Here is a 288,358-nt window from a genome sequence, read left to right on the forward strand (position 1 = left end):
AATACATGGCAATTTAAAAAATACAAGGTGATTGAATGTTGGAAGACTTTTCATATAGTACACCCAAACAAAAAAAAATCTCAATAGATGACAAAATTTAACTTGAAACAATGACATCAAATGTACTTTAAGAAAACATGAGTGATATTTTAATAAACTCTTGCAGTAAGAAAGCACATAAAGGAGCTGGGGATGTAGCTCAGTGGTAAAGTGCTTGCCTAGCCCATGTGAGACATTTGGTTCAATCCTCAGCACCACATAAAAATAAAAGTATTGTGTCCATCCACAATTAAAATATTTTAAAAAGAAAGAAAGCACATAAAAACAAGAAAATACATGGAACTTTGAAATAATAAAAAATAAGATTGATGATTTGGCCATTTAAAATTTAGAATTTAGTGGGTGGGGTTGTGGCTCATAGGTAGAGCACTTACCTAGCATGTGTGAGGCTCTGGGTTCGATCTTCAGCACCACATAAAAAGATAAATAAAATAAGGGCATTGTGTTCACCTACAATTAAAGAAGATTTTTTTTTTTAATTTAGAACTAAGATATAATCAAAATATAAATGGAATGAAAAGACAACAAGATAAATTGGGGGAATCTTTTTTCTTTTTAACAAAAATTAAATTGCAATCAGCCAGTAAACAATTAAAAAAAATTCTTCACCAGACTCATGCTTTAAAAAGCATTAAAAAAAAGAACAAAAAGAGGAAGCCTTTTTCAAAATATGAATCAATTCAGTAAGTAATAATACATTTAATATAAGACTATGTATGGTAAGTAAAAAAAATGAATGTATGCTAGTCCATTTTTATTAGGAATTACAAATGAAAACAAGTCAGATACTTTGTTGACTTCATTTAAAAGAAAGGAGCAAATCAGACTCAACTAACCAACTGAAGTATATTAAAGTAGAAAACTAATTCTATATTTTATTATACCATACATGTTTAAATTATTGGTCAAGTCAGAAACAAAAAAACACAATTTTTTTCTAATTTTCAAAATCAAGCTAAAATTTTGGGCAGATTACATTATAACTCAGTCCAAGAACAGTGTGTGGGATGATTGTGCTTTTCATAGTCAATGAAATAAGAAAATCTAAAAATTACTAAGGAGGAAACGAAAACACTTTGGACTGTCATATGTAGCACAAATGCCTGAGTCAATTTATATTACCACGCAGATTTATTTGCAGCACATCCGCGTCATGCAGCTTTTAGTGCCATCACAGATTTACCACTCTTATCTGCTGCTTTTTAATTTTTTAATTTCCTTAGAAGCAGGAAAAAATCATAAGATTAGTTCATTCTCCCATAATTTTTTCCTTAAAAATTACTGGTCATTTATCATCTATTTGTATGTGATGTTGACTTGATATCTTGTTAGAAATGAAAATTTGATCATAGATTCTAAAGTTAGTAATATTCTAAATGAGGGAATTCTTAGGGAAAAAATTATTGCATTTCCCCAAGTGATTGGAAAGATATAAGTGGTTACCTGAGTCATCCAGGGGAGTGATGCATCATTTGTCCATGAAAATAATCTCATTTTCATATTTCAGTTCCCTTTTAGCCACCAACAACATATCTTTATTAATTTGGCTGTTTGCCCTAAGGGAAGGTTGAAGTATGTATAGATTCTTTCTTTGATTTATATACTGAAGTCCTTTTAATAAGAAAAAAGAAGGAAAGCAAATTAGGAATATATTTGTAAGAAATATGACAAAGATTTACTTTATAATATACAAATAACCTATATATTAATTAGAATGGTTAACAGCCATATAAAAACTAGGCAAAGAATAAAATTATCAAAAGAAAAAATAGAAATGGTCAAAATACAGTAAATAATAAGATAGTTATATGCTAGTTATTAAAGAAGTACAAAGTCAAATATGCTTAATAATTTAACTAATAAAAATTAAACTATAAAACCCAATGTTGGCTAGAGTATAGTAACATTGCCATTGAATTCATATATTTCCCCTATAAGTGTAAATGGGTGCAAACTTTCTGGAACGCTCTTTAGCAATAGGAATAAGGATCTTAAAATTGTTATAATCATTAACTTGGTAATGTCACTTTTAGTAATTTAATGAGTAATCAGCAATAGTTGAAATATATACTTGAATATATGTAATATTGTTTAAAGTGCTGAAATATGGAAATTATTTGATTTTGTTTGCATTTCAGAGGATAGAACCCACAGCCTCAGGCATGTTAAGCAAGTGCTCTGTCAAGGAACTATATCCTCAACCCCTGTTATTTTGATATTAAACCACTTCAGTAAATTTCATGTTTGATAAGAATATTTGATGATTTGGGGGAATGTTCACAAAAAAATGAAGAAGTTATGTATTAATGTATATATATGTAATGTAACATATTTATAATAAAAACTGCTGTGATAGTCTTTTGTGTCAATTTGACTGAACTATAACATCCAGTGATTTAATAAAAAAAAAAAAAAAACTAGGCGTTGCTATGGAGAATTTTTTTTTTAGATGTGTCCAATCTCTAGACTCCTTTGACTTTTAGAAAAGAAATTGCCTTCCATAATGTGGATGGGCCTCATTCAATCAGTAAAAGGCTTTAAGAACAAAGACTAGTTGAGTCAGGTTTGATTACACACACTAAAGGAGGCTGAGGCAGGAAGATTCTAAGTTTCAGGATTATGTCAGCAATTTTGCAAGACCCTTTCTCAAAAAGGGATGGGGATGTAGTTCAATGGTAAATTGCCCTGGGTTTTATCCCCAGGAGAGAGAGAGAGAGAGAGAGAGAGAGAGAGAGAGAGAGAGAGAGAGAAGCTGTAGTTTCCTGGAGAAGCTGAAAAACTACCTTAAGAATGGAGTGTCAGTTCCTCTGCCAGCATCCATGGGAGCCTGTAGTTGACAGAATCGAGTCTGAAAATTCTCTGCTCCAATCCCTTCCAGACCACCAGGACCTCAGCTTTCTATTATTTGAAAACACTAAGAATAATGTCCCTGCATCAATTTTTACTAGAGTCAATCACCTGCCATGCCTGGAACAGGGGTTGTACCCAAATTAACCTTAGCTAATAATCATCAAGTGCATATCTATAAGAAAATGGGGAGGGCTGGGGATGTGGCTCAAGCGGTAGCGCACTCGCCTGGTATGCATGCGGCCCAGGTTCGATTCTCAGCACCACACACAAAGAAAGATGTTGTGTCCGCCAAAAACTGAAAAACAAATATTAAAAAAAATTCTCTCTCTCTCCCTCCCTCCCTCCCTTTTTTTTTTAAAAAAAAAAAAGAAGAAGATGGGGAGCCAGTGAACAAAAGAAGATGAACCCTAGGAGCACAAGGGAGACATTAAAGGTGCTGACAGGGCTCCCAAGAGCAATCACTTCATCTGTCATTTTAGGGGCAGACTGCAATGCCTACTTCTGGAGTCTGAAAGCCATCCTGGTGATCCTAAGGATTAATCACACAACCCTTTTTGTGAAGTGGTCCCCTTTAGAGAACAAATTTGCTGTGGGAAGTGTAGCACGACTCATTTCTGTTATTTCAAGTCCAAAAATGGTGGGTAAGCAAACACATTACAAAGTCAATTCACTCCACAGTCCTCAGCTTGGATTGGATCCCAACACTGTTTTTCAGGGTACATGATCGTGTGACTTTAAATGCAGAGAGTTTTCTGCCTACATTGATGAAATAGATGAAAAGCCAGCCAGTATGCTCTGGGGCAGCAAAATGCCTTTTGGTGAGCTGATGTCAGATTTTGGTGGCAAAGAATGGTAGCTGGGTCCACAAGGTCAGCTTCTCAACTGGTGGGAGCCCCCTGGCCTAGGTCAGGCAGGACAGCACTGAGTCTGTTGCCAATGCCTCAAAAAAGTGTGCAGGTCTCAACTCTGAAAAATGAGTTGCTGCCACTACAGAGTTTATTCTTTCTTTCTAAGAATATGTTGTAGCTGCTAGCCATGACTGTTGTCCAGTGCTCTTTAACTACAATGACCTTGATGCTTGACCTTTTTCTTCAAGCTAGACATTGCAAAACAGAGAATGAAGCCCAACATGCACAAGAAGGCCATGACTGAGAACTGCAATACAGCCTTGGATATGCTGCGCCAGAAGAGGATCACTCAGTCTATTTGTGATGCAGACATGCATGCAAGATTGTGGCAAATTTTATACTACTGATATCCATGGAGCCACAAAAATTTGGCATTTCAAGACCTTAGTCTTCAATCCAGGGCCTTCAGATAATGCAAAGCTGAGCAAGCCTTTGCCATCCAGTGTGAGAAGCATGGCTGACTCTGCCATTTGCATGATGGTGAGGCTTAAAATTTGTCCTCCAATTCTACCCATTTTCCTGAAAATGACAGGATTTCATTATTCATTATGGCTGAATAATGCTTTATTGTATATATACAACCCTGTTTTCTTTCATCTGTTGATGGATACCAAGGCTGACTCCATATCTCGGCTATTGTGAAGAGTGCTATAATAAACATGGATATGCAGATATCTTTTTTGTATGCTGACTTAATTTCCTTCAGATATATACACAAAATCGGGACAGCTGAATTGTATGGAAGTTCTAATTTTAGTTATTTGAGGAGGCCCCATGAGGTTTCCCATAGAGGTGTGCACATTTGCATTCCACCAATGGTTTTTCTAAAGGTTCTCCACATCTGTGCCAGCATTTGTTTTTTTGTTTGTTTGTTTTTTGGATTTCTTGATAATAGACATACTAATTGAGATAAGATGGAATGTTGTTATAGTTTGGATATGAAGTGTCCCCCCAAATCTCCTGTTAATGCAGGAATATTCAAAGGTGAAATATTAGGTTATGAAAGTTGTCATTTAATTAGTTCATCCTAGTTTGAATGGACAGATTTGGTGGAAACTGTAGGTAGGTAGGGCATAGCTGGAGGAGGTGGGTCACTGGGGAAATGCCCTGGAAAGGTGCCTTTTCCCCTTTGGCCCCTCCCCCCTCCCTCTCTTTCTCTGCTTCCTGACCCACCATGAGGTGAGCAGTTTTCCTCTGCTGAGCGTTTCCCTGGTGATATGCTGCCTCACGTTGGGCCCAGAGAATGGAGTCAGCCATCTACGCACTGAGGCTTCTGAAACTTCCTCTCAGTTATTTTCTGGGTATTTTGGTCACAGTGATGAAAAGCTGACTAAAACAAATCTCATTGTAATTTTGATTTGCATTTCCTTGATGGCTAAAAACATTGAGCATTTTCTCACATACTATTGACTATTTCACCACCTTCTTTTGAAAAGTGTCTATTCAGAGCATCTGTCCATTATAATTTGGTTACTTTTTTTTTTTGGTTTTTAAGTTTTTTTGAGTTATTTATATATTGTGGATATGAATCCTCTGTCAAACGAATAACTGGCAAAGATTTTCTCCCATTTTGTATATTGTCTCTTCAGTCTGTCAGTTGCTTTCTTTGCTGTCCACGCCAATACCATACTATTTTTGCTACTGTGTATCTGTTGTATGTCTTTTTTTTCTAAGTTTCTATGGACCTTTATTATTTATTTATTTATTTATATGTGGTGATGAGAATTTAATCCAGTGCTTCACACATGCCAGTTAAACACTTTACCACTGAGTCACAACCCAAACTCCTGGAGTATGTCTTAAAACCAGATATTATGATGCCTCTGTCTTTGCCCTTTTTGCTCAAAATTGCTTTGGTTTTGGGGGGGTCTTTAGTGCTTTCATATGACTTTTAGGATCTTTTTGTTTAAGTTCTGTAAAGAATGATGTTGGAATTTTGATAGGAATTACACGGAAACTATAAATCACTTTGGATAGTATGGACATTTTAGCAACATCAATTCTCCCAATTCATGAATATAGGAGGTCTTTCTACCTTTTGGTGTCTTCTACAATATCTTTCATCAGTGTTCTATAATTTTCATTGTAGATTACTTTGTAGTTTATTACATTGTAGTTTATTTCTAAGAGTTCTGCGTGTGTGTGTGTGTGTGTGTGTCTGTCTGTCTGTCTGTCTTTCTATGAGATTCCTTTCCTGATTTCTTTCCCAAGCAAATTCATTATTTATCTATAGAAAAGCTATTGATATTTGTATGTTGATGTTGTGTCCTGCTACTTTACTAAAAATGTTTATTAGTTCTACCAGTCTTATTGGTGGAGTTTTAGGTAGAAAGTATGAAACAATTGTCTAGGATATGAGAAAATAAATGGATTTACAGATAAAGTAACATTAAAAGCCCATTTTTCAAAATTGCTGATGCTGGTCACAAACTTGTGATCTTCTTGCCTCAGCCTCCCGAGTAGCTGGGACTCTAGGCGTGTGCCACTATACCCGGCTTGTATGTATGTCCTCTTATATGAGTAATTTTGACTTTTGTATTAGCCAGGTTCCCCAGAAAACAAAGCTTAAGGCAAAGCTTGCAGAACTAATTTTTTTTGGAGAGTTCAATCTCAAGAAAGCAACAATGAGGGGAAAAAGTAAAACAGGGATGAGGGAAGTAAATGCAGGGTGGCAAGTGACTGAGTTGCCCCCAGCTTCACTATAAAAAACTGACTTCTTCCAATCCCAAAAAACCAAATGCTGAATGTTTTCTTTGATATAAGGAGACTGATTCATAATGGGATAGGGAGAGGGAGCATGGAAGGAATAGACGAACTCTAGATAGGGCAGAGGGGTTGGAGGGGAAGGGAGGGGGCAGGGGGTTATTAATGATGGTGGAATGTGATGATCATTATTATCCAAAGTACAGTATAAAGATACTAATTGGTGTGGATATATTTTGTATACAATCATAGATATGAGAATTGTGCTCTATATGTGTAATAAGAATTGTAATGCATTCCACTGCATATATAAATTTAAAAAACTGGCTTCTTATTCACATAGGACATCTCTGGAAAGGTTAAGGGAAACTTTAAATCTTGGAAGTCTATCAAGGAGGAAGCGTGAACAATTCATCTGTTCACTCCTCCCTTTCACTCATTGCATGAAGTTTGCCCCATGGGATTTAATTCTGCTATATTTCCTGATTGTGCTATGGAACCCTCCCGGCAGCTACTGGAAGATCCAGAGCCCCTCTGCATCCCACTGAACCACTCAGCGCACACCACAGCATATATGCTGGAGTCAATGCCCACACTAGCCTTTAAATTCACATGGAAAGCCTGATTCAGCTGATGGGGTGAGGAGACAAAATAGAAGTTGAAGCATTAAGTAGTATTTATTGCAGGAATGCCATGAACTTTTGGTAAGGTGACTTGGGCTTGGAAGCAAAGCAAGTGCTTAGTTATGAGGGGTCAGAAGGATCTGAAGAGGTGAATAGATGAGTGCAGTATATCTCTATTTAGAATTGTGGTCATATTTATAATTCTTTAGATTTATATCTCCATTTGTTTCAATGCTCACTGCCAGTTCTTACTCTCTCTCAGTTGGCAGAAAAATAGCTTCAAATAATTACTTGCTGCAATTTAGTATGGCAGCAAAGAAGTCTAAGGTTAATGAGATATTTTTGTTCTTTCTAAGTAACATCATTTATTTCCTTCATGGGTGTTTGAAGGTCACCTTCTGTAACTTAAAAAATTTGTCAGGGCACATCTAGATGAAGGTCTTTGTCATTTATTTTGCTAAAAAACATAGCTATTTCTTTCTGTCTGCTGTTATGGGATTTTCTCCCCCCCCCCTTGTTTTTGTCACTAATTCATGAGCACTAATTATCATCTATTTCTAACCTTTTTCTCTTTATTCTGGGGTGTCCCAGTAATCTTCATTACTGACTCAATATTCTTCCAGAATCAGGTCTTTCTTTGTTGCCAATGTGGACTGTAAATATGCAGGTTACATTTTGTATCTTTCCTGGGTTCCTGTCCTTTTTTAAAATATTTTTTTAGTTATAGATGAATACAATACTTTAATTTTGTTTATTTATATTTATGTGGTATGAGAAACGAACCCAATGCCTCACACCTGAAAGGCAAGTGCTCTACCACTGAGATATAACCCCAGCCCCTCCTGTCCTTTATTTCAGTCGCAATATTTTATACTGACTTTCCATTGTAGCCTACGCTTCTTCTTATACTTCCCAGATGCATGTTTGTACAACATGTACGGCTATTTAAAATCTATCAATGTTTTAAATAGTTTCTTGGGCTTTCTTTTGGATACAACAGATGATTTTTGTCTTTCCTTTGAGTCTTTATGCTGCCATTTCCTTTTCCTTGTTCTGAAATATTTTTTCACAGGCTCTGTGTTGGCTGTTTTAGTCTTTTATTCACCTTCCTATAAGTAGGAGGCCACAGATCTAGAATTTATCAACAGATGGAATGTTTAAGTTTTTCTGGGTCCTGCTGCCTATTCATTTGCATACAAACCAGTTCTTATTTTAATTTCTGTGTATACAGGGCACTCAGTATTACTGCAGTTTTGCTTAGCTGGATTTTCCTACATCATTGTCTGATCATCCGTTACTCTGAATTGATAAATCACATGAAAAACTATAATTTCCAGCTCTCATTGCTCTTGGACTTAATTTTTGTCTTATTCCCTGCCTACATTTCTCAACATGCAGTCTGCTCCCTGGTTCTGTTCCACCTATTTTCTTGGAGCTCTTATTCCTATGTATATAGAACAATAGGAGAAGGATAACGCAGGTAAAGGAAAGAAAAGAGGAAGAGGTAACTAATACAACTTGGCTGCCTCAAAAAACTGGACCTACCAGATAAAATGATGACTATAAATTTTCTAGCTGGTACAGATCCTTGATTTGAAGTCAGGGATAAAGAAGTAGTATGACTTACTACTTTTAGGACAGCATCTGATTCATATGGTAAAACTTGACTAGCTTTGAACTAAAACCTAGGTGGATTCTTTATCTAGTTCAGTATGCCTTAAATTTAGGAATTTTAGTTCTCAGACTTAGTTGCTTATTGGTATGTTGAATTTTTATCTCAGTTTTTGTTTTTTAGTTGTAGGTGGATCAATACTTTTATTTTTTATTTATTCATATGTGGTGTTGAGGATCGAACCCAGTGCCTCACACCCCAGTTCCTATCATAGTTGTTTTTAACAGATTAAGAGATTTCAGTTTCTTGGCTCCTGTTTCTTTGGGCCTGTGGTGGCACAGAATATCACAGTGGAAACATATAGTGTAGTAGGCCTGTTTGCTTCCTGAATGACAGAAATAGGAAGTGGCCAGGATCCCAATGCCACCTTCAAGGACATGCCTCCAATGACCTAACTTCATTCTCCTAGGCCCCGCCTCATTATCAAGAGGTTGTGAAACTTTTATGAGGCGGGGCCTAGGAGAAGGAAGTTAGGTCATTGGAGGCATGCCCTTGAAGGTGTGGTATTGGGATCCTTGCCACTTCCTATTTCTGTCATTCAGGAAGCAAACAGGCCTACTACACTATATGTTTCCACTGTGATATTCTAACCACAGGCCCAAAGAAACAGGAGCCAAGAAACTGAAACTTCTCAATCTGTTAAGACAAAATAAACCACTCCTCTTTTTAAATTGATTATTTCAGGTATTTTGTTATAGCATCAGAAAGTTGACTAACACAAATATATAGTTGGGCTGAGAATATAGTGTTGTGTCAGTTTCCTGTATCAAAGAAAACTGGTGAGAGGCTAGATCTGAAAATAGGCCCTTTCTTTCAACGGCTTTTTTCTACAGTCCCCTTCAGTCTATCTGTGTGCGTGTGTTTTACTTTGGACAGGGTTACAATGTCAGGTCAATAACATCAGGAATGAAGGAAAAACAAAGAGAACATGTAGTAGCGCCTCACAGGAAAATGCTTATTCAACATTTGCAATTGACTAAAAAGGAAAATATTGAGTATGTGCATTATCATAGGTCTATCAAAACATTCAAACCACTAGGTAGGGTAGAGAGTTTGTTGCTGCTTATGAATTGGGCATTCCAGGAAAAAACAGCTATTCTTTGTAGGGTTCATAACAGCTCATCAACCTGCAACTAATATGGAAATATAGCATTACAAAGTTTATGAAATATATATTTTTTATTGATTCTAGGCTTTCAAGTTGAGGTATACGTTTTTAATCCAAGAAATCAATAATTTATGGAATTAATTTTTTATTATAACTTTCTCACAGCTGCTGAATTAAGAATGTTCTGACTTTAAGTAGAAATGTAAATTGAATATATTTCTAAGAATTCTAGGGAGCAGTGAATCATGGAGTTCAGCCATTATAGAGTTGCCAAATATATTTGTGTATTCAATTTCAATATATTTGGAGCTGAATCATATAGTCACCTTTAAAAGCACAACTCAAACAGCCTTGTTTGTTCTAGTAACAAATGACTCGCAGCAATATATAAATGTCCTGAATGAAAATTGTTAGGAGAGTTAGCTGTTAAACATTTCTAGCAAACACCTTTCAGGCAGACTAATTAGCCTGGACCCAGAAGAGCAAAGCTTGAATAAATAGTTCAAGCCTGAAAATAATAAGGCTAAGAATTTCAATAAAAATAGAAGCCTCCATTAGTACTATGCATCGTAAAGCTACTAACATTTTAAGCAGTCTGATATGTTATCACTGAAACATTCAATATTTGTCTCTATATATTATTGCTTAATAGATATCAGACACATTCTGGGTGCTAGAGAGTTATCCTTAAACTAAACAAACAAAAATCCTTGTTTTCATGGACTTTACCTTCCTGGGAGAAGTAAAAGTTCATACGCAATAAACAATGAGCTAATAAATATGTAAATTGTATAATATATTAGGTGACAAGTGCTATGAAAAAATAAGACTGTTAAGAGGGATAAAGAGTGCTTCACATTTTCCAACTGGGCATTTTCCAACAGGGTGGGCTTTCTTGGAGGTGGTATTTGAGCTAGGATTTAAAGGAGAGATAGTGAGCTAAGGGGGTGGGGTATACTTCAGACAGAAAGACTAAAGCCAAGGCCTTGAGGAGGAGCATGCCTGGAGGTATAGAAAACAGGGAGGGGGCCAGTGTGGCCAGAACAGAAACAGCAAGTAGAAGAGACAGTAATAGAAGAGTCCTACAAGGGAACTAGATTATCCAGGGTTTTGTAGGCCATTGAAAGAACTTTAGCGTTATCTATGAGAGAGTTGAGAGCCATTAGAGCATTTTAAGCAAAGAAGAAACATTATCTGACTTTTGTTTTAATCAGAATATCCTGGTTTTTATGTTGAAAAAGGGACCTTAAAGGACAAGGCATAAAGTGGGAGATCTATTAGGAGGCTCTTGCAATAATCCAGGTGAAGTTGATGATAGGTTAGACCAAAGAGGTGTTCGGACTGTAGGTATATTTTGAAAGTATAGGCAATACTATTTCCTGATACACTAGAAGGGGTATATAGAATAATCAAGGAATTTAACCTTAATAACAAGAAAAATGTGAGTTATAACTTATATAGAGAAGACTGTGGGTTGATACAGGTTTGGAGGGTGGAATTAGAAGTTCAGTTTTGGACATGTGAAATTTGAGCTGTCCATTAGTGGAATATGACATAGGCAGTTGGTTATATATATATGGGGTTCAGGGAAAAATCTCAGGGCTAGAGATGGAAATTTGGGGTTTCAGGAATGATATGTAGAGCTATGAGTTGATGACATCACCAAAAGAGTGAATATAGCTTGTAAAGAAAAGAGCTCCAAGGAATGAATTTAGAACACTTCAAGGTTAAGAGATTGGGGGCTAGGGTTGTGGCTCAGTGGCACAGCGCTTGCCTTGCACATGTGAGGCACTAGATTCAATCCTCAGCACCACATGAAAATAAATAAATAAAATAAAAGTATCGTGTCCATCTACAACTAAAAAAGAATATTAAAAAAAAAAGATTAAGAGGTTGGGTTCTGAGCAAGAACCAATAAAAGATGCTGAAAAGTGGCCAGTGAGGTTAGAAGAAAACTATGAGGGTGTGGAACGTGTTTCTAGAAGAGGAAATGGTCAATGGTAACAAATGGTGCTGATTGGTCAAGAAAAATTAGTAATGACAGTTGTCTCCTGGATTTAGCAATGACCTTGACCACAGCAATTTCTGTGGTATTGAAGCCAGATTTAAAGTTAGGTAGTCAGTGTAGGTAAATCGGGTCTAATATCGAGTAAGATCCAAAATGAAGGCCAGGAAAAGCAGAACAACTCTTGGAATGTTAATGAAGTCCAGGAAAAGCCCAAGGCCCAGAGCCCATCCCAAAGAAATGTTAATGAAGACTACTTCTTTGCCCCACCTGTGCCACACCCTTCGGGCCTTCCCACCTACATTCCATCACTGAAAAAACTATAAAAAGGGGAAACAACTGCACTTCCACCGATTCCATCTCTTGGGTCCCCTTCTTCCTCAGGGAGAAGTCTTTTCTGCTGACCTTTAATAAATCCTCTACTTTCTATTCTCTGGTGTTATTCTTCAACATTGGGGAAGCAAGGACTCGTCATATGGTCAACAGCGATAACAGTATGGTAGAAATGAAATAGCCTTAGTGGAGTAAGTTTAAGGGGTGCCAGGCGCAGTGGCGCACACCTGTAATTCCAGCTGCTCAGAAGGTTGAGGCAGGAAGATTGAGAGTTCAAAACCAGCCTCAGCAACATCGAGGCACTAAGCAACTCAGACCCCATCTCTAAATAAAATACAAATAGGGCTGGGGTCTCAGTGGTCAAGTGCACCTGAGTTCAATCCCTGGTACCTCCTCCACAAAAAAAAAAAAAAAAAAAGAATGGGAGAAGAGGCATTAAAGCAAATTATAAACACTTTTGAATTTTGCTGTACAGGAGAGCAGATAAATGAGATGATTATCTGGAGTAGGAAATAGGATCAGAAAATTTTAAGATGGTAATAGGCTATTTATTTACTATGGAGAATAATTCAGCAGAGAGGACAAAATTGATGATGTAAGAGAGGGAGAATTGTTGGAATGATTTCCTTCGGTAAGAAAGAAGTTCACTTGGATGGGTGGCCTTACATACGATCATGCACAGTTCATCCACTACTATTGGAAGAAAATCAGAATCTGAGAGTACAGATGATGGTAGGTGGATGGATGTGCTGATGGGCATCTGTGGAAGTTCCCTTGTAGATTTTTTTATACATCTCATTTAAGCAGTATTTAATATTTAAATACTACTAAAACTAAATCATGAAAAACTAATAGTTAATATTTCACTTGCTGAAAGTGAAGATGAGGAAGGAGTTTTGGAGATTTCAAGAGACATGTCTTAGTCCATAGGGCTGCTATAACAAAATGTCTTGCACTGTATAATTTATAAATAGAAATTGATTGCTCAGTTTTGAAATTAGTGAAGTCCAAGATCAAGATACCAGTAGATTCAGTGTCTTGTGAGGCCCCTTCCTCATAGATGACAACTTTTAACTATGTCCTCAAAGGGCAAAAAGGGCAAACAAGGTCCCATGGGCCTCTTTCATAAGAGCACTGATCCCATTCAGATCTTATAAGTGGATACATATGTGGAAGAGGAGCTATAGGAGTGGAGACGTGGCCTAGACATCTGATAAACTTAGGTTTGAATCCTAGCTCTTTTCTCACAAGCTAATAGCTTAATATTGCAAAGCCCCAGTATTCTCACGTTTGTAGAAAAACATATACCTCACAGCTTTTCTGGCAAAGATTAATGAAATCATGAGTTCTTAAACCTGGTAGGTGTGGCTAAAGCAGGTTCTTCAGTGTGTCCTGTCCTGCCTTGATACTGTTCAACAGGACCGGCAAAAGAGTATACCTAATTTTAATATTAGTTACATTAAATGCTAAACTCACAAAATAGTTAACTCATAGAAAAAATAAGCATTCTTCAAAAGATTTTTCCTGGAGCACCTCCCCTCCCTCCAGGAATTCTTTCTTTCTTATTTTTGGTATGTGGAATTGAAGCAAAGGGATCTTAACCACTGAGCCACAGTCTCAGGTTTTTTTTTTTTTTTTTTGGTCTCACTAGGTTGTTTATAGTTGTGCTAAATTGCTGAGGGAGGCTTCAAACCTGTGATTCGCCTGTCTCAGTCTCCTGAGCGGCTGGGATTACTGGCTTGCACCACCATGCCCGGCTAGGAATTCTTGTTTTACAAAGTAAGACACATAAATAATTTTGCATTCTAACCATTAGGCCGTAAACAAGTAATGGTTTTTCATTCTTTTAAAATTTTATCATTCTGAACACCAGTGCTTAATACCTTGCTAAGTAAGCTTCAGTTGGGGATGGAAACAATGAAGTGGTAAAAACTCAAACACAGAGAACCCTATATGTTAGTTTATAGCCATTAAGGAAAATCTGAGTCTTTCATGATTTGAATGAACGGGAAAGTCACTTTGATTTTATATAATAATCACAGTGCAAGAACCAAGCCTAATTTTAGAAAATTGTGAAAAATCAATTCCAGACAACCGTGCCCAAGACCAAAATCAAAAACAAAAAGAAAACCCTTGCTTCTCCCTAACAACTTCACTGTTGGCGCAAACCTGGGCCCTGGAAAACCGGGGACGTGGGGGCGTGGCTAGGAGGGTCTGCAGCTGCGCACAAGCCCAGCAGGCGCTTCCGGGCTGCTGCGCCTGAGGGGAGTGTTAGGCGTCCTGGGCCGCACACCTCGCACACCTCTGGAACGTTCTGGAAGTTTGAGAGTAGCTGGCTGAGCGGGGCTTTGAGGACCCAGTGCTCAGGTGTGTGTTCTCAGCCAAAGGAGAGAGGTCACTAGTGATGTGCCTTTTCATGTTTTTCTTTCTTTCTTCCTCCTTCTGCCAGCGTCTTTTTCTTGGACTTGGACATGGCGAGATAAAGTCTATCCCGGGGGGTTTTTGATGGGGTGACGGAGGACCCTCCCCACTCTTCGCCTGAGTCTGGAAAGGGTTTACCTCAGAGTTTTCATGCAAGATTGTTGAACTGCTGCTTTTAAGAAGGCCTGTCATCCAGCCTGTGATTTTATAATTTGTTTGCTTTAGGCTTTGATGGTCAACTAAAAGTCAATCGTTAAAAGACGCCATGAAGATCCAGGCCGGCTCAGGAGGCTCATGTGATGAGTGAAGGGACTGAGCAGGGAAAGTGATTTATTGGAGATTATTTTGCAGTGTTATACTTTATTTAAATTTGAAAACACTCTAGAGTTTGAGAAAAAGCCAGAACAACAAAGCCCAGAATTGGAGGGCCTTACAACTGGCAAATGCTTAAAGAGAGTCCATTGGGTCCAAGCTTTCTGTTCAGATGAGGAAGCCGGCCAACTGGAGGCCAAGTAATTTGCCCACAGTTGCATAGCTCTGGAGTGGATGAGTCCTCATCTTGGCAGTGGGTCTAGAAATTTGAGGAAGCCTTGCTGCCCAGCCATAGTTTTCTGATTCCTTCCTGATCCTTAACAGCACATTCTTGGGGATCTGTTGACCCCAATTTCCTTTCTTACAAGTGCACAAAACTAATTCTCTTGGCTTCAGTTAAATTAAATTGTTTACAATATCTGTGTTTTAAGGTGTGGAGATTTAAATGAACTTTTATTGTACGACTTTACTGATATACATACAAAGCAGTAAGTGCTCAAAAAAGGAACTGTAACCTTTGCATATATGCAATTAAGTGGGTATATTATCATACACTCCAACACTGTCATTAGCTAGACAATTAAATTATATGTGGAGGAAGGGTGACAGGAATAAATAAGAGCTGCAGTCCTTCCCCCAGCCAACTCATTTGATCACTCAAAAATAGTTTTTTGAGTGTCTGCTGTGTGCCAAGTGCTGGATTAGGTAAACTGGAAGGTGTCTCTGCACTCATGGAGCTAGTTAACTTGTCATTCTTTCATTCATGCAATAAATGAGGCAATTATAGAGCAGCTGGTTTCAACCCAGCAGGAAGGACTTTCTCATTATTAGAGTTGTTCAGAAGTAGGATGAAATGGCCTTGGGAGATATTAACTCACTATCACTGAAAGTGACTTTCATTTGGATTAGTTTCTAAATTTTGCTTTGAACTACTTTTGTATTAACATGGAGAATATAAATTTAGTTAACATGAAGTTTATGATTTAGTAGATGAAATGAGGTACATTTATAAACAATCATGTTGGGCAAAAATTGTTAAGTACTTAACATAAATATAAGGCATATTCTGACTAGGGAGGTCTCATTTAGTTTGAAGCAATCAGGGATAGTTTCTTGAAGGAGATAAGATTTTGAATGGGTTTTGAAAGAAAAGTAAGATTTTTTTAAAAAAAATAGACTGTTAGAACAGTTTTAGATTACGTAAAAATTGAGAACATAGTGCAGAGTATTTCCACATACTCCACATCCAGTTTATTATGAACATCTTGGACGTAGTTTCCCCTATTATTAACATTTTAGCATGGTACATCTGTTAGAATTAGTGAACCAATATTGTTATAATACACTGATTGTGTATTCATATATGAACACAGAAAATTTATGCCCAATTCATTCTACTGTCTTTCTTTTCCGCATCTCATCACTCTTCCCATCATTCCTCTTTGTCTAATCTAGTGAACTTACATCCAGGATCACAACCAAGATAGCACATTACATTTATTTGTAATATCTTCTTAGGTTTTTTGTTTGTGGGAGTTTGTTTTAAACTTTCTTTATTTTGATAACCTGGACTGCTTTGAGGAGGCTGTTTAAATAATTTCAAAGTTGCCCTTCTATTGGAACTCTTTTGATGTTTTTCTCAAAATAGGACAGGAATTGTGGTTTATCTGGAGAAAACCTATTGTATCAAATGTACGTACTATGAATGTGGTTTATGACCTAGCTGAGATTGGGTTTGTCGTGTTTTTCCAATGTTAGATTACCTGTCCCCAACACACTTCCATACTGTACTCTTTGGTAGAAAATTACAATGTGCAGCCTCACCTAAGAGACAACAAAGATGGTGCTAATTGAAGAAAGGTGAGTAAAAAGGAATAGAGGTGATAACAAAGATGGTGCTAATTGAAGAAAGGTGAGTAAAAAGGAATAGATCTGCCATTCACTTTTATATATGACCTTTATTACATCCTTTTAGTCTGAATTTCTCTAAAGGTAAATTAGATGATATTACTTTCTACATTTGTTGTTCAAAACTTAGCCCACACTGAATTTTGGTGCTCAGGTTTCTTGTGTTCTCTTTTAGGCATTACTCACATTATAAGAATATACATACAGGTTGAGCATCCCTAACCTGAAAATATGAAAATCAAAATGCTTCAAAACCTGAAACTTTGGGGATCAACATGATACCATAAGTAGAAAATTCCACACATCTTCATGTGATGAGCACAGTCAAAATACAGGTGCACTAAAAATATATTGTTATAAAATTATCTTAAGGCTATAAGATGTATGTGAAGCATAAATGAATTTTCTGTTTAGGTTTGGGTTTCATCCCCAAGTTATCTCATGAAATATATACAAATATTTGAAAATCAGAAAAAAAAATCCAAAATCTAAATCACTTCTGGTCCTAAGCATTTTGAATAGGGATATTCTATGTATGCATACGTATGTATGTGTGTGTAAATACATATATACATATTTGTGTGTGTGTGTGTGTGTGTGTGTGTGTATATATATATATATATATATATATATATATATATATATATAAATGAGTGTGTGTGTTTTCATTCCTTTACTGATATTTTTGATAGTTATGATTCCTCTGAACAGTCTTTAACTTTATAACCAAGTTTGAGTAATTTGAGTGTTCTTTCTCTCCTCTTGTCTCCCTGTCACCAGATAGGAGCTGAGGAGGTCCTCAGAAGAGAGAAAGGGACCTCAACTTGGCCTTGGCAGATTCTTGACTTATGCCACAGACAAGAATTTCAGATCAAGTTAAATGAGGCACAAGCAGAGATTTTTTTCAGAAAAGTAAATAATAGAGAAGGATATACACTCAAAGAGAGAAGAAATGTGGGCACTGGAGAGTGAGACATGCTTGTTTTGGTCTCAGGCTTCTTTTTTAATTAGATTTTTTTATTTGTTATTTTTACATATACATGACAGTAAATTTTTTAAAAAATATTTATTTTTTAGTTGTAGATGTACACAATACCTTTATTTTATTTTTATGTGGTGCTGAGAATCGAACCCAGTGCCTCATGTGCGCTAAGCAAGCACTCTACCACTGAGCCACAACCCCAGACCCATATACATAAAATATTTTTAGTTATAGATGGACACAATGCCTTTATTTTATGTGGTTCTGAGGATTGAACCCAGTGCCTCACATGTGCTAGGCACTCTACTACTGAGCTATGACCCTGCCGTAGTCTGGCTAGGCACAAAATCACGAGCCACTCAAACAGGAACAAACTTTATTTTTTGAAACTGCCGCCAATGTTCTGTACGCCCCCGGGAAGATAGCCGATCCAGAGGAGGTTCCTCCCCCGGAACTCCCTCCTACTGTACTTCCCCAACCAATGGGAACTCTCCAGGAGTCCCATAGCAGGCCAAGGTGAACAGCAGGAGTCCAATATCCATATGAATGCAAATCTTAACATAATCATATCATCTCAATGGCTAGCTGGCATCACCTTTCAACCAAAAATGCCATGCATCATATACTTGGCTGACTCTTAGCATCTCCCCCCTTCTGTTTAATTAAGCAACAAGCAATGTGGCTAGGGACCATGCCTGTTAGGTTTGTCCAATTCAACATATGGTTCTTACCCGTCATCGGAAAACTGACCTCTAGGCGTCAGCCTCCTGTCTTAGGTTGATACCACTGCAATTGGATCATACCCGTCACTGACTACTGGTCCAGCATATAGCCATACTTGTGGATAGGCCTATGCACCAGTAGGGGGGTGAGGTTCTTTGCCTCACCTCTGTTGGCCCCCAAATTTGGCCTTGGTGCCGGTGGGGGGGGTGAGGTTCTTTGCCTCACCTCTGTTGGCCCCCAAAATTAGACCATCACTAGTAGAAGGGAGGAGGATACAGAAATGCCACGACACCAAGTCAATTGACGGCTCCTAGGAAAAATTGCATCACTGGTGACACATCAGCAAAGATACGCTAGCACTACCATAATTCGCTGCATCAACAGATAGATAACAATGCATACAAGTGATACATAGTCCAGGCAAGTTCTGTAAGCAGTTCAAAGCGGAGGAATCTATCAATATGTCCATATCCTCCCAAAATAAATCGACTCATTGATTGAGCATTACTTGTTGAGTTATTACTCACTGATGTATCAGTTTATACAGTTTGTTGTGATACCTCTTGAAGAGGTTGTAGTTTGGTTTCATCTTTGTCTTCACCGGCACTGGGATGAAAATAGGAATTCTGACAATGATGCTAAAAAAAAATATGTAACATTTCAACAGGTACTAAGAAAACAATTTTTAGAACAATTTATATTATCCTGAACAGAATTATTAAATATAATGAAAAGGAAAGGTGAAAGTAAACAAACAGATCTGTTAACCTCCTATTTGTTCATATATTAAAACAATCCTCAACAGCTGTTTAACCAAATTAAACTATTAAAATCACGTGAATAATAAAAAAAATTTGGATCCATATTCATGAGTGCTCCTCATATATGATATATGGACATACGCACATATAGACATACAACACAAAACAGAAGTGTGCACACGTAACATACAACACATAAGACAATAGTAAAGGCCTTGTAGCTTTACCTAGGTGAAATCTCCATTGCAATGTTTAAAAACTCCACAGTCAAAAAATAAAACTGATCAGAAAAACATTAACCTAGGTCTGTATGAGCTCAAAAATAAACTAGAACTTTATGATGTGGGAAAAAGCAATAATAAAATAGATATTGAAAAAAGCATCCTGGTTAATCACTGTCGCAGATGTAAAAATAGCCAAGCTGGAGTTCTGGATATCAGCTGTTATGTATTTGAGTCAAATCATCTTCCTTTTGGTCTGTAGAAATTGTTTTGGTTAATCTCTCTGAAATCCAAATCGGCTGTTGTTCTCCCTGTGGAAAAACACAAACAGAGCTCCGACTCCAGACAATCACTGGGTCAGGACCTTTCCATTGTCCTGTTAGAATATCCTTCCAAAGTACCTTAGGCTTATGTACATTTTTTGGATACAAATGTGTTTCCGCAGCACTAAGCCCTGATGAATCCAAATTTAAAAAGTTTAGAGTAAAAAGGGTTATTTTAAGTTTATCTTTGGGGGATATATACCCCTTTCCAATTCCCTCCTTTTGTTTTAATAAGTACATTTTAACAGTTTGATGAGCTCTTTCAACTATGCCTTGTCCTTGTGGATTGTATGGAATTACTGTTATGTGAGTAATGCCAAATGATGAGCAAAATTGTTTAAAAGAGGTAGAAGCATAACCAGGACCATTATCTGTTTTTAACTGTTTTGGAACGCCCACAGTGGCAAAATTTTGTAAGCAATGAGCTATAACATCTTTAGTTTTTTCTCCAGCATGAAGGGAGCCCATCAAAAATCCGGAAGAAGTATCAACTGTAACATGCAAATATTTTAATTTTCCAAATTCTGGCAAGTGTGTGACATCCATCTGCCAAATATGGTTAGGTATCAGTCCTCTAGGATTGACTCCAAGATTAACTTGTGGTAAAAATGTCACACAATTTTGACATTGTTTTATTATATGTCGGGCTTGTTCTTTAGTTATTTTAAAACGCTTTTGTAAAGTATTAGCATTGACATGGAACCTTTTATGAAAATTTATAGCTTCTTCTATTGTGGAGAAAATATGTATGTCATGTGTAGATTTATCTGCTAATTCATTGCCCAAACTAAGGGCTCCAGGCAATCCTGTATGTGCCCTGATATGTCCTATAAAGAATGGATCTTTTCTGTCCCAGATTAGACTTTGTATAGTGGAAAACAAAGAGAAAACAGTAGAAGAAGGGGAAATCCTACCAGCATCTTCAAGGGATACTATAGCATTAACTACATACTGACTATCAGAAAATAAATTAAATACAGAATCTTTAAACATCATAAAAGCTTGTAATACTGCATTAAGCTCTACCTTTTGAGCTGATTGTTTGGGTACTAAAAATGTAAAAGTTTGATCAGGGGTAACTACTGCTGCTGTACCATTATTTGACCCATCAGTGAATATATTTGGAGCATTCATGATAGGGGTTTTTCTTATCATCTTTGGAAAAACTACAGGATGCTTAGACCAAAAAGACAACAAAGGATTAGATGCTAAGTGATTATCAAATGAAATATTAGATTTACACATGATTATTGCCCAAGTATGTAACTCATTAGCTAACTCATCAATTTGATCCATAGTATATGGAGTAATAATTTTATTGGGAGAAATCCCAAACACTCCCTTTGCTGCTTTTATTCCTTTGAGTATTAATTGTCCTACAGCCTCAGGATATCTAGTAAGAATAGTGTTAGGAGAATAAGATAAATGTATCCACAATAATGGACCTTCTTGCCAAAATACTCCTGTAGGAATATTTTTTGTTGGCAGTACAATAAATAATAAAGGCAAACTTATATCAATTCTATCCAAATGCATATTTTCCATATATGTTTCAATGATTTTTAATGCCTTTCTTGCTTCAGGCGTCAACATGCGGGGTGAATTTGGATCTGATGGACCTTTTAGAATATCAAATAAAGGTCCCAACTCTCCTGTTGGTATGCCTAGATAAGGCCTTATCCAATTTATGTCTCCCAATAACTTTTGAAAGTCGTTAAGTGGTTTGAGTTGATCTACTCGTATTTGAATTTTTGGTGGACGGACCGTGGTTGAGGATAATAGAACTCCTAAATAATTAATTGGAAGATTTAATTGTACTTTATCTATTGCTATCTCTAGATTATAATTTTTTAATAAGTTTGTAAGTGTGGCATAACATTCTAGCAATGTGTTTTTATCTTTATGTGCCAATAACATATCATCCATATAGTGAAATATTTGTAGTTCAGGATTTTGATTTCTAAGTTGCTGGATTGCTTTGTTAACATAAACTTGACACATAGTTGAACTATTAGCATCCCTTGAGGGAGTACTTTCCATTCATATCTCTGATCAGGACCTTCATGATTTAGTGCAGGGATAGTAAATGCAAAATGTGGACTATCCTCGGGATGAATTGGAATTGAAAAAAAAAAAACAATCTTTAATATCTATAGCTAAAACATACCAGGTTTTTGGTAAAGCAGACAATTGGGGAATCCCTGATTGAGCAGGTCCCATAATAACCATCTCATTATTAATGGCTCTTAAATCTTGCAATAATCTCCATTTACCAGATTTCTTTTTAATGAAAAAAATGGGAGTATTATGGGGAGATACGGAAGGTTGTATATGTCCCTCCGCTAATTGTTGTTTGACCAGGTCATGGGCTACTTGTATCTTTTCTTTAGTCAGGGGCCACTGAGGAACCCACACTGGTCTTTCTGATTTCCAAGTAATTTTGATTGTCTCAGTGGCCCTTTCTGAAAACCCAATCCATGTCTATTTATTTCTTGATCTATTTGAATTGGTGCTGTCATACCTTGTTCTTGTTCTCTTAATCTTTTTTCTTTCCTAAAGCCTTGTCTAGCCCTAGTAGTGGGTGCGTTAGGATTGATGTTATTTGTTAATGTCAAACCTAATTGATCTAGGACATCTCGTCCCCATAAATTTATAGGAAGATGATCCAATACATAGGGCTGTATAGTTCCTTCACATCCTTCAGGATCCTTCCAATCTAATACCATTGCACTTCTATGGGGATTAGTTGCCACTCCTAGGCCTCGAAGTGTTTGAGTGGCTTGTTGTAATGGCCAATGTTTTGGCCATTCTTGACGAGATATGATGCTAATGTCAGCACCTGTGTCCAGTAGCCCATTAAAGTCATGTCCTTGAATATTTAGTTTTAGCATGGGGTGAGAATCTAAATTGAAAGACAGCATAGCCCAATCTACACCTGTGGAGCCTAATCCCTTGGAACCTCTTTCTACAGTACAACTGGAAAATTTATCATGCAGGCTGGGTATTATTAATAACTGTGCTATTCTATCTCCTGGTGAAATTACTGATATACCTCTTGGAGAACTAGCTATAATTTTTATTTCACCCTCATAATTGGGATCAATTACCCCAGGACTTATCATAAGTCCTTTTAGTGTTGAAGAACTACGTCCCAATAATAAGCCTACTGTTCCTTGGGGAAGAGGTCCTTTTACTCCTGTGGGAATGATTTGAACTCCCATCTCTGGAGTTAATACTGCTCTGGCAGAGGCGCAGATGTCCAACCCTGTGCTCCCTCTAGTTTGTCTGATGAGGGATTTAATGGATAATGCATCCTGGGCACTACCTTGATGGTGCTGCTGGGTTCCTCCATTGCCCCGTATATTTGTGGTTTTGGGCCCCGGAGCATTCGGCCCTCCAGTCTGTTTTTTGGCAATGGAGCCTGATGCCTTTCTCCACGATATCGTGGGTAAACACTTGGTCCTTGTCTGTTTTTTGATAACGGAATACCCTCTATGGTGGTTTGAGAACGGCATTCATTAGCCCAATGTTTCCCTCTACGGCATCGTGGGCAAATACCCAGTATCTATTCCTTTGATACCTAGCTTTGTTAAACCCTCCTCCTATGGGGCAACTCCTTTTAAAATGTCCTGTTTGATCACAATTATAGCATGTTTTTGGCCTGGCATCTAAAGCCTGTTGTACTGCTGCTAAGACTTGCCCTTGTTCATTAATGTCTCTACATAATTTTATATATGTGTTTAAATCTTCATGTCTCCATGGTCTAATGACCTCTCTGCAGCAACGATTTGCTTGGTCATAAGCCAGTTGTTTTATAAATGGCATTGCCTGTTCTGTATCTCCAAATATTCTAGAAGCTGTTTGAATAAGCCTATCTACAAATTCAGCGTAAGGTTCATTAGTTCCTTGTATTACCTTAGATAATTGTCCTTGTAAATCTCCATGCCCCTGTAAAGTTTTCCATGCCCTAACCGCATCTACAGCAATTTGTGCGTATACACCAGGATCATATTCAATTTGTTGCTGTTGACCCTCATAAGGTCCTTTTCCTAATAACATATCTAGATTTCTTTGAGTGTAACCGGCTGCTGCATTTCGCCTAGCTGTCTCCATGCAAAATTCCTCATTGGCAACCTTCCATAACAAATATTGTCCTCCATTTAGCACAGATCGCCACATGTTAGCCCAATCTGCTGGCGTCATGTCTAAGTTGGTAATGGATTCGACCATGCTCACAGTGAAGGGTGCTTGCGGCCCATAGGTTGTTACAGCCTCCTTTAATTGCTTCACTGTTTTGAAATCTAAACGGTGAATTCATTGCCCTCCTGCCTGCTCAAGTACAGGGCATGCTAATCTTTGGGGTCCTGCCTCAGGATTCCGTCCATCAACTACGGGAGTTGAGGGCTGCTCGGCTGTAGATGGAGCTGTTGGTTGAATTACGCCCTCTGGTGATAGAACGTAGTAGCAGCCTCCTGTTGTAATTCCCCACCTGATTGTTGTTTTTCCTCTAAGCTTTCTTTCTTCAAATTTTCCTCTGTCTGACTAGCTCGAGAGACCTTCTCTTTTGCTTGACCTAACATGTTTTCTACCATAGTCTGGACCTCTAACAATTTACTTAACAGTTTTTCGGTTTGTTTTTTACTAGTTTCTAATCTACTATAAAGGTAACGCAACCCAATAAGATAGCATAAAACAAAACCGAAACAGAATGAAACAAAAACAGAACAAAGAATAGTTGTATCAATTTTCTCTTTCTCAGGGCCGAACAACTTCAAACCTTGAGCCAACCATTTTTCCCAGTTTGCCTGAGAAAATTCTAGGGATAGGCAGCTTGAAACAAAAACAAAATAAATCAAAACAAGAACACATTGTTTTTTGAAATGGTCACCCATTTTGTCGCCTTCCCTCAGGGGCGAGCAATTTTACTCACCTCCAAGCTTCAGGCGTTCCCCGTACGGGCCACCAAATGCCGTAGTCTGGCTAGGCACAAAATCACGAGCCACTCAAACAGGAACAAACTTTATTTTTTGAAACTGCCGCCAATGTTCTATACGCCCCCGGGAAGATCGCCAGTCCACACACGCGGCGTTCTCCCGGAACCCCCAGAGGAAGTTCCTCCCCTGGAACTCCCTCCTACTGTACTTCCCCAACCAATGGGAACTCTCCAGGAGTCCCGTAGCAGGCCGAGGTGAACAGCAGGAGTCCAATATCCATATGAATGCAAATCTTAACATAATCATATCATCTCAATGGCTAGCTGGCATCACCTTTCAACCAAAAATGCCATGTATCATATACTTGGCTGACTCTTAGCATGACCCCAGCCCAGTAGAATGTATTTTGACATATTATGCATACATGGAGTGCCGCAGTACGGTTGGCTGGGCAAAATAACCGGCGGGGGGGGGGGGCGTGACGAATAACTTGTGTACGTTGATACAGCAGGAGTGGGAGCCGTTTATTGTAGGACAGGAGCAGTATTTATACATTCCACACAGCTTATCTAATTAGCATAAACTAGATACAGCAGTCAACCAATAAGGAATCTCCACACTTAATGGCTCGCTTTTGTTACTTCTCAAACCACTCCCTCTGGCATTTTGCCAGGCACCATCCAGACTTGTTCCCCTGGCAAAATGCCAGGTGTTATTTTGACTTGTTTACAGACTCTAACAATGGAGTATAACTTCCCATTTTTTGTGGTTGTGCATGTTACACTGATTGTGTATTCATATATGAACACAGAAAAGTTATGTCCAGTTCATTCTACAGTCTTTTCTTTTCCCCATCCCCCTACCCTTCCCTTCATTCCCCTTTGTCTAGTCCTGTGAACTTCTATTCTTCCCTCCCTACCCGCGTTATTGTGTTTTAACATGTGCATATCAGAGACAACATTTGGACTTTGGTTTTTTCACTTAGCATGATAGTCTCCAGTTCTATCCATTTACTGGCAAATGCCATAATTTCATTCTTCTTTATGGCCTAGTTATATTCCATTGGGTATATGTACCACATTTTCTTGATCCATTCATCTGTTGAAGGTTGATTCCATAGCTTAGGTATTGTAAATTGACTTGCTATAAACATTGATGTGGTTGTGTCACTATAGTATGCTGATTTTAAGTCATTTGGGTATATGCCAAGGAGTGGGATAACTGAGTCAAATGCTAGTTCTATTCCACTGCTTTCCAGAGTGGTTGCACCAATTTGAAGTACCAATAGTAATGTATGAGTGTACCTTTTCCCCACATCCTTACCCACATTTATTGTTACTTGTATTCTTGATAATTGTCAGGCTTCTTTGAAAGAAAAATTTGTAAATGGTGAGCATGAAAGGTATGTAAGATGGTGTGGACTTAATGAGTCAGATTTTTTTTTTTTTTAACATAGAGCACAGAGCAGCTCATAGCCTGGTTTTTCTTAATGCTTATTGAATATTGAGGTTTTGTATGGAATGAGACCCAAAATTGAAATATCCTCAGGGAAGGCTCCATGGAAATGTTAAGACATAATCTAGATTACAAATCTAAACTACAAAATAATCATGAGATTTGAACATTCTAAGAAGAGAGTAGTAACAGACATGTAATTCTGTTATGAAACAAAGGCCACGTTTCCATTTAGTACTTTGAACACCCAAGGGGAAAAAAGCATTCTCTTAAGCAGAAAAAAATATTATAGGAATAATTTTTTATAGTATATGTGAAACCCTGAGTTTGATCCCTACCACCAAAAGAACAAACACCTTGTGAACATTGTGTGTATTTAAAAAAAATATATTTTTTAGTTGTAGTTAGACACAATACTTTTATTTCATTTATTTTATGTGGTACTGAGCATCAAACCCAACACCTTGCATGTGCTAGGCAAGTGCTCTACTGCTAAGCTACAATCCCATCCCCATTGTGTGTATTTCTTAATAGTAGTATTTACAAAGCATATATTTTGCTTTTGAGATGGCATCTCAAAACAACCCAGGCTATTTTTTAATTTCTGGGTTCAAGTGATCCTCCTGCCCCTACTTCCTGAGTAGTTGGGACCACGAGCAAGCCTTACTATGTCCAGCTTGCAAAAGTACATTTTAATAATGACTGCTACTTCATTTACTATGTGCCCCACTGTTTCAAGTGCTTTTTGTATATAGATACATGAATCTTGTCTTTTCTTCTCTCTCTTTTTAGCTATACTGACATTGAACACAGGGCCTTACGGATGCTAAGCAAGTGCTCTAGTGCTGAGCTACATCCCCAGCCCTTGTTTTTATTCTCCATATTTTTTTTAATATTTATTTTTTAGTTGTTGGATACAATACCTTTATTTTATTTATTTATTTTTATGTGGTGCTGAGGATCGAATCCAGGGTCTTGCATGTGCTAGGTGAGTGCTGTACCACTGAGCCACAACCCCAGCCCCTCCTCCATATTTTTTCTTTAAAATATACTTTTGAGTTGTCAATGGACCTTTATTTATTTAGATGTGGTGCTGAGAATTGAACCCAGTGCCTTACACATACTAGGCAAGTGCTCTACCACTGAGCCACCACCCCAGCCCCTTCCTCCATATTTTTTATTGGTGCATTATAGTTGTACACAATGGTGAGATTTGTTGTTGTATATTAATATATGCCCATAATATAACAATATAATTTTGCCCATATTCCTCCCCAGCACTCCCCGCCGCATCCCCTGGTCCTCTATTCTAGTGACCTCCCTTTGATTTTCATGTGATCACTCTCACCACCTTTCTTTTCCTTTTTTCTCCCTAGCTTCCACATATGAGAGAAAACATATGACCCTTGACATTCTCAGTTTGGCTTATTTACTTAATAGCCTCAAGTGCCATCCATTTTCCTGCAAGTGACATAATTTCACTTTTTTATGGCTGAATAAAACTCCATTGTGTACATAAACCACATTTTCTTAATCCATTTGTCTGTTGATGGACACCTAGGCTGGTTCCACAGTTTGGCTACTGTGAGTTGTGCTCTTATATACATGGGTCTGCATGTATCACTAGTATGTTGACTTTAATTCTTTAGGATAAATACGAAGGAGAGGTATAGTTGGGTCACATGAGTGTTCCATGTCTGGCCTTTTGAAGAACTTTCATACTGATTTCCATAGTGGTTGTAGTAATTTACAATCTGATTAGCAGTGTAAAAGTATCCCCAATCCTTTTTAAAATTTTATTTTGAAACAGGGTCTCATTAAGTTGCTCATGCTAACCTCAATATTGCAATCGTCCTGCCTCAGCCTCCTGAGTAGCTGGGATTACAGGCATGTGCTACCACACACAGCATGAACCTTCTTAATACCTCTATGAGGTAGGAGTACTATTATCCCTTTTACTGATGAAGAAACTGAGGGATAATGAAACTATGTGATTTGCCCAAGGTCAGATCATTTACAGCTAGTAGGTAATAGAGCCAAGGATTCAAATCAGGCAGTTTGTCTCTAGAGCTCATGCTCTTAGCTTTTTTTTTTTTTTTTTTTTGGATGTTGTGAGGGATAAAACCCAGAACTTTCAGAACTTTGGTAATGCTGGGTAAGCACTCCACTACTGAGCTATACCCTTAATGAATATTATTTTTATTATCTGATTTAATCCTCACAGAGTGCTATAAAAGAGGCACTGTTGTCTGCAATTAACAAGTGGGATACCTACATTTTAGAGAGCATGATGTGGTGATTGCCAAATGTACATAACTAGTGAGTGACAACTGAAATTTTAATCTAGGCAGTACCACCCCAAATTTATGCTCTTAACCATTATATAAACTTCTCTGATGCTGACTAGAGAGTTTTATAACATAACTTTAAATACTGTATATTTTAGTCTTTTAAAAATCTGAATAACTCTTGATCACATTTACTTTAGGTTTTAATCTAATATTTGAGAATTCCCAATATCTGTAGTTGCCAAAGTCATACTGGGTAGATCTTTAAATCTTGTCCTCTCCTAAATTTTCCTCAATTCCCAGTCCAAAAAGTCTTACTTAAAAGGAACTTCTCTTCCTCCTTTAAAACTCAGGTCATGTTGCAAGTGTTGTAGCATACCAGTAGTCTAAGCTACTCTGTAAGCTGAGGTAGGAGGATCTCATTAGCCTAAATTTGAAGATAGCCTGGGCTGTCTATAGTGAGACACTGTCTCAAGAAAAAGAAACAAGAAAACAGCTTAGGCAGTGCTGTCCTCTTCTGCTCTCCAGAAGTTTATTAATATAACCATCTAGGTGATTTCTGTGCTTTGAGATAATAAAAAATAGCAATTTCTTACAAAAATATAGGAAATCTCTGTTTTACTAGTCAGAAGTCCTCTGTTTCACACTGTTTTAAAAGGTCTTACCACTGAAAGAAAATGCTGTAAGAGCAAAATGGTATTTTTTTGTCTTATTAGCAGAGTAGGTTATTATATGTAAAAACTGAAGGTGTTTTTCTTTTTGGAAAATAATTGGGACACAGGAATTTCTAACTTTAACTTTTTTTTTCCCAGTGAATATCAAAGTGATTCAAAAAGGTTCTTTTTACTTTGCATAACAGAGAATTAGTTTTGCTTTCTTTGCTTGACTTCAACTACCTGGCATAAATTTTGGTTTCCATAGCAGCAAGAGTAAGTAACTGGTAATGGAGTAGCCCAAATTGCTGTAGATTTCTGAACTTACTTTCTAATGCAGTAGAATTTGCTAATATGAAAAAGGCACACTTGGGCTGGGGCTCAGTGGTAGAGTACATGCTTGGGATGTGTGAGATCTTGGACATTCTTAGCACCCCATAAGAAAAAAAAAAAGAAAATTATATACTCATTATTACTAAACCGTTTTATAGCTGTTTTGAAAACTGAGAGAGATTAACACATGTGCGTGTGTGTGTGTGTGTGTGTGTGTTTGTGTGTGTGTGTATAGTGAGGTATAATTGTATTATTGATATATGATAAATTGTAGTGCATAAGGTGATGTTTTGACACATTTATACACCTGTAAAACCAATATCACAATCAATGATTAACATACCCAACTCTGGGGCTGGGGTTGTGGTTCAGAGATAGAGTGCTCACCTAGCATGCATGAGGAACTGGGTTCAATCCTCAGCACCACATAAATATAAAATAAAGATGTTGTGTCCACCTATAACTAAAAAATAAATATTAAGAAAATACCCAACATCCTCAAAAGTCTCCTCCTGTCTTTGTATATCCCATAATTCTATATATAATATAGAATATATATATAAAGAATACATAATTCTATATATATTCTATTACCCCCCTTTTTTGTTTAGTTTTGTTTTTATTTTTTGTCACTGTGGATTAGTTTTCATTTTTAGAGTTTTATATAAAAGGAATTGTACCCTATGTATTTTTGAAGGAAAAGAGGAGATCTGGCTTCTTTCATTCAGCATAATAACTTTTGAGATTGGTCCAGGTTGTTATGTGTATCTGTAATTCACTCCCTAGGCTGGGGATGTAACTCAGAGGCAGAGCTTATAGTTAGCATGTATAAGGTCACAAATTTGATCCTCAGCATTGCAAAACAAAAAATAAAATTAAAAAGTTAATTCTTTTTTATTGCTGGTTTGTGTGCCATTGTATGAATTGTATGCAGTTTTGTCCATTGAATGGATAGATATATCCAAACACCTGTGGAGAATCATGTGCAATATTTCTAATTTTTGGCTATTACAAATAAATCACTTATGTATAAGACTTTGTATAGATGTATGCTTCCCCCTCCTTTGGTAAAATACTTAGGAGTTAAATGGCTGGATCATATGGATATATTATTAACTTTTTAAGAAGTTGAAAAACTTCTTTCCAAAGTGTTTGTACCACATACTTTCAACCAGTAGTATATAAGAGTTCTAATTCCCTGCATCCTCACCAACACTTAATGTGATTAATCTTTTAAATTTGAGCCATTGTAATAAGTTACTAGAAGTGTCTCATGTAGTTTTAATTTGTATTTCCCTAAAGATTAATTGAGTATCTTTCGTATTTTTATTTGCCATTTATTTGTCTTTGGTGAAGTATCCAGTTTTTTTGACTATTTTAAAAATAGGTTTGTTGTTTTATTATTGAGTCTTTAAAAATATATTCTAGATACAGTGATTTACCAGATATATGTTTTATAAATATTTTCTTCCACTCTGCATCTTATAGTTTTATTCTTCTAACAGTATCTGTTAAAGGGGAGAAGATTTTAACTTTGAAGAAATATGCTTTTGATTTGATATCTAAAGATTTTTTTCCTCACGGTCACAATGATACTTATAGTTTTATGTTTACATGTAGGTCCATGATTTACTCTGAGTTAAATTTTGTATATGGTGTAGGGTGTGACCTCTAAGTTCATTTGAAAATACATAGATAACTAATTGTTCCAACACCTTTTGTTGAAAAGACTATTCTTTCTCCATTCAGTTGCTTTGACATCTTAGTTAATCACAAATATAAGAGCTTATTTCTGTTCTCTATTCTGTTCCACTGCTGTATTTATCCTTGTGCTGATACTATGTGGCTTTGTTTACTGTGACTTTATAGCAATTTTTTTTAGTTGTAAATGGACACAATACCTTGTTTTGTTTAATTTATCTTTATGTGGTGCTGAGTATCAGACCTAGGGCCTCACTGGTGCTAGGCAAGCAAACTACCACTGAGCTACAACCCCAAACCTATAGCAAGTTTTTAAACTGGGTAATCTTAAGTCTTTTAACTTGGTTTTGCTTTTCCAGAATTGTTTGGACTACTCTAGATCCTTTGAATTTCCATATAAATTTTAGGATGAGCTTGCTAAATTCTCAGGAAAACAAAACGAAATCTGCTAGGATTTTGATAGAGATTTTGTATTGATTTTGGAGTCAGTCATGGTGGTACATGCCTATAACCCTAGCAATGCACGAGGATCATAAATTTAAAGCTAACCTCAACAATTTAACAAACTTGTAAGCAACTTAGCAAGACCCTGTCTCAAAATAAAAAATAATAACAGAGTGGGGAGAGAAGAGGAGAGGAAGGGAGGAGAGAGGGAAAAGGAGGGGGAACACTGTATGTTTATACACTTCTTTTGATAAATTTATTTTGAATTGTTTTCTTATTTTTGATACAATTGTCAATGCAGTTGTTACCTTAATTTTAGTTTTATATTGCTCATTGCTAGTATTACACGGTTGTTTTGCATATTGATATTGATCTTATTATCTTGTAACCTTGTTAAGCTTGCTTTTTCATTCTAGTAGTTTGTGTGTGTCTGTGTTAGTATGATCTTGTTGCAGAAATCCTATCTATAAAGATAGTTTCTTTGCTTTCAAACTTTGTTCTAGATATAAATGAAATGGCCTGAGCAGACATCTTTGCCTTATTTATTTGGGGGGGTGGGGGTAGCAGGGTAACAAGGATTGAACTCAGGGGCATTCAACCACTGAGCCACATCCCCAGCCCTATTTTGTATTTTATTTAGAGACAGGGTCTCACTGAGTTGCTTAGCACATTGCTGTTGGCTGGCTTTGAACTTGCAATCCTCCTGCCTCAGCCCCTGGAGCCGCTGGGTTTGCAGGTGTGTGCCACTGTGCCTGGCTTGCCTTATTTATATCCTAGTGAGAAAGAGTTCAAGTTCTTACCATCAACTGTGATGTTGGCTGTAGGTTTTTCATAGGTGCCTTTTAATATGTTGAGGAATTTTTCCTCATTTTTATAAGGGGACAGTCATACGATATTTGTGATTTCAATGAATAATTCCATACTATTTCAAAATCATTAATAATTGGAAAATTTGGAGACTAGATCAAATGTCCAGTGTAAATTACTATACTAATGATAGTGGTTAAATAATGTGTATACCCACACAACAGAAAGTTAAGTAACCATTATATATTTAATGTGTATACCCACACAACAGAAAGTTAAGTAACCATTATATATTTTTGAAAAATATATAAGGAGTATTCTTATGACACACTTGTTAAAGGAAAACATTACCTGTAAGGGTCGTGTCCAGCACAGCCAAATCAGCAGGTTCCCGCGAGGGCCATGGGAGATTGGAAGAAATAAGGCTCACATGTAGATTGTGAAATAAACAGCTGGGATTGGGTGGAGCGCTGCTCTCTGATGGAGAAGCAGGTCTGAAGAATGACACCAGCAATCTTTATTAGATATGTCTCATTAATCAGATTAAAGTCTATGTAAGCATTATTCTTTTTTTTAGTATTTTTATTTTGTTTATTTATTTATTTTTATGTGGTGTTGAGGTTCGAACCCAGGGTCTCACACGTGCAAGGCGAGCGCTCTACTACTGAGCCACAACCCCAGCCCAGCATTATTCTTTATATTCATGAAAGTTACAGAGTTAGTAACATTATGCAGCTTATTCCTCAGTTACATTCTACAGTTGCAATGTTAGGCACATTGTATAGCTCTCAAGAAAGTCCCTTGTTTAAAGTTACTATTATGGGGGCAGGTTCAGGACCCGCACAGAGCTGGTGAAACATTGTAGTTGTCTTAGCAAGACAATTCCTACATTCCTAAGAGCTATGCCTGAGAGCAAGGTTGAGGCTGGTAAGACTCAGAACAGAGCCTCCCCATGGAAGGTATTACCATAGCAACTGGGCATCCTGCACCTTTGCACAGAAACTTTCCCAGGTACTAAGTCTGCCGCAGTCATGAAGTCATCAGGGACCCCAATCTCAGACACTGGTTTCCAATCACTGTCACCGCTCTCCACATGTAAGTCCTACATATATGAAGAGAGCTACCATATTCATAGATGGAAAATCTTAATTACATGGAGTTTACTTTTTTTCAAATTGTCTTATAGATTAAATGCAATTTTAATTTTAAGAAGTTCTCTGGTGGCTTTTTCCAAAAACAACAACTAACATGATGTTTTTAGAATTTCTGGTAAAGAAAAAGGATCTAGAAATGGCTACAGCACTGTTGAAATTGAAAAATAAAGTAAGGGACTTCCCATGTAAATAGACTTTTCATAAAACTATGTAAGTTGAGAACCCTAAGATAGACTTATGCATACATGGAAACAATATGAGGCTCAGGTGGCATTGCAAATAACATGGGGATGGAGGGACTGCTGAATACATAATTTTGAGACAAGTAGATAGCCATATTTTATTTTCCTACTTTTTTTGGGTGGGGGGGAGTGCTAGGATTGAGGCCTTCCATAGGCTAGTAGGCAAGGGCTCTACCACTGAACCATACCCCCAGCTTAGGCAGCCATATTTTTAAAAAGTAAAATTATATCTGTCCTTCAGACTATGTTAAAACTAAAAAAGATGATAGATTGAAGACACATATGGGAGGGCAAGCTAAAAATCCAGAAAACATTAAAAATAATATTTACAATTATAAGACAGAAAGGATTTTTGCTTTTGTTTTTTTGGTACCAGGGGTGCTTAACCACTGAGCCACATCTCCAGCCATTTTTTATATTTTAATTTAGATACAGGGTCTTGCTAAGTTGCTTAGGGCCTCACAAAGTTGCTGAGGCTGGCTTTGAATCTATGATCCTGAGCCACTGGGATCACAGGTGTGTGCCACCATGCCTGGCTTAGGAAGGATTTCTTTTTTTTTTTAGTTGTAGATGGGCACAATGCCTTTATTTTTATTTTTTAAATACTCTTTTAGTTGTTGATAGACCTTTACTTCATTTATTTATATGCCATGCTGAGTATTGAACCCAATGCCTCACACATGCCAGGCAAGTGTGCTACTGCTGAGCCAAAGCCACAGCCCCATATAATACCTTTATTTATTTTTATGTGGGGTTGAGGATCGAACCCAATGGCTCACATGTGCTAGGCTACCACTGAGCTACAACCCCAGCCCCAAGGATTTCTTGAATAAGAAACAAAAACTACTAACTAAATGAAAAGTTTGATAAATATGACTATATTGAAATAATAATTTGCATGTATCAAATATTACCTGAAGAAGGGGAAAAGCCAATTCACAAGGTGGGAAAAAACATATCTTGCTGATAAAGAATTGATCTAGAAAAGAAATTCATGTTCACCTAGCAGAGAAGACATCATGATTATGAAGATGGTCCTCACAGGGTAAGACTTTTTCACTGCACTACCAGATGTGCTGAGCCCTGGGATTTCCCCAAATGTGGGAAACTTGGCTGCATAATTTGTGATAGTGAAGGACTGCACTTGCACTTTCCCCTGGTTACAAAAAGAAAAAGGAAAGGAAAGGAAAAGAAGAAAGAAAGAAATCCTACCAACAAGCGAGAAAAAGAAAAGGAATCTCTAATTGAAAAATGAGGAAAGACACAAGCATTTCACAGAGGTAGAAACATGGCTTAAATGTGTTAAGCCTTAATGTAATCAGAAAAGACAAATTTAGAGTACATTGAAATTCAATTTTATGCTACTAGATTTGCAATAATTTTTTTTTCTTCCCAATCATCTCAAAAACATATATCATAAATTTTAGCACACTGAATTTACTGAAATTCTCCTTAAGGCTGGTTTCCGTTGTATAGTGTTTTTATATTGTATTTGTTTTCCAGAATGGTCTTCCTTCCCTTAGTGCAGTGATATTCTTAGACCAGCATCATCAGCATCACCTGTGCCCTTGTTGGAATTGCATATATTCAGGTCCTATTCCTGGACTATCTTTTCAAGGATATTTGTATGACAAGTAGCTTTGTAAGATATAGTATTTCCCTCCAGAGTAGAAAGCAGAATTGCTTATAAAAGACTGGTTTCCTATACTCTAGTTCCTTTCCAATAGGATAATTCATTACCCTATGGGACCTGGCACAAGAAAACAATGATACTCTAGATGTAACTGCTATTGTTGTGAGTAAAAAAAAATTGCCTTTGGGGGCTGGGCCTGGGGCTCAGGGGTAGAGCGCTCACCTAGCATGTGCAAGGTGCTGGGTTCAATCTTCAGCACCACATATAAATAAATAAAATAAAGGTATAAAAAAATCACATCAATCTTAAAAAAATTGCCTTTGTCTCTGAGTTTTGGATCTAGTTATCCATGAAACAGTGGAAGGTTAGCTTTCTTAAAAATATGTTTTTAAATATTTTTTATTCTTTTTAGTTATACCTGACAGTAGAATATATTTTGACATATCATACATACATGGAGTATAACTTCCCATTTTTGTGGCTGTACATCATGTGGAGTGCAGCTCTCCACCCGCGAGGGCAGCTGAACTTAAGGTTGCTCGTGTGAATTTCTAGGGACACCAAATAAAACACACACACACACTTTACCTTTAAACAAGCTTCAGGATGGTTCCTCCGCTCTCAGCCTCAAGCTCCCCAAATGGAAGAGCGAGGGATAGTCACAAGAGGCTGGCGAGAGAGAGCAAGCATGTTTAGAAATGGGCTTTTATTGGGAGGACCCTCATTCTTAGAAAGTTCCATCTAAAAAGTTAAGGGGCGGAGTTACAAGGGGCATTTGAGTATAGTTTGACCCAAGGGCTATAGGGCGACATCTGAAATCATGTCCTCAAACTTTCTGGACCCGGGCAATGTCCAAGTCATTATGAGATATAGTGACGGTCAAAGCCTCTCCGCTCCAAGATGGAAGATGTGAATCATTCAGAGTGGCTCCCCACAGTGGAATTACACTGGTTGTGTATTTATATATGGACATAAGATACTTATGTATGATTCATTCTACTGTCTTTCGCATTCCCTTCCCCTCACTCCCCCCCACCCTGTCCCCTTCCAATCTGGTGAACTTCCACTCCCCACCCTCATTGTGTTTTAGCATCCACATATCAGAGAGAATATTTGGCCTTTGTTTTTTTTGGGATTGGCTTATTTTACTTGGCATGATAGTTTCCATTTCCATCCATTTACCAGCAAATCTGGCAGGTTAACTTTTTAGCTTGCAAGTAGAATAAAACCTTAAGACTTTTCACAGTTCTTGGTATAAGTCCTCTTTCTTTAAGGTAATGCTCTGAATTGAGAGCCATTGCTTCTAATTGTTAAAGCATAGTGTTGAACAAACTAAAGGTATATAAAAGACAGATACATTTATGCTTTAAAATGTTCACATTACTCTTTTTGAGAGAGAGAGAGAGAGAGAGAGAGAGAGAGAGAGAGAGAATTTTTTAATATTCATTTTTCAGTTTTCAGTGGACACACATCTTTATTTTTATGTGGTGCTGAGGATCGAACCCAGTGCTCCGCGCATGCCAGGCGAGTGCACTACCGCTTAAGCCACATCCCCAGCCCCCCAAAATGTTCACATTACTCTTAAGTTTGTTTCTTTCTTTCATTGGTTTGCTCATAAAACATACATTTATATATGGCTTTTTGTTGTTGTTGTTCTTAATTTTCTTAGATTGTGGTACCATTGGAAGCTGGGCTTATCTAAAGACGTACGATGGCTGAAAGTGGTGGGAAAGAAGAAATAAAATGGACGACTACAGTTATTATTAGCTCGTCTCTTAAGGTAAAGGGGCTCACTGAGCCATTAATCTTAAATTACACAATTGAAACTAATTTTCACATAAAACAATATTTTAAAAGATCCTTCATTTAAGTGTCCACAATTAGTTGTGGAGAGTACAAAGTACATAATAAACTATATGTATTTTAAATCTAAAGTATAAACTTCTTGCATTCATGTTCAACATCCTAAGTCTTTTAAGGCTGGAAATTTTCTCATGTTTTTTTTCTCTCTAAGCTTGCTCTAATAGACATGTTAATATATCTAGAAACAGTAAGGCATGTACATATGTGTGTATATATATATATATACACCTAGATACTTACATCGATATATGTGTGTATATATACATATACATGTCTGTGTGTGTATATGTGTATGTTTATATTTGTGTGTGTGTGTGTGTGTATATATATATACATATATATATATATATAATACATACATATATATATATATATATATATATATATATGTGTGTGTGTGTGTGTGTGTGTGTGTGTGTGTGTATATATATATGGATTTTTGAGAGAGAAATAACCAGAAATTGATCTTTATAGTCTTAGCAGCATTGGAAGGATGCTGTCTCTGTAGTTTTTTAGAGGAAGGGAATGGGAAGTTGAATACCTGAGGGGAGTCAGTCAGTTCACAGTCTTTTATACTCCCATCAATAATGTATGAGAATTCCAGTTGCTCCAAACTGAAAAATATTTTTCACTGGTTTTATAGCTGTTTTCTTTCAGCATATTGAAGATCTCATTTTATTGATTCTAGCTTCTGTTGTTAATAAGAGAACAGTCAGTTTAATGGTCACTCCTTTGAAAATTCCTGTCTTTCCTCTCTGGCTGCTTTTTACATTTTAGAATTCTATAGATTTAATGTGAAGATTAAAAAATCTTTTGAGGCTTCATGAATCTGTGAAATTATGTCACTTATTAGGTTCTCATTCATCATCTTTAATAATGCCTCTGTCCTATGCTTTCCCTCCTTCCACTCTGAACTTCTATTAGATCTGTGTTAGATCTTCTCATAATATCCTCCATGTATTTTGACCTCTCATATTTTCTGTTTGGGGGATATTATCATCAGTTCTATCTTCCATCGCAATAATTCTCTTTTTACTCCTCTTAAACTCAAACCTCCATTCAGGGATTTTGTTGTTGTTTATTTTGTTTTTCTTTTTTCGAATTGTAAAATATACATAGAGAAAATTCATAGAATATATAGAATCATTAAACACATTTATTATAAATAGAATACCCATGTAAGCTAATCAGGCCATGAAATAGAACATTACCAATTTCCCTTTCCTGTTAGGACTTTAATTAATTATATCAATGATCAAATACTAATTATATTAAATATTTATAACTTTTAATTACATAAAATGTTTATGACATAATTTTTCTATAACCATAATTTCCATATTTATTTAAATTTTAGTCACACAGTTAAATGGATTCAATACTAATATCTAGTCTTCATGCAAGAGACAGATCTAACACCTAACTTTATTAATGATGATTCATTATACAAGCATCATGCCCAGAAAAAACATTCTTTCCTGGAGGAGTCAAAAGTTATCAAGCACAACTTTTAAAAGTGTCCTCAAAAGCAGTGGAAGTCTGTGTTTTTGTTTGTTTGTTTGTTTTTTAAATATTTATTTTTTAGTTGTAGTTGGACACAATACCTTTATTTTATTTATTTATTTTTATGTGGTGCTGAGGATCGAACCCAGGGCCTCGCATGTGCTAGGTGAGTGCTCTACAGCTGAGTCACAACCCCAGCCCTGTCCTTTTTTTAATGCTTTTGTTAGTGTATTATAGTAATATATAATAGTGGGGTTCATTTTGACATAATCATACATACATGGAATTTAATTTACTTCATTTCAGTCTTTTGTGCTTCCTCTTTCCCTTCTATTCTCCTTTCTACTGTTCCCCTTCCACTACTCTAGTGGTCTTCCTTCTATTTATTTATCATTTTTTTTAACTGGTCCTTCTTTATAGATCTATATAAGGGTGGAATTCACTGTGGCATATCCATATCTGTACTCAGCATAATTTTGTCAAATTCATCCCACATTTCTTCCCTTGTTCAGTTGCTCATCCCTCCGCCTCAATTTCCTTCTACTCCACTGATATTCCCTTTATCTTTGTGAGATCTACTGTCCCCTTTTTCTCCCTTACTTTGTTCTAGCTTCTGCATATGAGAGAAGATATTCAACCCTTGACTTTCTGCGTGTGGCTTATTTCACTTAGCATGATGTTCTCCAGTTTCATTCATTTACTGGCAAATGCCATAATTTCATTCATGTTTATGGCTGGGTAAAACTCCAATTTGCATATATATCACATTTTCTTTAACCATTCATCTGCTGACAGGCACCTGGGCTGGTCCCATAGCACGGCTACTGTGAATTGTGCTGCTATGAATATTTATGTGGCTGCATCACTAGAGTATTCTGATTTTAGTTCTTTTGGGTAAATACTGAGGAATAGGATAACTGGGTCATATGGTGGTTCTATTCTAAGTCTTTTGAGGAATATGGATACTGCTTTCCAAAGTGGTTGTAATAATTTGCAGTCCCACCAACAATGTATGAGTGTACCTTTCCCCTCACACCTAGCCAACATTTATTATTATTTGTGTTCTTGATGATTGCCCTTCTAACTGGAGAGAGATGGATCTCAATGTAGTTTTGATTTACATTTCCCTTATTGTCAGGGATGTTGAGCATTTTTTCATATATTTATTGACCATTTTTATTTCTTCTTTTGAAGTATCTATTTAGTTATTTTGCCTATTTATTTATTGGGTTACTTGTTTTGGTGTCAAGTTTTTTTTGTGTGTGTGTGTGTGAGTGTGTGTGTGTTCTTATACATTCTGTATATTAATCCCCTGCCAGAGGACTAACTTGCAAAGATTTTCTCCCATTCTGTAGGCTTTCTTCATGCTCTTAATTTTTTTTTAAATTTTTTATTGTTGGCTGTTCAAAACATTATATAGTTCTTGATATATCATATTTCACACTTTGATTCAAGTGGGTTATGAGCTCCCATTTTTACCCCATATACAGATTGCAGAATCACATCAGTTACACATCCATTGATTTACATATTGCCATACTAGTGTCTGTTGTGTTCTGCTGCCTTTCCTATCCTCTACTATCCCCCCTCCCCTCCCCTCCCCTCCCCTCTTCTCTTCTCTCTCTGCCCCCTCTACTGACATTCATTTGTCCCCCTTGTATTATTTTTCCCTTTCCCCTCACTTCCTCTTGTATGTACTTTTGTATAACTCTGAAGGTCTCCTTCCATTTCCATGCAATTTCCCTTCTCTTTCCCTTTCCCTCCCACCTCTCATCCCTGTTTAATGTTAATCTTCTTCTCATGCTCTTCGACCCTACTCTGTTCTTAGTTACTCTCCTTATATCAAAGAAGACATTTGGCATTTGTTTTTTAGGGATTGGCTAGCTTCACTTAGCATAATCTGCTCTAATGCCATCCATTTCCCTGTAAATTCTATGATTTTGTCATTTTTTTTTAATGCAGAGTAATACTCCATTGTGTATAAATGCCACTTTTTTTTATCCATTCATCTATTGAAGGGCATCTAGGTTGGTTCCACAGTCTTGCTATTGTGAATTGTGCTGCTATGAACATCGATGTAGCAGTGTCCCTGTAGCATGCTCTTTTTAGGTCTTTAGGGAATAGACCGAGAAGGGGAATAGCTGGGTCAAATGGTGGCTCCATTCCCAGCTTTCCAAGAAATCTCCATACTGCTTTCCAAATTGGCTGCACCAATTTTTTTTTTTAATTTTTTATTGTTGGTTGTTCAAAACATTACAAATTTCTTGACATATCATATTCCACACTTTGATTCAAGTGGGTTATGAAAAGCCCAGGACTGGATGGGTATACAGCAGAATTTTACAAAACCTTTAAAGAAGAACTAATACCAATACTTTTCAAGCTACTTCAGGAAATAGAAAAAGAGGGAGAACTTCCAAATTCATTCTATGAGGCCAACATCACCCTGATACCTAAACCAGACAAAGACACTTCAAAGAAAGAAAACTACAGACCAATATCTCTAATGAACCTAGATGCAAAAATCCTCAATAAAATTCTGGCGAATCGGATACAAAAACATATCAAAAAAATTGTGCACCATGATCAAGTAGGATTCATCCCTGGGATGCAAGGCTGGTTCAATATATGGAAATCAATAAATGTTATTCACCACATCAATAGACTTAAAAATAAGAACCATATGATCATCTCGATAGATGCGGAAAAAGCATTCGACAAAGTACAGCATCCCTTTATGTTCAAAACTCTAGAAAAACTAGGGATAACAGGAACATACTTCAATATTGTAAAAGCAATCTATGCTAAGCCTCAGGCTAGCATCATTCTGAATGGAGAAAAACTGAAGGCATTCCCTCTAAAATCTGGAACAAGACAGGGATGCCCTCTCTCTCCACTTCTGTTCAACATAGTTCTCGAAACACTGGCCAGAGCAATTAGACAGACGAAAGAAATTAAAGGCATAAAAATAGGAAAAGAAGAACTTAAATTATCACTATTTGCAGATGATATGATTCTATACCTAGCAGACCCAAAAGGCTCTACAAAGAAACTATTAGAGCTAATAAATGAATTCAGCAAAGTGGCAGGATATAAAATCAACACGCATAAATCTGGGCTTTTCTTAGTTGGTAGTCTTTTGATGGTTTCTTCTATTTCCTCAATTGATATTGGTCTGTTTAGGTTGTCTATATCCTCCTGACTCAATCTGGGCAGATCATATGACTTAAGAAATTTATCTATGCCTTCACTATCTTCTAATTTATTGGAGTATAAGGATTCAAAATAGTTTTTGATTATCTTCTGTATTTCTGAAGTGTCTGTTGTGATATTGCCTTTTTCATCCCGTATGCTAGTAATTTGAGTTCTCTCTCTTCTTCTCTTCGCTAGCATCGCTAAGGGTCTGTCGATTTTGTTTATTTTTTCAAAGAACCAACTTTTAGTTTTGTCAATTTTTTCAATTGTTTCTTTTGTTTCGATTTCATTAATTTCAGCTCTGATTTTAATTATTTCTTGCCTTCTACTTCTTTTGCTGTTGTTTTGCTCTTCTTTTCCTAGGATTTTGAGATGAAGTATGAGATCATTTATTTGTTGGTTTTTTCTTTTTTTAAGGAATGAACTCCAAGCAATGAATTTTCCTCTTAGAACTTCTTTCAATGTGTCCCATAGATTCCGATATGTTGTGTCTGTGTTTTCATTAATCTCTAAGAATTTTTTAATTTCCTCCTTGATGTCTTCTATAACCCATTGATCATTCAGTAACCTATTGTTCATTCTCCAAGTGATGTATTCTTTTTCCTTCCTTCTTTTATCGTTGATTTTCAGTTCCATTCCATTATGATCAGATAGGATGCTTGGTATTATCTCTGCTCCTTTATATTGTCTAAGAGTTGCCCTGTGACATAATATATGATCTATTTTTGAGAAGGATCCATGTGCTGCTGAGAAAAAAGTGTAACTGCTTGATGTTGGGTGGTATATTCTATATATGTCAATTAAGTCTAGGTTATTAATTGTGTTATTGAGTTCTATAGTTTCCTTATTCAACTTTTGTTTGGAAGATCTGTCCAGTGGCGAGAGAGGTGTGTTGAAGTCTCCCATGATTATTGTATGGTGGTCTATTAGACTCTTGAACTTGAGAAGAGTTTGTTTGATGAACATAGCTGCACCATTGTTTGGGGCATATATATTTATGATTGTTATGTCTTGTTGGTGTATGGTTCCCTTAAGCAGTATGTAGTGTCCCTCTTTATCCCTTTTGATTAACTTTGGCTTGAAATCTATTTTATTTGATGTGAGTATGGACACTCCTGCTTGTTTCCGAAGTCCATATGAGTGATATGATTTTTCCCAACCTTTCACCTTCAGCCTATGTATGTCTTTTCCTATCAAATGCGTCTCCTGTTGGCAGCATATTGTTGGGTCTTGTTTTGTGATCCATTCTACTAGCCTGTGTCTCTTAATTGGTGAGTTTAAGCCATTAACATTTAGGGTTATTATTGAGATATGGGTTGTTGTTCCAGCCATATTTGTTTATTTATGTTACTAAACATGGTTTGTTTTCCTCTTTGATTATTCCCCCCCCCCTTTACTGTCCTACCTCCCACTGTTTGTTTTCATTGTTATTTTCCATTTCCTCTTCCTGTAATGTTTTGCCGAGGATGTTTTGAAGAGATGGTTTTCTAGCTGCATATTCTTTTAACTTTTGTTTGTCGTGGAAGGTTTTAATTTCATCTTCCATCCTGAAGCTTAATTTCGCTGGATACACAATTCTTGGTTGGAACCCATTTTCTTTCAGTGTTTGAAATATGTTATTCCAGGATCTTCTAGCTTTCAGAGTCTGTGTTGAAAGATCAGCTGTTATCCTGATTGGCTTACCCCTAAATGTGATCTGCTTCCTTTCTCTTGTAGCTTTTAAAATTCTCTCCTTATTCTGTATGTTGGGCATCTTCATTATAATGTGTCTAGGTGTGGGTCTCTTATGATTTTGCACATTCGGCGTCTTGTAGGCTTCTAGGATTTGGCATTCTGTCTCATTCTTCAAGTCTGGGAAGTTTTCTCGTATTATTTCATTGAATAGATTGCTCATTCCTTTGGTTTGAAACTCTGTCCCTTCCTGTATCCCAATGACTCTTAAATTTGGTCTCTTGATGTTATCCCATATTTCTTGGATGTTCTACTCATGGTTTCTTAACAGTCTTGCTGAGCTGTCTATGTTCTTTTCAAGTTGAAATACTTTATCTTCATTGTCTGATGTTCTATCTTCTAAGTGTTCTACTCTGCTGGTAGTATTCTCAATTGAGTTTTTAAGTTGGTTTATTGCTTCCTGCATTTCTAGGATTTCTGTTTGTTTTTTATAACCTCTATCTCCCTGTATAGTTGATCTTTTGCTTCTTGGATTTGTTTATGTAATTCATTGTCGAAGTGATCTTTCATTGTCTGATTTTGCTGTCTGATGTCTTCCTTGAGACTCCAGATCATCTGAAGCATGTATATCCTGAATTCTTTATCTGACATTCCATCTGCTGCAGCTATTACCTCTTCTAACGTTGAGTTGACCTGCATTGCTTGTGGTCCTTTCTTTCCTTGTCTCTTCATACTGTTCGCGTTCCTTTCTACTTGGTGAAACTGTTGTGCTATTGAATTTTCCCCCTATATATTTATATTGGTCTTGTATAGTTGCAAAGTCTCCCTCGCAGGCGCGGGCGGCGGCTCTGCCCCTCCTCCAATTGGGGCAATGTGCCTACCACGCCGGCAGGCCGCTGGGCCTGCTCTGCCGGTCGGTAGCAGGTCCGCCTACCTTGCAGGCGCGGGCGGCGGCTCTGTCCCTCTTCGGGCCTCTAGGCTTGTTCTGTCGGTGGTCGCAGTTCTGCCTACTTTGCAGGCGCAGGCAGCGGCACTGCCCCTCTGCAGGCCTCTGGGGCTGTTCTGTAAGTGGGTCGCAGGTCCGCCTACCTTGCAGGCGCGGGGGGGGGGGGTGGCTCTACCCTTCCTCAGGCCACTGGGCCTGTTCTATCTGTCGGTTGCAGGTCTGGCCTGTTCTGTTGGTGGTCACAGTTCCGTCTACCTTGCAGGCGCGAGGGGAGGGGGCGGCTCTGCCTCTCAGCAGGCCGCTGCTCCTCTTTTGCCGGTGGGTCGCAGGCCCACCTACCTTGCAGGAGTGATTGGAAGCTCTGCCCCTCCGCGGGCCACTGGGCCTTTTCTGTCGGTGGTCACAGTTCCGCCTACCTGGCAGGCGCGGGGGGTGGGGGGCGGCTCTGCCTCTCAGCAGGCCGTTGCTCCTCTTCTGCCGGTGGGTCGCAGGCCCGCCTACCTTGCAGGAGTGATTGGAAGCTCTGTCCCTCCACGGGCCACTGGGCCTTTTCTGTCGGTGGTCACAGTTCCCTTAATTTTTTTTTAACTGTGATGAAACTTTTAAATTTGATGACATCCCATTTATTGATTCTTAATTTTTATTTCTTAATCTTATGTGTTGGAGAAACCTGTGTTTTCTTCTAGCAGTTAAAAAATTTCTAGTCTAATTCCTAGGTCTTTGATCCACTTTAATTTGACTTTTGTACAGAGTGAGGGATAGGGATTTAGTTTCATTCTTCTACATATGGATATCCATTTTTCCCAAAACCATTTGTTAAAAAGGCTATCTTTTCTCCAACATATATTTTTGGCACCTTTGTCAAGTATCAGATGACTGTAACTCTTTGGGTTTGTGTCTGTGTCTTCTATTATGTCTTGTATTCTATTCTGTTGGTCTTCATATCTATTTTGATACCAGTACCATGTTATTTATTGTACTATATAGCTCTTTATTATAATTTGAGGTTAGGTATTGTGGTCTTCATGCTCAATATTGCATTGGCTATCCTGGGTCTTTTATTTTTCTAAATGAATTTCAGGACTTTTTTCCTAGTTCTGTGAAGATTGTCATTAGTATTTTGATGGGGATTGCATTGAATTTAGATAACACTAATGGTAATGTGGCCATTTTGACAATGTTAATTCTGCCTATTCAGGAACATGGGAGGTCTTTCCATCCTCTAAGGTCTTCAGTTTCTTTTTTTCAGTGTTCTGTAGTTTTCATTGTATAGGACTTCCACCTTCTTGGTTAGATTTACTCCCAAGGTTTTTTTTTTTTTAAGGTTATTATGAATGTGATAGTTTTCCTGAATTCTTTCTCAGAAGATTTATTATTGGAATATGAGAAAGTGATCAATTTATGTATGTTGATCTTGTGCCTCCTACTTCACTAAATTTGTTTATAACCTTTAGAAGTCTCCTGGTGGAGTCTTTGTGTCTTCTAGATGTAGAATCATGTCATTAGCAAATGGAGATAATTTGGCTTTTTCTTTTCCCATTTGTATCCCTTTAATTTCCTTCTCTTGCCTGATTGCTCTGGCTAGAGTTTTGAGAACTACATTCAATAGGAGTGGTGAGAATGGACATCCTTGTCTTGTTTCTGATTTTAGAAGAAACGTTTTCAGTTTTTCTCCATTCAGTATGATTTGGCCTTGGATTTGTCACAATGTTGAGATAAGTTCCTTCTATCCCTGTTTCTCTAGTGTTTTAAATACGAATGGGTTCTGGACTTTGTCAAATGCTTTTTATGCATCTATTGAGATAATTATGTGATTCTTATCCTTAACTCTACTTACGTGGTATGTTACATTTATTGATTTGTGTATGTTGAACAAACTTTGCATTCCTGGAATGAACTCATTTGATGTACTGTCTTCTTCATGTGTTTTTGAATGTGGCTTGCCAATTTTTTTTAAGGATTTTGTATCTGTGTCATTAGGGATAAAGTTTTCTTTTCTTGATGTGTCTTTATCTAGTTTTTGTATCAGGGTAATGCTGGCCTTATGAATTAATTTGGCAGTGTTCCCTCCTTTTCTAGTTTATGGAATAATTTGAAGGGGATGGCATTAATTTTGCTTTAAAGGTTTGGTGGAACTTGACTGAAAACCCTTTTGGTACTGGATTTTTCATTGTTGGAAAGATTTGTTTTTTGTACCAGGGATTGAACCCAAGGGGTGCTTACCAGTGAGCTTTATCCCCAGCCTTTTATTTTTTTATTTTGAGACAGTGTCACTATTTTAGTTAGCTTTTTTTTTTTTTTTTTTTTTTTGCTATTGTGACTAAAAGACCCAACCAGAATACTTGTAGAGAAGGAAAAGTTTATTTTGGGCTCATGGTTTCAGAGGTCTCAGTCCACAGATAGCCAGCTCCATTCCTTGGGCTTGAGGTGAGGCCAGACATCATATTGGAAGCATGTGGCCTAGGAATCAACTCACATGGTGATTAGGAAGCAGAGAGAGAGAGAGACTCCACTTGCCAGATACAAGATATACTCCGCAAAGTCATGCCCCCAATGCCCACCTCTTCTGGCCACATCTTGACTGCCTTTAGTTACCACTCAGTTAATCCCATTGGGGATAAATTAACTGATTAAGTTAAGGTTCTCATAACCCAATCATCTTTTCTCTGAACCTTCTTGCATTGTCTCACAAGTGAGCTTCTGAGGAAGACCTCACATCCAAACAATAAGTCTTGCTAAGTTGCTTAGGGCCTCATTAAATTGGTGAGACTCCTGACTTAGACTCCTAAATCGCTGGAATTACTGGTATGTGCCACCACACCTGGCTTCTATTTTTAATGTAGGAACTCAATACTATAAACTTTCCTCTTAGAACTGCCTTAATACTTTCCAGTGATTTTGATATATTGTATCTCTTTTCTCATTTGTTTCTAAGATTTTTTTATTTCTCCCTAATTTCTTCTGCTGTCCATTAATCATTCAAAAGAGTATTATTTAATCTCCAAATGTTAGAGTGCTTTCTGTTTTTTATCTCATCATTGATTTCTAATTTCATTCCATTATGATCTGATAGGATGCAAAGAATTATTTTTATTTTGTTTTTGTATTTTCTAAGATCTGCTTTGTGACCTAAAATATTATCTATTTTTTAGAGAAAGGTCCATGTGTCCCTGAGAAGAAAGTGAATTCAGTTGTCTTATTCAGTTGGCTTATTTGATTAATAGTATTTTTTTTTTTGTTTGTTTTAAGGAGTCTTTACTTAGTTTATGTATGGATGACCTATGTAATGGTGAGAGAAGTGTGTTGAAATTATCTACTATTATTATATTGTGGTCTGTATGATTCTTTACATTGAGTAGGGTTTGTTTTATGTACATAGGTGCACTGTTGGTTAGGACATAAATATTTATAATAATTTTATCTTGGTGTTGGATGATTCCCTTGTCTGCTATGAAGTAACCATCTTTTCTCTTCTGATTAATTTTGACTTGAAGTCTACTTTATCAGTAGGAGAATAACTACTCTTGCTTGCTTTCATTTTTCATTTTTATTTGCATCATATTTTTTTCCATTCATTTATGTTTAGTCTATGGATGTCTTTGCCTGTAAGGCAAGTCTCTTTGTTTTTTAATCCAATTTGCCAGTGTGTGTCTTTTGTTTGGATTGTTTAGCTCATTTACATTCATTGTTATTATAGAGAGATAATTTTCATTTCCTATGATTTTGATTTGTTTCTAATGCTTAATTTAAACTTGATTATCCTTTAATTAAATATTCTAGTGTGATTCATCTCTATGCTGGTTTTTATTTTTATTTTTTATTTCTTTTGCATGAAATGTTTCATTGAGTGTTTTGTAGTATAGGCTTAGTAGTTTTGAATTATTTTAGTTTATACTTATCCTGGAAGGTTTTTATTTTATCTTCTGTTCAGAAGGATAGTTCTGCTGCTTATAACAATCTTGGTTGGCACCGTTTTCTTTCTGGCCTTGATGTGTGTGTGTGTGTGTGTGTGTGTGTGTGTGTGTGTGTATATATATATATATATATATATATATATATATATATATATATATATATACATATATATAATTTCAAATCCTCCTGCCTTTTAGGTTCTGAGTTGAAAAATCAGTTGAAATCTGAATTGGCTACCTCCAAATGTGACCTGCTATTTTTTTCTTGCAGCTTTAAAAATTCTATCTTTAGTCTATATATTAGGCATTTTCTTTATAATGTGTCTTGGAGAGGATCTTTTTTGATCTTGACTATTTGGGGTTCTGTAGGTTCTTATAATTGGATTTCCATCTTGTTTCTGAGATTTGGAAGATTTTTCTTATATTATTTCATTGTGTATTCATTGGAGCCTTCTTCTATGCAAATGATTCTTAGATTTGGTGCCTTACTGTTATCCTAGATTTCTTAAATATTCTGATCATGGTCTCTTAACATCTTTTCTTTATTGTCAACTTTATTTTCAAAATTATGCACTTTGTCTTTAAGACTGAGAATCTATTTTCAAAATGATCTAATCTATTGGTGATATGTTTCATTGAATTTTGAATTTGATTTATTGAGTCTTTCATTTCTAAGGATTTCTGTTTGGCACTTTTTCAGAATCTCTTTATTGAAATGATCTTTCACCTCCTGTGTTTTCTAAGTTAATTATTTACATTTTCTTCTAGCTTATGGAAAATTTTCACTATGAACTTTCTAAATTTTCAATATTTCTTCCTCTATGGTGTCAATGGGATCATTTGTTTGAAGTGTTTTGGGCCCTTTGGGTGGTTTGTTCCCCTGAATTTTCATACTGCTTTTGTTTCTATCCATCTGCTGTGATCTTTATTACTTCTACTTTTATGCAAGGAACTATTTGGTGACCTTCTTTCTCTTAAGAGTCCCAGGCAGGCTGGGGTTGTGACTCAGTGGTAGAGCGCTCGCCTCGCATGTGTGAGACCTGGGTTAGATCCTCAGAACCACATAAAAATAAATAAACAAAATAAAGATAAAAAAATTCTCCCTTTAAAAAAAAAAAAAGAGTCCTAGGCTAGGTGAATATCCAGGTATTGATACTTTCACTCAATGTGTGTCCTCTACTGTTCTGAGTAACAGTACTTTTTTTTTTTGGTACCAGGGATTGAACTCAGGAATTCGACCACTGGGCCACATTTCTAGTCCTTTTATTTTATTTTATTTAGAGACAGGGATTCACTGAGTTGCTTAGTGCCTCACCATTGCTGAGGCTGGCTTTGAACTCATGATCCTCCTGCCTCAGCCTCCGAGTTGCTGGGATTACAGGCATGCGCCACCACATCTGGCTTGTGCCACCACACCTGGCTTGTGCCACCACACCTGGCTAACGGTACCACTTTAATAGAAGACTTTAAACCCTATTTTAAAAATTTTTTATTTGTACACAATGCATTTATTTTGTTTATTTTTTTTTTATGTGGTGCTGAGGATCAAACCCAGGGCTTTGCACGTGCTAGGCAAGCGCTCTACCATTCGCTGAGCCACAATCCCAGCCCCGCTGAGCCACAATCCCAGCCCCTAAACCCTATTTACTACAATAATTTTAGAGCAAAACCTCATATTAATCAGCATTAGAAATAACAAAAACTTTTTTATAATACTCTCCACATTTCCTCTAATCCAGGTATAAAATTGCAGTAATGGTCTTATTTTTATGAGTGCTCTAACATGCTCCCCTGTAGAAATGCAGAAGTTTCTTTCTTTTTTTAATGCTAAAGTGATTATTTGTCTTTGCACAAAAGAAATATCAGATGTTCTTTGGATTTGATTCAGATGATGAAATGTCTTCTGTGTTCTCAGTAGATGTATCCAACTCAGAAGTAGCCGCGGAGGACATTCAAGAACTCCCAGGGGCCATCAATTATTGATATATTTATATTAAATCTACTTTATTTAATATTGCTCTCAATTTGTTGATTTTGTTCTTTATTTCTGTTTTGTTCTTGCATTCTTTTTGCCTTTTGTAGTTTTAGCCTGAGAATATCATCCCATTTTTCTTTCCTTTCTTAGCATAATAGTACTACTTCTTCTACTGGTTACTATAAAATTTGCATTACACACTTATAACTAACATGAATCTACTTTCAAATAACACTATACTGTTTCATAGACAGTGTGAGTAGTTCAGGTAGGTATGATATAGATATATTTTATTATTTTACAATAATAAAATAATCCTCCTGTTCCTTGTATCATTGTTGTGATTCACTTTACTTATAAACATACATATATACACACTCATACATAAGATATATACCACTAAGTTAAGCTCTATCAGTGGACTGGTATACTTATTAAGTTAAAGTGTTCCTAATCCAATCATTTCACCTCTAAACTTTCTTATATTGTCTCACAAATGAGCTTTTGGGGGACACATCATATCTAAACCATGACCTATGAGTCTTAAATTTGGTCTTAATGTTGTCCCAGAGAAGTTGTTCATTCTATTCATAGTTTCTTATTTTTCCTACTCATCTTACCTTGTCTTCAAGCCCTGATATTCTTTCTACTGGATCTAGTCTATTGGTGAGATTTTCAACTGAGCTTTTTATTTGATGTATTAAGCTTATCATTCCAAAGATTTCTGTTTGGTTCTTTTTCAGGATCTTTATAAAAATGCTCTTTCATATTCTGCATTGTCTTCCTTAATTCATTTGGTTGTTTATTTGTATCTTTTTTGAGTTCATTGATTGCTTCAACAATCATTTAAAAAAAATTCTTTGGTATTTCATCCATTTTGTTACCTGTGGATTCATTTATTGGGGAGTTTTGAACTTTTGGAGGCATCATGTTGCCTTGTTTTTCTCTTATTTCTCATCTGTGTTGAGATTGTGCATCTGTTGAGATGCAGCCTTCTCTTTATAGTGTACCTTGGAACATCGATTTGTTGTGTAGTGTTGAGATTAATTTCATTTGGATTTTGTATTGTGGTTTCCCTGTAGCTTCTTAGGCTATTCTTATTATGTTTCGATGACTCTGTGTGTACTCTGTTGGAACCTGGTGGTGGGGGGGGACACCTACTTTCTCTGTTGGACTTGTGTAAGTGGGGACCCTCTGCTAGTTCAGGTAGGTATGATGTAGATAGTTGAATATGTGAGGTATACACCCCATATTACTCCTCCTGACTTGTTTGCACTTTATAATCTGAGAAGGTTTGGGAGTGACCTGTACTAGGCTCCTCATGGGTGAGGTGTTTCTGGGGGTGGAGGTAAGGTGAATATTCAGTAGTCAATCTTTAGGCTCTCCTCACATTTGGGGCTGGGTCATCATCAGGGTGATTTTGCCTCCACTATTTAAGTTTATGGGTGCATCAAGGGTTGAGTAGGATTAGGTCTTAGATGGGGTAAGGTGCAATTTCTCTCAACTGGGTTGGAGGTATATCTTAGCATCAAAGCACCCACCCAACATTTTCAAAGTGCTGGGTTCAAGCCCTAGCACTACTTTGAGAGGAGAAAATAACCACCAGTGATAGCAAGAACTTAAAAAGAAAACCAGATATCATCATAAAGTTGAAAATAACTTCTACAACTCCACTAGCCAAAGAGAAGATAGGCATTAATGAACGTAAAATTAATATAAAGGTACATTATAATGGGTAGAAAGAGTAAGAAATGATGAGAGAAAGAAAAAAAGATAATGGAATAGAAATGAGAAAGGAGAGAAAAATCTAGAGTTTAAAAAAATACATAAAATTAGATAATAGTATAAAATAGGGAAAACTAACTAGAATGACAGAATAAAGAATGATTCTTCCTTGCCAAGAATTTAAAATGGAGACAGTTTTGTTTTTGTTTTTTTTTTGCTTTTTTTGTATAAAGGATTGAACTCAGGGGCACTCGACCCACTGAGCCATATCACCAGCCCTATTTTGTATTTTATTTAGAGACAGGCCCCCCTGTGTGGCTTAGCACCTCACTCTCGCTGAGGCTGACTTTGGCCTCAGGATTCTCTTGTCTCAACCTCCTGAGACACTGGGATTACAGGCGTGCGCCACTGTGCTTGGTAAGACAGTTCTTTTAGAAGTCTCTAACTTTGGAATCTACCAGGTATCTAGGGGTTGTAGATTATAGGTGCAGTCCAGTGTGTTGGTTCTTAGTCCCAGCCTAAACAGGTCAGACCAATTAGGACATCTGTAGGCTGAACCCTGCCCCTCTTTTTCCACCACCGCAGACTAAGGCAAAGTTGTCCTAAGCAGGGCCTGAGGCCTCTGTCTTTTGCATCCAGGGCCAGTGGCTCAGTATCAATCTGAGTTGCTGGCCAAACCCTCTCACCCACCAAGCCTGTGAACCAATCCAGATTGCGCATCTCTGTTCCCAAGATCCTCAGTCATGTGCTTGGGGTTGTGGCAAATGACCAAATTGTGGTGGCTATTCTCTGAATACCTCTGTGCATGAGGGAAGCTACCAAGCCAGTGGGTTTTGAACTAAGGTAGAGAGCCCTAAGCAGTCTGCCACACCCACCTGTACCTCTCCCAGACCCAGCCCCCTTGCAAATCCACACACAGCTGTCTTGCTACTTGTCACAGAGGTCAATCTGCCAATTTTTTTTTTTTTAAAGAGAGAGAGAGAGAGAGAGAGAGAGAGAGAGAGAGAGAATTTTTTAAAATTTATTTTTTAGTTTTCAGCGGACACAACATCTTTATTTGTATGTGGTGCTGAGGATCGAACCACATATCCCATTGCTAAATCCCATCAGTGGATTTATGTCTCTTTGACTTTCTTGGAATGGACACCCACTAAGCCAGTGAAGAGAAGAGGCTGTTGAGTCTTGGGAGATTTAAGAAATGCAGTGGTTTGGGATCTCCCATGCAGTAAGCTCAGATCATGGAACTCTTCTTAAGGTGGCTCCCTATTATAGCACTATCCAAATCTGCTGGGAAGTGCAGGGAACCTCTTTTCCCACACTAGTTCATGATTGTGATCTGCTCAGACTGTGTAATTTGCTTGTTGGAAAACTCTGCCCCCTAAAGTTTGCTAAGAGTCTGTTTCAGCCTGTCAAGGGGGTGCTTCTTCTCCCTACTGAGCTATATGGCACTCAGTGTTTATGCGTTCCATTTCTCTTATTATTTTTCTTATTATTCTGAAAACCAGTATTTTCTGGGTTTTACCTGGTTACTGTCTCCCTAGAGTTGTACTTCAGTGCTTTTCTGTGGCCCCACTATATTAACATGTGACAGCACACCTTGTGTTTTGATTCAGTCTCTTGGAACACTAGGTAAAATTCTGAGTTCCTCTAATCTTCTTTCTCTCCTTCAGTTTTTTCCCCATGTTTTTTGTTGTGCATTATAATGATATATAATGGGATTCATTGTTTACATCTCTATACAAGCACATGATATAGCAATACAATTTGGACAGTATTGTTCTTCAGTATTTCCCCTTTCTCTCTACTCCTACATCAGTCTTCATGCTCAATATTGCATTGGCTATCTTGGGTCTATTTTTCTTCCAAATGTGATTGTTTTCCTGAAGGGTAGTAACATTAGTTTTGGAGCCTCGAACCACTGTTTGGGGACATGCGGGCCTGGCTGCTTGGAGAAAGATCAGATCCGTTTACACACTATGGGTGACTGCTTTTTGTTCTCCCATCCCAGGGAAAATACACACATTCTGAGGTGGCTGTGTCCTCTGGCTCCCTTTCCTTTACAGGTCTCTCTTCACTTTTCATGAGATTCTCCCACCTGTGCCAATGCCTTTCTTTTCCTTTTTCCCCTTTAGCTTCCACATATGAGAGAAAACGCTTGACGTTCTGAATTTGGCTTATTTCGCTTAACATAATGTTCTCAAGTTCAATCCATTTTCCTGTAAATGTCATAATTTTATTCTTCTTTATGACTGAACAAAACTTCATTGTGTATGTATACCACATTTTCTTCATCCGTTCATTCATTGACAGATACCTACACTGACTCAATAGTTCGGCTGTTGTGAATTGTGCTTGCTATAAACATGAGTATACTCTTGTTCACTTTTGAAGGGTAATTTCTTAAATACAGAATTTAGATCAGTGTTTTTTTCACCAGTTTAAACATCTCACACCAATCTCTTGCAGCTCTAGCTTGTGAGGGATAATCATGTAATTTTTATCTTTGCTCCTCTTACAGTCAGCTGGTTTCTTTCCAGAATTTTTTCAACAGTTGTGCCTAAGTATACCTTTTTGGAATTTTTCTTGCTTAATGTTCCTTGAGCTTCCTGGATATATGATTATATGATTTGGTGTCTGACATTAATTTGAGGAAATTATCAGTTATTGCTTCATTTTTTTTTTTAGTGCCTTTCACTTTATTTTTCTCTTTCTGATAGTCCCATATGCATGTTACACTTTTTATAGTTAGTCCCTGGATATGCCCCCTACCCTCAGCTGCTTTTTGATCTCTTTGCTTTTCAGTTTTGGGGGTTCCTATTGATTTTTTTCCTATTCACGTTCACTCTACTAATAAGCCCATCAAAGAAAGTCTTAATTTCTGTTTTTAGATTGTTCCTGTTTCTTATTAAGTACCTAGAATATTGAAGTTTTGTTAATATTATAAAGTCCAATATACTCTCTTCCACCAATGTTTTCAATCTACATATATGGGGAAAATTTAATTTGTGGTAATCTGTTTTATATTTAATCTCTGCACTGACTTTTCATAATATGTTATTAGCTGATTCTGTTGGGTTTTCAAGGTAGTTAGTGAAAATTTGTAATTAATGAGAATTTCTGATAGCTATCTCTTATTTTTATTTTTGCTGTGACCAGAGCAACCAAAACATTTTCTCATTTTAATGGGAATATCTCCAGTGTTTTATTATATATGATGTTACCAATTGTCAAAAAATATTCATCTCAGCTTAATGTATGCTGTCTTTCCTCTTAATCAGAAATAAGTGCATTATTTTTAAAATACATGCTTAGTGTTATCTGTTGATAAGAACCTAAATAACTATCTTTGCATTTCTTAATTAAAGTACCTGGTAATTGTGGATTTTTCTTCTATTCTTTTGAAATTTGGTTTGCTATTTTTTTTATCATTATTTACCAAAGATTGATGATCTATAGTTTTCTTTTTAATGTTATTTTCATAGGAATTAGGATAGTTTTCCTCCTCACTGCTACTCCAAATTCCTTGTGTGCCTAACAGTTTATGTAGTTTGGAAATTATTTGTACTTGAAGTTATTAAAGGATTTTCCTGGGCTATGGATATAATTCAGTGATAGACGACTGACCTATCACAAACAAGGTCCTGTGTTGGATTCTCAATGTTAAAAAAGGGGGGGAGGAGGAATTGGGTTCTTACTCAATTTCTGTGTTCATAATCTTTTAAAAAATGTGGGTTTTTCCTCTACTAGGTTTTTATACTTTATTCTGAGTATATAAGTTATAAATTTTACAAATACCCATTTAATAAGAGCTGTTAAATTTATTAAGCTGAACTTAATAATGAAATTTGCCATTTCTGTGAAATTTTCATATTGGCCTTCTTTTAATTCTATTGTGAACTACTAGTTATTAAGTGCCCTTTTTCATATCTGTTTAAATTTATATTTACTTTCATATGAGTAGATTTTCTAGATGTAATACTAGTTTTTTAAAATATATTTTTTAAATAATTTTATTTACTTTTTTTTTTAATGTGGTGCTGAGTATGGAACCCAGTGCCTCACCTGTGCTAGGCAAGCACTCTCTCAGCTATAGCCCCAGCTCCTAATACTAGTTTTAAAGGACATTAATGCCGCAGTCTGGCTGGGCACAATTCAGGAGCCACTTGTCAAAAGAAACGAACTTTATTTTTAGAACACACGCACCACACAGCTCTTCAGGAATTCCCTCAGAGCCCAACTGCCACCACCGACTTCCCACAAGCCTCTCAACCTCCCCCATTCCTCCTGCTTTTGAGGCCTATTGGCTGGGTTGTGTGGGCGGAGCCAAAAAAGTCCCCCAATGAGCAGCTCTGTGGTCTGAAAGGGCAGGGAAACAGCCCAATGAGCATCACCCCAGAGGAGCCAATCAGTTGGTAGCTAGAAGTTTGCTGGGGCTGCTGTGAGCCAATCGTCAGCTGGCAGCTGGAAGTTTGCTGGGGCCCCTTCGGCTGTGGCTCTCAACACATTAATAGATATTATATATTCAGGAAGGATTATTGTACGGGTTTTATTTGGAATACTGGTATAAACAAAGTTGAACAAGGTTTTTTTTGTTTTTTTTTTCTGTACTCCTCTTCAGAGGCTTTAATATGTTTAAACGTATTGTGAAACCCCCCCAAAGGAGACAAAATAATATTTCGTGTTAATTTTATGACTAAGGAATATTTTTGGGGACTATTTCATGGGATTAATAATCTGTGAAACATATTTTAGAAAATCTAATCTTAACTTCCCATTTATTTTGAAGAATCTACTGTATTTTTTTTTCCAGTAATGGGATTGAAACTGGAGTCTAGCACATGCTAGGCAAATGTTCTACCACTGAGTTACACGCCCAGCCCAATATATCAGCTCTTAAACTTATTTCTCTCAATTCATTACTTCTTAATTTTACCTTTCTTATTTCCTTTTTATTATCACTTTTAGTTGGCCCCCCAGTAAGATATGATTCAAATTCTTCAGCATGGCATATATGGGGTCCTCATAATCTGCCTGAAGTTATTCTTAACACTGTTGCCAATAACTGATTCATGTGTACCTTTCATACTCATCAGTTAAGAATCATACTTTCAAGTCTTCATTCCTTTTCCTGTTATTCTATCTATGCTCTTCTCACCTTTAAAAATTTTTTTAAAAAATCTTTTATCTGTAAATGGACACAATATCTTTATTTTATTTTATTCATTTTATGTGGTGCTGAGGATCAAACCCAGTGAGGCAAGTGCTTTACCACTGAGCTACAGCCCCAGACCTGTCTGATTATTTTTTATTGTGTTGGAATTTTTATTTGAAAGATTGTAGAAGCAATTGGAGGCCTAAAGTAATATTGGATTTCTCTAGAGAAGTCTTAATTCTGTGAGAGAATGAACCACTAATTCCCTATTTGCCAGGTTAAACAGAATTTGAATTTCAGATGAGTAATGCATTTAATGTAGGTTTGTCCGAAATATTGCATGAGTTATATCTACACTAAAAATTACATAATTATTTATAATTCAAATTTAACTGGATATTTTGCATTTTTTAAGAGAGAAAGAGAATTTTTTTAATATTTATTTTTTAGTTCTCGGTGGACACAACATCTTTGTTTGTATGTGGCGCTGAGGATCAAACCTGGATTGCACACATGCCAGGCGAGCGCGCTACCACTTGAGCCACATCCCCAGCCCAATATTTTGCATTTTTATTTGCTAAATCTGGCAACCCTAGCCATCAGTTGCTTATTGTATATGATGAATTAACTTTATCTCCTATGCATGTAGAATGGCATTAGTTATGGGAGAATTAAAAAAATAGTCACTCAAATAGTTTTCTTTGTTCTATAAAGAAGAAAGAGAAAACTGATAGAGAAGACTGATTGAGAAATGTTGCTCTAGGGAATGCTTCTGGAAGGTACTTGGGAGTACTAGTAATTCAGTATCATCTTAATATTTCTGGGATTGAAATGGTTTGAAGTTAGGCTTCATTCCCAGTGAGAGCTGCTCTACTTTTGTCAAAAACTTCATTTAGCTTTTCTTCTGCCTCTTTCTGAATTGTCAGATGCCCTCAGGGAAGATGTGGCCTAAATGCTAGGGTTATATCTTTGAATTTTTGTATAGAACTTCACCTTATAGGTTTTAACTATCCTGCTAGCTCTCTGATGCATTCAAGCAGATTTTTTTAATTGTCTAGTTTTTCAAGTTGCCTTCAGCAGGAGAGTTGACCTAAATTACTTAATCTGCCATTGCTGAAAGCAATGTACAGTTTTAAAACCTCAGAAGAAAGGGCCATAGTTGAACTGTAGGTCAGGATATAAGTAGCACAAAAAATACTCTCTTAGGAAGGAAGAGAAGCATATATTTTATACTTAATTTTAGACTGTGTGCTTAAAATATACATGTTCTGAAGGAAAATGTAAAATTAATCTAAGATATTTTTATCCATTTGGAGACTCACAAGCTTGAGTTTTAACCAGTTAGGAAACACTATTAACCACTAGGATTTTAAAATAAATAAATGAATATATATATTTATATAAATATATATATATATATATATATTTTGTAGATGGACACCGTACCTTTATTTTATTTATTTTTATGTGGTGCTGAGGATTGAACCCCATGCCTCACACGTGCTGGGCAAGCGATCTACCACTGAGCTACAACCCCAGCCCTAACTGCTAGGATTTTAGTTATTTTGGTTAACATGATCTAATTTCTTGGTAGAATGGGAATGAGGTAACTTTTTTTTTTTTTAATGATAAAGTTTTTTTTTGTGTGTGTGTGTGTGTGGTTGTAGATGGATAGCATGCCTTTATTTTATTTATTTTTAATGTGACACTGAGGATCAAACCCAGTGCCACACGTGTGCAAGGCAAGTGCTCTGCCACTGAACTACAGCCCCAGTCCTGAATTGAGGTAATTTTGAAATAGTATTTAAGCCAGAAGATAGTAATGCTGTCTTCATATGTTTTCTGACTCGCCTTCTTAAGAGTACATTAAAATAACTAACACAAACTGATGAATTGGAGAATTGGTTGTCTCCTGTGCGGTCATCTATGTTTCTGGTATTTTGTGGTTTTGTCAACCATTTAAGAAATACATTATTATCCATTTTCCAGAGTTATACATTAATACATGTCATAATTCATTTCCAAGTAGCCTTTTTTTAAGTTTTCATTTCTGTGATTGTCATGGGTTAGTTCTTCAATATTGTTGTTAATTTCTGCTCCCAAATAACAAACATATCTATAGTACATTAACTCATTTCCAAACATACAATCATTGTTTAAGTAGGATTAAATATTTTTGTTCTTAAAAGTGTTTTTCTCCATAGAGAACAGATTTTCTCTTTTGATGAACAAATCTTTACAAGTGACATTATAAAATAAAGTATTAAACTTTAATTTTTTTTTCATTAACTATAATAAAAGTATTGTAAGCATATCTTTAAGTTTGTATTTCTAAAAATTCTTTTAAAGACTTATGAAATTGCAACTGCCCTAGAAAATCAAAGCCACAAGATTCGGTATTCAGATACAGTGGAAAATGGATCAATCATATTTTCTCTTTCTGGTATAGTATATTTGCTAACTGCCTTGATATAAATTCTAATAATTTTTGCAAGTCAGTAGTCATGTGATAGTTAACATATTACCTTTAGGGAGAGGTGAATGTGTTAAACTGTTGTTGCTGCAAAGAAGCACAGATGGTCAATTACAGAATACATTCCTTTTCAGGTTACAGTTGTTAAAACTGAAGCAAGGGGGCTGGGGTTGTGGCTCAGTGGTAGGGTGCTCACCTAGTGTGGGTGAGGCATTGGGTTTGATCCTCAGCACCACATAAAAATTAAAATAAAGGCCTTGTGTCTACCTATAACTAAAGAAATATTTTTTTAAAAAAAGAACCAAGAGGGCTGGGGATGTATGTGGCTCAAGCGGTAACACGCTCGCCTGGCATGCGCGGGGCACTGGGTTTGATTCTCAGCACCACATAAAAATAAAATAAAGATGTTGTGTTCACCGAAAACTGAAAAATAAAAAATAAATATTAAAAAAATTCTCTCTTTCTCCTCTCTCTTTAAAAAAAAAAAAAGAACGAAGAGAGTCTGATGGAGGATGGGAAAAAATACTCACCTTGGAACTAAGATGAAAATAGAAATGCTACTCTCCCAATAATCAATCGATAATATTAAAGTATGAACTGTATTGACAAGAGGCCAACATGCATAAATGGTCAAAATCTGAATGCAAAACCAAAATGAGATATTTTGTCATGATTTTGTATGAGAATTTACTCAATAGGTTATAAGTAAATATTAAAGAATTGTATGGGGACAAATAAATATTCCTGAAATCTTAAAACTGTACAACCATGAGTCATGGGCAAAGTACAGGAATTAGGATAAAAGGTTGGAGAGATGGGAAGGGGCAGCTTCACCTGTGCTTGAGAAATAACAGAAGTGATTAAAGAGATGGAGATAAAGGATTTTATCAAGAAGGCTGTAAACAGACCTTTACTATAGCAGAGGTTTTGGAAAACTGGTGCTTTCAAAAGCTCTTAAAAATAAGACCTCCAGGCTGAAAGTGTTCGAGTCTCAAATTCATTTCTCCTGATTGAATAGTCTCCTCCAGGTAGAAGTAAAGTGTTTTTGGTGACATACTATATGTTCTTGCCCTTTGTATACATTATTTAATCCTTTTGACAGGACTAACAAAGGGTTATTATTCTGATGTTACAGAGGAGGAAATATATATTCAGAGGTTATATAAGTTTGCTCAAGCTCATCCAGTTTTTATATAATCATGAAGTCATTTCCACAGATTGTCGTTACCACATCTTTTAAAGAACAATAATTCAATCAAGTTTTCCCCCTAGGATTATTCTTATGTGCCTCATACTATTTCAGAGATCCAAGATATCTGTTGAGTATATTAATTTATATAAGTACTTAAGCTCTGGTAGAAAGGTTTCTCCAACAAGAAATGATTGAATATTTGCTTAAGACTACCCTTTCTTTAGTTGATTTCTAGCTTTTAAAAGTCATAGGGAGGGCTGGGGTTGTGGCTCAGAGGTGGCATACTTGCCTGGCATGTGTGAGGTACTAGGTTCGATTCTCAGCACTGCATAGAAATAAATAAAGTAGAAGTCTATCAACAACTTAAAAAAAAAAATCTTAAAAATAAATAAATAATTAAATAAAAGTCAGAAGAGATTCTGAATTGCCGAACACATGAAGGTGCCTGGAAAGTGGTGGGCCCAGAGAGGACAGTGAAATTCCATGAGACCTCATCTGAGACACTTTGTTGTGTGTCTTTTCCATCTGGCTGCTTACCTGTATCTTTTGGAATGTACTTTCTAATAAGCCATTAAAAAAAATTTTTTTTTAAGTAACATAAAGGATTAACTTTTAAAATACAGTCAAGCTTTTAACTAAAATTAGGCATTACCCTCATATGGATAGTGCCTTATCTGGAAAACACTACTATGCAAATTATTATTTTACTAGAGTACTTCAAAGAACTACCTAAATCATTTTTGTTAAGAATTGTTATTAAAAAAAAAAAAGAATTGTTATAATTTCTACTCCTTATGAGTTTAGGGTCTGGATATTTTGTTATAGCTATTTTTGATTTTGTTGAGTTTACAAATTTTGCTCTATATGACAAATTGACTTTTACCTTTCCTAGGAGTTGCATTTTTATTAATGGACGCTAAAGAATGCATTATGTCAGCTGAAGAAATATTTATAAACAAAATTGAGAAGTTTATTAATATTCACAAAAATAGTTTTTTGGTTTTGTTTGCTGCCCTCCATGGGCCTGAAGAATGGAAACTGATGTTCAGGATTCAGCAGAGGTATGAAAAACAGCACTACAGGGTTTTTTTTTTTGCTTTTTTTCCTTTTTCTTTTTTACACTGTATTGTTTACTTCAGTTAGCAATTCTTAAAGGGAGGCCTGAGTTTTGTTTTGCTACCAGATAAACTTTATGGGCTCTTTTTGGGAAAGACTTATGGGCTTTGGGAAGGACTTCTGGGCTTCTTCTGCAAGACTAAACCAAAAGTGAGCCCTTTTTAAATTAAGTTAAATTCTGGGTATATTGCCACTTCAAATCCCGTGGCATTAGTTGGAAATAAACACATAATGAATAAACACTTTACAATTGAGATTCATGTCCTCTTTACACCTGTTTAAGAGAGCAAATGCCAGTAAGTTATGATCTCTGTAAAATACCAATTTTTTTTTTTTTTCAGATTCCTGGGAAGTAACTTACGGATACTTCCAGTACACAACACAGCAAATGCTATTAGTCTTATGTGCACTATTGCCAAGGTAAGTCACATGGGAAAGAAGACATGTTTACATACAAATACTAGTATACTTTTAGGTTTTTAACTTCAAATTACATGCCCTTTTAAGCAGGATTGACAACTACTCAGCTTCTGTTTACTCAGAGAATTTGCTATTTCATGCTTAAAGCTCTTTCCCAAGCCTGAACTCAGCTTCTCCTCATCTTTTGTGGTAGCTACTATCCATTTGTGAATGTTTGGACCAAAAGAACATTTAGCTGTATATGTATCATCTTCCTTCAAACTTTGAAATATATATACTGCCTAGATTGCAGTCATGAATTGAATACAAACATTGTTTTATGGAATGTTCTCCATAGTTGCCCACTTTCTTTTCGTATGTGTACCCAGATACACAGAACTCCCTTAGGCAAAGTTAGGTCTTCCTTTTTTTTTCTTTTAAATATATTTTTTTAGTTGTTGATAGGTCTTTATTTTATTTATATGTAGTGCTGAGAATCAAACCCAGTGCCTTCACATGCCAGGCAAGTGCACTACCACTGAGCTCCAGCCCCAGCCCAGGTCTTCCTTAGTCTTAAATTTAGAATGTATCCCCTATCCTATTCTGCTTTTCAGCTATATTTGAAATTTGCTGAAGATGGAAGTCAGGTGTTTTTCGTATTACTCTAATAACACATGTATTTTTTAAATTATAGGTGATTCAGAGATACTTGCTGAATGAATTACATTTAGGTATTTTTTTATATGACTGAAAAAGATAGCTGGGTTTCTGTAAGTAATGCTGCATGTTTATATCTTCTTCCAGACTACCTCCAAACCATACATAGATAGCATCTGCTATAGAATGATAACAACTAAAGCTTACATCATAGAACAAAGTCCTGTTTGGAAAATGCTTCAAAAGATAAAACTGGGTGGAGATGCAATTAACCCGAATTAAAGTACCAATTGTAAGCATCATTTTGGAAGACTATCACAAAAATTTTACCTGTTAAATTCTAATGTTGAAATATATTCTTTAAAGATGTTTATATTGATTTAAAATAATAACATGTATACAATTAAAAGTAATTTTACTTTAGGAGTTTTGTTGAATGATTCCTTTCATTAATGTATAGAAAGTCATTGGTACAAACTTATAAAACTTATGGGGCTGGGTCAGTGGTAGAGCACTTTCCTACCATGTACAAGGCCTTGGGTTGAACTACAAAACAAAAACAAAACCCATGCAATTTCTTAATAATACAAATTAAGTTGTATGTGCAAACATGTAGGAAAAAATATGTTTTTCTAATTAGCTCCTTGGACTAAAGGAAGATTTGTGTATATTTTTTAGGTTTTCCACAAGGGCAACTGTTATTCTAAAATTAATCTTTGCAGGTACTTTCACACTGTAACTGCTAGAGAGTTGGTGACGGAACTCTTCCTTAAGACTACTTTTGAGCCCGGAAAGAGGGAAACTAAGAGAAACAATCAAATGTTCTGAACTCATAATTTCTTACTACACTTTTACAGTGGTATGGTATCCAACTTGACACTAGGAGTTCTAAATGTTACAGACACCTACTAAGCAGAAAGTGAATCTGTTTTTACAAACTCCCTACATAAATGAATAAAGCATTTTAACATTTTATGAAATGTACAAAATTATTAGTTTGTATTGGATTTTCAAAAGCAATATTTTAATTTTTTAAAACCAAAGAATACTAATCTATAATGTGTCATTATAGAAACAGACAACTGAGAAAAGCTAGTATTTTTTCTAGTAAAACTGTTTTTATAAAAGGTATTAAATAAAGCATATGTACTTTATTAGTTTTTATTTAGAAAGTAACACTTTTACTTTATCCCAACATTTTCTTCAGAGGTAGACTTTGTTTTTATTTCAATGAGTTCTTCTACTCGAGCCAGAACACTTTCAATCAAATCAAACGTGAAAAGAGCTGAATGTAGGACCTGTAATGCCAAGAAAATTAGTGTTGCTTATGCTGCCTTTACAACAAAACAAAAGATTTCATCTTGATATAGCTTTAAAAATTTTCAAATCACCTTAAGTTGCATTTCAGGGGGCATATTAGGGATCTCTTCTCCACCGACAGTTACAGAACAAAGATCCTTAGACTTCTGGACTGCTGTTAAGAGAAAGGAAAAAAAAAAATCATGTCATACTTAGCCATTAAAATAACTTTCAAGAGCTAGGTGCAATGGTGCATGCCTGTATTCTCAGCAACTCAAGAGGCTAAGGCAGGAGGATTGCAAATTTCAGGCCAGCCTCAGCAACTTTGTAAGGCCCTGTCTCAAAATTAAAATAAAAAGGGCAGGGGATGTAGCTCAGTGGTAAAGCATCCCTGAGCCTGGGTTCAATCCTCAGTACCCCCCACAAAATAAATAAGTAAAACAACTCTCAGATTTTAATAATACATTTATAAGCTACCTTCATCATTAAAAAATGTGCAAGTTATTTGTGTAAATTATTGAATCTTAACATCAGCTCTAAGAATATTTATATTGAATTATAAGCAAATAAAAGTATCAATTCTGTAACATGTGAATTAATGCTTTAGATAAACATTATTTTGTCATGTATAGGATGAACTTTTCTTTAGAGTATAATCTGAATTATAGTCATTATAAATCTGAAAAAGAGAAAATTTTGATAAAAATATCACCATAGATATATGGAAGAGATCACAAGATTATTATAGCAGAATTTCTGACAAAGTAATTTTGGATCTAAGATTCTTTCTCATAATTTGTTCAGATTTACTCAGGAGTGAGATGGGGGAACTGACCTAGCAATACAGAATAAAGTATGATAGCATTCAAAGGGTAATACTTGCAGTACAACCACACTAAATCTGAACTTGAGCTTTAAAACAAAATATGCTTCAACTTGGTTTAAATTTTCACTAACCCAATTTCAATAGTAATTGGCTTATAGATCAACTAAGAATAATTTTAATTAAAAATAGAATCACAGCTGTTGTGGTCCCTTGTTTGGCATAAGTTAATGTACAAAAAAGTGTTCTTTTTGAGTTTGGTAGTTCCAGAATTTGAGAAACTTAATGAAAATAAAATTGCATATTACTAACCTTGGCTGTTTTCTTGGCTATTTTTAATTTCTGCTTCATAATGTGCTTTTGACATATTAAGTCCTGTATGAAGTGGCTTTAAGAAATTATTCTCAATCTTTCCAAGTTCTGTCCATAATCCAGTCTGTTAGGAAGAATTAATAGAAGAATTAGTAATTTGATTCAATACTTACCAGTGTCCTATTACTAAACATGTACTCAAGAGTGGGAGAAACAAAAATTAATGAAACATGATCCTTGCTTTTCAAGATAATTTAATGTTTAACACTTTTATACCACAGCTGATTATGTTATATGATTAACAGTTGAAACAAAAATATACATAGGGCTCTATGCTCATTATCATTGCGGCTGCCTTTGGCTAGCTCCTACTTTTGAGAGCTCTAATTTTTATCCAATGAGAAAATTATCTGATGCTAATTTTACATGGTTTGAAACATTTCTCTTCCCATACAAACCATTCCATGATGACTCTATCCTAAATATTCAACCCTGGGCTCTTCAATTTATATCCTTGCTACAGATCAAGATGATTTGTTTTCTCTCCTATTGATGGACACTTTAAAAAAAAAAAAAAAACAAATATAATTTGGCAGCTTAGGGTTATGTTGTCTCATATCTGAGAAGTTTGCATTTCAAGATCATTTCCAGATACAGTACTAAAGGAGGATATTAACAAAGTCTTTATTTTTAAAAGAAGGGGATGAAGAAGAAAAAGAATGAAAATCCACTGGCATTATTAAGTTTGTAAGTACTCTTTATACTGGAAAATATCTTAGGTAAAAGAGCAACCCAGTTACCCTAACTATAAAAATGAAATGGACCACTTGAAAAAATATTTTTAAATGAACTTATTTTGAGCCAAGCATATATAAAATTTTACTTATAATCCTCCAGATAAAATCTATCACACTTACTTACATTACACAATTGGTAACATTAGTAACTGTCACATTTCCTTTTCATCTAAATCTGTTCTTTTCATTTGCCCGTGTGTACACTGCTAAGAAAAGTAGAGTTCTAGGGAAGAACTAAAAAAATTCAAAACCTCAGAAATATGCCTATTATTTCATTTAACATCTACAAATTTATCTTGGGGAAATAATTAAAGATGTATGTTCTAATGATTTTACTGCAGAGATGGCTTTTTTAAAAAAATAATGTTTAAATAGTGAAAAATGAAATTCATGAAAACATTTCACAGCAGAATGGTAAGTTCTGGTACATTTACGTAATGGATAACTACACAGCCAATAAAGCACTGTTCTTCAGTACATATTGGTAAATGAGGAAAAGGTTATACAGCAGTATAATTCCTAGAGTATGACTTCATTTTTATTTTTCAAAATGTTATAGATTTGTCAGCAGAGAGTCTAGAAGGGCATATAGCTATAATATCAACAATGTTTGATGGAATTTTGATTACTGCTTTTTACTTAATTATCCTATTTGTTTTCCCCCCAGTACTGGGGATCAAACCTGGGGCCTCACTGATTCTAGGCAAGTAGTCTACCACTTATTAAGCCATATTCCCACCTTAATTATTCTGTCTTTTTAAAAGCCACAAACCTGTTTTTAGTGGTGTAATTTAAAAATTATTTTAAATACACTTCTAAATTTCCATCAACACAAAGTTTCCTTAACCTTTTTATAGAAAACATGACTTATACAGTATTATAGCTGGATTTTCTTCAACCATTGCAGTCCCACAGAATAAGCATATTAATGTATCACATGTACCCACTGCTCTTGTCTCCTATTTTGACCTCTCTTCATCTAACCACCCCCAGCCCCTGCTTTTTCCTTTAAAGAACTTCTCTGTCTACCTCCTTCCCTTTAACCTTCTCTTTTGCCTTCACCTCTAAGCTTACAGGTGGAACATACTACCACTGATGGATTTCACTTCTAGGTAGGTTACTGATGACATTCAAATACAAAGTATGTAGATAACACACCCTTTAAATCCACATTTATCTTTATCAAAATAAAACATTTTCTCATATTTAAATAAAAACACTAGATATGGTTGAATTCCCTTTTATTCAAGAGGTAGTTATTATCCAGACTTGCATGGTTAGCTTCCTAATGTCTGTATCACTTAAAAATACATGACCGGTTTTCATATACAATTTTTATACAATACTGTGAATAATCTTGCTTCAGTTTCCTTTTTTTGTTTATGTTGTACTTTTGAATTATGCTGTATCTCTAATTTTTAAATTTTAATTGGCATATAGGAATCCTGGTATATAATTTATCCTGCTACTATTTTTTTTTTTTTTTTGTATTGGGGATTAAGTACCCAGGGGTACTTAAACACTGAGCAACATCCCCAGCATTTTTTGTATTTTGAGACAAGGTCTTGCTAAGCTGCTTAGGGCCTCACGAAATTGTAGATGCTGGCTTTGAACTCGAGATCTGCCTGCCTTGGCCACCTAAGCTGCTGGGATTTCAGGTATGCACCACCGCACCTAGCCTGCTACTAATTTTTCAATATTTCAAACAATGCAGCACTGAAACTGCTGTTTTCTTTTTCATACAGGATAAAAGTTTTTCTACAGTAGTACTTTTCAAAATACTTCTACTATGACCCACAGTTGTGATGTTTCACATCACAATTCAAAACACTTTTATTTATATAGTTGAAATAAAAATCTACCAAAAAACTTTCCTATATGTAACACTGATATAATTTTATTAATATATAAATATAATGCAGAAAAAACTATCATTCAAAAATAAACATTACAGCAGATTTTTATTTAATGGGTGCACTTGCTTATTCATGGGGAGTTCTAGCCTAGTGCAATATCGAGCCTAATCTTGTTCTATTGTTTTTTAAAGCCAGATTTATTTAGGTATCACTTATTTACATTAAAATATACTCTTTTAGCTATGTAGTTCAAAATAAATGTATACGTCATATAACCACCACCATGAATTTCCATGACCCCAGAAGTTTGTGTCCTTTTGTTATTTTTCCCTACCCCCAGCAGCCACTGATTTTTGTTTTTGTAATTTTTGCCTTTTCCAGAATATCACATAAATGGAATCTTAAATTAGCCCTTTGTGGGTAGAGATGATTGACAATGATGATTCTAAAATTTATATGACAAAATAAAGGACCTATAATAGCCAAAACAATTTTGAAAAAGAAAAAACTTGGCAGACTTGCATTACTTGAGTTCAAGACTTAGTACGGACGAGGGTATGTATAATTCAATGGTAGATTTTGTGCTTAATGTATGAGGTCCTGGACTCAATGTGTCCAGTACCAAAACAAACAAATACTATTAAACCACAGTAGTCAAGACTATGTGGTACTGATAAAAACAACAACAAAAAAATAGACATATGAGGACTGAACAGAACAGAGTCCAAAATACAACTCAATTCATTTTTGACAAAGGTATCAACATAATCCAACTAGTTTGGGAAACAGTCTTCTTAACAAATAGTGCTGAAGTCAAAAGAAAATTCTTTTAATTCATACTTTATACCATATAAATAATTTATTTGAAATGGATCGCAGACCTAATATAAAACTTAAAATTAAATCATTTCTATAAGACATTCTTGGGCTAAGCAAATATTTCTTAGAAAGGACCCCTCCAAATAGGTAACATATGTAGTACAGATATGCTGGACAAGGATAATTTTGGGCTACTCAGAACATTGTATAATTTAAAACTTACAAACTATTTATTTTTGGAATTTTGTATTTAGTATTTTTGGACTGTGCTTGATTATGGGTAAACTGCAGCTGAAGGAAGCAAGATGGTGGGTAACGGAGGACTACTATATTATTTGTTTTGGTATTAAGGCCCTATCTTCCCAAATAGACTTACAGTAGCAGTATGACAATTCTTTTTCTACTCTTTGAAACATATAAGATTTGAGTTATCTGTTTCTTGAAAGTGTGATAAAATTATCTGATCTTAGGTTTTTGTTTTTTTTTTTTTAGTAGATGGTGCTATCAAAAAAATTCCATTTCACTAAAGCTTTCAAATGTACTTATACGTTGTCCTATAATTTTTTATTTTTCTGTTTGTACTTATAGTCCCTTTTTAATCAACAGATTATATCTTCATGCAACTTTAAACAATCATACCAGAAAATTCATTTAATAATCCTTTTCTAATATAAGCATTTTAAGCTGGAATTTTTCTCTACCAGTGCAGCTGCATTCCACAGTTTTTATTTAGTTTTAGTTAATATTACCATCTATTATTTGCAAATGATACCTCATAAAAATATTTTCATGCATAATATGTGGAAGTTCTCAAATTTCACTATGTTAGTTAAAAATATAGATGTCTTGCTTTACTCAGAGGTTTTCACTGAATAGATACGGAGCTGAATCCAGAAATTTACCAAAAACCCCATTGATTAGGATCATATGCTGAGAAATAGTTATCTAAAATGGCAGTATCCAATGCCACTTAAAATTTCAATAACCACAATGGCTATTGTCTACTGTAATGAACAATGCAAATCTAAAAGGTTTTTAATATTAAAACCTTGTTTTCGATGGTGATAATTTGTCTTAATACACAGCCCATAACCATAAAACTTCAGGTAATAGAAACACATACCAGAATTAGGTTAAAGGAAATTTGTTACATATTCTGTTCAGTATAATTCTACAAATCTTCCCTATGATGAACTGTAATATTTTTAGAAGCACGTAGGAGTGAAGAAGCTATGAAAATAAGAATATTTTCTGTCTTACATTAGGTTACTGGATCTCTTAAAAAAAAAACACTATAAATGGATGGAACTTGAGACCATTATGTTAAGTGAAATAAGTCAGTCTCAGAAAGTCAAGGGTAATGTTTCTCTCATGTGGAAGCTGGAGAGGAAAAAGTAAAGATGTGGAGGCAGGGATCTCATGAAAATCAGAGGGAGATCAGAAGTGGAAAGGGACCCCAGGGGGAGAAGAGAGGAGGGAGGGAGGAAGTCCTAGGAAGTGATGTTGGCCAAATTATAATGTTATATTGAGTGCATGTACGAATGAATATGTAACAAATTCCATCATTATGTACAACTATAATGCATCAATAAAAAATGTGGAAAGAGGGGCTGGGGTTGTAGCTCAGTGGTAGAACACTTGCCTTGCATGTGGTGAGACCCTGGGTTCGATCCTCAGCACCACATAAAAAAAATAAGCAAAAATAAAGATGCTGTGTCCATCTACAACTAAAAAAATATATTTAAAAAAAACGTGGAAAGAGAAAAAAAAAACAAAGGAAAATAGAATATTAAGAAAACACTATTAAAAAAAGATAAATGGATTGAGTTAGAGAAGACAATGCTAAGTGAAGTTAGCCAATATCAAATAACCAAATGCTGAATATTTTATTTGATATAAGGAGGCTCATTCATAGTGGGATAGGGAGAGGGAACATGGGAAGAATAGATGAACCCAAGATAGGGCAGAGGGGTTGGAGGGGAAGGGAGGGAACATGGGGTCAGAAATGATGGTGGAATGTGGTGATCATCATTATCCAAAGTACATGTATGAAGACAAGAACTGATGTGAATATATTTTGTATACAACCAGAGTTATGAAAATCTGTGCCCTAGATGAATAAGAATTGTAATGCATTCTGCTGTCATACATAAATAAAAAAATAAAAAATTTAAAAAATTCTTTTTCCTTTAAGAAAATGTTTTATTTATCCTTCATTCTTGAAGATCAGTTTAAAGGGCTACAAAACCACAGATTCATATTGGGTTTTTTGTTTGTCTTATCTCAGAATGGTAATTTTGTCTTTAAGCTTCTTTCACTTCAAATAAGACATCATTCTTATTGTTGTTCTTCTGTAATGTGTCATTTTTTCCTCTAGATTCTTTACATGTTTTTCTCTTCATCTGTAATTTTTAGTTTGATAACAATGGTTCTCAGTGTGGTGTTTCTGCTGGAGATTTACTGGATTTGTAAGTTAATGTCTGTCCTTGATTTTGAAAAATACCTGGCCATTATGTTTTGGAATATTTCTCTTTTCCTTCTGAGACACTGATTACTCTTGCCATAAGTCACTTGTACTCATAGAGCTCAGATGTTATGTTCCATTTTAAAAATCTCTTTTCCTTCTGTATTTGAATTTTATAATTTCTTTTTTAATTTTTAAAATTCCATTATTTATTTGTTCTAATTTGTTATACACAATGGTAGAATGCAATTCATTTTGTATTATACACAAAGTATTTTCACACCATTCATGTCTTCATACATGTACTTAGGGTAATGATGTCTAACTCATTCTACCTCTTTCCTTCCACCTTGCTCCCTCCCTACCTTTTCCTCCCCTTTACCCTATCTAAAGTTCCTCCATTCTTCCCATGCTCCCCCCTCCATTGCCATTATAAGTCAGTATTTTCAAAGAAAACATTCGGCTTTTGGTTTTTGGGGATTGGCTTACTTTCCTTAGCATTATATTCTCCAACTCCATCCATTTACCTGCAAATACCATGATTTTATTCTCTTGTAATACTGAGTAATGTTCCATTGTGTATATATACCAAAGTTTCCCTATCCATTCATCTACTTAAGGGCATCTGGGTTGGTTCCACAATTTAGCTATTGTGAATTGTGCAGCTATAAACATTGATATGGCTGTGTTCCTGCAGTATGCTGTTTTTTTTTTTTTTTTTTCAAAAAGAGAGAGAGCGAGCGATAGAGAGAGAGAGAGAGAGAATTTTTAATATTTATTTTTTAGTTTTGGGCGGACACAACATCTTTATTTCTATGTGGTGCTGAGGATCGAACCCCGGCTGCAAGCATGCCAGGCAAGCACGCCACCGCTTGAGCCACATCCCCAGCCCCCTGTAGTATGCTGTTTTTAAGTCCTTTGGGTATAAACCAAAGAGTGGGATAGCTGGGTCAAATGGTGGTTCCATCCAAGTTTTCCAAGGAAATCTCCATACTGCTTTCCATATTGGCTGCACTAATTTGCAGTCCCACCAGCAATGTATGAGTGCGCCTTTTCCCCCACATCCTCACCAACACTTATTGTTGTTTGTATTCTTGATAGTTGCCATTCTGACTGGAGTGAGAAAATCTTAAGAGTAGTTTTGATTCGCATTTCTCTAATTGCTAGAGATGTTGAACAACATTTCTTTTATGCATATCCTCTTCTGAGAAGTATCTGTTCAGTTCGTTGGCCCATTTATTGACTGGGTTATTTGTTTGTTTTTTGGTGTTAAGGTTTTTGAGTGTTTTATACATCCTAGAGATTAGTGCTCTATCTGATGTGCTTGTGGTAAAGATTTGCTCCCATTCTGTATCTATCCACCTCACTGGTTATTTCTTTTGCTGAGAAGCAGCTTTTTAGTTTGAATCTACCCCATTTATTGATTCTTGGTTTTAATTCTTGCACTATAGGAGTCTTATTAAGGAAGTTGGGCCTAATTTGGCATGATGGAGATTTGGGCCTACTTTTTCTTCCAGTAGGCTCAAGGTCTCTGGTTTAATTCCTAGGTCCTTGATCCACTTTGAGTTGAGTTTTGTGCATGGTGAGAAAGAGAGTTTTAATTTCATTTTGTTACATGTGGATTTTCCCAGCACCATTTTGTTGAAGAGGCCATCTTTTCTCCAATGTATGTTTTTGGTGCCTTTGTCTAAATATAGGATAACTATAGAATTTCTACACTCCATTTTCAAGCTCACTTACTTTTTCCTCTGCATCCCAGTTTAATGCTATACTTATCATCCCATAAGAATTCTTCATTTCAGTTTCCTTCGTTTTTATTTATTTTTACCTCTAGCATTTAATGTGGGTCTTTGTGTCACCATTTTTCATTTTTCTGTTGAAATTATTTTTTTACAATTTTTATCTATTTTAATTAGTTATATATGACAGTAGAATTGCACTTATATACTTTGATATATCACACATAGATGGGATATAATTTCTCATTTTTCTGAGTATACATATTGTAGAATCACATTGGTCATACAGTCACATACATGCATAAAGTAATAGTCTGTTTCATTCTACTATCTTTCTTATTTATCCCCACATCCCCTGCCTTCCCCTCCTTTCACTTCCCTCTACCTATTCTAAGGTAATGCTTTTTTTTTTTTCTGCATTACAATTCTTAATACACATATATATCCCAATTTTTGTATCTCTGTATATAAAGTATGTTGACACCCAATTCAGATCTTTGTACATGTACTTTATATAATAACATCCATCACATTCCACCATTCTTGCTAATCCCCTGCCCCGTTCCTTTCCCTCCCCACCCCTTTTCCCTATTTAGAATTCATCTATTCCTCCCATGCTCTCCCTCCCAATCCCACTATGGGTCAACCTCCTTATAACAGAGAAAACATTCAGTATTTGTTTTTTGGGGATTGGCTGACTTCACTTAGCATTATCTTCTCCAACGCCATCCATTTACCTGCAAATGCCATGGTTTTGTTCTTTTTTAATGCTAAGTAAAATTCCATTGTGTATATATCTTAAATGTCTAGGAAAAAAAGTAACTTGCAATTGATGTAATAGTTCTGAAATCTTTTCAGTTCTAAGCCTTAACTATACATTCCAAAATCTACTGCAGACTCTCTTACAAAAGGAAGAGAAGGTATTTCTATACCACGATTAAATTTATTTCCAGAACAGACAGGGAACTTGGAAAGAATACAGTCAACCATAATAATGAAGAGAAAAAAAAAAAGGACATGATCAAGAACCAGCTTTCCCCCTTCTCCTACTTGTATATGTCTTCTTATTTATAAAGTAATACTGCAGAACTTCTGCTACTTGTAATATTATTGAACTTTTATCACCTGAAGTCATTTGGCACTGCAGATACCTCACATGGGATATATTTGTATTTATTTATTCATTTACTTATTTACTTATTTTTACAGTATGGGGAATTGAACCCAGAGCCTCCCACATGATAGGCAAGTGCTCTAATGTTGAGCTACATGCTCAGCACCAGGATATGTTTTAATCTTGAGGAAAGAATAGATTATATAGAATTATATATGTATTATTATGTGAGATATCTGTACTTTTTTCCTAAGTAAAAAGAATATATGTATACGTACATTACACAATTGAATTTTTAAAAATTCCTGCTACTTATGATTTTTGAAATCTCATTTCTTTTGACCCTGCTTTTACTGTACACATTACAATCAGAAACTATGTAGGAAACAATGGGCAAGCAAGTGGATGGGTAAAAATATGAGTAGACAAAAGGTAAGGTATAGCATAATTATGGATGTGCATTGGAATTATTATAATTCAAAACAAGTAATAACTATTTAAAGATACTCCCCAATAAGGAATATTTGGTATAAAAATTAAGTTGGTTTTTATATTAGATATGGAGCATGACTTATGCTGTAAGATTCAAGAAAAGATGTATGAAACTGAGGTATGGGATAAAGTTCTTGACACAATATAGGGAGACAGTCATGAAATAGTAGGGTGAGGAGGGGAATGTCAAAGAGTAAATTAGTGGACAATAACTTGAAATGACAGGAAAAGAAATGGATTATTATTCAATTATGAATCACTTTGCTGTCTTTGAATGATTCTGTTCTTATTTAAATTTCCTGTATATCTTTCTGACTTTTAAATTTTTCATCTGATTAGTTAGCCTCTTGACAAATATCCTATCAAAAATAGAAACTGGGAGGAGTCCTTCTGAATAAAATGCCCCATTATTTAGTATGACAAGAATATAATTTTGTTTTTCCTTTATCCAAAACTTCTTAAAAATTAAGAAACTGCTTTTTTTTTTTTTTTTGGTTGTTGGGGATTGAATCCAGAGCTTTGCAAATGCTAAACATGTACTCTACCACTGAGCTAACCCACAGCTACAGAAGCTGTCATTTTTTTGATTAACCACAGGAGACAGATTTGCTTCTCATTTTATATATATGATGTATTATAATTGTACATGGGAGAAACATTGCCATAATGCACAAGCTCTTAAGCTGCCTCAAAGACATCAGATTGCCATCTTGGATTAGTTTTTTTTTTGCTAATTTCCCTGGTATGATAATTATGTAACTTATGTGGCCAAAATTTAGAATATTTCATCCCTAAGGGAAAAAATTTTAAACCATTAAATAAGAAGTCAGTTTTATAAACTGGTTGTATCTTTTTTTTCACCATGAAATGTTCAAGCCAAATCAAAGTGAGTATTATCTGTGGATATCAAAGCAGACATTGTTCAGTGCTAAGCTACTCTTCTTCTCTAGGTAAGAACCTATTGCTGCCTCTGTATTATATTGTACATCACACCTAATAATCTGTGTGTCATAATCACCAAGATTCATTTTCACTGGGTACAGTGGCCCATGCCTATAATGCCAGCAGCTTGGGAAGCTGAGACAGGAAAAGGATGGTAAGTTCAAAGCCAGCCTCTGCAATTTAGCACAGCTGTGGATGTGGCTCAGTGGTAAAACACCCCAAGTTAAATCCCCCAGTACCAAAAAAAAAAAAAAAAGATTCATTTTTTTTTTTACTGTTAAGCAACTTAAATCATCTCTTACATAGGTTAACAATCTTTCCTGATAACTAAAAAGGTAAAAACTCATACCTTACCCTAATTATGGACACCTTCCTGAAACCTTAGGGTCTCTTCACTGCTGCTGAATCTTATGCTGTAACTTTTCTGTTTTTACCACAAGTTCCTTTAGGAGCCAGGATTTTTGTGATTTCAAAACTTCTGGCCACTGGAGTCTTAGCCATTTCTACATTTTCTAGATGTGTATCCTTGTGCAAGTTAATGATTCTTCCTGTACCTATATTATCACTGAAGAGGGAAAAGTAAAGAATAAGTGTTGCATCGCACCTGGCCAGAATAGTGGCTGCCTGTGGCAGGGATAGGACGGAGGTGGAGCAATGAGGTCAGAATTACCTGGGAAGGAGCATAAGGGAACTTCTTGTGATGATTAAATGTTCTCTATTTGATATGGATTTGGATAAATCAATCTATGTATTTGTTAAACTCTCAGGCATCTTTACATAAAATCAATTTTTTCATTCTCCTTATACTTTTTTTTTAAAAAATAGATTAACAACACATAATTAAGATGGTTATAGTTAACAGAAGTGACACATATAAGGAAAGCAATTATTAGAATAGGGTAAGTAGAAGGGAAGGAAAAGGTAAAAGCAAATATAACTTTTCTATGACACATCTTCCTCAAATAGTCTTCTACTTATTGAATACTTCAAATGAAATGGTATTTTTTAAAAAAATCCAACTTCCTACACATTATCCAAAAAGTGCTATTAACAAATTTAGTTTTAGTGCTGAAAATACTTCAATTTATCATGTATCTTTTTAAAATACCATAATTTTACATGGTTCAGGCTTAAATCATGAACTATAAGGTAGAGGAAACTGAACAAGTCACCCAAATATAAGTTGAGTTCCACAAGGTTACAGTTAACTTAGGATCTGCAACTTATCTACCCAACAGACCTAAGTGTATCTAGGAAAAGAGCAGAGGCACAACAGAAAAAGCAAAGGGAAAGTTAACTTGGATGTGCAGTGGTAAATGCTCCTGGGAATTAACTGCAGGTGGCAGAATAAATTGTTGGCACTTTATCCCAAACTCTGTAGCTGGCTAAGATATTAAACATTGGCTTAAGTAGATACTAATTAAGAAAATCTGAAACATTCCTTATGAATTTTTAATACATTCTTTCTTTTTCAAATAATTCACTTACCTGACTGTTATTTTCATTATCTTTGATAACTAAATATCTCAATAAATTTAATGAAGCCATAATCCTGTTAATTAAAAATAATTTGTTACTTACAGTATAATTTTATATAATCAACAGCAATTTCAATGCACAAAACAAGTTAAAAATCTTGATAATGTTTTTATAACTATGGTTGTCATTAAAAACTATTACCATCATATCTTTTGGAGAAGGACTAACTTATTACTCGATTTGCATTTAAGCTCACACCAATGCAACTGTGAAAATTACTATTCTCTGTGGGGTTTTTTTGGGGGGGGCAGGTGTGTACCAGGGATCAAACACAGGACCTCATGCATGCTAGACAAATGCTTTACTTCGAGAACATTGTTATCTTTAATATTTGAAAGCACTGTCTTGATTTCTAGATTTTAAGATTCCTTTTGTTTGGGCTGGGGTTGTAGCTCAGTGGTGGAGCACTTGCCTAGCATGTGTGAGGCACTAGTTTTGATCCTCAGCACCACATTCAAACAAACAAACAAATAAATAAATAAAAGATATTGTGTCCATCCACAACTGAAAATACTAAAAAAGAAAAAAATTCCTCTTGTTTGTAAATGCTTAAAAATATTTCTCAACAGCTAGTATATCAAAAGTGAAACTACATGATTTATATAAAAAAACATCAAAATCAAAATACATAAACTTTTTATAAATTATATACACGAGGTTCTTAATTTTTAGTCACAAACATTAGTTGCAAATCTCTATGGAATGCTGGATACATTAAAGGTATAAAAGTAGAGTATTGGTCATTCTTAAAAGAGATTATATTGTTTTTACACATCAAATAACTTAAATACAAAAATCTTTACTTAACCCAGATCATAAAATCACAGGAAAATATATTTTATTAGTTTAGGTAGTTTACTATTTGAACCTTAGTAATGGTCATCTCACCTATCTGAGTTTTGCAGTAAATCTGTTTCAGCACCCTCTGGGAGAAACAGTACCAAATCTAAAAGAGAAATCAGCTGTGGTCCTGTAAACCATTTGTTTTTTGTTTTCTGAAAAGCAAAAGAAAAATTGGGAAAGGTTTAAATAATAGCATGATAAATTGTGTTTTTCTAATACCCTGATGCTGTAAGAATAAACTATTAACACATTTAAAATGTATATCTATATTTTTTTTAACTTTAACTTTTGATACTTCTATTCACTTTCCAAACACCTGAAACAAACACTGCTCATTTGAGAATATTGGTGTTTTCTGTTTGCTATATGGAAAATACTGTATATTCACTAATACATGAGACAAGTTTCCATTTACTTTTCAGAAGCATATGACAAAATGTCATAATTTTAGCTCAAAAAATTAATACAATTTAAATTTAGAGTTAACAAAACTTCAAAATTGTTATTTTTTTTTAAGAATAGAAATAGGGAAAGAATATAGCTTAATACTAAAGAAAGAAAAAGACTAGGGCAAAACCCCACATTGATATATTCCCAATATTAATAAATTAATTGGAAACTGACACCTTATCTATGTTCTTACCTTAAATGACAAGTCAATCTGATTTTTGATATTTTGAATAATAAAGGCCTCCACACCTGAGTGATTGCTTGTATTCAATAAGCACCTTGAAAGCAAAAATTACAATGTATGAAATCATTCTGAACTACATTACAACTAAATGATGATGAAAGTTTTGCAAATTTAAATGGGCCATGTTTTATTTCTAGGGATATAAAATCCATAGTGAAGGCAATAAGCAAGGGAGATCAAGCAATTACAAAGCCACTTGTAATAGTTACTGTTCTTACTAACTAGTAAATTCTATTTATAACTGGATATTTCCAAAATTATAAAGTTCTAGTGTTTTAAAATTATACATCTAGAGCTATTCTCAACTGTGAATAGTGGAGATTATTAAAATTGTAAAGTTCTAGCAGGAGTGTTTCAACCTCAGTTTAATCTTTTTAAAACCTATTTTAAGTTTGGAGTACTCCAATTAATTGAACTGAACTATATATTATATATATGGATATATATGTATCCAAAATATTTGATAAACCTCTACTTGTCACAGATTAGACAATTATAATATGGCTTTTAACTAGAGTTGAATTATGTGTAAAACATACTGAAATACTATATCCTATAATAATAACATAATATTAACTTGATTTTTAATCAACCATAATACTTAACAATTAGCCATGCCTGATACATACCTAAATAAAGTATATTTGCCTTGTGAATCCAACTTGTTAATATACAGTTGAAGCATAGCTAAACTCTTTTTCCTCTAAAATGGAACAAATAAAATTGTTACATAAAATGAATAAAAATAAAATTATTTATCAAAATTTCTTATTATAACTCATTAGTCCCCTAAATGTACATACCAATGTCTCAATGGGACAAAGTGTCATCACTTTGACTAAGCCCTGGAAATTAAAAAAAGAAAAATTTAATTCTGATGTAAATAGGTTATAGTGACTACAAACAAATACATTACCAATAGTGAATACTAAAAATTCAAAGAAGTGAGGGTAGATTTATAAGTAAATTATTTTTTTCCTTTCATTCCACTACTATTTCTATAAGGAAACTTAACTATAATCGATTTTGTAATTAACAGAGTGAGATGTTACAAAGTGTGTTTTTAAAAGTGAATGATAAACCAGGCATGGTGTTGCAAGCCTATAATCTCAGCGGCTCAGGAGGCTGAGGCAGGAGGATTTCGAGCCTCAGCACAAGTGAGGTGCTAAGCAACTCAGTGAGACCCTGTTTCTAAATAAAATACAAAATAGGGATAGGGATGTGGCTCAGTGGTGAGTGCCCCTGAGTTTAATCCCTGATAAAAAAAGTAAATGGTAATTTTCAAATATATCTATAGAGTGGCAAGAAAATGAAATCAAGCATGTAGAAGAAATGGAGTACATTGCAAGGCCCTGACTGATCTTAAGAAATAATTTAACTTGTTATTATTTAATTTGTTATAACTGATATATTCCATCTTAATATATTAACAAAAGTCATGATTTTCTATTTAAATATTAAGAAATGTCTACAGCTAAGGACTTATTTGGATATTATAACCAACAAAGAGTACTAGGCAAAATAAATGCAAGGAGGGAAAAACAAAATGTTTTTCTAGTAGTGAGTTAGTAAATGCTTCAGATGCTTCAGAAAAGCTAAAGGAATTTCATTTTCAAGAACCTTATAGAGGCTGGGGATGTGGCTCAAGTGGTGGCGCGCTCGCCTGGCATGCGTGCGGCCCGGGTTCGATCCTCAACACCACATACAAACAAAGATGTTGTGTCCGCCGAAAACTAAAAAATAAATATTAAAAAATTTCTCTCTCTCTCTCTCCTCTATCTCTCTTAAAAAAAAAAAAAGAACCCTATAGAAACAAAAAGTATTCAACAAGAAAGTTAATACATTTTCTCTAGATGTTATGGTATCAACTATGGTAGCCACTAATAGATATTTAATTTCAAATTAATTTAAATTAAATTTAAAATTCCTGAGTCCCATTAGCCACATTTCAAGCATTCAATAAGGCTCCTGGCTTTTCTACTGTATGATACAGGTAATTACATTTCCATCATTATAGAAGGTTCTATTGAATGGCAATACACTTGAGTTTTCAGAGGTAAAGAAAGTGGCAGAGGAGGAATTGGAGGGATCTTTACCTTACTAAAGTTTAGGAATGTAAGGGTTATTTTCAAGTTACAGTGTATGTTTTATTTACCTGAGGTACAGTAAGAAAACTCTTGATTTCTAAGTACTGGTAAAGTATACTGTCGTCTTCTATTCTCAATAAACCATTCTCCAGCAGTTCCTACAGATTAAAATATATGCAAGGTGAAATCAATAGCTGTGTTGACAAGATTTGTATTTAAATTATAATGGAGAGGTTAAGGATGTGGCTCAGTGATAGAGTGCTAGGCCCTGAGTTCAATACCCAGCACCACCAAAACACAAACAAAAAAGTATGCATTCACACACACAAGTATCTGTGTGTGTGTGTGTGTGTGTGTGTGTATATAAAACAAACAAATCTTACCAATCCTTTTGAGAAAACAGACTCTTCTGTTCTGGAAGAGAATATTAAAATTTGTCAATATGGTTTTATAAATTGTTTTCAAATGATTCTTTAGGAAAAACAAATGTATATTATTAAGGATAAATTTTGTTGAAGAATTAGTGAAAATTCTTCATCTCCTTTAATATCTCTTTTGATTTGGGTCCAAATCTGACCAAAACTACCTGCTCAGAGCCTATTTATTGATAGCAAATCAACAGATTTTCAATAGCAAGTGCTAAGAAATAAATTATAACTGATATATTCCAGTTGGCTGTTCTATAAATTTTTTCAATTATTTTTATACAAAAAAGAATTAAATATTCCACTTGTGATAATACTTTTTAAATAATTAATCATTATTAACTAAATATTTAAGATCTTTGGAAAACCAATTTCAGGTTCCAGGTTCTTATTCTAGCCATGCAACTAGTTAGAAGTGTTATGTTTTCGGTTAATGACTAAATTGTTTGGAAATATAAATACAGAACTTAAGCCAGACACAGTGGCACATGCCTATAATCCCAGTGACTCGGGCAGCTGGGGTAGGAGGATCATAAGTTCAAAGCCAGCCTCAGCAACTTAGTGATACCCTAAGCAACTTAGAGCCTGTCTCAAAATAAAAAAATAATAAGGGCTAGGGATGAAGTTCAGTGGTTAACACCCCTGGGTTCAATCCCTGGTACCAAAAAAAACAAAGATTCAAAACAATACATATTTTCATTGTATGAATAACAGAAACTAATGAAATATAAAATCATTAGGGCTTATATAATACAGAAAATGTATAGAGTCTATAACTACTTGTGCCAGGAGACCCTTGAAATTCATGCCTTAGAGGCTAAGGCTTTGGACATTTGCCATGTTACAAATCTTGCTTCACCTGGGAAGAGATGGAATTGATAAACTGTCACTAGTGTTAATAGAGGAGAGCACTGCAAGGCCCTGACTGATCTTAAGAAATAATTTAACTTGTTATAGGGAGAGAAACCATTTAGAGTTGTGCAAAATGCTTAAATTTTCTGTCTGTAGAAATTATGCATACCTGTTACCCTGTAATTTCTTCCTTTTTTTCCTTTTTTATAAAAAAAGAAAGTCTTCTTTCTTAGCACCCCAAATGAGAAAAGGTATAATTGATCTTAGCACCTCAAATGAGAAAAACTATAACTGAATATCACTGCCAATGATCAAAGTTAAAAACTGTGAGGTTAAGAAGTCTACTTCCTTTTGATATAGTTTACATTGCATCCATGAAGCAAAAAGATGAACTTCTTGTATTGACTGACTCTCCTTAGATGGAGAAGCCTGCAGTGGGGTAAAAAATTACCATTTTTTTGAAGTAAGGTTAAAAACCTTAGATAACTGGAAAATCCCTTATTAAGAAAAAGACTTAATAAATATTCACTTCACTGTTTTATAAAATAATCAATTAATTAGGGCCTTGTGAAGAGAAGGCCATCTCCCTGATCTTGACAAGGTTTATCTCAACACTACTATTTAATCCTGAGATACCATATAAATGATCTTACCTTTGCAAAAAGACTTCAATATGCCCCATATTAAACTGCAAAAGGTATGATGGGCTAAAATAGAAAAAAAATGATGTATACACACATATTTATAAATTTTAATATACAGTTATAGGTTGAATTGTATTCTCCCTTAAAAAGATATGTTGGAGTCATAACCTGTAGTACTCAGAATATGACCTTATTTGGGGTAAAGCAAGGTCTTTGGGTAGGCCTGAATCCACTAATGACTGGTTTCTATAAAAAGGGAAATTTGGACAGACATGTACACAGGGAGACTACCATATGAACATGAAGGCAGAGAACAGGGTAACAGATCTATAAGCCAAAGAACACCAAAGACTGGGAACAAACCACTAGAAGCTAGAGGCAGAGGCATGAACGAGGCTCTCCTTCACAGCCCTTGGAAAGAAACAACCTTCTGAGACACGTTAATCTCAGACTTCTAAGGTTCTAGAACTATAAGATAATACATTTCTGTTATTTTAATAAACATCTAGTTTGTGGTACTTTAGCAGCCTTAACAAATATGCATATTTCATAAGTTATTGTAATATGACAGAATATGATACTTAAAAGTAACCATGAGTAGTACCTAGCCACCTGCCCTGCTTATAGTTCTGGGAGGCACCAAAAGCTTCAAAACCAAGACCAGTTTAACACTTTTGACTCTTGTGCCCACCATTCCCTTATACAGATTTTAATATTCACCTCTTTTTATTTTAACATTTCATCTGGGCTAGGATTGTAGCTCAGTGTTAGAGCACTTTCCTAGTACCTGGCTTTAACATTATAACCAGTATCATTTAGAACTAATAAAAACAGCCTTTGTTTATACTTTATTTTAAATGTACTAGTGTGTTAATATGCATATACTGGACATTAGATAAATGAGAGTTTGATACTTTTAGAATACATGAATAAACCAAATACTACTAACTCTTACCTTAAGACCATTGGAAGCTGATCAATACTGATGCCCTGAACAAATACTAGATATGCCAGAGAAGCCATAGAGTCTGCTAATTGTTTGTCTTCTTCTTCCTCAACTTCAAGGTAATCCCAAGTCCTCTTTTTCCTTCCATGATTAAAAATAATTTTGGGGAAAGGGTGTCCAATAGCTGATAAAAACCCCTGTGAAATAGGTTAAAAAAGGAAGCTATAGCAGGCAAGACTCGAAGGTGCCCTTTTATCCCATTTACACACACTGTATAATCTCCTCCTCCTGAGGATGGGTAGGACCTGTAAGACTTGTTTTAACCAAGATAATATGGATGTCACTCCCATGATTAGGTCATATGTCAAAAATGAAAGGATTTTTGTAGACATGATTAAGGTTCCCTAATCAGTTGAGGTCTAGGCCTAACCTCCCAGAGTCAGAAATTCTCCCTGCTGGCTTTAAAAAACTGAGCTACATATTACAGGAGTACCTATGGAGAGGGTTTTGTGGCAAGAGGACTACAGGTAACCTCTAGAGGCTGGAAAGCAGTCCCTGGCCAATGGCCAGCAAGAAATGGGGATCTCAATCCTACAGCTTTAATGAGATGAATTCTACCAAAAACCTGAGGAAACTTGGAAATTTATCTTTTCCCACTGAAGCTCCTGATAACAATGCAAGCCCAGCCAACAACTGGCCTACAACCTGAGAGGCTGAGCAGAAAATCCAAGCTGTAGATTCTTGATGCAAAAAAAAAAAAAAAAAACAAACAAACTGATAATGTCTGTTGTTTTAAACTGCTAAGTTTGTGGGAATTTGTTACACAACAGTAGGAAATACAGAAGCCAACAACAAAATCATTTTACATAAGCATTTATATGGTTTCTAAATTAATTCATAATCATAATTAAAGGCACACACACAAATGAGTTGTCAATGATATGATTGCTAGATGAAGGGCTCTTTTTTTAAAAAAAATATTTATTTTTTAGTTGTAGTTGGACACAATACTTTTATTTCACTTGTTTATTTTTGTATATGGTGCTGAGGATCGAACCCAGGGTCTCGCACGTGCGAGGCGAGCGCTCCACTGCTGAGCCACAACCCCAGCCCTGAAGGGCTCTTTTAAAATTTTTTTTCAGTTGCTGATAGACGTTTATTTTATTTATTTATACGTGATGCTGAAAATCGAACCCAGTGCCTCACACATGCCAGGCAAGTGCGCTACCACTGAGCCTCAGCCCTAGCGGCTCTTTTTTTAAAATAGTGTTTTTAGTTGTAGATGGACCTTTATTTTATTTATTGTTTTTTTATGTGGTGCTAAGGATCAAACCCAGTGCCTGACAGATTGCTAGGTAAGCACTCTACCACTGAGCTATAACCCCAGCCCAGATGAAAGGCTCTTAAGTGAACAAAATAAAATCATTTCACATTCTAATAATAATTGTTTTATACACAAAGACAGAAAGCAGAACAGTGGTTGCCATGCAATCAGGGAAAGAGAGAAGGAAAAGTCAGTGTGTATTTGGTAACGGTTTTGGGTGGGAAGATATAATCCTATCTACCTAAATACAAAGTGGTCCAGAAGAACACACATCAGTGCCAGCAAGGCTTGAGAAATCCATGCTAACATCTCAGGTCATATAAATTCTCAAGTCATAAAAGACACATCTTTGCATGAGAGTATAGGATCACAGCTTTAAAGCTTTATGCTCAAGAAACACAAAATCAGCTCTATGCTCTTAAAACTATTTCTAAGTCTAGTATCTGAAAAGCACCTGACCTTCAAAATCCATTAGAATTGATTGACTAGTTTCTTTCTTTCTTTTTTTTTTAAGATGGAGTCTTACTATACTGCCTATGCCGGCATAGAATTTGGGGATTCTTCTGCCTCAATTTCCAGATTAGCTGGTGTTTTACAGGTGCATGCCACCATGCCTGGTTCACTGGAATTAATTTTGACTATACTATTTACTGGCTATGTAACACTGGGTGAGTTACTTAACCTCTCTAAACCTCCACTTGCTTATGTAAGAAATAACATAATACCTATGTTAAATATTTACTGAGCATCTCCAAAAAAAAGTTTAAGAAACTTAAGGTCACACAAAACTAACATACAGAAGTTAAAAGGGAATGAATGACAACAACAGTTAAAGCAGAATGAATACTGACCTTCTATATATGTCCTCTTTTATTCCAAAATTCTATATATTTACTCTATTCACTCTTTTATTCAGTGCCAGGCACTGAGCCTAACATTGTAAAGAATTACAAAGCTAAATAAGACTTTGCCGGCCTTTGGGGAAATTAAAATCTGTCAATTCCAGATGGTTCCATTAGTCATTTCAGAACATAAAAAAGAACCATGAAAAATTATCTTCAGTCATAAGAGACTGTTATTTAGCTAACAGATGCTAAATATAGATTGCTGTACTGATTTTTCAAAGCCACACATTCTTGTTATAGCTACAAGATAAAAAGCTTATTACATTCAGATTCTCATTGTCTTTTTTGGGGGAGGGTACTGGGGATTGAATTCAGAGGCACTCAACCACTGAGCCATATCCCCAGGCCTATTTTGTATTTTATTTAGAGACAGGGTCTCACCGAATTGCTAAGGACCTCACCATTGCTGAGGCTGGCTTTGAACTAGCAATCCTCCTGTCTCAGCTTCCCAAGCCCAGTTTGTGCCACAAAGCCCGGTCTCACTTTTTTTTTTAGTTATAGATGGACTTGATACCTTTATTTTATTTATTTATTTTAATATAATGCTGTGGATTGGACTCAGTGCCTCACATATTCTAGGTAAGCACTCTACCACTGAGCTACAACTGCAGCCCCCAGTCTATCCTATGAGGAATATTCCTATATGGCAGCCTTTGGGACATTCATGTACTTCTATACCAACAAAAAAAACTGTGCCCAAGTAAGGATTGCTGAGGTCAGTCAATGTAGTCACACCACACTTACCAGTACTTCTCCAGCAAACAACAAATGAAACATTTCATTTCCTACCTCATCTCACCTCTACTTCTTGACTGCTTTGTGTTTCTTCACTCCTGGCCCTTTCTATTTGAACTGCTCCTCCCTCTGAGATCTGAGGATTACTTTTCTATACCCTAAACCTCTTCATGGAACACTTGCTCTGCCTTATTGCATTAATTAAATTGATGTCATTTCTGGTGGGAAGAACTGCTCATTCTCTCATACCTTTTATACAACAGGGCCAGGAAGGCAGGGAGACACAAATAGGTACGTTAGTATTATCTTGGCTCTTTCTGGACTCTTCAGCAAAATGTTTTCCTCTGATGCAGAAGCTGTACTGTCCTTTTCTCTGTCATGTGTTGACTTCCTGATCATTTACTCACATTCACTGAAGATTATGGCATTTGCTTACAATTTTTTCTCTATCCAATTCCTGTTATGATGCTGGGAAAGTTGAATGTTCATGTAGGTAACTCTTTATAAGAGGCCAACCTCATTTCTAAATACTAATCATCTTCAAGTTCTAATCCATTTCAGCACCTAATCCTATTCTGAATCTCTACTAACATTTGGAGTTGTTTCACACCAAATACCTTAAACTTCATGATCTAATTTTCTGACCAAAACCTCTTATTCTGTCTCTACCAGTCTGCTTTTCAGCCTAACTTCTCTAACCCAGTGATCCCTTCATTTTAACCTACCTATCCATCCACTTTTATCCTATCTCCTACTTCTTTCCCTAATCATCCTTGATCACTTGAACTATCTGCATCCTTTAACTCCTTCATCTGCACCTATGCAGTAAAAGGTCAACTTAAAAATAACTACAATCCACCTTTTCTACTTTAACACCCAGGTAAGTGAGTACTACTATAGAAATCACACAAAAATACAGACTGTTACCCCTATAGTTGTGGTCTCCAACAACACTTGCATGGTTTTCTACCATCTCTTCCTCTCCCCTCAAGTACTCCAAACCTTTGACTGGTTTCCTGTAGCTTTTTATTCAACCCTCATTTCTATGCCCTCATTTTTTTAAATTTATTTATTCTTGTTTGTTATATATGAGAACTCATTTCAATTCATATTACACATATAAAGCACAATTTTTCATGTCTCTTGTTGTACACAAAGTAGAATCACACCATTCACATCTTCATACATGTTCTTAGGGAAATGATGTCCACCTCATTCTACTGTCTTTACTACCCCCATGCCTCTTACCTTCCCCTTTGCCCTATCTAAAGTTCATTCATTCCTCCCATGCTCCCCCATCCATCCCCATTATGGATCAGCATCCTCATATCAGAGAAAACATTCAGCATTTGGTTTTTCAGGATTGGCTAACTTCACTTAGCATAATATTCTCCAATACTATCCAATTACCAGCAAACACCATGATTTTATTCCCTTTTAATGCTGAGTAATATTCCAAATTGTGTATACAAACCACATTTTTTTTTTTATCTGTTTATCTACTGAAGGGCATCTAGGTTGGTTTCACAATTTAGCTATTGTGAATTGTACTGCTATAAACATTGATGTGGCTGCCTCACTGCAGTATGTTGTTTTTAAGTCCTTTGGGTATAAACCAAGGAGTGGAATAGCTGGGTCAAATGGTAGTTCCATTCCCAGTTTTCCAAGATATCTCCATACTGCTTTCCATATTGGCTGCACCTATTTGCAGTCCCACCAGCAATGTATGAGTGTACCCTTTTCCCTCACCAACACTTATTGTTGTTTGGATTCTTTTTTTTTTTTTTTTTTTTTTTAAATATTTTAGTTGGACACAACACCTTTATTTATTTTTATGTGGTCTGACTGGAGTGAGATGAAATGAATAGTTTTGATTTGCATTTCTCTAATTGCTAGAGATGTTGAACATTTTAAAATATATTTGTTGATTGTATATCCTCTTCTGAGAAGTGTCTGTTCAGGTCCTTGGTCCACTTATTGATTGGGTTATTTATTTATTTTTTTGGTGTTTAGCTTTTTGAGTTCTTCATATATCTTAAAAGATTAGTGCTCTATCTGATGTGTGCGTGGTAAAAATTTGCTCCCATTCTGTAGGCTATCTATTCACCTCACTGATTGTTTCTTTTGCTAAGAAGAAGCTTTTTAGTTTGAATCCATCCCATTTATTAATTCTTGATTTTAATTCTTGTGCTATAGTAGTCATATTAAGAAAGTCAAGGTCTAATCCAACATGATGGAGATTTGGGCCTACATTTTCCTCTATTAGGCACAGGGTCTCTGGTTTAATTCCTAGATTCTTGATTATGCCCTCATTCTTGAAGAGATCATCTCTTTCCCCTAGAAATTCAAGGCTATAGAGTTTGATTTCCCTAAATTATAATATCCCATTTCTGCTACAAATTTCTTGACATACATATTCATTTTTATCTCCTCCTCTTCAAGCGTCCTCTTATTCCTTGATCCCATGCCCAGATGTCTGCTCTTGGGCCATGTCTTTTCAGTTATCCCAATAAACACCTCTCTTTTCTCCTCTGATGGTTTGTACCTTATTTGTCTATAAACATGCTCAAACCTTCCCACCTCCTGTCACTTTGCTTCCATTGGCCCAAGTTTTCTAGCTAATGCCTCTTCCCTTCCTTATTCATTCAGACTCTTTTAAATAGTACATCTCCTTTTTCTTATTTTTTTTTATTCTGTTACTCATTCCACTCTGATTTTTGTCTCCAGCACTATACTCGAAAAACTGTTCTTGCTAAGATTATCAATGCAATCTTACTTTCTAATCCAATGGATGCTTTCCAACTCCTACAGGATTTCTCTGCTACATTTAATAGTATTGATTACTTTGTTCTTCCTGAAACCCCACTACCCCAGTTTCTGTGATATTTCTATCAATTTTCCTTTTGATCTCTTTGATGGGTTCCTCCGAAGTGGTAATAGTCTTTAGGGTGTAGTTTCAAGCCCTTTTCTTAGGCTGAACTATATATATATGTGTGTGTATATATATATATATATATGTATATATGTATATATATATATATACACACACACACACACATATATATATATATATATTTTTTTTGTTGTTGTTGTTGTTGGGGGGAGGTGATCTCACCCACCTTTATTAAAACACTTCTCCTTAAAAACCTTTTTTTGGGTATTAGACACATTGACGGTCCCCAACTTGAAAATTTTTAACTTATGGTGTTGTGAAAGTGGCACACACTGAGTAGAAATCAAACATTGAATTTTGACCTTCCTAGGCTAGTGATATGCTGTATCATATTCTCCTGCAATGTTGGGCAGTGGCAGGGAGCCACAGCTCCTGGTCAGTCATATAATTATGAAAGTAAACAAATGATACTCTGTAGTATACTGTGTTGCTAAGCTATAATGTTCAGTAGGTCAGGTGTACTAAATACATTTTCAACTTAATATATTTTCAACTTTTGATGGGTTTATTGCTGTAAAACCCCATAGTAAGTCAAGAAGCATTTATATATTAAGAAATCAATGTTACCTGGATGCAGTGGTAAACACTTGTAATTCCAGCAACTTGAGAGGGTGAAGCAAGAGGATCACAAGTTTGAGGCCAGCCTCCGCAATTTAGCAAGACTCAGTTTCAAAGTAAAAACTAAACGGGACTGGGGATGTAGCTCAGTGGTAAAGTGCCCCAGATTCAATCCCTACTACCAATATGTGTGTGTGTGTGTGTGTATACACATACATATGTATAAATCTTGTCAGGTATCATATGTCTAGGACTTGCTATAAAATACTACAGCACAAAAACAGGGAGGATAGATGAAATAAAATTGGCAAACTGTCAAATTGCTAAAGCTCAGCGATCGGTACATGAGGATATAATGTTCTAATTCTAGTTTTCTAAACATTTTGAATTTCTATAGTTTTAAATCACAAGACACATGTTCTTGCTCTGTATTCTCTATCTCAGTTATTAGCACCCTCATATGTTCTGTAACCCTACAAAAAACTTCATTCATGACACCCCTTTTACTGTTCCACACACGATCAATGATCAAATTCTGCAAATATGATCTCAAAGTTCTCAAATCTGCCTGCTCCTCTTCTTCTTTACCATTATACACACTTAGGCTCTTATCATGTCTCTCAATTCCCAATGAATACCTGACTAGGCTTTCTACTTCCATCTTATCCCAGTTAAATTTATATTCTATTAAAATGATGAATCCCAAAGAATTTCTTTGTATTATTCCCAGGTTTAATACCCTTTAACAGTTTCTAACTTTCACAGCCATCTTCTCAAAATAGAATATACCTACCACATATGGTGGTACTTACACTATATCCAGAACATTATACTGTAGTGCAGCATGGCAACAATGAAAAGGCCCAAGATTGCATATGCTCCTAGAAAAATCCTTCATCACTCACAGCTTCTTCACTACTATCTTGAGCATCATCATTAACCATATTAAACTATGTACCCCTAGTTACATGAATCACAAAGTTATTTCTCATCCTCAGAATGTAGTTTCCACAATTTTCTGGGATCCCCTCCTCCTCTGATTCCTTTTCTCAATTCTGCTCAAATTTCAGAAACCCTTAAATCATGGCTTCTGGATCTTACAATTATTGGCAAAATCAATTATTCTCTAAATGGTCTTCCTACCTATTTTCCAAATCTGGTTCTCTGCTGAAACTGTTTTCTCTACAACTCTCTTAAATGGTTGCTTTTTTAAAAATCCATACCCACTGTACAACTAGGCATGAAAGTATACCTGCTCTCCTTGTTGCCTCTAGACCATTCTTTTCCATCCTCTCTAAAATCCCTCAGCTTTAAAACTCCTTTCTTGTGACTTTACCTCTCCGGCTCCTTGTTGTAGTCATTAGACCTCAAGGTCACTTCTTTGACTGGCTTTTCAATACCACTTTTTTGGGGTGTTCTTTTTAGTTATACATGACAGTAGAATCCATTTTGATACAATTATAAAAGCATGGAATATATGTTGTTCTAATTCAGATCCCAGTACCTCTCCTTCCTTTTCTCTTTCCCTACCTCCTTGTTCCTTCCTTCTATTGATATTTTTGCCATTTACCCATAGTTCCCATAGCTGTATTTTTAAAATTAATTTCTTATGGATGTATACGATGATAAGATTCACTGTGGTTTATTCATATATGTACATAGGAAAGTTATGTCTTTCCTTTTTTTAATATTTATTTTTTAGTTGTAGTTGAACATAATATCTTTATTTCACTTATTTTATTTTTTTAATATTTATTTTTTAGGTATAGATGAACACAACACAATGCCTTAATTTTATGTGGTGCTGAGAATCGAACCCGGGTCCCGCCCATGCTAGGCGAGCGCTCTACCCCTGAGCCACAATCCCAGCCCCCTTATTTTATTTTTTATGTGGTGCTGAGGATCAAACCCAGGGTCTCCCATGTGCAAGGCGAGCACTCTCCTGCTGAGCCACAACCCCAGCCCTCCACTCTTTCTTTTTCTCATCTCCCTCCTTTCTCTTCATTCCCTTTTCTACTCCACTGAATTTCTATTCTCTTATAATCAAAGATGTTCTAAGGTGAATCTTAGATATTTTATTTTTGTCTAGTCCAGTAATCTTGGCCTCTACCGTCTCCTTCTTTTATTTTCCATATTTTTATTGGTATATAATAGTTGTACATGATAATGGGATTTGTTGTTATATATTCACACATGCACACAATGTAACAATATAAATTAGCCAATATCATTCCTTTTTTATTTTTGGTACTAGAAATTGAACCCAGAGGTACTTTACTATTAAGATACATCCCGGCCTTTTTTATTTTAAAACAGGGTCTCACTAAGTTGCTGAGGTTGGCCCTGAACTTGTGATCCTCCTACCTTAGCCTCCTTAGTCGTTGGAACTATATGTGTGCACCACCACAAATGGCTCTAACCTCTCCTTTAGAAAACCCACTTTTATAGCCATACCCCAAACATTGTTATTAGTAACTACAACTTTTCCTTAATAATACTAATTTTAGGGCTGGGCTTATGGCTCAGTGGTGAACAACCACTTGCATGGCCTGTGTGAGGCACTGGGTTCGATCCTCAACACCATATAAAAATAAATAAAATAAAAGTATTGTGTCTGTCTACAACTAAAAAATATTTTCTTAAAAATATTTTTTAGTTTTAGGTGGATACAATATCTTTATTTTATATTTATGTGGTGCTGAGGATCGAACCCAGTGCCTCACACGTGTTAGGCGAGCACTCTACCACTTCAGCCACAACCCCAGCCCCTAAAAAATATTAAAAAAAAAAATAATACTAATTCAAGTATCCTGTTCTTTAACTTTTTCCTTTTTTTTACTTTAACTTTTACTTTTCAATTTACTCCAATTAGTAACTCCAACAATTTGTCAACCACACCACTATCTTCAACTAATTAATACTGCATTCACTGTGCTCAATTTATGTCCTAACTTCCCTCTTACCCAGGAGTTAAATTCCATTGTAATTAAAGTGATCACTTTGCTCAATCCCTTGCCCTTCTCTTGCTTTGTAGAACTCAATAGTTCTCAAAATCCCAATCTAATTAAATCTAACTTTCCTCCAATGCTACACCTGCACAAACAAACACGACTGAAAAAAGCCACAGAGCCAATGATGGCTCTCTTGAAATTCATGACTATTAGATTTAAGTACACATTTTTCTATATTTCAGATCATTTCTCTGATACAGAATCTTTGCACAGCTTAAAATACTATTGGATACAAGAAGCCAAATTGTTTTACAATAAAACTTATTTCTGGAGCTACTCTGATAACATTTTTCATGACCTTTAAAAATGAGGAATTTGAGGAACACAGAAAATCATTTCTAAGAATTTCAAGTATGCAAAGATTTAGTTATAAGAATACTTATCACAGACTTAACTGTTAAAAAAAAAAGTTGGAACTGTTCATAATAATGAAAAACTGAAAATAATTTAAATGCTGACTTCATGATTCAGATTAATATATTATATTAAATCCACATCATATAATACTAAAGCCAATGGAAAAGTAATATTAAGAGAAAAAAATAGATCACAAAAATGTGTGTGTGTGTGTGTGTGTGTGTGTATAAATATGCTTAGGCTTTGTGTGTATGTGTACATAGTACTGGGAATTAAACCCATTGAGCCACCATAGCCCTTTTTATTTTGAGACAGTCTCACTAAGTTGCTGAGGCTGGCCTTGAACTTGCAATCCTCTTGCTTTGGCTTTTCTTTCTTTCTTTTTGTGTGTGTGTGTGTGTGGTGCTGGGGATTGAACCCAGGGCCTATCCCCAGCCCTCTTTTTTTAAAAAAAATTAATTAATTTAATTATCTGTTCTAATTTGTTATCATGACAGCAGAATGCATTTCAATTCATAATACACAAATGGAACACAATTTTTCATTTCTCTGATTGTACACAAACTAGAGTCAACCATACATGTCTTCATACGTGTACTAGGGAAATGATGTCACACAGGCCACTTGCACAGGCCTCTTGCCTTGGCTAAGAAAGAATTACAGGCGTATGCTACCAAGCCTGGCAAATATGATAGTCTTTAAGAAATGTATATATTGAGGGAGATGTACAAGGACACAGGCAGCCAGGACAAGATATTGAGTGAGGATGTCCACAGCAGGGAGCATGGAGACGGTCTTCTGATGAGGTCAACTTCCTGCTTGACAAAGTGGTTTTGGACACAAGCAGGGGACCCAATCAGACTGATACTTTCACATTTGTGCTCCTAAGAGGGGGACCCAAGAGATAAACACATGGACAGAGGAGGCACCGATCACTAATAGTGAGAAGACTGTGGGAGGGGGAGGAGACAAGGAAAGGAGGAAATTCCAGAGACCTTAAAAAGAACAGGCCAAAACTCCCCCACAGAGTCCCAGCTCTGGGGCCCTGTCTCTTCAGAGAAGTCTATCTCTCTACTTCTGTTGCTTTTGCAATAAAACTACTTCTTGCTTGCTATCTCTGTGTCCTGTTCTTCAATTCTTCGCTGAATGGAGACAACGAATCCATCACCTCTAGACAGTAACAATATGCATGTACATTTTCTTATATAAGAATACATAGGCAGAAAAATTCTGGAAGGTGTTAATAGTATTTGTCTTTCTGTAGTGAAATTATAACTGTTCTATTTTTCATCTTTTTTACTTACCTATATTCTACAAAACCACGTATTTCTTTATTAATAAATTATCAAGGGCTAGGGTTGTGGTTCGGTCACCTGGGATGTGTGAGGCACTGGATTTGATCCTCAGCACCACATAAAAATAAACAAACAAACAAACATAAAATTAAGGTATTTATTGTGTCCGTCTACAACTAAAAAATATATTTTAAAAAATAATCAATTTACATACACACATATAGTATATGAGAACATAAAAGGATAACATTTAAGTTTATAGCACATTTTGTAGATTAAATTAGCTGTACTTACTATTATCTCAGATGCAAAACATCTAAACGGATCACTTCCAGCTTCTTCAGATTGTTCAAGGAATTGTGCTGTCAGCAAAGGGCATTTCAAGCTTTTGAAACAACTAAGGCATGAGAAATAGGTTAATTAAGGAATCAACACTTGCCTAGTATAAAATGCCAATTCTTCATATTTAAGTTAGTTTTACATGAAAAGTAAAATAAGCACTGCTATGGTCTGAATGCTTATCCCCTCCAAATCTCATGTTGAAATGTAATTGCCATTCCAACATTATTAAGAGATAGGATCTTTGATAGGTGATTAGTCCAGGGCTCCACACTTACGGGAGGAATTACTGTTGTTATAAAAGGGTGAATTCAGCCCCCCTGTGTCTCTCCACCCTTCTGAGATGACACCTCAAGGCCTTCACCAGATGTTGGTGCCTTGATCTTCAATTTCCCAGCCTGCAGAGCTCAGAGTCAATGTATTTCTATTAACTATAAATTACCCAGTCTCAGATATTCTATTACAACAGCACAAATGGACTAAGCACCAATAATTCAATGCCTATAAAATGGCTGATGAATTATCTTGTTAGTAATTGAGAGAACATGAAAAATACCTTGCTAGACCCAACATAGTGAAATTCATTTCTATGTATAGACTGTTCCAGTGGATTCTGAATGTTTGAGAACTAACCAGTGCTAGTCCAAGATGTTTTATTCATTAGTTCATGTTTTCATAAACTTTTATTTCTTTTACTTAGAAAATCAAATTTTATTCTGTGATTAAGCCTTTCCTATTTCCCTAAAATCTTTTCTTTTATAAAGTAATGGGTTTCATAAGTGGTTAAAAAAAATTTTTTTAATGTCCTAATCTGACAACAATAGAAAGCTAACACTAGCTAAATTCTCCAAGATTTAAAAAAAAAAAAAAAGGTTATTAGTCTATGTAATTAAATAATCTAGTTTAGTGCTGTCCTGTAAATATAATGCAAGCTCCATTTTTAAGATTTCTTAGTAGTCACATGAAAAATAATAGGAGAAATTAATTTTAATAATTTAACCCAATATGTCTAAAATATTTCAACACATATCAATATAAAAAAATCACTGAAGTATTATACTATGTTTTTAAAGAATATCAAATCTGGGGCTGGAGTTGTGGCTCAGTGGTAGAGCACATGCCTAGCATGTGTGAGGCACTATGTTCGATCCCAAGCACCATATATAAATAAAATAAAGACCCACTGACAACTAAAACATAAAAAAAAAAAAAGGAGAATATCAAATCTTTGAAGTCCACATGATATGTTAGAGCACATCTTAATTTGGACCAACTATATGTCCAGTATTTTGATAGCCACATTGAACACTGCATGTTTAGTCCATAGTAACCCCGAGTAAATACTATTGTGTGAATACTTTGTTTTCATGGAGAGCTGAATGTTTAACTGTCTGCTGGTCCTTCTGCTGTTTTCACAGGGACAATAAAAACACAATTTCCTCACAGTGTAGATTCTTTTGAGTTATATGTATCTACTTCTCCACTTTCATTGTTCACTATACTAAGATGAATAAAAGCAGCACATAAAAGAATATGAAATAAATTAAATGAATAGACTTGGTTTTATTTATTTATTTTATTTTTTGGTACTGGCAAATTGAATCCAGGGATACTTAACCACTGAGCTACGTCCACAGTACTTTTTATTTTTTGAGATAGGGTCTCACTAAATTGTATAGGGCCTTGGTAAATTGTTCAGGTTATCTTTGAACTTGCAATCCTCCTGCCCCCTCCTCTTGAACCACTGGGATTACAGACATGCACCACAATGCCTATATTTTTTAAAAAATATGAATGACTCATTAAATGTCATGTTATATCAGCTTAAGATATAACAGTTTAGTCTTTTAAAATTCAAATCTAAAACTAGATTTATAGTTGCATGACAAATATAAAATAACTTAACAAAGTAAATTCATTGTGAGCTGTTTTTTAAATATATACTTACAATTTCAGTAATTCATCCTTTAATTTTTCATTTTCCTTGTTTTCTTTGTCATTAATAACTTCTTCCACAAAAGGTTTAGTGAACTCTATTAAGGCCTTGCAACATTGACAAAGGCCATAGTCATCTGTTTGTATTTGTTCTTTTGAGTATGGAACAGGAAGAAGAGATAATTGACTCCAAAGGGTAGACAATGCTAACCCAACTGAATATGCCTTATTGTTGCGAAGTTTCTGAATCACTACAATAGAGACCAGGTTGTTACTTGAGATAGCCTCATCAAGTATGCTAAACAAAGGACAAGAAATTCAATATGTACAATTATAAATACCTTCTTTCCTCACATTTTAACAACTCTGACATCAAGATGAAATATCCTAAGCTTAATTGGGAGTGCTTTTTTTTTCGCGGTGATACAGAAATTAATGAAGCATCTTAAAACTGATGCCATGAAATATTGTTTAGGTGTGTTTGTAACAGGTTACATACTTAAAACAGAAACACATTCTTTCCATGAGTGGTAAGCTATACAGTAGTGTACAAATGGGAGCTAGTATTTTTTTCCCAAGAAGATTGAGTGTTTTAAGTAGTATAAAACTCAGGAACATTCATTTTTAAATTGAATTTACTCTAATTTCTGATGCTGGGTCACTCTATCAGACTCTGAGATATACATATTTCCTAAAATGAAAAATAACCTCTTCTTATGGATAAATACTGTCTTGGTTGCTGAGATCCATTACTTATCAATTCTACTATTCCACTTAGCCATGGAGTCTTATCATTCCATATGACTCCTAGTTTCACTCTTCAGTCATACCTTTGCTATTCTTAATCCCAACCTTCCAAAATAGAGGCTGAACAGTCTGCTTGATACTATTCTTAACCAAGATACAAAACTACCACAATACTGTCAGACTGAGTACTGCAGACATCAGAGTAACCCTTTAAATTTGCTTCAAAGGAAAATTCTAGATATAAACCACTGGTAAGAAGATTAACCAGAAAGTTACAGGTTGTAATATAGCACATGAACAAATAGTATGACGTTCAACAAAGTGTTTACTGGGTAACAACACAACAGCAAGATTCAAATTGGCATTTGCTTTTATTAGTGTAAGCAGAATACTCAATAATTTGTCATAAATTTTACTTTGGTGTAGCATTGACATTGGGGGCAAACATCAAGGTACTTACACAAATAAACAAGAACTACTTTGATAACAAAATGATAATTACCTGTTTGTAAAGGTTGAAGTAAAAGAAGAATAATTTGGGATATCTGTTTTCCAGAGGGCTCTTCAATCAGTTCAAGCAAACCCAACAATAATTCCTTTGGATTACATAACTATAAAAATATTCACAATTGAACCTGTTTAATACAAGTTGCATTTAAAGCCACATGATTACTATTTTAAAGAAAGCATATACTGAGAAAACACAATTATTTTTGCTTAACAGTAAAATGCTTCATACAATTAGAAAAGTAGCGAATCACCAGAGCTCAGGTTTCCTTTGAGCTTCCGTATGCTGCTTTAGATTGCTTGAGCTTCCCACATAGGAAGCTTGAGCTTCCTATTCCATGTTGCTGGGTATTTAGACTACCTTAGAGTTTCCTTTTCACTTCCCAGACAGATAAAATTTTGCATTGCTTTCTGAATGGCCATATTTTATCACCTTGCTTGCCTCGTTGTTTTTTTGTTTTGTTTTGTTTTAGTGGGGGGTGTTGTTTATGTTTTTGCAGTGTTATGAATCAAACCCAAGGCCTCACACATGCTAGGCAAGCACTCCTACCACTGAGCTATAACCCCAGCCTATTTGTCTTGTATTTTTAAAAAACTCTCATAGTCTTCTTTTTCCAAATACATATTTGTATATACCTGTACTGATCTCCAAGTAGCTTCTTATAATGTCTTTTTTAACTCAGAATTTATTCTTTCTTAAAAGTTGTACACTGAGGGCTGGGATTTTGGCTCAGTGGTAGAGTGCTCGCCTAGCGCGGGTAGGACCTGGGTTCAATCCTCAGCACCACATAAAAATAAAGGCATTGTGTTGTGTCCATCTACACCTAGGAAATAAATATTTTTTAAAAAAGTTGTACATTGACTTATAACTCAACTAGCCTTTTACCAATGGTCTCTAAAAATTGAGAGTCACAACTGAACTGTGTTCTACTTCCCATTCATACTTCTATTGTGATCACGTACAGTCTAGGTTTTTCATATTTTTAAGAGGATATGAGGGCTGGAATGGTGGCTCAGTGGTAGAGCACTTGCCTAGCATATGTGAGGCACTGGGTTTGATTTTCATCATCACATATAAATAAATGAATAAAATAAAGGTCCATCAACAACAACAACAACAAAAAAGAGGATATGAAAGGAATTTCCACAGAGAAAAGAGCACTGATATTTGATTTTGTTTCAATATTGCAAAAAAAAAAAAAAAAAAAATCAATGTTGTCTTGCATTATTTCTGTAAAATACATCTATACAATAAGGGTACTTGTTAAAATACAACTTCCTAGGAAATGGAACTGCCCATCCAATTAAGTTTGGGCTTCTCCTCCTCCATGCATGTATAATATGTGAATTACACCCTATTGTCATGTAATCTAAAAAGAGCAAACAACAACAAAAAGACTGGGCTTCTCTCCAGAATTTTCTTCTTATATATCTTGATGAACTAAAAATTTTCTTATCAAATAAGAATTAGACATTAAAAATAATAATAATACTGCTGTGTGTTTTGACAAAGAGAACTTGGTTATTAACATACCTTTACCAATAAATCAAGCATCAGAAAATAATCTTTTCTTTTATCATCTTTATCATTCCATAAAAGGCACCGAACAACAGGACCAATAAGATTCCAGCCCATAGTCTTAATGATGACCTAAAAAAAAAAAAAAAAAAAAAAATTCAGAGTAAAGCAAACACTGCCATCTACAGGATTCTCATAGCATGCTTTTCTAACTTGGCTTAGCTTAGAATTTACTTTGAAATAGGAAAAATGAGACAATTGAGGCCCACAGCCGACTACTTCCTAGGGTTGGATGTCAACAGATATCAACATTTAAAAATAATTGTTAAGCTTTTCACTGAGATAAGGCAAAAGGGTCTTTACTTACTATCAGGGAACTTGGTTTTTCTCAGGATTTAAATAGTTCCTCTAATTAATTAATGCTTGAGAAGAGCAAGTACTTAACTTCCACAGAGAATTTTTGCTCTCCTGAGTCAAAGAAATACAGTCAATGCTTGTCAACCTTTAAAAGTTCCTGGAGAATCCCTGAATATAATCATTGTAATTTATATAAAATGAAAGGCTGTGACTTCATTAATTTTCTCTGCTTCTTTTTGCAAAGACATTTCAGAATGCTTTACCATTAGTGACTGGCATTCATTATTAGTCATTGATTTTCAAAATTACAAACAATATCCTTAAATTCTCTAGCCTGCTTTGTACTGCAACTCATCAACATTTACCAAGTATATAATACATAATATTCTGGGTGCCAAAAACAAAGCGAGAAATAGATCAAATAAGATCTGTATCACCACAGTTCACATTCTAGGGTGATTCTTTAAAAACAACAAGGGATGGGGTTGTGGCTCAGTGGTAGAGTGCCTTGCCTAGCATGTGTGAGGCACTGAATTCTATCCTTGACACCACATTAAAAAAAAATCAATTAAAACAAAAACAAAACAATATATATGTGATGAAGGCCACAACCAGGTTAAGATGGCGCCTGGCAGTATGCTAGGAGGAGTGGTTTCTGAGCCAATGCCAGCGAGCCATTAAGATGATAAGGATTCCTTAATGACTGACTGCTGTATCTAGTTTATGTTAATTAAGTTAAGCTGTGTGTAATAGGTTGGGTATATGTACCTCTGCAGTCCGGCAGAGAGGTGGTGCCTGCTACCTAGGGTACCTGCTACTTTGAGTTCCCGCTCAGTTCCCGCTGAGTTCACTCGCAATAAAGTAGTTCCCACTTCAACCTTCAAGTTGCTTGTCATCTCCCAGTTATTTCACCCAGCCGGACAACAGCATATGGTGGCCCATACTGGGAACGCCTAAGGATAAGTGATAAGGTAAACTGCTCGCCCCTGAGGACAGTGCGAGAGGATGGGTAACCATTTAAAGACTCTTCTTTTGCTTTTGTTTTAAGTTGCCTGTCCCTGGAGATGGGTGGGACAGAAGAAAAACCGCTCACATCTGAGGAAAAACTATTTGCGTCTAAGGAACAGATAACGAGATGGACATTGCAGGAGGATAGAAAGGCTGATATAATGAATTTTTTTTCTATTTTTGTTTCATTTTTGTCTCGGTTTTATTTTGCATTATCTTAGTGAGGGGTAACTTTGTAACGAAAAAATGGAATTAAAAATTATTAAGAACCAAACCAAAAGGGCGTTAAGTAAATTACTAAAGGAAGGAGGCATCTCAGTAAAATCAAGAACAGTCAGGGCATACATTAAGACGATACAAAGGTATAGCCCCTGGTTCATTAAAGAGGGGTTGTTAAATATATCACAATGGAACCATCTTGGTGATTTAAAAAGGATAGAAAAGGAAAGCCCAGGAACTCTGTCAGTTGGCACATTACCATTATGGACGATGGTACAATCCTGTTTGCTTAGTCTAGAAGAAGACATCTTAGTCAGTCAGACAAGGGAAAAAAGTTTAGAGGAGAAAGGGCTATTAGGGGAGAAGTTACAACAGGAGGTTGCTACTAACCCCTTTCTATCACCAGAGGGCGTAAGTATTCAACCAACAGCTCCACCTATGGAAACGACATATGCTGGGTGGCCCCCAACCCCCATAATTGATAGATGGGATCCTGAGACAGGACCTCAAAGATTAGCATGCCCTGTATTTCAGGAGGAAGGAGGGCAGCAAATTCACCATTCTTTAGATTTCAAAACAGTGAAGCAGCTGAAAGAGGCTGTAACAACCTATGGTCCTCAAGCACCTTTCACTGTAAGTATGGTCGAAATTATTACCAACTTGAACTTGACACCAGCAGATTGAGCCAGTATGTGTAGAGCTGTGCTAAATGGAGGACAGTTTTTACTGTGGAAGATTGCCAATCAAGAATTTTGTATGGAAACGGCTAGGCGAAATGAAGCAGCCGGTTATCCTCAGAGAAATATAGAGATGCTGTTAGGAGAGGGACCTTATAAGGGCCAGCAACAACAAATTCAATACAATCCTGCCATTTATTCACAAATCGCTTCAGCTGCGGTTAAGGCATAGAAAACTTCACAAGGGCATGGAGATTTGCAAGGTCAACTATCCAAAGTAATACAGGGGACAAATGAGCCTTATGCAGAATTTGTAGACAGACTTTTGCAAACAGCTACCAGAGTTTTTGGGGATGCAGAACAAGCAATGCCATTAGTGAAACAGCTAGCCTATGAACAAGCAAATAAATGGTGCAGGGAGGCCATTAGACCATGGAGAAATACAGATTTAAACACATACATTAAACTATGTAGAGACATTAATGAATAGGGGCAAATTGTGGCAGCTACAGTACAACAGGCATTGGGAGCCAGGCCAAAAACATGCTACAATTGTGGACAAACAGGACATTTTAGAAGGAGTTGCCCCATAGGAGGAGGTTTTAACAAAACTAGGTATCAAAGAGGTAGAATACCGGATATTTGCCCACAATGCCAACGAGGGAGACACTGGGCTTCTGAGTGCCATTCTCAGACTACTGCTCCATTGTCAAGAAACGAACAAGGACCAGGTGTTTACCCACGATATCGTGGAAGAAAACATTGGACTCCAATGCCAAAAAACGGACAGCGGGGCCCAATGCTCCAGGGCCCACGACCACAAATATACAGGGCATTGGAGGAACCCAACAATACCATCAGGGTAGTTCCCAGGACACATTATCCATTAGATCCCTTATTAGACAAACCAGAGGGAGCGCAGGGTTGGACATCTGCGCCTCTGCCAGAGCAGTACTAACTCCAGAGATGGGAGTTCAAATCATTCCCACAGGGGTAAAAGGACCTCTTCCCCAAGGAACAGTAGTCTTGTTGTTGGGATGTAGTTCCTCTACTCTAAAAGGACTTATGATAAGTCCTGAGGTAATTGACCCTAATTACGAAGGTGAAATAAAAAGTATAGCCAGTTCTCCTAGGGGTATATCAGTAATTTCACGAGGAGTCAGAATCGCACAATTGTTGATAATACTCAGCCTGCTTGAAAAATTTCCCAGTCGTTCAGTAGAAAGAGGTTCCAGGGGATTAGGCTCTACAGGTATAGATTGGGCTATGCTTTCTTTAAATTTAGATTCTCGGCCCATGCTAAAACTAAATATTCAAGGACATGAATTTAATGGGCTACTGGATACAGGTGCAGACCGTAGCATTATCTCCCGCCAAGAATGGCCAAAACACTGGCCATTACAACAAGCCACTCAAACGCTTCGTGGCCTAGGAGTGGCGACTAATCCCCATAGAAGTTCTATGATATTAGATTGGAAGGATCCTGAAGGATGTGAAGGAACTATACAGCCATATGTATTGGATCATCTTCCTATAAATTTATGGGGACGAGATGTCCTAGATCAATTAGGACTAACATTAACAAATAACATCAATCCAAATGCGCCCACTATTATGGCTAGACAAGGTTTTAGGAAAGAAAAAAAGATTAGGAGAACAAAAACAAGGTATAGCAGCAACAATTCAAATAGATCAAGGAATAAATAGACATGGATTGGGTTTTCAGAAGGGGTCACTGAGGCAATAAAAATTACTTGGAAATCAGAAAGACCAGTATGGGTTCCTCAGTGGCCCCTGACTAAAGAAAAGATACAAGCAGCCCATGACCTAGTCAAACAACAATTAGCGGAAGGACATACACAACCTTCTGTATCTCCCCATAATACTCCCATTTTTGTCATCAAAAAAGAAATCTGGCAAATGGAGATTATTGCAAGATTTAAGAGCTATTAATAATGAGATGGTTATCATGGGACCTGCTCAATCGGGGATTCCCCAATTGTCTGCTTTGCCAAAAACCTGGTATGTTTTAGTTATAGATATTAAAGATTAATCAAAATCCTGAACTACAAATATTTCACTATATGGACGATGTATTATTAGCACACAAAGATAAAAACATATTGTTAGAATGTTATGCCATATTTACAAATTTATTAAAAAATTATAATCTAGAGATAGCAATAGATAAAGTACAATTAAATTATCCAATAAATTATTTAGGAGTTCTACTATCCTAAACCATGGTCCGCCAACCAAAAATTCAAATACGAGTAGATCAACTTAAAAAACTTAATGACTTTCAAAAGTTGTTGGGAGACATAAATTGGATAAGGCCTTATCTAGGCATACCAACAGGAGAGTTGGGACCTTTATTTGATATTCTAAAAGGTCCATCAGATCCAAATTCACACCGCATGTTAATGACTGAAGTAAGAAAGACATTAAAACTCATTGAAACATATATGGAAAATATGCATTTGGATAGAACTGATAAAAGTTTGCCTTTATTATTTATTGTACTACCAACAAAAAATATTCCTACAGGAGTATTTTGGCAAGAAGGTCCATTATTATGGATACATTTATCTTATTCTCCTAACACTATTCTTACTAGGTATCCTGAGGCTGTAGGACAATTAATACTCAAAGGAATAAGAGCAGCAAAGGGAGTGTTTGGAATTTCTCCCAATAAAATTATTACTCCATATACTATGAATCAAATTGATGAGTTAGCTAATGAGTTAAATACTTGGGCAATAATCATGTGCAAATCTAATTGTTTATTTGATAATCACTTACCATCTAATCCTTTGTTATCTTTTTGGTCCTCGCATCCTGTAGTTTTTCCAAAAATGACAAGAAAAACACCTATCATGAATGCTCCAAATATATTTACTGATGGGTCAAGTAATGGTACAGCAGCAGTAGTTACCCCTGATCAAGATTTTACATGTTTAGTACCCAAACAATCAGCTCAAAAGGTAGAGCTTAATGCAGTATTACAAGCTTTTGTGATGTATAAAGATTCTATATTTAATTTATTTTCCAATAGTCAATATATAGTTAATGCTATTATATCCCTTGAAGATGCTGGTAGGATTTCCCCTTCCTCTACTATTTTCTCTTTGTTTTCCACTATACAAAGTTTAATTTGGGATAGAAAAGATCCATTCTTTATAGGACATATCAAGGCACATACAGGATTGCCTGGAGCCCTTAGTTTAGGCAATGATTTAGCAGATAAAACTACACATGACATACATATTTTTTTGACATTAGAAGAAGCTACAAATTTTCATAAATCCTTCCATGTCAATGCTAAAACTTTACAAAAACGTTTTAAAATAACCAAGGAAAAGGCAAGACAAATAATAAAACAATGTCAAAATTGTGTGACCTTTTTACCACAAGTTAATCTTGGAATCAATCCTAGAGGACTCATACCTAATCATATTTGGCAGATGGATGTCACACATTTGCCACAATTTGGAAAATTAAAATATTTATATGTTATAGTTGATACTTCTTCCGGATTTTTGATGGGCTCCCTTCATACTGGAGAAAAAACTAAAGATATTATAGCTCATTGTTTACAAAATTTTGCCACTGTGGCATTCCAAAAGAGTTAAAAACAGATAATGGCCCTGGCTATACCTCTACTTCTTTTAAGCAATTTTGCTCATCATTTGGCATTACTCACATAACAGGAATCCCGTATAATCCACAGGGACAAGGCATAGTTGAAAGAGCTCACCAAACTATTAAAATGTATTTATTAAAACAAAAAGATGGAATTGGGAAGGGGTATATATCCCCCAAAGATAAACTTAACATAACCCTTTTCACATTAAACCTTTTAAATTTGGATTCATCAGGGCTTAGTGCTGCGGAAAGGCACATGTGTCCAAAAAATGTACATAAGCCTAAGGTATTTTGGAAGGATATTCTAACAGGACAATGGAAAGGTCCTGACCCAGTGATTGTCTGGAGTCGGATATCTGTTTGTGTGTTTCCACAGGGAAAACAGCAGCCGATTTGGATTCGAGAGAGACTAACTAAAGCGATTTCTACAGACCAAAAAGAAGATGATTTGGCTCAAAGTCCATAACAGCTGATATCCAGAACTCCAGTTTAGCTATCCTTACATCTGTGACAATGGTTCTTCCACACCTGGAGGCTAATGAGTGATGAGCATCATAAGGGCCTTGAGACTTACTTGTGGAAATACCATCAAACTCATATGCAAATTACAAGAAGAAGGATGAGATTGCAGGATCAACTAATAATAAAAAAAGAAGGATGAGCTATCAAAAGAAGAGTCAAACCTAGGTGGTAACTAGGATGCTTTTTTCAATATTTATTTTATTATGTCCTCTCCCATGTCATGTAGTTCTATTTTATTTTTTGAGCTCAGACAGACCTAGGTTAATGTTTATCTGCAGTTCTATTTTTTGATTAACTGTGGAGTTTTTAAACATTGCAATGGAGATTTTACCTGTGAAAAACTGTAAGGCCTTTACTGTTATGTTGTGTGTGCATACTTGTGTTATGTGTTGTATGTCTGTATATGCGTATGTCCATATATATTATATGAGGAACGCTCATAAAAAAATGGATCCAAGTATCTTTTTCTAATTCACGTGATTTAAACAGTTTAATTTAAATTAGGTAACAAAAATAGGAGATTAACAGATCTATTTGTTTACTTTCACCTTTCTTTTTCATTATATCTAATTCTGTTCAGAATAATTCTTAGTGCCTGCTGGAATGTTATACAATTTTTTTTTTAGTCATCATTGCCAGAATTCCTATCTTCATCCCAGTGCCGGTGAAGACAAAGGTAGAAGAATTTACAGTATTACTGAAAAACCAAATGGGACTTCAGAATTACAGCTACCATCATCACAACTGTTGCTGTTTCTGCTGCTGCTACTACAGCTTCTGCAATGGCTGTCACACAAACTGTACAAACTGATGCACTAATATTTACTTCAAGAAGAAATAGACATATTAATGGATTCCTCTGCTTTAAGCTGCTTGTGGAACTTACCTGGACTATGTATCATTTATATGCATTACGAACTGATACAACAAATTGTAATTAGTACCAGGGTATCTTTGCTCATAGTGTCATCCGTGGTACAATTTTTCCAAAAGGAGCCGTCAATTGGCTTGGTATCGTGGCGTTTTGTATCTTCCCCCTTCTGCTTGTAGCAGGTTATCCACAAGTATGGCTAATAATGCTGGGCCGGTAGTCAATGACGGGTAAGATCCAATTGCAATGGTACCAACCTAAGACAGGAGGCTGACGCCTTGAGGTCAGCTCACCCGATGACAGGTAAGGACCATATGTAGTATTGGACAACCTAAGACAGGCACATTCCCTAAGCTACATACTTGTTGTTTATGTTAAACAAAAGGGGGAGATGATGAGGGCCACAACCAAGTTAAGATGGCACCTGGCAGTATGCTAGGAGGAGTGGTTTCTGAGCCAACACCAGCAAGCCATTAAGATGATAAGGATTCCTTAATGACTGACTGCTGTATCTAGTTTATGTTAATTAAGTTAAGCTGTGTGTAATTAGCTGTGCTTGTCATCTCCCAGTTATTTCACCCAGCCGGACAACGGCATATATGAAGAAGAGGAAATAGCACATACAATACCTCCTTCTGACCCCATCCATTTTACAATATAATACAGGTAGAGTATGAGGAATAGAAAGAGAATATTCATCTCAAAGTAGGAAAGACAGGATAGGCCTTCCAAAAGGAAAATAGGAAAAATAGGTCTGTCAGGCACAGATAGGTGGAAAAAACATTCAAGGCTCTGAAATAGCAATGTGTAAAGGTATAAGGCTTAACAAGTCTTGGAGAACTATCAACAGAGTATGTTAGGGTATGTGAACACAAATTTTGCAAAAGAGGAAATACTATCTATTCACATCTTTGCTCATTTATCAACTATACATTTTAGAGTTTGTTATATCAACGTCCATGTGTTCTCTATATGTTAATATTAAGATAGTTATATTTATGGCAAAAAATTGTTAGGTTTTACTTTTGAGACATGGACTTGCTATGCTACCCTTGCTATGGTCTTGAACTCCTAGCCTCAAGCAATCCTCCAGCCTCAGCCTCTCAAACAAGTAGGACTTCAGGCACATGCAACCATAGCAGACAACATTGTCTTTATTTTTATGTAGCCAAGTATAATAATTTTGTTTGTTTTTGTCCCTTTTTTACTGCTTTTAGCCTAAAATGGATTCACCCCTAGAGATTAATAAGCATTCATTTAAAATTTTTTAAAATGTATATTTCACCTTTCTTTATATTTAATGAAATGTTAGGAATTTTAACAAAGAATAAAACAATCATACTTTTTTTTTCTCACTTAATGAGATAGTTCAGTTGATCTCTTTCAATATGTCTGTTACTTACAAGTGTAAAAGAATCCTTCCTCCAAAGGTTTGTTTTATTTTTTTTTAATTTTTTAGTTGTAGATGGACACAATACCTTTGTTTTATTTATTTTTTATGTGGTGCTGAGGATAGAACCCAGTGCCTCACATGTGCTAGACAAGCACTCTACCACTGAACTACAACCCCAGCCTCTCCTCCAAAGATTTGATATTTTGTTTTCTCTCATTTTTTTGTGTGGCTTCACTTTTAATATTTAGCATTTTACTAATCAGGAATTTGTTGTAAATCAATAACTAAATTTTTTCAAAATTACTCAATATTTATCCATTACTTATTAAATAAACCCATACTTATTTTTAAAAACCTAATTAGTTCCTGTAAGATTCTACTTTTCCAAAGCACTTCTTTCCCTTTACAAAGGTGTACTTACTTTCTATAAGAGATCCTCTGAATAATCATCAACTAACAAGAGAAATGACAGCTTTGAATAATATTTTGTATATCAGGGTTGAAAAATTTTCTTAAAATATTTTATAAATATTCTATTAGCTACAGGATAACCCAGTCACTAAATAATGTCTCATGGCTTTAGTTAGGGTTAAGGAAAGATGGTAAATAATTATAAGGAATTGGACTAAATCCTGACTGTGGTTAACGTATACTACCCTTTGTTTAATTTAGTACTAACAATCATATGGAATAAGACTGTGACTCCTAATTTAGATGAGAATGCCACAGTTTAGACATTAATGACAGACCCAATATCAGACAACTCTACAGGTCCCAAGCTTATGCATTTCCTCCTATACTGCTAGTTCTCCACTGTGGGCAATTTTGCACTATACCTCCCAGGGGACATTTGACAAGATCTGCAGACACTTTTTGATTGTCATTACTGAAGGAGGCAGGTAGGGAAGCTACTAGTATCTCACAGGCAACCTAGGGTTGTTCCAAACATTTTGCAATACACAAGAGAATCCCTCAAAATAGAGAACAATCCTGTTCAAAATGTCAATAATGGTAAAATTCTAAACTATACTGTCTTAGGACCACTTCCCTATTTAATATTTTAATATTTAACACAGATTAATAGTAAATCTTTTTCTTTTTTGTACTGGGCATTGAGCCCAGGGGACACTTTACCACTGAGCTACACATCTCTAGTTCTTTTTATTTTACAACAGAGTCTTGCCAAGTTGCTTAGGATGGCCTCAAACTTGGGATCCTCCTGCTTCAGCCTTCTAAGTCTCTAAGATTACAGCTAATAATAAATCTTGATGAATCCCTTATAGTGTCACCTTGCAAAAATATTAAGTTGTAGTCAGTTTTAAACATTACCTTGTCAAAATCTGAATCTCTGTGATTCTCAAACTATTAAGACTAAGCTTCGGGCTTGGGATGTGGCTCAAGTGGTAGCGTGCTCGCCTGGCATGCGTGTGGCCCGGGTTCGATCCTCAGCACCACATACAAACAAAGATGTTGTGTCCGCAGAAAACTAAACAATAAATATTAAAACTCTCTCTCTCTCTCTTAAAAAAAAAAAAAAACTCAGATCTTTGGAGCTTTTCTTTTTTTTCTTTTTATTTATTTATTTTTTTGTGGTGCTAAGGATTGAACCCGATACCTCACACATGCTAGGCAAATACTCTACCACTGAGCCACAACTCCAGCCCCTCCCCATCTACGATACCATGGGAAACCACTGTAGTCACTCTGTGCTATGTGCAGCACCAATTGCATAGTCATAGTTATAGCCCTGCTCTTACCTAGCCTTGGGGAGTTGGGATTACTACCAACCCTTCTGGCTCATCTTGATAACATGGTTAAATCCAACTTTTTGCCTGCTGTTCCTTCACCCACCCATCCAGTCCTAAATGGGTAGCTAATTGTCTCTGCAACAAAACACAATGCACATGTCTCACTTGAATTCCTGATCATCACCTTCAAGAAGGCCATTAATGCTGCCTGCAAACCCCACTCTAGTTTCCTAATCCACTCACTCTACCACTGTTCCAGACGCTGTTGGTTTTTTCACTTGTATCATTAAATTTTTCACGGTTCTCTTGGTGAGCGCCCACAAACCATCTGCTGGTAGAAACTCGCTAGGAACTGATATGAAGCATCATATTTTCTGAGGTCCATTTCCCTGGGCGCTGCCTATTGTCCAGACTATATTCCTCCAATTCCCCACAATCTCTCAAAGGAGCTTTTCTTAAAAAAAAAAAAAAAAAGACTAAGCTTCACTATGTTTGAATCTATCCCATTAACCATTCAGAAGTACATTAAAAATAAACCACTGAGGGGTGGGAATCTCATGAAAATAAAAGGGAGATTAATAGAGAAAAGGAACCAGAGGGAGTGAGGAAGCAGGGAAAGGAGAAAAAATACAAAAAAAACACCCAATCACTCAGGCATGTATTGACAGTTACAAATTCCCTTCTCCCTCTGCCTCACTGATGGAATGTTGATCCTCACCTCTTTAGCAGGCCTCTTCCTCAGTTCCTTAAGTTCCTCAAGATGGGCTCCTTGGGCCTCTTTTCTTCTGCCACTTTTCTGTGGTCTAAGGCAAATACTTCCCCTCCCCTCAATTACCTAATCTTTAAACAAAACAATAACTAAATCTCTTGTTTCTTTACTGAGCTTAAAACCTTACTTTCTAATTGCCTGCTACATCTTAAAATTTCCAAAAGTCAACTCACTTCCTTCAGGAAACTTTCTCCTTTACTTAAGTTGCCTTTTTCTGTTCAGGATATCATACCCTGTATTGTCCTTTCAGAGGCTAGAAATGTGTCATCCTTGCTGCCTCAATCTCCCTCACTCCCATAATCACTCAATCCCTTCTATTCTACCTAAAATTTTCTCATAAGTACTATATAATGTTAACCAGAGGTAAAGCAGAGTGGTTAAGAGCTCCAAAACCAGAATAGATATGAATCCTAATGTCACAAAAAAGCTGAGTTACTTTGAGGCATGTCATTTGATCTTTCAGTTAATTGTTTCTTTTTTTTTTTTTTTAATATTTATTTATTTTTTAGTTTTTGGCAGACACAACATCTTTGTTTGTATGTGGTGCTGAGGAAAGAACCCAGGCCACAAGCATGCCAGGAGAGTGTGCTACCGCTTGAGCCACATCCTCGGCCCCCAGTTAATTGTTTCTTATTTATAAAATGAGTATTTTTTAAAGATGAGGGTCTCACTATGTTGCCCAGGTTGCCCTTAAATTTGGCACTCAAGTGATCCTCCTACCTTAGCCTCCCAAGTCTACACATATAAAAAATGAATTTAATAGTAGTACCTATCTTTGGGGATTTATGAAGAAGCTTAATAAATTAATAGATGTCAAGTATATAGATAGCATCTGGAAAATAGCAAGCTTAAATATTAGTTGTTACTGATTTTATTGTTAGCGGCTAAGTGAAGTACTCTCAAAGGTTATCTTCTGAGAATGCAATTGGGGAAAAAAAAATCACAAAGATTTAAAACACATGAAGCCCTCTACCACTGAGCCACAACCCCAGCCCTAACTGTTAATAGTTTGAGAAATCATTCTCTACAATGGGAAAGGACCTTGTTTGTGGATCAGGAATATTTTACTTACAATTTGATTTTCTATGCATATCTGACACAAAGGGGAATAGGATGATCACAAAATATGAGTATCTAGTTTGCTTGATATTTATATTTCTCAATGTAAATTAATGATTCAAATGTTACTTTTTGAACACCTAAACCTGTTCCTTTTAAAGTTCTTTATATTTCAGCACTTGCTTCATTTATTCTGCCTCCCGATTGCTAGTTGTTGTTTTTTTTGTTTATCTCTTCCAACACGCTGTAAGTACTTTAAAGTATATTAGTATTCCTAGTTCCCTTTTTCCATTTTCTACAGTGAAAATTTAAGTTTGTTATTAAGTTTATTCTTAAATGTTTGATGGACAAAGGGATGAATAATAACATGTGATTATTCTCTTCTCAAGTAGAATCTGAAAAGTGAACACAAAGATTGTACTTACTTTATTCTTTTCATTTTGAATAATTGCTATTAGTTGGTCCGTGTGCCCTTCTTCTATACATCTCTGGCCTGCTAACTGAAACAGGCCAAAATCTTCTTCTTTAAAGTCATGCTCTTCTAGAATTTGCTGAAAAAACAAAATAAACAAAAGAATAAGCATATGCAAATAAAAATTCAGTATGACAACTTCTTAATTTATTTTCTTTCTTTGTAAAAAGGGAAATGTTTAAATCCTAGATAAATTGTTTGAAATTTAGGATTATAATAATTACTAAGTGATTTTGAAATCTACTACATATCAAAGAATCCTATGAAAAGGATCAGCATCAAAATTAAAAAGGTTATTTAGATAAGGATATCATCTGTACAAATAATCCAATCTGCTGTCCTGTCCTCATGCAATTTATTTACCAGCCAAAAAAAGCAAGGATTAAAGAAGATAAGTAACCTGAGTAACCACAAGAGTAATTAAAAATGATGTCCTTCCCATATTTTAAAAGAAATTTTACACAAAAGAAAAAAATTACTTACACATCTTTTAATTATGGACTGAAGTTCCTCCACAGCCATTCCTAATTATTATTTCTAGTTTTGATGCTGAAATGAATTAATATAAAAAGTTAACTGATATTGTTTCATTTTGTTCAATTATTAGAAAACATTATAAGGAAAACGTAAAGTTTTACTATTAGTGAATGTTAGTATGTTCACTTAAGAAAGTAATTTTGCTTTGGAAAAAAAAAACAACTCTATTGCATCTTTTTAAGAGCATAGTTTTGAAAGAAAGAACCCTCTGGAGCATTCCTTAGAGGACATGCAAATATGCTTTTAAAAGGCAAAGTATTTCTTTCCTGAAAAAAAAAAAAAAAAAAAAATTTCCACAACTTGGGCCTAAAATGAAAATCGTAATCATTGGGGAAATTTTTATTTTTTAGTGTCCCACGACAAAAACTGGAATTCAATACAAGTCACCCAAAGGGGGCTGAAAGTTCAAACGCCCTCCACCCCATTTCACTGTAGGAGCTGCACTCCCCCAAAGTAAATCACTCCAGTCAGTGAAACCGCCATATCACACCGAGACAAGGCAATTGGCAGTCCTCAGGAGAACACCATCCGGATACCGCCGAACACCGGTTTCTCGAGGCGAGAAGGCTCGGCCCCCAGTATGCGGCAGTAAGTGCGGCTCTGCGGGTCCTCTAAGGAGGAGAACACCCTAGCGCGCTTGTAGGCGGCATCCAGAGGAAGCCATTTCTCCCGACTCCTGCTGTACTAGGCGTTCTGGTCCCACCACCTCGCGGGGCCTAGTCACTCACCGCGCCGCTTCCCCCATCGCTCGCCGCGCACAGCTAGCCAGGACCCCCTTAGACCTCCCGGAGTGGTCACTTACCCGCCGGACCTCGCGGTGCGCTTAAGCAGCAGCCACCACTTTGGACCCCGCAGGCCGCGCTCCGGCCCCGCCCCCGGGCCCGCCCCGGCCCGTGCGACGCGTTTGGAGGCGGAGCTTGGCGGGGGACGCCGGAGGCGGCCCCTGACCTGACGAAGCTTCCCCATGGCTGAGTGGGGTCGGCCGCGCTCAGCTGGCCAGAAGGCCCGGGGTCCCCGCGCCTCCCGGAAAGCTGCAGGTAGGAAGAAGGGTCCCTTCCCATGTTTGGTTCCTGAGAGCTGGACCCTGGCCTAGCTCCAGGCAGAGGCGTGCGGAACGCTCTCGAAAGGCCGCTCCAGGGAAGGTGGGGTGGACCCTGGAGTTGAGCAAGCCGAGAGCTTCCCACCGCGGTCTTTTCGACTTCCCGCCGGGATCCCCTTGCCTCTTGGCAGATGTTTCAGGATTTCTCCCAGCATGCGCTGTGGCTACTTCCCGCTGAGGGGAAGTGCGGGGAGGTGTTGGGGAACCCCAGGGAGCAAGTAAATGACCTGGGCAGCCTCAGCATTGTCAGGCAGTGCGTCTGGCCTTGATCTCTCAACTGGACCTTTCAGACAGCTTTCATGCCCAGTTCCAGGGAGTAAGGGACTCCCCTGCTACACCAGTAGTAAACATTTGGGAAGTGAAGATGTTTCCCTCTTAAAGTACTCAGTTCTCGAATTTGGGGGAAGCACTTAATTAACGAAGCAACTGTGATACATAAGAAAATTCAATCTCTAGAGATACATTTTAACAAAGAAAAATTGGAAAGTAATGCACAAAAACAAATTGTACTCCCTATTTCATTTTGATTTACACACAGCATTGGAAATGAAATATGTGGACAAGAAGAAAAGATGACTATAGTTTGTTATTTGGACAGGAATCTCTACCTACCGTTTGTGTAGACTTGACCTGTGTGATGCGCTGTAATCCCAGCGACTCAAGAGTCTGAGGCAGGGGGATCACAAGTTTGAGGCCAGCCTGGGCAATTTAGTGAGACCCTATTTCAAAATTTAAAAGAATAAATAAAAATGACTGGAGATATAGGTTAATGGTAAAGCATTCTTGGGTTCAATCCCCAACACACACACAAAAAAGGTGACCTATTTTTTTTTAAATTGTAGGTACTAAAGAGACAAGTGTCTTGAAACAAGAAGATGCGTTTAAAAAGTGAGTACTGTTTAGACAAGAGCATTCACTGTTATATTAATTGAACCAATTTTAAAAACAATAATAGCTACTTATTTTGGAGAAAAGTGTCATGAGAGGGAAGAGGAAGATCTCTGGTAAGCACTATAAACTCTTATAGGCTGTTACATCCCTCTACTCTAGGTTTTAAGAAAACCAAACTGGATACTGCCGGCATTCTGAGACAGGTGTATTTGTACAAAGATGTTGTGGGAACAGTGTTCTTGAATTTACAGATACTCCTTTCCCACCTCTTCTGGTCTCTTTTTTATGTTTATTTTTTAGTTGTGGTTGGACACAACACCTTTATTTTATTGATTTATTTATTTTTATGTAATGCTAAGGATTAGACCCAGGGCCTCGAAGTGCAAGCGCCTCTACTGCTGACCCACACCCCTAGCCCTTCAGGTCTGTTTTTACTGGTATATAAGCCAGAAACTCACTGTCCAAGTTTCTCTCATTATCACTCCAAGAAACTTTTTTTTTAAATTATATCAAGTCCATATTTTCATCAAAAAGCTGTCCTGTACTGTCTTTTGGCTCCTAAAAAGACAGGACAGTGCTGGGACTGGGGCTCCCACCTGTAATCACAGCAGCTGGGGAATCATAAGGCAGGAGGATTTTTGAGTTCAAAGCCAGCCTCAGCAAAAGCAAGGCAATAAGCAACTCAGTGAGACATTGTCTCCATATAAAATACAAAATAGGTCTGGGGATGTGGCTCAGTGGTCAAGTGGCTCAGTGGTCAAGTGCCCCTGAGTTCAGTCCCCAGTGTCTTCCCCCCACCACCCTGTCGGGGGAAAAAAAAGGCGAGATAGTGTCTCAGGCTCATGTCACAAAAATATTTCTAGAATAGGAGTAGTCTATGATGGAGATAAGATATATATCTATGACTTCCACTTTATAAAAACTCACTAATCTGTATTGACTTTTATCTTAATTTACTCATTTTTTTCCCTAAAGTTATTTGCTGATTGTAAGATATTCCAGTCTTGCATTAGGTCCTGAGGATATGGTGTTGAACAAAATAGACACAGTTCTTGTAACCACTTGAACAGAGAAACATCAGTTAAGCTAACACAAATAAATATATAATTACAAATTTTGATATGTGCTATGAAGAGAAAGATTAATGTTATGAGGAGAAACTAATTACAGAAGTTCAATTTAGATGGGGATTGGCTGTGGGTTTTCAAGGAAAAGCTCTCTGAGGAAGTCATAATTAAACTGAGACCTGAAGGCTAAGCTTGCATTAACCATACAGAGTAGCCACTTCAAAAAAAGATGCCTGGGGCACAGGGCTCAGTGGTGCATGCCTGTAGTCCTAGTGGCTCGCTTGCTCGGAAGGCTGAGGCAGGAGGACTTCAAGTTGAAAGCCAGACTCAGCAAAAGCAAGGCGCTAAGCAACTGGGTAAGGCCCTGTCTCTGAATAAAATATAAAATGTGTCTGGGGATGTGGCTCAGTGGTTGAGTGCCTCTGAGTTCAGTCCTCAGTACCAAAAAAAAAAAAAAAGATGCCTGGGATGATCTGGGATGATGTGTGCATTTGGGCAAGGGAAAAAAGGAGCATAGGAAAAGGTTAGAAGCAAAATTCTTCACATAGTACCTGGTAGGTCATGGTGAGAAATTAGGTTGTCTAGTTGCAGATGGGAAAACTTAATGAAGTAAATGTTGAAGACAACAGGCTGAGAATCATCTAAGAATGGAGAAACTAGATGGATTCAAAATCTGTTTTGGAAAATAGTTCCCTGCAGAGTAGCACCATATTAACTGGGCTTTAGGAAACATTACAAGAGTAAAATTTAATTAATATTGATTATGGTGGTGAATTGCAACTCTTCTCAATGTTGATCTGACCACAGACCTTACAATTTGAAGAATATAGGTAAGCCAAAATGTTTTTTGGGTTGTTTTGTTGTGATGCAGTACTGGGGATCAAACTCAGGGCCTCTTGCATGACAGACAAATATTCTACTGATGAGCTACATCCCCAGCCCCAGCTGAAATGTATTTTGAGTAGGTCACTGAGGGTTATGAAACAAGCATTCATGGGAATAACCAAATCATTGAGAGGAGTGCCCCTCAATAAATTTATTCCAACTTAAAAATTCTTCTACATTCAACCAGCTAAATACCATTAAGACAGACATTGAAGAGGTTTGCAAAAATATAACAGTTCTACTCATCTCACAAAATTTTTCATTTAAAAATGTTAACATGTAATAGGTTGATAACATTTTTAACATGTAATAGGTTGATAAAGGAATTAATAAATAAATACTTCTAAGTTTTCTCAGTTTGAATCCTAATGTGGTAAATGTTGACACATAAAATGCATGTATACAAAAGTTCTAATTTTAATAGTGTAAAGGAGTTCTTAGACCAAAAAGTTTGAGATTTGCTTCTACACACCACACTGCTTATCATTTGTGACAGAAGGTCACAATAAGACAGGAAACAGCTCTAGATATCTGTCAATTAAGAGGAGTATGGCTCAGGTGGAGGTGGTTATGACTTGAGTCAGAAATTCCTTAATGCAGGTTGTATGTATACTGATCTTAGTACGGGATGTGGCTTTTGTTGGTAGGCAGCAAAATGAGAAAAATTTTTTAAAATAAGTTTTTCATGAAGCTAAATGTGTTCAATAAAAGATACCTGTCATTTAATTTTTTTGTACTTATTTAATATAAAAAAAGATGTTGCAAGGCATAGTGGTACATGCCTGTAATCTCAGAGATTTGGGAAACTGAGGCAGGAGGATTACAAGTTCAAAGCCAGTCTCAGCAACCTAGCAGGGCCCTATACAACTTAGTGAGACCCTGTCTCAAAATAAAATGATCTGGAATGTGGCTCAGTGGCTAAGCACGCTTGGGTTTAATCTTTGGTAACAAAAAAAGAAAAAATTATCTTTATGAAATGATGTGTGAATCAGTGTTGTCACAAAATTCTTGTTTTAATGTCCATATTTGACAAAGTAAGTTGTTGACAAAACTGTCAGATTGTTTCTGGAAAACATTGCTGGGAATGAAAGTCTAAAAGTCTTGGAAGTCAATGAAAAGTAGAATGGATGAAGACATTCTGGGTCCAGTTGTAAGAATTAAGGACCAGGAGGCCAGCAAAGGTAGTTCTGATAGGTAAGTAGAAACCAGTGCAAGAAAGGAACAAATGAGTCACTAGGAAGGTTGATCTCCTTGGTTCTATGGCAGTGACTCAACCCTGTTGAAAAGTAATAATCAGGCCCCATTCTCAGGGATTCTGATTTAATTACCTTACAGTGGGAACTGAGCAGCATTTTAGTATCTCGTTTTAAAAAATCTCCACAGACAATCCTAATGTGTAGCTGGGACTGAGAATCACTGTTGATAGGTCTATCTTTTGATTAGATAGTCTGTGTTTTTGAGTTCTGTAATATATGGGGGCAAGCAAAGGCTGACAGAGCCCTGCTGATAGCAAGAACAAGCCCTCCCAGGAAGACTTTTCTTTACCTAAGCCATACATTCCTATCAATACAATTATTTAACAAGACCTCACAACAAGAATAAGTAGTTTTTTGCAGATGTGACTTTTCTTTCAAGTTGGGCAGACCATCAGTTAATTTTTGAGACTTAACAAAAACACAAATTTCTACTTAGAAATTATCTACTTTCTAGTGTCTTCTGATATTTGGCTCTTTATCAGAGAAAAATCCTTTTTTTTTTTTAAAGGTACCTGTGGGATAGAGTGTACCTTAAAATTGGTAGAGTATAAACTAGCAGGCAGAAAAAATTCACATTATTTTCTTTCCTTTAGGAGTCTCTAAAATGCTTCTTTTTTGCTCTTTATCAGGGAAATAGTCCTTATGGCTGACTTCTGTGTACATGGTGCAACAAATAGTTTGTTTCTTTTTTGAAAAGTAACCGCATTAAAGAATGTAAACTGGCAAAATAGGTTAGTGTTGGATTTTAAAACATGAAATATTATAAGCATGAAAAAACTTTTTATGAGATTAACCTCATTAATTTTTTAGGAAAACAGAACTAGAAGCAGCTGTGAAAAAGAAGATTGAGTTTGAGAGAAGAGCTCTACATATTGTTGAACAACTTTTAGAAGAGAATATTACAGACGAATTCCTAATGGAATGTGTATGTGTTAAGTGAACAAATTATTAGTTTTATAGTATAATATCTTCAAATCTATACAAAATGAAACTTCTTTGCATTGTTGAAATCTTTAAATCTGATGTCAGTCATTACATACATGTAATGTGCTTTTATAATTCATGCATTTTTAAATAACCAGCTATCCTAATATTATTATATAATGATTTTAAAATGCATTAATGAAAAATAGCAAGTATATAGCAAGATTACTATAGTTAAACTAATGTATATTTTAAAGTTGCTGAAAGAGTGAATTTGAAATTTTCTCATTACAAAGACTTATGTGAGATGATGGATGTGTTATAACCTGATTTGTTCATTCCACAATGTGTATGTGCTCTAAAACATTTGTATCCTATGAGTATGTATAATTACTATGTCAATTAAAAATAAAACATTTAGGAAAAAAAAAGTACATTTTGATCCTTAGTTATAGTTCTTTTAACCAGTCTGCTGATATAACTTGATTTTTTCTTCCCTTTGACTAATGATCACAATGTCAATTTTCTGATATTCTGTGTATAGTACTATTTTAAGTAACAGATTATTTTTTGTGAATGTAATTCATTTTGATATCTTTAAGACCTGAAATATAGATCATTTATGACTTAAAACAAAATAATTTGCATTAAATTTTTAAATAGCTTTATTAAAACTTTTAATGGAAATTTCTTTAAATCCTCATAATCTATTATAGAAAAAAAATTAAGTTTCTATTACAAAAGTAATTTTTAGTGTAGTTCAGGGATTTTTCCAAAACAAGAATATGAACATGACAATATTTAAATTAATATAGGTAACTACATGAAAATCTGCATATATGATGATGCTGAACAAAATAAAGACAAACCAGAAATGTTTCATTTGAGACAAAAAAACATGTCACTCTCAGTAAAGACTATTTCAATCCCTATAAAAACCATTTGAGACCCAGTCTCAAAATAAAAAAAGCAGGGGACGGGGGATGTAGCTCAGTGGTAGAGAGCACTCCTGACTTCAATCCCTACTTCTGAAAAAATTTTTTTCAAAGTTAAAAACAAGAATTAAAGTTATTTATGCATGAATATATTTGGTGTTAGCTTATTAACCATTCTATATTGTTTTTTCGAAAGCAGGAACATTTGCACAAAAATTTGTGCAGGAGTTACATATTTTACCTATCTTAAAAATAGATAAAATTACATAGTTCTAGTACTTCATGTGGTTTATTTTTTTTAAAAAAGTACTTGCTTAAAAGATACTATCATTTAGTGTTGGTATAGCACCACTTCTTCCTGCTGCCTCAAAATAATTTTGTCAACTGTATAATCTACAAAGATGCCTATACTTTGTAGTGGTGGAAGTTTTTGTTTTTTAATAATAACTAACATTTTTTTGATTGTATACTATAAATTAACACTTCTGAGTGCTTTTTATTTTCTCCTCTAATTCTAATTTTAGACTTATTAGGTAAGTACTATTGTTGCTCCTGTATTTTTAGATTAGATTGATGAGTAAAGATCAATTTCTTTTCCATTAATCTGGAAGAAAATGCCTCTCTGGTTTCATTACAGGGGAAGTTCATCACACCTGCTCACTACAGTGATGTCGTGGATGAGCGTTCTATTATCAAACTCTGTGGTTATCCTTTGTGTCAAAAGAAGCTGGGAATTGTAAGTAACTGTTTTAAAATTATAGCCTTTGTCTGATTTTTAGCAAAATGCTCTATGGAAAGAAAAGAAAGTGAAACCTGAGGTAATGAACTGATGTCATGGCTTAGTCAAAAATATGATAGGTAGATGACTTAAATTTGTAATCGAAGTTCATGTTAATTTTTTTTTTGTAAGCTATGCTTTCTTTTCTTTAGGTACCAAAACAGAAGTATAAAATTTCTACCAAAACCAATAAAGTCTATGATATTACTGAAAGAAAGGTAAGTTCAATAGCTATTTTCAATGTGGTAGTTAATTCTTATTATGATATAAACTAGAATTTAAAAATAACTTTATAATCTTGCCTGTTAGAAAATAACCATGTTAAAAGTTTATTTGTAAATATTTCAACCAAGGCACTAAAAACAATTCCTTGCTTAAGCTTTAATTAAGACTTCAATATATATTGGCACAAATTATATATAGATTGTGTACAATAAAACTACGTAGTAGCACAATTCAAGGTAAGTAAATCATAGAATAGAGAACCAGTACACTCAACACAAATGTGGATACTTGATATGTGGCAGTGGGAATATTATAGTTCAGTGAAGGAATGACGGCTTTTTCCATAAATAGCACTAACAGTTATCTAGATAAAAAAATGAAAAATATATACAAACCAGGTGAAATAAAGACTTAAATATGAAAGGCAGACATACATTTTTTCCATCAGGGATTTCCAAAAAGTGAAAAGATAAGCAACAAATAAGAAGTTATGTTTCCTACATATAATCTGACCACAGATTCACACTGAGAATATATAAGCTATAAGAAAAAGAGAGCAAAATTAATAGAAGACTGTTGTACAATTAACTTGAATGACTATTGAACATATAAAAAGATCTTGCTCAGTCATTTTAGTTATCAGGGAAATAGCAAATAGCAACACATCAAATTACATTTTTCAATCCCAAAAGTAGCAAAATTTTAAAAATCTGATAATATTTGAAACTCTTTATGTTGCTTGTAGTAATAAAAATTTGGTATTTATCTGGTAAAGTTGACTTCACTATAGCATCCCCAGGGCCTCATGCATGCTAGACAAGCACTCACCCCTAAGCTATATCCCTACCAGCTTTGCACTTTGTTTATGACCAAGTCTTTCTATTCCTTTGTACATACCTTAAAGAAGTTTTTGTCCATATGCACTATTAATAATATATATGTATAAGAATGTTCACAATGGGAAAAACAAAATGTGGCATATGCATATTATGGAATATTATTCAGCTTTAAAAAGGAAGTAAAGTTTGATGCATACTATAATATGGATAAACCTTGAGGATGTTATGCTAAGTGAAATAAGCCTGCACAAAAGGAAATATTATGATTCCACTTAGGTATCTAGAGTAATGAAATTCAAGAGACAGGAAGCAGAATGGTGATCGATAAATGAGGAATTAGTTCAGCAAAATAGCAGGATATAAAATTAACACCCATAAATCAAAGGCATTTCTGTATATCAGTGACAAATCCTCTGAAAGGGAAATGAGGAAAACTACCCCATTTACAATAGCCTAAAAAAAAATAAAATGCTTCTGAATCAACTTAATGAAAAAGGTGAAAATCTGTACAATGAAAACTATAGAACCCTACAGAAAGAAATCAAAGAAGACCTTAGAAGATGGAAAGATTTACCTTGCTCTTGGATAGGCAGAATTAATATTATTAAAATGACCATACTCCCAAAAGCACTGTACAGATTTAATGCAATTCCAATCAAAATCCCAATGGCATTTCTTATAGAAATATAAAAAGCAATCATGAAATTCATCTGGAAAAATAAGACACTCAGAATAACTAAAGAAATCCTTAGCAGGAAGAGTGAAGCAGGTGGCATCACTATACCAGACCTTGAACTATACTACAGAGCAATAGTAATAAAACCAGCATGGTATTGGCACCAAAACAGACTGGTAGACCAATGGTATAGAATAGAGGACACAGAGACTAACCCACAAAATTACAATTATCTTATGCACTAAAAAACATGCATTGGAGAAAGGGTAGCCTCTTCAACAAATGGTACTGTGAAAACTGGAAATCCATATGCAACAAAATGATATTAAACCCCTATCTCTCACCATGCACAAAACTGAACTCAAAGTGGATCAAGGACCTAGGAATTAAACCAGAGATTCTGTGTCTAATAGAAGAAAAAGTAGGCCCTAATTTTCATCATGTGGGATTAAGCCCCAACTTCCTTAATAAGACTCCTATAGCATAAGAATTAAAACCAAGAATCAATAAATGGGATGGATTCAAACTAAAAAGTTTCTTCTCAGCAAAAGAAATAATCTGTGAGGTGAATAGAGAGCCTACATCTTGAGAGCAAATTATTACCACTCATACATCAGATAGAACACTAATTCCTAAGGTATATAAAGAACTCAAAAAGCTAAGCACCAAAAAAACAAATAACCCAACCAATAAAAGGGTCAAAGACCTGAGCAGACACTTCTCAGAAAAGGATATACTATCAATCAACAAATGTTGAAAAATTTTCATCATCTCTCGCAATTAGAGAAATGCAAATCAAAACTACTCTAAGATATCATCTCACTCCAGTCAGGATGGTGGCTATTATGAAGACAGACAATAAGTGTTGGTGAGGATGTAGGGAAAAAGGTACACTCGTACATTGCTGGTGGGACTGCAAATTGGTGCAACCAGTATGGAAAGCACTATGGAGATTCCTTGGAAAACTAGGAATGGAACCACCATTTGACCCAGCTATTTCTCTTCTTGGTCTATCCCCAAAGGATTTACTACAGGGACACAGCTACATCAATGTTTATAGCAGCACAATTCACAATAGCTAAATTGTGGAACCAACCTAGATGCCCTTTAGTAGATGAATTAATTAAAAAATGTGGTATATATACATAGTGGAATATTACTCAGCAGTAAAAGAGAATAAAATCATGGCAATTGCAGGTAAGTGGATGGAGTTGGAGAAGATAATGCTAAGTGAAGTTAGCCAATCCCCAAAAAAACAAATGCCGGTAGGGAGGGGAGGCATGGGTGTAATAGACGAACTCTGGATAGAGCAGAGGGGGTGGGAGGGGAATGTATTCCACTGTCATTTATTTTTAAAAAATCAATAAAAAATAAATGGGGAATTAGTATTTGATGCATATAGAGTTCAGTTTTGTAAGATGAAAAAACTTAATGCTGGTGATGGTTGTATGACAATATGAACTACACAAAATGGATAAGATGGCAGATTTTACATTGTATTTATTACAATGAAAAATTTTTATTATAAAAATGCTGATATTAACATTGAAATGATTGTAAAAAATTAGAAACAATTGTCTATAAACAATAAAATTTAATATATTAACACAATGGAATCTCAAATGTAGCAAAGATGGGATGTTATAATTACATGAATAAGTCTTAGAAACATGATTTTGAACTGAAGACAAGAATATGTAACAGCATTATTCCACTTAAAGTTTAAGAAGAGGCAAAACTGAATATGCTTTATGGGGATATGGGTGTAGGTGGTAAAAACTAGAGAAAGGGGCTGGAATTGTGGCTCAGCAGTAGTGCTCTTGCTTAGCACGGACGGGGCCTGGGTTCGATCCTCAGCACCACATAAAAATAAAGGCATTGTGTTGTGTCCATCTATACCTAAAAAATAAATATTTAAAAAAATTAGAGAAAAACAGGGAATGATTAACATCAAATTAGGATAGTTTTTACTTTTAGGGAATATAGGTGGCCATGGGGTGGAGCCCATAGAAGCCTTCAAAGGCACTTTACCTTATTTCTTACCTTAGGTTGGTGTTCAAAGATTAGTGGGGTTTTGTTTTAGTCTTTAAACTGCACATTTATGTCTTATACTCTATTGTATATAGGTTACATTTCATAATAAGAAAAATAACTAGTTTTAAAATGTCTTTTTCAGTCTTTTTGCAGCAATTTTTGTTATAAAGCATCCAAGTTTTTTGAAGCACAAATTCCCAAAACTCCAGTATGGGTTCGAGAAGAAGAGAGGTAATTTAAATCATTATATATGCACATTTGTTCATATATGTACTAATTTCTGCTCTTTGAGATAAGCTGAAAGTAGATCTGGCTTTCTCTAGAGTGTTAAGATTTTACATGCTTTAATTGTGATGAAATAGTTATATTTTGAGCATAGTTATTAAGGATTTTACATTTAAAATCAGAAAACTTACACATGCAGATGTTATTTACTTGTTTTGTTTGCTATTTTAGCTTTATTCACAAAACTAGAACTTCAACTGGCTTCCTGCCGTGCCAGAAATGTCTATGAATCTTGTTACTATAATAATCCTGAATTAAGAATATTAAATTTTTTCAGAAGATACTAGGTTTTGTTGTTAGGAAACTATGTACTAAGGTTCATATTTTTTTGAAAACTCATTTAATCTTTGTCAAAATTAGTATATTGTATCATAAATTTAAAGAAAGTTTATTAAAGTCATTTTTGCAAGGAAGTTTATGGTCAATGCAAGAGTCTTACCACTTGATAAATACTTAGACACTTGCAATATTTTACTAGGTAATGAATATTGAGAGTGAAATGCCATGATAATGTAACAGAGATAACAAAATTATCATAGTAATTAAACTATGTTATCTAGAAAGTCCAAACAAAGGCTCAAAGAGATAAATAATATTCCAAATAATTTATATTTGGAAAAGAATGTTGCAACAGTCAAAGAGAGTATAATTTGTGATAAGACAGTAAAGATCTATGCTAATAAATACATTAAATATAATGAGATGCAGTTAATTAAAGAGTTTTGTCCCTCCTCCCAAAGAGAAAATCCTTAATGTCTCATCCTTAAAGTCTCATCTGATGAAGCTGACATGACACCACTCTAAATTCAACCAGCATCATTTATAGTTACAACAGTATCTTTAGTGACAGACACCTTTGCCTTCTAATCCAATACTCTGTGACTTAGAATATGTAAAACATAACACTTTTTGACCTTAATTGAATTGTATATAATGAAGACTAAATTATTCATCATTTCACCACCAACCTTCAGCTTTATTTAGGGGATAAAACATTGTGGTATTGTCCAGGGTAACTAGAAAAGCACTTTGTTTTTCACTTTCTTTTTCCCATTTTAATTATGTCTTTCACTAAAGACGCTCATTACTACCTCAGCCCTACAATAGCATATATTCCATTCCCCACTAAGATCTATGTTTCTTAAATTATCCTTTGTTTACAAACAGTCCTTTTCTTCTTATTAAATTTAACCCTCTGTGTTATCCTTATGTTTGCTTCAAAGCCATTTACCAAACCACCATGTCTATTTTTTTTAAACATAGTTATTGGTACTTGTATAAGCTAATTTAAAAGGTTTTCCTCTAACCTTTTCTTAAAATCTTACCATTCTATGTTCAAAGGTCTATTTTTTCCCAAAACTTGAAACTCGGTCACTTTATATTTGTGACTCTAGAAATCCTAACTTGTTCTCCTTTCCCCACATCACTAAAAAAGAAAGATGAAAATGGTCTTTTATTTTCCCTAACATAAAGTAATCAAATTACATTAAAAATGTGCAGTATGAGCTTTGTACCTGGCAGGCCACGCATACAAGGATAAACCCAACTTGAGAATTTTAACAGTAATTGAGAGGACAGAACAAACACACGATTGAAACACGTTTTTACTAACTTTAATGGGAACATGTAATCTAAATTAGCAAGGTTAGGACATTGCTTAATGAGAAACTGTAAATTGGGAAAAACCTCATCAGAGTGGCTTGGAGTATTGAACATTGGCTCACTTGAACTAAGGAATATACATGTCATTGTTTTTCCTGTTTTAATTTCTTTCAGTTTAATTTTTATCCATGGTTTCACTTTCTGTTGTTTCAGTTACCTATGGTCTATTGAAGTCTGAAAATATTACATGGAAAATTCCAGAAATAAACAATTCATAAGTTTTAAAATACACACTATTCTGATTAGCATGATAAAAATCTCACACCAGTTTGTTCCCTTCTGCCTAGAACATGAAGCATCCCTTTTCCAGACTGTTCATACATACACACTTCTTACTGGTCTCTTAGTCACTTCGTAGCTATACAGGGAAAAACACAGTATATATAAGATTTGATACTATTCATGGTTTCATGCATCTGGGAGTGGGGCACTTGAATAAATTCTCCACAGTTAGTGGGGACTACTTATGTATTGGGAGAAATCATAATATTAGGCAAGTAGTAAGAAGCAATATATCCTCAGTCAAGTACAGTCAAGCTCTCAGGAGCCATCTAATGTTTTTGAGCAAAACTTAAACTAGGTTAGCATACAAGATAAGAACCATATTTAAAGATCCTAAAGGATCCTTAGATTTAATCCAACCTTCCATTAAACAAGCTCAGAAAGATTAAGTATACTTAAGAGTGACAGATTCTGAATGAGGCCAACACTATTTATTATATTCCACTTGATTAGAAGAATTGAAATCTTATACGTTTTTCCCATTGTTTATAGTGTAACTATAGCCCTTAATTACATATAGCACTTACCAGTTTTATAACCATACCAGTATTTTTCTATCTGGATGAATTAACATTACCTTAATTTCTGGATAATTCTGGGAAAGAATTCTGCCAGTGTTATTTAATGAATCCACTTGAATCCACTAGAGGTCACTGTTTTTTCAGAGACTGTTTTCTTTTTTTTAAATGTGTAACAAGTATCAGAGTTCTAGAATTTGTTATTTTTAAAAGCTTGTATAGCTATTGCACACATAAGTTTTACAGAAAAGAGATATTTTAAAGTCTTTTCACATATGGTATGGGGTACAGTGTTCAGAATCAATTTTTTAAAGAGAAAAAATGATCTCTTAAATGGTAGCACTTAGTATTTAATGCAAATATTTTATTGACTTACAGTGAGTCATAATAATTATAAGAACTGCATTATAGTAGTAATTTTAATAATCAATTTTAAAATTTTAAATCCATTCAAAGAATTAGATATCTTATTGTAATGAATTGCAAACTTTTAGATCACTATAATAAATTCATTTTTATCATGGCCTAATATATACATATAGGTGAAAAAAAGATTTATGCAATACCTCTGTTATTTTCTACTTTTTTACTTTTGTAAAATGCTGATAGCAGCTTATTTAATTGATTGGTCCTGATATATAGCTTTAAGAACCCTGCTGTATTATATCTAGCTTATATTTTTAGTTGTTTAATATAGGAAAGGAACTTATCATCACTAGACCTCAGTTTCCTCATTTGTAAAAGTAGAAAGTTGCATTTAGCTTCTTGGTTCCTTTTAATTCTAATGCTTTACAGTTTTAAGTCAGTTATGTCTTTTTTTTTTTTTTTCAGTGTGTCTATAGTTACTGCTGCTATAATTAGTGGTTTCTAGGTAAGGAAATGTCTTATTTGTAAAAGTGAAGAAAATTAAAATTATCAGGATAAGATGAGAGAAACTTTATTACTATCTTGTAACAAAGTCTGTCTGACTTAAAAATTTAATGTAAAAGTTACCGGCTTTAGTAATATGTACTCTTTAGTTTATAAAAACAGAGTGATAAGTGATTGGATCAAAGTTTTTAAATTATAGAGGGGAAAGGATATTTTTGAGTATGTCCTGAACAATTTGAAGTTGTCCTCTTTAGGGACTCCTCAGTTTTACATTTGGAAATCAAATCAATTTGATTTTTCTTACATTATAGTGAATGTTAATTTAAGTTAATATATCTTACAATATTTAAAAGCTAGTAGTATCCCTTAAAATTTATAAGGTATTACTTTATACCACAGTAAATTCACTATCTGAAGGATAGAGATGTATAAATGATTTAAGAACGGTTTAGACAAATTCATAAACTTTAGCACCACACTTTTCATCAAGACTTTGAAGTCAAAAGGAGCCTTGGAGTCTTTTTAATTCTTAGTTTTAAGGTATGAAAACATACCTGGAGTATACCTCTTAAGTCACAGAGAACAACAATGCGTCTCACAGAATGTCTCCTGATTCCCCGTAAGAGAAAAAACATTGACCTAGAATGGTTTGGGTCATAATGCAGTATAATGAGACCCACATTGTGAGTTCGAAATTTTTTTTACCCACTTGGTGACCAGAAACAGACCACATATAGTTTTGATGCTCTGAGAGAGTATGCTCATTTAGACAGGCATATGCTTGCATTTATAAATCCTCTTAGGTTAAACATAGACTCTAACAAGTCTTTGAAGGAGGGAATTATGATGTAAAATCTACAATCTAAGAAGAAATGACAAATTTTGAAAAGCAAATTATAATTTTAAAGATCTAATTGGGGTGAATAGTTAATGCTGACAGAGCTAAAGGCGCCATCATGTGGCCCAGAGTAGGGGATTTTCACACACCATTTCTTGGCAATAAACAGTATAATCTCAGAGGTGCGGAAGCCAAAAACCTCTGCAGAACAACTTTTATAACCTCTTCCTGAACAGCCACCTCTTTTGCTCAGTTTGCAGAATAAAAGCTTTGTGAACAGATTTTAATGTGTCTAAAATACAACTGAAAAGTTCCCACCACAGGGGAGAATTATAGCCTGTTTCTTCTCTTGGTTTGTATGATGATATATATATATATATATATTTGAATTGTATATACACATACACACAAGTACATACATACACAAAGCATAAATCATTTTAGGTTTACTTTGCTAAAGTTTAATCATCTAAATTATGACTTAATGAAAATATTTATGAAGATCATTTTGAATGTATTCTTTAACTAAGATGGTTACTTATTTTGTTTTTCAAATTAGCTTTCAGAACTGACTCTAGGATAGAATAAACTGTAAAGAAGGGAATAGAAGATACTTAGCATAAAGAGAAATAGCAATTTTAGTAAACAAAAATAATTTGAATGTTACCCAAGAAAGAATAAAAAATGAAGCAGTGTAACTTCTTATTTCGTTCTTTTTAAAATAGCACGTTTTTCAGCAAAAACAAACTGAAGTTTTATATTGAACCTTTCATCTTATGCCTGAATAAATTCACATTTACTTTATTATAATGCCAGGTATCATTCTTCATTTTATAATTAGGAATGAGAGAATATGTCACACATAAAGCAGTTAACATCTAGAGACAAGGTTGATTGTAGTTCTCTTTACCTGAGGTCAGAAAATTTAAAGGTCAGTATAATGAGTTCCTGTGAGAGGGATAAAAAACAAAGGTTGTATCCTGAAATGTTTGGGTGGTCTTTTTTCTGACATTAGCAGCATCTCACATGCAGTGAAAAGAACTTGGATTGATATCAGGCCTAAGTTTGAATTTAGACATATTAATTAGCTCTGTGATTTTTTTTAAGTATTTGTTTTTTAGTTGTAAGTGGACATACAATATCTTTATTTCATTTTTATGTGGTGCTGAGGATTGAACCCAGTGCTTCATGCAATCTAGGCGAGCGCTCTGCCACTGAGCCACAACCCCAGCCCAAGCTCTGTGATCTTAAGGAAGTCAGTTAACCTCTCAAATCTTCTTTTTCCTCATCTGTAAAAGTTGTAAGTAGTGTAACAATTATATAAAATAACGTTTGAGCCACCTAGGAGACAGTTTGGAAACATGAAAAAGTGCTGGAGATAGATGGTGGTAATAGTTGTAAACCATGTAAATACACTGAATTGTACACCTAAAATATACTAAACTGCTGGACATATACCTGTAATCCTAGTGGTCGGGAGGCTGAGGGAGGATCACGGGTTCAAAGCCAACCTTAGCAACTCAGAAAGACCCTGTCTATAAATAAAATACAAAATAGGGCAGGGTATGTGGTTGAGTGCCCCCGAGTTCAATCCCCAGTTCTCCCCCACTAAAAAATATATATATACAGACACACACACATATACATATGTACACACACATATATATACACACACACACACAAATACTATATACAATCACACACACACAAATACATACTAAATGGTAAATTTAACATATGTATATTTTTACTAAAGTTGTGTGTGCATGCACGCTGCAGATTGAACCCAGGGTCTGGTACATGCTCTACCACCGGGTTATACTCTTGGCCTGTTTACCACAATTAAAAAGGACAAACAAACAAAAAACACACCTAGCGTATAATAGGCATTAACTATATAACTCTGTGTTAAATTTTTTCTTGCCTTTTGAGACTGAATTTTAGTTCTGAAAAAATATCAAGTGGAAGATTGAGAGAGAGAATTGCTTGAGTCTAGGATTTCAATGCCATCCTGATCAACATAGTAAGATCCTGTTTCCCCCCTCCCCCCCCCAAAAAAAAAAAGTTATGTCGCTGGGAATTTCTTATAAAATTATTTTAAATTGTATTCCTGATTTACAGCAATGTTTACATGCTGATTACTTCTTGATTCAGCCACACTTGGACTTCATTCTTATTTGAAACTGTTCTGCCTTCATGATCTTGAAGTAAGAGCTTCCCGTCTCTGACCACAGCCTTTATCTCCTCTATAGCTATCAGTCTGCTTTGTAACCTCAATTTGACCTCCTGTCTCCCCTGGCTCTATTCTTCTAGGTTAGCAAGCCCTTTTTATTTTTATTTTCTTAAGCTTTACAATTAACAAGTATAGCGTTGTTCTCTCAAACAATCCCAGGTTCTCCTTTCTCCTGCTATGTCCACTTCCCAAGCTGCAGCCGTTCTTTTTTTCAGTACTTAGGTTGCTAAATGTTATTGGGGAAAGTTATCAACTAAGACCTGTAACACTTCAGATAAGTTACTTCATTTAACGATATCCTCACAGCATCACTAGGGAAATATAATTAAATTACACATTTTGTGGATGGCAGAACTGAGACTCATAGAAGTATAGTGATTCACTCAAGTACTCATGGCTGATACGATGTAGATTTGGGATTTAAACCTTGATCTTCCCAGCACCAAAGCCTGCTTTCCTTTGACCCTATTCACAACTGTGTGCTCAAATTTTTTTCCCCTTCGTTTCTTATTGATTATCTGGTGCATTCAAATCTTTCCTGCTCTCCATAAACCTAATTTGACGCACTACTTTACCAAAACAATTGAGGGCATCCAACAGAATCTCTTTCAACTTTATTGTCTTCATATGCACTCTCATTTCTCTATATCCTCATTGCTAATGGTACCCTCCTCTTTGTTACTGATTCATTTCTTTCTCCAAGACTTCACTTTATGATTTATTCCCATTTTTCCTACTTTAAGATCTCCTTTCATACTGATTTCCACCCCACCCCTCACTTTAAAAAAAGAAACTGAAAAATATCCAACCCTATTATCAGTTGGTAATCTTAGCAAGAACCATTTCAAGGGAGTAATGAGAACAGACTTAAGGAGGCAGAGGGTTGATTACTAGACACGAGAAATGGAATTGAAAATGATGAGTGTAAACTTCTCTAAAGAAAGCTTATAATGAATAAGCTACTGGCATGAAATAATCTAATAGTATCACGTTATATACATACATAAATGTACCAAAGTAAATAGCTCCTTTATGGAAAAAAGAAAAGGGCTAGTGGATTGTATGACTAAAAAACAGGGTTGAGTTTTGTTTGTCTTTTAGGAGCTAGGGTAGATATAAGCATAATTACATGTTTTTAAAAAGAAAAAAAATGGTATATGGATAATACCCTTGAGCGAGAGCTGTAGGATTATCTGTATCTTTTTTTTTTTTTAAGTTGTCAATGGACCTTTATTTTATTTACTTATTTATATGCCATGCTGAGAATCAAACCCAGGGCATCACATGTGTTAGGCAAGCACCCTACTGCTGAGCTACAAGTCCAGCCCCTGTATCTATTTTTATAAGCCCAGTTTATATGATTCCTCTACAAAACTTTCTGGATTGGCTCAACAGGAAGTGTTTCCTTCATCTCTAATTTCCTATAGTAATTTATATATCTCTCATACTCTTGAATTATATAATCAAAGTGTTATTTTTCTTGATTGTTACAAAGGTTTATTTTAACAAAAAGTTTAAAATGAAAATACACATGATCCAGTTTTTAACACAGAAAAACAGGCCCTTTAGGGAAGGGACATAGATTGCTCTGAACAGCCATTATTTATACTCCATCCAAAACTTCTTGTAAGTTGATACTATTTCCTTGAATTACCACCATTCCAATATTGTTATCTTACCTACAAGTTGCCATATTCACACATTTATCTATCACAAAACTTAAGGAATCAAATATCCACAGTATTCCTTGGACATGTCTGCCACTGTTTTATTTAAATGATAAATTCTTTTCTATTAATTTTTCAGCTTGAAAGGCTAAACTTTACTTATTGTCCACAGTGTAATTATTATGAGTCTTACTGTCTGAGTTTGATTCCTGGCATCATCATTTAATAGTTGTGTAATTTGGGACAAATGACTTACTCTTTCTTATACTTAGTTTCTTTGTCTCTTACATGAGGACGATAGTACTAGCTGCCTCTTTATTATGAAGATTAATATTTGTAAAGCTCTTAGAACATGCAATTTTCTCCTACTAAATCATAAGATCCTTAGGAATAGGAACCTATTTCTATTAGCATACCCAACATAGTCCATACTTATAGTTCAGAATTTGATTTTGAAAGGAATTTTTTGAATGGTGAATACTCTGTGCTGGGCATGGTAACTTGTGTCTGTAATCTCAGCAATTTGGGAGACTGAGGCAGGAGGGTCAGAAGTTTGAAGCCAGCCTGGGTAATGTAATGAGTTCCCCATCTCAAAAAATTCTCTATTTGTAAGTTAGCTATGAAGTTTGAGAAACCAGTTGAATATTACTGTATGTTTTCTTTTTTCTTTCCTTTTCCATACCAGGAATTGAACCCAGGGGCACTTAACCACTGAGTCACATCCACAGCCCTTTTTTAATTTTTTTATTTTGAGGCAGGGTCTTGATAAGGACAGCTTTGAACTTGAAATCTTTCTGCCTCAGCCTCTCAAGCCCCTGGGATTATATGCATGCACCACTGTACCTGGCTTTTACACATATTTTCTTACCTACAGTGGTACTCAGACTCCAGTATAGGACTAAGTGCTTGCTAGATAGCTTGGTGATGCTGAACCTTAATAATTTCAGTGAGAATGGCTATAATAATGTGGGATAAAAAGAGTAAGAGAACGGGGGATAGAAATGGGAAGAAGTAGTCAACAGGCAATAAAGCACTCTGTTGTGAATATTAGCACAATATTTAGGCTCCAAAAACCCTTAGTGAAAGTTATAAATAGTCCCGGTAGTAGTCAAGGCTAGCCACCATCCAAGCAGTGTCATTTTTTTTTTTTTTCTTTGAGTTGCCTCAAAGTCTAAGGCACTTCTGTGAGTAGAAAGCAGTTAACAGGGTAAATGGGATATTTGGGGAAAGATCTGCCAATTTTATTGGCTAAGGAGCAAAGGAAAAAGAAAAACTCGATCACTTTCAGGCAACTCAGTACCCATTGGTTTTAATTTTAATTGTAGTCTGAGGAATTCCTGAACTGCAAAAAAAAAAAAAAAAAAAATCTCCAGAGCAGGAATGGCTTCATCCTGTATGCCTCCTGATATATGTAGTGGGAAGAATCCCTTAATTTGCAGTACTTCTCACAACTAATGAGAAGATTGACAAAGAGAGCCCATTCTCTGCAATGCCTATTTTTGGGAATGAACAAAAGATGAGTGAATTATCTTTGTGATAGTTAACATTGTTGGTACTGTGAAGAAAAATATTGCAACTCTGATATTTCTGACTGGCCACCTCGAAATGTCCTAATTCAAATGAGTTCTGTGCCTGTAATCCCAGCATCTTGGGAGGCTGAGGCAGGAGGATGGCAAAATCAAAGCCAGCCTCAGCAAAAGTGAGATACTGGGGCTGGGATTGTGGTTCAGTGGTAGAGCACTTGCCTAGCATGCATGAGGCACTGGGTTCGATCCTCAGCACCACATAAATGTAAAATAAAAGATATTGTGTCCACTTAAACCTAAAAAATAAATATTGGGCTGGGGATGTGGCTCAAGCGGTAGTGCGCTTGCCTGGCATGGGTGCGGCCCGGGTTGGATCCTCAGCACCACATACAAACAAAGATGTTGTGTCTGCCGAAAACTAAAAAATAAATATTAAAAAAACTCTCTCTCTCTCTCTCTTGCGCTCTCTCTCTCTCTCTTTTAAAAAAATTTAAAATAAAAAATAAATATTAAAAAGAAAAAAGTGAAATGCTAAGCACTCAGTGAGACCCTGTCTCTAAATAAAATACAAAATAGGGATGGGGATGTGGTTCAGTGGTTGAGTTCAATCCCTGGTTACACCTCTGCCTTCCCCCCAAAAGAAGTTCTGATTCCATCTATTTATTTAACTTGATTTTCTAATTGAAAATTTTGTAATATCACTATCTTTAATGCACCTCTGTTTTAAGCCTTTCAGTGAGATTTATGCTAAGGTTCTTAGCTTCTCTGTAGTGTGTCCCTAAACCCCTGATGTTTCTTTTTTTAACCTGTTTTGCAGTCTTTAGACAGTACTTTGAGGAGATGGAGATGCTGATCAGTGGTAGAAAGCTTGTTTAACATGCATAAGGCGCTGGCTTTATATCCTACAAGAAAGCATAGAGTGAACACTCTAACATATAGGCATAGGCAATGACTTTCTTAATAGGACCCCTAAAGCCTAGGAAATAATGCCAAGAATTAATAAATGGAACAGCATCAAAAGCTTCTTCAAAAGCATAAAAAGCTTCTTCACAGCAAAAGAAGCAATTAAGTATGTGAAGAGAGAACCTACAGAATGGGAGAAAATCTTTGCTAGCTACTCTTCTGAGAGAGGATTAATATCTAGAATATATAAAGAACTCAAAAAAACCTAACACCAAAAACAAAACAAAAAAACAACCAAATAACCCAGTTAATAAATAGGCAAATGAACTAAACAGACACTTCTCAGAACAAATGCAAATGGCCAACAAATATATGAAAAAATGTTCAACATCATTAGCAGTTATGAAAATGCAAATCAAAACTATATTGAGATTTTATGTTAGAATGGCAGTCATCAAGAATACAAATGAGGGGCCTTTGGTTGTAGTCCAGTGGTAGAGTGTTTGCCTAGCATGTGTGAGGCACTGGGTTTGATCCTCTGGACCACATAAAAATAAAATTTAAAAAAATTAAAGGTATTTTTAAAAGTGTTTTTAAAAAATAATACAAATAAGAATAAATGCTGGAGAGGATGTGGGAAAGAACACTTTTACACTATTGATGGGATTGTAAATAAATATGGAAATCAGTATGGAGGCTCTTCAAAAGACTAGGAATGGAACAACATATGACCCATATGACCATTTCTTGGTATTTTATCCTAAAGACTTAAAGCCAGCATATTATAGTGATACATGCATACCCATGTTTATAGCAGAACAATTCACAATAGCCAAAATGTCCATTAGAGAATGAATAAAGAAAACATGGCATATGTATACAATGGAGTTTTATTCAGCCATAAAGAAATAAAATTATGTCATTTGCAGGAAATGGATAGAACTCAAAACCATTATGTTAAGCAAAATAAGCCAAACTCAAAAGGTCAAGAGTTGTATGTTTTCTCTCATTTGTAGAAACTAGAGAAGAAAAGGGAAAAGGTGCAGGGTCAGGTCTCCTGAAAATCGAAGGGAGATCAGTGGAAGAGAGGAAAGGGACCAGAATGAGTGAAGATGAAAGAGAAAGAGGAAATTCTGGGGAACAATATTAGCCAAATCGTTTTGTGAGCATGTGCGAGTACGTAACAACAAATCCTAGCGTTATGTATAACTATGAAGCACCAATAAAAAAATATGGAGGGGGCTGGGGTTGTGGCTCAGTGGTAGAGCTCTCACTTAGCATGTGTGAGGCACTGGGTTCAATCCTCAGCACCACATAAAAATTTAAAAACTTGGGGCTGGGGATGTGGCTCAAGCGGTAACGCGCTCGCCTGGCAGGTGTGGGGCGCTGGGTTCGATCCTCAGCACCACATAAAATAAAAATGTTGTGTCCACCGAAAACTAAAAATAATAAATATTAAGAATCTCTCTCTCTCTCTCTCTCTCTCTCTCTCTAAAAAAAAATTTTAAAACTGAAAAATATATATTTATATATTTTAAAAAATATATGGGAAAAGAGGCAGTGTTTTCTGAGTCACTTAATAAGTATTTTATGGATGTTTCCTTTCCTCATGCATGAATTTGTTTGCTGTGTTGGTTCCTTTATATTTGGCCTATTAAGAGCTTTCTTTCTCCCTTTTTAATAACTGTGATAGCCAAATATGATTTCTCGTGTTGCATAGTCCTTTTTTTCTTTTCCTGAAAGTTAAATCACTATATGATTTATATACTATATACTACGGATATGTATATAGTTCATATCCGTAGTACAGTGTAACTGCTTTCTCAGAAATTGAGGCACTGGTTTTAATGACTATAGAAGGGATATATAGGAGAATTATAAACATAGTCTCTGCCCTCAAGGAACTTGTAGCCTAGTTAAGAAATCAGAATTAAACATGAAAAGTAAAACATAGGTAATAGTTCTGGTAGTAGGCCATAAAGGAGTATATGATGTGTTAATTGTACAGACAATGATAACTCTGGAATTAAGAGATTTGCTTTTGTCCAGGTTAGTCAAGGAAATTTGAACTTAGTACTGAAAATAAACAAATTTTGGATAAGAGACTAACTCAGATTTCTTGTTGAAGAGTTTCATAGTACTTTGTCCTTTTTTTTCTTAGAATCTTTAAATGAACTCTTCTTATTGTATTTTTTACCTAGTGCACTTATAATAAACTCTTGAAAATGTTTTTTACCTAGTGCACTTATAATAAACTCTTGAAAATAAACTCTATAATAATGCCTTCAATTTTCTGTTTTTGTCATAGGCATACCGATTTTCAGCTGCTGAAGGAAGGACAAAGGTATGGTTGAATCAGTATCACTTACATTCTCTATAGTGTTCATGTTAATAGAAACATTAGGAGTGAACCAGGTGATATGAGTGCTTGGACTTCCTGTGCTGATACATTTTAAGTGTCCTATTTTAGCTCACACAAAGAAATATTTGACATGTTCAGCTTTTTTATATAGTGATGGTAAGATGATGTGTATGATGTGTTTGATCTCTGATTTATTGTACAGCTGTTCCTACTGAGGAGGTCTAATTGAACCTGTTGAAATATGACACAAACACACCCTCCATCTCAGATACTGGGTTTCTTTGTCAGCTAGATTGTACCAATTACATTTGTTGAAAGAATTTTATGATCTTATAGGATCAAGACATTAATTATCAGTTATTTAGTTATTTGAAAGCACTAATATAACTTCTAGGCTGTGATTTTTTTTCTCCCCTTAAACCCTCCTCATAGGATTGCTTGACCAACCATGGACATCTCTGAAAACATATCCTATAACTCTCAGCATAAATATTCCTAGTTAATAACCACAACCTTTAGCTACACAGTGTTGAGCACAAGATACTTATTGATGAATGTCTTTATAACTTCAAATTAGTATAGAAAAAAAATTTAATTGCCTTAAAATTCTACAAAAAAGTATGAAATAATATGAAAGTTGATTTTTAACTTGTTCTGTTTTTTGAAACTTATACTTTTTTCTTATCTAAGAGATGGTCCCCTTGTTATATAGATTAAATTTTAACTAAACATTACATCTATTTGTTTTAAGAGAGAGAGAGAGAATTTTTTAATATTTATTTTTCAGTTTTTGGTAGACACAACATCTTTATTTTATTTTATGTGGTGCTGAGGATCGAACCCAGCGCCCCGCACATGCCAGGCGAGCACGTTACCGCTTGAGCCACATCCCCAGCCCTAAACATTACATCTAATATTGAAAAAAATTGCCATTTTTTTCCCCTATCCATAATCTTGCTTTTTGCTTTTTTTTTCTTTTACACATCTCCGAGGTGTGTTTCAAGTTTGTTTTTTTTTTAATAATTATCGACGGACCTTTATTTAATTTATTTATATGCAGTGCTAAGAATTGAACACAGTGCCTCACACATGCTAAGCAAGCACTCTACCACTGAGTTACAACCCCAGGCCCCCAGGTGTGTTTCTTAACCCAAAAACTTCCTCATCTGAATGTGTTAAAAGTTCTAATAGGTATGTGCTTGAGAACAACTGTTTACCTATCCTTGTTTGTCTCAAGTTGAATTAGCAAAACTACTCTTTGCCTTTACATTTCCCATATTTCTTTATCTTATTCAACTCTAATCTGAAAATTGGAAAGCAGTAATAAGGAAAACCATTATCTTTTATTGTGAGCATTCCATTGTAACTCTTGATTTTCAAATTTTATCTTATATTGAAATTGTTGATTTTTCAGATTTATGGTCCGCTATGATTTTCTTTTGTTTATTTATGGAATTTTCTGTATGATAACCACATTGGAAAACATTTACTCATCTTTTTTTTATCAGAGTTAACCGAGTTCCTGTAATTATATTTTTTGAGAACCCAATAATGAAATTTTCAGGAGAAAAACTTATTTTTTAAAAGTTACAAAATCATCAAGTAAAAATCAAAATAATTCAGTAGAATGGATTTACTAAAAATTTTTTTTTCATTTTCCTGGACTCCTCTAACAACTCAAAATTAAGAGGAACAGCCAAAAGGAAGAAAGGTAGAAGGAGAGCTGTTATCAAATACTTACTGATACAAAGAAATGTGGCTTTCTCTAAAATAAATATATTAGTGTCTGTAAGGTTATGCCTGAGGAATAAAAGTTGCTACCTTGAAAGTTACAAAGTAAAAGTATCATGGGACTTTCCTGTTATAATTATTTTGTTTATCTTTCCTTTTACAGTGGCCATTCAGGAGAGGAAGTACAGTTATGCAGTAAAGCCATTAAAACATCAGATATTGATAATCCTGGTCATTTTGAAGAGCAATATGAATCTAGTTCTTCTAGCACTTGTAGTGATTATACCAGTGATAATGAGCAAGACTTTGTTTCCTCCATTCTACCAGGAAACAAACCAAATGCAATGGGTACAAGGCCACAGTTACACCAAAAAAGCAAAATGAAAAAGCAAGTTGGTGAAAAAGCTAACTCCAAACACAGAGACAAAGAACAGACAGTAGTAGATGTCACTGAGCAGTTAGGCAGTTGCATATTGGATTGTCAGGAGAAAGCTGCTGATTGTGAACTTCCTTTACAGAAAGTAAATACTCAGATTTCTTCATGTAGTCCTTTGCATGAAAGATTAAAAGCTTCAGGAAATTTTGAAAATAAATACATGTCAGAAATAACTTTTGTTGGCATAAGTAAGAAAAGTGCTGAGCATTTTAAGACCAAATTTGCCAAATCAAACCAAATTTCTAAGTCAGCCTCTAGTTCCATGCAGATGTGTCCTGAAGTTGCAAAGACAAACTTACTTAAAATTCTAAAACAGACTTTGATTGAATGGAAGACAGAAGAAACTTTGAAGTTTTTGTATGGCCAGAATTATGCTTCTGTGTGTCTGAAACCCTCTCCAGCCTCTCTGGTTAATGAAGAACTTGATGAAGATGACATAAACTCTCACCCAGATAGCCATTCCCCTGTTTTGGTGGAATCTCAGAATAGCCTGGATGAATCTTTACCTTTCAGGGGCTCAAATGCAGCCATTAAACCACTGCCAAGTTATGAGAACTTGAAAAAAGAAACTGAAACATTAAATCTAAGGATCAGGGAATTTTATAGAGGACGATATGTTTTGAATGAAGAAACCACCAAATCACAAGACTTGGAAGAGGTATGTCTTAATGATAAGGGTCAAAATAATGAGTTTTTCCAGGCTGCTAACATTTGGAAAAGTCATCATAATGAATCTTAGCAGGAAGAAGAATATTAAAGAGTTCTTGTTAAATTTTCAATAAATATTATTTTGAGGTGTTTTTTTAACCCAGGGCCTTACATATGTTAAACAAATGTTTTAACCATTGAACTATATCCCCAGCCCACTAAAAGTTTCTTTAGTGCATCTGTCTTCTGTTTTAAAATGCATTCTCTACTATTGGCATTACAATTTTACAAATAAGTTGGTTTCCTCCTAATAAATTTTCATAAATTGTGTAATATTTCTCTATAATGTAAAATGAGCCTAGAAAGATGAAACAAAGTTTTCTTTTAAACCTGGTTCTTCAAACTGGGGATTTAGTTCAGTGGAAGGACATGCCTAGCATGCATGAGGCCCAAAGTTCACAATGATAACAACAAAAAAGCCCATTTCTTTTTTTAAGTAGACCCTCTGAAGAAGCTTTTTTCTTTGTTAGTGTGTGGTGTTAGAGATCTCTCCATGTGGTATGTGTGTTTTATTTACATTGAGACTGTATGCAGTAGCATAAACTTAGTTGTTGAATAATAAAATATTTGGCAAGCACACCATTTAAAATATTATAGATGAAAATAATATAATAAAGGGACTTCTTGGAAAATAATGGATATGGAAAATGGGAAGAGTACATTCAGAAAGACCTAGATTTGAATATCTGTTATGTCATTTACTAGTTTTATAAAAACTTAGTTTTTTGAGTCTGTTTGCTCATCTGTAAATAGGACTAATAATAACTTCCCTTGCTCAGTTGTTTTAAAGGGAATGTATGTAAAACATTTATCTCAGTGTGTGACATATAGTTGGTACATAGTAAATAGACATAGAGAGATTGAATATATCTGTCGAGTTTTAGGAAGAACCTTTTAGTATTTCTGTTACCCATTTTTGGTTCATAGGTCTTGTTTAAGAAATGAAGTCATTTGGCATGAAGAGGAGTGGGTAATGTTTTTACCACAAACTTTGTTACTAAAGATTTCTGAGCAAATATAGCTCTAAGTTTAAAAATACTTTTGGAGGGGCTGCGGTTGTGGCTCAGCGGTAGAGCGCTCGCCTCACATGTGCGAGACCCTGGGTTTGATCCTCAGCACCACATACAAAAATAAACAAATGAAATAAAGGTGTTGTGTCCAGCTACAACTAAAAAATAAATATTTTTTGAAAATACTTTTGGATATTTGGAAGAGAGCAGAAATGGGAATATAGTAAAAATTTAGAAATTTCTTTCTGTAAATGCTTCTCCTAGTCTAGCACCATACTTGAAAGCGCATCAACTGTATTATTGGACAGCATCAAAAACTTTTATTAAACTGAGAGAAGTATTAGTCTTTCTTAAGTTGTATATCACTTGTTTTATCATTTTTGTGCTTGTAAGCCTTAAAAAGAAAAACCTGATACCTGAAAGGTATAACATTTTTAAACTTTCATTGACCTATAATGCAAACAGTAAATGTACAGCTTATAGAATATTTATTCACATGTGAACACATGCATGAAGTCACTACACAGACCAAATTCATTATAAGTAAACTAGATACCCCATTTATGTCTGCTCCAAATCTTACCTCTTTATAAAATTAGTAGTTGCTATTATAGCATAGATTAGTTTTGCCAGTTTTTGAACAGTATGTGTATTCCTTGGTATCCCATTTACTTTATAAAATATTATGATTGTGATTCAACTTATGTTGTTGCACATAGCTGTAGATCATTCTTTCATTGCTGTGTAGTACTCTGTTATATAAATCCAGTGTTCAGTCCCGCCCCCATCCTTCAGTGGTTGCCAGAAACCAAATATTATATTCACTATGTTTTTTCCTAAACATACATACTTATGAGAATGTCTAATTGGGGGAATGTGGCTCCGTGGTAGAGGTCTTGCCTAGCATGTACAAGGCATTGGATTCAATCCCTACCACCACAAAAACAAACAAAAAAGTCTAATTGTCACATGAAGAGATTAACAACAATAACTAACAATAAAATAAAAGAATTATAATAATATAAAAGTTATAATAAAAAGTTACAAACAACATAAACACTATTTTATATTATAAAAGTTATAAAGTTGTAATAAAAGTCATTTGAATGTAGTCTCTCTCAAAGTATCTTGTACTGTACTCACCTTTCTTGTAATGATGAGAGATGATAACAGTGCCCATGTGATGAGATGAAGTGAGCTAGTGCTAGACACATTTGACCTTCTGACAATATGTCAAAAGAATCATCTGTTTTGGGTAATCATGGATCATCAAGTCATAATTATGTCAAAGTGTGACTGCAGAGGTTGCAGTCCTTTAGAAAGGTGACTTTAATGCTGTGATCCATCCAAGGATCATAATCCCTAATTTTGTCCTTTAATGTTTGTGCAATTTGAAACACTTGAGCAAATTTCACTAATGGCCATATTGCTGATTCTGCTTCCATTTCATCATCGTCCTCTTCCTCTTGTAGATGATTCAACAAGTTCTTCCTCATTTGTTAATACTTCTTCGTAGTCTTCACTGTTTCCACTTTTTCACCAAACACATTGACAAATCCTTCTCCACCAACTTGTCTTTACCACATGAATGCTTTTCCTAACTTCTTCATCAATCCCTGAAAAGCCTTTAAAATCATTTACAATTTCACTCTATCATTTCTTCCAGCAAACGTGTAGTTTCTGGCTTTTACTCATTACAGCTTTGATGAATGTTGTAATATCAGCAATAACAAATGATTCCCAGGACTGTAGTATGTCTAAAGTAAAGTCTGCATCAATTGCTGATCAAATACCAGATGGGGGTTTGTGGCCTTGGGAAACCAAATAATGCCTTAGTGAAGGCCCTGAAACAATGAGGTAAAAACACAACTGTGACATTTCCATTTTCATGGCAAACAAATTCAGAATAATCAGGTGCATTGTCTTTTATTTATAGGATTTTAAAATTCCAACCTGTTCTTTTCCAAGCTTTTTTTTTTTTTAACTTCTAAGATGAAGTGTCAATGAAACCATCCCATAAACAAGATGTCTGCTACCCATGCTTTCTGATTATGCTGCAAGAACAAGGACGGATAACTTTTGCTTTCTTTTTGAGAGTAGGTAGGTTCTTGGCTGTATACGTTGAACCTGGCTTTATTATATGCCCTGCAGCATTGACACATAGTGCCAGAGTTATCTGTCCTTCCATGTTTTATGCACTGGTGCCACTTGTGCACTTTTATGAATGTAGATTCTGTTGGGCATCTTTTTTCAAAAGAGGCCTGTTTCATAACAATTTAAAACTTGCTTTTAATAGGATCACAAAGGTGATACTATTTCAGCTCTGCTGGAAATGTGGCAGCAGGTTTCTTCATTGACAGATGCACCCTCTCCAGTAATTTTTATATTTGTTAATCCAAACTATTCTTGAATCTGTCTTGCCTTTATTTATAGTAAATGGCTTGGTCTCATTTGTTTTAGGAGATCCCTTGCTGAAATCCTCGAATAGGCTGCATACTCTATAGCACAATAAATTGCTCTCAGTAAGAACACATTTTCTGTTTATTTCTTCTAATCACAAGCCTTTTCCATCTTAACTAAGCAGTTACATGCGCTGTGGCTGTACCTTTTGCAGTTTGTGGTATGACAGCAAAACTAGTGTGAATTCCATTTTTTCTTTGTAATTTTGCAAATAAGATTTGTTCTTATTATAGATCTTAGCAATTTCAGCACAGAGTATTTTTTTTAAGTTGAGAATTTTCACTTAAAAGTACTTTGCAGTTTCTCTTTGTCTTAAACTGAATTGCTAGTGTTACTACTCTTACACTTTAGGATCATTATTAAGTAAAATAAGGGTTACTTGATAACAACACTGCAGTACCACCACAGTTGATCTCATAACCAAGAGGCTACCAAGTGACTACGAGGCTAGGGTAGCATATATAATCTGGATATGCCAGAAAGGGGGATAATTCACATCCTATGCTGAATAGAGCAGAATCATACTACTTAGAACAGTGCACAATTTAAAACTTACCATTTCTTTATTTCTGAAAATTTCCATTTAATATTTTTAGACCATGACTGATCACAGATAACTGACATCATGGATAAGGGGGACTACCACAATTTTTTTTATATCAATGGAAATTTTGGCTGTTTCTAGTTTGGGGCTATTATGAAATGTGCTGTAATGAAATTTCTTATATATGTCTTCTAATGTGCATGCAGTTCTGAAGGATATGTGTCGCTAGGTCATAGAATATGTACATATGCAATTACATTAAATAATGATAGTTTTTCAAACTGATTTACTGCTGTTTGAGGGTTCCTTTACTTTTTCTTTGCTGTTGTTATTTTTAGCCATTCTTGTACTATCGCTTGATGGTTATAGTACATTTATTTGATTAACGAATCAAATACTTTCATGTTCATTGCTTGACCATTTGGAGAGTCTCTTGTGAAGTACCTGTTGAAGTCTTTTTTCCATTTACCTATTAAAGTGTCTCAGTTTTTAAAAATTGATTCGTAGGACTTCTTTATCAGTTATATGTATTACAAATATTTTTCACTTTGAAACTTGCCCTTTCAATTTCTTGACTCCAGTTTTTTAATTGTTCCCTGTAGTAACATCTTTTTTAAATTTTTTTTTCTTAATTGCTAGGTGAATGCTCTACTGTTGAGCCACAACCCTAGCCCCCTCTGTAGTAACATCTTTATGAAATCTTAGTCCAGATTGTTTATCTTCTAGATGCTTTATTGTTTTTCATTTCATATTTAGATCTGCAATTCATCTGGAAATGAGTTTGTTTCTTTGTTTTTGTACTAAGAAGTATGGATCAGATGTCATTTTTTTTCCCATTTGGATATCCAGTTTACTCAGTAGCATGTATTAAAATGAGTCTCCTGGGGGCTGGGGATGTGGCTCAAGCGGTAGCGCGCTTGCCTGGCGTGCGTGCAGCCCAGGTTCGATCCTCAGCACCACATACAAACAAAGATGTTGTGTCCGCCAAAAACTAAAAAATAAATATTAAAATTCTCTCTCTAAAAAAAAAAAAATGAGTCTCCTGGGCTGAGGTTGTAGTTCAGTGGTAGAGTGTTTGCCTCTCACATATCAGGCACTGGGTTCAATTCTCAGCACCACATAGAAATAAAATAGAGCCATTGTGTCCACCTACAACCAAAAAAAAATGTTTTTAAAGAAATGAGTTCCCACTTCTCTACAGCTATAGTTTGAACCTTGTCAAAAATAAAATGTTTATAAATGTGTGGGTAAATTGGTCTATTTCTCTTCTTGAGCTAATACCATGCTAATTAGGTAGCTGTATAATAAGTTTTCATATCTGTATGATAAATCCCTCCATCTAATTCTTTATTAAGTTTGCTCTGACCATTCTTCTCTTTTTCTTTCCTTATAAATTTTAAAATTAGTTTATCATAGTACCGATTGGGAAGGGGACTGTTAGGACTTTTATCGGGGTTACATCTAATTTGTATGTAAATCAGTTTGGAAAGAATTGACATCTTTACATTATAGACTTCAATTTGTGAATGTAGTATGACTTTCCTTTTTCAAAAATCTGCTTTAATGGGGTTGGGTTTGTGGCTCAGCAGTAGAGCACTCGCCTAGCACATGTGAGGTACTGGGTTTGATCCTCAGCACCACATAAAAATAAATAAGTAAAATAAAGGTATTGTGTCCAACTACAACTAAAGAAATTTTTTTTAATCTGCTTTAATATTGTTCAGTAATCATAGATTTTTGCACAGGGGTCTTAAACAGGTTGCATTTCATTTATTCCTAAGTATCTGGTTCTTATAAGCTATTGTAAATGGTATCATTAAAAAAAATTTTTTCCCAAGGGCTGAGTTGTAGCTCAGAGGTAGAGTGCTTGCCTAGCATGTGTGAGGGCCTGGATTTGAGTCTCAGTGCCACATAAAAATAAATAAAATGAAGGCATTGTGTCCATCTACAAGCAAAAAATATATTTTTTTAAAGTTTTTTTTTCCTTTTATGTAGAAAATCAATTTTCATGTATTGACCCTATAGCCAGTAACTTTGCTAGACTACTTAAATTATGAGTTCTAATAACTTATAATAATTAGTAGTTCTAATAACTTATCTGTAGTGCTGGAATGTAGTTCAGTAATACAGTGCTTTCATACCATACATGAAGCCCTAGGTTCAATCCCCAGTACTTTTTTCCCTCCTGCATTCTAGCCCTTATTCCCAGTATTTCTTTCTTTTTTTTTTTTTCTCTTTAGCACATTTTAAAATTTTAAAAAATTTTTTCCCAACTAGTTGTACATGACAATAGAATGCATTTTGACACATTGTACACAAAACCTGGTATTTCTGTATCTTATTCTGCTGGCTTAGACATCCAGAACATTGGGTTTCCTTGTCTCATTCTCTGTCTCAGAAGCAACACTTTAAATTTTTACCACTAAGTATGTTTGTTGTAAACTTTCTTATAGATTCCTCTTTATCTGCTCATAGATGTTTCCTTCTATTTCTAATTCACTAATTATTATCACAAATGGATATTGAATTTTAATAGGTTAATTTCATGTGCCTTTTAAGATGATCATTTGAGAGATTTTTATTATAATTAATTGCATTTATTTTTACTATTAAATCAACCTTACAGTCTTATAATAAAACCAACTTGATTGAGCTCTGATAACTTTTTTTTAATATTTGTTTTAGTTGTAGGTGGACACAATAACCTTTATTTTATTTTTATGTGGTTTGAATTCTATTGTCTGCCATTTTTAGAAGCAAAACTTTCCATAATATATTTTATAATATTTGCTAATTTTAGTCTTTTAACCTCACATTTGTATAGCACTTAGTAGTTTACAGAATCCTTTTGTATACATTTTCTTATTAAATATAGGAGGTATTAATGTCCCTATTATACTGATCAGAAAACTTTCAAAGAAACTAGATGATTCAAGTAAGCAATGACTCAAGCTAAGCTGATACTCAGATTTAAATCTTTTAAATCTCAAGTCTGGTTTATTTCCTTTTATATCACAGGTGTGATCTTTTGTGCTTAGTGTTTATTGTTCTACTTATAAAAGAATGTGAATTCATTATTCTGTTTTGTTTTGTTGAAAAATGTGATCCAGCATGATCCCACCTTTCCACTGATAGATTCAAGTTCCCAGAACCAGATTAGAAAACGCATCGTTCTTGAAAAATTGAGCAAAGTGTAAGTATGTAATTGTCATCCCAGTTTTTAATATTTTAAAATTAACAATATTATGATTTCATAATTTGCAAATGTTACCCTTCAATTTTAAACATTAAAATTTTTTTTCTTTTAATATTTTTTTAGTTGTCAATAGACCTATTTATTTATATATGGTGCTGAGAATTGAACCCAGAGCCTCACATGTGCTAGGCAAGCGCTCTATCACTGAGCCACAACCCCAGTCCCAATTTTAAACATTTCGAAAAATAGTAAGAAAAGTTTACATGAATGTCTGCACTTTAAATTTTTATATTGTTAAGCTACTGTATCCCAAAGATACTAAATTTTGTGTTGAAGACAGACCACCACCATAAAGAGGAAGGTTGAGATTCTAAACTATCTCACTCCCTCTTAATAATCCAGTGAAGTCAGGGGAAAACTATCAAAGCTAGATCATTTAAATACTGATTTGTGGTAAATGTGTCATGTTAGTTTTACATGTGAATAAGAGGTTGTTAAAGTTTTAAAGGTCTGTTAACTCACTCTACCTACATATTCATAGAATCATTTCACACTCAGCAACGTTTTTTATTTAGCTCAACTCTGCACTTTAAGCTTCCTGTAGCAGAAATGATTGTTCTTATAATTAGCCCAATCATAAATGACGCAAAAATTGCTATTTTGGTTTCTCGGTGAAAGGGGGCTTGAAAATCTTTTTTTCCAGAGATGTGAGGGCTGTCTTGAACTTTTCAGCCTGCACGTTTTTGTTTTTGTTTTTTTAGCAGAAAACATGGGAAAGTGTGTCAATCATTGTTTCAGGACTTGTAAATAAAGAGAAGTCTTAATTTTGTAGTAGTTTGAAAATAAGAAAAATGTCATAGTGTTTTGAGCAATTGAGATATAAAATGTTTACTTGTGATATAATTAATGGAAAGTAAGATAATTTTGCTTTGAAGTATGTACTTCTCAAACCACCCTTGAAATCCTTTTTTATTTGCTTTGTATCTTGACTTGGTAATGTACAAAAAACAGAATCAAGAGGAACTACTATAATTTTTACATTTTAAATAAACGTTTAGGGGCTGGGAGTGTAGCTCAGTGGTAGAGTGCTTGCCTAGCACATGTGAGGTACTGGGTTCAATTGTCAGCACCACATATAAATAAATAAAATAAAGGTCCATCAACATCTAAAAAATATTTTTTTAAATAAATAAATGTTTAATATTTATGCAGTATCTGCTATGGGTGGGCCCTTCATATACAATAAATCCATTAATAGTTTTGCCTTTTACATGATCTTCATACTTGTTTATTTGCTTCTATTAAATATTAATATAGAAAGCAGTATAAAAGACTACCTTATTCACAATACAGAAGATATTACTTTAGTTACAAAGATTTTGAAAGTTGGGTTAGATTATCCGTACTGTTGTGTATTTAGTAGATAAGAATTTATGTAGAAATAGTTTTCTAGACTTTAGAATATACAGTTTTAAATTTGAGACCATACAGACATGTCATCGAAGCAGTCTATGCATCCTGGGTTTTGGCTAAAACAGAGGATGCCAGAAAGAACTTTGCTAGAAATCCATATTACTGATACTGGCACAAGAATTGAACTGAGAAGGGATGGAATCACTTAAGAGAAAGCACAAAGAGCATTGAAAACAAAACTAATTATGGTGGCATGGGTTTTTGAGGTCATTTACAAGTTTATGAAAGCAGTTTGTCATTTTCTCATTATAAAAGTAACACCTTTTTTGATCTCTGATTTGAACAAACCAATTATAAAAAGACATTTTTAATAACCAGAGGGAAATAAATTTGTATTGGATATTAGATGTTACAAAGCAATTATTTGGTTGAGTATGATAATTTTAAATACAAAGAAGTTATGTTTGTGTTTAGAGAAACAAATACAAATAGAAATCCAATGACATGATGTCACGAATTTGGTTTACTTTAAAATATTACTATAAAAAAAGGAAGGAAAATGAAACCAATATAGGAAAATATTGAAATGTTGAATCTGGAAATAGATAATGAGGTTATTATTACTGTTCTATTCTGGAACATTTTTGAAACTTTCATAATTTTTTTTTAAAAAGATAGTGCTTGTTGGAGAATATTTAGCAATACAGAAATAGTATAAAGGAGGAAATGAAAGTCAAATCACCTGTAATCCCACCACTTGGTGATAACCTTTATTAATATTTTGATGTTTATATATATTATATGTATGGTGTATGTATGTATGTTCATTCCCTTTGGTTCCCTCTGTTGTAGAAACATAGAAAGAATGAAATGTTTGATATGTAATAGGTATTATATATAGAAGCATTACATGTTTTTATAAAAATGGGATAATACTATGAATGCATTTTTAATTTAACATTTGTCATATCTTTCCACATTTTCAAAAACAGAGCATAGTGGTATAAAACACCACTACAGCCAGGTACGGTGGTGCACACCTATTATTCTAACTACTCAGGAGGCTGAATCAGTAGGATGGCAAGTCTGAGGTCAGCCTAGGCAGCTTAGACCCTATCTCAAAATAAATAAATAAATATATTTTTTAAAAAAAAACAATAGATTGACATTATTTTCAGGGTTTTGTTACAATTTATTAAATGTGTATATCATAATTTATTTAATCAATCACCTTGTTTCTGGTTTTTCACTACTAAAATTATTTCTATAGCAAGCATTTTTTTTATTTGATTATTTCCTTAGGATAAATTTTTGTCATAATAAAACTATTGACTCAAAGAATATTCACAATTAAAATGTTAAGATATATTGCCAAATTGCTCTTCAGGTAAGAAAAACTAAGGACAAAATACAGATGGCCAAAATGATTTTGCATTTTAGTGCTTTACACTATAGCGTAGACTACAAAGTAGAGCATAGAGTTACTATGAAATGTTTCCTTTTGACTTCTTACCAGTCATAATCTAGTTTAACTGTTTAAAATCATGACCACTTCCACCTAAGTGCCATTACCTTCGGCAGATCCAGAGTTAGGCATGACCCAATGTATGTTTCTATATAATTAAATTAAATTATAAAAGAAATGTAACTTTTTTTTTTACATTTCAGATTGCCTGGACTTTTGGGTCCTCTTCAGATTACATTAGGAGATATTTATACTCAACTCAAAAATCTTATCCGAACTTTCAGGTTAGTGTTATTATTTTAATTTTTCCTTCTGAGTTATTTTTACTTTATTGATTACTACAGAATCCATTAGACTAAGACATGTTTTCTTCTCATCTAAACATTACTTCTTGTTGTCTATTTAATGCAACTCCTTACTTGTATAAATCTTGGTATATTCACTTTAGATAAGAATAACGTAAAATTAAGAAGGAAAGTTTTTTTAAATATATTTTATATATATTTATTTTATTTTATTTATTTGTATGTGGTGCTGAGGATCGAACCTAGGGCCTCACATGTGCTAGGCAAGCGCCCCACCACTGAGCCACAAACCCTTCCCAGAAGGAAAGTTTTGTCTATGACACAAAACCAGTAACATTGTTGATTTTAGAGGAATAGTAAATATGTATCAGATTACCATCCCTGTGCTAGGCACTGTGGGCAAAAGAAGCATAATGCCCCCCCTCAGGGAAGAACTTGCCTATGAGAAGGAAAGATGAGTACAGTGAACAATAAAAGATAGAGGGTAACAGTATTGTATTGAGTAGAACTGACTTGAAGTACTTAGAACTATAAAGAAAGGGAGACTAGAGAATTTATATCAATTGTGAAGTTTTGGTTGATAAAACATGCACATACGGTCATTTTATTTAATTTTTTCTAGGATGTTTATATTTGAAAGTGAGTGTTTGGGTAATAATAAGTCTGACATGATTTATCTAGTAGTTACTGATTTTGTTACTCATGAATTGTGGAAACGATCCAATTTCAAAATTATTAACACACAAATTCAGGGATGCCAGTAGTGATCCTCTTATTGGCCTATACTTAAGATTGACTGATTAAATGCCAAAAAGAGGGTTTAAGTCAAATAATATGGTCAAAGTGGAACTTTTCTGCATCCTTCTTAGTGATGAAGAAAGTCAGTAGATTTTTTACGTATTCTGTCTTATACCTATCACAGAACCATGCATCCTAATGAAAGGAATAACTGTACTAAAAGTAAAAGTTTGATAAAGTTTGACTAGATATATACAGTGTGGAAACACTGAAGTTTATGATTCCTTCAGGATTTATCAGGGAGTGAATATTACACTAACATGAAGTTTAACTGAGGAAAAATGAAAATCAGAAGTTATTCTTTGTTTTCTTCCTTTTTTAAATATTTATTTTCTGTAGTTGGACACAATACCTTTATTTTATTTATTTATTTTTATGTGGTATTGAGGATCAAACCCAGGGCCTTGCACATGCAAGGTGAGCGCTCTACCACTGAACCACAACCCCAGCCCCTGTTTCCTTCCTTTTTTAAAGGACTTGTCATTCAACTTCCTGCAGACAATGTAATAATTACTATGGGCTGGACAAATTGGTGAAGTGACTGAAGACTCATCAGAAGAGATATTAGAGTCCTCTTATCTTGAATTACACTTTGCTTTTTTGTTTTGCCCTGCTTATTTAGGAAAGAATAAATAGCATACATTTTCTAGTGATTTATTTTTTCTTCAGATCTAATTGGATAGCATCTTTTGAAAAAAAGTATTCCAAAGTTCTCAGAACTTACCAGAAACACATAGGGAAAAAATGTTAAACTACCTTAAACACTTCTAATCAGTGAGATTTGCTCATATTTGAGGGCTGGTTATATTTGCCTGGGGAGCCTTAAATAATTGATACCCATGTCCTATTTTTTCATTGTCAATGCCAAGCATTCTTGATGCCTTCAGTATTTTCAAATTTTATTGGAGTACAAGTTTTCAAAATAATTTATAATTATCTTCTGTATTTCTGTAGTGTCTGTTGTGATTTTTTTTTTCTTCATGGACATTAGTAATTTGAGTTTTCTCCCTCCTTTTCTTCATTAGCATGGCTAAGGGTCTGCTAATTTTGTTTTGTTTGTTCAAAGAACCAACTTTTTGTTTTGTCAATTTTTTCAATTGTTTCAATTTCATTGATTTCAGCTCTAATTTTAATTATTTCCTGTCTTCTACTGCTTTTGGTGCAGATTTATTCTTCTGTTTCTAGGGCTTTGAAATGTAATGTTAAATCATTTATTTGTTGACTTTTTCTTCTTTGAAGGAATGAACTCCATGCAGTGAACTTTCCTCTTAGAACTACCTTCATAGTGTCCCAGAGATTTTGATATGTTGTGTCTGCTCATTCACCTCTAAAAATTTTTTAATCTCCTTCTTGATGTTTTCTGAACCCATTGTTCATTCAGTAGCATATTGTTTAGTCTCCAGGTGTTGGAGTAGCTTTTATTTCTTATTTTATCATTGATTTCTAATTTCATTCCATTATGATCTGATAGAATGCAGGATAGTACCTTTACTTTTTTTTATATTTGCTGAGTTGCTTTGTGGCATAATATAGTCTATTTTAGAGAAGTATCTATGTGCTGCTGAGAAGAAAGTGTATTCGCTTGTTGAAGGATGAAATATTCTACATATGTCAGTTAAGTCTAAGTTATTGATTCTGTTATTGAATCTTTGTTATGCTTTTGTTTGGAAGATCTATCCAGTGGTGAAAGAGGTGTGTTAAAGTCACCCAAAATTATTGTGTTGTGGTATGTTTGACTATTGAAGTTGAGAAGAGTTTGTTTGATGAGCATAGATGCTTCATTGTTTGGGGCATATGTATTTATAATTGTTAAGTCCTGTTGATATATGATTCCTTTGAGCAGTATGTAGTGTCCTTCTCTAACCCTTTTGATTAACTTTAGCTTGAAGTCTACTTTATTTGTGAGTGGTATGATTTTTCCCAATCTTTTACCTTAAGTCTGTGTTTGTCTTTTCCTATGAGATGAGTCTCTTGGAAGCAGCAAATTATTGGATTTTTTTTTTTTTAATCCAGTCTACTAGTCTATGTCTTTTGATTGGTGAGTTTAGGCCATTAACATTCAGAGTTATTATTTGATTTGTATTCCTAGCCATTTTTGTTTATTTTTGGTATTTAACTTAACTTGGTTTCTCCTCTGATTAGTTTTTCCTTTAGTGTAATACCTCCCTCTGCTGATTTTCATCATTGTTTTTCATTTCCTCTTCATGGAATATTTTGCCGAGGATGTTCTATAGTGTAGCCTTTCTAGTTGTAAATTCTTTTGTTTATCATGGAAGGTTTTTATTTCATCATCAAATCTAAAGCTTAATTTTGCTGGATATAAGGTTCTTGATTGGCATCTATTTTCTTTCAGAGCTTGGTATATATTGTTCCATGATCTCCTGGCTTTAAGGGTCTGGGTTGAAAAATCTGCTGAGATACGAATTGGTCTTCCTCTATACGTGATCTGATTGCTCTCTCTTGCAACTTTTAAGATTCTATCCTTTTTCTGTATGCTAGGAATTTTTATTATAATGTGTCTTGGTGTAGATCTGTTGTAATTTCGTACATTTGGTGTCCTGTAAGCCTCCAGTATTTGGTTTTCCAATTCATTCTGCATGCTTGGGAAATTTTCTGATATTATCTCATTGAAGAGATTGTACATTCCTTTGGTTTGAAACTCTGTGCCTTTCTCTATCCCAGTAACTCTTAGATTTGGTCTTTTGATGCTATCCCATAATTTTTGGATATTCTATTCATGGTTTCTTACTATCTTCACTGTGTGGTCACCTTTTTTTTTCCAGATTGTATACTTTGTCTACATTATCTAACATTCTTTCTTCCAATGATCCAGTCTGTTGGTTATGCTTTCTATTTAGTTTTTTATTTGGTTTATTGTTTCCTTCATTTCACAGATTTCTGACTTTTTTTTTTTTTTCAGAGTCTCTGTCTCTTTCTTGAAGTAATTTTTGCTACCTGTGTTTGCTCTCTTATCTCTTTGTTGGAGTGATCAATTTTTGCCTGTATTTGCTCATTTAGGTCATTCTTCAATTCACAGATCATTTTAATTATGAACCTTCTGAACTCCTTCTCTGACATTTCATCAACTTTGCTGCCCATGGTTTCTGTTATTGTAGTATCCTGGTTTTTTGAGAGCACTTTCCTCCCTTGTTTTTTCATGTTGTCTGTGTGTCTTCCTTTCTTGCAGTGTGGATCTGAGATATTATAGTTTCTACCCTATATTTTTGTAGTACCCATGCAGATTGTCTGTACCTCACCTTGATGTTAGGCTTCCACACCTTGCTAGTGTCCCTCAGTGTATGCTACTACTACTAAAGATGGTTGCAGTAATAACCCAGGTAACTCGAGATAATAGTGGAGGTACCCTAAGATGGATACAAAGTCTTACAAAGATGGGGTTGAAAGGGTGGGCCTTACACTGTCTTTGGGTTGCCTGTTCTGAGATGCAGTTGATTCTAGGCCCTGTCTGTTGTCAAAAAGGTCGGGACTACTGCGTGGGGAAGGCTATGGAGATGTCTGCAGTGTCCCAAGATAGAAGTGGGTTAGGTTTGGGCTCCAAGGTGGGAGTGGATGGCAAACTCAACCTACCCTGGGCCTGGGTTCCATGTATGTTGGTGGGCAGATCTGGGCCAGGCCTGGGCTCCCACAGTGGTTTGCTGGTCTAAAGAGGCTGTTCTGTGCCAAAGCCTGAGATCAGGCAGGTGTCTGCTAGTGGCAGGATGGACCCAGGCCTACTGTGAGCCTGGGTCCCGAGTAGGTTGATGTGGGCAGATCTGGGCTGGGCCTGGACTCCCGCAGTGGTCTCTGGCCTAAAGAGGCAATCCTGTGCTAAAGCTTCCCAAGGATTTTCATTTAGTTGGTTTGGCATATGGCTACCAAAGTGGCAGTACTTTTTTTTTATTTGTTCTTTTTAGTTATATACAAATAGAATGTACTTTGACCTGTCATACATACATGGAGATTCTCTTGGAATCCACTGCTCCAGAGCATAATGCAGAAAAATAGGAACTAAACCTTACAAATCATTCCAGTCCGTTGATTCTCCTACTCTGACCCTTCTGCAGCCAGTCATTTTAGAACTTCACCAAAGGACATGATAATAGTAAGATTTATATTGCAGTGATTCCTTCCAGTTATTTTTCCTTCCTACTTCCAAAGACCTCTTTGTTTTCCACCATAAACCACAAAATTATCTATTAAGTAGTGACTAATTAATTTTCCTTTGTAAGAAAAAAATTATTAATGAAAAATACATTTAACTGCCAATGAGGACTTATATTCAGCACTTTCTTAACTAATGTTATCACATCCAGTTGTTATCATTTCAGTAAAAACAATGAAACTTGATGCTTTTGATAGATTGTCCCATTATGGATACATTTTCTTTTTCCTTTAGGTATGTCATCAGAATAATTTGTTTTTTAAATAACTGCAGAATTGCCCCATTTTTACTTGGATATGCCCTAGAAATTTGGGTGTTTCATGTTGGAAACCACTACTTGGCGTGTTTCTGGGTTTTTTTTGTGCAGCCATGATAATAATGTCTGATTCATGTCAGTACATGTAATCGGTACAGGCTTCACTGTGTGCCAACCTGTAACTGGCATTTATGTATTTTATTTAGTTTGAAAAAAATAATGGTATTTTCATTTTACAGAGAGCAGATGAAAGGTTAAGTAACCTTTCTTAAATCATACAACTAGTAGTTGGGTTTTGGCCCCAAGTCTAACTATAGAGCCCTTGCTTTTTACCACATAATGTTACCTCTTCTCATGGTAGGTGAAAAGTTAATCATAGCAGATAGTATAGAATCAGATTTTTATAGCAGTCTATTCATATTTCAGTGAGAGTCCCTTGCTTTGATACAGAAAGTGTCCTCTGTCCTTGATTTATTATCTGGTCACTTTCTTACTATAATAGACAATTAAAACTACTTTTAGAGGCATGGGTGTATCTCAGTGGTACAGAATATAAGGCCCTAGGTTTAATCCTCAGCACCAAAAAAAGAAAATAAAACTTCTTCTAAACTGGAAATCTAAACTAGCTTTTTTTTGATGGTGCTAGTAGTGCTAAAGTGGGTGATAACTCAGGGCTCACACATGGTAAGCATGCACTCTACCCCTGAGATACATCCCCATTCCCTAGAGTAGCTTTGAAGAAAATCTCACGGTTTTATCTTCTGTATTGTTACATTGAGGTTTGTCTCTCTATTCTACTGTCTGTAAAAATGTTCAGATATAGTATAGCTCTTTAAAAAAAAATGTTTTGTCAATAAAACATGAATTTGGCCTCTAGTAAATTTTATAAAAGTTGAGGAACAAGGCAATTTAATTAAATCAAATTGAGCTTTGGGGTAAGAATGGAAGAGACATGATACTAAACTTCAGTTTTTCATTAGATGAAGCTAGACTGTGATAATACAAAGAGTTATAGAAGTTCACAGCAGGAAATTTCCTCTTGTCAGGTGAAAGTATTGTACTGTCAGGGATACCCTCCCTGAAAAAAAAGATATTAAAATTAAGACATGAAGAATAAATATTTATGTCATTTACCTAGGGATGTGGCTCAGTGGTAGAGTGTGTGCTTGATGTCATAACAGAGGTTTGCTTCAGAATTATCCAGGTTAGTAGGGGTAGTGCTGAAGATGGAGTTGTGAAGATGAAAAATGATTGGGCAGAATTTAATCATTGTCAAAATTATGAGCACATATGAACTTATTCTGCTCTAATTTACATATGCTTGAAATTTAATAAGAAGTTTGGGGAAAATAATGCCTAAAATTATGTATTATGATGGTAGGGAATATTATGAAACAATTTAATATTATATTTTAAAATCTTTACTCTTTAGGACCTGCGGATCAAAGTCTATAGCTTTAATAAAAATTACTTAAGTTAGCTTCATTGCCTTTTAGAAAAATGTCATTTGTTTAGAATACAGAATGATATTTGAAGTCTCCAGATTTTAACAGAACAGTGTAATTGTAAGCTAGAGTTTCCAAGTAAACTTTGAAAAAATGCCATATTGATGATAGGAGTAATGTTGAAATCTTTCAGTCAATACTGCAGTGGGAAAGAGTTCACATAAATAACTGTATCCTTTTCTCTGAAGTGATAATCAATAATAGGAGCTCATAGAACACTGATTCTCAACCCATTTGTGCATCAGCATTACCTGGGGAGTTTTTAACAACTAAGATTCTTGGCTCCACCCCTGGAGATTGATTGTCTTTTGACTGGGGTTGAGCTCAGGCATTAGTATTTCTAAAAGCCCCCTAGATGATTCTCAGCCAGAGTTGAAAGCCTATTTTAAGATGTAAACATAAAGCACCTTTTTTAGCACTCCTTAAAGAATCTTTCCCTAGTGGATAGAGCTGTCCTTTCCACTGAATTGCATAATAGTTTGTTATCTAGAATGTTACATCGCTTTCCTGACAGTGTAAAACAAGTTCCATTACAAGCTGCTTGGTAATCAATGTTAAATCAATGTGTGTTTTATTCAGATTTGAATTAAAATTATATTTTGACACAAAAGTCCTCTTTAAATTTCATTGGAACGGGCTGGGGATGTGGCTCAAGCTGTAGCGCGCTCGCCTGGCATGCGTGCGGCCCGGGTTCGATCCTCAGCACCACATACAAACAAAGATGTTGTGTCCGCCGAAAACTAAAAAATAAATATTAAAATTCTCTCTTCTCTCTCTCTCTCTATTAAAAAAAAATCTTTAAATAAATAAATAAATTTCATTGGAACTGGGCTGAGATTGTAGCTCAGTGGTAGAGCGCTTGCCTCGCACTTGTGAGGCCCTGAGTTCAATCCTCAGCACAGCATAAAAATAAGTAAATAAAAATAAAGATATTGTGTTCATCTACATATATATATAAAATTGGTACTGAATCAAGATATTTTTTGGTAAATCTGTTTGGATTTCAAATTAGTATATTTTGAAAATATTCTTTTAACTGTTTTCTAATATTATTTTTATTTTTAAATTATCATCCAAATAATGGTAAGTATATTCATTTAGCATTCATGCTGGAAATTATTTTGACTGTAGCAAAAGGAAAACCATGAGAAGAAAATAAATTTTGCTATTCTGCTAATGGAAGTACTTTGAAGTAAAACCAACCCCTTTTATTTGTGTTTACCCCAGTACCTAGAACAGTGAGATACAGAAGGCACTCAGTAAATTTTATGCTGAATGAGTAAATGAATTCTTAAATTATTTCATGAATTCTTAAATCATGAAATGATATCTTAACTCTGTATTAACTCCAGAAGATTTGTATACAGTAGAAAAGGAAATTCAATCATTTTTGTCACTTTTCTTCCATGCTTAACTTTCTTTGAGCTCTTTCTAGAGGTAGATTCTGTTTTAGTTCTTACAGATACAACAATAAAGAAGTAGAAGCATCCTTCTTTCATGGAACTTACATTCTAGTAGAGTATATAAAATTTTAAATATAATAAATATATTATTATTTTGATTATTATGCTGTGGCATTATCTATTTCCCTTTCCCAGTTCATTCTCCTATTTTCCTAGATATAGGGAAACAGGATGGTACTGATGAGGGAGAAAGTTGCAGTTTTAAATAGTCTGGTTATGGAAGGCCTTAGGAAAAGATGACATTTGTGTAAAGAACTACTAGGAGCTAAATGAGCCAGCTGTTGCCAACTGTGAAAATGTATCAGACAGGAATAGCAAGTAGAAACTGTGCCTCCCCCCGCCCCCCAAAAAAGGAGTAACAAAATATTTAGGATGCTGGTAAGGCTAGAGAATTGAACAGAGGCAAGAACAGAAAAAGAGGGAAATGTGGGACAAAAATTAAGTGTGATACAAATTGTATAGACCATGTAGCCATAGTAATTCTTTGGCTTTTGCTGTGAGAGGGATACAGAGCAGTTGGTGGGTTTTGAAAAGAGAATGTCATCCCATGCTCTAATATACATTTTTAACAGCATCACTCTTGCTGCTGAGTTGAAAATTACAACAAATAGAGACAGAGAGACCAATTAGGAGGCTATTTTTCACAGTCAAGAAATGGTGTGAAAAGAAAGGAAGGAAGGAAGAAGTGAAGGTATTAAGAACTAATAAGAAAGAAAGAAGAAAGAAAGCAGTGAAGGAAGGTATTAAGAACTAGAAAGAGGGCTGGGGATGTGTCTCAAGCAGTAGCACGCTCACCTGGCATGCGCATGGCACTGGGTTCAATCCTCAGCACCACATACAAACAAATTTGTTGTGTCTGCCGAAAACTAAAAAATAAATATTAAAAAATTCTCTCATTCTCTCTCTCTCTCTCTCTCTCTCTCTCTCTCTTTAAAAAAAAAAGAACTAGGAAGGAAGGAAGGAAGGCAGGATGGAAGGAGTGAAGGTATTAAGAACTAATAAGATTCTATTTTGAAGGCAGAACCATCAGGATTTGATGACTGTTTTTTCTTAAGATGTGAAGAGTCAAATTTAACCACATGATTTTTTGTCCTCAACAACTAGATTCTGGAAGGGTAGGGTAGCGTTTAACTAACTGAAATGGGAATGTTTGGAGGAGAATATTGAGGAACTCAGTTTTTCCTGTACTGTTTTGAGTGCCTATTAGACCTCCACATAGAGATGTCAAGTAGACCATTAGATACAGAAATCTAGAATTCTAGGAGAAGTTCAAGTTAGAGACAAATAAATTTGACAGTTGTCAGCATGAAACACTATAAGATTGTTCAATATCACCAAAGGGAAGAGTGTTATAAAGGAGAGAAAAGACCTAAGGGCAGAGTTCATGGGGCATTCCAATATTAAAAGGTGTGAGAATAAGTGTCAATAAGAGGGGACAAAATCAAAACAGTAGAAACTAGGTGAAATCTTTCCATAAAAAAGGGAGTCATCAGCTGTGTCAAAATGCTGCAGGTAGATTAAGATGAAGACTGAGAAATGTCAGTTGAATTTGACAGCATGTATGTCTTTTGTACATTTAATCCTCACAAGAATAATTCTGAAACACTTTAAGCTGTGGAGAAAATTCAGATTAATGTAACAAAACGTCTTCCACACAGAGTTAATAGATTTTAATAGTTTCTAAAATTTGATTTGGATTTGTACTTTTAAATAAAAACATTATAAGTTAATTTGCTCATTCAAAAAATATTAACTGAATGCCTACTGGTTGCCAGGCTCTTATTCTGGGGACTTGGAATTATTGCCATCAAGCAAGAGAAAATAAACTGTAAATAATGTGTTATAAAGTGGTAACTGGTATGGGAAAAGAAAAATATATACATATAGCAGGGTAGGGGGATCTGGAGTACTGGGCTAGGAGGTAGAGGGCAAGTTGTAATAGGATGGTCCAGGTACACCTTACTGCAAAGATGATATAAGGAAATTTATCTGAGGGAAGGTAGTTTCAGATAGATGGAAAAGAGGGCACAAAGGAGAACAAAGTCTACTTTGTTCCCCTTCCCAATCCGTTCTCCTTTCCTCCCTAGAAGCAACCTATACAACATTCTAGTCTTTGTTTTTATACTTTTTGCTACATTTATATGTGTCCACTAGCATTGTTAATTATTGATTGATATGAACAATCATGCCATGTTTGCTTTCTTTTACTCAAACTTATGAATGAAACATGTAAATCTATGTCATTTGTTATAATAAGTCAATATTCTATAAATATGCAATGCCTCAATTTGTTTTTTTTCCCCCTCTCACAGCAGTATTGTATTAGCATTCTTGATACACGTTTCTTTGTGCATAAGTGAGAGATTTCAGGCTTTATATCTGGGCTATTCATATGCATTTTCAACTTCATTAGATATTACTAAGTTATTATTCAATTTCTCATATCAATAGTGTATTAAAAGTACTATTTCTTGTGCTGGGGTTGTGGCTCAGTGGTAGAGCGCTCACCTAGCACGTGCGAGGCCCTGGGTTCGATCCTCAACACCACATAAAAATAAATAAACAAAGGTATTGTGTCCAACTACAACTAAAAAATAAATATTTACCAAAAAAAGTACGATTTCTTCTTGTCCTCACCAAACTTCAGTATTTTCAGTTATCATTTTTTAATTTTTAATGATATATATCTAAATGTTTCCTGAGAAACTAAGATGACTCCAGAATATTTTATTACTAACAAAGACTAATATTTTATTATCATCAAGGATAGAATTTACTCAATATTTTTTAAAACTTAAGTTTTCTTTAAGACCTATTCTTGCAGTTTATTAAGCCAACTCTCATTTCTGTAAATTCTGAATTATAGCATTAATTGCCAGCTCTAAACTAGCACAAGATGGAAAGGTTGTCAAAACCTTAAAATTTAAATGAGGAATTACTTGTTAGCTTTAATAAAATGTTCAATAGGGGGAAAGCATAGAAGATATTGTTACAGGGTGTGTGTATCTTAATAAACCATGCAATTTAGTTCCCATGATTGTTCTTGTATTCCCATATTGTCTAACAGTATTGTTGTTATTAATATGTAAAAGTGAGCTAGAACACTTCCTTTTGAGATGGTTATTATCAGATGCTGAAAAAGTACTTCTTTGACACATAAGAAGTTTGATTTTATCCAGAAATAAAAGGTTTACTAATTTAAATATAAAAATATTTGAGTAAATTTTATCTTACTGTCTTTTAGATTAACAAATAGAAATATAATACACAAACCTGTGGAATGGACTTTAATTGCTGTGGTGTTGCTGTCATCGTAAGTACTCTTTCAGATTTTAACTATAAATTTTGATTAGTGAAAAACAAAGGAATATACTAATTTGATAAACTGCCTTGGAAAAATGTTAGATCTCTATTTTGTGCCTTATTTTTCTTATAGGATAAAATAGTTTTCATGTAAAGTGATATACCATATTTTGATAAGCTATAATCATTCTCTTTATACTTTTTATCTTTCCTTCTGAGGACTCTGTTCTTCACAAATACTATTATCTTTTGAAAGAAGAACATGTCCATGTGGAATAAATACAGAATAGTTCTTTAGTTTCATTTTCAATAATCCATTTTATTAATACTGAATGAGCATCATGATTTTACATCTGTATTTTTATCTCATGCTATTTCAACATACTTTAATAGCATCAGAAAAGATTTTTTTTCCCAAATTGATGTGTATTTTAAAATCTAACAAATTTAAAGGAACTAAATGCTTACTATACAGCATATATAAAACATTTAATACTCATTCACCTTTTAGGAAGCCACTTGTGGTTTCTAAGACTGTTTTTCAATTGAGTTAAAACCGTCTAATAAGTGTAGTGTTTTTCAGCTTGAATTGTAAAAATCTTTTGAGGACCATTCATTACTGCATTACTGTTGCTGCCTGGTGCTTGTTAGGTCATCAAAGCCCATAGGACATCAAAAACTTACTGGACATTCACAGGTCAAGAAGTGTTATGAGTCAACCTCATAGCATTTCCAGCCCTGCTTTCTCTTTCTTTGATATTACTTCAGTCTGACATGTTATTCTGGCTTCACTGTCCCAAGAAAGGCTATGCTGAGAAGCATTAGAGTAGGCTTCAGTGAACCAGAATCTGTGTCACCCAACCAGATACAACTCACATGATTCATTAAATCAGAACACAGAAAATAACTTTACTTGAATGCCCTGATATAAATTTTTTATCAACCATAAGAACAAATCTTTTGTCATTTCTACTATTCAGTGTTCCAGTTGAATTGGTAATTTGTGAAACAGATCTTATTAATTTTTTAGAAAGTTCTTTCTACTTTATGAAATGTGTAAATATTTTGGTCACTGGCAGAGAAAACCCCAGTATCTCTGCTTACCAGCCGTATCATATGCCTACTCATAAACCCTCATAGACAACTGTTTAACTGTACTTCTGCAATTCATTATACTAAAGAGGAAGTAACTTTTGGTTGACAAGTTAGAGGCTTAGGCCCAGCAGTAATCTCAGAATCTTGCTTCCTAATCTAGTGACTAGAAATATTATCTTCATGAACAGCTGCTTACTAAGGACATGATAGGTCCTACTTTTTTTGTACTAAATTATTGTCACATCTCCAAAATGTATAACAAGGAACAAAAACGTAAAGAAAATGAAATAATAAAAGCTACATTAAATTCATGTAATTATTCTGTATAAAAATAAACCTCCAATGTTTGATTTTAATAGAGGTACCATGTGGCACAAAATATTAAAAGCTTTGCTAGTCCTTTTATGCACTATTTGACTTCCCTAACTTTTAATGTAATAGGGAACCTCTTATTTCAAGGGTCAGTGACCCATAAAAAATAACAGCTTAGTTGAATTCAAGAAACAAACTGTATACATCTTAGGTTTATTGCTTGTTTTATGTGTGCAGTACATACTGAAGTTGTATTAGTAAACACTGTTTTGTCATTCATCTTCTCTTTCGTTAATATATCCTAACCCCTACAGCTAGATCTAACTTCTTTTTTCCTAGTCATTGAGCCTTTTAATTCCTGGGCTACTAAAATTCTTTCCAGTTTAGGCCTTTATGACTCCTTTTTAAATCTTTGGTCACTATAGGTACCAAAGCAGATGGTACTTCCTAGGTTTTTGCTTTTGAAATCTTCTTTTCTCATAATTCTCTCACACCTCAGGCCCGCCTTAAAATTCCTTTTCATTCTATGTTTGCACATTTTGTATCCTCAGATTCTAACTGAATCTCCTTATTATTTGATCATCAGCTTCTAAGACTTCTATCTCCTCCCCGTATTGTTTTATTTCTTATTTTTTCTTTTTTCAGAAAGTCCCTTTTAGCTCTTCATATTTCTGTCCTCCAGAGAACCTATGGCTCAGCTGATAGCTCTTGTTATCCTCAACTTTGTCCTTTTATCACTCTTTTGTGGTATCTATTAGTATACTAGTTAGAGATAAAATTAAAACATATTAATTTATATTTCCACCCTTCTTTTCTTCCAACAGTTAACACTTTTTTTTTTTTTTTTTTTTTTTTTTTTGCCATGCTGGGAATTAAACTCAGGACCTCACACATGCTATTCTACCACTGATCTACACCATATGCTATTCTACCACTAATCTACACCCCCAGCAACAGTTTACTTTTTAGAGAAGGTAACGTCATTGGGAAAAGAAAAAGCAGGCATAAGGGCCAGCATTGGATAAAAGCCTGATGGTGAAAAATATGGAGACTTTAAACACCTAAAGAGACATACAAACACATTTGTGCAGGATTAACCCTTTTTATCCTTACTTATTGCCACTAAGACTGAATATAGCATACAAAAGAATATCTCTCTAAAAAAAAAAAAGTATGATTCAGAAAACCTTCATATCTACTTGCAAATTTCCAATGGAATCCTTTTGATCATAACTTGTAGGCATTTTTAAAATTCATATTTAAAAAACAAGTGTCTGGGGGCGGGGGTGCACACCTGTAATCCCAGCAGCTTGGGAGGCTGAGGCAGGAGGATCACAAGTACAAAGCTAGACTCAGCAAAAGCGAGGTACTAAGCAACTCAGTGAGACCTTGTCTCTAAATACATACAACATAGGGCTGGGGGTGTGGCTCAGTGCTCCTGAGTTCAATCCCCAGTACTCCCCACCAAAAAAAAAAAAAAAATTCTTGTAAGTCTTTGTACCTAAGAAAAAAATTGAATGGTAGTTGTGAATCACTGAAGAGGAATACATAATTACTTTACATAAAAAGTACTACTATAATAATGGTATTATTCTTTATATATGCATATTGCAGATTTTGATTACTAACATGTTTAATGCATGAAAGCTGTTTTCAAAATTTATATAATCCACTTAGAAAAGGATACATATACACACACTATGTAATTGGTATGTTGCTTTGGTAGTTCCAATCTAACTCTTGTTAGTGGAAGGCCAAGGGATCAACATTCTGACTAAAATATGAGCGTCCAAAGCAACAGAAAAAGCTGGGGCCTGAATTTTCTTCAGAGTAAATAACCTATTTCTGTAGCACATCATCTTTTCCTGGTGACTTCCACTATGCTTTCACAGATGTATTAACATTAAACCCATTATGCCCCAATGTCCCATATATAGTATACCTATAAACACTTTAATTGAGCAACAACAACTTTGTTATTCCTCTATATGGGACACTGGGGATAACAACAACTTTGTTATTCCTCTATATGGGACACTGGGATATAACGAACTTTTAAAAAATTTGGGCCACATCAAATAATTTATCAGAATAAATTACAATTATGGGACTAAAATTGTGGGAATTTTATACCATTATAATCTCAGAAATTTGATCAAATAGAGTATGTACAATTGATCATTAAATGCTCAGTGAAGGGCTGGGGATGTGGCTCAAGCGGTAGCGTGCTCGCCTGGCATGCGCGGGGCGCTGGGTTCGATCCTCAGCACCACATAAAAAATAAAATAAAGATGTTGTGTCCACCAAAAACTAAAAAATAAATTTAAAAAATGCTCAGTGAAATGCATTTACGTATGAAAATACATAATTATTCATTCCCACTTCATTTAGATTTCTTAATAATTATATGGGATATGAATGGCTATTGTGATTGCAACATTTATTGATATTTATACTATATATTCCCTAGCTTTATACTATATATTCCCTAACTAGTAGCCAGGAATACATAGACCATTTAAACAGAGTTTAAGCAGTATACATTTATTTTACAATGAAGGGATTACTTTCCTTTTGGTTCCCTCATTCTTATTCAGTAAATGTTACAATTAAGGATTTTCAAGAATTCATTATACATAATAGAATATCTGTAATAGTGAAAATTGATTGACCCTGTTTTTATTAAGAACCAATTAATTTTGTTGAATTAAACTTTATCATACTTTACTCTTATATCAGGTTTTATTCCTGGAAAAGGCCAATATGTTGAAATAATACAAACTTGAATCAGTTTTTCCAAATAAATATGCCTTAATAAGATACTAGGCTCTTTTCACAGTCTTGGATGTATGCCTTTTAATTAAAATGTGTATATATGTGTGTGTCTGTATCATTTTCTATAAATACTTAAGTAACTGTATACTATGTACAACCTGTTAATGTATATTTTGAAGTGTTTGTGTACCAAATTAGAAAATGCAATAACAAATTACACTAAAATGCATTTTATGATGTGGTGTTATACTGTGTCATATATTCTTTTTCATATTTCTCATAATTACCATTTTACCCACAATATCGGAAAGAAGCACTTTTCGTTGTGGTCACAGTATTCAGAATAGTTTCTTTGAGATTTTGACAGGCTATTTTGAGAAGACTTTATAGCTACAGGATACCTCCCCTCAGTTCTGCCCCCATCTCTCCTTTCCTTCTTCCCTTTGCTTTTATTCTTCCTCAATGTTCTTTGACCTCTGTCATTATTCTTGAGCCTTTAACAGAAGAGGAGATTGCCAGTGCTGAAAAATCTAGGGAAAGGTCCAGACCAAAACCAAAGAGAAGCCATCAAGAAGCAGATTGACTTGCCTGAGTTCCTCTATGTGTAGCTCGAGTGCCAGAAATGGGAATCAAGTTTCTTCAAGAGGACTTGTAATTAAAATGTAACTTTTTTCACCTAAATTTAATATGGAACCTTTATAAATAGACTACTACTTTTGATTCTGGCATGGGTGGCCGTGGAGAGAGAGATGTGTTGCATTCTATGGGAATTACTTAAATTATCTGATGAAAGACATGAATACTTATTTTGTATTACTCAGAAAAGATGGAGGGAAAGTGACTTGTAGTAGTCTAATATTGATACATCTATTCCTACTTTTATGCCCTTGATTCTCTCTAATGGAAAGCTTTCAAGACTATCTCCAAAAATGTCCGCTTTCATTTTATTTATCTGAACTGGCTGTTTCCAGTGAACTGTGGCCTGCTTCCTAGGCAGAGACCGTGCAATAGTTTATTCCCTCTAAAAGCTTTGTGTATTCCTGTCGTTCAGGGAGTAGCATGTAAGTCCTGGGAAATGGTATTTAAACAAACTCAACTTGACCATGATCACTAAACAAAAGCCATCACTGGACACGGACAGCCACTTTCGGTAACCATCATACAGATAGATACTCTGGAGAGTCCCTTCCCTAGGGCTACCAGGCATGAATGGAAAGATGTGACTAAGGCTTTTTACTTCAGCATGCTATTTTTTTAAAGGCTGCCCATCACTAATTTCCTCATAAAAATTTGTGAACATACCATGAAAAAACAAAGAGGTGGTTCCTTAGAAATTTATTGGTTCTTAGGAGTCTTCGTAAGTCTTTCTTTTAATATTCTAAATTTAATTTGGGGTATTTGAGACCATACTAAAAGATAATTAAAATTATGTTTTATAGTTTCTTATATTTATGGAATCTCATAATTGAATTTTATTAAAACAAAATTTACCATTTTATTGTATATGGTTCAACTGGTTTTTAGTAAATTCATTGTATTGTGCATTCAGTGCTATCTAATAACAAAACATTTTCTATCATTCCAAAAGGAATCTTTGTATCAGATGAGTTCCAGTTTCCCTTTCTCCCATTCTCTGACAACTTACCACTCACTCTCTATCTCTGTGGACTTTCCTATTCTGAACATTTTATATAAATGGAATTCTATAATCCATGCTCTTTTGTGCCTGGCTTCTTTCACTTAACACATTTCCAAGGTTTTTGTTCATAGTATAGCAAATAATAGTACTTCATCTCTTTTTATGACTAGATAATATTCCATTGTATGGATATACCACATTGGTTTACCCACTCATCAATGATGGTCATTCCGGTTATTTCCACTTTGGGGCAGTTATGGATAATGGTGCTAAAATATTCGTGTTCAGATTTTTTTCTGTGAACATATTTTCAGATCATATAGGGTATTTATCTTGGTGTGGAATTGTTGGATCATATGATAACTCTGTATTTAGTCACACACACACACACACACACACACACACAAACCAACCTCCAAACCCCAGTGGCGCTTTACCAATGAACTATATCCCTTGCCATTTTTTTTTTTTTTTTAAGACACCATCTCACTAAGTTACCCAGGCTGGCCTTGAATTTGAGATCCTTCTGCTTCAGTCTCCCTAGTCACTGGGGTTACAGACATGTGCCACGTGCCCAATTTATATTTAACATTTGGAGGAACTACCAAACTGTTTTCTTCAGCATTCTACATTTCCACAAGTAGTGTATTAGGACTCCAGAGATTGAACTGTAAAAGTCATCTCATCTTACACTCACTAGTGATTTTAGGGTTTTATATATACACTTTTCCCCAAACTTAAATATTTCTCTTCTAATTGATTTTAGACCTTCATCAATTTCTTATGTTCTAAAAGTTTCTGTAACATATGTAAAATGAGTACCTTTAAGCCAAAAAAAGAAAAAAGTCATAGTGTTAAAGTTATTTATCTATTTTAGTACTGAGAATTGAACCCAGGAGTGCTTAACCACAGAGCCACATCCCCAACCCTTTTTATTTTTTATTTTGAGACAGGGTCTTACTAAGTTGCTTAGAGCCTTGCTAAGTTGCTGAGGCAGCCTGCCTAGTTGCTGAGATTACAGGTATGTGCCACCATGCCCCAGCTCATAGTTTTGAATTTAAGACTACATAAATAATATCTCAGCAGTACCTAGTGGTATTTCCTTTGGATTCCTCAGTATCCAAAAAATGCCTTTTTTGTTTGTTTGCTTATATATTTCTATATCGTTCCTGAACTAATTACTGAGTTTATATAAGAAAAAACTTTTTTTTTTTAACTGAAATATCTTTACCGTCAACCAGCAGCACTTTGTAGGTAGGACTCAGATGCTTTCTAAAGAAATAATAGTTTTAATTTTTTATCAAAGCCTACCTTCTACAGTGATTTTTTTCCCCCTGTTATCCCTGGAAAATGTATAATGTTCATTTTATTTTAATTCATAAATAGTTGAGAGTCCCCTCAAGCCTTAATCCATATTAAAAGTCACCAGTGTTCAAGAGCTGGGGTTCCATCCTCTGCACTAGCGAAAAGATGTGCTCTCCATTTTGTCCATCCCAAGCAGCTGCAGCAGTGGTAATAAGAGCAGCCAACAGCAGTTAGCCCTCACCAATGATTACCTCAATTTCAGGGGCCAGTCCGTATATCTACCAGTGCCATCTTTACATATGACTGAGCTCACCAGGAGCTAGGAAGCATGAGATTTACAGTTACTGTTGACGGCACTGTAAGAATGTTACAGTCATTGTGTGTGGACCTCCCCAGTTCACTCTGCTGAAATTTTACAGCATTTGGGATTGGGAGGGACTAGATCCACTATTCTAAGAGAACTGCCACATAGCAACAATTATGAAAAGTTTTTTCCAATACTCTACGAAGCTGCTCTATAAACTTGTTACAAACAGGATTTAGATATAAAGTTTTAAAGTCACTACCACCCAGCCCCTTAAATAAACATACATGTAATATATCACTACAAAGTGATTTACAAAGAACTTGTTCCTTTGAATTAGAAATATCAATGGAAAGCATCCCTGCTTCCTTATTAATAGGTAATCCTAAAGCATTAAATGCAAACATAATCAGGGCATAAGCCATATGTTATAAGAAAAACATTTTATTTTATTTGGCTGTCATAATCAAAGTTTTTATCTTTGTTTTCTAGATAATAGTTCTGAACTAGAAAACCTATAATGACATCCCTCTTTAGTGTATATTCTTGTCTTCTTTCTTTGTTTCTCGTGGAAGTCCTTAGCAGCCTTACATGCCTGTTGGTTTTTGAAATTTTGGGTCTTTAGCTTTGTGCCTATGATAAAAATAATGGCAATTTTCATTTGTATAATTAATTTTTATTAAACAGAGGGTTTTTAAAAAATGTAATTTCCTTACCCCAAAGACAATCTTTAACTTGTATATGGATCTCATAAAACCCTAAAACTCACACTCATTCTGGATAATATCCTGTTTTTATCTGTAACAAGCAGTGTAGCCTTGCACAAATTATGTAACCTCATATTTTACATTGGCATTGTGACGGATTGCACTAAATCCAGATTAAGTCAACTTGGCAGTGCAAATTCAACTATAAGATGTTCCAAGTAAGAAACTATTCTCTCTCTCCTTTTTTTTTTTTTAATGAGACAAAGTCTCAGTGTGTAGCCCAGGCTAGCCTCAAACTCTTGGATTCAAGTGATCCTCCTGCTTCAGCCTCCCAGGTGCTCATAATTGCACCCAGTTAAGAGAGAGTTCTGATGCACTATATCAAGAGAGATAATGAAAATCGGTATTTTTAGCATAGGAAACAGTTTAATTTTGTCATAGAAATTCATGGTGACATTGCCCAAGTGTTTACTTTGTTAGGTTTCTTAATAAGCTTGACCAAAAAAAAAAATAGATTTAAATGATGTCTACTCACTCTGTAGAAGGAGTACATAGTGCACTTTTAATTAAATGAGAGGAACATCCCCAAGATTCCTTTAGTCTGTACTGAAGACTTTAGTTGACATGACATTTTTGTCAGTATCAAAGATGAGAATGTTCTCTGAATGCAAAAGGAAATAGTAGAGTGGTATGTTACTTCAACATAATACTAAAGGTGGCAAGTTGATTTTTTAAAAGGTTAAAATGTGTTTTAAAACTCCATTTTGCTTACAGAATCCCCACTATATCTGTGAGCCTTTTACCTCTTCCAATTTATTCTTTTTTTTTTTTTTTTCATTTTTACTCCTTACTTTCCCCCTACCCCACTGATGCTAAGTGTTCACTGATACAACTTCTTTGACCCAGGTACTCTAAAGTAACCTGAGTTTCTTCTCTGATATAGTACTATAAAAAGGAGAGATAGATACATTACTTGAAGCCCTGATTTTTCTTCTGAAGAGTTTATTTGTACATTTTTTGTCTTTAATGTCATGCATGAAAACCAGTGTGAGTAGAACCCATGTATACCTTGAAATTAGGAAACTCATACTTTGCTATAGCATCATAACTGGAAATCAGTGTAGAAGCAGCCACCTATACAATGATAAAAATTTTTTAAATGTTTAGAAACCGGACTGAAAAAATAGCCAACAAATATCTTTTGAGTACCACTATGGGTTAGACTATCTTAGACCCTATAAGGGATGCAGAGGTTACACAAATCCTCTGTTCTCATAGACTTTATAGCTACCTGGAGGTTGTGTAAAGGAGGAGATTGACTTGTACACAAGCATTACAATAAAAAATTGAATGTGTTAAATGCCAAAAAAGCACAAATTCTTATGGGGCTTCAAATCTCAGTTCAGATTATAAAAAGATTTTATAGAAGTGGGCTATTGTGGATTCAAAAAACAAGATTTCAAGAAGTAGAATGAACAGATAAGTGCATCCTAGGAAGCACTTATAGCTCAAAAAAAGCAAAAAGAGATATAGTCAAGAGTACAAGGTAACTAGAAAGAAAGGTTGGGTTTATTATGAGAAAGATTTTTTTAATGGCAGGTAAACTTAATTCAGGAGGAATGAAAATCATTTAAATTTGAGCAAGTAACATCATAAAACTTGTACTTTAGGAAGATTAGTCTTGCAGAGATCTGGAATCAAAACTGATCTTCTCTTCCACATTCCACCAGCCTTCAGAGACTTTTAATTACTCTTAAAGTAAAACCTCTTATGTGGTCTACATGGCCCTGCTTGGCCTAGGCCCTATTTATTTCTCCAGACTCCCTACCTCGTTCTCCTCATTTCTGCCTCTCTGATCTTCTTTCATAATTTTCTCATCATACTCTCCCAGAATAGGACATGAATTCAGTTCTTTTTTCGCTCTCTTCCCTTCATTAATTAATTCCCTTTCATCATTCAGAACTTAAGGAACTTTCTCCTCAAGAAACTTCTTTACTTCCCTGACTGGATCAACTGTCTCTATAAAGAGGCTCTCATAACACCATATACTTCTTCCTAGCAGTTTTTCTGATTTCTGTTCAATCATGTGATTACTTGATTAATGTTTGCCTACTTCACTTGACTTAAAGATTTTTAGGTGCTGGTTCTATGTCAGATTTTACACACCATTATAAACCTAATACTTAGCATTTTGCCTAGAACATCGCCGAGTTACAAAAATATCTGAAAGAGAATGAGTGACTAAATGGATGAGAATAGTTTAGAAGCTATCAGTTCTTGCTCTTTGTTGACTCCTTCTTTCCTACCTGCCTAAATGTGTTCATTCATCTTTAAAAATCAAAACAGATAGGTTGAGGTTGTAGCTCTGTGGTAGAGCACTTGCCTCGAATGTGTGAGGCACTTGGTTCCATCCTCAACACCAAATAAAAATAAATAAAGATATTGTGTCCATGTGCAACTAAAAAACATTTTTAAAAAAGCAAAACAGATAAACACACCTATCCTTTGTCCGTCACCTCAGACTATCATCTACTTACCTTTCAAATATCTAGAATCGCTCATCTGCTCTAAGTGGTTCCAGTGCCTTTTATTAATCCCTTGCATTCTGCATTTTCTCCCCACAATTTATGGAATTGATTTTCCCAAAGCCACTGCTAGTAATTATCTAGTTAAACAAAAACAATGAGGTGATGAACTAAAGGAATTACAGCGAAAAAGAAAAGGGAAAGAAATGAGGAGAGAGACATTATAGCTCTAAAATCTACAAGGTTTAGCAATGGAGAAGAAATCAAAGACAACTTCAAGATATTAAAGGTAGATGGCTGGGAGGTATTAGTGCCTTTAGGGAAGTAGGTTAGATGAACTAATTGGAAATATTACAGTTGGTCTTACACCTGTTCTGGAAGTATTGAGACTCTTCCCGTTCAGTTTAATATTCAGGCATATTAAACAGTTAAATGGTACCTCCTTTAGTAGTTTAAAAATGTGGAAAAAGAGCTGACGAATGGAAGGAAAACCAGAGATCTAGATCTTGGATTAAGTATTGGGTTGGGTGAGATGGCTAGGTAGAGAATGTTCAGAGTCAAGATAAAACAGAATCTTGTAGAACAATCACACACAGGCCAGGGATGCCTAGAGAATACAGAGAAAGTGGGAAAGGAGGAAGATTAGAAACAGACATTTTTTTTGACACTGTGTGGTGGATTATTACATTTATATCTCACAGTTCATTCCACTTACCAAAGGAAGAGAGACTCTGAAAAGACAAGCACCTTTTACAAGCTTGTCAAAACTAGAATACAGGCTCAATTCTAACTTCAAAACATGAGTACATCACTTCACAGAGTGAATTAGAAAGGAATGTATATAATCAGAACACTGTCAAGGAATCTAAAGTGCATTTGAGGTTCAAGGTAGTAACTATCTTTCTGAGGAAGAGGTAGTTGTCCTCTGAATAAAGATAAAGGCTGACAAAAGACAGTGGTTCTGGGCTGGGGATGTGGCTCAAACGGTAACGTGCTTGCCTGGCATGCGCGGGGCGCTGGATTCAATCCTCAGCACCACATAAAAATAAAGATGTTGTGTCCACTGAAAACTGAAAAATAAATATTAAAAAATTCTCTCTCTCTCTCTCTCTCTCTCTCTCTCCTCTATCTTAAAAAAAAAAAAGACAGTGGTTCTGGCAAGTAAGTAATTGTAGTGGGTTGACCTACAGTTTCCATAATGACAGACATGGAAATCAGATTGCAAAGGCTGCTGTAGTAGACAAGTGTTGAGATACTAGACATGTGTTAGTTGGCTTTTCATTGCTGTGACCAAAATACCTAATGAGAACAACTTGGAAGAGGAAAAGTTTACTTGAGCTCATGGTTTCAGAGATTCAGTCCATTGTCCGCTAGCTCCCTTTGCTCTCGGCCTAAGGTAAGACAGAACATCATGGCAGAATGGCATGGTAGAGGAAAGCTGTTCAGCTTGTGGCAACCAGGAAACAGAGATCTAGGTGCCAGGGACAAAATATAAACCCCAAAGGCACACCCTCAATGACGCCTTCCTCTAGCCACAGCCTACCTGCCTGCAGTTACCACTCAGTGCAGTAGTCCTTTCAAATTATTAATTCATCAAATAGATTGATCCACTGGTTAGGTTACAACTCTCATAATCTAATCATTTTCACCTCTGAACATTCTACATTGTCTAACATGAGCTTTGGGGGAATACCTCATATCCTAATCATAACAGTATGGCAGATGTTAACTGCTCTTTTCATATGGTTAGCAAAAGATGAAAGAAAGAGAAGGATTATAATCTGAAAGGATACGATACGTCTTCAGAAAACTTCACAAGATAGAGGAGGCTTGAGTTTGTTGTTATCAGACTGGAAGGAGACACTGGACTGGCAGGATAAGAAGAGTGAAGGGTGTCTGTGGAATGTGGCCTGTGAAGAGACTGGGAATGTCGTCAGATGCCTTTTATATTTTTTTCCTTAATGCCTTTTGTCCATGTCTTTTTCCCATTGCTTCCTCCATGTTTTTCTCTGCTTGCCTTGAATGTCAGTGTTGTTTGGTGACATTTTTGCCTCCTCGTCTTAATTTCAAAAGTGAGTGAACTAAGGCTGGTGGCATAGGCAGTAGAGCACTTGCCTGGCACATACAGGGCCTTGGGTTCAATCCCCAATACTGAAAATAAATAAATAAGCAAATAAACAGAACTTGTATATTTCTGCTTCCAGAAACCCATATTAATTCCTCATTAGTGGCTGATTGATTCTTTCCCCTTACACCACCATGATCAGCCCTGGAGAATTAATTTCGAGCAGCATAAGCTTGAGCTATACAACCTCTATGCTTAATTCTGGTGACCTTTTTATTTTTTTCTACATTAGTGATTTTTACCTTCCTGGCCTTTTCATTTTCCATGACCAACAAATCAGTCTTAGGGACATAAACGTGTAATTCATTTGCCAAAAAAAAAAAAAATTATATACATATATGTCTCTATATGACAATAAGACACTGTCCATTCATTCAAATATTGTGTTTTGACAATGTGTAAACAATGCTAAATGAAGAAAGATGTCTATAGTAAATAAAGTGAATTTGAAATTGTTTTCTTATAAAAACATAAAGTCCATGCATTAAGGTCATTGTCTTATTTACTTTTATCTCCTTAATGCCAAACGTGCAATTTGGCATTTGGTAATTGTTCACTGAATAAAGCAAATGATTGGAATAAAGCAAATGAATGGATGAGAAAAACTTGGATAAATTATTGTTGATATTATCCTTCAACAAAGATTTGGTGACACTGGCAAAATTACATTGCACGTGAAAAAGGAAAAAAAAGCTGCTTATGATTATGAATAGAAGGAAGGACTTTCATTACAATCAGAAGCAACCTCTATATTGATTTATATTTTTCCAGGGTTGGTGTAATCTTATAAAGAAGTGACTATTTAGCCTAAAGAAAATTGCTGCTTTTAACCATATCTAGCATTTTGGTTTTGTTTTTGTGTTTGTTTCTTGAAAATAAAACTTTCTGAAATGTTTAAAATTACCAAATGGCAAAGTTAATTGTAAATGTGAGATTATCTTTAAATCATGTGATTACTAAATAAATGAACATTTTTATTTAAAAAAAAAAAAAAAAGATTTGTTTCATCCAAAAACTTCATTTCAAATGTTTTTTCTTTTATCTTCCATGGACTTGCTGTTTAAGCCTCTATAAACTAAAAATTGAATTGTTTACAGAGGAATTCATCTCTAGTAGATAGATGTGGCACTATATCTTTTAGTCATTTATCTGATGATCACAGGTACAGTCCTGGAGAATTCTTTAAATGTTTTACGTTTTGATATTTGTTCATTGAATTGGAAATATTTATCAAATATTAATGGGTTCTAATGGAAATTTTCAGTCTAGAAGCAAACTCTTCTTTAACTAATTTTATCAAAAGTGTTTTATTAAGTAGTCTTGGAAGCTTAAATGATGTTATAAGGAGGAAAAATTATTATTCCCAAGTGTATTAAGAGTGCTTGTTAAATTCAAGATCCTGAATCTAGTGTATCCTTTCTTTCTTTCTTTCAAGAGAGAGAGAGAGAGAGAATTTTTTAATGTTTATTTTTCAGTTTTTTCGATGGACACAACATCTTCATTTTATTTTTTTATGTGGTGCTGAGGATCGAACCCAGTGCCTGGCGCATGCCAGGCGAGCGCGTTACCGCTTGAGCCACATCCCCAGCCCAGGTGTATTCTTTCTTTGTTGTCTTTAAACACTTTCCTTTAGCTGTCATAGTAGCACACACCTGTATTCCGAGAGACTTGGGAGTCTGAGACAGAAGGATCATGATTTTGAGGCCAGCGTTGGCAACTTCATGAGACCATGTCTCAAAATATAAAAGGGCTGGAGGTGTATGGCTCAGGGGTAGAGAACCTCTGGGTTCAATCCTAAGTACCACCAAAAAAAAAAAAAAACTTCCATTTAATTTGTATATCATAGACACTTGACACCTCTTAATATTCTTCCTGTCTCTGACTTCTCTTTCCCCACTTTGATCGTTCTAGTTAATAGTAAAGTCATAGGGTTCTTGGAGATAAAATGCAAATGCTTCCATTTTGCTCCTTTTTTAAACAATTTTACAAAGTTTTAAAGCAGATTATAATAACCAGAGGGTAAGACAAAGCTTGAAATTATCTGGTTCTCACTATTACTATTTTATGTTGTCCCAGCAGCCATTTTAAATGAAGAATTTGGGAGTTAGCTATTTGTCATTTTAGTATAAATGAAGTATATTGTGTGTTAGGAGGGAGATGTCAAAATACACAAGCTTAATACTGAAAATCCCAGTGTAGCAAAAGCATTTGAGAAATTAGTACAGAATGCTTGGTGAACACCTACAATATCTGTATTGGTGAAATCAATCACATTATAAAAACTGAATATTCTGAGCTATTTTAGCTTCATTTTATTTACTGATTTTTTTTTCCAATGACTTTTTCAAACCCCACATTATGTTTTTCATATAGTGGTTTTCAATTGTTGTAACATAGCATACTGTATGGCAAAAGTGTTTCGGGAGAACAAAGCAACTGCCAGGTGATAACTATTTTCCTCTGGTTTCAATGCTGAGAAAAATGTTGCTCATTTAAAACACTAAGACTTAAAACCATTTTCATATGCTCCAAAATCAGATTCTCCAAACCTATAAAATTACCATGCCACTAATTCTCAACTACTATACATTGAGTTGTATGGTTATACATTGAAAGTAATCATTAAGATATGTACCTTGGCCGGGCACAGAGGTGCATGCCATGATCCCAAAAAACCAGGAGACTGAGGCAGGAGGATCACAAATTCAAAGCCAGCCTCAGCAACATAATGAGACCCGTCTCATCCTAAAAAGGGATAGGGATGTGACTCAGTGGTTAAGCACCCCTGGGTTCAATCCCTGGTACCAAAAAATAAAAGTCTTTCCTGGTAGGGCAGGGGGGAGTGTATATAAAGAAAGACCTTTTATATAATTTAAAAGAATATATGACCCCCTCCTGTCCCAGTTTAAAATAAGGGAGTAGAATCAGTGAATACACACTTCTCTTTTGAGTAATGATGTTAAAAATCAAACAGTACAATTTGTTTTGGCTAGAAAGAGACAAGCATGTTTGTAGGGCATGGGGAAGGATCTAGTAAAGAAAAATAATTTGAAGCTGATGGCAGGATGGAGAGTACAAATACCTAATAAAACAAGGTCCTAAGGGTGCATAAAGAACTGAGATCAGACACAGAAGGTAAAATAACTTGAATAGGAGAGAAATAGTACATCTTCCGAGACCAGAGGGGGAAAAAAGTGAAGAACGGTGTGGCTATTAGATACACTTGGAAGAAGGAGGAAAATTTTTTAAACCATGCCTGACAACTTAATTTTTCAATGAAGTGGAATTTGAGGTTGTGTTCTAGAGGTGATGCTTGTATGGAGGGTGAAAAATAGTGGTAGTCATTGAGATGATTCAGAAAAGGAGGTAACCAAGGGTAAGAAAAAACTGACAGGTGACAGTAAGTGTCCAGATGAGGCTAGTGAGCATGGGTTTATAGTAGTAATAGTATAGATTCCCTGATCTCCTTTTCTTCCACAAACCTACCCCAGTAGTTTTCAGCCATCTTGTTGTAGGTGAGAAAAAAGTATGTTGCAACATTGATCTCAGGTTTTTAATAATTTTTTTTTTTAGTTGTTGCTGGACCTTTATTTTTTATTTGCTTATTTATATGTGGTACCGGGAATCAAACACAGTGCCTCACATGTATAAGTCAAGCACTCTACCTCTGAGCTACAACTTCAGCCCCTCAGGTTGTAGTTTTGATGGGTAGGATAACTAAGACAAGGAAGCAGAAGGTTCAGAAGAGTGATGTAAGAGATTAGTTCAAGAAATCATAACAAACATAATTAGTAAAGGATAATGAAGTTACTTTAGGAAGAAAATTGGTTATCTCAATCAAGTGTCTCTTGTGCCCCTCTTCCCAGAATTATATCCTTTTTTAAAACAATAATTATTATTATTATTTTTAGTTGTAGTTGGACACAATATGTTTGTTTTTTATTTATTTATTTTTATGTGGTGCTGAGGATCAAACTCAGGGCCTCACACGCATTAGACAAGTGCTCTACCACAGAGCCACAACCCCAGCCCCCCCAAAATTGTATCTTGAACTCTGATATCTCTCCTAGTTTATAGGTCCAAAAACTTTGTTCTTTTTGCTGGGTATCTCCATCTGGATATTCCTCAGGCATTTGAGATTGAACTCAACTTTTCTTTCAGATATCCCCCTATTCTTTTTGGTGGCATTTGCATCTTCCTAATTACCTATAATTAAAATCTGACTTTTTATGCTTCTCTTGCCCTTTATTTCCCATAATCAATCTGCCTTTATAACTTCTTTTAAACATTTTTCTCTCTTCCTACTGCTATTAATCCACGTCAAGCCTTCATTATTTTCTGAGACTGCTGTAATTAGCTTCCTAAACAGATCTCCTTACCAAGTTTCTCTTCACTCAACTAGTCCATTCTTCTTTCAGCTATAATAATCTTTTCACTAAAGCTTAACTCTAATCAATCCAAAATCCTAGTGCCAGGTCAGGTATGGTAGCATACTCCTGTAATCCCAGAGGCTCAGGAGGCTCAGGAGGATGCAAGTTCAAAGCCAGCCTCAGCAACTTAGCAGGACCCTATCTCAAAATTTTTTTAAAAAGGGGTGTGGGCTAAGGATGTATCTCAGTGGTTAAGCACCCTGAGTTTGATCCCTAGTACAAAAAAAAAAAAAAAAATCCTTGCGCCTTCCCAGCTCCTACCACATAATTTTGCCAAAATACAAGGCCCTTCTGAAGTAGCTCCAACCTGCCTATCCTATCCTATTCTTATTTATCATTAGTTTGTGTCCACTGTTTCCCCTTACAGTCACCTTTGATAGCACTGTGGCCTGTGCTTGAAATTCCTTTTTGTATCTCTCTAACCTACCCTTCATGGCCCACTTCAATGTCATGATCTTCTTAGAAGTCTTCCTTAAGACACCATGCCAGATAAAAAACATTTGGTTTAAATTCCACAAGTAAGACATCTTTTTTGAATAGTATTAATTACCTTCTGCTTTGTTATATAGTTAAATGTAAAAATATTTTATTATTCAGATTCTTCCAACAATGTGACAATTATTATAGATTATTAGAACTTCATAAGTTTGTTCAGATCAAAAGTTTAGGGCCTGATGCCATGTGCCTATAGCCCAACCTATTCAGGAGGCTGAGGCAGGAGGATCACTTGAGCGCAAGAGTTTGAGGCCAGCCTGAGCAACCTAGCAAGATTCCATCTCAAAAAAATTTTTTTAACTGACCTTCAAATTTAGGGGTTCTTAATACTTGCTATTCATTAGAATTCTATAGGGAGTTTTTTAAAAATATTTTTTTAAGAGAGAGAGAGAGAATTTTTTTAATATTTACTTTTTTTTTAGATTTTGGCGGACACAACATCTTTGTTTGTATGTGGTGCTGAGGATCGAACCCAGGCCGCACGCATGCCAGGCGAGCGCGCTACCGCTTGAGCCACATCCCCAGCCCTTTAAAAAATATTGATGGCTAATTCAAAAATTTTAGTTGACTGATTTTTGGTGAGTCCTAACCATAAGTATTTTTTATATATATATTTTTTAGTTGCCAATGGATCTTTATTTATTTATGTGCAGTGCTGAGAATTGAACCCTGTGCCCCACACATGCCAGGCAAGCATTCTACCACTGAGCTACAACCCCAGCCATCATAGTATTTTTTTTAACTTCCCCAAGTGATTATAATTCATACAAAAAGAATTAGGAACTAGTGTCTTAATTCTGGTGCTTGCTTATTTGATGTGCCAAGTGGAAAGCTTCTAAGTCATTTGACTTAGGTATGTCTACCAGGATTTGCTTAATTAAAGGTATGCAGCTTTCTTCTGAAGTCTTTGTTAGTTACTGATGTTGGAAGGTACCTCTTGGCTATCACAGAAAAAGAATGAATTAGAAGCAGTAGACTTGTCAGTTTTCATTAGCATGTTTGTTTTGTAATGACAGATTTCAAAATTTATTTGAAAAGCACAAACAGGTGGGCCTTTGAAAATCATAAGATCTGCTAAGCTCTTGAAATGAATCAGACATGTGAGCTAGTGTGGTCTAGTGGTTAAACGTGTAGACTAGTAGAAGTACTTCTGGGGTTATTTGCTCATCTTTACTGACTTACATGACCTTAAGAAAGTCACTTAAGCCTCACCCTGTAGCTAGCCCATGCTGCAGCTTCACAGAAAGACCGAAGACCAACAAATTAATCTCATAAGTTTTTTTTACAAAATTGGAAATCACTGTAATTTCTTATGTTTGAATCAGTGGCCACAAGAGGAACAACTGGGAAAGAAAATTGGCATCTTTAAGGGAAACAAACTCATCCCACTCAGATTTAGAAAGTCACCCACCACCAGTTTTAAAGTGTCTGAATTTTAAACTCAACTCTGACTTCTTGATATCTGTTTCTTTATAGATGGTGAAGCCATGTTTACTCTACTTAAAAATATTAACAACAGGGCTGGGGTTGTGGCTCAGAGGTTGTACGCTCACCTAGTACATGTGAGGCATTGGGTTCGATCCTCAGCACCACATAAAAAATAAAATAAAGGTATTGTGTCCACCTACAACTAAAAAATATTTTTAAAATATATTAACAACAAAACTTAGAAACTTAGAAAAGCACACAGAAGTAGTTAACCCCATCACAAGCCCAATCATTTTATGGAAAAGGAAAAGCTCTTCAACAGGGTGAATTTTGGTCCATTCTTTGTGCACCCACGTGGCTGTTATTTTATTTTGAAGAGGAAGAGAGGGGCCACAGACAAGTGTTTTCAAGGACTCACTAATGGAAATGAATCTTCTGATTTTTCCTCAGGAAGAAACAAATGAGGTAGAAAAAGAGTTAATGTTAAATATGAAATTCTGGTTATTTGCCAGATAAGAATCCCTCAATATTTTCAGTATCTAAGAGAAGCATTTTGCAAAATGGGGTTTGTGTGAGCCCTCAACTTTCTGAAAATAGATGACATTTTGACCCTTTGTGTTACTGATCACAGCTCCCCTTTGTTTCAGTTTTGAGTGTATGGTTGGGCAGACAGAGCTATTCTGGTTTAATGCTTTATCATTTAGAATTGTTCATGTAGAGAAGGGAAAATCCCACTTCATTTTTTAGAAGATGACAAAATATGAGTAAGGTGATAATTGTCATTGCCATGTAAAAAGAAAGGAATTGCAGGACTTGATAGATAAGCAAGATACCTTTGTGGAAAAGGTATCTATTTTTAGCATTTTTCTTAACCAGTATGACTCCAAATAAATTCTTCACCCTTTCTCAAGCCTCAAGAATTTCACCTATTTAAAAGGAAACCCAAGCGCTAGGGTTGTGGCTCAGTGGTAGAATACTTACCTAGCACACATGAGGCTCTGAGTTCAATCCTCAGCACCACAGGTTATTGTGTTCACCTACAATTAAAAACCAAATATTTAAAAATTAAAAAGAAAAGAAAACCCAAGGGGTTGGGGATATAGCTCAGGTGGTAGAATGCTTGCCTAGCATTCACAAGGCCCTGGGTTCAATCCTAGCACCACCAAGAAAGAAAGAAAAAAAGGAAACCCGATAGGTTAAGACTAAATCACTCTTGAGAAAATTAGGTAGTATAACCTCATAAAAAGAGACTACATACACTTAACCCTCATCTTTTTAAGTTTTTTATTTACCTGTGCTATTATTAATAAAAGTATCTCACCTATCCCAGCAGGCTTTTGCTTTTGTTTGGTTCTAAGCCCCCAAAATGCAGGTATTGGAATGTTCATTTAGTTTAACTGGTAAAGTGATAAACACAGTGCTTGTGCACGTAAACAGTGAAACTATTTCTGTTTAGCAAAAATATTTCTCATTCCTATTCCTTCCCAGATCTAAATTCTGGAGTATGAGAAAGTGTGAAAGTTTGTTTTTTTTTTTTTTTTTCTTTTTTCTTTTAAGCAGTCTTTGCACCTTTATCACCTTTATGTGTGTTATCAGCAGAACAGGTTTCCCTACTGCAGCAGAACTCTGTATGAACCCAGTAATTTCTCAAATCTGATAGGTACAGAAAAGTGTGTGGCTTTTCACTTCCTGTCCCTTCCTCTAACCCCAAACCATAGTGAAGCTTGCTTTCTGGTGACATTTATTCGCATAGACATTCTTACAGCTCTTTCTTCCAGTAAGATTATGTTATGTGAAGAGTATTATTCAGTGTCATTTTACAACAATCTACCAATTTGATTCTGTGAATTCAGAAATCAATATGAACTCTTAAAAAATTCCCTATAAGAGTTATTGCTTCTTTCAGTTTTGAGGGTGAGGGTCAGATTCAGAGATATCTGTGCTTTATCATTTCAGATAGAAGCCTGATGTGATCTTTACACATATCACCCAGGATTGGTCAGGACTCAAATCATTCAGATGGTGCTATGATGAATAATGTTCTACGAGCTGCAGTATGGAGTCCACTGAGGTTCAATAAGAGTACAGTGAACAAGGAAATAGGGACCAGAATGAGGAAGGTCATTTAAAAATCCAAGTTTATTACTGATTTTTATTGTATTAAAAGAAATGGATAACAGAGTTTAATCAGTTATTTAGCTCTAGTTGCTCAATAAACCACAACTTTAACTCTTTATATAACTTTCTCTGTTACAAACCAGTGATTTATGGATAACATACTTCTGAGGCTTAAATCAAGAATTTGTATAGCTCCAGATCCTTGAATATAATGATTTATAAAAATTGCCAACTTTTAATTTAAAACCTCTTATTTCAGTTCTCATGCCCAAACTTAGGAAACTCCTTACTAGCATGTATAATAATACCTGTTAACCAGATGTTGTATGATAGCCCAATAACAACAAATAGAGGGACTTATCCTAACCAGACTTTTGTGTTCTGTCTTTTTGATGTGTAGCATATGTGGAGCGGTCAGCTAAATAAAGGTCTTATCAATAAGATGCTGTTTGAGGCTTGGCATTTTGCTTTTGTTGTCCTGACACTTACCATATGGTAAAGAACTAGTTGTAGGAGGCTATCTGGCTTTTCAGAATTGAGATTTGAATCAGTGGCATTTTCATGAGAACATTCCTCTCTTGTTTGTGATTTATACATTGCAAACTTTTATCATATAGTTTTTTTCAAATTATTTTCTCTAACATATAGACTGTGTTAAGTCATTATTTTAGTGTCACCTGTGTAGGTTTTTATGCATACTTAAAAGAAATGAAATTTGGGGCTGGGGCTCAGTGGTAGCGCACTTGCCTGGCATGTGTGAGACACTGGATTCAATTCTCAGCACTGCATATAAATAAATGAAATAAACATCTATCATCAACTTTAAAAAAAAAGGAAGAAATTTAAGTATAAAAACTTTGTTTTTACCCACTGCCAATCACATTCTATGCTGAGTATTTTAAAGGTATTTCCTATAGAAAACACAGTATTAAAGGGGCTGGGGATGTGGCTCAAGCAGTAGCATGCTTGCCTGGCATGCACAGGGCGCTGGGTTCGATCCTCAGAACCACATAAAAATAAAATAAAGATGTTGTATCCACTGAAAACTAAAAAAAATTAAATATTAAAAAATTCTATCTCTCTAAAAAAAATTATTAAATATCAACTCTGGTATATTACTATTTTTTAATTAAGCAAAGTTATCTGGGCCCACAGTGTTCTTTGATATTCACTATTAGAAGTTTCAGGATTCAAAGAGAGGTTTCAGTCCCTTTTATTGTATAACAGGGCAGGGGTTGTTCTTTAATGAAAAGGTTAAACAGGTAAATGATTAGTTTATCATAATTAATAGTACACAGATAAAGGATTAAGAAAAAAGAGGAGTCTCAGGAGTCCCTTTAACCGAAAAAGGGTAGAAGTGTAGGTGTTTGATAAGATCCTGCAATCATACTCCAAAAGTAACTAGGAGATTTTATTTCATAATACGTTTTTGTGAGGTGAAAGGTGCTTTTTATATTTTGAAGTAATGGATTTGAACAATACTTATATTCTGAGGCACTACATTTTAGGGAAACTAGAAGGTTGAAGGGAGTATAGGAAAGAACACCAATAGCAATAAGGAGTGGTTGTATGGCATCTGTGAGGAAAGATGAAAAGGACTTGGAGTTAAAGAGAAACATTTTCTAAACTATGAAGAAATAACTTTAAAAGCTTGCCCACCAAAAACCCCTAAAAGTTCCACAAAGGAAAAAATAAAATTCTGTGAGAGAGATTTATAAAGTGAGAAATAGTGTCTAGAATTTAAGGTTTGCTAACCATTATAGAAGCTCACATAGAAATGTAAACTCTCCATCCTTTGAGATCATAGAGCTAGTTCATTAGCTGTCTTGTAAAAAGGGATCAAATCATTACTTTGATAAAGAGTCTTAGCTGGGTGTGATAGCACACACCTGAAATCCCAGCTACTTGGGAGGCTGAGGCAGGAAGGTCACTTATCCTGAGCAACTTACCTAGATCCTGTCTCAAAAAAATAATTTTAAAAAAGTGCTCAGTGGTAGAGCACTTGCCTGGCATGCATGAGGCCCTGAGTTATCACAAAAAAAAAGGGGTGGAGGGGTCTTGAATCTGGTTGCACATACCTGTAGTCCAGCTACTGGAGGCTAAAGTGGGAAGATCATCTGAATCCCAGGAGTTTGGGGCAAGCCTGAGCAACACAGCAGGAGTCCAGTCTTCAAAAAACAAAAGGCAGAATTTGAATCTTTTCTTAATTATTTATTTTGCAATGAGATCTTGCTGTGTTGCTCAGGCTGGTCTTGCACCCCTGGGTACCAGTGACCCTACCACCTCAGCCTCCCAAGTAGCTGGACTAGAGGTGTGTATAATCCAGACATAATCATACATAGCTAATTCTCAACAGAAGTAGACTGAAAGGGAGTATGGATCCCAAACTCATTATGTGTCCTCATTTTGCTACTACATTCTGCTTCTCATCATTCACTTAAAATAAATAAAAAATATACCCCATGAAAAAATGGTAAGTCAGAATTACACAGAAATAAAGACCCACAGAAAATAAGTGCTGGCAAGAATAAGGAGAAAAAGGAACTTTTACACACTTTTGTTGGTATGGAAATTAGTATAGCCATTATGAAAAGTAGTATGGAGTTTCCTTAAAAAATTAAAAGTAGATCTGCCATATGCTCCGGTTACCATATGCTCCAACAGTCCTGCTACTGAGGTTATATTCACAGGAAATGAGATTGGTATGTCAAAGACACATCTGCACTCACATGTTCATTGCAATGTTTATTCACAATAGATAGCTAAGATACTTAGGAATCAACCTAAGTATCCATCGAAAGAACATGTGATATATCTTTAGACAAATGGAAAAAAATCTTGTCATTTTTGACAGTATAGATGAATCTGGGGGATACTGTGTTAAGTGAAAAAAAAAGCCATGAAAGATAAATATTGCATGATCTCACTTATATGTGGAATCTAAAAAAAATGTTGGATTCATAGAAGCAGAGAGTAGAATGGAGATGATTGCCAAGAATGCGGGGTCAGGGAGAGAAGGGGATTCAGGACATATTGGACAAAGGATATAAAATTTCAGTTAAGAAAATAAGAGTTCTGGGCTGGGGATGTGGCTCAAGCGGTAGCGCGCTCACCAGGCATGTGTGCAGCCTGGGTTCGATCCTCAGCACCACATACAAACAAGGATGTTGTGTCCGCCAAAAACTAAAAAAAAATAAATATTAAAAAAAAAGAAGAGTTCTATTGTACAACATAACTATAGTAAATAACAATGTGTTCTCAAAAATCTTGAGAGTAGATTTTTTTTAAGATATTTATTTTTTAGTTGTAGTTGGATACAGTATTTTATTTTATTTATTTTTATGTGGTGCTAAGGATCGAACCCAGGGCCTCACACATGTGAGGCAGGTACTCTACCACTGAGCCACAGCCACAGCCCCTTGAGAGTATATTTTAAGTGTTCTTATGAGACACAAAAAAAGTACTCAAGGTAATACATATGTTGGTTAGTTTGATACAGCCATTCCACAAGGTACACATACTTTAAAATATATTGTACACCATAGATATTATAAAATTATAAGATACAAAGATTAGGACTGTAACTGGGTGATATAGCACTTGTCTAGGATATACAAGACCCTGGGTTTAATCCCCACCACCACCCAAAAAAAAAAAAAGGTGTGGTGGCACACACCTATACCCAGCAACTTGAGAGGCTGAGGCAGAAGGATGACAAATTCAAGGCCAACATCAGCAACTTAGCAAGGCCCTAAGCAACTTATCAAGACCCTGTCTCAAAATTTAAAAAAAAAAAGGTGGGGGTGAGATGTGGCTCAGTAGTTAAGCACCCCTGGGTTCAATCCCGTGTCTTAAAAAAAAAAAAGAGAATTAGTTAGATTATAGATATCCAAAATTCTTCTACTGTGGCCAAGTACATCTCATATCATTTAGAATGATAATTTCCTCCTCTTTTATGTTTCACCTACTAAGTACTTCTGATCCAAGCAATCAAGCCGTGCTCCAATTCTTTGCTCCACATTTTCATCTGCAGGACTGGAAGTGAATTATAAGCTACCAACCAAAGCCGTGGCACTTAGCACTATTCATTTTTGGCAGTCTTAGTACTTCCCAGACAACACTGAGTTGTCTGGGAAGTACTAAGACACAAGTCAAATGGATGTGAAGAGGGAAAATACCAGAATAAGTAGAAAGTCATAATGTAGTATTAGGTCTGCCTTATAGATTTAAGCTCACTCACCTTACTGGTTGATGCTTTGAAACATTTCTGGCAGGAAGATGCAGCTATGTGCAACCAAGGAAAGAGTTACAATATGCCTTCTATTGTTTTCTCTAAAAATGAAAGAAGGAAAATTTTATGAAGAAAACATTCCAAGAATCATAGTAAGTAAGTGGCCTCTCAAGATGGTTTTCATTCAACAAGTAATTATTGATCATTGGCATGTGATAGGCATGAAGGATATACTGAACAAGATAAATTGGATGGGAGATAGATAAACAAATAATATCATTAGACAATTAGTAAGGACAATGGAGAAGATAAAATAAGGAGATAGAGGAAGTGTGAGGCTGGATTTCAAATGGGAGAAATGACATTTAAACAAAAATGAATCACTTGAAGGAGTCCACCATGCAGAGATCTGGGGAAAGAATATCCCCAAGCAAACTCCTGAAATAGTTATAAACTTAACCTAAGTGCAGTTGAGACAGGATTGGTCAATATTGCTGAAGTGAAGTGAGTAAGGGAAAGCACTGTCTCCAGGTGGAAGATTTTATAAGATATTTTTGGTGTCTAAACATTCTTCATTCTTTAGTGATCCAGTTTGTAAAAGCTCTTTCCCAGGTCAGACCCTGAATATTTTAGAGCTAAATAGTTAAATTTGTAATTCTTATCTCCTGTTATAATTGCCATTATCAGAGCTATATAGTATATAAGACATCATTAGTAACTGAGTTATTCATTCTAAATTATAATTGGTGCATAGTTGATCTTCTAGTTCAGGGGTCGGTACACTTTTAAAGGGACAGAACATAAACATTTTTATCTTTGCTAACTCTACACCTCACAGCTACTCAGTTCTACTGTTGTACTATGAAAGCAGCCATAGGATAAGTAAATAAATGGGTATAGCTATAATCCAATAAAACTTTCATTTACAAAAATAAGTAGCAAGCTGCATTTGGCCCATCATGGACCAGTTAGTCCATTGACTTGTTCTTGTACATTGAGAAGTGTTACAGTTTGGATCTGGAATGTCTTTGAAAGGCTCATGTGTTCAAGGCTTAATCTCTATCCAGTACAGCAACAGTGGTAGGACTTTTAAGAAATGATTGGATTACAAATTTGAATTACAAAGTATTAAATCACTAACCTCATCAGTGATTTAATCCATTGATGTATTCATAATTTGAATGGACTTTTAAGAATAGTAGAAACTTTAAGAGGTCAGATATAATTGAACTGGACCTTGGGGCTATGCCCTTGGAGACTATATATTGTTCCCAGTTCCTTCATCTCTCTTACTCTGCTTCTAGCTGCCATGAGGTTAGCAGCTTTTCTCTACCACACTCTGTATACCATGATGCCTCACCTCAGACCCAAAGCAAAGATGCTGGTTGATCCTTGGACTGAAACTGTGAGCCAAAATAAATTTTTCCTCTCTTAATCATGTTTTTCTCAGGTATTTTGTCAGAGTGATAAAAAGCTGACTAATACAAAAAGTGCTAATATGGGGAAGCAGCAATTGCAGTTCTATAATCATTCATTCAATTAAGAAAACAAGCCTGTGCAGAAAAAAAAAATATGGATAAATAAAATATGATCTCGAGTCTTCTCCCAGCCTAGTGAGTTAGACAAAATTTATACAACTAAAAATACATTCCATAAATGTATAAAAATGGCTATAAACAATGTATTCATATGATTGAAACAATTAAAAAAAGGCCCAAAGAAAACAAGATTTCTCTTTTTTAAAAAGGGAGTAATGTGATCACATCTATCAGAGAGGACTGTGATGGCAACTGTGAAGAACATACTGGAATGGGAGACCACTGGGGAGGCTGTAGCAGGAGTCCAAGCAAGAGATGATTCATCTGAATTAGGACAAGGATAGTGAGAACGGAGTGGATGAAATGGAATCAGGAAGCACCTCAGAGGACCATCAGCAAAACTTGGTGACTGATTGAGCATAGAATATTAAAGGGTAAGAGATAAAGATGACTAAGGTTAGCATGTTCAAGGCCATGGGATCACTCCCCAGAACCAAAAGAAAAAGGAAAAAAAAAAAGATGACTGAGACTTCTAGTACCAGAATGCTTTGATGGAAACAAGAAGTCAGAAATTCAGGTTTGAACATAATGCATTTGAGGTATCTTTTAGGCATCTAAGGGAAGGAAAAAAACAGAAGTTAGAGATTTGAATCATCGATAATCAAAGCCATGAGGAGGAATTCAGTGCAAAAAGAAGAGAGTCAATATGAAAATTAAGGCCTATCATTAATGAGCTAGTTAGAAAAGCAAACAGGAAAGATTATGAAGAATCAGAGGTGGAAAGAAAGTCACAATTGAGTGTCACAAAAGCCAAAAGAGGAGAATTCTAGGAAGAAAGGAAGTGATATCACATACTACAGAGTAAATTGGGAAGAGAATGGAAAAAAGGCTTTTAGATGTGGCAGTTAGGAGACTGTTATTGACAATTCTGGTAATAAGTCTTTGTTCATTTGTCATTGGGACTGGTAAGCACACACAGAAACTGTGTTCCTCAGTTCTTTATGGTTTACAAAGCCCTCTTCCATGATTACTGCTAACAAAAGCAGACTCTAGATAGAACCCTATTTTCCAAGCTCAATGCAGTATTCCTGCACATTAGATAGATCCTCAAACTCCATTCAATCCTACAACACTTGTCATTAGGACCGCAGGTGCCCTAAAAAAAGAATCCCATCAATTCATTAGTAGCATCTTTGAAAATAACTACAATTTAACCCTTATCATTAATCAAAACCATAGTGGTCTGCTAAAATGTTATGATCTTGCCTCTGATTTATCTATGCAAGCAGACAGCCTTTTGTTACAAAAATGACATGAAAATTCAGAAGATGCCTGCCGCAGTCTGGCTGGGCACAAATGCCGCAGTCTGGCTGGGCACACAATCACGAGCCACCACACAGCTTGTAGATTCAGACAGCAACTCTTTATTCCCGAACTCACACCAGCCGTCTACAAACACGTTCTGGGGAAATCCACGTTCTCTGCCCAAATCCACCTCCACTGGGCTTCTATCTCCCCAAAAAATACTGTCTGAATCCCGTGAGAACTCAAGGGGAACTGAGGCAGCAGGATACGCCCTATTCCCAGCAGGAATAATCTTAAACCTGGAACGCCCTAAACCCGATTATCCTAAACCAGGAACACCCTAATCCGCCCTGGTCCTTGAGCAAGGTCACCTACATTCAATGTCACTTGCAACATGGGGTACGCTGGCAAGGAAATTGTCATACCTACTTGGCTAATGGCTCCCAGCATCTCCCCACTTCTGATTAATTAAACAACAAGCAATGTGGCTTAAGGACTGTGCCTGGTAGGTTGTCCAATTCAACATATGGTTCTTACCCGTCATCGGAAAACTGACCTTTAGGCGTCAGCCTCCTGTCTTAGGTTGATACCACTGCAATTGAATCATACCCGTCACTGACTACCGGTCCGCATACAGCCATACTTGTGGATAGGTCTATGCACCAGTGGGGGGGGGGGGGGGAGGTTCTTTGCCTCACCTCTGTTGGCCCCCAAATTTGGCCTTGGTGCCAGTGGGGGAGTGAGGTTAATGTGGCTTAAGGACTGTGCCTGGTAGGTTGTCCAATTCAACATATGGTTCTTACCCGTCATCGGAAAACTGACCTTTAGGCGTCAGCCTCCTGTCTTAGGTTGATACCACTGCAATTGGATCATACCCGTCACTGACTACCAGTCCAGCATACAGCCATTGGCCCCCAAATTTTAGACCATCACTAGCAGAAGGGAGGAGGGTACAGAAATGCCACAACACCAAGCCAATTGACGGCTCCTTGGGAAAAATTGCATCACTGGTGACACCATCAGCAAAGATATGTCAGCACTACCACAATTAACATGGGGTGCGCTGGCAAGGAAATAAAAATTGCATCACTGGTGACACCATCAGCAAAGATATGCCAGCATTACCACAATTTGCTGCACCAAACGATAGTTACATAGTCCAGGCAAGTTCTGCAAGCAGTTCAAAGCGGAGGAATCTATCAATATGTCCATTTCCTCCCAAAATCCGTTTCCTCCCAAAGTAAGTTGACTCCTTGATTGAGCATTACTTGTTGAGTTATATTCATTGATGCATCAGTTTATACAGTTTACTGTGATAGCTATCATAGAAGCTGTAGTTTGGTTTTATCTTTGTCTTCACCGGCACTGGGATGAAGATAGGAATTCTGGCAATGATGCTAAAAAGACATTATCCTGAAAAGAATTATTGAATATAATGAAAAGGAAAGGTGAAAGTAAACAAACAGATCTGTTAACCTACTTTAAAAACAATCCTTAACAGCTGTTTACCTAATTTAATTTAAATCACGTGAATAAAAGAAATAATAATTCGGATCCATTTTTTCATGAGCGCTCCTCATATAAGAAATATGGACATACGCACATACAGACATACAACACAAAACACAAGAGTGTACACAAACGTACAACACATAAGAAAATAGTAAAGGCCTTGTAGCTTTACCTGGGTGAAATCTCCATTGCAATGTTTAAAAACTCCACAGTCAAAAAATAAAACTGATCAGAAAAACATTAACCTAGGTTTGTATGAGCTCAAAAAATAAAAATAGAACCTTATGATGTGGAAAAATGAAATAATAAAATAGATATTGAAAAAAGCACCCTGGTTAATCACTGTCGCAGATGTAAGAATGGCCAAGCTGGAGTTCTGGATATCAGCTGTTATGGATTTGAGTCAAATCATCTTCTTTTCGATCTGTAGAAATTGTTTTAGTTAATCTCTCTGGAATCCAAATCGGCTGCTGTTCTCCCTGTGGAAAAACACAAACAGACCCCCGACTCCAGACAATCACTGGGTCAGGACCTTTCCATTGTCCTGTTAGAATATCTTTCCAAAGTACTTTAGGCTTATGTACATTTTTTGGATACATATGCCTTTCCGCAGCACTAAGTCCTGATGAATCCAAATTTAAAAAGTTTAGAGTAAAAAGCGTTATTTTAAGTTTATCTTTGGGGGATATATACCCCTTTCCAATTCCCTCTTTTTGCTTTAATAAGTATGTTTTAATAGTTTGATGAGCTCTTTCAACTATGCCTTGTCCCTGTGGATTGTATGGGATTCCTGTTATATGAGTAATACCAAATGATGAGCAAAATTGTTTAAAAGAGGTAGAGGTATAGCCAGGACCATTATCAGTTTTTAACTGTTTAGGAACGCCCACAGTGGCAAAATTTTGTAAACAATGAGCTATAACATCTTTAGTTTTTTCTCCGGCATGAAGGGAGCCCATCAAAAATCCGGAAGAAGTATCGACTGTAACATGTAAATATTTTAATTTTCCAAATTCTGGCAAGTGTGTGACGTCCATCTGCCAAATATGGTTAGGTATCAGTCCTCTAGGATTGACTCCAAGATTAACTTGTGGTAAAAATGTCACACAATTTTGACATTGTTTTATTATATGTCTGGCTTTTTCCTTAGTTATTTTAAAACGCTTTTGTAAAGTATTAGCATTAACATGAAACCTTTTATGAAAATTTGTAGCTTCTTCAAATGTAGAGAAAATATGTATGTCATGTGTAGTTTTATCTGCTAAATCATTGCCTAAACTAAGGGCTCCAGGCAATCCTGTATGTGCCCTAATATGCCCTATAAAGAATGGATCTTTTCTGTCCCAGATTAGACTTTGTATAGTGGAAAACAAAGAGAAAACAGTAGAAGAAGGGGAAATCCTACCAGCATCTTCAAGAGATACTATAGCATTAGCTACATACTGACTATCAGAAAATAAATTAAATACAGAATCTTTAAACATCAAAAAAGCTTGTAAAACTGCATTAAGCTCTACCTTTTGAGCTGATTGTTTGGGTACTAAAAATGTAAAAGTTCGATCTGGGGTAACTACTGCTGCTGTACCATTATTAAACCCATCAGTGAATATATTTGGAGCATTCATGATAGGTGTTTTTCTTGTCATTTTAGGAAAAACTACAGGATGCTTAGACCAAAAAGACAACAAAGGATTAGATGGTAAATGATTATCAAATGAAACATTAGATTTACACATGATTATTGCCCAAGTATTTAACTCATTAGCTAACTCATCAATTTGATCCATAGTATATGGAGTAATAATTTTATTGGGAGAAATTCCAAACACTCCCTTCGCTGCTTTTATTCCTTTGAGTATTAATTGTCCTACAGCCTCAGGATACCTAGTAAGAATAGTGTTAGGAGAATAAGATAAATGTATCCACAATAATGGACCTTCTTGCCAAAATACTCCTGTAGGAATATTTTTTGTTGGTAGTACAATAAATAATAAAGGCAAACTTATATCAATTCTATCCAAATGCATATTTTCCATATATGTTTCAATAATTTTTAATGCCTTTCTTGCTTTAGGAGTTAACATGCGGTGTGAATTTGGATCTGATGGACCTTTTAGAATATCAAATAAAGGTCCCAACTCTCCTGTTGGTATACCTAGATAAGGCCTTATCCAATTTATGTCTCCCAATAACTTTTGAAAGTCGTTAAGTGATTTGAGTTGATCTACTCGTATTTGAATTTTTGGTGGACGGACCATGGTTGAGGATAATAGAACTCCTAAATAATTAATTGGAAAATTTAATTGTACTTTATCTATTGCTATCTCTAGATTATAATTTTTTAATAAGTTTGTAAGTGTGACATAACATTCCAGCAATATGTTTTTATCTTTATGTGCCAATAATACATCATCCATATAGTGAAATATTTGTAGTTCAGGATTTTGATTTCTAAGTGGCTGGATTGCTTTGTTAACATATATTTGACACATAGTTGGAGTGTTAGCCATCCCTTGAGGGAGTACTTTCCATTCATATCTCTGATCAGGACCTTCATGATTTAATGCAGGGATAGTAAATGCAAAACGTGGAATATCCTCGGGATGAATTGGAATTGAAAAAAAACAATCTTTAATATCTATAGCTAAAACATGCCAGGTTTTTGGCAAAGCAGACAATTGAGGAATCCCTGATTGAGCAGGTCCCATAATAACCATCTCATTATTAATGGCTCTTAAATCTTGCAATAATCTCCATTTACCAGATTTCTTTTTGATGACAAAAATGGGAGTATTATGGGGAGATATGGAAGGTTGTATATGTCCTTCCGCTAATTGTTGTTTGACCAGATCATGGGCTACTTGTATCTTTTCTTTAGTCAGGGGCCACTGAGGAACCCACACTGGTCTTTCTGATTTCCAAGTAATTTTGATTGTCTCAGTGGCCCTTTCTGAAAATCCAACCCATGTCTGTCTGTTCCTTGATCTATTTGTATTGGTGCTGCTATACCTTGCCCTTGTTTTCCTAATCTTTTTTCTTTCCTAAAGACTTGTCTAGCCCTAGTAGTGGGCGCATTAGGATTGATGTTATTTGTTAACGTCAAACCTAATTGATCTAGGACATCTCGTCCCCATAAATTTATAGGAAGATGATCCAATACATATGGCTGTATAGTTCCTTCACATCCTTCAGGATCCTTCCAATCTAATATCATAGAACTTCTATGGGGATTAGTCGCCACTCCTAGGCCACGAAGCGTTTGAGTGGCTTGTTGTAATGGCCAATGTTTTGGCCATTCTTGACGAGATATGATGCTAAGGTCAGCTCCTGTGTCCAGTAGTCCATTAAACTCATGACCTTGAATATTTAGTTTTAGCATTGGGTGAGAATCTAAATTTAAAGACAACATAGCCCAATCTACACCTGTGGAGCCTAATCCCCTGGAACCTCTTTCTACACTATGACTAGGAAATTTATTATGTAGGCTGGGTATTATTAACAACTGTGCTCTTCTATCTCCAGGTGAAATTACTGATATACCTCTTGGAGAACTAGCTATAATTTTTATTTCACCTACATAATCGGGATCAATTACCCCAGGACTTATCATAAGTCCTTTTAATGTAGATGAACTACGTCCCAATAATAAGCCTACTGTTCCTTGGGAAAGAGGTCCTTTTACTCCTGTGGGAATGATTTGAACTCCCATCTCTGGAGTTAATACTGCTCTGGCAGAGGCGCAGATGTCCAACCCTGCACTCCCTCGGGTTTGTCTGATGAGGGATTTAATGGACAATGTGTCCTGGGTACTACCCTGATGGTGTTGCTGGGTTCCTCCACTGCCCCGTAGATTTGTGGTTGTGGGCCCTGGGGCATTGGGCCCCCCTGTCCGTTTTTTGGCAATGGAGCCTGATGCCTTTCTCCACGATATCGTGGATAAATACCTGGTCTTTGTCCGTTTTTTGATAAGGGAGTACCCTCTATGGTGGTTTGAGAACGACATTCATTAGCCCAATGTCTCCCTCTACGGCATCGTGGGCAAATACCCGGTATTCTATTCCTTTGATACCTACTTTTGTTAAACCCTCCTCCTATGGGGCAATTCCTTTTAAAATGTCCTGTTTGTTCACAATCATAGCATGTTTTTGGCCTGGCATCTAAAGCCTGTTGTACTGCAGCTGCCAAGACTTGCCCTTGTTCATTAATATCTCTACATAATTTAATATATGTGTTTAAATCTTCATGTCTCCATGGTCTAATAACCTCTCTGCAGCAACAATTTGCTTGGTCATAAGCCAGTTGTTTTATTAATGGCATTGCTTGTTCTGTATCCCCAAAAATTTTGGCAGCCGTTTGAATTAGCCTATCTACAAAGTCAGCGTAAGGTTCATTAGCTCTCTGTATTACCTTAGATAGCTGACCTTGTAAATCTCCATGTCCTTGTAAAGTCTTCCATGCCCTAACTGCGTCTGCAGCAATTTGTGCATATATAGCAGGATCATATTCAATTTGTTGTCGTTGACCCTCATAAGGTCCTTTTCCTAACAACATATCTAGATTTCTTTGAGGGTAACCGGCTGCTGCATTTCGCCTAGCTGTCTCCGCACAAAATTCCTCATTGGCAACCTTCCATAACAAATATTGTCCTCCATTTAGTACAGATTTACAAATGCTAGCCCAATCTGCTGGCGTCATGTCCAAGTTAGTAATGGACTCGACCATGCTTACCGTGAAGGGAGCTTGGGGACCATAGGTTGTTACAGCCTCCTTTAACTGCTTCACTGTTTTAAAATCTAAAGCACGGTGAATTCGCTGCCCTCCTGCCTGTTCAAGTACAGGGCATGCTAATCTTTGAGGTCCTGTCTCAGGATCCCATTTATCAACTACGGGGTTTGAGGGCCACTCAGCTGTCTCCATCGGTGGGGCTGTTGGTTGAATTATGCCCTCTTGTGATAAAACGGAGTTAGTAACAGCCTCCTGTTGTGGCCTTTTTCCTAACAACCCCTTTTCCTTTAAATTTTCTTCCTCTGTCTGACTAGCTCAAGAGACCTTCTCTTTTGCTTGATCTAAAATGTCTTTCTCCATGGTCTGAACCTCTAACAATTTACTTAACATCTTTTCGGTTTGTTTTTTACTAATTTCTAATCTACTATAAAGATAACGCAACCCAATAAGATAACACAAAACAAAACCGAAACTGAATGAAACAAAAACGGAATAAAAAATCATTGTATCAATTTTCTCTTCCTCAGGGCCGACAAACTTCAAACCTTTAGTCAACCATTTTTTCCAGTTTGCCTGAGAAATTTCTAGGGATAGGCAGCTTGAAACAAAAACAAGATAAATCAAAACAAGAACGCACTGTTTTTCTTTGAAATGGTCACCCATTCTTTTGCTCTTCCTTAGGGACGAGCAATTTCACTTACCTCCAAGCTTCAGAAGTTCCCCGCACGGGCCGCCAAATGCCGCAGTCTGGCTGGGCACACAATCACGAGCCACCACACAGCTTGTAGATTCAAACAGCAACTCTTTATTCCCGAACTCACACCAGCCGTCTACAAACACGTTCTGGGGAAATCCACGTTCTCTGCCCAAATCCACCTCCACTGGGCTTCTGTCTCCCAAAAAAATACTGTCTGAATCCCGTGAGAACTCAAGGGGAACTCAGGCAGCAGGATACGCCCTATTCCCAGCAGGAATAATCTTAAACTTGGAACGCCCTAAACCCGATTATCCTAAACCGGGAACACCCTAATCCGCCCTGGTCCTTGAGCAAGGTCACCTACATTCAATGTCACTTACAACATGGGGTACGCTGGCAAGGAAATTATCATACCTACTTGGCTAATGGCTCCCAGCAGATGCCTAGTAAGGAGCCAGGCTGGAGGCATAGGTATATAGTTGCTATTAACTAATAAAACAAACATGTTAAAGTAGATGAGACAAGGAATTTGGAAAACATAAAGATTATATATCATCCATATTTAACTTCAAATATAAATTACTTTGGGTTCTGGGGCTGTAGCTCAGTGGCAGAGCGCTTGCCTAACATGCATGAGGCACTGGGTTTGATCCTTAGCATTACATAAAAATAAATGAAGGCATTTTGTCCATTTGCAATTACAAAAAAAATTAATGTAAATTACTTTGGAAAGAAGCAAATCCATGGAGAGGAGCAAAGGGTAGGTATTAGGGAATGAAATTGATCAAACTATGTTATGTACAAATATGACATAATAAATCCCACTTATGTATAATTATAATACACCAATTTTTTTAAAAGGTGTGCTTTTGTAAATCATAATTTTCTTAAATTCTCCTTAAAATTCAGAAATCAAAATTTTCAAGGGGGGCTGGGGTTGTGGCTCAGTGATAGAGTGCTTGCCTAGTATATATGAGGCACTGGGTTCGATCCTCAGCACTACATAAATATAAAATAAAGATATTGTGTCAACCTAAAACTAAATATATATATATATATATATATATATATATATATATATATATATATATATATATATATATTTTTCAGGGCTCAGCATCTTTTTTGATTATAACTTGTCAAAACATTCTCCATTTTTAATATTCATGAGCCTGGCTTCTAATTTTTTAAACAAAGTGTAATTTTATGTAACTTCAAAAATAACCTACTGAATTATTAACATTTAAGAAGTACACAGGAACTAATAGAGGATATATATATTCACTTATACCTAATCTTAGCTTATAACTCTCAGCAAGTTGTTATATAGTTCTGTAATCATTTACATTCTATATTAAGGACTAGGGGTGTGGAAGAATTCTTATCAGTAAAAGGGAAATAAAGGGAATAAATACAGTGAAAGGAAATATCGTTGCCTATCTTTCCAGGTGTTTTAGTCAGTTTTTTCACTGCTGTGAAAAAAGAACAAAAAGAACACTTTTAAGGGAAGAAGTGTATTTGGGGGTTCATGGTTTCAGAAGTCTCAGTTCATAGATGGCTCCATTCCTCGGGGCTTGAGGTGAGATAGTACATCATGGTAGAAGAGTGTAGCAGAGGGAAACTGTTCACATGATGATCAGGAAGCAGAGAGAGACTCCACTTGCCAGATAAAATATATCCCAAAGGCATGCTTTCAGGGACCCACCAGCTCCAGCAATACCCCTACCCACCTCCAGTTACCACTCAGTTAATCCCTATTAGGGGATTAATTCACTGATTGGGTTAAGATTCTCATAACCCAATCATTTATCCTCTAAACCTTCTTGTATTGTCTTACACATGAGCTTTTGGGGGGATACCTCACATCCAAATCATAGAGCTCAAATGTTAGAACTCAGGAAATCCTAGTTCCAGATGCCTGAGGATTGCTATCTGTCTGCTTGATGACTTGCTGCAGAAATCTCCAGGCTCAAGTTGATATTTCTGTCTGCAACAGACATCAAACCTGTGTAATTAATCTAACAACACTTCCTTCTGCCTGCCAGCCAGTTGCAATTGTTTTTTATTTGTAGTTCTCTAAAGAAAATTTAAATCATTTTGTTCCTTCTACTTGTTCATTGAGGACTTGGAAGATCAAATTATAGAGTTCCATAGCCTACAAAGAATAAAAGCTAGCATATTGGATAATAGCTTGGACATTTTGAGATACATCACTTAGGCTGAAAGTTCTGAACTGCTACTGTCTTTGTGATCTTGAGGAAGTTACTTTAATTTTTTGTACCTTTATTTCCTTAACATAAAATGGATATCATAACTAAATCCTTCCACATCACTCTAGTTAAAGATGCTTAGAACAAGTACATAATACATGGTAAGTACTAATAAGTGTGTGGCAAATGTTCATTGGTGTTATAATCATTGTCATAATGAAAGTTATCATCTACTGTAACCTATATGAATTTTATAATAATTTTAAGGTACTTAAGTATTATTAACCCATTTTATAGACAGACCCTAAGATTTTGAGATTCAACTTTCCCAAAATCATACAAGCATCCCTGGCAGAGCAAGGATTAGAACTAATTGTGTTTGCTGGGCATGATGGCACATGCCAGGCATATTGACACATGCCTGTAAGCCCAGAGGCAGGAGGATCACGGGTTTGAAGCCAGCCTCACCAACTTAGCAAAGCTGCAAGCAACCTAACGAGACCCTGTCTGAAAAAATAGAAAGGGCTGGGGATGTAGCTCAGTGGTCAATTGCCCTTAAGTTCAGTCCCTAGTATAAAAAACAAACAATAACAACAACAACAAAAAAAAACCTTTGTGTTCAGAGTTCCCTAGCGCCTGCCATTAGACTGGGGTTTCATGTCAGGAGCCAGGTCTAAAGAATTGAAATGGTTGCTGAGAATCCTGTTTTCAGAATTCTCAATGCAGATCCAAGTTCATTAAGAAAAGAGTATTTGATTTATGAGCAGGGTTAGCCAATTGCTCAGGAGTTTGGAGTGGGATTACATAGTTGCTTTCCTTCCCGCGCCCCCACCCCCAAATCAGGTAAAGATTCTTATTAACTTTTTTTTTTTTTTTTTGTACCAGGGATTGAACCCAGGGGTGCTTTACCAGTGAGCCACATCCCCAGCCCTTTTGTTTTAAGACAGGAATCGCAAAGTTGCTGAGGCCGGCTTTGAACTTGCAATCTTCCTTCGTCCGCCTCCCAAGCCATTGGGATTATAGGCTATACCACAGTGCCCAGCCCTAGTTTTTCTTAATAAACAAAACTTTTAGGTTAATTTGAATATATCTCATGATGAATTTACTAATTTATAAAATCATTTCAGCCTTGTAAGTTTGCCAAGAAGTGTTACTATACCTAAAATGTTTACTAATTTGGCAGAGGGTTCTCTTATAAGCTTTCTCTATAACTCTTCTCTTTTGCTCTTAAAACGGATATGCAGGTTGAGAAGTCAGGTGATCATCTCTTATTTTTAGTTTGAGGGTTAATTTTGGAAATTGGGGTAAGTACTAATGGCATTTTGAGAGGTAATTGGGAAATTTTTATGTGAGCTAAATCTAGTCTACTTGAAAGAAATTATTTTGGATGTATCATGTAAATACATGCCTGTCAAGGAAATAAAGGTATAAAAAATTATACTTCCCCAAGATCACAAAGACAGAAGCAGTTCAGAACTTTCAACCTAAGTAATGTATCTCAAAATGTCCAAGCTATTATCCAATATGCTAGCTTTCATTCTTTGTAGGCTGTGGAACTCTATAATTTTTTTTTAAGTTTTTTAGCTGTAGATATATACAATACATTTATTTATTTTTATGTGGTGCTAAGGATCGAACCCAGTGCTTCACATATGCTAGGCAAGTACTCTGCCACTGAGCCATAACTCCAGCCCATGAATAAAAACCATTTTAAATACACACAAAAGCTCACTTTCTGTAGAGCTGGCACATTTGATCTGCCTGCTCTGGACTTCTTGTTTTTATTTCAGCCAATGTTATCCTATCCCCAATATTTTTGGTCTTATTGTAGGTAAGCTACAATTTACATTTTAAATTGTTTATATAATCTAAGTGTGGGTAGCCAGAGTTGGCTTCTTTTTGCCTCAGAAAAAGCTGGCCAGTTTACTAGGTTCACCTAAGTACCCGTCTTAATCTGGGCATTAGAAAAAGGGGAGTCCTATTTCCCATTATGAACTACCTGTGGGGGATACAAAGCTCATGAAGTGTGAGAACTTGGTACTCCATCCCCTAGCCATAAAGAAAAACAGGAGAAATAGAGAAGGCAGGCACTACCTGGATTTTCCCAAATAGAATAGTCTGTTTCACTGGACTATTAAGAATCAGTTACTTTACTGTCCTCTTCTTACTAAGATACTTTTAGAGATGTGGAGATCTTACCTCCTCCCCTGGAAGTCTGGCCATTTTTGGATAATACTAATAATTTTTTCCTTTTACTTCTGCTTTCTATATAAAATTGCCAAACAAAGAAGAAATTTTATTTCTTAGAAACATTTCCCATTCTATACTTAATAGTGCAGAACTGATCTACTCTGATTTCTTGATCTTTATTGATTTAAATCTGAGTTTTATTTACATTTGATGTGCCCAGTGGCAGTGAACAAGGCTAAATAAGCATCTGAAATATTAAATCACTTTCTGAAAAAAGAATTTGTTCCCCAAAAGCTTTCCAGAAATATTTGCCTATACTAAAGTACTAAAATGTTTCTCCTGTTTTTCTTCTAGTAGTTTAGAGTTTCAAAATCTTTGATCCATTTTGAGTTGATTTTTGTACAGAATGAGAATTAAGGGCAACTTTCAATCTTCTGCATGTGGATATCCAGTTTTTCCAAGGACCATTTGAAGAAGCTATCTTTTCTCCAATGTTGGGTTTTGATGCTTTTGTCAAAAAATCAGTTGGCTATAGATGTGTGGGTATATTTCTGGGATCTTCATTCTGTTCCATTGGTCTATGTGTTTCTATTTATGCTAATGCCAAGCTGTTATTACTATGGCTCTGTAATATGTCTTGAAATCAGGTATTATGATGCCTCCAGCTTTGCAAAGTTTGGTTTTTGTTGAAGACTGATTTGGCTATTCGGGGTCTGTTGTGCCACTGTATGAACTTTATGGCTGTTTTGTTTTTTTAATAGTTCTGTAAATAATGTCGGTGTATTTGACAGGGATTGCATTGAATTGCTTTAGTAGTATGGACATTTTTAACAATATTAATTCTCCAATCCATGAACATAGGCCATTCTAGTTTTTGATTTCTTTTTTCAGTGTTTTGGAGTTTTCATTTTATAGGTCTTTCTCGTCCTTAGTTAAATTTATTCCTAGGTTTTAGGTTTGATTTGGTTTGGCTTGGGATTTTTTGTAGCTATTGTAAATGGGATTACCTTTATGTTTCTTAACAAAATTGTTATTGGTGTATAGAAAAGCTATTAGTTTTTGTATATTGATTTTGTACCCTATTACTTTAATGAATTAATTAATCAGTTCTAATAATCTTTTGGTGGAGTCTTTAGGTTTTTCCATATATAGAATAATATCATCTCCAAACAGAGATAATTTGACTTCTTCCCTCCTATTTGTAAGCCTTTTATTTTTTTTTTTCTTGCCTAATTGCTCTGGCTAAAACTTCTAGTACTACATAGAATGTAAGAACCAGGGAGAATGAATACCCTTATCTTGTTCCTGATCTTAGAGTAAATCCTTTCAGTTTTCCCCCATTCGTTATGAATGTTGGCTATGAGTTTATCATATACAGCCTTTTTTATGTTGAGGTGTGATCTTTCTGTACCTAATTTATTTAGGACTTTTGTCATGAAAGGATGCTGCATTTTATCAAGTGCTTTTATTTTTTTAACTTATTTTTTGCATCTATTGAGAGATGATCACATGATTTTTATCTTTCTTTCTGGCAAGACTATATATTAATATTTATAGATTTACATGTTGAACCATGCTTGCAACCCTAAGATGAAATCAACTTGATCATGGACAACAATCTTTTTGATGTGCTATTGAATTCTAATTGATAGTACTTCATTGAGAATTTTTGCATCTGTGTTCATCACAGATACTGGTCTATAGTATTCTCTTTCTTTCCCCTTCATCCCCGACCCCTACCCTAAAGCTGACCTCATAAAATGAGTTTCCTCTCTTTCAATTCTATGGAATAGTTTGAAAAGAACTATGGCAAAATTCAGCAGTGAAGCAGTCTGATCCTGGGCTTTTCTTTGTTGAGAGACTTTTTGTTACTGATTTAATCTTATTATGTGTTATTGATCTATTCAGGTTCTATATGTGCTTATGGTTCAGTTTTTTTTTAATATTTATTTTTTAATTGTGGTTGGATACAATACCTTTATTTTATTTTATTTATATGTGGGCTGAGGATCGAACCCAGGGACTTGCATGTGCTAGGCAAGCGCTCTATTGCTGAGCCACAACCCAGCCAATGGTTCAGTTTTTTTTTTTTTAATATGTTTTTAGTTGTAGATGGACACAGTATCTTTATTTATTTATTTTTATGTGGTGCTAAGGATCAGACCCAGTACCCCACACGTGTGAGACAAGTGCTCTATCACTGAGCCACAACCTCAGCCCTATGGTTCAATTTTGATAAGTCATATGTGTCCAGAAATTTGTCCATTTCTTCTAGGTTTTTCAGATTACTAGCATATCATTTTTCATAATAATTCTTATTTCTGTGGCATGTCTTATAATTTCTCCTTTTTCATCACTAATTTTATTTGAGATTTTTTTTTCCCCTTGGCTAGTCTACTTAAAGGTTTGTCAGTTGTGTTTTGTCAATTCTGTTTATCTTTGCAGAGAATCAACTGTTTGTGTCCATTGATCTGTTTTATTGTTTTTCAGTCTCATTTCTGCTCTGATCTTTATTATTTTATTCTTCCTACCAATTTTTAGTTTGGTTTGTTTTGCTTTTCTAAATCCTTGAGATGTATCATTAGGTTGTTTATTTGAAATCTTTTGTTGTTTTTGTTTTATTGATGTAAGCACTTATTGCTATAAGCTTTTCCCTGTTAGTACTGCTTTTGCTGCATCTCATAAGTTTTGGTATGTTGTTTCCATTTTCCATTTCCTTTTTTTTAATATATATTTTTAATTTCCCTTTGATTTCCTTAGTTACTCACTGTTCATTCAAAATTGTATTGTTCATTCTCCATGCATGTGTATACTTTCTGAAATTTCTTTTGTTAAACTTTTTTATTTCATTGTGATAGAGGATGTTATTTTTTTTTTTATTATTTGTTAAGACTTATTTTGCAGCCTAACAAAATGGTCTAGAAAAAGTTCCAGGTGCTGATGAAAAGAATATGTATTCCGTAGCTTTTAGATGGACTGAAATGTTCTATTAAGTCCATTTCTTTACAGTATAATTTAATTCCAATATTTCTCCATATAGTATAGTTTAACTTTGAATTTTTTTAATCTAATTTGTTATATATGACAGCAGAATGCATTACAGTTCATATTACACATGTAGAGCACAATTTTTCATATCCCTGCTGTATACAAAGTATATTCACACCATCCATGTCTTCATACATGTACTTAGGATAATGACAGTGGAATGAGATCAACATCATTACCCTAACTTTAAATTTTTTATAGAATGATTTATTACCAAAGGGGTATTAAGACCCTAGCCCTTCATATGTTTGCTTCCCAACCAACGATGGCCTCTGCTGCCATGCACTCCCATCATGAGGTACTATACCTACACAATCCCAAAGCAAGAGAAATTATGAGTCAAAATAAATCTTTTCCATTATTGATTATCTCAGATATTTTGTCACAGTAAAAGAAAGCTGACTAGCACAAGGGGGATATCCTTAGATATGACTTGGTACTTTTCTCTTTCCGATTTTAAAATTATTTGTTTTACACTTTTTTCAGTTTGATTATAATATGGTGAAGATCTTTTTTGTTCATGTCCTATAAACTTCCTGTATATAAACGTCAGTATCTTCCCCCAAATTAGGGAATTGATTGCATTAAATCTGTATAATGCTTTTGGTAGTATGACCATTTTAACAGTATTAATTCTGTCTATCCAAGAACATGGGAGATCTTTGCATCTTCTTAGGTCTTCTTCAATTTCTTTCTTTAGTGTTCTGTAGTTTTCATTGTAAAGTCTTTCACTTCTTTTATTAGATTGATTCCCAAGTATTTTTTCTTTTTGTGAGGCTGTGGTGAATGGGATAGTTTTCCTAATTTCTCTTTCTGCTGATTCATCATTTTCCCCTACCCATCTTACTGAGAAGCTGCCTATCTGCTTTCTTGTTTTCATGCCATGGAACAGCCAGGAAAGTAACCTTCACTATTCCACCAACTTCTATCAGTCTCTTTTAAATTCTTTACCAGGCATTTTATCCATTTTAATTTCTTGAGCTCTATTTCTAGAGAGTTAGGTTCTTTGAAATATGTCACATTACTCTGTTTTTTTCCTATTACTTATGCTCCTATGTTGATATTTGTGTGTACAGTAGATTAGACATCTCAAAGCATTTTGTGGGGTAGCCTTCTTAGTTAAGGGCTTTCTTTGGAACATATGTATTGGTTTATCTGTCACACAGTGTCATCTTTGATTTTGTCTGGGCACCATAGCATAGTGTCCCTATAACTTACTCAACTGTGATTAATGACATTGGGCACAACATGTACTGCAGCAGAGTCAGAGAGACCCATTGTCTCTTTGGCCATGCAAGTGGGGATACTCTGGCAGTTCAGGCAGGTATGCAGACAGAGGTGGATGTGGGGTGCTGTGTGTCTATTCCTACAGTGGGAATGGCTTCTATCAGACGATGGAGGTTTCTTCAGGCACTACTGATACTGGGTTTGCTGCTAGCAAGGGCCTCTGGCACTGGTGGCCCCAGCAGTTGTGAGGGGCCTAAAGCACTTGTCCTCCAACAAATAGGTACAGGTCCAGATGCTGCCTCTCAGTGGTGGGAACTACAGTGCCCCCTCTGTGGCACTTAGACCCAGACCTTACAACAGTGCATGGATAGATAAGGTGTGGTGACAGGGCAGTGGCAAGAATTACATAGGAGGGGTGGTGGCAGTAGTATGGTGTTCTACTCTGCCACTCTGGTGACAGCACCTACCAGGGAGCAGAACCGTGGATGGAGCTGGGCAAAATTCCTCTCAGGCGCCCTTTTCGCCATGTGTGCCTTGGCAGTAGGGCAACAGCATGCCCCTGTGGGCAGGGTAGAAGTGGAAATCATAAGATTCCCTTCCCATCCTGTCAGTAACAGGCATCTAAGTGTTATACAGTAGGGAGCAGCAGCAGGAACAAAGTAGACACCAACTCCACATGCAGCTAACTCCACCCTTAGTCTCAGAGGGCAAGTACCTTGATCTGCTTCTCAAAAGTGGCACCCTGCATTGTCTGCATTACAACATCCATCCTCTATTTATAGTACAGAGCATCCAGCAGACTTAGGTCCCAGTCACTCTGTTAAGGCACACTGGATTCACAAGGCAGTACTGCCTTCTCCCTCAGCCCCAAACAGTGCACCAAGGATGGTAATGTACAGAGGTTTCTAACCCCTACAGCAGTTCAGACTCAAGACATAGTTCACTTAATCAATATGGCTCCTGCCTACAGCATTCTGTGACATCACTGGGAAATGAGGTGAGATCCTTTTCCGAAGCAAGGCTACTAGGCAGATTTCAGGTTATTTATCTAAGTGGGCTGCCAACCTATGATGATTGTAAACTTTCCAGTACATAAGATTGCCAGCATCCACAATGAAACAGTCTGCTGGAAGTTCCTTGTATACTCTTATCCCTGCAAAAGAGACTCCCCCTCTCCCAGCTGTGAAGATACCAGGGTATTTCATTTCTCTTAGTCTGTGGTTTTCTCAGATCTCTCAATCTTCCAGTCTCTTGCCAATTTCTAGTGTTCTGCCATGGTCACTCACCTCATAATGCAGCTATGCACCTGTTACTTTGGTTCTTTGTGGAGGAAGGGATGAGAACTGGTATATCAAACAATTTTGAATCTCATGTATTGCTTGCTTTTTTAAAAAAAAATCTTGATTATTGATCATATAGCAATGAAAATTAATTCAAAGATTCTATTACATACAGTCAATCTTTAGGGGTATTTATCAGAAATGGTTAGATAAAAAAGTATATTGTTCCATATGAAGTTGATATTAAATACCTTGTGGGACCTAATCCATTTTATGTTTAAAAGTTAAAATATGGGCTGGGATTGTGGCTTGGTGGCAGAGCGCTTGCCTCACAAGTATGAGGCACTGGGTTTGATCCTCAAAACCACATGAAAATAAATAAATAAAAGTATTGTGTCCATCTACATCTAAAAGAATATTTTTTTAAAAAAAGTTAAAATATTCAGGTTTCATCCAAAAGGTAATCTTGTTCATTATTTATTGTCCTTTTTCCAGGTGGTATAATCCAGTATAAACTGTTTTTAAAATCCTACTCAACTCTAAACTCTTCTCCACAACCTGCCTTCCCCAAATGGATGGAATCCATTTTCTTTCCTAAACAGAATTTTAACATTTTTTGCTAAATTATGAAGAGCAGGAGGACATTAGTAGATTCAAACTTTTAGACTTCTTTCTGTACTTAATAATGTTTGATCTTTTCTCTCTGTGTGAATGTTATTAAATCAGAGTAACCTCGTTATCCTCTCAAAATCCTCCTTGTTATGTTGAAGATGGGAGTCCCTTCATACCTCTCATTTCATACATATACATTTAGTATTTTTGGTTGTTTCAGATTGACCCCAATTCTTGGCATTCAGAAGCATTCTCCAAAAAATGTGGTGTTTACACAGTTCATAGCCACCCTGCTTGAAGAATTACAATTAAAGAATGAAGACCTTGAAAGTTTAACCATCATATTTAGAACTAGCTGTTAACCAGAGTGGTAAGTTTTATTTTGCTTTTTTTTTTTTTCCATTTATTGCCTATGTGGATTCTTTTTATATTGGAAAAATTTTTTTATGGTGTTGGAGATTACATCCAAGGCCTCACACATGCTAGGCAAGTGCTCTACCACTGAGCCACACCTCTAACCCCATTTTGGAAATTTTAAAAACCAAGTACAGACCTCAAGATGCTTGCTGAAGGACATAGTATGTCTTAGTTTTCAGCTGCATCAGTCACTTCTATCTACTTTTCTTACCTTATGCCCCAAACTATTGCTGTTTCTATTTTATAGGCCATAGAAGTTCTGTTTCATTCCAGGAAACTCCACTATCAACTACTAAAGCCCAGGCCATCCCACATGTCCCATCTGATAAGTTCCTTCCCAGGAAGTATCAATTTACTTCAACCAGCTACTGCAGTGATCCACTGTGAACATCCTCATCCTGCTACCCCTTTGAATGAAATCACTCCCTACCCAGCCAGTAACTTGGTCATCTCATGTACAGATAAGCAATTGAATTTACATGTCTGGCTTTGATGAATCTTAATCCTGCTCCCAGATAGATAGCTCTTTCCTTTCCTAAGTCCCTGCCTCTTTCAGAATTGCTCATCAGAATGTCCCCTAACTCTTCATACCCTTCTTATTTCTCATGCTTCCAAGTGCTTAGATAAATCTAGATTTAATTTAATTGAAAGAATTCATACTAAATTACAAGTGAAACCCTCTCAGGAAGTGATTTTAATACATAGAAAGAATATTTGAGAGAGGTATCTTATCAGGTAAAAAAGAACAGAGGCTGGGGTGCAACTCAGTGGTAAAGTATTCAAGTGTTTGCTTAGGATACATAAAACCCTGGGTTTGATCACCAACACTTTAAAAAAGGGGGAGGGGGAATAGGGAAGACCAGCATCCCTTCATTGAACTTGCTAGAAAACAGAATATAAGGAAATAGCATTGTAACTGCCTCCAGTGGCCTTTTCAAGTAATCCTGCTACCCTGAAGACCCTAAAGCAAAAGCTTTTATTTAGGGAGTAAGCTCAGATTGGTTTATATAAGTTTATAGCATTCAAAGGCCTTTAAAGAATGATGAGGTGGGGCTGGGGATGTGGCTCAAGCGGTAGCGCGCTCGCCTGGCATGCGTGCAGCCAGGGTTCGATCCTCAGCACCACATACAAACAAAGATGTTGTGTCCGCCGAAAACTAAAAAATAAAATATTAAAAAATTCTCTCTCTCTCTCTCTCTCTCTCTCTCTCTCTCTCTCTCTCTCTCTAAAACAAACAAACAAAAGCATACCAAAAAGTGTCGTCTTTAAAAAAAAAAAAGAATGATGAGGTTGGAATGTTTTGTTATATTGAATGCTAGTTCAGTTAATCATGGTTCATGACACCCTAGTCTATTGAAGTCCTTCTAGACTGACTTTAATTAATGGATACTAATTAAGAATTATTTTAATTAGCATATTTTAAACTTATATGTAAACAGATGGTGTTAAAGTGGTTTTTTAAGGACTTTCAACAGTGGATTTAACAGTTCCTGCGTGATCACTGTTTATTTACATTGTTCATTTGCTGAAGTAATCAAAGGTATATTTTGGCATAAACTTTGCACTATTATAAAGGATCATGAATGAATGGGGCCTTATTGCATAATTTTCCAAATGAGAAATGGAGATGCTTATAAGTAGGTGAACAGTTTTCCTTTTTTTTTTTTTCTGTTTTCATGATTTTTATAAACCATGGTAAATTTGAGTCTAAAGATTTTAATGTTTAGGAACCTCAAGATTACTGCTAGCTAGTGTATGTGAATATGCTTTCAGTTACAAATAACTAGGGAAAGAATCTAGCTCCAACTAGCTTTTGTTAGGGTGGTGTATTATCTTTTGCTCCTTAACAAATCACTCCAAAACTTAGTGGCTCTGTTGAGCTTGGAGTCTTTGCTCTCTCATGAGGTTGCAGTTAAGCTGTCTACTGTGGCTACAATATCATGTGAAAGCCCAGATAGAAGATGATCTCCTTTCAAGCTCACTAGTGTGTATTGGCAATATTTAGTTCCTCACAGGTTGATGAACCAGGGCCTCAGTTTCTCACTGACTGTTATCCAATGACCCCACTTAATACCTTGCCTTGTGAGCTTTTGTAGCCTACCTCATAGCATGGTATGTGTCTTCCCTCACAGTAAGCAAATGAGAGGATACCCAAGATGGGAGACACAATCTTTTAGTAACTCATGCCAGAAGTGACATCCCATCACTTTTGCTATGTTCTGTTAGAAAGTAGGTCCAGCCTGAGGTCAAGATGAAAGTCTTATATAAGGATATGATTACCAGGAGGTAGCAATCTTCAAGGGCCAATTTAGAAACTACCAGAAGTTGGCAAAATTGTTCAGTAGATCCTAGTTTTATATATAGCAAACCACATGGTCCTAGTGAGAGTCTTGAAGTTCACACTGATCAAGAACATGCCTGAATTAATCCTTGTGGCCTTGGGAATGCTATGGGCTAACTCAGTAATTCTGACATGAGAGAGAGAGAAGCAGGATTTTCGAACTGATGTAGTTCAGTCAGGGGCTACCCCTGGGTTGAATACATAGCTGGATCTCTTCCACCCAAACTACTATTGCTACATAATTGCAATGTGTATTGGGAAGGCAACACAGCATCAATATACTTGTGAAATACTTGAGGTGTTTTATTCAAATTATCTTTTTTTGCTTTACAGGTATAATTCAGGAAGACAGACTAGAAGATGAACTTCTACTTACCGTATCTGGAATTCGAGTTATAGTGATGGTTGGTGGTGACTGATAATTAGCTTTGTTCTAACAACAGCATTACTTTCTCAGATTTCATCCCACCCAACCTCCCACCTCCCTGTTCCTAACTGCAGAAGATAACTTCCCCAGATACAGGAAAACATTACTGCAACAAGGCTAACCAACTCCTTGCAATCTACCTACAAGAGATAGTTGGGTTTTTTTAATTTGAAAAAAAAATAATAATAATAGGGCTGGAGTTGTGACTCAAGTGGTACAGTACTTGCCTAGCACGTGTGAGGCACTGGGTTTGATTCTTAGCACCACATATAAATAAATAAAGTCCATTGACAACTAAGAAAATATTTTTAAGAAAAAGAAAATAGAAGTCAAGGTGAAACATAAATATTAAAGAGGCCTCTAGATAATGCTAGCCATCATCATCAGTTGACAAAAAATTTTTTTGAGAAAATTACCATTTGGACCTCCCAATTAAAGAATAGCAAATAATAATTAAGTCAATATAGATACTAAGATGAAACCTTTTAGAAATCTCGTCATTCTGCATGCAGTGGAACATGCCCATAATTCCAGTGATCAGGAGACTTGAGACAAGAGGATCACAAGTTCAGGGCCAACCTCAACTCAGCAAGACTCTCAGCAACTTAGTGAGACCCTATCTCAAAATTTAAAAATTAAAAGGACTGGGATGTAGCTCAGTGATAAAGTTTTGATCCCTGGGTTCACCATACACACACACACACACACACACACACACCCCAAAAAAATCTAGTCATTATTCTTTTTTAAAAGTTAACTCTGCTGTAAAATGGTCCTGACCAATTGGTTAACCTCTCAAGTCTAAATCAGGAGAATCCCAGCTCTGGAATTTAGATTGCTTTTCAAAATATCAAGGATGCAAGTTAGCTAGGCCTCGACGGCAGTTGGGTAAAAGACTCAGAAAGTTTGGGGAGCTTTTCTAAAAGGCCAAGAAAAAAGATAATAATCATATCTATACTCTTGGATACTGGAGAAAATGACAGCTACTAAAGCCAAACAATGGAAGGGCACCAATAAACACCTTAGATGAATAGGGCCAGGAGATAGAGATGAATTCTTTTCCTGGCTCTACCAATAAGCTCTATAGCCAAGTCACATAAACTTTCTAGATTTCTGTTCTTTGTGAAATAAGACCATAGGCCATACAGACTCTATTGAAAAGACTGCAAAAACTAAAACTCTGCACACAGATATAGGCTGCTGCTACCCTGTCATTGGTCTTGGGCACCTTTTTTTTTTTTTTTTAATGTTTCCCCCTTTCAAGTTGTAATTTCTAATTATTTTTTTAATATTTTTTTAGTTGCAGATGGACACAATACCTTTATTTTATTTGCATATTTTTAGGTGGTGCAGGGGATCAAACCCAGTGCCTCATGCCTGCTAGGCAAGCACTCCACCACTGAGCCACAACTCCAGCCCCTCTTGGGCACCTTTTTTTAAAATCTCCTCTGACTGGATGAGGACCTAACCACAACATAAAATTACAGTGTACTAGAACTAATCAAGTTCAGATTCACAGATTACAAGATCAATATACAAAAAACAGTTGTTTTGTACCAGCAATGAAAAATCCAAAAATGAAAACAAATTCCATTCACATCCAAAGCAATTAAAGAAATGTGAAGATTGAATAATGAAAACAAAAGTATTTCATGTTCATGAATTTGAAGATCCAGTATTGTTAACAGATTCTCCCCAAATTAATATACAAATTCAATGCAGTCCCTATGAAAACCACAGCAGTATGATATTTCAGTATATTGATAGGTACTGATCAAATTAGGGTAATAAGCATTACCATATTCTTATCATTACTTCTGTGGAGTCTAAGAACTCCTCTCTTCTAGTTAGTCACAAAATATATATTATTGTGAACTATGGTCACCCAACTATCCTACCGAACATTAGAACTTACTCTGTCTAGTGCTCCTTATCCAACCTCCTGCTATCCTCCATCACCTGCATCCTTCCAGCTGCTAGTAATGACTCTTTAACTTTTTTTGTATATGTGGTTCTGGGGTTTGAACCTAGGACTTCATGCATGGCATGCAAGTACACTACCACTGTACCACACTCCACTGTACCATACCTCTGACCCAAGATTAACATTTTTAAACACTCAAATATGCGTGGGAACATGCAGTACTTGCTTTCTGGTATCTGACTTATTTCACCTAACATTAAATGGCCTCCAGTTCCATCCACTTTGCTGCAAACGATAGGATATCATTCCTTTTAATGGATGAATAATATGCCACTACGTACATTTTCTTTATCCAGTCATGTTGAATATATTAGTTATTATGAATAGTGCAACAATAAACATGGGCATGCAGGTGTCTCTTTGATATGCTGATTTCATATCCTTTGGCTTTAGCTCAGGAGTGGGATAGCTGAATCAAGTGGTAGTTCTTAATTTTTTAAAGAAACTCCAAATGATTCTCCATATGACTGAACTATTTCACGTTACCACCAGCAGTGTATAAGAGTCCCTTTTCTCCTCAGCCTCACCAGCGCTTGTTTTGTTTAGTTTGCAGCTCTGAAAATAGGCCTTGTGCATGCTAAGCAAGCACTCTACCACTGAACTATTCTATTGGGGTGAAATGTTAGCTCATTGTGATTGGGTTTTTTTTTTAATTGTAGATGGACACAAATGCCTTTATTTATTTATTTATTTCTATGTGGTGCTGAGTATCGAACCTGAAACCTCACACGTGCTAAGCAAGTGCTCTGCCACTTCCCAGCCTGCTCATTGTGATTTTGTTTGCATTTACCTGACTGCTAACTGGGATAATAATTTTTTTTTTAATATTTAAGGAACTAGGCATGGTGGTGCATGCTTGTAAAAGGCTAACGCCAGCCTGTGCAACTTAGCAAACCCTTGTCTCAAAATGGAGATAAAGTGGTGGAGTGTTTGCCTGGTATGCATGAGGCCCTGGGTTCAATCTCTGGTACCAACAAAAAAGGAGGGGGTGGTAATTACTATGATTTGATCTTTGCACGCTGTATGTATGTATCAGAGTTTCATTCTGCACTCTATAAATTTATATAATTAAAAGAATAAGACTAAAAAGTAACAAAGCAAGTAAACATGCAGTTACTGATTTGGGAGAAAAAAAAAGTCACAGCAGGCTTTTTTGGAAAATGAACAAGCTAATTTCAAAATTTATATGGAAATGCAAAGGATCCAAATCAATAATCAAAACAATTCTGAAAATGAACATTTCCTGATTTCAAAACTTACTAGAAAGTTATTCTAACCAAGATAGTGTATATTGATATAAAGATAGCAGGACAGATTAGTGAAACAAGTAAGTCTAGGAATAAACCCTCACATTTATTGTTAACTGATTTTCAACAAATGTGCCAAGACAATTCAATGAGAAAAGAAGATCTTTTCAGCAAATAGCACTTGGGCATTTGGATATCAGAGAGAGAGAGACCGACCTACCAACCGACCGAGATCCACAGCACCGTATACAAAAATAAACTCAAGATGGACCAGAGGGGCTGGGGTTGTGGCTCAGTGGTAGAGTATTTGCCTCACACTGGGTTCAATCCTCAGCACCACATATAAATAAAATAAATAAATGTATTATGTCCATCTACAACTAAAAATAGTTTTTTAAATAATGGATCAGAGACCTAAATGTAAGAGCTAAAATTAGAAAACTTTTTAACAGGAGAAAACTTATATGATTTTGGTTTATGAAAAGAATCCTTAAGACATCAAAAGCACAATTCATAAAAATATTACTAGATTGGATCAAACTTTCACACATCAAAAAACAATTGGCCAGATACATGGCACATGCCTGTAATTCCAACAACTCAGGAGGCTGAGGCAAGAGGATCACAAATTCAAGGCCAGCCTCAACAACTTAGTGAGGCCTTAAGGAACTTAGCAGAACATAGTCTCAAAAAAAAAAAAGAACTAAGGTGTAGTTCAGTGGTAAAATACCCCTGGGTTTAACCTCTAGTACCAAAAAATTAATAATAACTGATACATGTACTTGAAGCAGGGGAATTTTATATGTGTAAACTATACCTTTATAATATACTATTTATGTGCTGGGGATGTAGCTCAGTGGCAAAGTATAAGCCTAGCATGAACAAAGCCTCTGGGTTCAATCTCCAATAGTGCAAAAATGAAATAATTCAAAAAATCATTAGATAATGACAGAGCCCCTCTCTTTCTGACCTACTAGTGACACCCACCAGAGGTAGGAGGGATAAAGGTAGTAAGAAGTATCCAACTTATTCCAAACCCTGTGCCCATAGATACCTTTTCATTTGTCTTCCACACCCTGCAGGGTCTTAGGTGAAAAGCCAGTTGTTCACTATAGAAACATCAGGAATTCAAATGATCCAATGGCCAGATATACCACTGTACCATGTCACTGCAGGGGCAGCTGCTTTGGGGAGTGTGGCAACTGCCTCTCACATACTCCTGTTAAGTTTGTTAGCCTGGGAAAACCAAGCAGAATTCAGTTCAAAGTGATGTTCTGGATCTTGGTTTTTAAATATTTTTATTAAAATCTCCTTGGAAAAATGCCTAGGTTTAAGGTTGGGGCAGGGAAAATTACAAGATAAGCTTGGAGTATCTTGTAGTACAAGAAAATTAAAAAGTATCCAAAAATATGAAAGAATAGGATCATGTCAAAGGAACATGGGAGCCAACCTGAAAGAAGTCCCAGTGGCCAATTCTGGAATGATTTTAGCAACAAAATAACAGTATGCCCAAAATATAAAATATACATGAATCCATACTGATATAAAAGACTGAATAGGGCCGGGGTTGTGGCTCAGTGGTAGTGCGCTTGCCTAGCATGTGTGAGGCACTGGGTTTGATTCTCAGCACCACATACAAATAAATAAAATAAACGTCCATCAACAATTAAAAAAAAATATTTAAAAAAAAAGACTGAATAAATAAATGAGGGAAAGGAGACATATCTTTAAAGAATAACTTGAAATAATACATGTAGGGTCTTCCACACTAACCAGAAAGAGAGTCTATATGGTTTTGCTCTGGGTTCTCATCATATAGGGAAAGTTGAAGGCTGGAGTATAGTTTAATGATAGAGCACTCCCCTAGCATGCATGAGGCCCTAAGTTTGTTCCCCAGCACTACAAAAAGGAAAAGAATATCTAGAATTCTTGATGTCCTCTATATAGAAACATCAGGAATTCAAATGATCCAATGGCCAGATATACCACTGGTACCATGTCACTGCAGGGCCAGCTGCTTTGTGGAGTGTGGCATTCTATAGATGTCTTCAAATTCCTTGCAACAGGAACTCATGTAGATGGCACCAACCTTAACTTGAAACTGGAATAGTGCTTCTACCTCATAAATCTGAAGATGACCTAGGAGAAAATTCTACTAGTGTCTCAGACCATTGTTACCACTGAAAACTCAGCTCATGTTGATGTCATATCTTCTGGGAATATTGCCAGCAGGCTGTGCTGAAGTTGGCTAATACTACTGGAGTCACTCCTGTTGATGGAAAACTTTGCCAAATTCAGGCAGCCTTATAGGAACCAAGTCTTTTGGAGGTTACCAATCCCAGGCCTGATCACCGTTCTCTGAGGTTTTACATTAACATGCTTAACAATGCTCTAACAGATTCTGCTCCATGACACATGAGTACTTTGATCCATGCAGCAACAAAGGGTCACTCCATTGGTCTGATATTATCAGATTCTGGCTATTGTGGTTTGGATATGAGGTGTCCCCCAATAAGTTCATGTGATAAAACAATGCAGGAATGTTCAGAAACAAAGTAAATAAATTATAAAGGTTGTAACCTAATTAGTGGACTGATCCACTTAATGGATTAATAATTTGAATGGCTTCTTAGGTGGTAACTATAGGAAGATAGGGTATGGCTAGAAGAAGGTGGTCACTGGGGGCATACCCTTGGAAATTACATATTTTATCCCTGGCTCCTCGCCACTCTCTGTTCCTTGGCTACCAAGACCTAAGAGCTTTCCTCTATCACACCTTTCTACCATGATGTTCTGCCTCACCTCAGGCCCAAAGCAGTGGAGCCAGTAGACCATGGACTGAACCTCTGAAACTGTGAGCCAAAATAAACTTCTCCTCCTAAGTTGTTGTTCTTGGGTATTTTGGTCATAGCAATAGAAAGCTGACTGACACATTGGTCTAAGAAGTTCTATGTGGTCTCTGGTGAGCACCTATGGGAGGTCATAACTGATCTCTACTTCTAGAGATCCTGAAAAAGGAAAGTAGGCCTCTGCTGAAAAGGCTGTGGCCTATGAGGAATTTCAAAGAGAATAGACTGCTCCAGCTTCTCAGTTTACTACTACTCAGTCTGAGTCAGGTTGTGCAGGTGCACTCTGCACCTCTTCAGTAGGTCCTAACTGAAAATAAGCATGCAACTGGCCACTAAGGACTTGTCTAAGCCTTCCACTGCACACACCTCTAGATGGGTAGGAAGACCAGTGAGTGGCTCAAGCTGCTTTCCCACAGGCTCTTAAGTGGAAAATAGAAATGCTGTTGGGAAAGAATCATCCCTTCCTAAATAAATCATACATGTAGATACTTCTCCTTCCAGGAGGTAGGGCTTAGTCCACCCTTTGTAGATAGGTCAGTGACTTACTTCCAATGAACAGAGAAAGGAAAAACACTAACTTTACCATACAGTAAAGATTAAATCACCAGAAATATCATATGCTATCATGTACTCCTTGATGTATATGATAAGAAGGGTACTTCACCTCTGTGGAATTGTTCCCCCAAACCCATAACTTTAGTCTAATCATGAGAAAATCAACAAATCCATTTTGAAGGCTATTTCCATATACAGTACTTAGTACTCCTCAAGACTGTCAAGATCATAAAAAACAAGGTTGAAAAGTTGCCACAGGTTGGGGAGACATGTAAATGAAATGTATGAAGGGTGTTGGGTTGGGACTGAAAAAAGACACTAATGGAAAAAAATGTGAAATTCCAAAGAAGTGTTGTCAGTAGTAATAAGCCAATACCATTCCTTGGTTTTGGGGAATATTGAATGAGGGGTATACAGATCTTTGGAACTTCCTGTAAATTTAAAAAAAAAAAAAAAAGCTGCAAGGTGGTATATATCTGCTAGTTGGGAGGCTGACACAGGAGGACTGCAAGGTTGAGGTCAGCCTGTGCAACTTGTAAGACCATGTCTCAAAATATTAAAAAGGGCTGGGGTTGTAGCTCAATGGTAGAGCATTTGCCTAGTACGTGTTAGGCACTGGGTTTTCAGCACCACATAAAAATAAATAAAATAAAGGTTAAAAAAAGAGAGAAAGGAACCACGTTATTTTAAAAGGGGTGGGGCGGAGGCTGGGGTTGTAGCCCAGTGGTAATGAGCCCCTGGTTTCAATCCCCATTACTGAAAAAAACAAAAAGTGGGGCTGGGGTTGTGGCTCAGCAGTGGAGCACTCGCCTAGCACATGCAAGGTCCTGGATTTGACCCTCAGCACCACATAAAAATAAATAAATAAAGGTATAAAAAAAAAAAGTGCTGGGGATATAGCTCAGAGACAAAGCGCTTGCCAAGCATGAGGAGGTCCTGGATTCAAGCTCAAGCAAGAAAAGAAAAGAGAAAAGAAGAAAGAAAACCTGGCTGGCCACAGGAAATGGCAAAGACAAGAAAGTCAGTCATGCCCAGGACAGTCCTTATTTATACCTATTTTCCCAATTTATACCTATTAATTTAAAACACTTTTATTTCCAAACTGGTTTGAACAACAAACTATATAGTCACACCACCTCAAATGCCCACGGTTTGCTTTGGTGGTCAGATGGGAGGGGGCTTCTGTGAAGGCATGGAAGGATGGGTCAGAGGTTATCAGGTGGGCATAGACAGGAGGACAAGGAAGGGTACAGCCCAGATAGGGCATTCTCAAGAGTAAAGATCCAAAGGCAGAAAAGGTAACAGGGTGTAGTATTTTTAAGACAAAAGTCTAAACTTGGGGGAAAAAAAAAAAAAGAACAGTGGTAAACATAATTAAAAAGACGGGAAATTAGGGCTGGGAGCTAACTAAGAGGACTAGAACTCTGGGCAATAATATGTTTACAAGCAGACAGGAGTAAAAGTGCCTGTACAAAACTCTAAAGAAAAAATGTACAAGCTGAGTGCGGCAGCACACGCCTGTAATCCCAGTGGCTCAGAAGGCTGAGACAGGAGAATCATAAGTTCAAAGCTAGCCTCAGCAAAAGCAAGGTGCTAAGTAACTCAATGAGACCCTCTCTCTAAATGAAATACAAATAGGGATGTGGATGTGGCTCAATGTTCAAGTGTGCCTGAGTTCAATTTCCAGTATCCAAAGAAAAAAATGTACAAATTTTCTTGATCCTTTCTTTTCCCCACTAACATTCTCTCCCTAACTTTTCCTATACATTTTCTAGAACCTTGAAATACACTGAGCACAAGCTCACCCAAGCTCTCAAAGATATTGTGGAGCCCTCTAACACTGATACTGCCTTCTGCTAAGTTCTCAACCTTGACAAGACTTGAGTAGCTGGTTCCAGAGGCCCTGGGTGTCTGACCCAGTCTGTGGTTCAGTCATGTGTTCTGCTGACTCAGAGCCTGCACTGTCTCCTCTCCAGATCCCCAGGTCCTGATACTCATGTGACATTCTTCATTATTGAAGTAGTGTTACCTTCAATAAAGCATAAACTTCAGGTTTTCTTGTGAACTCCCAAGTTTCAAAGAATGGGAAGAGATATTTTGAAAAAAAAAAAAAAAAAAAAACTCTCTTGCTCTTTCAGGGAAGAAGATTTTAATTCTAAGTAGCATTTACTATGAAAGTAAACTGATTTTCACTTTCCATTTAAACACTTCAGGAACTAGGATATTTGCTGTTATAGTCAGAAAATAATGACTTTAAGAAAAATAAAAACTTGTCCTTTGATTATTTCCATTCTTGTGAGATTCTCAAACCTTAAAACCCCTGCTAGACTTGGATGTGGTTGCACGTGCCTGTTATCTCAGCGACTTGGAAGGCTGAGGCAGGAAAATCATAAGTTTGAGGCCAGCCTCAGCAACTTAGCAGCACCCTAAGCAACTTAATGAGACCCTGTTTCAAAAAAAAAATAAAAAAGGCTGGGGCTGTAGTTCAGTGGTAAAGTACCTTTGGGTTCAATCTGCAGTACCAAAAAAAAAAAAAAAAAAAAACCTACTAGGCTTAACCTACTTAGTGGAGTCTCTTTAAGGCATTTAGCATCTTGTGTTTATAAGTCATGTGCAATGGCCCACCTCTGCTGGACTAATGGTGGGTAGGGGAGCAGGGGTAACTTTCATCTGAAATGCACTTCATGAGGTCTGAGTCTGAGGTTGGGACTGGCTCCTGAAATTTTTGGCATCTGGGCCAGGAGGCAAACACCAGTATGTGTGCAGTCATCAAAGCCTCAGTGGGGAATCCTAGCCCCTCTCTCATGCAGCACAACCTAGAGAAAATAAGATATGAGGCAGTGTTGCTGGAGAATGCCTTGTGTGGTGCCTGAAGAAATGTTCTGATGAAATGTGTTATTTCCCCAGTAAACCTTTTCTAAATTAAACTAGCAAAATATGAACTTTCATAAAATCTCTTTGCCCATCCAGTTCTCTACTCCTTAAATTTTCAAGCCTTCTTTTCCTGAGGTAAAATACTTATCTTTTAGAAATCTGATTACAAGGGGCTGGGGATGTGGCTCAAGCGGTGGCGCGCTCGCCTGGCATGCGTGCGGCCCGGGTTCGATCCTCAACACCACAAACAAACAAAGATGTTGTGTCCACCGAAAAACTAAAAAATAAGTATTAAAAAGAAATTTCTCTCTCTCTCTCCTCTATCTCTCTCTCTCTCTTTAAAAAAAAAAATCTGATTACAAATAAAGAACTGAGAAATGGCACTGGATCAAAATACCCTTCCCTCTGAATGAACTGTCTGATGGAGAAAAGCCCACTCCAAACTGCTAGTTTTCAATTTGTATTCTAGCACCTCTGTACTCATAACCAAAGCAAAGGAGAATGCTGCTTGACTTCAGAAGAAAGCCAGCCACCTTGCAACATCTTCAGGAAATTCTGCACTCCCTTAGGGTTTGCAAAACTCCCTATGTCTTGCAGACCAAAAGCAAATTCTCAGTCACCTAGCTCTAGTTTGCATAATTATAGAAAGTGGAAGCTGGTTATTTTTCTGGCTGACCTTTGGCTCAACCAAGCACACAGGACCTGTGACAGAAAATAGCAATAAAATGAAGTGTTAACAGCAGTGAAAACATTATTATTTAGATGAGCAGGAAAAATCAGGCCCCAATACGCCCATCAGAACCCTGCCTGCTAGAATCACATCCAAGGCAATGTCCACTTTAGGTACTGTAATGTTTTGAAGTTGGCACACATATAACTTTATATATAATCATGTCACATTGTATAAGACTTTTCAGAGAAACAATTTACTAATAACTTTTATAATACCTTTTATCTTTTTTTATATATGGAAAAGCATAGTCTGTGACCTGATAACTTGCTTGTTCCCAAATCCTTACCTCTTTCTTATTCTCTCATTGCCCCATTAACACATTATCAATCTTTGGGGGAAAAATAAACACACAATTTTAGAGCCTCATCCACTCTGGCCACAATGAGCAGGAAAGGAGGAATATACCTTCAAAGTCAACCAGAATGGCTCTAACCTTTCTTTTCCATATTGCACAATCCAAATAAGATTTCTTTTGAACAAAGAGTCTTGCTACTGCGAAGTTTGAAAATTACTAAGCTAATCTAAGTCCCTCACTTTTAAAAACCACCAATGTAAGACCTAGAGAAGTTTACCTGATATAAGGTCAGCCAGTTCAAGCAGAGTAATTGTTAGAACCCAATTCTCAAACTCCTCATTTATGATTTATCATATTAAGCAACAACAGAAAATCCCTGTAATGCAGCAAAGAAAACAATTGTCAGAATGAAGAGACAATCCACAGAATGGTAGAAAATATTTGCAAATTGGGGCTGGAGTTGTGGCTCGATGGTAGAATGTTTGCCTGACATGTGTGAGAACCTTGTATAAATAAATATAAATAAATAGGTCCATTGACAACTAAAAAATATTTTTTTAAATATTTGCAGATCCATTTCTATGTTCCCAGTCCTAGATCAGGAGCCCCAGTTTTCTGCACTACACAGGATCTGAAAAAAAAATTATAGGGAGAAAACTAAGCATACCCAAAGCCAGGAAATGGCACTGAAATCATGGGTACATATCAACTAAGCCACATGGAAGAGTCCAACACGGTGGGCCAAAGGGAGGCAGCATTCTGTTTCAATCTGTGACCCAGATCTCACCTAGTCGAAATACTCCATCTCAGAGAGTGTAAGAGGACCCCTATATAGCTGATTTCCGCAGAAATCACCAGCATTGTGATCCACACGCAGGGCTCAGAGCCTCAGCGTTTGAGTAGGACTCCAGAGTCCTAGCTCCCTAAACTCAAATCCCGCAGTTCTAGCCCACACACAGCTTGCTAAGAACCACCTATCATCACCTCTGCAAACCTCCAGACTGTACTCCGCTCCCATGCAGGTCACTCGGATACTACCTACCCAAAGCACAACAGCATTGCAGGGCTCCCCCCACCTCACAAGACAGTCTGTCATTGGAAGCAGACTGCCACCATCTTGGATAACCTTTCTCGCCATATTTGGAGGGGGCATCTCTCAGATCGGATCTCCATCTGGTCAGGTACCAGGTATCCAAAAACCCCCCACCCCAGCAGGTGATAACTCAGTACAGTGACCTCCCAACACAAAAAAGTTCTTAGTTGGGCAGGTTTGCAGTGTGACCAGGGCGCCGCCTACCTGGTGTGAGCCTTGGTGTGAGAGGTCCTGCAGTAGGGAACTGCTAAGTGAGAGGGAGACAGGACTAAAGTTTGGAGCCTAACAGAGAGACTAGGAACTGGGAAATTTCTAGGCAAGAGAGGGAGATAATACCGGGCGCTCAAGTCAGATGAGCAGTCCCAAAAAGAGACGTGAAGTGCAAGTTCTCTGCAGGGACTGGCGGGTGGCACTCCCTGCTTCCAGATGCCCTACACCAGGACCAGTCTTCCCACCCTGGTTACGTACACCATCCTGAGGGCAGAGACACTAGCTTAAGACACCCACCTATTGGATGAGAAGAGAAACAGAAAAGATACGGATCTCTAAAACTAGCATCAACCCTGGTTTCTTCTTTCGAGGTATTTTTTTTTCCTCTTCTGCCCCTCTCGCCTCCAGCCCTCATCAACTTATGTGAAACCAAGAACTATTCATGAAATAGGATTTTGAGGACTGAGTCATCTGAATAAAATAATATAGAAGTATTGTATATGCCCTTTTTTCCCCTCTTCTTTCTTCTTTCATTTTTCTTTTCCCCTCCAAATTTTAACATCCTGTATTTTTCTTAATACATATGTACTCTACTGTCATCCCACGTACTTGTCCACCCTAAATTACTTCCTGTCTATTCTCTTGCTACTAACCCTCTTCATTATATTTCTCCTTCACATTTCCTAAGATATATTCACTCTATATCCTTACATTCTTCCTCCTACGTCCTACGCCCCACCCCCAGTTCATTGTTCACTGTCAGAAACTGTAAACCTTTTTACAAAACTACTGATTATATTTTAGATGATAATTGAATCCAACTTCTCTATACATTGAGACTAAACTGTAAACGTCTTAATAACAACAAATTGTTCATAGATGATATGTTGATATTGGGATCTGTTAATTAACATTGTCCTTCCCCACAAAGGAGGGATCTTGGAACCCTACAAGAGCACTACAAACCTATAGGGTAAAAACAGTAACACTCCACACCCACAGAGCTGGAAAGGAAGACACACAAGCAACATGAAAAGACAAGGGAAGAAAGCACCCCAAACAAATCAAGACACTACATCATTAGATGGCAGCCACAGTAGAAAAAGTTACAGAGCCAGAGTTCAGGATATACATTGTTAAAGTGTTCTGTGAACTCAAGGAAGATATAAGAGAGCAAATACAAGCAGTGAAAGATCACTTCAACAAGGAGCTACATAAAGAAATCCAGGAGGCAAAAGATGATATCAACAGGGAGATAGAGGTTCTGGAAAAAAAAAAAAAAACAGAAATCCTTGAAAGTAAAGAAACAACAAACCAAATTAAAAGCTCTAATAAAAGCATCATCAACAGAGTAGACCACTTGGAAGATAGGAGGACATCAGACAATGAAGATAAAATATATAATCTTGAAAAGAACATAGACCACACAGTGATAAAGGTAAGAAACCATGAGCAGAATGTTCAAGAAATATGGGATAGCATAAAAAGACCAAATTTAAGAGTTATTGGGATAGAGGAAGGCATAGAGGTCCAAGCCAAAGGAATGAACAATCTATTCATTGAAATACTATCAGAAAACTTTACAAACATGAAGAATGAATTGGAAATCCAAATTCAAGAAGACTACAGGACGCCAAATGTACAAAATCACACCAGATCCACACCAAGGCACATTATAATAAAAATGCTCAAACTACAGAATAAGGAGAGAATTTTAAAAGCCACCAGAGAAAGGAATCAGATTACATATAGGGGAAAACCAATTAGGATAACAGCAGATTTTTCAACAAGACCCTGAAAGCTAGAAGATCCTGGAACAACATATGCCGCAGTCCGGCTGGGCAAAATAACTGGGAGGTAACAAGCAACTTGAAGGTTGAAGCGGGAACTACTTTACTGCGAAACAGCAGAGGTATAGATATCCAACTGATTACATACAGCTTGACTCAATCAGCATCACCCAATCATAGCATTGCTCCCCTACAGATACAGCAATCAGCCAATAAGGAGTCCCCACCATCTTGATGGCTCGGTGGCATTGCCTCACAAACCACTCCTCCTGGCAAACTGCCAGGTGCCATCTTGACTTGATCATGGCCTCTAACATCTCCCCCTTTTTGTTTTATTAAACAAAAAGTATGTGGTTTAGGGACTGTGCCTGTCTTAGGTAGTCCAATACTACATATGGTCCTTACCCGTCACTGGATGATCTGACCTCAAATTGTCAGCCTCCTGGCTTAGGTTGGTACCGTTGTAATTGGATCTTACCCGTCTTTGACTACCGGCCCAATACATTTAGCCATACTTGTAGATTTTGCCCTGTTTCTAGGGCCATCATGACCTGTTTAACGACCATAGTGGTTTCTTTTTGTTGTCTGTGTAATTTACACAAACACCATAAACAACCTGCCACAAGCAGAAGGAGGAGAATACAAAATGCCACAATTCCAAGCCATTGACGGCTCCAAGTGAGAAACCCTTGGAAAAATTGTACCACTGATGACACTGTTGGCAAAGACACTCTGGTACTATTAAGAGTCACAATTTGTTGTCTCAATAGATTAGTTAAATTTTGAAACTTTACATTCCATGTGCCATTAAGCATGGCTCCTAGTTGTCTGGATAGATCTGCTGCTCGAGAAATATTAAGTGATACACAGTCCAGGTAAGTTCTGTAAGCAGCTTAAAGCAGAGGAATCCATTAATATGTCTATTTCTTCTTGAAGTAAATCGACTCTTTGGTTGAGCATCAGAATTCCATTTCTAAGATGATCATTAATAATGTTTTGTGTTTGTAAAGCTTGTACTACTTGTTGAGTTAAATTATTTATTGATGCAGCAGTTTGTACAGTTTGTGTGATAGCTATCGCAGAAGCTGCAGCAGCAGCAGCAGAAACAGCAACAGCTGTGATGATGGCAGCTGTAATTCCGAAGTCTCGTTTGGTTCTCAGTAATACTGGAAATTCTTCTATATTTGTCTTCACTGGCACTGGGATGAAGGTAGGAATTCTGGCAATGATGGCTAAAGAAAATTGTGTAGCATTCCAGTAGGCACTAAGAAAACAATTTTCTGAACAATTTAGTACATTATCCTGAACAGAATTATTAGATATAATGAAAAGGAAAGGTGAAAGTAAACAAACAGGAGTTTTGTTCACATTTTAAAACATTCCTTGTAAATTTCTGAATTTAGGTAGATTATTTCATAGACATCAACATTTTATTAGTTTTTTTTTAACACCTAGAAAAACTTGTAAGCTTAATTTTAAAGACATCTTTACTTTCATTTGTTTACCCAATTTAAATTAAACTGTTTAAATCACGTGAATAAAAGATATTTGGATCCATTTTTTTTTAATTTTTCATGAGCGCTCCTCATATATCTGCCAATTTTCATATCAAGTGTATGACATATGGACATACGCACATACAGACATACAACACATAACACAAGTGTGCACACATAACACAATAGTAAAGGCCTTGTAGCTTTTCACAGGTGAAATCTCCATTGCAATGTTTAAAAACTCCACAGTTGATCAAAAAATAGAACTGATCAGAAAAACATTAACCTATGTCTGTATGAGCTCAAAAAATAAAATAGAACTCCATGATGTGGGAGAGGGCATAATAAAATAGACATTGAAAAAAACATCCTGGCTATCACCTGGGTTTGACTCTTCTTTGATATCCCATCCTTCTTCCTGTAACTTGCATATGGGTTTGAAGGTATTCCCACAAGTAAGCCTCAAGGTTTTTTACATTTGAAATAGGCCTCAATGGTTCTCATTATTCATTAGCCTCCAGGTGTGGTAGAACCATTGTCACAGATGTAAGGATAGCTAAACTGGAGTTCTGGATATCAGTTGTTATGGATTTGAGCCAAATCATCTTCTTTTTGGTCTGTAGAAATTGCTTTAGTTAGTCTCTCTGGAATCCAAATCGGCTGCTGTTCTCCCTGTGGAAACCATTTTTGGAAAAACTACAGGATGTGAGGACCAAAAAGACAACAAAGGATTAGATGGTAATTGGTTATCAAATGAACAAATAGATTTATACATGATAACTTTCAATAACAGATATTGTCCTCCATTTAGCACAGCTTTGCACTTGCTAGACCAATCTGCGGGTGTCAACTTTAAATATGCAATGGATTCAACCATGCTTACGGTAAAAGGGGCTTGAGGACCATAGGCTGCTACAGCTTCTTTTAACTGCTTTACAATTTTAAAATCCAAAGCCTGGTGATATCGCTGCCCTCCCGCATCCTCAAGTATAGGGCATGCTAATCTTCAAGGTCCTGTCTCAGGAACCCATCTATCAACTATGGGGGGTGGGTTCCACCCAGCATATGCTGTCCCCATATACATAGGTGGAGCTGTTGGTCAAATACTTACGCCCTCTGGTGATAGAAAGGTGTTAGTAGCAGCCTCCTGTTGTAACTCCTCCCCTGATAGCCCTTCCTCCTCTAAACTTCTTCCCCTTTCTGACTAGCTGGAGAGACTTCCTCTTTTACTTGATCTAAGATGTCTTCTCCTTCCTCTACCATAGTCTGAACTGAAAGGTTTGGACTAAGCAAACAAGATCATATCAATGTGCATAATGGTAATATGCCAACTGGCAGAGTTCCTGGGCTTTTCTTTTCTATATTTTTAAAATCTTCACCATGATGGTCCCACTGTGATATATTTAACAACCCCTCCTTTAAGAACCATGGGCTACATTTTTGTATCATATCAACGTATGCCCTAACTGTTCTTGGTTTTACTAGGGTGCCTCCTTCCTTTAGCAATTTACTTAACACCCTTTCGGTTTGATTTTTACTAACTTCTGATCCCATATTTCCGTAACAAAGACAACACAACACACTAAGATAACACAAAACAAAAATGAAACAAAACGAAATAAAAACACATTGTATCAATTTTTCTATTTTCTTGAAATGGCCATCTGTCCTCTTGCCCTATCTGTTCCTCAGGGGCGAGCAGCTTTCCTCCCATCCTATCTATTTCTAGGGATGGGCAGCTTACCTTGTCACTTACCCCCAAGCGTCCCGGAGTTCCCCGTATGGGCCACCACTTACCACAGTCTGGCTGGGCAAAATAACCAGGAGGTGACAAGCAACTCGAAGGTTGAAGCGGGAACTGCTTTATTGCAAAACAGCAGAGGTATATATATCTGATTACATACAGCTTGACTCAATCAGCATCATCCAATCATAGCATTGCTCCCCTACAGATACAGCAATCAGCCAATAAGGAGTCCCCACCATCTTGATGGCTCGGTGGCATTGCCTCACAAACCACTCCTCCTGGCAAACTGCCAGGTGCCATCTTGACTTGATCGCAGCCTCCCACAAACATATATCAAGTTCTGAAAGAAAATGTGTGACAACCAAGAATCTTGTATCCAGCAAAATTAAGCTTTACATTTGAAGATGAAATAAAAACCATCCACAATAAACAAAAGTTAAAAGAATTCATAGCTAGAAAACTGGCACTACAAACATCCTTGGCAAAATATTTCATGACGAAGACACAAAGAAAAACAATGAAAATCAGCACAGGGAGGTAATACACTAAAAGAAAAACTAATCAAAGAAGAAAATCAAGTCTAAGTTAAACAACAAAAATAAACAAATATGGCTGGGAATACAAACCATATAATAACCCTGAATGTTAATGGCTTAAACTCACCAATCAAAAGACATAGGCTAGCAGACTGGATTAAAAAAAAAAAAAAAAAAACACCCAACAATATGCTGCCTACAGGAAACTCATCTGATAGGAAAAGCTATACACAGACTGAAGGTGAAGGTGAAAGGCTGGGAAAAATCATACCACTCACATGGACCTCGGAAGCAAGCAGGGGTGTCCATACTCATATCAAATAAAATAGACTTCAAGCCAAAGTTAATCAAAAGGGATAAAGAAGGACACTACATACTGCTCAAGAGAACCATACACCAACAAGACATAACAATCATAAATATATATGCCCCAAACAATGGTACAGCTGTGTTCATCAAACAAATTCTTCTCAAGTTCAAGAGTCAAATTAACAACACAATAATTATTAACAACACAATAATCTTCGGTGACTTTAACACATCTCTTTTACCACTGGATAGATCTTCCAAACAAAAGTTGACTAAAGAAACTATAGAATTCAATAATACAATCAGTAACTTATACTTAACTGACATATATAGAATATTTCAACCTGCATCAAGTAGATACACTTTCTTCTCAGCAGCACATGAATCCTTCTCTAAAATAGACCATATAATATGCCACAAAGCGACTCTTAACAAATACAAAAAAGTAGAGATACTACCATGCATTTTATCATATCATAATGGAATAAAATTGGAAATCAATGACAAAATAAAAAAAAAAATTCTCCAACACCTGGAGGACCGGATGGATACACAGCTGAGTTCTACAAAACCTTTAAAGAAGAACTAATACCAATACTCTTCAATTTATTTCAGGAAATAGAAAAAGAGGCAGCACTTCCAAACTCATTCTTTGAGGCCAATATCACCCTGATCCCAAAACCAGGCAAAGACACATCAAAGACAGAAAACTTTAGACAAATATCTCAAATGAACATAGATGCAAAAATTCTCAATAAAATTCTGGCAAATTAAATACAAGAACATATCAAAAAAATCGTGTACCATGATCAAGTGGGATTCATCCCAGGGATGCAAGTTGGGTTCAACATACAGAAATCAATAAATGTAATGCATCACATCAATAGACTCAAAGATGAGAATCATATGATCATCTCTATAGATGCAGAAAAAGCATCTGACAAAATACAACACATTTACATGTTCAAAACACTAGAAAAACTAGGGATAATAGAAACATATCTCAACATCGTAAAGGCTATCTACACTAAGCCAACATCTTCTAAATGGAGAAAAATTAAAGGCATTCCCTCTAAAAACTGGAATAAGACATGGATGCCCTCTTTCACCATTTCTTTTTTTTTTTTTTTTTAATTTTCTTAGTTGTACTTGGACATAATACCTCTATTTTATTTATTTATTTTTATGTGGTGCTGAGGATCGAACCCAGGGCCTCACACTTGCCAGGTGAGCACTCTACCACTGAGCCACAGTCACAGCCCTTCTTTCACCACTTCTATTCAGCATAGTTCTTTAAACACTGGCCAGAGCAATTAGATAGACTAAAGAAATTAAAGGGATATGTATAAGAAAAGAAGAACTTAAATTAGCACTATTTGCTGATGATATGATTCTATATATTAGAAGACCCAAAAAGCTCTACCAGAAAACTTCTTGAACTAGTAAATGAATTCAGCAAAGTAGCAGGATATAAAATCAACACCCATAAATCAAAGGCATTTCTGTATATCAGTGACAAAGCCTCTGAGAAGGAAATGAGGAAAACTACCCCATACACAATAACCTCAAAAAATATATATACTTGGGAATCAACTTAACAAAAGAGGTGAAAGATCTATACAGTGAAAACTACAGAACCCTAAAGAAAGAAATCAAAGAAGACTTTAGAAGATGGAAAGATCTACTTTGCTCTGGAATAGGCAGAATTAATATTTATTATCAAAATGACCATACTACCAAAAGCACTATACAGATTTAATGCAATTCCAATCAAAATCCCAATGGCATTGCTCATAGAAATATAAAAAGTAATAATGAAATTCATCTGGAAAAATTAAAAATCCAGAATAGCTAAAGCAATCTTTAGCAGGAGGAGTAAAGCAGGTGGCATCACTATATCAGACCTTAAAGTATACTACAGAGCAATAGTAACAAAATTAGCATGGTATTGGCACCAAAACAAACTGGTAAACCAATGGTACAGAAGACAGGACACAGAGACTAACCCACATAATTACAATTACCTTATATTAGACAAAGGTGCCAAAAACATGTGTTGGAGAAAAGACAGCCTCTTCAACAAATGGTGCTGGGAAAACTGGAAATCCATATGCAATAAAATGAAATTAAATCCCTATCTCTTACCATGCACAAAACTGAACTCAAAGTGCATCAAGGACTTAGGAATTAAACCGGAGACGCTGCATCTTATAGAAAAAAAAGTAGGCCCTAAACTTCATCATGTGGGATTAGGCCCCAACTTCCTTAATAAGACACCTATAGCACAAGAATTAAAATCAAAAATCAACAAATGGGATGGATTCAAACTAAAAAGTTTCTTCTCAGCAAAAGAAACAATCTGTGAGATGAACAGAGAGCCTACATTTTGGGAGCAAATTTTTACCCCTCTCACATCAGATAGAACACTAATCTCTAGGGTATATAAAAAACTCAAAAAGCTAATCACCTAAAAAAACAAATAACCCAATCAATAAATGGGCTAGGGACCTGAACAGACACTTCTCAGAAGAGGATATACAATCAATCAACAAAATATGAAAAAACGTTCATCATCTCTAGCAATTAGAGAAATGCAAATCAAAACTACTCTAAGATATCATCTCGCTCCCGTCAGAATGGCAGCTATTATGAAGACAAACAACAATAAGTGTTGGCAAGGATGTGGGGGAAAAGGTACACTCATACATTGCTGGTGGGATTGCAAATTCCTGCAGCCATTATGGAAAGCAGTATGGAGACCCCTTGGAAATCTGGGAATGAAACCACCATTTGACCCAGCTACCCTCTCTTCAGTCTATACCCAAAGGACTTAAAATCAGCATACTACAGGGACACAGCCACATCAATGTTTATAGAGCACAATTCACAATAGCTAAACTGTAGAGCCAACCTAGATGCCCTTCAGTAGATGAATGGATAAAAAAAAATGTGGCATATATACACAATAGAATTTTACTCAGCAATAAAAGAGAATAAAATCATGGCATTTGCAGGTTAATGGATGGCGCTGGAAAAGATAATGCTAAGTGAAGTTTGCCAATCCCAGAAAAACTACTGCCGAATGTTTTCTCTGATATAAGGAGGCTGATTCATAGTGGGGTAGGGAGGGGGAACATGGGAGGAATATGAACTCTAAATAGGGGAGAGGGATGGGAGAGAAAGGGAGGGGGCAGGGGTTAGCAAGTATGATGGAGTGTGATAGACATCATTATCCAAAGTACATGTATAAAGACACAAATTGGTGTCAACATACTTTATATACAACCAGAGATATGAAAAATTGTGCTATATATGTGTAATAAGAATTGTAATGCATTCCGGTCATTTATTTTTTTAAATCAATTAAAAACTAAACAAATAAAAAATTGCAAATTATGTGACTGACAAGGGGTTAATATCTAGAATATATATATAAGGAACTCCAAAAACTCAATAGCAAAAAGTAAATTTTAGAGAGCATACACCAAGCACTAAGCGGCCGAATTCCGGCTCCCGGAACTGAGTCCGCAGGGACTGCTTCTTGGAGCCTACCCTTATAGGAGCTTACACCGAGCACGGAGCGGCTGAGTTCCGGCTCCCGGAACTTCCCTGGCCCGGGGCTAGGAGCCCACGGAAACTGCTTCTCGGTCCGGGTCCTGCTGAGGGCCGGTCAGGACTCACCCGTTGCTTTGGTTGCCCAGCAAGGGGAACGAAATGCTGCCATTCGCATAGGATACCAACATGGCAGAGATCTGATGTCATCAGAAAGCGGCGGAGGAGAGAACTTCATCAATACCAGCGGCGACAGAAACAGTTGGTCTCCTGGTAGGGGGGGTGAGGCACAGACACCCGAGTCTCCTCAATTTGTCGTCGAGCCAGAGGGGAGGAGCCGGGCCGCCGCCAGCACCCGGAGCAGGCCCAGCGGCTCGCCAGCGTGGTGACCACGTGACCCCAGTTGGAGAGGGGGCGGAGCGGAGCCGCCACCCGCACCCGCAAGGTGGGCAGACCCGCGACCCAGTGGTACATGGGCGTGGTAGGAGGGGCAGGGCAGAGCCGCCGTTCGCGCTTGCAAGGTAAACAGACCTGTGACAGCCTGGCGGGTCAGGCCCAGTGGCCTGCCAGTGTGGTACACACGTCACCCCAACTGGAGTAGGGGCAGAGCAGATCCTTCTCCCATGCCCGGATCAGGCCCTGCCGGTGTGGTGGCCACATGACCCCAATTGGAGTGGGGGCGGAGCGGAACCGCCACCCGTGCCCGCAGGGTGAGCAGACCTGTGACCAACCTGCAGATCAGGCCCAGGGGTCCGCAGGCGTGGTAGGAGGGGCAGGGCAGATCCGCCGCCCGCGCCTCCAAGGTAGGCAGACCTGCAACAGACCGGCGGATCAGGCCCAGGAGCCTGCCGGCGTGGTACACACACCACCCTAATTGGAGTAGGGGCAGAGCAGAGTCGCCGCCCGTGCCAGGAACAGGCCCAGCGTCCTGCAGGCGGGGTAGTCACGACACCCCAATTGGAGTAGGGGCAGAGCAGAGCCTTCACCCGTGCCCGAAAGGTGGGCAGATCTGTGACCGACCAGCGGGACAGGCCCAGTGGCCTGCCGGTATGACAGACACGTCACCCCATTTGGAGTAGGGGCAGAGTAGAGCCGCCGCCCGCGCCTGCAGGGTAGGCAAACCTGCAACCGACCGGCGGATCAGGCCCGGTGGCCTGCCGGCATGGTACACTCGTCACCCCAATTGGAGTAGGGGCAGAACAGAGCCGCCGCCAGCGCCCAGAACAGGCCCAGTGACCTGCCGGCGTGGTAGCCACGACACCCCAATTGGAATAAAGAGAGAGCAGAGCCGCCGCCCGCGCCTGCAGGAAAGATATGCAAGCAGTATGAAAAGACAAGGAAAGAAAGGACCACAAGCAATGCAGGTCAACGCAACTTTAGAAGAGGTAACAGCTGCAGCAGATGGAATGTCAGATAAAGAATTCAGGATATACATGCTTCAGACGATCTGGAGTATCAAGGAAGACATTAAACAGCAAAATCAGACAACGAAAGATCACTTCGACAATGAATTACGCAAACAAATCCAGGAAGCAAAGGATCAACTATACAGGGAGATAGAGGTTATAAAAAACAAACAAACAGAAATCCTAGAAATGCAGGAATCAATAAACCAACTTAAAAACTCAATGGAGAATACTACCAGCAGAGTAGAACACTTAGAAGATAGAACATCAGACAATGAAGACAAAGTATTTCAACTGGAAAAGAACATAGACAGCTCAGCAAGACTGTTAAGAAACCATGAGCAGAACATCCAAGAAATATGGGATAACATTAAGAGACCAAACTTATGAGTCATTGGGATACAGGAAGGTACAGAGATCCAAACCAAAGGAATGAGCAGTCTATTCAATGAAATAATACGAGAAAACTTCCCAGACTTGAAGAATGAGACAGAATCCCAAATCCTAGAAGCCTACAGGACGCCGAATGTGCAAAATCATAAGAGATCCACACCTAGACACATTATAATGAAGATGCCCAACATACAGAATAAGGAGAGAATTTTAAAAGCTACAAGAGAAAGGAAGCAGATTACATTTAGGGGTAAGCCAATCAGGATAACAGCTGATCTTTCAACACAGACTCTGAAAGCTAGAAGATCCTGGAATAACATATTTCAAACACTGAAAGAAAATGGGTTCCAACCAAGAATTGTGTATCCAGCGAAATTAAGCTTCAGGAAGGAAGATGACATTAAAACCTTCCACGATAAACAAAAGTTTAAAGAATTCGCAGCTAGAAAACCATCTCTTCAAAACATCCTCGCCAAAATATTACAGGAAGAGGAAATGGAAAATAACAATGAAAACCAACAGTGGGAGGTAGGACAGTAAAGGGGGGGGGAAATAATCAAAGAGGAAAACAAACCATGTTTAGTAACAGAAATAAACAAATATGGCTGTAAGAACAACCCATATCTCAATAATAACCCTAAATGTTAATGGCTTAAACTCACCAATTAAGAGACACAGGCTAGTAGAATGGATCACAAAACAAGACCCAACAATATGCTGCCTACAGGAGACGCATTTGATAGGAAAAGACATACATAGGCTGAAGGTGAAAGGTTGGGAAAAATCATATCACTCATATGGACTTCGGAAACAAGCAGGAGTGTCCATACTCATATCAAATAAAATAGATTTCAAGCCAAAGTTAATCAAAAGGGATAAAGAGGGACACTACATACTGCTTAAGGGAACCATACACCAACAAGACATAACAATCATAAATATATATGCCCCAAACAATGGTGCAGCTATGTTCGTCAAACAAACTCTTCTCAAGTTCAAGAGTCTAATAGACCACCATACCATAATCATGGGAGACTTCAACACACCTCTCTCGCCACTGGACAGATCTTCCAAACAAAAGTTGAATAAGGAAACTATAGAACTCAATAACACAATTAATAACCTAGACCTAATTGACATATATAGAGTATACCACCCAACATCAAGCAGTTACACTTTTTTCTCAGCAGCACATGGATCCTTCTCAAAAATAGATCATATATTATGTCACAGGGCAACTCTTAGACAATATAAAGGAGTAGAGATAATACCATGCATCTTATCTGATCATAATGGAATGAAACTGAAAATCAACGATAAAAGAAGGAAGGAAAAAGCATACATCACTTGGAGAATGAACAATAGGTAACTGAATGATCAATGGGTTATAGAAGACATCAAGGAGGAAATTAAAAAATTCTTAGAGATAAATGAAAACACAGACACAACATATCGGAATCTATGGGACACATTGAAAGCAGTTCTAAGAGGAAAATTCATTGCTTGCAGTTCATTCCTTAAAAAAAGAAAAAACCAACAAATAAATGATCTCATACTTCATCTCAAAATCCTTGAAAAAGAAGAGCAAAACAACAGCAAAAGAAGTAGAAGGCAAGAAATAATTAAAATCAGAGCTGAAATTAATGAAATCGAAACAAAAGAAACAATTGAAAAAATTGACAAAACTAAAAGTTGGTTCTTTGAAAAAATAAACAAAATCGACAGACCCTTAGCGATGCTAGCGAAGAGAAGAAGAGAGAGAACTCAAATTACTAGCATACGGGATGAAAAAGGCAATATCACAACAGACACTTCAGAAATACAGAAGATAATCAAAAACTATTTTGAATCCTTATACTCCAATAAATTAGAAGATAGTGAAGGCATAGATAAATTTCTTAAGTCATATGATCTGCCCAGATTGAGTCAGGAGGATATAGAAAACCTAAACAGACCAATATCAATTGAGGAAATAGAAGAAACCATAAAAAGACTACCAACTAAGAAAAGCCCAGGACCGGATGGGTATACAGCAGAATTTTACAAAACCTTTAAAGAAGAACTAATACCAATGCTTTTCAAGCTACTTCAGGAAATAGAAAAAGAGGGAGAACTTCCAAATTCATTCTATGAGGCCAACATCACCCTGATCCCGAAACCAGACAAAGACACTTCAAAGAAAGAAAACTACAGACCAATATCTCTAATGAACATAGATGCAAAAATCCTCAACAAAATTCTGGCAAATCGGATACAAAAACATATCAAAAAAATTGTACACCATGATCAAGTAGGATTCATCCCTGGGATGCAAGGCTGGTTCAATATACGGAAATCAATAAATGTTATTCACCACATCAATAGACTTAAAAATAAGAACCATATGATCATCTCGATAGATGCGGAAAAAGCATTCGACAAAGTACAGCATCCCTTTATGTTCAAAACTCTAGAAAAACTAGGGATAACAGGAACATACCTCAATATTGTAAAAGCAATCTATGCTAAGCCTCAGGCTAGCATCATTCTGAATGGAGAAAAACTGAAGGCATTCCCTCTAAAATCTGGAACAAGACAGGGATGCCCTCTCTCTCCACTTCTGTTCAACATAGTTCTCGAAACACTGGCCAGAGCAATTAGACAGACGAAAGAAATTAAAGGCATAAAAATAGGAAAAGAAGAACTTAAATTATCACTATTTGCAGATGATATGATTCTATACCTAGCAGACCCAAAAGGCTCTACAAAGAAACTATTAGAGCTAATAAATGAATTCAGCAAAGTGGCAGGATATAAAATCAACACGCATAAATCAAAGGCATTCCTGTATATCAGCGACAAATCCTCTGAAATGGAAATGAGGACAACCACTCCATTCACAATATCTTCAAAAAAAATAAAATACTTGGGAATCAACCTAACAAAAGAGGTGAAAGACTTATACAATGAAAACTACAGAACGCTAAAGAGAGAAATAGAAGAAGATCTTAGAAGATGGAAAAATATACCCTGTTCATGGATAGGCAGAACTAACATCATCAAAATGGCGATATTACCAAAAGTTCTCTATAGGTTTAATGCAATGCCAATCAAAATCCCAACGGCATTTCTTGTAGAAATAGAGAAAGCAATCATGAAATTCATATGGAAAAATAAAAGACCCAGAATAGCAAAAACAATGCTAAGCAGGAAGTGTGAATCAGGCGGTATAGCGATACCAGACTTCAAACTATACTACAGAGCAATAGTAACAAAAACAGCATGGTACTGGTACCAAAACAGGCAGGTGGCCCAATGGTACAGAATAGAGGACACAGAAACCAATCCACAAAACTACAACTATCTTATATTTGATAAAGGGGCTAAAAGCATGCAATGGAGGAAGGATAGCATCTTCAACAAATGGTGCTGGGAAAACTGGAAATCCATATGCAACAAAATGAAACTGAATCCCTTTCTCTCACCATGCACAAAAGTTAATTCAAAATGGATCAAGGAGCTTGATATCAAATCAGAGACACGCCGTCTGATAGAAGAAAAAGTTGGCTACGATCTACATGCGGTGGGGTCGGGCTCCACCCATAGCACAAAAGTTAATAACTAGAATCAACAAATGGGACTTACTCAAACTAAAAAGTTTTTTCTCAGCAAAAGAAACAATAAGAGAGGTAAATAGGGAGCCTACACCCTGGGAACAAATCTTTACTCCTCACACTTCAGATAGAGCCCTAATATCCAGAGTATACAAAGAACTCAAAAAATTAGACAATAAGAGAACAAACAACCCAATCAACAAATGGGCTAAGGACCTGAACAGACACTTCTCAGAGGAGGACATACAGTCAATCAACAAGTACATGAAAAAATGCTCAACATCTCTAGCAGTCAGAGAAATCAAATCAAAACCACCCTAAGATACCATCTCACTCCAGTAAGATTGGCAGCCATTATGAAGTCAAACAACAACAAGTGCTGGCGAGGATGTGGGGAAAAGGGTACACTTGTACATTGCTGGTGGGACTGCAGATTGATGCAGCCAATTTGGAAAGCAGTATGGAGATTTCTTGGAAAGCTGGGAATGGAGCCACCATTTGACCCAGCTATTCCCCTTCTTGGTCTATTCCCTAAAGACCTAAAAAGAGCATGCTACAGGGACACTGCTACATTGATGTTCATAGCAGCACAGTTCACAATAGCAAGATTGTGGAACCAACCTAGATGCCCTTCAATAGACGAATGGATAAAAAAAATGTGGCATTTATACACAATGGAGTATTACTCTGCATTAAAAAATGACAAAATCATAGAATTTACAGGGAAATGGATGGCATTAGAGCAGATTATGCTAAGTGAAGCTAGCCAATCCCTAAAAAACAAATGCCAAATGTCTTCTTTGATATAAGGAGAGTAACTAAGATCAGAGTAGGGACGAAGAGCAGGAGAAGAAGATTAACATTTAACAGGGATGAGAGGTGGGAGGGAAAGGGAGAGAGAAGGGAAATTGCATGGTAATGGAAGGAGACCCTCAGGGTTATACAGTGGAGGGGGTAGAGAGAGAGGAGGGGAGGGGAGGGGAGAGGTGGGGAGGGGGGAGGGTGGAGGATGGGAAAGGCAGCGGAGCACAACAGACACTAGTATGGCAATATGTAAATCAATGGATGTGTAACTGATGTGATTCTGCAATCTGTGTATGGGGTGAAGGTGGGAGTTCATAACCCACTTGAATCAAAGTGTGGAATATGATATGTCAAGAAATTTGTAATGTTTTGAACAACCCACAATAAAAAATTTAAAAAAAAAAGATCTTAAAGAAGACCTAAATAATGGAAAGATAACCATGTTAATGGGTTTGAAAACTCAATAAAATAAAAATTTCAATTATCTCAAAATTAATAAAAAAAAAAGTAAATTTTAAAAATAACTCAAATAAAAAATGGGCAATAGGCATAAATAAACAAATAGGAGCTGGGGCTACAGCTCAGTGTCAGAGCACTTGCCCAGCATGTGTGAGGCACTAAGGTGAATCCTTAGCACCACATAAAAATAAATAAAAAACAATTATTATTTTAAAAAAGACATGCAAGGGGCTGGGGTTATAGCTCAGCCGTAGGACTCTTGCCTCATACTTGTGAGGTACTGGGTTTGATCCTCAGCACCACTTAAAAAATAAATAAATAAAGATATTGTGTCCATCTTTAAAAAAAAAAAGACATGCAAATGGCCAACAGCTATATGAAAAAATGTTCAACATCACTAATTTTCAGGGAAATGCAAATTAAAACTACAATGAGATACTACCTCACTCTAGTAAGAATGGCTATTATCAAAAAGACAAAGGATGATAAATAATGGTGAGAATATGGAGAAAAGGGAACCCCTGCACACTATTGGTGGGAATGGAAATTAATACAGCCACTATGGAAAACAGTATGGGGGGCCTCAAAAAATTTAAAATAAAACTACAATTTGATCCATCAATCCCACTAACAGGTATGTAACCAAAGGAAATAAATCAGTAAGAGACTCCCATGTTAATTGGAGCACTATTCACAATAGCTAATAAATGGAAACAACATATCCATTGATGGATAAATAGATAAAGTGGTACATATATACAATGGAATATCAGAAAAATAATGAAGTCCTGAGGTGATTTTAGGTAACAATGATGTACCATGTATCTCAAAAAAATAGGAAGAGGAATTTGAATGTTTTTTTTAATCTTTTTTTTTCCCTAGAGAGAGTGAGGAGAGAGAGAGAGAGAGAATTTTAATATTTTATTTCTTAGTTTTCGGCAGACACAACATCTTTGTTTGTATGTGGTGCTGAGGATCGAACCCGGGCCGCACGCATGCAGGGCGAGCGTGCTACCACTTGAGCCACATCCCCAGCCCAAAATTTAAAATATTTTAAAAAGGTTTGGGGATGTAGCTTAGAGAATTGTTCCTGAGTTCTATCCCCAGTACCCATCCACCCATCCAAAAAAAAAAAAAAAGGATTCTTCTAATCAAAACTCACCTGCGATTAGGGCAACCGCCCTATCTATGCGCTAAACTTAGAGGCCTCTTCCTCCACCTCCACAACTATTCAGAACAAGGGTCATTGCTACAAGAAAGCTGAGTTTATGGAGGGGGTCCTAGTTTGAATCAGAGTACACTTTGATTTTAAGGCCCAGAGTTTTTGTTTCAAGCCTCTGAGCTTGGTTAGAGGTTATGGCACCATGGAGCCAATGAGCAGCCCTTGGGCTTTTCAGAGTCTGGGAAAAGAACACATTTATTTCAGGAGTTTCTCAGGGAAAGTCTCTAGGGAATATTTACCAAATGGGGGAGAGAGCTACTAATGAAAACCTTTCTAACACACTTCTCTATGAACCAATTCAATAAAACCAGCAAATAAAACTGGTTCTATCACAACCTCATTTTCTTTGTGGTTAAAGCCTTGATTTATTTTGTGAAATATAACACCAAGAAGGTCAGTTACTCATATTGGTCACAGAAGCCAAGATGTCTACAGAATAAAGGTTTGGGACATTTTTAGAAATACTGAATACTTTCCCTACTACTTATTAATTCTAGTAACTTTTTGTAGAATCCTCAGGATTTTCTACATACATAAAGATTATGTACGACTTCTCAGTCTCTATATCTTGTCTTACTCCCCTTGCAAGGATCTATAGATCCATACCGAACATTAAGTGGTAAAAGCAGATATCCTTCCCTGTTCCCTAATTTTACAGGGAAAGTATTCAACCTTTCACTATTAACTATAAGGTCAGCTATGCTTTTCATACAGCTCCTTTAACAGGTTGAAGTCCCCTGGTATCCATAGTTTACTAAGAGTCTTGTATTTTTAAATCATAATGAGCATTGAATTTTACCAAAGGTTTTGGGTTGGTTGGTTGGTTTTCATCCACAGTCCTTTTTATTTTTTGAGACAGGGTCTTGCTAAATTGCCCAGGCTGGCCTTGAACTTGTAATCCTCCTGACTTAGCCTCCTCAGTCTCTGTGATTCTAGGCCTGAGCCACCATGCCCAGGTGCTAAAAGTTCTAAATGTATCTATGGAGATGATCTTTTTTTCCTCTTCATTTATTGATATTTAGAATGTTAAATTAATCTTGCATTCTAGTATAAGCCCCATTGGATCACAATGTGCTTCCTTTTTGTATACTGTTGTGCTTATTTTAATAGTTTGTTACAGGTTTTGCCCATGTTCATGAGGGACGTTAGTTTGTTATTTATTTATCTATCTATTTATCTATCTATCTATTTATACCAGGGATTGGACTCAGGGACACTTAACCACTGAGCCACATCCCCAGCCCTATTTTTTTTTTTTTTTTTTTTTTTTGTAGTTTATTTAGAGACAGAGAAGCAATGATTCCCACAGGCCACACAAATTGCCCTCCTAACCAGGGAGATTTAGCCACAGGGTACAGACAACTGAAGTATTCCCTCAAATCCTCCTGAGAACATTTAAGTATTTGGAAATGCCATAGACACACCACAACCAGATAGGTTCATGCCAGAAGTGGGTGGTTCAAAATCAATTTAGTTAGGCATAATAATCTGAGTTCTGGGGAGCTTATAAATAAAGGAGAAGGTTGATCTAGGCAGGTGAAGAACTAAATACACAGCTCTACAATCCAGCACAGAGACAGCTGGTGTAGTTACTACCTCCACACCCAGAGATATTCAGAGGTCACTGTAGTCAAAGCTTGAATATTTACTATACCTCCCAATATCTGGCAAAGTCCAAAACTGAAAACCCTAGTAAGAAATTTCTCCATCTCAAATATTTTGGCAAGAAGTATTTAGACTCTTTACTATTCGTTGTTTTTTTTTTCGTTTGTTTGTTTGTTTTCTTTTTCTTTTCTTTGAGACAGAGTCTCACTAAGTTGTGTAGGGCCTTGCAAAGTTGCTGAGGGTAATAAGACACTTCCAAAAGTTCATAATCGCTAAGGGTGGCTCCTGCCTCAGCTTCCTGAGTTGCTGGGATTATAGCATGCAGTACCACGTCTGGCTACTATTAGCTTTTTAAAATTTTTTACTGGTATTGTCATCTGTATTGATTTGATAGGTTTCCCCCACAATTTAACACTGCATATCTTAATCCAATTTTATGTATTTTTAACATTGCAATGTGTTAGTTATTTGCTCTATCATTCTTCCTTATCACTTATACTCTTTCCTTCCCACGCCCTATTGAGGTTTTTTCCCCCTCTTTTTTTAATGGTATAATGTGTTAACTGGATTTATTGATTCTACCTTTTTCATCTTGCTCTTTTTATACTCTCACCCTCTTTTTCTCTCTTTGCTTTTCTTCTTCTCTCTTCCCTTTTTTCCCTCCTTCCTCCCCCAACTTTTTTTTGCTTCTTTCATGCCCTTATCATTTAATGTTAATTTTACTTTTTTAATATCTAATTTTTCAGACTATTATAGGGTAGTACTCCCCTTTCCATTTCTGGACTAGTGAAGTTGTAGAGAAAATAATAAGTTTTTATTGTTTATTAGTACATAGTTTACTCACAAATGGTCGCAGTTACTAGTGATCATTATGTCCTATCAAAGGATGCTAGGGATTGACCGTAACACTGTGAACAAACACATTGAGTGGCTGCTTTGATGCTGAGACATTCTCCCCATACCAAGAGCACATAGTAAGAGAAAATAGCTCATTAAAAAGATCCTCACAGAGTAGGTGGTATAGCTCAGGGTAGAGCATATGCTTAGCATGCATGAGGCCCTGGGTTCACCTAAATAAACAAAACAAAAATGCCTGTTTAAAAAAAAAAAAACAACTCATATAACAGCAGAAGAGATATACATCCCAGAAAATTTGAAAATCTCAATAGAATCACAGGAAACATGAGAAAACAAGGTAATAAGACACTTCCAAAAGTTCATAATCCTGTGAACTGGGGTTGTGGCTCAGGGATAGCACATCTAGCATGTGTGAGGCACTGGGTTCGATTCCCAGTACCACATGTAAACAAATAAACAAAATAGAGGTCCAACAATAACTAATAAAAATATTTTTTTTAAAGTTTACAATCCTCTAATAACTGAAACTGTAGATATCAAAGTAGAGGAAATGTCACACAAAGTATTCAAAAAGTTTATTGTTAAAATGATCAGAGTATTTTAAAAATCTAAGGAATGAACTAAGGAAGAAAATTCAAGATAGGAAAGAGCATTTCAATAAAGAGAGATTCTGAAAAAGAACCAAACAAATTCTGGGAATGAAAAACTCAAATCAAATAAAAACCTTGTTCAAAGGGTCACAAATAGATTATATCAAGCAGAAGACAGAATTTCAGAACTTGAATATAAGGTAACTAAACTTGAGCATCCAGACATCAATGAAGAAAAAAACAGGAAACTATGATCAGAATATATAAGAACTCTGGGACAATATAAAGAAAACTAACTTAATACTCATAGGTCTTAAAAAAGGAGTAGAGATACATGTTAATGGTATAGATAACATATTTGGTGAAATAATGGCATAAAATTTCCCAAACCTTAGGAAGGAGATGGACATTCAGATTCTGAAGGCATACACAAACCCAAATAGACAAGGAAAAAAGACAAGACCATAACACATTATAGTTACAATTCCAAAAATCTAAAATTAAAAAAAAATTAAACATACAAGACACACCAAATCACTTAAAAAGGCAAATCCATCAAAACAACAGCAAAGAGGCCGGGGTGGTGATTCAATGGTAGAGCTCCTTCCTAGGATGTGTGAGGCACTGGGTTCCATTCTCAGCACTGCATATACATAAATAATAAAAGGTCCATTGACAACTAAAAAAAAAAAAAACAGCAAATTTCTTAGCAGAAACTCTAAAGGCCAAAAAGGCTTAGAATAATGTATTTCAAGCTCTAAAATAAAAGAACTGCCAACCTAGATTGCTGTATCCCCAAAATCTATCCTTTAGAATTGATAAAGAAATAAAAAACCTTCCAAGATAAACATAAACAAGTAAATCATGATCACTAAGCAAACACTGAAGAAGATACCACACACAGAAGAAGATAAAAACATCCAAAAGAGTACAGGAAAGAATAAGAAAAAGAGTAAAGTGCCTTCATTAGACGAGTAGATAAGCAAAAGAGAATTAAGAATGAATCAAACATTAGAAATAAAACAAATGACAGAAAATAATACATACCTTTCTATAATAAAATTAAATGTAAATAATCTCTAATTAAATTATACTGACTGGGGGCTGGTGTTGTGGCTCAGTGGTAGTGTGCTCGCCTAGCATGCATAAGGCACTGGGTTCGAAACTCAGCACCACATAAAAATGAAGACAATAAAGTCCATCAACAACTAATATATATATATATATATATATATATATATATATATATATATATATATATATATATATATTATAAAAAATATACTGACTGACAAACTGAATTATCAGCAAAGATACCAAAGACTAAAAGTGGAAAATTATATTCATGTAAATGGAATATGAAAGCAATTATGAGTAGCTATTCTCATATCCAGCAAAGCAGATTTCAAACCAAAATTAGAAGAGACAAAGGTCATTACATAGTGGTCAAGAGAACAATCCACCAAGGAGATATAATGACTGTAAATATTTATGCCCCACACATCATTGAAAAATTTTATAAAACAAACACTACTTAACTTAGAGGGAAGACAGTCTTAATATAGTTATAGTCAGTGACTTGAATACACCACTGTCACTAACAGGTCATCCAGACAGAAGAAACAACAAAGATACTATACAGAATTAAACAATAATTTGATATGACAGAATATTTCACTCAACAATAACTGGACAGACTTTCTTTTCATTTGCTCATGGAATGTTCTCCAGCACAGATTATATATTAGGCCACAAAGCAAGTCTTAACAAATAAAAAAAATTCCTTGCATCTAATCATATCATAATGGAATAAAATTAGAAGCCAACAGCAAGGGAAATGACAGAAATGATACAGCCATGGAGATTGAATAATATACTTTCAAATGATCAGTAGGTCATCAAAGACATCAGGAGAAATTTAAAAGTTTTTAGAATCAAATGAAAATAGAAATACAACATACAGTCAACTGCAGTAGCACATGCCTATAATTCCAGCTACTAAGGAGGCTGAGGAAGGAGAACCACAAGTTCCAGGCCAGCCTAGGTACAAACATGCCTCAAAATAAAAAACAGAAAGAGATGCAGATGTGGCTCAATGAATAGCTCCCAGTGTTCAAACCCTAGTACTACAACACATAAGAACCTATGAGAAGCTACTGTTGTAGCTCAGTGGTAGAGCACTTGCCTAGCATGGATGAGGCACTGGGTTTGATCCTCAGTACCACATATAAATAAATAAATAAATAAATAAATAAATAACTGCATTCATCTACAGCTAAAAAATATATTTTTTAAAAAAGAACTTATGAGGTAGTGAAGCCAGTTCTAAGAGGGAAGATTATAGCAACGAGTGTCTACATTTTAAAAAGTTTTGAAAGATCTCAACTAAATAACCTAATGATACAATCTCAAGGTTTTAAAAAAATATGAACAAACCAATCCCAAAACTAGGAAAAGAAAAAAAAAAATAAAAATCAGAACTGAAATCAAGAAATAATATAAAGGATCAGTGAAACTAAGAATTAGGTCTTTGAAAAGATAAACAACATTGAAAAACCCTTATCCAAACTAACTAAAAGGAAGAGAAGACCCAAATTAATAAAATTAGAAGAGGAAGAGGAAGAGGAGGAAGAAGAAGTACACATACACACACACAACAGAGTTTTATTCAGCCATAAAAAAATGAAATTATGATATTTTCAGGAAAATGGATGGAAACAGGGAGCTTCATGTTAAGCAAAATAAGCCAGACGCAGAAAGACAAGTGTTGTATATTTTTTTCATATGTGAAAGCTACAGGCGGGAAAAAAAAAAGTGTGTATGTAGAGGAAAATTTCATGAAAGCAGAAGAGAGACCATTAGTGTAAAAGAAAGTAGTCAGGGGCTGGGTTTGTGGCTCAGTGATAGAGCGCTCGCCTTGCACACGCGAGATCCTGGGTTCAATCCTTGGCACCACATAAAAATAAATAAGTGAAATAAAGGTACTGTGTCCAACTACAACTAAAAAATAAATATTAAAAAAAAAGAAAGTAGTCAGGGAGAGGGAGGAGGGAAGGGTAAGAAGAAGTGTTGGGGAATGAAATTTATCAAGTTATGTTATATGCATATATGAAGATGCTACAATGAACCTGTAACTCTGTAAAATTGACATGTACCAATTAAGGAGAGTTAATTAAAGTTTTTAATATATTTTCACAGTACAATTATGCTAAAACTTTCAAACATCAAAATCTAAGAATCAAAATAAATGATAATGTCTATGAAACAAATAATCATTATATTTAAAATGTAGTGGCTAGGGGTGTAGCTCAGTGATACAGCATTTGCCTAGCACGCACAAAACCCTTGGTTCAATCACCAGTACTGAAGAAAAAAAAGTAGATTTCTTATTTTTTTTAATGGACAGCATACATTTATTTTATTTGTTTATTTTTATGTGGTGCTAAGGATTGAACCCAGTGCCTCACATGTGCTAGGCAATCACTCTGCCACTGAGCTACAACTCCAGCCCCTAAAAAAAGTAAATTTCTTATGACTAAGATTTTTAACACTATCATAATACAAAACATATACAAAATAATCTATAATCCATAACCAAAATTTGTTGCAATGAACTGACCAACATATTCTTTGAAGTAAATGTCATAAATTAAAAAGGTAATAGAACTTCTAAGGAAATTATAACTAACCTTACATTTCAAACTAGTTAAGTGTATGTGAACAAAATTTTTCCATCAGTTTTTCCTCTGAAACCATCATGTGACAGACCACCAGAATTCTAAGGACTACCTTTGAGAAACCCTGTTCCAAGATCAGGGTTTTTATCTCTAATGAGTAATTTCTGATTTTCAGTGCCCAATATATAGAAAGAATTTAATACTCATGGAACAAATTATTAAATCAATTTTTTTGGTTTTGTTTTTATGTTAGGCACTATTCTAAACTGGGAATATATCAAGAGACATTGTTTTTATTCCTCTCTAGTGGGGAAAAGCAGAGGGAAAAGGAAAGAGGTTAATGTTTAGAAAAACTTCATGATGTAAAGGAAAGATGAGATCAAGTGTTACTTGAGAAAGACAGGAACCACTCAAATGGTCAGAGTTTGTTAGTCAGCTTTACCCTGCTATGAAAAAAAAATAGCTTAGAGGTGGGAACATTTATTTTGGCTCAGTTTCAGAGATTTTGTCCATATTTGGCTGACTCCATTGCTCTGGGCCAAAGGTGAGGCAGAACATGGCAGAAGGGTGTGGTACAGGAGTGCTTCTCAGTTCAAGACTGGTTGACTAGGAAGTGGGGTGGGGGCAGGGAAGATGCACCCTTCCAGGGTACCAGAGACACAAATCCTCCAGCCATGCCCCACCTACCTACAGTTATCACCCAGTTAGTCCATTCAAACTAGGATAGACTGGTTAGGTTACAGTTCTCATAATCTAATCATTTACCTCTGAGCATTTCTGCATTAACATAGAAGCTTTGGGGGACACTTCATATCCAGACTATAACAGTCAGGAAGACCTTGTTGAGTGGATGACAGTTGAATAGAAAACTAAGTGATGAGAAAGAGGCAGGCACTGGGGAGCTAAGATCATTCTCCGTAGAATGTCCAATAAGCACAAAACCCCTGAAACAGTAATAAAGGCTTGGCCTTTTTGAAGAACAGAGAAACAGCTGAGGTGCCTGAAACAGAAAGAGCAAGATGAATGAATCGATAAGAGGCTGGAAATGCAGCCAAGGGTAACAGCCTTGTGGGCTGTAATGAAGAGTTTGGGAAGCTACTAGTAATTATAAACAGGGGAGTAAAAGGAGATTAAATACCTTTAAAAAAGACCACTGGACACTCAGAGTATGGATAGGTTAGGGAGAGGCAGAGTAAAGGCAGAGAAACTATTTACAAGGGTATTTAATAATCCAAGCAGGAGGTAACTGGGGCAATCAGTGGAAATGAAGAGAAGTTGATGCACTTATTAAGTATTTATCATATAGAACAGGTAAGACATACTGATGCACTGAATGAATTATGAGATTATTAATGAAGAGACTAAAATAGGGAGATTCAAGAATACAAAGATCAGCATGTGCTGTAGAACAGTGGCTTCCTGGAGGAGGCAGAATGAAAGCTGGTCTTGAGAGATGAACCAACTATGGCTAAGGAAAAGTGAAACCGTTGGGATCCTGTATCAACGAATCAATAAGGTTGAAATTAACTTCCTGTGTATTTGGGAGCTCATGATGAACTTGCCTGCTAGCTTTGGTGTGGGTATTGGTTGTTGAGAATCCAGCAAGATCATGGGGAGCTAGATCTGAAAATCCAAAAAAAGGTGAAACTGTACCCTCTCCCTGCCTAATGTCAAGGATAATGGTACCTTGGGCTTCCTTCCAAGCTAGCTGGCCTTAAGCCCTTTCTCCAAGTTCTATGCCTGGACTCAGGCACCCATCTTACTACTAGCCAGGAGAAGACAAGGGTCTTTACTGGCCTGACCAATGTCAAGGTGATTGGTGAGTGGGATAGGAGCTGGAACAGATCCTGGCCACATTTACTGTCCCTGAAAAATATGGCAACACCTAACACTCTATAAATGTCTCAGACAACAAGTAAATTATCCCATAAACTCTAAATGGAGACATCAGTCTTTCTCTGCCAAAGGTGGTGGGCTTTTGCCAACACCAGATGGGAAAGCACCTCCAGGGCCACCAGACCCACCACCCATCCCTAGAGATCTACCTCTACAACTTCTTTTTGTCCTCTTCCTCCACCCAGCAATTTGTAAGCCTAGCCTTTCCTGACTCTACCAAGAAAGAAGGTATACCCCAAACTCCACAACAGGAGCCCCTGTTATACCTATAGAGGAGGCCTGGATTTTCAAATTCCAGACTCTACCAGGCTCCACTAAGATCATCAGGCTTATATCCTCAGGCCCTGTCACCTGTGACTTTAACAGGTAATTTAATTTAACCTGCTATGTGGTTCCAGTTCAACTATAAGCTCTAGAAAGGCAAGTATACTGTCTCATACGAACTTGTCCCTAACAGCTAACACAGTGAATATTTAGAATGCATTTACTGAACAAATGAATAAATGACTAGCCATGATGTAGATTTGGGAGATGGTACACAAAAACTACTCAATATCTTAACAGTTTCCTTGGAGGTATGCCGTCATCCTTCATGGAAACAACTGCCTTTTACTTGATTGTGTACAATGGTGCTGGGTAGATTTCCCATATTATCTCATTTAATATTCAAAAAACATCCACCATTCACAGTAAGCATTTTTTTTTTTTTTTTTTAATCTTGAGACAGGGTCTCACTACTGAGTTGCTTAAGGGCTCACTAAGTTGCTGACGCTGGACTCAAACTTGCAATCCTCCTGCTGCAGACTCATAACTCATTGGTATTACAGACGTGTGCCACGTTGGGCTTATAGTAAGCATTCTTATTCACATTTAACCAATGAAGAAAATAAAGGTCAGGCAATTTAAGGTCACACTGCTAGCAAGAAGTGTGACTAGGGCTGGGGATATAGCTCAGTTGGTAGCATGCTTGCCTCATATGCACAAGGCCATGGGTTCAATCCCCAGCACCATAAAAAATAAAAAAAAAAAAAAAAGAAGTGTGACTGACCAGTGCTAACTGACCACAAAGCCCTCATCTTTACAGATCACAGTCCTACAGTACTTCTGTGGGCAAAGTCCCTGGGTCTTCTACCTATCATTAGGGAGGGGAATATGACTCTTTAGCTCACTCTTCCACCTTAATAGGAAGCTGTTTATCAGATTAGTAACCTGCCCATTCTCACAGCAGATAGCAGGGTTCTGGGGAAACAGAATTGGGCCTTTTGTCAAGACCAAGGACATAGAGATGTTCCAGGCTTTGGAACAGGGAAACTGCTTTGTTTATCCCCTTCCCCAGAGGAGATTGTAATGTGCCCTTTGACATCAATGTCAGCATACAATAATGGGAAAATACTTGATTTGAAGCCTGATAGACATGGATTTGAGTCCTAACAGGATCTGTGCCCTTGGACAGACCTCTTAGCCTTTCAAGGTTCAATTCCTTCAGATGAAGAATAGTTTAATGCCCCCTCCTTCTGGGGGTATCTTGGGCACTGAATGAGATGACATATTTAGAGAGTTCATTCTAGAACTGGCACCCAGAAGTTCTCCTGGCAAAAGTTATTCCTGGTTCCAACTGTCAGATGAGCCAAGTGAGTTGCCAACAGACTAAATAACCTACAACTAGGAGAAGAGGGTCAAAGTTCTTTTCACTACTTGTTGTTGTTGTTGATTCCTCAAAGGCAAAAATAGGTTGCTCACTTACCACTGAGCTACATCCCCAGTCCTTTTATTTTTTGAGACAGGGCCCTGCTAATTTTCTGAGGCTTGCCTCAAACTTGCAATCCTCTTGTCTCAACTCCCAAGTTGCTGATAATGTGGCATGTTGCCACTGCACCTGATCCCTTCCCCCAAATTCTTATCCTACCTCTCTCTTAGTACACAAATCAGACTGATCATCATAAAGCCATGGAAAGTATCATAGACAGAATGAGAGATATATAGAATTCTTTCCACAAGCAAGACAAGCCCTCTCCTATTGGCATAGAATTATGACTCATCCAAGCTTTTTTATGAGGGCCAGATGCTGAGCATGTCAGAATTGCTACAGATTGCTTCTTCTTCAGTGTATGTTAGTGGTAGGGAGGAGAACAACCAATATCCATGTGCATTTATACACTTAACCAGGAAATGTGTTTATATTGTTTTCCAATCAGGATTTACCACAAGCCAGGAGTACCACACCTAATGAGTTGGCCAAACCCAGCCCATTGTCAACAGAGAAAAGTCCATCTCAAACATAAAAGATTTTAAATCAAAATGGATGTTAGAAGAGCATGATTCTTGGCACTGTTGAATAGCTGCAATTGTCTCAAGCAGGGAAGAGAGTAAATGATGGTTATTTTGGGGCTCAGACTTCATCTTAGATGCTTTAGGAGACAAGAGACTATCAGGGAAAACAGAACTAGGTTAGGAGGGCCAGAGAGGTAGAGAAACAGCAAGACCTATTTTGTCTATAGAGAGCTAAGGTGCTCAAGGGACACCAAATGGAGGTGCTTAAGCAAGTAACTTCAGTGTGAAAATCTGATGTTTGGAGAGGGACAAGAAGGAGAAATAAATCTGACAAATACATCATTAAAACTATTGTGACAGATGACCTCACACAGGAAGAATGACAAGGGAGAAAAAGTAAGGTTCTGGGATGGACACTGACCATTAAAATTAGGTAGAAGAACCCATGACGTGACAGAAGAACAGATAGAGGAGTAGGAAGAAAATCAAGAGGTTGTGGTGCCTTGGAGGAGGGAATGAATACCAGTATCAGATACTTCTGAGTAGTCAGGGAAGATAAAGATTCTAAGTGATCTGGATATGCATATCAAGACCTCCAGGTTTCCTGGGAGGTGTCATTGAGAATGATCATAAGAAAGAAGGGCAGGCACTAGGGGGAGGGGTTGTAGCTCAGTGGTAAAGGGCTTGCCTAATATGTTTGAGGCCCTGGGGTCCATCTCAGCACCGTTTAAAAAAGAGAGAGACTGTGCTGACTTTTGTCCTTTCTCTTCTAGTCCCAGTGCTACAGGACCCAAACCTTTTAGCCTGGCCTTGTAATGATAAGGGTTACAAACCACCAATATAGCAAACATACCACACCCAGGAATCCTAGGAAAGGTACAGTGCTGATGCATCCCTAACCGTCTGACCTTGAGCAAGCCACAGTTCCTTTACTGGCCTCAGTTTTCACATTAGTATATAAGAGGGTCAGAGGGTATCATCTTCAAGGGCCCCCTTCCAATCCCTGCATTCCATGATCCAATCAACTCCACAGAAACAGGTTCTTGCCTAACTTTTTTTTGAGTGGGGAGCATTTAAAAATCTGGCTTTCTGATGTAAAAGCTTGCTCAGAGATTACAGGTTATGTGTTCAAGTAGCATGGGAAAGAACGTGCAAGGCCTACTTAAGTGGCTCCCTAAATCCACACCCAGGTACAGGACCTACAGTCACCTAAATTTCAAACACAATGATGAGAGGATAACACATTGAATTTATACCTGATTTCACAGAAAGTCCTGCCCTTTAAGTCCTTCTTTGGTGTGGCTGAGCAAGGAAAGAGCCTAAAAGCCTAAGATTGGCAGTTACAGCCAGTTTAAAATCCCCAATTATGAGCTCTGTGACCTCAGGCAAACTATTTAGCCTGTCTATTGTACTGCTTTTCCCTACTGTAAAATAGGGATAATAGTACCACTTCTCAAGATTAATATGATGATTAAATGAGTTAATATTTATAAAGTACTAAGAATAGCACCTGACACATAAGAAACATACAATAGCTGTTAAATACCACCACCACATATATAAATACTTACATAAACTGTTTTGCTCTGTGTCTGTGTTCTGTCTTTGGGGGTACCAGCTTCATCTTCCACACAGATAGCCCTCAGGTACCTCCTCATGCTAGAAAAATGGATCAACAATTCTAGTCTTCAAATCTTTTTTTTTTTTTTTTTTTTTTTTTTAGGTGGGATAAATCTTTAATTTCCAAATGCAATCGAGAGTGCTGTCATTCTCAATGTCAGTTTCATAACTAATTGTGTCTCAGACTTTTAAAAATTCCATTGGAGAATTTCTTACTTAACATATGCCCAGGGTTTCATCTATATTGTTCTCCCTCTCTTGAACACGATGCTTTGAAATATCCATGTCTGGTATATCATATTGAGTACTTCTGTTTTTAGCATGGCTACTCCATCACCAGTTTCTTCCAATAACCCTCTTTTTTTTTTTTTAATTTTTTATTGTTGGCTGTTCAAAACATTACATAGTTCTTGATATATCATATTTCACAATTTGATTCAAGTGGGTTATGAGCTCCCATTTTTACCCCATATACAGATTGCAGAATCACGTCAGTTACACATCCATTGATTTACATATTGCCATACTAGTGTCTGTTGTATTCTGCTGTCTTTCCTATCCTCTACTATCCCCCCTCCCCTCCCCTCCCCTCTTCTCTCTCTGCCCCCTTTACTGACATTCGTTTGTCCCCCTTGTATTATTTTTCCCCTTCCCCTCACTTCCTCTTGTATGTACTTTTGTATACCTCTGAGGGTCTCCTTCCATTTCCATGCATTTTCCCTTCTCTCTCCCTTTCCCTCCCACCTCTCATCCCTGTTTAATGTTAATCTTCTTCTCATGCTCTTCGACCCTACTCTGTTCTTAGCTACTCTCCTTATATCAAAGAAGACATTAGACATTTGTTTTTTAGGGATTGGCTAGCTTCACTTAGCATAATCTGCTCTAATGCCATCCATTTCCCTGTAAATTCTATGATTTTGTCATTTTTTAATGCAGAGTAATACTCCATTGTGTATAAATGCCACATTTTTTTTATCCATTCATCCATTGAAGGGCATCTAGGTTGGTTCCACAGTCTAGCTATTGTGAATTGTGCTGCTATGAACATCGATGTAGCAGTGTCCCTGTAGCATGCTCTTTTTAGGTCTTTAGGGAATAGACCGAGAAGGGGAATAGCTGGGTCAAATGGTGGCTCCATTCCCAGCTTTCCAAGAAATCTCCATACTGCTTTCCAAATTGGCTGCACCAATTTGCAGTCCCACCAGCAATGTACAAGTGTACCCTTTTCCCCACATCCTCGCCAGCACTTGTTGTTGTTTGACTTCATAATGGCTGCCAATCTAACTGGAGTGAGATGGTATCTTAGGGTGGTTTTGATTTGCATTTCTCTGACTGCTAGAGATGGTGAGCATTTTTTCATGTACTTGTTGATTGACTGTATGTCCTCCTCTGAGAAGTGTCTGTTCAGGTCCTTGGCCCATTTGTTGATTGGGTTGTTTGTTCTCTTATTGTCTAATTTTTTGAGCTCTTTGTATACTCTGGATATTAGGGCTCTATCTGAGGTGTGAGGAGTAAAGATTTGTTCCCAGGATGTAGGCTCTCTATTTACCTCTCTTATTGTATCTTTTGCTGAGAAAAAACTTTTTAGTTTGAGTAAGTCCCATTTGTTGATTCTAGTTATTAACTTTTGTGCTATGGGTGTCCTATTGAGGAATTTGGAGCCCGACCCCACCGACTGTAGATCGTAGCCAACTTTCTCTTCTATCAGACGGCGCGTCTCTGATTTGATATCAAGCTCCTTGATCCATTTTGAATTAACTTTTGTGCATGGCGAGAGAAAGGGATTCAGTTTCATTTTGTTGCATATGGATTTCCAGTTTTCCCAGCACCATTTGTTGAAGATGCTATCCTTCCTCCATTGCATGCTTTTAGACCCTTTATCAAATATAAGATAGTTGTAGTTTTGTGGATTGGTTTCTGTGTCCTCTATTCTGTACCATTGGTCCACCCGCCTGTTTTGGTACCAGTACCATGCTGTTTTTGTTACTATTGCTCTGTAATATAGTTTGAAGTCTGGTATCGCTATACCGCCTGATTCACACTTCCTGCTTAGCATTGTTTTTGCTATTCTGGGTCTTTTATTTTTCCATATGAATTTCATGATTGCTTTCTCTATTTCTACAAGAAATGCCGTTGGGATTTTGATTGGCATTGCATTAAACCTATAGAGAACTTTTGGTAATATCGCCATTTTGATGATGTTAGTTCTGCCTATCCATGAACAGGGTATATTTTTCCATCTTCTAAGATCTTCTTCTATTTCTCTCTTAAGGGTTCTGTAGTTTTCATTGTATAAGTCTTTCACCTCTTTTGTTAGGTTGATTCCCAAGTATTTTATTTTTTTTGAAGATATTGTGAATGGAGTGGTTGTCCTCATTTCCATTTCAGAGGATTTGTCGCTGATATACAGGAATGCCTTTGATTTATGCGTGTTGATTTTATATCCTGCCACTTTGCTGAATTCATTTATTAGCTCTAATAGTTTCTTTGTAGACCCTTTTGGGTCTGCTAGGTATAGAATCATGTCATCTGCAAATAGTGATAATTTAAGTTCTTCTTTTCCTATTTTGATGCCTTTAATTTCTTTCGTCTGTCTAATTGCTCTGGCCAGTGTTTCGAGAACTATGTTGAACAGAAGTGGTGAGAGAGGGCATCCCTGTCTTGTTCCAGATTTTAGAGGGAATGCCTTCAATTTTTCTCCATTCAGAATGATGCTAGCCTGAGGCTTAGCATAGATTGCTTTTACAATATTGAGGTATGTTCCTGTTATCCCTAGTTTTTCTAGAGTTTTGAACATAAAGGGATGCTGTACTTTGTCGAATGCTTTTTCCGCATCTATCGAGATGATCATATGGTTCTTATTTTTAAGTCTATTGATGTGGTGAATAACATTTATTGATTTCCTTATATTGAACCAGCCTTGCATCCCAGGGATGAATCCTACTTGATCATGGTGCACAATTTTTTTGATGTGCCTTTGTATCCGAGTGGCCAGAATTTTATTGAGGATTTTTGCATCTAGGTTCATTAGAGATATTGGTCTGTAGTTTTCTTTCTTTGAAGTGTCTTTGTCTGGTTTAGGTATCAGGGTGATGTTGGCCTCGTAGAATGAATTTGGAAGTTCTCCCTCTTTTTCTATTTCCCGAAGTAGCTTGAAAAGTATTGGTATTAGTTCCTCTTTAAAGGTTTTGTAAAACTCTGCTGTATACCCATCCGGTCCTGGGCTTTTCTTAGTTGGTAGTCTTTTGATGGTTTCTTCTATTTCCTCAATTGATATTGGTCTGTTTAGGTTGTCTATATCCTCCTGACTCAATCTGGGCAGATCATATGACTTAAGAAATTTATCTATGCCTTCACTATCTTCTAATTTATTGGAGTATAAGGATTCAAAATAATTTTTGATTATCTTCTGTATTTCTGAAGTGTCTGTTGTGATATTGCCTCTTTCATCCCGTATGTTAGTGATTTGAGTTCTCTCTCTTCTTCTCTTCGCTAGCATGGCTAAGGGTCTGTCGATTTTGTTTATTTTTTCAAAGAACCAACTTTTAGTTTTGTCAATTTTTTCAATTGTTTCTTTTGTTTCGATTTCATTGATTTCAGCTCTGATTTTAATTATTTCTTGCCTTCTACTTCTTTTGCTGTTGTTTTGCTCTTCTTTTTCTAGGATTTTGAGATGAAGTATGAGATCATTTATTTGTTGGTTTTTTCTTTTTTTAAGGAATGAACTCCAAGCAATGAATTTTCCTCTTAGAACTGCTTTCAATGTGTCCCATAGATTCCGATATGTTGTGTCTGTGTTTTCATTAATCTCTAAGAATTTTTTAATTTCCTCCTTGATGTCTTCTATAACCCATTGATCATTCAGTAACCTATTGTTCATTCTCCAAGTGATATATTCTTTTTCCTTCCTTCTTTTATCGTTGATTTTCAGTTCCATTCCATTATGATCAGATAGGATGCATGGTATTATCTCTACTCCTTTGTATTGTCTAAGAGTTTCCCTGTGACATAATATATGATCTATTTTTGAGAAGGATCCATGTGCTGCTGAGAAAAAAGTGTAACTGTTTGATGTTGGGTGGTATATTCTATATATGTCAATTAAATCTAGGTTATTAATTGTGTTATTGAGTTCTATAGTTTCCTTATTCAACTTTTGTTTGGAAGATCTGTCCAGTGGTGAGAGAGGTGTGTTGAAGTCTCCCATGATTATTGTATGGTGGTCTATTAGACTCTTGAACTTGAGAAGAGTTTGTTTGATGAACATAGCTGCACCATTGTTTGGGGCATATATATTTATGATTGTTATGTCTTGTTGGTGTATGGTTCCCTTGAGCAGTATGTAGTGTCCCTCTTTATCCCTTTTGATTAACTTTGGCTTAAAATCTATTTTATTTGATATGAGTATGGATACTCCTGCTTGTTTCCGAAGTCCATATGAGTGATATGATTTTTCCCAACCTTTCACCTTCAGCCTATGTATGTCTTTTCCTATCAAATGCGTCTCCTGTAGGCAGCATATTGTTGGGTCTTGTTTTGTGATCCATTCTACTAGCCTGTGTCTCTTAATTGGTGAGTTTAAGCCATTAACATTTAGGGTTATTATTGAGATATGGGTTGTTCTTCCAGCCATATTTGTTTATTTATGTTACTAAACATGGTTTGTTTTCCACTTTGATTATTTTCCCCCCTTTAGTGTCCTACCTCCCACTGTTGGTTTTCATTGTTATTTTCCATTTCCTCTTCCTGTAATGTTTTGCCAAGGATGTTTTGAAGAGATGGTTTTCTAGCTGCAAATTCTTTTAACTTTTGTTTATCGTGGAAGGTTTTAATTTCATCTTCCATCCTGAAGCTTAATTTCGCTGGAAACACAATTCTTGGTTGGAACCCATTTTCTTTCAGTGTTTGAAATATGTTATTCCAGGATCTTCTAGCTTTCAGAGTCTGTGTTGAAAGATCAGCTGTTATCCTGATTGGCTTACCCCTAAATGTGATCTGCTTCCTTTCTCTTGTAGCTTTTAAAATTCTCTCCTTGTTCTGTATGTTGGGCATCTTCATTATAATGTGTCTAGGTGTGGGTCTCTTATGATTTTGCACATTCGGCGTCCTGTAGGCTTCTAGGATTTGGGGTTCTGTCTCATTCTTCAAATCTGGGAAGTTTTCTCGAATTATTTCATTGAATAGATTGCTCATTCCTTTGGTTTGAAACTCTGTTCCTTCCTGTATCCCAATGACTCTTAAATTTGGTCTCTTGATGTTATCCCATATTTCTTGGATGTTCTGCTCATGGTTTCTTAACAGTCTTGCTGAGCTGTCTATGTTCTTTTCAAGTTGATATACTTTATCTTCATTGTCTGATGTTCTGTCTTCTAAGTGTTCTACTCTGCTGGTAGTATTCTCAATTGAGTTTTTAAGTTGGCTTATTGCTTCCTGCATTTCTAGGATTTCTGTTTGTTTGTTTTTTATAACCTCTATTTCCCTGTATAGTTGATCTTTTGCTTCTTGGATTTGTTTATGTAATTCATTGTTGAAGTGATCTTTCATTGTCTGATTTTGCTGTCTGATGTCTTCCTTGAGACTCCAGATCATCTGAAGCATGTATATCCTGAATTCTTTATCTGACATTCCATCAGCTGCAGCTATTACCTCTTCTAAAGTTGAGTTGACCTGCAATGCTTGTGGTCCTTTCTTTCCTTGTCTCTTCATACTGTTCGCGTTCCTTTCTTCTTGGTGAAACTGTTGTGCTATTGAATTTTCCCCCTATATATTTATATTGGTCTTGTATAGTTGCAAAGTCTCCCTCGCAGGCACGGGCGGCGGCTCTGCCCCTCCGCCAATTGGGGCAATGTGCCTACCACGCCGGCAGGCCGCTGGGCCTGCTCTGCCAGTCGGTAGCAGGTCCGCCGTCCTTGCAGGCGTGGGCGGCGGCTCTGTCCCTCTGCGGGCCGCTAGGCTTGTTCTGTCGGTGGTCGCAGTTCTGCCTACTTTGCAGGCGCAGGCAGCGGCACTGCCCCTCTGCAGGCCTCTGGGGCTGTACTGCCAGTGGGTCGCAGGTCCGCCTACTTTGCAGGCGTGTGGGGGGGGGCGGCTCTACCCTTCCTCAGGCCACTGGGCCTGTTCTGTCTCTCGGTTGCAGGTCTGACCTGTTCTGATGGTGGTCTCAGTTCCGACTACCTTGCAGGCGCGGGGGGGAGGGGGCGGCTCTGCCTCCCAGCAGGCCGCTGCTCCTCTTCTGCCGGTGGGTCGCAGGCCCGCCTACCTTGCAGGAGTGATTGGAAGCTCTGTCCCGCCGCGGGCCACTGGGCCTTTTCTGTCGGTGGTCACCCTTCCCCTACCTGGCAGGCGAGGGGGGTGGGGGGCGGCTCTGCCCCTCAGCAGGCCGCTGGGCCTGCTCTGTGTTTGGTCCCAGTTCCCTCTACTATGCCGGCGCAGGGGGAGGGGGCGGCTCAGCCTCTCAGCAGGCGGCTGCTCCTCTTCTGCCAGTGGGTCGCAGGCCCGCCTACCTTGCAGGAGTGATTGGAAGCTCTGTCCCGCCCTGGGCCACTGGGCCTTTTCTGTCGGTGGTCACCCTTCCCCTACCTGGCAGGCGAGGGGGGTGGGGGGCGGCTCTGCCCCTCAGCAGGCCGCTGGGCCTGCTCTGTCTTTGGTCCCAGTTCCCTCTACTATGCCGGCGCAGGGGGAGGGGGCGGCTCAGCCTCTCAGCAGGCGACTGCTCCTCTTCTGCCGGTGGGTCGCAGGCCCGCCTACCTTGCAGGAGTGATTGGAAGCTCTGTCCCGCCCTGGGCCACTGGGCCTTTTCTGTCGGTGGTCACCCTTCCCCTACCTGGCAGGCGAGGGGGGTGGGGGGCGGCTCTGCCCCTCAGCAGGCCGCTGGGCCTGCTCTGTCTTTGGTCCCAGTTCCCTCTACTATATCTAGTCTTCAAATCTTCACATTACATCATATAGGGGAAGAGAATCACATTTATTTTAATTGCTGCCACGAAAAGAAAGGATGCTTTTCTTTCCAAAATGTGTTTTCTTCTTATTCACTATAGCTGGGTAAGTAGCAGAAGGAACCCATCCCTGAAGGTGGAATTAGATCAGTCCCACCCAAAACTCTGGCTCAAGAGTAAAACAGTGGCCAGGCATGGTGGTGAACACCTGTAATACCAGTGGCTCAGGAGGCTGAGGCAGGAGGATCACAAGTTCAAAGCCAGCCTCGGCAATGGTGAAGTGCTAAACAACTCAGTGAGGTCCTATCTCTAAATAAAATAAAAAACAGGGCAGGGGGTGGGCTGGGGTTGTGGCTTAGCAGTAGAGTACTCGCCTATGTGTGAGGCCCTGGGTTTAATCCTCAGCACAAATAAATAAATACCTAAAATAAAGGTATGTGTCCAACTACAACTAAAAAATAAATATTAAAAAAAATAGGGCTGGGGATGTGGCTCAGTGGTCAAGTGTCCATGAGTTGAATCCCCAGTACCAAAAAAAAGAAAAAAGAGTAAGGCAGTGGACAGGTCTCCAGAGGAAGATTAGGGTATGATTTGACCAGTGAATGGAATGGAAGATGTTCACTACAACTCTATGAGATATCTCAAAGACACAATTCCCATCCTCACAAAGCTCCTAGAGAAGGAGACAGTTGTAACACAGCACAAAGAGACCTCTAAGGGTGAAGGGGCCTAAAAGAATAGGAGTGAGGAGTTGTCCCTAAAGCTTCCAAAACAGGGTGACTTTTGAAGGATAAGCTGAATGAACACAGCTTAAATTTGCTAAGTTGCTGAGGCTAGTTTTGAACTTGTGATCCTCCTGCCTTAGCCTCCCCGGTCGCTGAGACTATGAACATGTACCACCACACCCTGTTAAATTCTTTAACACCCTGCTGTACCTCCACTGCAGTGACAATGTAAATGACATGTCATCAAGCACCAGTTTTTAAAATGCCAATGATGTTTCTCCAGAGCAATTATGGCAAGTTTATATTAATATTATGCATTGTAAGCTAAAAGTAGTCTGAACAGCAAAGAAACAATGTTGACAACTTTTGGGGAGAGATTGATTTAGAATTGTTTTTTCTTCATTTGTTGTTAAAATTATTGTTTACTGCACCAATTGTTTAAATTACAAGTACATACTGAAGATGTGATCCAGTCTCTTAATCAATTCAGCAAACATTAGTTGAATACTCTTTGAGCCATGGTACCTTGCCCTTTAAATCTAAAATATAATGGGATGACCCTGTTTGAAAATTCTTCTCTCATCCTTTCCTATCACCACCTCCCTCCCTAAGGGTAATCATTATTAATAATCGGGAGCATAGGCTTCCAAATCTTTTTTAATGCATACAATAATATTATTTTTACAAATATAATTACAAAAATTACTTTCTAAATTCCACATTTAGATGTTACTGACATTTTTCCATGTTAGTACATGAAGAGCTACATTTTTATTGCAAAGTGAAAGTATTCCATTATTTATTATTTATTTAGTCACTTTCTTAATGATGGACATTTAAATTGCCTGTTTTATACAAATTCAAAAATGATATAATAAAAATATTGAACATTTGTCCTTGTAAGCTCCCATAACTATTTCTGTAGGCAAATATCTAAAAGTGAAACTACTGGATCATGTCAGATACTTTTAATTTATGCTAATCATATTTTATAACTCATGCAGGCCACCTTAAATCTTTCCTAGAACACAAAGAGTTGGGACTTTACTTTGAAAAGGTAAAACTGAAAGAGAGAACTTTGTCTTTTCAGGAAGCCCACAGAACTAGAAGTAGGTCAGGAATGTTTAATGGAGGAGGGACAGACTGAGGAATTTTTTGTATGTGTTGTCTTCACTCTCCTTTGTACCTCTCTTCTCATTTAAACAATAGGAAACATTTTGGACAACAGCCTATGGCATGAACCAATAATGAAGGGAAGGCATTCTAACTGATGAAATGATTCAGCAACAGAGCCAGGAATCCTCTGAGACAGTCAGCATCCCATCACTGGAACTGTTCAAGATGAAGCCAAATGGCCTACAAGAAAGACTGCATAGTATTCTGGTTGAAACAGACCCTGGAGTCAGGATGCCTGGATTGTTTTTCCCTTTTGCACATTACTGAGGATTAAAACTATGGCCCTGAACATGCTAGGCAAGCGCTCTACCACTGAGCTATATCCCCAGCCCAAGGATGTTAGATTTGAATTCTGGTTCTGAAAATCAGCTGGGAAACCTTAAGCAAGTCACTTTTTCTTTGGGGGGTGGGGGTCAGAGGTAAAACTTTCATCTCAGACTGCCCCTCCCAATTCCCAATCCCCACCCACAATCTCTTCCCAACATCAAGAGCAGAGAGTAAGAACCACTATGAGGACCCTTTAAAATTTAAAACCTTGTAAAGTAGGGCTGGGGATGTGGCTCAAGCAGTAAAGTGCTTGCCTGGCATGCGCGGGGCACTGGGTTCGATCCTCAGCACCACATAAAATAAAATAAAGTGTTGTGTCCACCGAAAACTGAAAAATAAAATATTAAAAAAAATTCTCTCTCTCTTTAAAAAAAAAACTTGTAAAGTTATTTAATATTTTTGTGCCTCAGTTTATTCACTGGTAAACAGTAATAACAGCACTGACCTCATGGGGTTGTTACCCATCATTTGTTCTCTGCATGTAACTTTCAAGGCATCAAGAAGAGAGCTCAATGGTAGAGCATATGCTCAGTACATGCAAGGCGTTGGGTTCAATCCCAAACACCAAAAACAAACTTAAATTTTTTCAAAGGAAATTAGTTTTATGAGACTATATGCTTTGTAGTAGTTTTTTTGTTTTGTTTTATTCCATAAAAGTTTAAATGCTCAAGAACTCTACTTCCAATTCTTTGGGACTAGGTCAACTGCAGAGCTGTTTGGGGAATAGGGTCATAAAAAGGAAACTAGAAAAAATATAGGAATTGGAGGGACCATCATAAGGTAGAAACCAAATACTTCTAGGAAACTCTTGAGGGAAGCAGGAAGGCAATCATATCTCATCATGATGAGACAGAAAGCACAATGAATGGGAGTCAAGGACTGGAGTTTTGGTTCTAAACATGTCACCACTGGGGCAGGGGTTGTGGCTCAGCAGTGGAGCGCTTGCCTAGCGCGGGCAAGGCCCTAGCACAGGCAAGGCCATTGATACCTGGGCTGACTTCATCTGTCTGAACCTCATTTTTCTTAAAACAATATCATCGCTACATACTTTACTCATTTCAGTTCACAAAATATTTAAGGGTTTATCAATAAGCACTCAAGTTCAAGGGATAGTTTGTAGTTCAGGCCCTCATGTTAACACAAATAAAAGGCTGTATTATGCAAAGCCCCTCCAGCAAGGAGACAAATAAAGAGAATCCTGGAAGGCTGAGTAAAACTATGATCTAATTCCACCTTCAGTAAAACTGGGTGCTCATTGAGAGTTCTGTTTTCAAGGGAACAATATGACTTAGATGCTTCTTCCAAAGTCACAGAACCATAGACTGTCAGAACTGAAAAGGTAAAGAAGAGGATCAGAAAGTTTAAACAGCCTGTCTGGAGGTTATGCCTCTAGGAAGTGGCAGATCCAGGACTAGTTCAAACATTTTCTCACTTACCCTCTCTTTATGGAAGTGTGGGGACTCAGGGCCTAGCATACAGTATCCCATCAGCTATTAGGGCAAGACCAAGAAGGCAAACACTAATGGGGAGCAGGGGAGGGGCAAAAACTCAGTATTCAAAACAAATACTCTAATGCATGATTTTAAAACTTTTAAAAATCCCTGAACAAAATATAAAAAAATTAAATAAGGAGAGTATCTGCCTCTGCACTTGTACAGTAACGCCTCACCCATCTCACCTTAGTCTTGGCCTTTTTTCTTTTTTAATATTTATTTTTTTTAGTTGTAGTTGGACACAATACCTTTGTTTTTATTTGTTTATTTTTTTATGTGGTGCTGAGGATGGAACCCAGGGCCTGGCAGGCGCTAGGTGAGCGCTCTACCGCTGAGCCACAACCCCAGCCCCTTGGCCCCGGTTTGAATAAAATTTTGTTTACAATAAAAGGTGGCAGACCACAGCCTGTCATTGCAGATTTGATTATTTGAAATATATTTTTATTTCTGTACTTTTAGATGCTCCCTTAAGTACTTCCAAGGAAAATGACTCATCCTCCTCACCCTAGCCCTACCTCTGGGCAAGACAAGGAATTCTGGGATCTCAGGCACAGAACATCAGAGGTTTCCTAACCTAAGGTCCTTGTCCTCCCCCCCACAGGAGTCTGTAAATGAGTTCCTTTAATTACAGGCAAAGTGCTTTGTTCACAAATCTTTTCCCAGGAAAATGGTTCTTAGTTTTCATCCAATTCCTGAAAGGACTCCAAGAAGGTTAAGAACCACTGCCACAGGGGCTGGGGTTGTAGTTCAGTGGTACAGCATTTGCCTCACATGTATGAGGTACTGGGTTTGATCCTCAGCACCACATAAAAATATATTCTGTCCATCTACAATTGAAAAAATATTTTTAAAAAATAAATAAAGGGGGGCTGGGGCTGTAGCTCAGTGACAGAGCGCTTGCCAAGCATGTGAGGCACTGGGTTCAATCCTTAGCACCACATAAAAAATTACATGCTGTCCATCTACAACTATAAAAAATAAAAATAAAAATAAATAAATAAAGGAACCACTGCCAGAGTGAGGCAGGAACTTGGCTTTTACTAGTTCTCAACCTGCTCCCCTTTCCCTATATCCTCACCCCCTTTTCCTTTTCTTCCTACCTAAAACGTACCTTAAAAGGTTAGTATTTTCACTTCTACTTAAGCGCAAGCACCCTTTTAAGACACAAAGCCCAGAGCGTTGCTTATTAACTACACCTCAAAACACCTGAGTCAAAGAAAGTCTCCTCAAAGAGCAATTAAAGTAATGGGCAGGAGCCCTGAGAAGTAGCTCAGAGAGGCCTTTCCCCTCAAATCACACCTCACCAAGCGTCCTTGGAGGCTTCCTAACTCTTGGTGTGTCGGGATACCTCCAGATGGCTACAACCAACACCCTTTCGAGGAGTTGTGGAGCATGAACAAAGGCACAACTTGCTGTAAAAGATATCAGTTTCCCCAAGCCTGCAACTCAGCAAAACTGGGGCGGGCCTGAACTAGCCTCAGAGAAACTCGGACCCAACACCCCAACACCAGGACCGGAAGTGCGGGGGCGGGGCCGCGAAGGGGCTCACGGGAAAGGGGCGGGGCCGCAGTCCTGGCAGCTGCTTGGGCCCTGATTGAAAGTTGCTGAATGGCCTCCTGTTTCTCTTGCTACCTATGTTACTGCCGTGGAACTGGCAAATATTTACCTTGTGACTGAAAATATTTGGCTGGAGCCAGATGCGTCGCGTGTCTGTCCCTGAAATATTAGCTAAAGGAGTGATTTAGCAAAATAAAATGGTGGGTGGGGCACCTGCCTGGCGGAGTTGTTTACTTTCCTCCGGCTCCTGCTGAGCGAGTGGAGCTGCCTAACAATCCCAGAGGGAATGTGAACAGCTGGGGAGCGAGCCAGACACAGAGAAAGAAAGGGTCTGTTTTGGTTTGGAGCAGGTAGTTTTACATAAATCAGAGATGTGGAAATACACATCTTTCTTAAAGGCTTTTAATAATGCTCTCGTAACAGTTGACCCTGGAGAAGTAAACGAAAGTGTTTTGTTACAGCTTTTTTAATTGTAGAGACCATTTGAAATAAGAGCACATTGACAGTCCCACTCAGAAATGCTGCTGTTCCCCTGGCATTGTGGTGCACACTTGTAACCCCAACTGCTCTAAAGAGGAGGCTGAAGCAGAAGATGACAAATTTGAAGCCAGTCTAGGCAATCTAGTGAGATTCTTGTCTCAAAATTAAAAGGGCTGGGGATGTAGCTCAGCGCTTGTCTAGCATGTGCGAGGCCCTGGGCTCAAGCCTCAGCACTTCACGTGCGTGCGCGCTGCCACTCTGTAATGGACCAATTCACAAAACGCAGAGTTGATCAAGGTGCTTACTGTGGGCCTGCCCGTTGTGGTCAACTCTGTTGGCACATCGTCTGTCAGTTCTCAGAACCAGCACAAACCCGGGATGAGTTATCCATTTTAGAGAATCAGCTTCAGAGACACCTTGAGACTTGCCTACAACCTCACAACTCAAGAGTGGCCAAGCCGGAATTGGAATCCAGACACTCAGACTCTCTCTGCTCATGGCTTCCCCTCCCTTGAGAACCTAGTAATTGTGTGATAAGTCTGTGACCTAAAAATCTACAGATGAAGGCAGTGGGACTTGTGCTGCTGACTGGTCCGCTTTGAATATCTGTAACCAAAGGTAGCTTTTTTTTTTTTTTTTTTTAAACATTTACTTTTTAGTTGTAGGTGGACACAATACCTTTATTTTTATTTTTATGTGGTGTGGAGGATCAAATCCAGTGCCTCATGCATGCTAGGCAAGTACTCTACCTCTGAGCCACAACCCCAGCCCCAAAGGTAACATCTTTAAAAGATGTGCTGAGAGATGCTGCTGGTGAGGAAAGTAAATGTAAGAATAAAATAAATGCAACTTGGGGCTGAAGTTGTGGCTCAGTGGTAGAGCGCTTCCCTAGCACATTTGAGGACCTGGGTTCAATCCTCAGCACCACATTAAAAACAAATAAATTTTTAAAAAGGTATAAAAAATGCAACTACAACAAGTCTCTAATAAAAACTCAAAAAAGAGTCATTATTTCATTACTTTCTTATTAAAATATGAAGAAAATGCAAGGTCATATAAGGGTTTTGGACTCAAGTGATAAAGACTTAAGTTTCTAAAGGGCAAAAACAAATATTCAGAAAAGACAAACTGAGGATCTGATTCATATTACAGACTATCCACTTCCTTTAAAGAGTACATTAGTGAATGTACTCTTTAAAACTATAGTCTATGTCAGAAGACTGCTTGCTTAAGAGATTACATTCAATCAAATGGTTACTTTCAAAACAACTAATATTTTTTCTTTTTTGTTATTGCTGGGGATCTAACCCATGGTCTAGTGCATGCTAAGCATGAGCTGTATCATTGTGCTCAATCCCCAACTCCTGATTTTTTTTTTAGTTAAACTAATCAGTGTGTTTTTTTCTAGAGTTGATTCTGTGTGTTAACACAAGCCATGCAATATGCAATTAGTTAACCAAAATATAATTTCTACCTTCTCAATTATTTCTCCTAGGAACCTTGAAATTATCTTAGTCCCTGCCTCATCTTTGCTACCTGCATCCTGCTCAAAACTTCCAATGTCTTTCCTGTGCACTGAGTTAACTGCCCTAACTTGGCATTCTGGGCATTCCTTGATCTGTCTAAGCCTGCCTGAAAGCCCAACTGTTGGAACAAGAAGAGGTTGAAGTCTAAGTCCATCCCCATCACTGAAGAACTTCCTTTTCTCTGTGGAGCCTAGAACCTTCATTGTAAAATGAAGGTGTTGGGATGATCTCTTGGTCCTTATAATGGAACATTCTTGGCATTATCCCTATAGCCTACTTTCTTGTGTCTTCCCTTTAGGTACTACATACTCCAGCAGCAATGTATTCAGGACCCTGAACATTCCTACCTCTGCCTTCCTTCCTTTACTTGGAATTTCTCTAAAGACTTAAATATAATGCCAACTCCCACATGAAACATCCTCAATTTTCTGGGCAGGAAATCCTTTATTCAGATAGAGAACTACATAGCCTACTATCTAACATCCCCCTCAAACACACAACCACACACACATACACATTTTTGAACACAGAGATATGATTTGTATGCCTTCAGGGTCCAAGTTATCTTCATATCCTTCAAAATGCCAACTAAAAAGAAATCATTTATTAAATAATAGTTGTATTCAGTGAATACTAAATGTTAATTGGTAATAACTGTAAGTAAGTAGTAAATATCTACTATTTTAAAAAATATTTTTGTAGTTGTAGTTTGTACAATATCTTTTATTTATTTATTTTTATGTGGTGCTGAGGATCAAACTTAGTACCGCACACGTGCAAGGCAAGTGCCCTACCACTGAGCTACAGCCCCAGCCTCAATATCTACTAATTTGTAAGCCAATTTTTAATATAATAATGATAATACTAATGATGGTGTTTTTTGAATCTGGGGGAATGAAATAAATTGCAAACCCAAAATCCTATGAAAATATACCATTAGTAAGTCTGGGTCCCTAAATATAAAGTTAAAGAAAATACACTCCCTAGAAACATGCAGAAAACCAGTGTTAGAGTTCAAGATTTTCAGTTGCACATATGTAGATATGTTAAAACTTAAACCCAGAGGAACCTTTAAGTTTTAAATGGGTAGTCTGCATCAGACTGTAATCTCAGCATCTTGAAACTCTTCATTCTTCCTGTTGCAATAGTCTCACATATTGAGTAATTTTTTTAAAAAATGCTAAAACATAAAAAATAGTATGGCTCATCAATTTAATTGAAAATGATATATAAATAAATTTTTAAATTCAGTGATCAAGTACTACACTAAGGGGGCTGGGATTGTGGCTCAGTGGTGGAGCACTTGCCTAGCATGTGTGACACACTGCGTTTAATTCTTAGCACCACATGTAAATAAATAAAATGAAGGTCTATCGACAATGGGAAAATATTTTTTTTTAATATTTAAAAAGTATTACACTGGGGCTGGGGTTGTGGCTCAGCAGTAGAGTGCTCACCTAGCACGTGCGAGGCGCTGGGTTTGATCCTCAGCACCACAAAAAATAAATAAATAAAATAAAGTTATTGTGTTCAACTACAACTAAAAAAATAAATATTTTTTTTAAAAGTACTACACTAAGCTGCCTCAAGTATTTTAATATATAAATGCCTATAGGTATAACATGACCTGTTCAGAACAGAGCCATTACAAATGAATGAAGGCAATAAATTGCTGTTGTGTATTTTGAAGTAAAACTTGCAACTTTGGAAAATGTCTCTATGTCTCTGTGTCTCAAGAAAAGGCATTTGATCATGAATGCAAATCAGCACCAAATCCTCAAGCTGGTTGGTGAGAGGATATAGCATCAGTACCTGGAAGCCAGTAATAAATGTTTTTAAGGCTATCCTGCCTTCTGTCATCCCTTCTTTTTTCCTTCTGATCCAAAAGTAACACAAAGAAATATAAAATTCAAACATTGCAGAGATACATAACACATATAGCAAAATCTCCCCAAATTCCATCCTAGTTCACTCTATCTTCAAGTAATCATCGTTAGCATCTTGGACACTTAACATATGTTCTTCCAATTTTGTTCCTGTGTATATTAACATTATTATTGTGATCATTTATTTTTACCAGAATGAGATTATGTTTTACATACTACTTAGCAACTTGCTTTGCTGCACGTCAAATCTTACCATTACAATATATGGATGTGCCAGTGCCTTTGCTGAGGGGTTCTTACTGATAGTTCACTCCCTTAAACAATGCTCAGGGGAATATTCTTGTGTATTATTATATCTTTTTGCTATGACATTACCTTCAGACAAGGCAGACCCAACTTCAAAAGTTACAGGGAGGAGGTTCAGCAAATTTATCAGTGACAAAGCAGTCAGTCAACAGAGTTGTTTCAAGGAAGATTAGATAAACCACGCTTAGGAACAGCAGAAGGAATTGCACCACACCCAAATTCAAGGAAACTTCCCAAGAAGCTTGGATAATCCCCAGCTCTCTGCCCTCCTCCCTCAGCAGCCATCACATGGACCAGGTTTATTTTTGGAGTGTAAACCAGTTATCTTCCATAACCAAGTTTCCTCTGCAAGGCCTAGATCAGGAGGGCATTATCATATTACCATGTGCATATAAATGGATAAAGAACAGATATTATCTGTGAATTACAAGGATTCAAGATGTTCAACGTTCAAGAAGACTTTTGGTTGGGAGGGATGCATTTGAGAAATCTTTGTGTTATTAGGAGAAAGGAGAGTGAGTTTCTTTGATAGCTTCACTCCTTTCTGGCCACCCAACCCCAGAGTTTCATGCAGAGTTCTGAGTCTGCAGACTCTCTCTGGAGTCCCTGACTGGGAAGGGAGAGTTTCCAAGGTTCCTCTGAGTAGGGGGCTTGCTTTTGCTTTGTTTATGCTCAGGCAGCTTCCAAACTTGTCAGGTTCTGGTATGACTGAGAAGAGCCACGGCTTCCTACTTGGTGGGAACTGAACTTGTAAGTGCTTGTGGTTTTGTGATGGCCACTCACCCAACAAACTATTTCTGAAACTATTTTTGGCCAGTCAGATTTCCTCTCTTTGGGTGAATAAGGATTTAAAAGTATAGAACTACCCAATCTGAACTTCAACCCCCTCATTTTACAGATGTGACTAGCTTCAGGTTATACACCTTATAAATAATAGAGCTAGCTTGCTTGCTTCTTCTCCTCCCTCCACCTCCTCCATCTTCTTTTTGGTGAAAATGGGTTTAAATCCAGAGCCTCATACATATTAGGCAAGTGTTCTACCACTAAGCTCTACTCCCAGTCCTTAATAAAGCTTTTTAATATCTCAAGATAACTGCCTTTTACATCTAGGAGTTATCAGAACTAGAGGAACTTAACTGTTTAAGGGTCCTTGTCTTTTTTTTTTTCCTTCTTAATATTTTTAGTTGTAGATGGACATAATTACTTTATTTTATTTATTTATTTTTATGTGGTGCTGAGGATAAAACCCAGTGCCTCACAGGTGTTAGGCAAGTGCTCTACCACTGAGCACAATCCCAGCCCCAAGGGTCCCTGTCTGGAATGCTACAGAGAGGTTTATCAAAATAGAAATAACCGTAATAGCAGCAATTTATATACATAACAAATAATCAAAATAGAAATAGCCATAATAATAATTTTTTAAAATTTTTTAGTTGTAGGTAGACACAATACCTTTATTATTTTTTAATGTGGTACTGAAGATTGAACCCAGTGCCTCACACATGCTAGGCAAGCACTCTACCACTAAGCCATAACCCTAACCCATAATAATAATTTTTATATAACAGTTTATATACATATAATTTATTACTTAATAGAATAAATATTTTTTATATTGATTACACACCAGTTGGTAGGCTAAGTGTTCTAGACTTGTTACTATCTGTTGCTTTTTTTTTTTTTAACCTCTTTCTTGCTTTGCCTTCTCTTAAATTGATTTTCTAATTTAATTTCCCTTTAATTTTTGGAAAGTATATGTACTCTATTATTTCGGGGATTATGTTAGATAGTTTAACATGCTAACAAAATAAAGTCTGAAGTTAATATATTTATCTTATTCCCAAATAATCAAGGACCCTGGAAAACTTTAATTGTAGTATAAATCTAGTGTTTTAATTATATTCTATTTTCCTTCCTAAAAGTAAACATTGTTTCAGGTTTTGGTTCCATAGTCAATGTCTGTGGAGATATGCCATTTACCACCATTCCTTATTGAATCTCAGGCCTTTCATTTTTTTATTCTAAACTACATCTCTTAGAATTTCCTTTAGGGAGTAATTTTGAATAAATTCTCTCAGTTTATTGAGGAAGACAGGTGTTTCTATTGTTTTTATTTGCCTGAAAATATTCTTTATATAATCCCTTTTCTTTTTTTTTTTGTAATTTTTATTTTTTAGTTCTAGTCGGACACAATACCTTTCTTTTTATTTATTTATTTATTTATTTATATGTGGTGCTGAGGATCGAACCTAGGACCTTACACTTGCTAGGCCAGCGCTCTACCACTGAACCATAACCCCAGCCCCATAATCCCTTTTCTTAAAATACAACTTCATGGATGTGGAACTCTAGGTTGATAGCTATTTTCTCTCAACACATTAAAGAAATTCTTCTGTGATGACTGAGGTTGTAGCTCAGTGGTAGAGCACTTGCCTAGTGTGTGTGAGACACTGGGTTTGATCCTCAGCACCACATAAAAATAAAATAAAGGATTGCATCCATCTACAACTAAAAATTAAGAAGAAATTAAAAAAAGAAACTCAGTTTGCTGGCCCTTTGCAGAGCTTCAAAATACATGAAGCAAAAACTGATTAATCTACTAAGGAGAAATACATAAATCCACAATTATAATAGGATTTCTCAATAACTGATAGAACATATAGATATAAGCAAGACTATAAACAACCTTTAACTAGTTGACATATGTAAGACATTCCATCCAACAACAGCAGATTGCACATTCCTGTGAAGGTATACATAGAGAGCTGGGGGTATACCTCAGTGGTAGAGCATTTTCCTATCATGGGTTAAGACCTGGGTTCGGTCCCTAGCACCACACACACAAATAATATACAAAGAATGCACATTCTTTTTAAAGTTAAGGAAAAAATAAGAAGAGCAGCCTGTTTCCATCCCCAGTACTACAAAAAGTAAATAAAAGAAATAACTATTTACTAAGCTAGGCTATATTCTGGGACATAAAAGAAACATTAATATATTTAAAATGCTAAATATATAAAAAGGTGCTAACATCACTAATCATCAGGGGAAATTCCAATCAAAACCACAAGATATCATCTCACCCTATTTAAGATGGCTATTGTCAAATATATATATATATGAAATGTTGGCAATATTGTACATTGTTAGTGACAATGTAAATTAGTACAGCCAAAGTAGAAATAGTATAAAGTTTCCCCCCCAAAAATTGAAATAGAACTAGCAATCCCATTTCTGAGTATATATCCAAAGGAATTGAAATCAAAATCTCAAAGACATGATTGCACTCCCATGTCCATTGTAGCTAGATTTTCAATAGCCAACACACAAAGCCATTGATGAGTAAAGACAACGTAGTGAATACATACAATGGAATTGTATTTGGCCTTAAAAAAAGAAGGAAATTTTGCTATTTGCAACAACATAGATGTATGTTGGTAAGATATAACGCTAAGTGAGATATTATGTTGAACAAGGACAAATTCTACATGATCCCACTTATATGTATGTTATGTTAGTTACATGTGGTGTTAGCTGTCACTATGACAAAAGACCTGAGATAACTAACTTAAAAGAATGAAAGGTTTATTTTGGCTCACAGTTTCAGAAGTTTCAGTCTATAGTTACTTGACTTTACTCCTATAATAATACAGTACATCATGGTACAAGTACATGGCAAATGAGGCCTGTTCATATCATGGCAGCCAGAAAGCAAAGAAAGACAGGAAGTGTTCAGGATCCCAATATCTCTTTCAAGGGAATACCTCCAATGACCTGACTTCTTTCCACCTGGGCCCTACCTCCTGAAGGCTCTACCATCTTTCAATAGTGTCCTTGGCTGGGCACTAAACCCTCAACACATGGGCCTTTGGCAGACATTAAAAACCTAAACTAGAACAAAACGGAATCTAGAATAGTCAAATTCACAGGAAAGAGAGAAATGGTTTCCAGGGGCAGGGAAGGGGGGAAAGGGGACATATTAGTCAAAGGGCACAAAGTTTCAGTTATACAAAATTAACATGTCATAGAAATCTACTATATACCATGGTGCCTATAGTTAATACTATATCGTATACTTAAACATGTGTTGCCAGATACGGTGGTACATACCTTTAAACACAGGGGCCTAGAAAGCTGAGGCAGGAAGATCACAAGTTCAAACCAGCCTCAGCAACTTAGTGAGACCCTGTTTCAAAAAAGGGGGGGGGGGGGGCGGGATGTGGCTCAGTGGTTAAGCACCTCTGGGTTCAATCCTGGTACCAAAAAAAAAAGTGTTAAAGAAGTAGCTCTTATGTCAAGTGTTCTTATCATCCATGCAAAAATAATAATAATAAAAAAATAAGAAGGGAGGGCTGGGGCTATAGCTCAATGTCAGAGCACTTGCCTAGCCTGTGTGAGGCACTGGGTTTGATCCTCGGCACCACATAAAAATAAACAAATAAAGGAATTCTGTTCATTTACAACTACAAAAACTTAAAAAAGAAAAAAATAATAATAAAAAGAAGAAGAAGGGAAAGCTGGGCGCAGTAAGGTACGCCTGTAATCCCAGCAGCTCAAGAGGCTGAGACAGGAGGATTCTAAGTTCAAAGCCAGCCTCAGTAAAAGCGAGGCACTAAGCAACTCAGTGAGACCCTGTCTCTAAATAAAATACAAACTAGGGGCTGGGGATGTGGCTCAGTGGTTAAGTGCCTGAGTTCAATCCCCGGCACCCCCACCCCACAAAAAAAAAAAATAAGAGGAAGAGGAAGAGGAGGAGGAGGAGGAAGGAAATTCTTTAAGGTGATATGTTATGGCATTGATTGTAGTGCTTTCATGGGTATACACTTATCTCCAAATTCAAGTTGTATATGTCAAGTATTTATAGCTTTTTGTATGGTAATCATACCTCAATAAGTGGTTTAAAAATATTTAGTGCTGTGACATTTTCTTGAGGAATTATCCCCTGTATCTTTATGAAATGACCCTCTTTATCTCTGGTAATACACCTTACTCTGAAATCTGCTTTATCTGATATTAATATAAATACCCAATTTTATTTGCTTTTTCCTGTAGTGGGAATTGAACCCAGAGATTCACACAGGCTAGATAAGCACTCCACCAGCAATTTTTTTTAAAATACATGAAGAACTCTTCAAATCTTATTTTATTTATTAATTTTTTTATGTGGTGCTGAGGGTCAAACCCAGTGCCTCACACGTGGTAGGCAAGTACTCTGCCACTGAGCCACACCCCCAGCCCTCCACCAGCAATTTTAATTTTTATTTTGAGACAGAGTTTCACTAAATTCCCCTGGCCTTGAATCTGTGATTCTTCTGCCTTAGTTTCTTGAGTAACTGGGATTCCAGGCATAAGCCACAATGACCAGATTCCAATTTCTTTTAATTAGTGCTATCATGGTATATCTTCTTTCATTCTTTTATTTTGAACCTATTTGTGTCTTTTTAAATGGATTTTTGTAGGCAATATATAATTACATCTTTTTTTATTTGATCAAATAATATCTTACTATTAATTGGGGTATTTGAAACTGTGCAATTTTTAAATAAAAGTTCCAAATGCAGTTCCTTGTCATTCTAGCCATGTTTCAGGTGCTTAATAGCCACAGGTAACTAGTTGCTACTGTATTGAAAAACACTGGTTTAAGTAATTTACATTTAAATATAATGTGATTGTAGACACACACACATTTGACTCTAACATTGTGTTATTTGTTTTCTGTTTATCTCTTCTGTTCTTTGATCTGTTTTATTTCTAGAAGTTATATTTACTTTCAAATCTGCTTGGTCTTTTTAAAAATTTTTATTTGTTATTTTTAGTTATACATAACAGCAGAATGTATTTTGAAATATCATACATACGTGGAGTATAACTTCCCATTCTTGTGTTGTACATGGAGTGAAGTTATACTGGTCGTGTATTCATATATAACCATAGGAAAGTTAGGTCTGATTCACTCTACTAGTTTTTCTATTCCCATTCCCCCTCCCTTCCCTTCATATCCTTTTGTCTAATCCAATGAATTTCTAGTCTTCCCTCCCCACCACCATATTGTGTGTTAGCATCCAAATATCAGAGAGTATATTTGGCCTTGGTTTTTGGGGATTGGATTATTTCATTTAGCACAATAGTCTCCAGTTCCATTCATTTACTGGCAAATGCCATAATTTCATTTTTCTTTATTGCTAAGTAATATTCAATTGTGTATATATACCACATTTTCTTTATTCCTTCATCTGTTGAAGCTGGTTCCACAGCTTAACTATTGTGAATTGAGTTGCTATAAACATTGATGTGGCTTCGTCACTATAGTATGCTGATTTTAAGTCCTTTGATACTGAGGAGTGGGATAGCTGGGTCAAATGGTAGTTCCATTCCAAGTTTTCTGAGGAATCTCCACAGTGCTTTACAGAGTGGTTACATCAATTTGCCATCCCATGCTTGGTCATTCTTCATTGCCATTATTCTCTGATCATTTTTCAAGTCTTCATTTTGTTCCTTTAAGCTTATCTGATATGTTTGTTTTAATCATTCTAACATCTGGAATATTTGTGGGTCTATATTTGTTAAAATTTGTTTCTGACAGTTCTCATTCATGGTGTCTTTGTTTTCATTGTATGCTTTGTGGTTTTGGGTGGTTTGTTTTTTGTTTTTGATGTTTTGTTTGTTTGTTGTTTATTTTTTACTTTGTGTCAGGGTCTCGCTAAGTTGCTTTGGGTCTTGTTAAGTTGCTGAGGTTGGCTTGGAACTTGTGATCCTCCTGCCTCAGTCTTCCAAGCTACTGGGATTACAGGCCTGCCTCACCATTCCCAGCTTGTGATTTTTTTTTAATATAAGTTTCCTATTTCCCCTGAACGTGACCTGCAGGAATTACTTGAGGTCTGGTTTACAACTAAATTCCTGCAGATAATTTTCTGTTTATTTCTATCGATTACTCAGGCTATTACCAATCTGGGACTATGGATGTTTAGGTTAAAATTTTAACTAAGAGTTCTACATTTAAAATAGAGTGAACAAAGTGAATTCTGACAGAAAACACAAGCAAAAACCAACCTGTTTTATTCTCAAAGAAGATTAATATTTCCTCCACTAGCACTAAGACGGAAAAGGCATGTTTTTTTTTTTCCAGTATGAGTCTAACATTGACTGTACTGGGTGATTTTTTCATCCAGTCTTCCACTGAGGGAATCTAATAATCCTATTAGATTCTCCACTTAGTCAGCTCTAAGTTTTAACTCCTAACTCCATGCTCTACTGCATGTAGCCTCAAAGGAGGAAGGATTCTCCGGAATTTGAAAAAAGCTTCAGACTAACAGGTTTGGCACCTGTGCCCCGACCAGATTTCTGATTCTCACTACCGTTTTTGAAATTAATAAACTCCTTTCTTCAGTGACAGATCAGTGATGTATTTATAATTACTTAAGGCTACAATAGCCTTTTTTTTCTTAATATTAAAAGTACACTGTGGATTTTATATTTTAGAGGAGGCCCTGAAAACAGGTTAAGCACAAAAGACATTTTACGAGGTAGACCTTTCCACTTTAGAGTTCCAACATATGAGTTCCTTTAACTCACCCCATAACCATAATATCCTTCATCAGATTCAAAATGCTCTACAGTGAAACAATCATGTAGAAACTGACTTCATGACTTCAACCATCAAACCCAGATCTCTCTGGTTCCCTGTTATTTCCAAAGCTCTGGGTGATCTTTGCTTGCTTAAGACACAAAACCAATTCCTTTATCTGAGTTCTCTTTTAGCCCCTGATGTATTTAATGGGACTTTCTCACCACTGCAGACTTGAGATGTCATTTTCTTCATTTTGGCGGGTTGGTGGCTTTTGTCCTTAGCAGCTACAGTCTTAGACTTTATCTGGGTTTGCAATCAGGAAGCTGTGATACTTCCTGAGACTGTTCTGGGTACAATTTACACAATATGAGTTCACTTTCTTCACTTTGGAGTTACCTGGACTCCTGGAAGGGCTAGTTGTGTTTTGTCCAGTTTTCTACAGGTTGAGTCCAATAGTTGGCAAGAACCAACCTCTGTGGTTTATGACTACTTGTGCTTCCTGAGTAACATGCACAGAGAATTTGGAAAGTTGGCAATGATTGGAGGCTAGAAAACCGTTAAGAAGGAGGAAGTTTATCAACTAAGTGGGAGTAAATCTCCAAACCACCCTCAGAATGCTAACATACACCCACTGTTTCTCATTGTCATGACTAATCTGCAGGGTGTCAAAGGAAATCAACCAACAGCAGAGGCAAAGAGAGAATTTGGAAAAGCATCATCATTTTTCAGATCTTTTGACCAACAAAATAGTCAGGAATAGCATTGATGGGTGCCATTTACCATACACAAACCTTTTTACTTGTGAAATGCTCCCTAAAGCTGTGATTATCACTTTGTATTTAAAAAGTTGTTTCTTGCCAGGTGTACGCCTATAATCCCAGTGATTCAGGAGGCTGAGGCAGGAGGATGGCACGTTCAAAGCCAGACCCAGCAATTCAGTGAGGCCTTAAGGAACTTAGTGAGACCCTGTCTCAAAATGAAAAAATGGCTAGGGATGTAGCTCAGTGGTAAAGTGCCCCTGGGTTGAATCCCTGTTACCAAAAACAAACAAACAAACAAACAAAAACCTATTTTTTTTCTTTCTTTCTTTTTTTTTTTTTTAGTTTTCGGCAGACACTACATCTTTGTTTGTATGTGGTGCAGAGGATTGAACCTGGGCCGCATGCATGCCAGGCGAGTGCGCTACCACTTGAGCCACATCCCCAGGCCCCCTAGTTTTTTTCTTGCTGATTTCATCTTAGAATTCTATGATAATTGACCTAAATTTATATTTATTGATATAATATTTTATCCTATTTTAAAAATAATATTAAATTTTTGTGAACTTATCATTGAGTTTGTGTCCTAGGAGTCTTGTTCCTGGGCCTTCATTCCTAGAGTCCTGGTTTTGTATCATTTTAGTGAGAAGATGAGGAGCAGGAGGGGAGGGGCAAATACTCAAGTCAGTGTGTGTGACCCGGAATGGTAAACGAAAATCGTGGAGAGCAGGAGAAGTCTGGGCTTTGGGATCATGTCTGAATCGCAGGTGATGATTCAGACTGCTCTCCACAATAATAATACAGAACTATGTGTCCACTCACTGCCTGACCATCAGAAAATAAGGTGAATGATGCCTCTGATGACTATAGTACTGACCTCTGAAATTTAAAAGATTACCTCACTAAGCCCCAAATGCCCCTCTAAAGTGAATAGGACAGCATTACCATTTCCACTGAACCAGGGGTGAGGAGATAGGGAGAGGAAAAGAAGAACCATCTCTCTAGGAAGAGACTGCCTGACTCCCTGAGAACTATCTGCCCACTATCACACCCCTAGAAGACCTGGATCCAAATCTTGGTTCCACTACTTAGCATTTCTCTGGGTTTTGGTTTTCTCCTAATACAGACATAATGACAATTACCTAATAGGGGTAATGAGTTGGGGAAATAATGGCAAAGTACTTGATATATGACAGGTATCTAAGAGATGTATGTTCTCTTCCCTTCCTTTACAGAGCCTAAATTGTCACTGCATGTTTACTATACTTGCAGTAAAACAAAAGTATCAGAATGGGCCTAGTGCAGTGGTGCACACCTGTAATCCCAGCGGCTCAGAAGGCTGAGATAGGAGGATAGTGGGTTCAAAGCCAGCCTCAGCAATAGCAAGGCATTAAGCAACTCGGTGAGACCCTGTCTCTAAATAAAATACAAACTAGGGCTGGGGATGTGGCTTTGTGGTTAAGTGCCCCTGAGTTTAATCCCTGGTACCAAAAAATAAAAAATAAAAATATATCACAATATCCCTGAGGTTGGCAGATGGCAGTCAAACCACACTCCATTGAAGATGTGTTAAAGAAAGTATTTAAGGAAGTGACTACATGGGGGAATAAAAGAGACATTTATAATGGTAGCTAAAACAGAAAAACCACAAGGACACAATGAAAATTGAAACCACAATAATCGCTAAAAGAAAAGTAGTAATTGTAGCTTATATTTAAGTGTATCGAAAGAAAGAGTATGGGAAAGGGGCAGCTGCCATGGAAGTCACATTTATTATTTCAAAGTTTGTGCAGAAAACTAGAACTGATTTTTTTAAGTCACAAAACATTTTGAGTCTTTCCAGTCTTACCAAAACAAGAAAGTATGCATCTAAAATAATTAATAATGAGCGAGGCTGAAAAATATCAAGTCAGGATAGGTGTATACAGTTAGAATCAATGGTATTGATAAAATTCTAGTTTTTACGCTCAAGCTAGAATTATGGTTGCTCAATTTATTAGTATACTCACAACTTCCCATTTCATTGTGTATTTCTTCTGCGTACAGCAAATTATACACAAGAAAAATTTCTAAGTAAATCTATGAAGAGATGTTCATGGAGTTCCACAGTAGTAAAAAAAAATGAGAATAATTAATATCTGCAAGGAGTTCTGTCTACACTCAAAGGTGGGATGTATTTCTTACTTTCCAATACTGCAAGAAAACATTTTCATATCTGATTTTAAATCAAGTTAGTGACTCCACATCATGTACAACCTCAAAAATGGGAAGTTATACTTCAAGTATGTTTGATATGTCAAAATACATTCTACTGTTACACATAACAAAAAAGAACAAATAAATTTTTTTAAAGAGAGAGAATAAATAAATTTTTTAAAGAAAGAGAGAGAGAGAGAGAGAATTTTTTAATATTTATTTTTTAGTTTTCGGTGGACACAACATCTTTATTTTATTTTTATGTGGTGCTGAGGATTGAACCCAGTGCCCTGCACATGCCAGGCGAGTGCACTACCACTTAAGCCACATCCCCAGCCCAATAAATTTTTTTTAAAAAAGAAAAATTAAATAAATAAAATTAGTGAACAAAGAGAATAAAGCTTTTCCTCTGGACATCAGAATGTTGCTGGATTGAAAGTCTCATGCAATTATACTTTTTCAGGGACAGAGAATCTTGGTCTTCATCAGGTAGATAGAAATAACTTGAGTGATGGCAGAGAATAGTCCTGGTTTTAGGAGAGGTGGCTGTAAATTGCTGCTATTAGCAATGAGTGCCAAATTTCTCAAATATCCTTGTGAATTGTTTGAGGAATAAAATAAAATATAATGTGTGTGTGTGTGTGTGTGTGTGTGTGTGTGTACTGGAATAGACTCTCTTAATTTTATATAATTTTATGCAAAAATATCAGCATTTTCATAATTAAAATTTTCCATTTCTAATGGAGAAATAAAATCAACCAGTAACATGAGCTAACCCCAAAGAAAGGTACAAATAATTTGAAATAAGCTTTAAGAGCCAGACTGGTAGGGGGTCAAACCCCAGCTGTGTCATATATTGATAAAGGAACCTTGGAAAGATCTTTAACCTTTCTGTGTTAGTTTACTTACTGATAAAATAACGGCAATATAATAGATGCTTCGTAGAAGTATTGTTAGGATTAAATAAGGAAATGAATGCAGAGCATTAAGACATTTCTTAGCACAGAAAAAAATCTCTCTTTGTTGTGGTTGTTGTTGGTATAAGGGATCCAACCTAAAGCTGTGTGCATACGAAGCAGGTGCTCCAACTCTAAGCTACACTCCCAGCCCCAGAATAAAGTCTTAATAAATGGTAGTAATTGCCAACATTAGAAAATATTGATAATGATAAAATTAATAATAATGGGATCATTTATTGAATGCCTGTTCTTCCACAGATTCTTGACATATGTGATACACTATAATTTTGGGGGCAGATTTATCTTACAAATTGTGTTTACTTTTTAAGGTGTTATGATGAACAAAGGAAGTCAGACTTTTCAAAGAGACAAAAATCAGAGTGAAACTGAAAGCAGAAGCTAGGAAAAGATCAATCACATCCTTTTTTCAGGGAAGATAAGCTTTAGGCATCCAGATTTTCTTTATTTGATACACACAAAATGAGTAAAGCTAGTTCCTGTCATCCACAAGACTAAAGACAAATAGTTATCCTCTTTAGTTTAGAAATGCTTGTTCATATTATCCCATTTAAGTGCAGTTTGGTACATTTCTACTAGAGAATATGTAGACGGTGCAGTCCAGCTGAATGCTGACAGAAGATGCTACCTGGCTTGAAGAAGTAGGTTAGTTTTAACCTTTCATAGCCCCTTAGAATAAACCATGAACAATAGTCTGTTATTGGCCTCTTGTTCACTATGCTAAAATTCCTAGGGTCAGGGCTGGGGTTGTAGCCTAGTGCTCATCTAGCACTGGGTTGGATCCTCAGCACCACATTAAAAAAACAACTGAATAAAATATAGCTTCTGTATCTACAACTAAAAATATATATTTAAAAAAAGTCCTAGAGTCAACAGAATAAACTTAAGCAAGATAAAAGTTAGGTAGGTAAATATATATCTGTATTTCTTATATATTTTCCCCAAGAAACCCAATTGTTCTGAACTTAGACGAAATTTAAAACTTTTTTTTTTAAGAGGAGGGAACATTTATTTGGGGCTCAAGGCTTCAGAGGTCTCAGTCCACAGATGGCTGATTCTATTGCTCTGGACCCAAGGTGAGACAGAACATCATGGTGGAAGAGTGTGGTGAAAGAAAGCAGCTCAGGGCATGGCACAGGGGAGCAGAGGTAAATGTAATACTTTTTAAAGTAATTTTTAGTTAATTCTTTTTTGGTGGCCTGGGTTCTAGATATTCAACCCAAGACCCACATATGCTAAGCATACGTGCCACTCCTGTGCTATACCCACAGTCCCAGTAATATTTATTCATGCAAAAAAAATATTTACTTTATGCCACACACTGTTAGAGATCCTGTGAATTCAGGAGTAAATAAGACAAAAATGATCTCTGCTTAACGAGGAGTCAGATAATAAGAAAACAAATAAATTACAAATCACCAGAAAATGCAGAAAGAAGATAATTTGTGAACACACTCTGACATAGTCAGTCTTTTATGAAGCTCTTGCCAGTCTTATCTGGTGTGAGCAATGTAAATAGCCCCTCTCTGAGTACTATAACATTTTAGGAAGGGCAAGGAGTCCTCAATTTTCACAGCGTGAAAATGAGAAGCAGAGGTGATAAGGGGGAGGTGTTGGAGCCACGTTAGTATTCCACACACATATATTCAGGTCACATATGTGACCTAGGACACAGTTAAACCCTGGATGGGATGTCCACTTGATTCTTGGAAACTTCAGGAAGAACATGAACTTTCCAGAGACTGTAGGTATATACTAGAAAATCATCAGGACAAACTGTAAACATTGTTCTTCCCTCTTGGGCTTTGAGAGACTATCTTCAAGCTGGGTGTTTCCAGGGTCCAGCCAGAGTTTTGACAGAATCATTGAACTTCCCTGACCAAATCTGGAAAGTCCCTTAGAAAGCAATCCATTAACATAAATATATAAGTATCTACTGGCTCCTCATCTCTGACCTCTCGGAACCACAGACAGAGAGAGAGAGAGATTAACAGGTGGAATTATTCACAAAGCTTCCATCTTGGGCAGTTGGTAGAATGGAATGATCTGGATCTCTTCTTTCATAGCTTCTAGATGGAGTGAAGGGACTTAGCTGGATACACATTAAAAATGTCCAGATAGCTATCAAGTGAGTTTAGACTATAAATACAGAAACAAAGGAAAGATTTAACAATCAAAGAATCTTTGGATTAAAATAGTTTTGAAGGTCATTTGATTCTATCTTTACTTTAAAATTGTTATTTTATATGTTCTTTTATATAGTGCCTAAACATGTAATGCAACCAATAACCACACAAAGATTTGTCATACAGATGGCGTGCAAAAATATTATACTGTGGTGGGACTCCCTCAGCCAAGTTACAAAGTTGTTACTCTTATTTATTAGAGTCCCATGAATAGTGGCTTCAGGGAAAGAGGAAGCAGAATTTTTGTGAAATATCTTGGATGGTATGTCCAAGAGATGAAATACAAACAAGTCTACTAAAAGTTAAGGCTAATGAAAGGGAGGCTGGGTTTTTAGCTCAGTAGTAGAGCACTTGCCTACCACGTGTGAGGCACTGGGTTCAATCCTCAGCACCACATAAAAATAAATAAAATAAAGGAATTGTGTCCATCTACAACTACATATATGTTATAAATTAATCACACACACATAAAATTAATGAAAGGATGGCTCCTGACTCTCCCAAAAAGTCATATGAGGCACCCACTCCAACCTTCCTTACTCTAAGAACAACTGAAGGATGGCCATTGTAGCAAATTTAATAGAGGCATGCCAATCAGTTCTACTTCTCAGAAAGGGTAACCTCATAAATTGTCTAATTCATGTTAAAAGACAGAATTGAAACCAGGTTTCCAAATCTACCCCAAATGAAAAAATTCTCAATGAAGCTTGTAAAAGTAGCATCAAGAGGGAAATCTAACTTCCTGCTTTTGCTTCTCCTCTACAGTTACAACAAATTCAGGCTTTAAAAATGATCGTTCTTTGAATATCAGAAAAAATCAACTGCCAGTATCTAGTCTTTGGGGATAAAATAGTTAGGTACCTTCTCTCCTTCTCTCTCTCTCTCTCTCCCCTCTCACCACCCCCCAATCCCTGCTTCTTTCTATTAGTAAAGGCTTATTGCATGGTGGTACATTCCTGTAATCCCAGCTACTTAGGAGGCTGAGGAAGGATGATGGCAAATTCAAGGTCAATCTGGGAAATTTAATGAGACTCTGCGTTGAAATATAGTTTTGTTTTTTTTAATGAGTGGGATGTAACTCTGAATTAGAGCAGTTCTCTAGTATGTGCAAAGACCTAGGTTCAATCCCCACTGCTCCCCCATCTAAAAAAGCTTATTGGAAATGAAAGAATACACACACACAATTTAAAAAGTTAAATTTTCAATTGGAAATTATATTTACATCTTTAAAACGATAACAATAATAAGTTGATTATATTTACAAAGATACATACCTAAAACATAAGGACATATTTTTTTTAAAATACTATGAAAAAACAACTATAATAAAGGTAGTATAACTATATTATCATTAGATGAAATAAACTTTAGAGTAAAAAAAAAGAATTATTAGAGACAAAGAATACAACAGAATAACTATGAAAAGGAACAATTTGCCAGGAAGACATACTAGGTTCAAAATTTTATGCACCTATTGACAAACTTGAAAATATGCAAAAGTAATAGAGTTGACAGAATTCAAGTAAGACATTTATAACTTAATAATCACCATGAGCAGAGACGTAGCTCAGTGGTAGAGTGCTTATCATGTGGAAGACCTAAAAAAAAAAGTTCATCATTGAAGAGTTTAACCTATTTTTCTCAGTATTGGATTAAGTAGATAAGAATTATTTAGGATATAGATTTTAATAATATAGATATAAGCTTAATCTTATGAACATATAAAGAACCTGTATCTAGCAATTAGAAAAATATATATTCTTTTCAAGTATAAACATTGATCATGGATAAATATTCTTTTCAAGTATAAACATTGACCATGGATAAAGGCATAAAATAAATCTCAAAAATATCAGAGAATTAATATTATGTGGGTTATATTCTCTGTACAAAATATAATTATATATCACTAATAAAAATACTAAAAAAGACATGTTCAGAAAGATTGAATGCACTGCTAGATAAGACATCTGTCAAATAACAAATCTTATTAGATAATATGTAGAAGTGAATGATAATAAAAACCTTTCAAAAACAAAATAGGGACAAATAAACAATAAACAGATAAAGGCCCCAAATAAATAATATCAGAATGAAAAATTGAATATAATTATAAGTAGAATTTTATAATCAGAGAATATAGCCGGGCATGATGGCCAACACTTGTAATCCCAGCAACTCCGGAGGCTGAGGCAAAAGAATTACAAATTCAAGGACAGTGTTAGCAACTTAGACCTTCAGCAACTTAGGGAGATCAAGTCTCAAAGTAAAAAATAAAAAGAGCTGGGATGTGGCTCAGTGGTAAAAGCACCCCTGAGTGGCTGGAGTTATGGCTCAGTGGTGAAGTGCTTGCCTAGCATGTGTGCGGCACTGGGTTCGATCCTCAGCACCACATAAAAATAAATAAAATAAAGGTATTGTCTCCATCTACAACTGAAAAAATTTTTAAAGGAAAAAACACCCCCTGGGTTCAATCCCCAATACCAAAAATAAAATAATAAATAAAAACCAGAATATTATGAAATGATTGTGGCAATTAATTTGAATGCTTAGAAAAAAACCAAATATTTCCTGAAACATATAAAGTATTATAGCTAGTTTAAGGGCGGAAAATGGAATAGACTGCAAAAGCATAAGGAGTTCTATCGAATACTCAAAGAGCATATTATCAGGGCTGGGATTGTGACTCAGTGGTAGAGTGCTTGCCTAGCACATGCAAGGCCCTGGGTTCAATCGCTGGCACCACATATAAATAAATAAAATAAAAGTATTGTATCCAAATACAACTGAAAAAATAAATATTAAAAAAGAGTATATTATCTCTGTCTTTCACTAATTGTGCCAGAAAAAAAGTAAAAAGGAAGTGCTGCCCTACTAATTTTGAGATGAGTCAAACCTTGGACAGTAGTATCAGCAAGAAAGATTATAAGCCAGTTTCACTAATAAGCATAAATGTAAGAATCCAAAGTAATAGTCAGGGGGAAAAAGTAGCTTGTTCTCAAAATATGAAGTAATGATAAGGAGATGGAAATGTAATTATCTTGATTTCATCATTATATACTTTATATATGTATTGAAATGTCACTCTGTATTCCATAAACATGCACAATTATTATGTGTTAATAAAAAATATTTCTGTGATGGGCATCAAACACGGGATCTCCCACAAGCTACATAGGCACTCTATGACTGAGCTATATCTCCAGCCCCTGAAATTTTTTCAAAAATGTTTAAGGAAAAAAATTTAGGTTTTTCTTGTTGTTGTTATTGTTTTGTACTTTTGAGACAGAGTCCTGCTGCGTTGCCCAGTCTGACCTCAAATTCCTGTGCTCAAGTGATCCTCTTGCCTCAGCCTTCCAAATAGCTGAGACTATAGGCATGTGAAGTGATGCCCAGTAAGTTATATTTTTCAAAAAGTGATTAAATTGAGATTCATTTTCCCCAGAAATGCAAGGATAGTTTAATCTTAGGGAATATGTAAATGTTATTTGCCATGTTTACAAAGGATAAAAGTCATGAGTCTCTGAAGAGATTTGAAAAAAAAAAAAAACAATTGTACAATAAAATTAAATACCTATTAATGATTAATTATTTAAAAACACATATATATTAGTGTAACTCAACATCATGTACAACCATAAGAATGGGAAATTAGGGCTGGAGTTGTGGCTCAGTGGTAGAGTGCTCGCCTACCATGCATGAGGCACTGAGTTTGATCCTCAGCAACACATAAATGTAAAATAAAGATATTGTGCCCAGGGCTGGGGATGTGGCTCAAGTGGTAGCATGCTCACCTGGCATGTGCGGGGTGCTGGGTTCCATCCTCAGCACCACATAAAAATAAAATAAAGATGTTGTGTCCACCGAAAACTAAAAAATAAGTATTAAAAAAAAAGATATTGAGTCCACCTAAAAAAATAAATATTTTTTTAAAAAGAATGGGAAACTATACTCCATGTATGTATAATATGTCAAAATACATTCTACTGTCATGTATATCTAAAAATAACAAATAAAAAATTTTTAAAACAACACATAGGGATGGGGGTACAGCTCAGTGGTGAAGCACTTTGAGGGCATAGCCCTGGGTTCAATCCCTAGCACAAGGTGGGGTCAAGAGATACAGAAATTGAAATTCTTACCAAATAGAAATAGAAATTTTTAACCTGTTCTCTTAAAAGTTATCTACCAAAAAAAAATCACGTTAAGTTGTAAAAAATTAAAAGTAGTTGGCTAGAAGTTAGGAATAAGACAAAGAATATTCACTACAGCTCTAGTCAGTCCTACTAGTAAGGCAAGAAACAAATTGGAGAAATAAGCAATCCCCCCAAAACAAAGGATGAATGTTCTCTCTAATATGCTGATGCTAACACACAATAAGGGGAGGGGGAAAAAATAAAAGTTCATTGGATTAAACAAAGAGGAATACAGGAGAGGGAGTGGGGATACGAATAACAAAACAGTAAAATGATTCGGACATAACTTTTCTATGTTCATATATGAATACATGACCTGTGTAACTCCACACCATGTACAACCACAAGGATGGATGTGGGAGGCCATCCTTGCACGTGATTGAGTTACCTC

At 36.3% G+C, this 288,358-nt stretch overlaps 3 protein-coding genes, 1 non-coding gene and 2 pseudogenes across 9 annotated transcripts; 4 read left to right on the forward strand and 2 right to left on the reverse strand.

The window, feature by feature from the left end:
* Nucleotides 1-3,310: 3,310 nt before the first annotated feature.
* LOC114092570 (actin-related protein 2/3 complex subunit 1A pseudogene) lies at nucleotides 3,311-3,992 on the forward strand (annotated as a pseudogene).
* Nucleotides 3,993-34,918: 30,926 nt separating this feature from the next.
* LOC114092700 (U1 spliceosomal RNA) lies at nucleotides 34,919-35,083 on the forward strand. Its single transcript, XR_003582780.2, has one exon. It is a non-coding gene; the product is annotated as a U1 spliceosomal RNA (small nuclear RNA).
* Nucleotides 35,084-37,268: 2,185 nt separating this feature from the next.
* C10H1orf146 (chromosome 10 C1orf146 homolog) lies at nucleotides 37,269-63,620 on the forward strand. Its single transcript, XM_027935278.2, has 5 exons — nucleotides 37,269-37,337; nucleotides 59,851-59,944; nucleotides 62,059-62,227; nucleotides 62,624-62,702; nucleotides 63,486-63,620. The coding sequence occupies exons 1-5, from the start codon at nucleotides 37,269-37,271 to the stop codon at nucleotides 63,618-63,620; spliced, it is 546 nt and encodes a 181-aa protein (XP_027791079.1).
* Nucleotides 63,621-64,485: 865 nt separating this feature from the next.
* Nucleotides 64,486-114,368, reverse strand: Glmn (glomulin, FKBP associated protein). Of its 2 annotated transcripts, XM_027935148.2 has the most exons (19): nucleotides 114,290-114,368; nucleotides 113,434-113,499; nucleotides 112,904-113,029; nucleotides 100,226-100,342; nucleotides 98,687-98,795; nucleotides 97,451-97,688; nucleotides 95,458-95,560; nucleotides 84,035-84,222; nucleotides 83,089-83,142; nucleotides 81,542-81,572; nucleotides 81,227-81,316; nucleotides 79,875-79,916; nucleotides 79,701-79,774; nucleotides 79,021-79,105; nucleotides 78,423-78,529; nucleotides 77,484-77,547; nucleotides 65,773-65,896; nucleotides 64,730-64,812; nucleotides 64,486-64,636 (listed from the first exon to the last, which is right to left on the reverse strand). In XM_027935148.2, exons 2-19 carry the CDS (start codon nucleotides 113,470-113,472, stop codon nucleotides 64,520-64,522), a joined length of 1,791 nt encoding a protein of 596 aa, XP_027790949.2. In that variant the 5' UTR covers nucleotides 113,473-113,499; nucleotides 114,290-114,368; the 3' UTR covers nucleotides 64,486-64,519. The 2 variants fall into 2 exon arrangements, with proteins under 2 accessions (XP_027790949.2, XP_071474147.1); XM_071618046.1 differs by lacking the exon at nucleotides 113,434-113,499 and having other exon boundaries at nucleotides 114,290-114,347.
* A 55-nt stretch (nucleotides 114,369-114,423) lies between these two features.
* Rpap2 (RNA polymerase II associated protein 2) lies at nucleotides 114,424-218,128 on the forward strand. 5 transcript variants are annotated; one of them, XM_027935146.2, is made up of 13 exons: nucleotides 114,424-114,524; nucleotides 115,429-115,474; nucleotides 119,496-119,610; nucleotides 121,182-121,280; nucleotides 121,475-121,540; nucleotides 125,239-125,327; nucleotides 138,189-138,224; nucleotides 140,137-141,067; nucleotides 148,242-148,324; nucleotides 151,409-151,489; nucleotides 162,939-163,007; nucleotides 209,051-209,200; nucleotides 211,922-218,128. In XM_027935146.2, the coding sequence occupies exons 1-12, from the start codon at nucleotides 114,452-114,454 to the stop codon at nucleotides 209,190-209,192; spliced, it is 1,830 nt and encodes a 609-aa protein (XP_027790947.2). In that variant the 5' UTR covers nucleotides 114,424-114,451; the 3' UTR covers nucleotides 209,193-209,200; nucleotides 211,922-218,128. The 5 variants fall into 5 exon arrangements, with proteins under 5 accessions (XP_027790947.2, XP_071474148.1, XP_071474150.1 ...); XM_071618047.1 differs by lacking the exon at nucleotides 209,051-209,200; XM_071618049.1 differs by lacking the exons at nucleotides 209,051-209,200; nucleotides 211,922-218,128 and adding an exon at nucleotides 184,094-184,696.
* Nucleotides 133,388-136,686, reverse strand: LOC114092547 (small nuclear ribonucleoprotein G pseudogene; annotated as a pseudogene).
* Nucleotides 218,129-288,358: the final 70,230 nt, after the last annotated feature.

Source organism: Marmota flaviventris, chromosome 10 (genome assembly GCF_047511675.1).
Source record: "Marmota flaviventris isolate mMarFla1 chromosome 10, mMarFla1.hap1, whole genome shotgun sequence".
NCBI lineage: Eukaryota > Metazoa > Chordata > Mammalia > Rodentia > Sciuridae > Marmota > Marmota flaviventris.

Excerpts from the sequence above, each read along its gene's own strand:
- C10H1orf146 (XM_027935278.2), top strand. The coding sequence starts at position 37,269 with ATGGCTGAAAGTGGTGGGAAAGAAGAAATAAAATGGACGACTACAGTT. Across the intron at positions 59,945-62,058 it reads AATCATATTTTCTCTTTCTG|GAGTTGCATTTTTATTAATG; the intron begins GTATAGTATATT and ends TACCTTTCCTAG. Across the intron at positions 62,228-62,623 it reads ATGTTCAGGATTCAGCAGAG|ATTCCTGGGAAGTAACTTAC; the intron begins GTATGAAAAACA and ends TTTTTTTTTCAG.
- Glmn (XM_027935148.2), bottom strand. The coding sequence starts at position 113,472 with ATGGCTGTGGAGGAACTTCAGTCCATAATTAAAAGATGT. Across the intron at positions 100,343-112,903 it reads TTCAAAATGAAAAGAATAAA|GTCATCATTAAGACTATGGG; the intron begins GTAAGTACAATC and ends TTTTTTTTTTAG. Across the intron at positions 79,917-81,226 it reads GTTTTCTTACTGTACCTCAG|GGCTTAGTCAAAGTGATGAC; the intron begins GTAAATAAAACA and ends TTTAATTTCCAG.
- Rpap2 (XM_027935146.2), top strand. The coding sequence starts at position 114,452 with ATGGCTGAGTGGGGTCGGCCGCGCTCAGCTGGCCAGAAGGCCCGGGGT. Across the intron at positions 114,525-115,428 it reads CGCCTCCCGGAAAGCTGCAG|GTACTAAAGAGACAAGTGTC; the intron begins GTAGGAAGAAGG and ends TTTAAATTGTAG. Across the intron at positions 148,325-151,408 it reads CTTGAAAAATTGAGCAAAGT|ATTGCCTGGACTTTTGGGTC; the intron begins GTAAGTATGTAA and ends TTTACATTTCAG.